Source organism: Eretmochelys imbricata, chromosome 17 (assembly GCF_965152235.1).
Source record: "Eretmochelys imbricata isolate rEreImb1 chromosome 17, rEreImb1.hap1, whole genome shotgun sequence".
NCBI lineage: Eukaryota > Metazoa > Chordata > Testudines > Cheloniidae > Eretmochelys > Eretmochelys imbricata.
In genome coordinates, this window is record NC_135588.1 from 5,644,215 (window position 1) to 5,932,572 (window position 288,358).

At 38.6% G+C, this 288,358-nt stretch overlaps 3 protein-coding genes across 5 annotated transcripts; all 3 read left to right on the plus strand.

Moving 5' to 3' along the window:
- The first annotated feature begins 437 nt into the window (after window positions 1–437).
- Window positions 438–80,560, plus strand: MED13 (mediator complex subunit 13). Its single transcript, XM_077836990.1, has 30 exons — window positions 438–2,137; window positions 4,574–4,808; window positions 24,061–24,229; window positions 39,261–39,406; window positions 41,302–41,499; window positions 44,516–44,710; window positions 47,817–47,979; window positions 48,319–48,429; window positions 49,612–50,292; window positions 56,331–56,547; window positions 57,115–57,199; window positions 57,567–57,688; window positions 58,835–58,925; window positions 59,139–59,353; window positions 59,840–60,036; window positions 61,637–62,544; window positions 64,677–64,844; window positions 66,699–66,922; window positions 67,559–67,748; window positions 68,281–68,746; window positions 69,570–69,789; window positions 70,504–70,695; window positions 70,905–71,128; window positions 71,738–71,880; window positions 72,173–72,331; window positions 72,437–72,622; window positions 72,807–72,955; window positions 73,169–73,342; window positions 74,918–75,018; window positions 76,406–80,560. Exons 1-30 carry the CDS (start codon window positions 2,072–2,074, stop codon window positions 76,536–76,538), a joined length of 6,528 nt encoding a protein of 2,175 aa, XP_077693116.1. The 5' UTR covers window positions 438–2,071; the 3' UTR covers window positions 76,539–80,560.
- Window positions 80,561–81,951: 1,391 nt separating this feature from the next.
- On the plus strand, window positions 81,952–109,137 carry INTS2 (integrator complex subunit 2). 3 transcript variants are annotated; one of them, XM_077836386.1, is made up of 25 exons: window positions 81,952–82,043; window positions 82,931–83,237; window positions 84,015–84,153; window positions 86,001–86,103; window positions 86,384–86,497; window positions 87,588–87,718; window positions 87,829–88,002; window positions 88,597–88,823; window positions 89,746–89,871; window positions 90,560–90,631; window positions 90,720–90,834; window positions 91,630–91,698; window positions 93,131–93,265; window positions 93,885–94,061; window positions 94,835–94,943; window positions 96,508–96,612; window positions 97,267–97,431; window positions 98,198–98,399; window positions 99,064–99,189; window positions 100,477–100,663; window positions 102,211–102,462; window positions 103,256–103,363; window positions 103,723–103,828; window positions 104,851–105,027; window positions 107,228–109,137. In XM_077836386.1, the coding sequence occupies exons 2-25, from the start codon at window positions 82,945–82,947 to the stop codon at window positions 107,395–107,397; spliced, it is 3,582 nt and encodes a 1,193-aa protein (XP_077692512.1). In that variant the 5' UTR covers window positions 81,952–82,043; window positions 82,931–82,944; the 3' UTR covers window positions 107,398–109,137. The 3 variants fall into 3 exon arrangements, with proteins under 3 accessions (XP_077692512.1, XP_077692513.1, XP_077692514.1); XM_077836387.1 differs by having other exon boundaries at window positions 81,957–81,974; XM_077836388.1 differs by having other exon boundaries at window positions 81,970–82,043; window positions 104,964–105,027; window positions 107,228–107,366.
- A 2,452-nt stretch (window positions 109,138–111,589) lies between these two features.
- BRIP1 (BRCA1 interacting DNA helicase 1) lies at window positions 111,590–239,122 on the plus strand. Its single transcript, XM_077836781.1, has 20 exons — window positions 111,590–111,684; window positions 113,633–113,764; window positions 115,432–115,543; window positions 116,621–116,815; window positions 125,660–125,808; window positions 127,481–127,606; window positions 153,854–154,144; window positions 157,045–157,266; window positions 158,229–158,428; window positions 163,312–163,444; window positions 164,059–164,213; window positions 165,157–165,328; window positions 165,442–165,582; window positions 166,037–166,198; window positions 207,764–207,923; window positions 211,751–211,872; window positions 230,288–230,400; window positions 233,615–233,697; window positions 235,432–235,755; window positions 236,653–239,122. The coding sequence occupies exons 2-20, from the start codon at window positions 113,672–113,674 to the stop codon at window positions 237,546–237,548; spliced, it is 3,849 nt and encodes a 1,282-aa protein (XP_077692907.1). The 5' UTR covers window positions 111,590–111,684; window positions 113,633–113,671; the 3' UTR covers window positions 237,549–239,122.
- Window positions 239,123–288,358: the final 49,236 nt, after the last annotated feature.

Genomic DNA, 288,358 nt, shown 5'->3' on the forward strand with positions numbered 1-288,358 from the left:
TGAGCTGTAGCTCATGAAAGCTTATGCTCAAATAAATTGGTTAGGCTCTAAGGTGCCACAAGTACTCCTTTTCTTTTTGCGAATACAGACTAACACAGCTGCTACTCTGAAAATTCAATCCTGTGACAAATGTGAGGCCTTGTGGTAAAGTGGGATTCGAACCAGCAATTTGATGTTTAAGTTAATTTCAACCCTGCAGCTCACCCCACTGCGCCGCCCCTCAAAGGCCCACTAGATGGCGCTCTTTCAACGAGCAGCAAGCCCCACTTTCACCGCTCTCTAGCGCTGCCGGAGACCCTAATGGTCGGGCTGCGCCACTGCAGCCTTTTCCCCTGAACCTCGACGGCGGCCATCGTTGCTCAAGACCACGTGACGCGGCGGCGACCAATCAGGACGCGGAAGGGGGCCCGGACTCTCGTCCCTGTGGCCGCCATTAAAGAAAAAGGGGCTCGGAATTAGACGGGAGAAGAATCCCCTGCTCTCCCCCCCCGGCCGGGACGCGACATGGGGGCGACCCGCTGACGGGAGCCGGGCGCTCAGGATGCCGCGGCCGGGCAGCCGCCGACAGAGGCACCGCTGAAAGAGGAGGCCCGCCAGCGGGGGCTTCGGGGCACCGACCGCGGCCGCCGCGTCCCTCTGTCTCCGCGCTTGGCGGCGGGGCCGGAGCGAGTGGGGTTCGGCCCCTACCTGGGGAGATTTGGGGGTTCGCCCCCCGTCCCCGGAGGTTCCCCAGTTGAGAGGATTCGGGGTTCAGCCCGCCCCTTTGGGAGGGCCCTCCCCCGAAGAGACCCCGCGGTCCCTCCCTCCCCGGCTAGGGAGATCGTGGGGTTCAGCCCCCCTCACAAGAGACCTCTCCATCTGACGATTTGCGGGGTTCGCACTGGCGGAGGGAACCCCCCGGCCGCGGCAACTTGGTGGGGGTCGGAGATCCACCCATCGGTGGGGATTTGGTGGGGTTCGGCTCAACTTTGGGGTAGGCCCCTGCTGACGAGAGACTTCGTGGGATCCATCCGCCTCTCTGAAAAAACTGGGGCTCACCCCCTGGAGAAGATCCCCCCCGCCGAGGAGACGGTGAGGGTCGCCCGCAGTTTCTCTCTTCCGCCCCCCCAGCGAAGAATCTTCACGCACAACGGAGACTATTTGGGATTCACCCTTCAGATAAGAGGATTTTTTTTTGAGGGGGGGTATGCTCACAAGAAAACATACCTCCCTGGGCTGCTGCTGAGGGGGCGTGCGGGGTCCCCTTCTCACTCAAGAACCCCCCCGGCGGATTTTGGGGGACACCCTGGGAGAATTTTACCCCACCCTTGGGAATTCTTAAAACTTATTTGGTTTCTGACGCCTGAAGTTTTTGTCTGATCTAATTTTTAATTTATTTGGAATATATTTTGAGGGGGAGAAGAATCTGACACCCCGCTTTACTCTCTTCCCCTCGGACTCTTATCGACCCACAACCACTCAGCCCTAGTCATTCCACTCTTTGCCCCTCTCATCTGGCGAATAAGAAACAAGAGGAAGAGCAGGGAGGTTGCTGGATTAATTGCCCCTGTTGGATTATTTATTCCTCAACTCCCTCGTTTGGCGACTGAGATAAGAGTGAGGGGTCGTGAAACCATTTTACCTCCTGCCCCATTGGATTAATTACCCCACTTCTGTCCCCTTGCTGGATCAGCTATCCTCTTCTCTCCCCTTGGTCTTCGATTGAGTGGACAAGAGAAGCAAGGAGGATTGTGTATCTTAATCTCCCATCGTTGGATTATTGGCCCTTTCCTCCTTTTCTCCCCTTCCTTGTTGTTGTCTTTGCCCTCCTGTTTTGGCAGAAGAGGAGGGAAGGTTCTGACTCTTTTGCGCACTTTTCACGGCTCCCCCCCCCCCCGCTCTCCCTCTGTTTGTGCAAAATCCCTTATTTAACTGTATTATTTGTGCGTGTGTAACCTCCCTCCCTCCTTTCCTTCTGTGTCTCTCCCTCCCCGGCTCGCTGTGTCTCTCTCTCTCTCTCTCTCTCTCTGTCTGTCTCTTTCTTTCTTGTCGGAGGCTGTGGGATAATGGCGTGTGGGTTGTGGCTGTGAGGATGAGTTCCTGCTTCGTGCCGAACGGGGCCAGCCTGGAGGATTGCCATTCCAACCTATTCTGTCTGGTAAGTGTCCACCAGCTGCAGACACGCTGTTCACAGAGAGAAAGAGGTGTGGTGGTTGTGTGTTTTTTTTTTTTTTTTTTTTTGAGGTGGGGGTGGTAGGGGTAGTGGAAGCAAAGCAGCCATTTTTAGCATAGCTTCTGCTGGATGAGTCCTCAGAGTAGGCCTTGCCTGGAACCAGCCAGCTTTTCCGTGTCCCTCTGTTCCCCCCACATCGTTGCCTGTGTAATATTGTCCCTCCCTCCTTCTCTTGTCCTTTCTGGCCAATATTACCCCAACACTTTGCTTTCCCCTTCTGTTTCCTTTTCCCCAACTTTTTCTGCTTTCTATTAATCTTTTTAGCTATACCTTCTCACATCTTTATTTTAGTCCTGGCAGGAGGTGGTATGTAGCTGCACTACTCCCCTTTCCTCAGGCAAACTTTCTCTGCTTCCTCGCCCGCTGTAGTGACGCCCCAGAAAAATCTCAACTAAATCCTCCCGTTTTCCTTGCTTTTGTCTATCATTTTTCTCTTAAGCTGGTTTTGGTGATGTTTTTTGTACAAAGGCACATGTGCTATCCTATACTTGTGTTGTGCACCATTTCACATCCTTCTTTTTTTTTGTAACCGTTAAACTGTTAATCTTCACTTTTGACAGCTCCTAAAGCCAATTTGATTTGGATTGGAATATGGTGCACTTTTTTGTGGCTATGGGGCTTGCTGACCTGTTTCATTTTCCTTTAAATACAAATTAATCAGGTTGATTGGTATTTATTATTATGGAGGCTGTTTTAAGTAAAACCTGTGTCTGGCTGTTCTTGCTGGTGTATATTTTGGGGGAGGGGAATCTGGGCAGTTTGAGTATGTCTGCAGGATACCAGTGTGAAGGCTGCATCAGGTCTGCAGCTCAGTATGAGCAACATCTTGTTAAGTCTTTCAGAAGTACCAACTGTTGCAAATTCCTTAGCAACACTGAGTCCGAAGCCTCATCTTCCTACTGCAGTGGTGGAGGCTACCCTATTAGATACGCTGTGCAATAATCTAAATTGTGTCATATCTGGGGGAAGAGGAGAGATTAGAATCATGTGGGAGAAGGGGGGATGGTGCTAGCTAGTGCAAGGAACCCCTTGTATATGCTCATTTATGAGGCTGAATCCATTTGGCACCTCCTGCCATGCATCTTGAGTCACTGTTCCATTTAAGAAGTGGTCAGGGTTTAAACCTTGATCTCTTTGGTACAGTGTTGCTTTGTAAACAATAGTTCAAGAATAGAGATTACCTGTGCTAATAGGAAGATATAGAGCAAAACAAATTGTTGTGGCTAACAGGATAATAACTTCAATTTCAGACTTAAGTTAAATGCAGTTTTTTACAGAAAAATAACTTATGATTTAATTTTGGGAGTAGGAGAAGGGGAGAATATGATGGCATTTGGGTATAGTGGGTGCACTTGAAAAGTTGCAACTTGATGTATTCCCTTTCTGTAAAATAAGGAATTCTGTTATTACTGGTAGATCTTTCAAAGCACTGGTAGTTAAGGGTGTTCACTGAAGGTAGATCTATTATATACAGTTTTCCTGAAAGCTTTGTGTAATTTTAAAATGGACAGAGGGAGCATACATGCGTAAGATCAAGGCTAAGGAAAAAAGTGTTTGCCAAGATACATGATTAGTCTATAACTGTACAATTAAAATAGTTGGAAAACAATTTCATTAATGGTTGCTGTTCAGCTCTTTTTTTTGTTTTATCAAGTTTTGCTAACTTTAACAAGTTGGGGAGACAAGGTGGGTGAGGTAGTATCTTTTACTGGACCAACTTATACTGGCGAAAGAGACAAGCTTTCGAGCTACACAGAGCTCTTAGATGTTGTGATCATAGAATATCAGGGTTGGAAGGGACCTCAGGAGGTCGTCTAGTCCAACCCCCTGCTCAAAGCAGGACCAATCTCCAATTTTTGGCCCAGATCCCTAAATGGCCCCCTCAAGGATTGAACTCACAACGCTGGATTTAGCAGGCCAATGCTCAAACAGGTCTCCTCTGCGTAGACCAAAACAACTACAACAACAGCGCAAACATTTAAGAACTTGGTCAGTTTTATTGCAACTTTCCTTCTGGTATTAATACTTGCAACAATTATTTAAAGATAGAGGTAAAGCAAGGTGCAGGTCATAGTTTAGGATATAAGGTGTCTTCCTCATCCTCACATTCACCAGAGTACAATACATTTTAGAAATGTTTTTGATAAGTTTTGGTTAAAAGCATAGGATCGTGGATTATTTTTTCTTTTTTTTCCCTTTTTAAAATCACAGAACTAGGGTTTATGTCTGGTAGCTTTTTGCTAAGAGTCCTATTTGCAACTTCCTTCTAATGAAGGAACTAGAAATAATTTCAGGATTTAGTAAACCTTGTTTCCCCCAAATGTTTTTCACCTAATTTTTTTTTCTGTTCCTCTTCCGCAGGCTGATTTAACTGGGATTAAATGGAAACGATACGTATGGCAGGGTCCAACATCTGCCCCAATTCTCTTTCCGGTAACAGAGGAGGATCCCATTTTGAGCAGTTTCAGTCGCTGTCTGAAAGCCGATGTACTGAGTGTTTGGCGGCGCGATCAGAGACCTGGACGCAGAGAGCTGTGGATATTTTGGTGGGGCGATGACCCCAATTTTACTGATCTTATTCATCATGACCTCTCAGGTAAAAGAGAATGGACTGAACAAAATCTAATCAATCAGTCAACAAAGGGATGCTATCTTCCATACTTAAAAAGTTCCCACTTTATAAACACTACAGTGGATAATGACATACAGTTTATTTTCTATAGTGATATGTCATACTTACAACTTCCATCACCTTGAGTTTTTTATGGTAGTGGGTGGGGGCCTCCCAGGAAACCGAGTTGCTACGATCGTGGAATCTTATCAAAGCTGAACTTCTATCTTGAGTTGTGTCCTGATACAGTTGAGTCTCTCTCTGTGTTTAGGGTGGCTGTTTCTACTGAGAGAGATGGTGCTAGATATTCAAGGAGCAACTTTTTGCCCTTTTCAATTTTTTTTTATCCTATGCTTTTTGAAAACTAAAATGAGTCTCTCAAATTTGGATAGAATTTTCTCTCTAAAACAAAGAAATGCAAGACCCTGTGGGAGTGGCTTAGGTGTGGGATGAGTTAATATTTTTAAAATGTTTCGTATAACCTCATTTGTAGGTGGTCAGAATTTATCTTAAATCTCCATGCTATTTTTAAGGTATGGGGAAAAAAATTAGGGAACCAGATGGAGTTGTCTCTGGAAATTTTCAAAATAAAGGTGCCTAAATAAGGCATCTCGGGGAGCGTGAAATCCTGAGAATCTTGTGTATTAAGACTCTCTTTTGTTTTCTTTCAGAAGTGCTGAGTGCCTTTTAAAGTAGGTTACTGTCAGAAGTGTAAGCCATCATCACCTTTAATGGTGAAAGTCAGACCATTCTTACTTGGATGTCTAAATTTAGATTTTGGTGCCTAACTTTAAGTATCTTATTTTTGAAAATTTTGGTTTATGATTTTATTTTCTAACACACAACTTTTTTTAATATAATCTTGTTGACAGATGAATGCTTCCTGTTTTGTGTTTTGCTTGGAGAGCTAATTTTTAAACCACTACCTTTGTATACAGTCTCCCCAGTAGGCTTACAGATACATATTTTTTATACAATAATATTAAGAAGTCATATTGTTGTACGTAGACTTCAGAATAATGAAAAGCATTCATATTGCAGAATTGTAAAATGAAGTCTAGTTTTGGTATGTAATGCTTTTGATAAAAATGGAAGTCTGTGAGTACTTGTTCTTTTCAGGGAAACTTTTTCTGTCGGATGAATAAATGGTACTTGAGAGAACCGGAATACATTAATACACTCTGTGTAATTGTGGACATTCCAAAAAGCAAATATGAAGTTGAAGTGTCGCTGAGCAATCTGATTTGAAACAGTCTTGTAATCTGTAGAATTTCCATATGTACAGCAACTTTATAAGAAGGAGCTTCATGTACTGGAAAAGACTCAAGTACTAAAATTACAGATGTTTCTGATATTGTATTTGAGTTAGCAGGAATTGTAATGCTGCTGCTACTACTACTAACAACCCTGGAAATGGAAACTCCTCTTATGCAGTAGTCAGCTACAGCTTCTGTAAGTTTTGCTCTATGAATGTCCTCTGTCCCAACCTGCAGGGACCATCTTTTGTATGGTGAGAAGTAACTTAGATTCCATGCTGTTTTTGTCCTGGGCTACACCTGAGTAAAGACCAACACTTGTGTAGAAGTTTCTCTGTAAGTTTTGGTATGCTGTTGTCCGCTATGGCATAGGGTGAGATCAGAATATTAGATTTTTTTTTTTAATAGATCATGATCATGAAGTTAAACCACAGGTCCACATAGGACTGAGCCCAAGTTTCTAAACTTGTCTGCTGTGTTTAGCGTGATACATTTTATATGGTCAATATCTCGCATTTTTTTTTTTTTAATCACTAGTGGGTAACTTAAAGTAGTAATCAGGAGGAACCTGGTAAAAGATACCACCAGCCTCTGGGGGGGATACCTTGCAGCTGAATTCCCTGAGCTAATGTCTGTGATGCTCACAGATTGTCTTTGGGACTTCAGAGTAGATGGGCTGGCATATGTCTTCCTGGAAGTGCACTCATGAGTTGTCTTACCTAGAATTAGTGAGGCGCTTGTACAGAATTGGTTGTTTGCTCAATCTTTTATCTTTGGGTCTGTTTTGGATATTTAATTTGTTTGGGTTGGGGATGTTTGACCATTGATGTCTGCATTTCAGTACAGGTTCTATTCCATACCAGTTTTGGCACAAGAGATGTTTGGTTTCCACACAGATTCTGAGGCTAACAGCTCATGACTCTTTGATCTTCCTGGTGGTTAAACATGCCTGACCTCTCATTCCAACAAGGAAGTTTTTCTGGGGTGGGGGAGAGAGCCTCCAAAAGCCATTATCAGCTGTTACAAGGTTCTAGTCAGCTTGGATCCTTATAACCAGAAGCAGTTACATAAGTGATCTATAGGAAATGAAGAGCTAGACTGGTAGCTGGGATGTTGCCTGAACCCTGTTCTTTTTCTATGCAAAAACTTTGTGTGTGTATGTGAGTTATAACTGAGCCCAAACAATATTACTTGGCCTCATCCATAGACATAGCAATGAATTATTGGTTAGTGGACAGTTTTTTTTTTTATTAATCCGTTCTGCTCCATCCTTGTTACACTGTTCATGGAAAAGATAAATTGCTTCCAGGCGGAGGCCCGCTATCTGTTGTTCTGATCCTTGCTCATATTGTTCGGTGAAAACAGTGTGGCTATAATGAATTACCAGGCATTATCGTTGCTATTGTTTAGCAAACTGATGGTGTTGACCGTACTTAAGGTGAGATGGGGAACTCATTATGTTTAAGAAACCTCCTCCTGTTGCTAGAGAGTATGCTGCTGATTGCTGAGTAACAGTCCTCGTTTAGGGAAAGTGATTTGAGAAGGTAGCAGTTATTCAGTTCCAGTCCTGCTTGGATAGCAGTAATGGTCTAGATTCTGGCCTTCCTTTGGAGTTGAAACTGCTTGTTATGGGGCCATAAATCATTGGGCATGTGAAACTTCTTGGCAGCTATTGATTTGCCATGAGTTGTAGCTTGACATTGCTTATGTTTTGGAAGTGCTCTTGGTGATGAACAACTTGCTGAGGGATATGACATATGGAATCCTTCAAGGATATTTCTTATCACCTACAGGATCTCCTGGCAGGATAATGTCTAAACATACTAAAGTGTCAATATTTTTTATATAATATGCGACTGTATATGTCTTGCTCTGTTGAAGTTCATTCTCTGCGCTGGCAGAACGTTTGAATAATTTTGCCGTCTGGTTGTAACTGAACTCTCTACACTGAGCCTTGGGTATAAGTCTTGTTGCTGGAAGAGGTGGTTGATGTGAGGGGCTCTACTCCTTGTTTCCCCAATTTATGAGGGGATTGATTCAGAGGTAGTGACTCTCTGGTTAAAAATTTTCATGTCTTTCAGTTACACCTTTTCTAAGAGTGCCATTTATCAAATGTTCTAGGAAAACTATTTAATCTGCTGTACCTGTGGCAACTTTGCAGTGGTATTGTCTTATAGCAACAGTGAGGCATGATCATAGTAAATCCCTCCCTGCAAGGCTTGAAGTAGGACGTCTCCACTACATAAGCTTGTTCAGAATGCCGCAGCACAGTATCTCACTGGCTTGAGCAACCATAGTTGTATTACACGTTCTCTGTGCTCTTCAAAGTGTCTGACTATATAAATGTGGGGGTTGAAGTTGGTAATGTTGAGTTTTAAATGTTGTATTGGTCCAGATCGGGGTGGGCAAACGTTTTGGGCAGAGGGCCACATCTGGGTAGGGAAATTGTATGCAAGGCAGGGAGTTGGGGGGCAGGAGGGAGTGCAGTGTGCAGGAACGGGCTCAGGGCAAGGGATTGGGGCAGAGGAGTGGTGTGGGGTGTCTGAGGGGGGTTGGGGTGCAGGAGGGGCTCAGGGCAGGGGGTTGCGGTGCAGGAGGGGTGCAAGGTGCAGGCAGGAGGCTCAGGGCAGGGGGTTGTGGGGCGGGGTGCAGGAAGGGTTCGGGCTCCGGCCCAGTGCCGCTTACTTAAAGCGGCTCCAGGGTGGCAGCGGTGTGGGCCAGGACAGGTTCCCTGCCTGCCTGCCCTGGCCCGACGCTATGCTGCTCTAGGAAGCAGCCGGCACCACATCCCTGCGTGGCCCCTGGGTGGGTGGGCACAGGGTTCAACGCACTGCCCTTGCCATGCCTCCAGGTATCTCCCCCGAAGCTCCCATTGGCTGCGGTTCCCCGTTTCCAGCCAATGGGAGCTGTGTGGGGCGGTGCCTGGAGGCAAGGGCAAGGCACGGAGCCCAAAGCCCGGACAGGCCGAATGCAGGCCGTAGTTTTCCCACCCCTGGTCCAGGTTGTGCACAAGACCTAATTCTGAGGCAATAGTTGTACTTTGACGTTCACCCACGTTTTAAGGAGTCCACCATTGTGCCTTTGGCTGGCAAGTTACACCTTTTATTATGGTGAGCTGCATAATGTGGAACTCTCTCTTTTTTTCTCCCTTCCCTCTCTCTCAGTTCATCTTTCTTAACTTTTAAAAATATCCTTTTAATTTGCATGTGCTTCACTACTTTTGGCCCTTTATTTACTAACTTCATCCTTTCCTTTTTGTACTAGACCCCTTGTTTGTTTGTACAGCTCCCAGCATGCTTTGGTGGGGGAATAATTTATACGTTAATATTAGTCTTGGCTCTGCATTAGACTTACGGGAAGGTGCAAGCTATAAGAAGAAAAAGTAATGGTTGATATCTAAAAGTTTTTTCAGAAATCTGTGCAGGCATGCATATTTGTCCTTCATGTTAAAAATGACAAGCAGTCTTGAGCTATTGTGGATTCCAAATGGCAGCAGATATTTCTGTATCTTGGGCAGGGAAGTGCATAGTGCAGAGATTCTCCAACTTTCGTAATCGGGACAATGTTGTAACAGTATGTCTCATGGATCCTCTTCTCTCCACTTCCAAATCATGTGAACCAGTTAAGTACTAAGGTATCTTTAGCTTCTAATACAGAAACCAGTGTAAGAGCCAACATCATGTGACCACCCACTGTTCTACAGGCTCCTAGCAAGTGGTCCACTAAACAGGTTGAGAGCCACTTCACTAATGGTTTACTCACTTCATTGGCAATGCTTGCTTTTGACATATACGCTTCTGTTTGATAAATGTCACACTACAAAACTTTGTACCAGATGTCAATATAGTGAGCCTAAGTGTCTGTATGTTACAGTGGTTAATAATAAATCTTTCTCATCCTCTGCCTGCTTCTAGAGCTTTTGGCCATTAAAGTTCACTGTACAACATAGTCTTAAGCATCTTGGTGTCCTCCATGTGGAGGTATGTCCATTCCAGCAAAACTCTGCTAATAAGCGTTGCTCAGTGCTGTTTGTACATTCTCTTTACAGAACATCTTTATTTGTGTTTTGTATCTTGCTACTTGATATGCATAATAGCTTGAAGGTGCTGTTGATTTAAATCTTTCCAGCTCTTTGTAATGCTGGCAATAATGTCTATGTTTTAAATCTGTGGAGTAAGGTGAAAATTGCTACTGCATTGTAAATGTGCACTTTTGGCTCAGGTGGTGATCTACTGGTTCCAGACTGAATATCATATGCAGAATGTGCCTTTAGAAATTCAGGGAAAAATTCCTTGATCACTGAGGATGGTGTTTGTCAAAACTCCTCCAGTTAAGTGAAATCCATCTGTATACATAATTACTCTCCAAACTTAACAAACAAATAAAAAATTTTTTTTAAGTTTTAATGTGGCTAAATGTCCCAGTTTATATTTTACACTTGCTTGCAGTTTTGTCTTCGTTGTGGCATACATGTGTTCTGCACAGTGTCAAAACACAATGTTGCCATGTCTGGCTTGGCAAGCTAAACTTGATCTTCATGAAAAAGTTAAAGGACTGAAGTAATCTTAAAATCCCTGTAAGCAAGCACAATATGTTGTTCTAGAAGTGTAAATATTCTGCTTTTATTTTTCTCTGGGAGGATGGGTAAGGAAAGTAAAACATTGATGAATACATTATAGGTAATATACACATTACATTCAGACTTTTTTGCAAAAACTTAATACTTCCAAAGAAAAGGCTAGTTTGTGTTTTGTTGCAAATATAGTGACAATAAGTATGGTATAATATAGTTTAGTAGAATGTGATCTTGGACTGTAGTTCATATCTGAACTGGTTCTCAGTCAAGGAAACTGTCCAAACAGTGTGGATGCCCAGAGGCTGTTCTGTGGAAAACACATACACTTTAATCCTATTTCTAGGAAAAAAAAGTGTTGTTCAATGCATTTTTAATTGGTCTGCTGCATTTGGGCATAGTTAGAACTTGTTCTTACATGTGAAACATCTACTCTGTGTAATACCTAGTAATTACCATTTTCATAAGAAATGAATGATGTATTGTAATTTTTTCCTTCCCTATTAATGTTTTACTTTAAAAAAATATACAAACACAACCCCCCCACAAACATAAACTATGTATAATACATAATAGTCTTGTGTTAACCATTTGCTACCTTAACTATAGTTGAAACATTTGATTATATGTAATATGAACATTTGTATTACACCGTTAACAAATGTTTATAAAAATCTAGTTAGTTTCAAATCTTATTCTGCCTTATTTCATGTACAGAGAGATAAAGAAGGAAACTTTAGAGGAGGGGGGAAAAGAGAAGAGGACAGAAGGAAGTATGGCAGACAAGAGGAGGTTATTGCAACTTTTTCTAATAGTAGTAGAATCTTGAACTCCTTGTCACTCAAGTCAACTGGATAATTCTTACTTTTTAAATCCAGTATTGGTCAGTATCTTCCAAAATTTAATCCTTGATGTAAATTAAGCTTTGATTTAATTTTGGAATATGGTGTGTTTTTTTTTTTTTTTTTTTTACTGTAGCACTTGGCTTAAGGCTTTATTGTATTTGATAAGCTTACCACTATTCCATACTGCATCAGCTGACAGCCCTCCTGCGGGGGGCCCCCCCCCACTTAAGTTGAGTTTTCAGTACGATGTGTGACTTGCTTAATGCAAAACTTTGATTTATACAGTCTGTATTTATGACTGGGCTATTAAATGAGAGCTGTTAAAGCAGTGGTGGGCAACCTGCGGCCTGTCAGGGTAATCCGCTGGCGGGCCACAAGACAATGTTTATATTGACCGTCCGCAGGCTCGGCTGCCCGCAGCTCCCAGTGGCCGCAGTTTTGCGGATGGTCAATGTAAACACTGTCTTGTGGCCTGCCAATAGATTACCCTGACGGGCTGCAGATTGCCCACCGCTGTTTTAAAGGAAATTCTTTTTGCAGGGGTGTGGGGGAGTGGGGACAAGGAAGGTGAGCAGTAAGCTTTTTAAAGCCTATGCGTAAATCCTGATACAAGAAAGTAAATGCAAGAAAATTTACACACACTCAGAGAAGTGATTTTTTTCTTCATATAATTAAAGTGATGTGAAAATGGTCATTCAAAGTGCGGGGTGAATTCATTTGTGATAAGCGTAGTTTGCTGTTGCTTAAAACACTTTGAGTTCTCTCTCAATACATGTTAGAAGTTTACTGAATGTTGAATATAATTTAAAAAATCTTCCTGATTTGTTTATCCTCTGCGTAGCTTGGGTCACAACAACTATGGCTATTGGTGCTGTTTCTGAGCTCTGGTTTGCACTATAAACATATGTCGGTATAACTATGGATTTTCTACACCCCGAGTGACTCACTTATATTGACCAAACTTCTAGTGTAGACAGCTCTATGTCAATGGGAGGGCTTCTTGGTATGGTGGAGTATCTATGCCAACAAGAGAAGCTCTCCAGTTGGCATAGGTAGCATCTTCACTAAGTGCTACAGCACTGTAATAAGTGTAGACAAGTCCTGACATACTGGAGGAAATAAAGCTCTTGGATTTTGATGGGTTCTTGGAAATGTACACTTTAACATGTTGAATATTTGAGTCTCATGTTACTAGTTTTGAAAGTTTCAAACCTGTTTTGTATTACTCTAAGTATACATTAAGCAAAGGATGGTTTACAGTAAAGGGATGCTGACAAGTAACAGTTTGGCCACAAATCTAGATTTTTTTGGTAGCAAGCAGTGTTTTACAAAATCTGAGTCAGAAACACATCATGACAGCTTTCTTCAAAACTTACTATAAGTTTTTTGCATTAATCAAACCATACTTTCGCACTTTGCAGGTGACTCTAGAGTACCTAAAAGTAAAATGAACTGTAAACAAAAATGAAACTGACTTTTTTTTCATTGGGTGGGATCTAGACTGAAGAAAAAGAGTAAATAGCAAATCTGATGAAAGCAAACAAGACTTTTAAAACTGCTTCAGTTCAGTTTCTAGAGGTGGCAACTTGAGTAAGTAGTTTACTTAAATATGAACTATTTTGTCCTGGCCATTGCTTTCAGTAACACTTCCCTCCATTTTGTACATTTTAATTTCACTTGACTTAAAGATTTTTTTTAAATTTAAAATGAATATGTTCCGAATGCAATGCAATACTGCAGATGCAATACTGTTGGGAATGAAGTATTATTCATGCAGGGACAGGGGAGAAGCAAAATGAACGTAATCTTGTTTCGTGGATTATGGCATACACCATTGTTGGGAGAGGGAGGAGAAAGGAGAACTTGATGGCTAGAGGACTGGTAAAAGTGATAAGGTACGTTTTTTTTTAACCTCAGGCTTGCCAGAAAAAACTCCAGTTAGGTCAGTAGCTATTTGAAAGCTTACCATCTGAAGACTTTTAAATGGCTTATGTGATGTGATGGTCTCAGTCCAGGTCCCAGTAGATAGGTGCCTATGTTATCCTCACCACTACATTATTAGGGCCCTACCAAATTCACAGCCATGAAAAACGCATCACAGACCGTGAAATCTGGTCTTTTGTGTGCTTTTACCCTATACTGATTTTATGAGGGAGACCAGTGTGTCTCAAATTGGGGGTCCTGATCGAAAAGGGACTTGTGGGTATCACAAGCTTATTCTGGGGGGGGGGGGGGGTCGCTGTGCTGCCACCCTTACTTCTGTGCTGCCTTCAGAGCTGAGCGGCCAGAGAGCAGCAGCTGTTGGCTGGGTGCCCAGGTCTGAAGGCAGCACCCTGCCAGCTGCAGTGCAGAAGTAAGGATGGCAATGCCATACCATGCCTCCCTTACTTCTGCACTGCTGCCTTCGGAGCTGGGTGGCTGGAGAGTGGCAGCTGCTGACGGAGGGCCCAGCTCTGCAGGCAGCAGCACAGAAGTAAGGGAGGTGGTAGCATACCATGCCGTCCTTACTTCTACACTGCTGCTGGCAGTGACTCTGCCTTCAGAGCTGGGCTCCCGGCCAGCAGCCGCCGCTCTCCATCTGCCCAGCTCTGAAGGCAGGGCCGCCGCCTGCAGCAGCGCAGAAGTAAGGGTAGCAGTACTACAAACTCCACCCCCTACTATCCCTTCCCCCCCCCCCAACCCCTTTTTGGGTCAGGACTCCTACAATTACAAGACCCTGAAATTTCAGATTTAAATAGCTGAAATGAAATTTTCAATTTTTAAAATCCTATGACTCTGACCAAAATGGATGTGAATTTGGTAGGGCCCTACGCATTATGTATGCTACAGAACTGTGTGGGAACATTACACTGCCACTGCTTGTACTGTTTATCTACTTTTATAGCCCGCTGAGTGCCTGTATTGCAACCGTATAGTTCAGGGGTGGCCAAACTGTGGTTCACAAGCCACATGTGGCTCTTTTACCATTAAAGGGTGGCTCAGGGAGCTCCCCCAGGCCCCTTCCCCCATTCTCCACCTACAGGACTCGGGGGGGGGGGCCTCAGGACCTCTGCCTTGCAGTGGGGTGGTGCAGTAAGGGCTTTTGCCCAGTGGGGAGGTGGGGTCTCAGGGCTTCATCACTGTGGGGCTCACCTGCCAGGGCTTGGCACTTCAGCAGGAGCAGGGCTGAAGCCCTGAGCCCCAGCAGGCATGCCCCAGCTCTCAAACTTCTGAAGATTTTCATATGCCGCTTGGAGGGCCATTAAGTTTGGCCACCTCTGGTATAGTTCTTGATGCTGTACTTGATTGTGTACACACAGAGCATTTCAGATGAGTGTTGTCAGTAGGATTAAAGGGACATCAAGGCTTCTTTTAAAAACACCCCCTCCTCTCTCTCTCTCTTTTTTTTTTTTTTTTAAATTTTAAGTAACTAGTAACTTCTAAGATTATACTAACTGAAATAGATTAGAGGACAAACTATTCCTCTCCGCCCCGGCTTACTTTGTGCATTTGATGTGACTGTGTACAGTCAGTTTCACTGTTTCCTTGTTCCTTGGCCTCCCCTGTTGCTGTGAGACACACAGCAACCTGGAAGAGAAACTTAAACCAATGTAAAACAATTGGCAGGGAGACTTGGGCAGGTGGTGTGCTTAAAACTTTTTTTTTCTTTTTTTTTTGGAAAGTGGAGTTCATTGGGTTTTTTTTTTTTTTTTCACATGGACTTCAAGCACATTTGTAAAAGTGAATTAGTTTTTCCTTACGCTGCTTAACCTGATCATATATATATGTACGCTTATGCTTATTTAATAAATAAATTAAAAAAAAGTAAAAACCTTTATCCTGTTTAGCCCTCCTTTTTTGTAGGGATATACAGTTCATTCAGACGAAGTAAACAGACTTTTTCTAGATATTTACTGCCTAGAGAGAGAGTTTTATCTCAAGCCCGCTCATTTTAAAGCTTGAAAATACTATACTTAAAATTTTGCTTTGCGTCCATCATCCTGGAAACCAGCATCCTTTCAGGCTGTAGTCTGCTGGATGGCAGTTTTCATGTCCTTGGGCTTGAAGTTCTTTTTCTTCATGCTGTGCTTCTGAGAGCAGAAGGGTAAGATTGGTTTAAAAAACCTCCAGCAAAGCATGATATTTTATTACTTAAAGCCACAGTTCCTGGTGACAGGTGATGTGGTGATCTTGGCATTCATTTAAGAAGGAGAAAAAGGGGTTGTTTCTTGCCCTCGTGGTTGCAGAGAAAAGCTTGAAATTTTGATGAGTGCACCTCAAAGGCTCAAAAACCAGAAGGTTTTTTTTTTTTTTTTTAAGACACTCTCATGAAATTTGGGGGCCTGATTCATGACTTTTGAGATTGGTGATTTTTGGTAAAGGATTTGCTGCAGGTTTCCTTCAAACAAAGTCTTGCCAAATTTTGCTATTGTCCTGGCAGAGACTGCTGCTCCGTGCTTTCTTTTTGCTTTTTTCTGTGCTTATTCCATCAATGAGGGGTAACTTCTTTCATAGAACCACTCTTTTGTTCGTTTCCAAAGACGATTGCAGGTGCAAAGATTAAATAACGTTTTTTATTAGGATCTATGGAACATTTCTCAAGGTCGTTAATGCCTTGAACTATTTTCATCTGAGAATGTCAGAGTTAGTATTTTGGTAGAATTGAAAAGAGGAAATGTTTCTTCACCAGTTGATCGCCTGATGAAGAAGGAAGGCAGCCAGTCCAAACAACTAGGTTAAAGTTTCAAAAGAGAAATATTTCAGCAATTTATAGCGATTATGACTATTTTTAATTGAAGAAACTTAATTTTCGTGGCAAACAGAACTTTGTATCCTCATAAAACATAAATTCTAGAAACTTAAACCAGCTGAGCAGTTCCTCTATACAGAGAACAACATTGGAGTTTGACTTGAGTGCTCTATATACTTGGGGTTAAGATTTTTCTGGTGTCTGTGTTAGCTTGACTTCCTGTTCCTGCTGTTTGTCTTGTGGTAGCTTCTAGAGGTCTTAACTAGATTTGGCCCCCATCATTCTAGGCACTGTACAATCACATAGTAAATGCCCCAATTACTCAAAACTTAATGAAAACACATGGGACTGTGTGTGTGGTTTTTGTTCTTCTCTTGGCATGGAGAAGGTGATATCTGTTGGAGCATTTCTAAAACTGCAGCCTGCTGTTGTCTGGGCAAACGTTAGCAACTTGTTTAATCTGTTTCTACAAAGTGCTCTTGGGGAGGGATAGCTCAGTGGGGGGGGAGGGATAGCTCAGTGGTTTGAGCATTGGCCTGCTAAACCCAGGGTTGTGAGTTCAATCCTTGAGAGGGCCATTTAGGGATCAGGGCAAAAATTGGGGATTGGTCCTGCTTTGAGTGGGGGGTTGGACTAGATGACCTCCTGAGGTCCCTTCCAACCCTGATATTCTATGATTCTATGAATGTGCCTAAACTAGGAAAACTGGGACCTGTATTGCTCCACAAAAGACAGCAACAGTGGAGGCTATGCAGTAAAGAGTTCAGATCTGTGTTTTTAGCCTTGTCTTAAGAACTGTTTAAAGAGAAGCCTGGCACTGTTGAAGCTAGAATGAAAATTATGAATGTTAATTCCAAAATCTCTGTCAAACTTCTCATTCATTTGTACAAATATAATGGTGTATTAAACTGAGTATGTAAGGGACTTTTGAAGGCTGTTCTGAATTTAAACTCATTAAGTCCTCCCTATGCCTTCAAGATGATGTAAATTTGCCTTTATTTTGCAAGATACATACCACTTGCATTTGATTATTACTACGTAGTTAGACTTGGGAGACTGTCTCAGGATTTCCCTAACTGAGGAGTCTGTTCTCCCTCTGTGCATAAACTCCCATTAATGTTAATGAGAGTTGCATGCCCATCAGGGGCAGAACAGACCCCCACAGAAAGCATCAAGTTTTACCCAATATTCTCCAGGTAACTAAATATCATCCACCCTCTTCTCCTTTACTCTAAATTGTTCTGGACATTTAAGTTCAGCCAGAAGTGTCTCGGCTGTGTGTGTGTGTGTGTGTGTGTGTGGTTGTTTTGTGGTTGTGGTGCTTTTACATTTAAAAAAAAAAAAGAGACAGAGATTTTACATACGGCTGACGAAGTACTCCCCCCCCCCCCTCCAAATTTTGTACAATGCCTTTTATTTAGAAAGATTTTATATTAAACTTATCCCAGGCCTTTTAAAGATGACTTGCATTTGGATATCTGGGAAATTGAACACTTGTGGAACAATTTAGAATCCACTTATTTAAGAATAGAAACTTTTGGATATTGGTATTTTGAATTGGCCTAAAAGTGTATTCGTTCTTGCATGTCATAATCAATGCTTGTACGTATCCTACAGGCATTCCGTTCTGAAATTCAAAATCTAGGTTACTAACATATACCATATTCAAACATAGGGATAATTCACACACATCTATCTTTTAGGCTTGTTCCTGCCAAGGAGACTTATTTTCATTAATTGAACAACAATCAATATCAGCTGGGGGTGCGGGTTACCTTTTCATAACACAAATACTTAATTAACATTGTTTAAGATTGCACATGCTATTCAGTAATAATAAAGTAACCACTTTATGCAGAATGGTTCTCTGGAGCCAAAGATTTGAGATAAAGGGAAAGAATACTTAAAATAGATCCTGGTCTGATTCAGAGTGCCTGTAACATGCAGTCTGTTGTAATGAAGGTCTTTAATCTTCATTTTTTAATGTGGTAGGTGAAAGTAGGTGCTCTCCCAGCAGAGTATGGCTGTCTGGTCACACGTAAGCTGTCTAAATTTGCTATTGAAATGATTGTATGTTAGAATTTGACTAGTGTTGTTACAAATAAACTTGCTATAAACGTTCATAACTGTATTCTTTTTATGATTTTAGTATATACCAGAATTCATTTGAGACTGGATCTTAGTGGATATCTGTTCTTTAGGCACAACCCTTAAGGAACAAAGGTTTCATCGAGAATGAGTTGGTGCAGACTAGATTAGTTATGAATACTTGTATAATCCTGATAGCATGCTAAATTCTGATATTGACGCATGCTAAATTGTGATATTGATACACTCTTATGGATACATTTGTAGTTTTAAGCCCCTAACAATGGTTGATAGACTAACATTTTCTAGTGGTTTTGGAGGAAAATAAGAGACAGTGGTCATTTGTAGGAAAATGAAGTGGGGGGGGGGGGGGGAAAACTCCCTTCCTCAAGAGCATGCTTTTGACCATTTGAAATGCAGACCCTGAATTATTGCAATAGGTGCAAAGATTCATTTCTGTATCTTTCCTTCCCCTTCCTTCCCCTGTTTCCCTACCCCAAAACAAAGCTGGGCATAAAGACTGGAAATACCTGTTCTTAGAAGCACCATTTAAAAAAAAGTAATTGATGCACGAGATTTTATTGTAAATTTGAGATCACTTAAAGAGCTATATAGAAATCAGCCATTTAACCTTTGAAATGGTGCAGAGTTTATTGTGCAGTTAAAGTCCAATACCATTAAGCTTTGTGGTTAATGTTTATTCTGTTACGTTGCCCGTGTTTGCCACAGTTTGATCAGACTGTGGTGAACTGCAAAGCTGCATGTATAGTAAGATGCTCGTTCCTGAATGTATTTGGATATTTCTGAACACAGAAAAACAAGTATCTCCTTAGCTCAAACATTTTCATAACACATGGTGGTTGTTAAACTTGTAAAGAGCAACAACTGCAGTGCCCTTATTCCAGACTAATACTTGTAAATTGTTTCTTTCGGGGTGGATTTGATTTAAATCCATTTGATTTAAATCAATAGTCAGGAAGATTTGATTTAATCATGGATTTCTACATACAAGTGCATTCTTGTTGGTTGATATAACCTTAATACATATTCTTCACAACTCAGAGATAGATGTAGGTTTCATTTTTAGAAGGTACACACTATATACAATCTGAAAAGTTTTCAAAATAAATCACTTTAAGATTAGTTTTACAGCTATATTAATGAATGATTGTTTGGTTATTTCATTAACCAAAGGTAATTGAAGCAGATAGTTCACCGCCCAATGACTTCATAAATATCTCCAGTTCAACAGGTTAATCATTAATATTTGGAGGATTTTCTTGCCATGCTGTGTTAGGAGGAGAACATCACCAGACAGACATGTAAATTGTTTTATTTAACTAAAACAACAACGTTATGTATTCTGGATTTTTTTCATCATCAAACATATAATATTTTAACCAAACAAGCGTATGAATTTTTGATTTTAGTTAAACATTCAATGTTTTTTGAAATCAGGTTTGTTTTTGTTTAACTATTTTAGTTAAAAACAATTTTAAGGAAATATTTAAAAAACAAATTAAATCGACTGTGTCAGCTAGGTCAACATGAGAAACTTAAAATATTGGCTTCTGCAGCTAACTCAGTCGTCTTCACCTTCATTTTCCTGTTTGTTCATAATCTGGAAAAGAAGAACAAGCTTTCCTGCTTTTTCAGGTCCCAAATAATTTCTCAATTTGGAATTAATTAGTCCAAAGGAAGAAAATATTCTTTCTGTACCGGCAGAAGAAGCTATTGCTGCTAAAAGTGAAATTATCACTTCAACAGTCTCTGAATCCAAGTGTTTAAGTGACTTCCACCAGTTCACTGGTTTGACTTTCTCTAAAACATCATCAGCAAACATATATTTCTTGAATGGTTCACCCTAAGCGCTGAAGTTTGTTTATAGTTGGCATTATGGAGGGATGATTGCTGGATGCATTTTATCAAAAAAATCCGATTTAAATTAAAAAAAAAAATTTTTTTTAAATCATTGATTTTTATCCACCCTGGTTTCTTTAGTGGATTACAGTATTTTATAGTTGGCTTTTAAAGCAAATATCTGTGTTTTTGAAATTCTTTAAATAGCAGCTACTAATAAACTTAAACCTCTGAAGACTAGGAAATACAGAGTTAAAGTAATGTCTCTCAAACAGTCTCCCACAACCATAAGTATAACGGCTCCCTGGAGCTCTCAACAGACATTTGTGGGAGAGTGGGGGAAGAAACGAAACAAACCTGATCTATCCCTAACAAAATCCACTACTTCTAGTGGTGTGCTGTGTAGTGTCCAACACAATGCTCTAGTCATTCCTCTTCTTATATGTTCACTGAACCTAACTGTGTTAGGTCGAGCTGCATTGATCCAGAAAGTCATTGCGGCAAGTTGCCAGAGCTCATGTTGCCATCTGAGGAGACGTTTAAGTGCAGCTGGAATTGGGGATTCTTCTCCCCCACCCCGAATTGTTATGCAGGAGGTTTGCATAGATGATCACAATGGCCCTATTGGTTCTAAAAATCTAAGAATGTCTGAAAGGTGTGGGTGTGTGTTTGTTTTAAACCTCTGTACTTTCATGGCTACCACTATCATCTCCAGAGACTGATTGATTTATTTATTTATTACCATAGCATCTAGGAGCACTAGTGATGGACCAGGACTCCACTGTGGTAGGTGTACAAACGCAGACCAGGTATGTCAAGAAGATAAGGGAACAGAAAATTGCCTCATCCTGTTCACGCTCTTGCATATTGTCGGTGCACACCAGAACTTCACATCTGTGCTCATTCACTGGTTGCTGTGCACCCTCTCTGCCACATGGTCTTCCCTGTTGCTGTGGGAGTGCTAACTGTTTGCTGCCACATACATCACCGTGTGCCACAAGTGTGTCAGAGCTAACTGAAGGCAGAGGAAATCCAAAGGATAGAGACTAGTAGATGTTTATGTGGCAAGTCATGGGTTTGTTCTCAGTAGATCAAGTGATTGAGCATAGTTTAGCCTTAGCTAGCTTGTGTTCACTAAGCCTGACCTAAATTTGGACTTTATTCTAATCACGACAAGGTCCACGTGGTTTTCCCCTCACAACTCTTCACCCTCTGTGCTGTCTTCCACGTGCTTGGGGAGGGTACAGTCCTGAGAGCTCTCACAGGGACTTGTTGCTCAAACAGGACGGAGTTAAGGCAACATTACCTTAATTCTCTTTCCTGGGTTTCAGAGGTTTATGCTTAGCCTCCCTCCAATTCTGTAATGGCACATGGCAAGATTAGGTAACCTTAACACTGATCTAACAAAGTTCGTTGGTAGGGAATATTACTAGATCTTTCAGGAGCCTTTGGTACTGTTGACCCTGAGATGCTTTTATCATGGTATGACTGAGGAAATATTTTAAAGTAGCTCTACTTATTTCAGTTGGAGGGATCTCAGAACAGGGTGATAGGTAACTTTATCTTCTCAGAGGGCTCTCTGTCCCCCTTGTCACTTCTTTTCCTAATTGGTGTGTGAGAACTTGCTTCAGTGTCATCAGTATGTTTATGATGCCCATCTTTATCAGTTATGGGGGCTGTAGGGGAGAGAGTTCTTTACTCTTCCAGTATTGTGGCAGAGAACAGGATCTGGATTAAATGTAGCTACCTTAAACTCATACCAGATAAAGAAAAAGTGGTAAGCATTTTGAGATGGCAAGATGCCTTCATTTACTTGCCATATGTAGATCTGATTGGATTTGTAATTGTTTCAGGACTCTCTGATAGAAACTGTGTCCAGAAATTCCTTTCCTTTCCTCTGGGGCTAAAACATTGTGCCCTTACACTCAAACACAGATGTTGGCCATAGACACCTGTTGTTTTGCCACCTCTGTAGCTTCTCCACATGCTGTCTCTGGGACTAATTTTGTGAAGGGGACTCAGATTTCAGTGAATACTCCTGCCTTTCTGAGTGCGTTTTTCTATGTACTCAGAAGTGGTTGTTAATAGGCTCCAAGATGAAACTGAAGGAGCTGATCCCTGTCTTTAAAACAAAAACAAAACACCGAGGGGCCCAGCTGCATGGCAGACCTCTGTTGACCATCATGCAAGGTACATTTTCATTGGTAAGCTAACTGAAGGGTGGCAGGCAAAAGGGATGGCTGGACAGACTGTTCTCGCTTGTTAACCTTCTAATTGGGAATTACCTAATCTAAACCCAAGCCTAGCTATGTTGTGAAAGCACAGCCAAATTTATTTCCTTGTCCTTGCCTATGCTAGTCCTCTTGTCTGGACTCTCTAAAGGTTGTGAACGGGGGAGGAAAAAAAGAAATCTAGATGCCCTGTCTCTTCTCTATTATTATCATGCTGCTGGAGGTTATGATGTATTTTTGCTACCTTTACCTGGGAAATATTTTTTTTTCTCTTTATCTCATCCATGTGCCGAGACAGTAAGGGCCACCTGAAAATGCTTGTAATATATGTATTGTGATGATTATGGCTCTGTATCCTGTGGCCAGCTGGTTTTAGAAACTTCAGCCCAATGCAAAAGCTTCTAGGGTCAGTTAGTATTTTCATGCACTGATTCTGGATCAGAATGGACAATGACCAGACTAGAATTTTAAATGAGTCTTTTGGTAGTGATCCTTGCCTTTTGATTTGTCTGTAAAGAAAGGTGGGGTTTTTTTTCTTTCTGTTTTTGAAGAACAAATATGAATTTATTGGAGACCAAATTATTAAGATAGGCAGGGGATTACATAAGATTTTGAAGAGTTGAACATTGAACAGTTATATTATCAGATATTTGAAAAGAAGTACTTGTGGCACCTTCGAGACTAACCAATTTATTTGAGCATAAGCTCTCGTGAGCTACAGCTCACTTCATCGGATGCATTCGATGAAGTGAGCTGTAGCTCACGAAAGCTTATGCTCAAATAAATTGGTTAGTCTCTAAGGTGCCACAAGTACCCCTTTTCTTTTTACGGTTACAGATTAACGCAGCTGCTACTCTGTAACTAGATATTGTTTGGACGCTTACAGCTTCCAAGCACTTGTCTGACAGCAGAATTTGTCCACTAAATATCTTGCTTTTTTGTGGATAGGAAGATTGACTGTCTGATGGTAAATACTTTTCTTTTCTTTGCTGTGCTATGAGACTAGACTTGAACGTTTGCTGTTAAAGAAGGAGAAGGCAGTTAATAGTGATAGGCTGTGTTTTCCAAAGTATGTTTTTCTTTGCAGCTCTTAATTTTATAGTGTGATTATTAGACAACATGGTGATAAACATTAAGGCTATTTATTATTTTATCATTTATTTTATTATAAGCATAATTTTCAACTGCCTGTTCGTTGTTGAGGTAAGCAGCGCATGCTAGCCAAAGTCTGAGCCAGCGTGCAAGCCAGTGTTACAATTTGTGCTGTAGCAGTGTTAAGTATTTCTCTTATGTATCTGAATATCTTTTAAATTTGTTTACTCTGGAAAAAACAACAAGATTAATATTGTTTCTCTAGATAATTTATATTGGCTATGGTAATAAAATATACAGTGAATGTTACTTAATAGATCAGTTGTCAACTACTTTTAGGCCTCATGCTTCTTGGATTAACTGTAAGTGGTTGGTGTGTCTTCTCCCCCCCTCCCCCTTTAAACTGCATTCTGTGACATTCGAGAAATTCATAGTGGAACGAATGATATCATTTATGCTGTAAATGAACTTAAATGAACCCTGGCGTTGACATATTTCAAGAATAAAAGGTTAATAGACATAAAAATTAAACATCACCATAAAGGTTTTCCTTTGCATTGTAGAAGAGGAAGATGGCATATGGGAGAATGGACTGTCTTACGAATGTCGGACTCTGCTTTTCAAAGCAGTTCACAACCTGCTGGAGAGGTGTCTAATGAACCGGAATTTTGTGCGCATTGGGAAGTGGTTTGTGAAGCCTTATGAGAAAGATGAAAAACCTATAAATAAAAGGTAGGCTATCTTATCTCTCAATTTTGTTTCACTGCTTAATTTACTGCTTAGGGTAGTGACTTTTAACTGTATACTGAGAAGGAAATGGTTCATTGGCATGGTCTCATACTTTCTGTGCATGCTCTGTGGTATAAGTTGGTGTGGGACCATGGGTCCTGTGTCTTCCTGGGCCCCACTTCTGCACATTTGTTGAAATTTCCTGATACGAGAATCTGCCTGTGTTGCTGTTCTTGCATACTGGGTATCAGGTTTGATTCTCAAAAGAGAAGAAGACAATGTCTTGATGTTTGCCTGCCCTCTCAAAAGCAGCAGCAGATCTCTCCTGTACTGCTTTTCTTTCCCCCACCATGAATGGATTTCTGGGCAATCAGGACGAGAGTAGATAAAGGTGAAGCAGAGACTTCCAGAAAGGAATAGAAAAAAGGGGTGGTGAGGTACACAGATAATGTAACTGGCCTGTTTCAGAGTTAAGGACAACACTGATACCTTTTTCTCTGGGCAAGTAGCTTCTGGGTCTGGGGAGCATTTTAAAGACCGTACCTGGGAAAAGGATAAGCCACGCATAGCTCTCTAGCCTGAGGCATTTGAAGGGGACGCCACTTCCAGCACTCCTTTGCCAGAGAGAGCAGTGTGTGTGGGAAGGTGTTCTACTAGAAGGATGCACAGAATTTCATGGATGAGGACAGAAAAAAGACAGCCTAATTTTGATCTTGGCTGGAGCAGTTTTTCAGCATGGTTCAAACAATGTCTTCACCCTGTCAATGTTACCTAGCAGTCAATAGCAAAACAAGGTTAGAAAGTAGGCTTCTTTCTCCATTCATAATTTTAGGTTTTTCTTATGCCTGTTTGTTACTTCCTCTGTGCTGATGTGCTCTACTCAAAATTTTTGAATTTGTCCGTCAGCTGTAGGCATCCTTTCCTCTTCTGTTCCGTACTATTCAGCCTAAACTTCTGCTCGCTCTGAGGCATCCTTGCCCTCTTCCTTTCTCCTGTTTGCTGGCAATAGGATCTGTAGAACATTGGTAAAGAGTGTATTTTTAAGCAGTTAGGTCAGTGTTGTCTTGTTGAGCTATGGGCACGGCCAGTTATGGTATGAGGAATGGTAATTCCAAGGGCCATTTGAATCTGTCTTCAGTTATGCTATTGCACCTCTGACCATAATCCAGTAAAAGTTGTCAAAGTGATGTAATGATCACTAACTTTACGTATCAGCTGGAAAAACTAATGGAAGCACCTGTATAACAGCAGTGAAATGGCTAAAGTTTTGACTAACCAATTTCTGTTAAACTTCTTTGCTTGATAATGTTGATATCTAGTAAATGCCTTACTACTGTGAAATGGGATGTAGTATACAACTTCACTGTTATAACATGTGGCTAGTTTTAAAAAGTCTTGGTTAGATTAATAAGGAGAAGCGTATTTTAAGGTCTAGAATCTTCTTTTAAAAAAGCTGTGTGGGTGGAAACCCGCAGACTAAGCTCTAAAATCATAGGAGTCATTACTGTTTTTTCTGCTGGATCAAGTACTATTTCTTTGAGAGGTGTGAGGAGAAGAAGCAATTGTTATGTAGCCTTGATAACAATAGGCAAATGTAGGTAATCTACCTGATAATCTGAAAGCTACCTGGCACAGTAACTTTTTGATGTGAGAAGAATGGAATAGTTTTCAGGAAAATTTGTGTCCAGCTTCTTCCAGTATCTTTTTTTTTTTTTTTCCCTTATCTGATCTCTAGATTCAGACTGACCACTTATGACCGAGTAGTGCTACTCGTGCACAGGGATGATTTATATGTGGTGCATGCCACATTCACAGAACTATTGTGATTTAAAGCACTTCTACTGATGGGTGTAGCAGTACTTCTCCATACCTTTTCATGACTGGTTGCTAGATATTACCGCCTCCACCGCCCCCCGTGTACCTGGCTAGGCAGTTTGTGACGGTGCCTCTGATCCGGACCTTGCCAGTTACCGTACTGTTGACCTCCCGAAGGGCCTACTGCTCCATGATTTACATGGGGAAACCTTTTTGAAGATCATTCAGAAACCTCAGTTTGGGATTTAGCTGCCTGCCTAACTTCTTGAATTGAACGTCTGTGCTCCTGTCAAGGTTCCTTCCCCACTCTGAACTCTAGGGTGCAGATGTGGGGACCTGCATGAAACCCCCTAAGCTTATTTTTACCAGCTTAGGTTAAAACTTCCCCAAGGTACAAACTATATTTTACCTTTTGCCCTTGGACTTCATTGCTGCCACCACCAAGCGTCTAACAAATATATAACAGGAAAAGAGCCCGCTTGGAAACGTCTTTCCCCCCCAAAAATCCTCCCGAAACCCTATACCCCCTTTCTTGGGGAAGGCTTGATAAAAATCCTCACCAGTTTGCATAAGTGAACACAAACCCAAAACCCTTGGATCTTAAGAACAATGAAAAAGCAATCAGGTTCTTGAAAGAAGAATTGTAATTGAAGAGAAAATAAAAGAATCACCTCTGTAAAATCAGGATGGTAAATACCTTACAGGGTCATCAGATTCAAAACATAGAGAATCCCTCTAGGCAAAACCTTAAGTTTACAAAAAGATACAAAAACAGGAATATACATTCCATTCAGCACAGCTTATTTTATCAGTCACTTAAACAAAACAGAATCTAACGCATATCTAGCTAGATTACTTACTAAGTTCTAAGACTCCATTCCTTTTCTGTTCCCAGCAAAAGCAACACACAGACAGAGAGAACATCACACAGACAGAGAAAAAACCTTTGTTCCCCCCCAGCTTTGAAAGTATCTTGTCTCCTCATTGGTCATTTTGGTCAGGTGCCAGCGAAGTTATCCTAGCTTCTTAACCCTTTACAGGTGAAAGGGTTTTTCTCTGGCCAGGAGGGATTTTAAAGGTGTTTACCCTTCCCTTTATATTTCTGACTACTCCATAGAATACATTTGCTACCAGTAGTTTCCAAATTCAATTCAGGTTGTTGCATATGATCTGTAAAGCCCTATGTGTTTTGGGGCCTAGTTTAGGTGACAGATTTTTCTGTGTACTGTAATGGCAGTTTAGGATTAGCTTGGTTGCTTTTGCTGACAGTTTTTAGATTTAAATGTCAACGGTATTCAGTGAAGACCTCTAGACTCTGTAACTGTATTCTCATGTAGGTCTGGCAGGCATAGTAGACTGACTGACAAGGAACCAAGCTCATCTTTTCACTGATTCCTCCCCCCCCCCCCCCCCCGAAGATCTGCTGCACACCCTTTAAATAGATGGGGTGGTTCTTGTGTTGACTCAGCAAATTCTTAAGTTTTGTACACTGTTACACTCCTCTCTTTCATGCTTGTGTCCTGATGTACATGTTCCCAGAGTGAAACTGTAGCAAAATCAGTTTAAACTAACACCAAATAAGGATTGATCTTTTCATAATATATCCCTTAAGGTCCTATGCTGATGCTATGGTTGTAAATGAGTAGGTGGTAAAGGAAATAACAGTTGCATGGCTTATACTCTCTCTGTCAAATTAAGTGTTATGACCTGATATCTAAAATGAATAAGCCTTTTGAAAGGCTATCATTGAATAGTTTTTATTACGTAAGTTAATAATTCATTAAAAGTCTTGCCACTGAAAGCACATAAAATGATTAGCCTTTTAAATATCCTTACCTTTACTTTTGTGTCCTTCAAATCTCCTGTTGACATAGCCTTAAGGCAATAGGCTTTACATTCTCCCAAGAAAACCCCCAAACACACACTGAGGTGAGCCAACTTTCCTCTGGGTGTCACATGTGTGTAGTTTAATCACTTTAGTCTTGCCAAAGGTACAAGTGCGAATCTCTGTGCTATTAGGGTACATTGCCTCCCTATTTTTCTCCACCAGAAAACCAAGTAGCCATATGTATATTTTATAAATGTAAAAGTTCCTGTGTCCTTATGAAAGACTTGAAGGAAAAAGAGAGTTAAATATTCCAAATCCACAACTGCTACTTCCCTCTGGTTGGAATGCTCTGAAACTTGTCATTTTATTGGGTCTGCCTTTGTTAATAATTATTGTATGGTACTTAACATAATCATAGAATAAATCAGATTGGAGTAATTGTTAGTTAAATGTTACCCCAGGGATGATTCTTCATTGAGGACTAACTTGGCTTATTAAATAAAAGTTAAAAACAAGTACTGATGTATAATGATATGGGTCTTGTTAAATATTAGGAATAAGTACAATTTGCTGAATTTTACAGCACAAACTGCAACATCATTAAATGTTGCATTTTTTTTTTGACTGAGCAGTTCTGATTAAAATGAGACTACCTACATGCAGCTCGGTTGTAAGGCATAGGAAAATGAAAACAGACTGCAAGCTTAAAAAAACTGTGTCTGTGTGTGTGTGTGTAAATTAACAGTAGGACATAAATTAGCTGCACAAGGTCAACAGGTAATCCTGTTTAAATCTTACTGTCTGAATGCAGGAAACTGGATATTAATAAAGTACACGTTTTACAAAAATATTGTTTGACATCATGTAAGCTAAAGAATAGAGAAGTTCATAATTGTACAACCATAAGTAGTCTTTGAAAAAAGTATTCTAGATGTAAACATTATGAAGGCTTGTAGGCTTAAAATTAGGCTACATCTTGATTTCATAGAATCATAGAATCATAGAATATCAGGGTTGGAAGGGACCTCAGGAGATCATCTAGTCCAACCCCCTGCTCAAAGCAGGACCAATCCCCAATTTTTGCCCCAGATCCCTAAATGGCCCCCTCAAGGATTGAACTCACAACCCTGGGTTTAGCAGGCCAATGCTCAAACCGATTTGAAGGTGTTCATGTCATAGCTTTCTGAAACTAACAGCTTACTTCATCACCCTGTTCTTGCTCAAAAGAAGAGGGCAGATGTACCAACCTAAGGGATATCATTGTTTGTGGGTATGTTCGCACACCTACACCTACCCCATTATGCTATGTTGTGTTTTGGCTGGCTGCCTAGCTGAGAAGTTACATTTGCAGTGTAATAGCAGTTACCCTAGAGGGAAATGGTTTTTGCAATGAAATGGTTCGTCTTGACTACCTTTTTTAAAGTAAGGAGGGAGTGTCTTTGTTTGGGTCTTGAACACACATTCCTGGCTGCATACCTTGTTTCTGTCTACCACCACCATTTCTGGCAGATATGGAATAGCTCCAAGATAGCAGCCCTCTTCAGAAAGGTCCCTCTGAATGATACTGTTGGGGCTATAGGTGGATGAGTTCATCTCAATGCCAAGGGGATCAAAGGACTAACTCTTCTTCCCTTCCACATCCTAACGGAGGGAGTTAGGACTACACGCACATACCCAGAGGATTGGATTTAGCTATCTCTTTAGTGCTTCAATATTTGGAGTTTTGAAACCAAATTACTCACTTATTTCTATACTCTTAGAATATGCCCTGTATCAAAAATAATTTCTCTTTTCTTACTATGCAAATCCTCTCACAATGTTTATCTTCTAATCAAACAATGTCAACAAATTTTACAGCAACTCTGAGGCTGTACTGGCATTGTGTACTGGCAGGAGAGCAGGTGATGTTTTTCCTTTTACTGTAGACAGCTGGAGTTGAGAACTGCTGTAAGTAGGACAGTGCAGGATAAACAGCAGGAGCTGAGGGCATTGATCACATGAATGTCTCTTTGGAATATTGGGTTGCTACAGAGACCGCTAGCAGACAAATTTAGCACTTGACATAAGAAAGCAGTTTTTCCTTGTCTGAGTTAACAGAAGTTAAAATAGTTGTGACTTCACTTGGAAAATCTAAAAATGAGATGACTCTGGATTTTAGTTTGCTTCAACGAGTTCATGTTTTAGTCTTTCTGTTTTATGTCCAAACAATATTATACAATAAACGCATAATGGATATTAATTACCTTAACTTCCAGTGTGTCAAAAGGTGGATATACTGAATTTTCTTATTTGAACATAGTTCTTGCCTTACTAAATGTATTTACTTGTTCCAGAATAGGCCAGAGCACTTAATGAAGGTTGGTATGTTTATCCTCAGATAGAACAGTGTTTGATTATGTCTTCCAAAACTGTGTTCCTATCCAGGCTATTTTATTTTGTATAGCAAAAGTAAATTCCTCATTTGAAAGCTGTAATTTAGAACATCAAGAGATAATTGAGATTTATATTCTGAATAATTAAAGAAGGCTCAAATTGTTTTTTGGGTTTTGAGATACATGACCATGAAACTACTGTTTTTAAGTATTGGTTATAATCACACGTATTTGGGTATATTTGCATCTCACATTTAAAAATATAGTATTTACTTATGAGAAGGCATACCACATTTTAAAAAGTCATTTGGACACAACAAAAATACAGTATCTTCAGGTGGATTTAACTAAAGTCTCAAAACAGGAATTAAGTTGAAAAAGTAGGTTCAGAAACTTGTTCTAAATCCCTGATCGTTTTAACAAATTACCTGTGTCTTCTGGGGTTATTAAATCACATGCACCTCAATAGCCATTTCTCATATTTTAAGGCTTATTCTACCTCCCCCTGTTCCCCCAGAAAAACAAAACAGCACCACCCCCCATCCCCTTACTTTGGTGGAAATTGTTTAGGGAGCTTTTATCAATCCTACATGATGATAATGTACTTGAACCATACAAGAAGTTGCTTTTACTTTGCTATTAACTGTTTGCTTTTATATCAAAATCAGCTCTCTACTGTTCTACATTTACCGCCATAGAAATAGGGAGCCCTGTCAGTACACAGAGTAGCAACTATATTTCCCAGTCTGTTTGCACATGAATGTGAAACACAAAACACGCATATTCACAAGTAAGTTATTTTATTAAAGAATAGCCGTTTTAAAAGCTTACTGGTTATTAATAGTCACTGCGTCCTTCTGGACAGCAGGCCTTGCGGTAGAAATCATATGAAGCGGATTTGCGGATGATACTAAACTGGGAGGAGTAGTAGATCCACTGGAGGGCAGGGATAGGATATAGAGGGACCTAGACAAATTGGAGGATTGGGCCAAAAGAAATCTGATGAGGTTCAATAAGGATAAGTGCAGGGTCCTGCACTTAGGATGGAAGAACCCAATGCACAGCTACAGACTAGGGACCAAATGGCTAGGCAGCAGTTCTGCGGAAAAGGACCTAGGGGTCACAGTGGACGAGAAGCTGGATATGAGTCAGCAGTGTGCCCTTGTTGCCAAGAAGGCCAATGGCATTTTGGGATGTATAAGTAGGGGCATAGCGAGCAGATCGAGGGACGTGATCGTTCCCCTCTATTCGACATTGGTGAGGCCTCATCTGGAGTACTGTGTCCAGTTTTGGGCCCCACACTACAAGAAGGATGTGGATAAATTGGAGAGAGTCCAGCAAAGGGCAACAAAAATGATTAGGGGTCTGGAACACATGACTTATGAGGAGAGGCTGAGGGAACTGGGATTGTTCAGTCTGCAGAAGAGAAGAATGAGGGGGGATTTGATAGCTGCTTTCAACTACCTGAGAGGTGGTTCCAGAGAGGATGGTTCTAGACTATTCTCAGTGGTAGAAGAGGACAGGACAAGGAGTAATGGTCTCAAGTTGCAGTGGGGGAGGTTTAGGTTGGATATTAGGAAAAACTTTTTCACTAGGAGGGTGGTGAAACACTGGAATGCGTTACCTAGGGAGGTGGTAGAATCTCCTTCCTTAGAAGTTTTTAAGGTCAGGCTTGACAAAGCCCTGGCTGGGATGATTTAGTTGGGGATTGGTCCTGCTTTGAGCAGGGGGTTGGACTAGATGACCTTCAGGGGTCCCTTCCAACCCTGATATTCTATGATTCTATGATTAAGCTTGATGTGATAGAGAAACTGCTAGCAGAGGGCAAGAAAAGGCATGATTGTGAATTGATTGATAATAGATTGAATTAGCATGGTAAGTGGTACTGCAGTATTGTAGGTTATTCATACTTGGTGTTTTCTTCCTAGAGAACTAGATGGTGCATTAGCTTTTAAAATAAATAAAAAATTGAACCATATTTCAGGATTGCTAACCCAGACTTAAAAAAACCTCAAACAAATCTAAATGATTGCTGACCATTTTTAATTGGCAAAAGAAAAAACAGTACAAATCCAGTAAGCTTCTGATACATACAACCCAACTTCATTGTCATATAATAACTGCTCTTATGAAAATTAAAAAATGGTAAATTCCTGCATCTTCCCACCCCAAATTAAGGCCATGGAATTTCTTGCTGCCAGGCTGTTATGGAGTAGAAATGGAGTGGAGCTGCCAAGTTAGATGTTAAAATGTGCTCCCAGGGCCGTACAGATGTGGGTGGCCACAGAGAAAGCTGCTGTTCAAAGGGGTCATTGCCCTGCTACTAATCCTCATCAGTCCAGCAGGGTATGAAAGCACCTATTCATGGCTCCTCTTGGGTCAGGTTTGTAGCCATATGACCTTCTCCGCAAATGCTCCTCTAGGGAGGAATAGGTAAGCAGGTGGTCTTGAGGAAGCTGCTCCTCTTCTGTTAGCTCAACAAACCTTCTGTGGTTTTGCTGACAAGAAGAAAATTGAGGGGATAATATGATGTTGAGCGTGTGGCCAGGTGTATAATTCCTATAGATTTATTCTCTGATGCTTATGTTACAGATTAATGTAATCTCTTCCTGTCAATTAGAAACCCTGATAATGTACTTTCTGTATGTTTTGGGTTGTTTGTATTAGGAAAAAATGTAATGAGTATGTTTTTCCTCATTCTCTCTCTTCCCCCCCCCCCCCCCATCCTAATCTCTCCTATTGTAGGAGTGTTTGGATGTTCTCTCCATCCCCCATGGAGATGGCTATTTAAATAGAATCTCACCCAAGCCTAATTGATCTTTTTATTTTATTTAAAGAACTTCCTTGGTGTATTTAAAAAGCAGCTGACTTGTAGACCATTTTAATAGTAGCTATTTGGAGACACTTGTGCCAGTGTATGGTACACCATTCTGGAACTGTTGGTCACTCGCTGTTGTCAGCGAATGATGACTTTGCTTGTCAGACAAAGTGCCCCAAAGCTTTTGGTGCTGAGGACTCTAGGTCTTGGCCAGTATCTCCCAAATTACTCTGGAAATTCCATTGCATTCAGAAACAGAGGCATGTTAATGGGAGAGCCTTAACATATCCGCTAGAGTCTACCCCTAAATAGGCAGAATGTTCTAGGGATTTGCGTGGGCTTGGAAGACAGGAACCTCTTGACTTCTGAAGCTAGCCTCAGAAAATGACTTAATCTTTCCGTGTTTGCTTCCTGCATCTGTAAAATGGGGATGATGATTACATACCATACAAGATTACTGGTAAACTTAATTTCACCTCTTTAATCCTCATATTAAACAGGGAGACCCGTTGCAAATTACTCAATTTTGTGAGTAAACAATTCAAATAAAAAAAAGCAAGGATATATGATAAAATGTAGTTGGTTTATTTTGTCAGCTGTGATTTACTTGTATTTTTTTTATATTCATGGATTACTGGTAAATGTGCTATACCGGGGTGTGTGTGTTATACATAAAGACCTCATTATAGCACTTGATATTAAATTAGTGCTGGGAGAGACTCCAATCCCGTGGTGCAGATTTGAAGTGGGCAGTTTAGTGAAGAGTGGATTAAAGGTTCCAGTGCATCTGCTTTTTGTGAAGCACTTTGAAGTTATAAAGCACTGGATAAGAACTAATAAATGTAAAGAAATAGCTGAACAAATTACCTTTCTATCAAGGAGGGTACTTCAAAATTGGTGTATTGGAGATGCAGAAACATCACGTATATGAAAATTCTAGATTCCCCCCCCCCCTTTAGTCTTTACTAAGATTTCTATAAAAACAGGACCTTTATATATTATGAAAACATCTTTTCCTGTCCTCCTTCACCCCAGTGAAATCAGAATCATTTGTTTATGACACTAAATCACTTCCACAGTAACTAGTTGATGCCACTGTTTTATAGGATTATGACTTCAGGTGATGAGGGGAAAGCACTAGGAACATAAAAATTCTTGGGGAAACAAAGATCCAGTTTTGTACAAATTCCTATTAGTAGCGGGGAAGGAGAAATACAGAAAAAAATTTAAACAGAATATTTCTAAATATACTTCATAGAGAACTTTAAAACACTCAGTTGACTTCAGTGTTGATCACCTACTCTTTTAATGAATTACCAAATTTATTATGTGCTATTTTTAGTTAATCGTGGGCCTTGGGTAAGGTTGAACATTAAGCTGCTATCTTAGTCCGTGATCAATGCAATGCCTTCTCCTACTCAAATGAAGCTCAGATTAGTCCGTCATATTTGTCTGCGGAGTTCAGGACTGACCCTAATACTATCCAAGCTTGGTGATGAGAACTTCAGTAGAATTAACCCAATAATTGACATAAGAAATGGTTCACATTTTGATATGAGCAAAACTAAAGGCTTATTTTTCTGTAAAAAAGAAATATAAACTTAACCCACTTCATTCAAATCGGCTAAAATTCTGTAACTCTAGCCTGTGTGTAACTGCATGCACTAGAATTTTTGCTCAAAACATGCAGAGATTCATATATCTTTCTAAAATCATAAATATGTGAAGAAAATTATTATTGTAGCTTGCACTTTCATTTGTTTTTACTTTAAAATTATTCTTTTTGGAACATTAGAAGAGAAAATACAAACCTTAGCTTCATCTTAGAAAAGTCATCAAATTTCTTGATAAATTGTAAACAGTAATTATCTTTCCCTCCAGCCTATTATTTATTTATTTATTTATTATAACCTGGTTGGGCCTCAAACAGCATCTCATGGATGGAGGAAGCCAAAACGCCTTCTTCAGCCCCTGAGGCCTTTGACTAATCATTGGGCCCTTCAGGCTGCCCAGCCTAAGGGTAAGCAATTGTTCTCTGGTTGTGACTCTGAAGACTTCAACATGATAGACTGGCTAATCAGATGGTGAGAAGCTTTCTAGTATATTTAGCTTATTTAAAAATGCACTTTTATCTTTAATTGCAAAACTAAGAATTTTATAAAGCTAATCTTTGTCTCTAAAAGATGTGTACTTCTCAGCCTGGCATTCAGCTCCGTTAGTAATGCTTCAGAATTGCAGGACAACTGCATTTACAAAATTGTGTCCCCTTTCCCCCAACTAAATACATGATACAGTATTCCGTTAAATGAAACGTGACAAAGTTTTGTGCAATATTCAGTTGCAGAAGTGCGTTACTTTGTGGTGTTCTCCTTTCAAGAGTGTGGCACATTGAAGGTGCTCGGTAGCTGTTTAAACTAGCTCCCCTCTCTTTCCTCCCCTCCCCCTTTCAGTCTTGCATTGTTGCAGTAACACTGTAGTAATGTTGGGCATCCTACTGGAAATTTTCCACTTTTTCCTCACCCTTCCGGTATGGGTGACGTAAAAACAAGGCTTGTCCAGTCTAGTCTTCAGCTGTGCCATGTGCAGTTACTTGTAGCAACAACTTCAAACTTTCTCCTTTCCTTAGATAATATGCCTGCTGCTCTCATCAGTAAGTCTATGTAAGGGATGTCACCCAGGGCTTCTCCCCTTTTTTTCCTTCTCTTCCTGCTTGAAGAGCTGTTGTGAAATGACATATCAGAGCATAAATGCAATCTTTCTTGTTTGGCCCCCCTTTCCTTTCTTCTGGTTTATGACATGCCTCTCCACACTTGGATAAAAGGTGTGTATTGTTAAAACATATTAGCTAACACACTTTAACAGCCCCTGCCCCCACTTTCTCCAGGCTGGGGGGATTCACAATGACCTGCTATCATGGGTTAAAATACAACTTGCACTGTCTACACTAGGATTTTAAAGTGTGTTAGCCAATACATTTTAAAAATACACCTTTTTATCCAAGTGAAGAGACCCTAAGTGTCTTTCATTATGGCATCTGACTTTTCTTTTAAATGTAACCTGTACCTGAGAATTTAGTTGATCAGATTCCAGTATCCTGAGTTAGTGGTGTCTGCTAATCACATGACTCCTTGCTTCACAGGGCTGCAGTTCATCATGAAGATGTCTAGCTCTTTTTTTATCAACTCAAATCTTGTCTTTACTGGGATGCGTGTGATAACTGATTCCAGAATAGCATTGTATTTCTTCTGTAGGAGCACATTGGTCAGAGCTTTATTGCTTTAAGTAGTTGTGCTAATTAGTCACTTAGTGGTTGACGGTGTTAGTTCAAATGTGCTTCTGGGTTTTGGTCTTTGACTGTTTGCACTTCTCAGATTCTGAATATGTCCCATTCAAAGTCCGCTGACTGCTCAGTATTTTCTTAAATCCAAAGTCTGAAATGTTGATACCACTCTAACTTCTCTTTTTGGGAGGTTTTTGTTGTGGTGGACTCTCCTCAGTGTTTTGTGGCAAGTTTCTTTTCTTCAGTCCATGCCCACCAGGATGGCACAAGTGGAATGCATCTGTCTTGTGTTTTGGAGCCCACTTGAGAGGCTTATGAATCTACAATCTATGGCATCTCAAGGAGGTGAGGTTGTATGTAAATATGTTGGTACTCCAAACCATATGTTCAACACTAGCAGCCTTCTTTCTGGTCATCAAAAGCTAGCCAGTGTAGGAGCTATTTGAATCTCTCTGGGATGGGATTCAGGAGTCTTTCAGTTTCTGAAAGAATCTTGCCTGGGTCTCCTGTTCTACTATCTACCTTCCAAGGGAGAAACTTTGGAAAATGACAATTAATAAAGGAAGAGGTGAAGAAGAGTGTTTTCTGCAACAATGCATAGTGGAAACACTGTTCAAGTAGGGCTGCCCAGACATCTTCCTCTTTCCCATGGCGAGATTCCAAGTGTCTGTGCTTCAATGCTTGCCTTCTCAACTAGAAGACATAACTTCCTTTTTATTCCCTCTCTCCAGGCTAACAGGTGAAAGTACCTCATGAGGTGAGGAGAGGATGCACACTGTGCCCAGACCTCCTCCTTGGGCTTGCCAGTTCAGGTATTCTGATCACCTGGCTCTTGTGCAGGCATTGCCACACTGACTTAGTGACATGTAATTTCTCTCTTGGAGAGAGTTGCAGGAGTTACTCAGCTTTCTTTCTCTTAGCAAGGTTTGAGCTGCAGAACCCTTGGAGTTGTTAAATGAGGTTCATCAGGCCATCTTTAGAATATTGTAATTCATGTATAATGAAGAGAAAATAGTTTTCCATTTGGATTTTCAATAAAGCACCAGTTTGAATTACTTTTTCTTGCTTAGGAGACGCTTGGTATGACCTTCCTTTTGGACAGGCTTTACACCCTCATTCAGTTGCTTCTAAGGTGGATTCTTAAGGGTCTCCTTAACTTCCTTTCTCCATGTGGACTTGAACAGCTTAATGGGACTTAGATACCCTAAATTTGCACAGGAGAAAATTTCTCTCTCAGAACATACAATTGTTCTGTCTTTCACTTTTGGCATCAGCAGTGACTGTCCTGGTTGCTTTCACTTTTTGCAGGCATTTGAGTTAAGTTGGTGCTGCCGTCGCTCACAAGTTGGACTGCCTGAATTTTTTTTGTTTTTTGTTTTTTGTTTTAAATCTACCATATCAGAGATTCTTTAATTTCCCAGAGCAGGGAAAAATGTTCTCCCTGTGGCATGTTGGCAGGGATCTTGAGTTGTCTCTTTCCTAGTGATCAGGTAAGCATATCTCATACACCCCACCTCAAAGGAGTGCTTTATCCCACCTAACTCTCATATGATTGTAAGAAGGTAGGCATTTTTGAATTAGAATAATTACATGCTAGGTATTAGTGTATTTCATAATTAAAAGCAAAACAAACAAAAAACAGTGTCCGCAGTTCAGCACTTTTATTATCAATCTTACTAAATAGTGACCAAGTAGTTGCATGTAGATGAAAAATGATCCAAGGAAATAAGTTTTAGTTTCAAAATTTCATTGTGTGGTTATAAAAAAACTGTAAAAATTGAGAAATGCTTCTGAGGTCTGATCTGTGTGGCTGAAGAAAAACTTCTGTTTCATTGCTGACTATCTATAATGGATTTTTTTTCTCTTTAATTCACTGTATTAACACTAAATAAATTCTTAATTTATTTGAGTTGTATTGAGGAGGCATTTAAATGTTTTATCTCAGCTTTACAGAATTAAGTGGCTTAAATTAATCTATAAAGACCATTCATGTTAACACTGCCAACTTGCTTTGAAGGAGCAGGGTAGATCCATGATGCATCAGAAACTGGGAGACCTGTTTCGAATTCATTTTCTTTTATCACTAGGAATTTTATTGTGATTTATACTTTTCATTGGTAGGACCTTCCTTTTTTTGTTTATAATATACAAATTAAATGTAAATCAGTAGAGTGAGAGTTCAGGAAACTGAAAAATAAATTTCCTGAAAGGACTTTGGTGCATGCCACATAAGGCACAGTCAAATTGAAAATGTTGAAAGTGTAGAAACTTCGAAGTGAAGTTTCTAAAGTGTTATTCAGTTGAGAAAATTTAGGGCTTATATGTAAATATTAAGAGCATTGTCCAGTAATAGCTGCAAGAGAATTTGTAGGTATTTGGAATTCAGTATTCCAAAACCATGATCATTTTTTCCTAGTTAGCTCTCAATCAAGTGACTGGAAACGTTTCCTATTTTCTATTTCAGCATTAGAACTTTATATTCAAAGTTTTTACAACTTTTTAAAAGATGATCTTCAAAGGATTTGCATTTAAGATTGAGCTTGTACTTTTTTTTTCTTTCTTTTTTTTTTTTTTTTTTTTTAACTACTTTGACATCCAAAGATGACAACACGTGGCTTTTGGGTTTTTTTTTTTTTTTGTAACACCCCCCCACCCCTTCTTTTACCTGTAGAGAGAAATCAAGAACATGATCTTCCCTTTGTCTGATGACCTTCTGGATGTTTAAGAACATGTTTAGTGTGAACTCTCTTGCAACTTTGTTGAGGGAAAGAGTGTCGAATCCTTAACAAAGAGCTCTTTCCCCCAAAAAATATTTATCAGTCAGTGAAGATAAATAGGTGTTAACAAAACAATCAAATTAAAATCTTTAGCAATTCTCCTTAATACTATGTATTTGTTTTACCTTCTTTCTCTTTTCCCAGTGAGCACTTGTCCTGCTCTTTCACCTTTTTCTTGCATGGGGACAGCAATGTTTGTACCAGTGTGGAAATCAACCAGCACCAACCCGTATACCTTCTTAGTGAAGAACACCTTACCCTTGCCCAGCAGTCTAACAGCCCTTTTCAAGGTAGGTTTCTGTGACTTATTTTAATACTTTTGTTCTTGAGCAATCCTTCATTAGCTAATCTAAAGGAATGTTGATGCCAAAACAGGGGGAGAGGGAGCAGCAATGAAAAGTAGGTTTATAGATTTGTATGACTCTATGCTGCTCCATTCATTTTTGGCCACTGGTTCTGTCATAACTTAAACATTGTGATAAAGCTGATGAGAAGCAGCTAAATCATCATCCTTTTTCCTAAAGGTTAAGGAAGGCGATCTTCCTGTGTATCGATTGGCCTAAAGAAGGGGGGGGGAAAACTCATTCTGTGGTGTGGTGAGACAACTAGCTTTCCGGTCTAGTCCAACTGCAGAATCCTTACCTCATGATGTTTAGATACTGCATTTAAAGACCTTGTTGAAAAGTAAATAAATCTATAAAACTTTCCTTTCCTGTCCATTAACTTACTCTATGTACATCCATCACTCCCATCTATTTGTAATCTGCCAACACTTCAGGGATTCCCATTCTTAGTTAGGTGGAGCAGGAATGCCCATCTCCTTCCCACCCCCGAAACAAACATTTCTTCCCCTTGGGGAACTCCTTCACTTTTGGCATTTTAGAGGGGTGGGCATGTAAAGAAACAGCTGTTCTCTAAGCTTGGTGCCATGAGGATCAACATCAGTGGCAGCAGCAAGTGTTGGGGCTGGGGGATGGCAGAGCAGGAGCCCAGTTCTGCAGACTCAGCAGTGTTAGCAAGGCAAGTGTGTCAAGAAAAAGCCCTTTCTTGGTCCGTCTGGTGCCTTCTGGCAGCAGTGACAGGGCTACCTTATGTTGCACATTTCCTGTGACACTCCTACGTTTGGGAGCCCTGTCTGCATTCCTACAGCGCAGCCTAAATGTCATGCATTAGGTATATCATTAAGTTTATGGTCATATGTAAATTAGCTAATTAATAATTGCATAAAATACCACATATGGGACCGCATAAAACTTGTGTAGTGACATCTCAGAAAGCTGTTGCATGGCAATAGGATCAGAAAGTGAACAGGAAGGAGGAGAATCTCTGGTGCCTGTGCGGCTTTGCCCATGAGTTCCCTCTCCAGTTCCAGCTTGAGCTGTAGCGCAGGCTGGATCCTTTTGAAGATGGGAAGAGAGCTTGGGGGCTGGATCTGATCAGTGTGCTGTATGTTTGACACCCCTGTTCTAGAGGATGAGCTTCCCTACTGGCTACTATGATTAGTTATCCTATATGGGAACACATTAGCCTTGTCTATTAATACTGTTCCAGAAATAGTGCTGACTGTGGGTTGTCCTGTTCTGTGCAGTTAAATTGTGTTCGGAAACAGTTTAACTGCACTACTGCTGATGCCTATTGATAACAGGTAACTTTCCTAATGTAGGCAAGACTATCATATTTCCTTGTATGTAGTCAGTCTGACCTATTTCTATCATCATTTAATTGTAACAAACAGAAGGGGGAGATGACCACATGTAGACCATTGGGCAGCAAGTTAACACTGTCACAAAGAAAGCTAAACCAGACTCTTGGATGCCACAAATTCATTTTACCTGCACATCTTCACCTGTTCGTGTGCACAGACAGCTGCATACTCCTTTCTATCCATGATGAAATTTTCTGTCACAGATGTTCAGGTGGATTAACTTCTAACTGTTATGGTACATTAATTCTTACATAACTCATCTTCTTTCAATACATATACATTTTAATGAGGTATAATAAATTATTGTTCTAAGATATGAGTGTAGGGGTCTTCTTATTATCCTGTACTGTAGTGAGGTGCAGTCTAACCTGTCATTTAAAATGGATTATTTGGTGGTAGATATTGGCTGAAATCCTAGTCATGGAGGAGGTGCAGATCATTCTCTAGGTGTATCCAAAAATTGTTTGTTTGTATATACAGTTATCCTAAGTCCATTTGGATTAAATGGCACACTCACAGGACAGTCATTCAAGCTCTCAGATTCATCTACAAAAAAGCTAATTGGTGAATGGAAGCAATTCTATCCTATCACATCTAACCTGAAGGAGGGTTCTGAGGAAAAACAAGAAGAGATGGATTGGGAAGATGACTCTCTGGCTGCTGTGGAAGTCCTTGTAGGTATGTAATCTTAATGCATGTTGCTTCTTTACTGAAATTCTCTGGCCAAGTAGGAGCTGGCTTATTTTAAAGGTGAACAGTGATCTTGTAAACTTTTGAATGCAAGAGATTCCTGAATCTGACTTTTATTCTTTGCTGTATGTTACACAGTGTTTTGAAGAATAGTTTAGCTGCCTTTGTTTTGCTATACCAGCCAAAATGATTCTATAAGTGACAAATCCTTGTCAATTACCTGATGCAGGTAAGAAGGGAAGCTTATTTTGGGTCTTATAGAACATTTTTACAGCTAGAACATAAATGGCCATTGACAATTTCTGTCCTGAAATCTGCTCTAGGAGTGATAGAATAGTATTTCTTCCCAAACTTTTGAAAGCTAAGGCTCCTTCAGAAAAATGAAATCAGTGTCATCTCCCCTTCAGTCTCACTATGTGATGTTCAAGGCCTACGCAAAATGAGTGGTCGTTCACAGTAGATTGTGTTGATCTTCATAATATACTTTTTCTTCTTATTCCAGTTGGGTACTGGAATAGTTAACAATGTTGACATCTGAGTTTAAACCCAGTGAGATGAATGTGAAAGGGGCGTTTCACTCCTGAGAGTTACTGCTTCAGGTTCTCTGCAAACTTGGACAGACCTGGTTGCATTGGTTTATAGTACTTGAGTCACATCTTCATGGCTTTCTTCACATCTATGTCTGCTAGAAGCTTTAAAATTAAGGCCAAGGCACTAGAGAACAATTGAGGCTTGTCCACTGTGTCTTCCCCACCCCCCCAAAGCTAAACTCTGACCGGAAACCTTTTGACCCATCAGAGCCCTGTGGGCCAAGAGCTTCTGGAATGTTGCCAGCTAATGCAGTTATTTCTGTACCTCAGGTGCTGCAATGTGAAGGCTTGGAGTTTAAACCCTGATGCTGATGCATGATGGGAATGTTGTTTGTTGTACAGATTAGAATATTTTTTGCCTTCAGTTGGTTTTTTGTTTTTGTTTAATCTATAAGAGTTAAGAAATGCCAAATTCATGGTGAGCCATGCAAGCTTAATTTGTCGGCTTGTGCATCATGATCTTTAATCACATGATGGCATACTGTCTTTTTCCACAGGGCTGCGGCCTCCATTTGCGCACAGGCGGGACACACAAGGGCGCTGAATTATGGTTGCATAGGCAGCTGTAAATCTGGCATTTCCTAATATTTGAGTGCTTGACTTTGTAATCTAAATGTTCTTTTACTGTTTTGTATGTAATATAATTGTAATTCAAGGTGTGGGAAAAACTAACTTACATGCATGATCACCCTTTTCTAAATCTTCTAAATTAGAGATGGATTTTGGGAAAGGTTTCTTTTCATGTGTCTCTTAGAACCCTGCATGTTTTCTCCTTTCCAAGTTTTCCATTATGTATGTATGTATAATTGAGGTAGCATTTAGAGGCCAGGGCCTCCTTTGTGCTAGGAGTTGTATAAATATAATAGAGATGGTGCCTGCCCTCAAGAGTTTACAGTCTAAGTATAAGTCTTTAGACAACGGGTAGATACAACAAACAAGCAATGAGCTGCACTGGTCAGCATTGTAAAGAGTGCTTTCATAAACCTTAGTATTGAGCCTCTGGATTTGATACACGAAGCCAAGGATAACTTCTTTCCATAAGAGCCAGTCAACAGTGCTCTTCAACTGACCAGAGAATTCATCATTGAATGATCTAAGACATTCCCAGTGATTGTGCCCACTGTACTCACAGCCCCTGTTGAACTGGAGTAAGAAACTGGGGATCAAATAGGAGGTCCTATTAGGCAAGACAGAGTTCTTACTGAAGTAAAATTAATTGGAATCTCTAAATTGCTTTGATTGAATACCCAGATGCTTTTTGTCTGTCATGTTTGGTAGCCTGTGAAATTTCTATTTAAGGAAACCCAGCATATATTTTCAGCTTTTTAGAAAGTTTTAAAATATTGGAAATTGTTGACTTTATTTGCCAGTTTCACCTCCCCCTCTTTCAGCCAAGTAACTTATATAAAGCCTATGTCTGCACTCTCCCTAAAATGTATCTTCTCCTGAGCTGAGATCCTGTACCCAAAAGTTTCAGAGGAGACTGAATTTTTACAGAAAAGAGATTGTACTGTATGTCCTCTGAATTACAATCTTAATTATACAATTTATTTCTATAATTAACAGCTTAATTTTTAATCTATAAGTAAGACATACAAGGTAATCTTTATTTCCCACACTTTTTTAAAAAGAATAATGGAAAGAAATGTGAAAAAAGAAAACCTGACTTGACTATTAAGCCAGCACAAATATGTGACTTCTATTTGCAAGGCTAAATGATTGGAAATGCCTTAATTTTACTACTGTAGCTAACTGTTCTTTAATAGTTGCAAAGAAGCAAATACTTGGGGGTGGGAGGGATTAAAATGAAGAAACTTCCACCAGAGTGGAGTTGCCACAATAACAAGTATGAATTAATTGACCAGGAATTCTGCTATTGAAGGAAGTTGCTTTGTTGGAGAAACTGGAAAAGTAGGGTAAACTATATTGAATGACTGACAAGTAACACATTCAGAATAGCAGTGGACAGGAGGATAATTACAAGAAAGGGGAGCTTGTAATGGTATTGAAGCTTATCACAGTAACTGGTGGCATAATCACCATTTATATGTTGGAACCCCTTGTATAGAAAAAATGGTTTTAGATTTTATCAGAATACCTCTGAACAAGTACTGGTCACTGTTACTGCAGCACTTATAATACATTAACATAATTAAACTAAACCTCTCAGAATGACTGCTATTCAGTCATTATTTATGAAACAGTGAAAGGAGCTGCATAATTGGCCTCAAGTTATCTAGTTTTCTGGCTTGTTTTAGTTCTCTCATATAATTTATAAGGAAATAGATAATGTTGCAATGTGATTTAAAAACAGAACAAAACCCTAACGATTAGAGAGGAAAATCTCATATTTGCTTATATAGCTGGTACTCATGATTGAGTTGAGTATATAATGACTGTACCCTTTTTTTCAGCTGGTGTGCGAATGGTCTACCCAGCATGCTTTGTTCTAGTTCCTCAGACAGACGTTCCTGCTCCTAGCACTGTGGGGGTTTCTCACTGTTCAACTACTTGCTTGGGTGTCCACCAAGTGCCTGCTTCCACAAGAGATCCTGTCATGTCTTCTGTAACTTTGACTCCACCTACGTCCCCAGAGGAAGTTCAGACAGGTATAGTCAATATTCCCTTTTCCAAAAAGAAAAACTGTCTTGGGGTTTCTGCTTAAAATAGGCTGTCAGAATGTTTAGATAGTATTCAGAGCAATTGATTTGTAACCTCCAGCATGTTGTCCTTTAATTGTCACTGTAATCCTAAAACTGTTTAAATTGTAATAATGTACTAGATGTTTTTATCATTAACACTTTTTTGACTTTTTTTATAAAATAGTATAAAAATGGTATTTGCAAAATGGTTGTAATTTAAAACCTGAACATTGATTTGGCTGGACAGTACTTGCTACTGTTATGGAGAAACTCTTGGTTTCGGAGTGAAAAGGTGACATTCCCAGCCTCTTTACAATGCTTAAAGGCTGATTCCAGAGCATTTTTATAATGTTGAAGAAGGCCGCTTGCTTTCTCATCCGTGAGCAATCACAGGTGTAGTTCTGAGTTGTCGATCTGCATCAGGATAAAAATCTCGGAATTCAGGGGTTGGGGAAAGTCTGAGTGTTAGCACTGAAGCTCTTCTAATGAAGGTCTAGTCACTGTCTCGAGACTTTTGAATACCTCCGGAGCCAGGGTGGATAAAAATCAATGATTTTAAAAACGATATTCTTAAAAAATTTAAATTCTGCATTTTTCTTTTTAAAAATAAAGCTGTTTATCGGAATTTCAGACTTAATGTTAGCCTATTATTAAGGCCTAAATTTTTACTATGAACATAATTGAAACAACAAATAAAAAAACATGCTGTGCCAATGAAACCGCTTCATCTTTTAATGAGTTAGTGTTGCTTTTTTAATTATACACAGAATTAGAGGAAAATGTTTAGTTTTTGAGGTCAGCTCTAGTTTTATAAGTGTTACTATCATGTACTGCATTAAGCATCTGTATTTTTAGTTTTTACAGTTGAGGAAATGCTGATATTTACATTTTTCCAAATGTAAGCACTAAGAGTTGTTGTGCAGAAGCTTTTCTGCACAACATTACTTTTGGTTTCAATCTAGCTAGCAGGCGCAGAGAGAATATTTTCTTTTGGATTAATTCATTCAGAATTGAGAAACCAATGGGGAATCGAGAAAGCTGGAGAGCTTGTTTTTCCTCTTCCAATCTGTGAATAAAAACCAGGGGACGAGGTCTGTTAGTTTGAAAAACTTGAAGCACATAGGCACAGATTATCAAAAATATTTAAGTGCCTAAATATACAGATAGGTGTCTCGTAAGATTTTTTTCAAAAGACCTTAAACAAGTTTGGGTCTGTTTCCCATTGATTCTGGTGGGGATTTAGGCACTTTCAAAAATCCTGCCAGGTAGTTGACTGCATCTTTGGGTACCTAAGTACCTTTGTTTTGGATTGTCATGGGCCAGATTTATAATCAGTCAATTTACTAACTCTAGCTAATGATTCCTGTTTCAATAAATCAGTTTGAAATACAAAACATGAGTAAAGTTTTTGATACTTTCGTATCCAGCACATCTAAGGTATTTAATTAATAAAATATTGGTGTGTTTGTGCATTTTTAATCTAATTCCAATTTTCATCCAAATGCAGCACGAGACAAATCACAAGTAAAAATATCATTTAGTAAATACAGAAGGTATTATTTTCTAACATTAAAAATTAAATGTGAAGTTCTTAAACATTGCTTAAATAAATGTGTATAATAGTATATCCTCCTGGTTAGTGAAAAGTACTAAATTTTAATGTAAAGGCTATATATATATTTTTTTTTTTTTTTTTTCTTTTTGCAAATTAACATTTTGTAGTGGTTATACCAACCAAAGAGAATGAACCATTATTTAGGAAAATAATTTTAACCTTATTTCAGATTTGTATTTCTTAATTAATTATTGTAATAAAATTTTCCTACTTGCTGACTCAAATGGGCGATTTTAAATAATTTTGGATTGATCATCAATTTCCTGCCAATTAGGATTGTCTATATGTATAATACTCTCTTGCTGCCTTGTCTATCTAGTTTTAAATATCTCAACCAAGGGGGTGTTTCATGTCTGTCATATAGTGTATATGTTAAATTTTCTTTAATTTTTTAAAAAACCTCTGATATGCCCTTTGTGCCATTCTACATAAGTCTTCTTCCTTTGGAATTTATATCCCGCAAAATGGTTGCATTTAATTATGCATCTGTGTACCCCCAATGAATAACATGTTAGATAATTGGGGAATATCAAAATATAGTAGGAATTGCAGAAGACCATGTTAAGGGATGGATCTTAAACCAACTGAAGTTACCGTAAAGATTCCTGTTGACTTCAGTGGCCTTTGGATCAAACTGTAAGTCAGCTTTTCACGATCAAACTATATGTGGTTGAAGGATTAAGAATTATTTTATACAGTTTACATGTTTGTGGGTGTTTTTTATATCTATATAAAGCACCCGCGCACACACAAATTACGCACAAATATATACTTAAGAATTCCTGTTGGTGCTGCTTTTAGTTTGAAATGTGTATTTAAACTTGTTCCTTGAGAAAAGAGGTGCAGTATTCATAGGGATATATTTTGTGTTGGGGGAGGGAGTCCTTTTCTTCTTTTTTTCTTTTTCTTTTCAAATTTGGCTCATGAAGAAAAATGTTGACCAGAGGCTGCAGAGTAATACACCTCGTTCGGGGTGAGGGGGTGGGGAGAGAGAAGGTCATTCAACTTGTGGTAATGCATGAAAGAGGGAAAACGGCAGGGATTATTTAATATGATCACAAAATGCAAAATACATTTGTTCTTGGATAGGCTCAATATGTTCCTATTGCAGGAGTAAGATTCTATTAAACACTCAATGTAGCTTCTAAAGAAATTGAGGTGGCATAGGAACTCACTTCAATTTAAATTTGTATACTGTTCTTCTGTGTGACAGGACACTATCTCACTGTATACCATGTATACCTAAAGTTTTTTCTACGTTTTTTACTCCTAATTTTAAAATATGTAACAAAATACATCCCTCAAAGGATGATATTTTGTTTTGCCTATTGGCTGGAACAGTTTTTGAGTTGTATGGACCTCTATAGTCATGTTGTCTGGTTGGCTAAAATCTTTTTTTCTTTTCTTTTCTTTTTTTTTTTTTTTTTTTAAATTTTTATGCTGCTTTTCTCTTTTCAGTTGATGCTCAGTCAGCCCAGAAGTGGGTGAAATTTTGTTCCGTTTCTGATGGATTTAGCTCTGACAGTACTAGCCACCATGGTGGCAAAATCCCTAGAAAACTAGCCAATCAGGTGGTGGATCGAGTTTGGCAAGAATGCAATATGAACAGAGCACAGAACAAGTATGTACTCCTTTCTGAAACTGAAATTAAAGCTGTATATTAAATATTATGCCTTTATATATAAATTTATTTATATATAAATACTGTCCAGCTTCTTGCTGCACAAAATGGTTTGAAGCAAGGCTGCTAAAGCCTGCTGTTCATCAGCAAAGCGTGTTTTACCTTTGAAACACTTTAAAGAAGTAACTTACTGCGAATGCTAGTTCACATTGCTTATTTCTTCAGTATAATGTTTATCATCTTTCCTGACTTTTGTATCTATTAGTTTTTACCCTCTGCTAAATGTTAAGAGATAACATACATTCTAGTTAACAGTAACTCCCCAATATTGAATCATAGGAGAAAGTATTCTGCTACATCAAATGGCTTATGTGTTGAAGAGACAGCTGACAAAGTAGCATCCTGGGATTTTGTTGAAGCCACACAGAGGACAAATTGCAATTGCTCAAGGTACAGTACCCAGTAGACTTGTCCAATAATGTAGACGAAGTGAAGTATGCAGGAAGGATTTTAATGACGGATTTGGGAATACTAAACCATAACTGTCTGTACTGTGGGGGACCTACATGATGATTTAAGTTGTGTATCCTGAGTCCTGAACTCCATTATAGACTCTTGGTGAAGGGCTCACACCTACAATTAGACTAACAAGTGGATTTTTCTTTCTTTGCATGGATTAGCACAGTGATCTAATGGCAGCTAAATGTAGATTTCTGGATTCAGGTGTGGAGTCCTGAGGGCACATAAGGCCTAGGACTACAGAGGCAATATGCTCCCTCCTAGTCTTTAGTATTCTTTAGCTAGTGCAATGTGGTGTTGGCAGGCATAGGAGGAAAAAGCCAGAAAAAGAGCTGGTGTGGGGCCTTGAGGATTTGGGAAGGAGATACTTTTCCCTTTGGTGGCGCAGTTTCTGCATTCTCCAGAGGGGTGGGTGGATTTGAAACCCCTGTTATGGCCAATTAACAGCATTAAGCAGCACTTACCTCCAGTCAACTTCCCACAATAACTAGAGACCACTGGAGAAACCTTGTGTTCTAATTTCCAGATTTCTATTATAGTTTTTGCTTTGAAAAGGAGGGGTGGGGAAGAAGGTTTCCGAGAACACACTAACAGTTGTGTTTCAAATTTAATTGAAGTACCATTAATCCCAATGGTAGCCTAGGTTGGGGCTTTTGGGCTTTTAGACTTTTTTGTTTTGTTTTTGTTACACCACATAGAATATCAAATGTTATGTGGCTGTGATTTAATGATGGAATTTAAGAGCTTTTCTGCACAGGCACAAAGGAAAGTTAATCTGAATTAACTAAAAGTGTGAATTTAAAAGTGGATTACGTGGATTTTCATAATTGTATTTCCCAGACCTGAAGAGCTCTGTGTAGTTCAAAAGCTTGTCTCTTTCACCCACAGAAGTTGGTCCAATAAAAGATATTACCTCACCCAACTTGTGTGTCGCACTTAAGACTAGGCAACCATATTTTTCCTGCTTCACTATTTAATACCTTCTAGAATATTTTGAAAAATTCTAATTAACATGTTTATTTTTAAAGAAAAATCTGGTTCATATAAAATGAAGTACAAGTGTAGATATACTTCAGGGATTCATTGAAATGTTATTCTCAATTTGTTTTCCAGGCACAAAAATCTTAAACCGAGAAGTTCGGGTCAGCAGGGGCAGGCACCACCTGTAGGCCAACAACAACCAGCTCCGAAGCACAAGACAAATGAGAAGCAAGAGAAGGGGGATAAGCCACAAAAACGCCCTTTGACGCCTTTTCACCATCGTGCATCTATTAGTGACGATGTTGCCATGGAGGCAGATTCAGCAAGTCAGAGGCTTGTGATCACAGCACCAGACAGTCAAGTGAGATTTTCAAATATCAGAACTAATGATGTAGCAAAGACTCCTCAGATGCATGGCACTGAAATGGCAAATTCACCTCAACCACCACCACTTAGTCCTCACCCATGTGATGTAGTAGATGAAGGGGTAACTAAAACTCCTTCTACTCCTCAGAGCCAGCATTTCTATCAGATGCCAACACCAGATCCCTTGGTTCCCACAAAAACAATGGAAGACAGGATAGACCCCTTGTCTCAGCCTTTCCCACCTCAATTCCCAGAAGTTATAGAACCTACAATATATGTTGGTACTGCAATGAATTTGGAGGAAGATGATGCTAACACCACTTGGAAGTTTTACAAAGTTCCAAAGAAAAAGGATGTGGAATTCTTACCACCACAACTTCCAAGTGATAAATTCAGAGATGATCCGGTAGGACCAACTGGACAGGACAACATAACGTCAGTTACAGAGTAGGTACTTTTTTAAAGCACTCAATAATGTAACTCACTATAAGATAGCCAAACTGAGTCTCTCTTTTTTTTTTTTTTTTAGCAGACTAGTATGTCATTACTTTAATACAGTATGTGGTATTTGAACTGCAATCTCATTCAAAATGTCAATGATTTTTATGAAAGGACATTTGAGTTCCACAGTAACCCTTTAGGAACTCCATTCATACAATAGACTCAGCATTCATTTGTGTGAGTTTGGAAAATGTTGGAGTCCTTAGAGAAAAAGCATTAAAAGTGCATTGTTATAATTTTGTGAGATTCTTAATCACAGAGCTGAATCTCCAAAAAGAAAGGTTGGCTTTGTTCATTGAATCATAGGTGCTTATTTGTTATCAAAAGTCAAGAACTTTTTACCATGTGGAAATATGTCATGAAACAGAATTGGTACTGTAAGTTTGTCTGCTGACATGGGGCCCAAGATATAATGGCCTTAAAGTCACAGCTAACTTTAAACATATGAGTGTGAGTAGTCCCATTGACTTTAATACAACTACTTGCTTGCCTAAGGTTAGGCACATGAGTAAGGACCTTGCTAACTCACAGCTTAAATGAGGAGGAATTGAAGAGCACAGTCAAGGTACTGTTCATGTTTCCATCATTCATCTCTCTTTTGCAGCTGACTTGTGCCTGTTTGGGACCGTAAAGTGTATTTACCCCTTCCCACTCAGTGGACACACACAACAGATCTCTAGTTGTCCAGTAGAAGGATTGGTATCTTTCTGTCAGACTCGAGTTTAACAACTTTCAAATCTTAATTTAATATTTCATGATTTAAGAGGCTAGGCTGAACTGCAACTTGACTTTCCTGTTTGGTCAAATTCTCCTTAAAAACTGGTTTGACTGTTTTTATAGTTCTGACTTTTTGACATTGTTGAGTTTCGCTTTGTGTGATCCAGGCCACTTGAAGGCACATTAGTAAAAGTTAGCCTGTTAGACAAAAAGGCATCTGCTGCTTCTAAGTGAACACAGGAGAAGAGTTCTGTCCCTTGGTCATGGTTTCTTCAGGTCTCTGGTTCAGGTCCACTCTAAGTCCCATTCACCCCCCTCCCCCCCCACCCCCTATGCATTGTAGAAGGTCTCAGACCCAGAGAATCTTGTAGGTGTGGGAAGGTGCTTGTAGTTCCAGTTTTAATAGATGAATAAATAGAAACAGTATATGTTTGTCCATATATCTGACTAGCTTTTGTATGCTGTAATGTATGTTCCTTTGAATACCTATTTAATTCTCCATCTTGTTTGACTCTTCAAAAAGCTCAAATAATTTTCCATATAAATGTGTGCAGGAATATTTTCAGAGCAACTCCAGCCTGTGTTCCAGCGTTGCCTCTTTTTTCATAATGGGCTCCAAGTAGAGACTTTCTACCCTTCTGTGTTCTTCTGTCTCTTCCCCTGTGATCAGAAGAACCTGGCACAGAAGAGGAAAACATGTCCTTGATAGTTAGATCTGTCTGTAAGCTAGAATTCTACAGTCAGTTATCTTGCAAGTAGGGCTGCTTTGATAGTCCTTTCTAGGTGGAGATCCAGGCTGGTACCACTGTTTGTATAATTAGAAAGACTAGGTCTGAAGAGCATGCTGAAGAATGCTTTTGCTCCATGCTGTTACCTTAAAATTAAACTAGTATTTTATCTAAAATGCTGGACGATTTTTTGGGGGCTAAAAATATTGGTCTCAGGTAGCAACATAGCTGTATTAGCACGTATTACATGTTGAAGGGATATAGAGCAAGAAGCCAGCAATGGAAACTCTTGTGCTGGACAGGGAAATATCTGGAAGATTTTAACAACAGTTCAACTTGGCAGATCAGCTCTGTTTCTGATTGGACTTGCTTAGTATGTATAGTCTTTGGAAACTGGGAATTTTTTTCTGAGGACATTTGATTCCATTTTCAAAGAAAAAGCGTGAGCCAGAGACTGATTTCCCCCTCCCACCCCCATATTGAGTCATCTTTATGTATAAAATAAAGAAGACATCTGTAGGTTCATACAAGATAATTGTGATTGGACTCATTCTCTTAAACTTTAGAAGCTTTGTATAGTCTGTTTTACCTTTGTTTCAAGTGCTTCAGAAGCTGTGGTGAGAAAAAGCAATTGATCTGAGTGACCTTTAGGAAGTACATAGTCGGTATTATTACTGGGAGCAGTGGAGGAGTCAGTCATGCTGCCTGGAAGACATCAGTTTTTAAGAGGGGCTACAACGACTGTAAAATATCTGGAATCTGCTTGTTGGCCTGGTTGTTGAGGTCAAGGGACTGTAGTTATCACTGTTGCAGTGCTCCAATCAGTGCTTTATATTCAATGTGACACTTCTTTTGTGTCTTGCAGAAGTGCCTTAATAAAGAGATTGAGGTTATCAGTCAAAGAAAACCAACTATTGAGGTGTCTGTTGTTAGTGCTAATAGATAGCCCTCAAATCTCATGGAAATGCTTACTTTTAAATCTTTCTTCAGGGCAGACAAACTTATTTGGATAAGACTCAATCTAGGTTTCTTTTGGAAACTGGTTTTTCAGCCCTCAGTAGAAATGATCCTCAAGCCACCATGAGTTACCTCCTTGTAGTATTTTAGCATCATAAGAAAGCTTGAGCTATGTGGATTTTTTAAGAAACACTGTGTTCCATTCCACATAGATAAAAGGGTTCAGATTCTTTCAGATTTTATAAATAGAAATTGGTTTAGACGCTTAGCTGTAGTGAGATTTATATCATTTTGCCCAAAATGTTAATTTGAGTCTCACTCTGCAGCTCACTTAATCAGCCAAAAGAGAAACCTTTCTCCTGCTTTTTTTTTTTTTTTTAAGACCTCCGTAGTTTTGATAAATTATGGAATGAGTTAGAGGCAATAGCTTTTAGTTTTAAAGTTAATTTGATTGAGTCAAAGTAATAGCATCTCTCCTTTTTATATATTAAACTAGTCCTTTGGATATATTTACCTACTCTTATGCCAGTTTTTCTTTTATGGACCTGCATCTTTCAGAAACGCTCCTAGATTGGTATAAGAATGCTGCAGAAAGAGAAATGTTTCCTTCCTGTAAACTCTAGCTACAAGTTCATGTAGCAGCAGAAACTGACTCTAAAAAGTATTGATGACTTTCACAGTAGAGAAATGTGTTTGAGGAACAGTCCTGTTGATTGTGTATTTTTCCAGTATGACCATATTCTTCTCTGTCAAGGCAGCAGCTGTAAACCACAAGTAAAATATATATATATGCAGGGCTTGAAAACTTACTCGCCACTTTGTAGGGAGCTTCTCCTGGTGAAAGAAGGTGCCTGATCCATCCATGTCAGCAAGATTTAAGCTTTTATTTAGGTGTGTGTATATATATATTTTCAAATTGTAGCCCATATAGTTGAAAAGAAAACCTTCCAACTGTGAACTGTATGCAAACAATTGCAGTGTTCTTTGTGGAGATTGTAAATAGTCAGTTTAACTCTGCTGCTTATAGCTTTCTAGCATCAACAGAGTGAAACTAATAAGACTGTCAGTTTCACTGGCCATTCAGAACCCTTTGTGTAATAGTCAAACTGACAACTATCATAACTATTTCCCTCTCTTGCTGTTTTGGAATGCTGAGAGCAGCAGCAGAGGTACTGGAGCATTTCTTCTCTCTATCTTTTATATTGGCCTTTGGGTAACAGTTTTAGTTTTCCAGCTAGCAGGTGTCTGGTAATTATTTCAAGGTGTGGTGGGGTTGGGGTGCAGCATTACATTGTCAGTTTCTTCCACCCTTCCAGACAGGAAAGGAATATGTATTCTAATTCAAGGTTTACTCTTGTCGGAGTGAGAAGTTTCATCTTTCCTTTTTTATAGCCTCTAGTTTAGTTTAACAATTTATTGACTATAATTATTCCAGAATAGCTTGCTACTATATTTTTTTTTTCCTTTGGATAATTAAAAAAGAAAGCAAATACTTTCTTCTCGCTGTTTGTCTTGTTACTCAAATTGCTTGTTTCTAACAAGTTAGTTTTCCAAGTCTTTTTGTTGTGTTAGTTTATATAGGATGTTAGAAAAGGGAAAAGCACTCCAGCTGTATCAAGTGTTGCTCCAAATGTAAATGCCAGCTGTCTCTGACGTACAGTCACAGCAAGTTCATTGCCTGCCTGGGGATAATCCTGGAGATACAAGATCTGATCAAGCATGTCATCGTTGCCTGAGAAGGATGGGTTGAAGTCCCTGTTAGCTGTAAGATGCTGCACAGAAACTATTCTAAATAATGCCAGGGTTATGGGATTGAGAGTCAGGTTATTTTCTTGGAGTGCGCTCCATTTCAAAGTGGTCTTGATTGAAACAAAATTGTTAAATTATGCTTTTGCATCCAATCTACTGTTTGTCTTATGCTGAGAAGATGTTTAAGGTTCTGAGGGAAGCCTGAAAGCATCAGTGTGTCATCAGGTGTGGAGGTTGAGGTAGTTCCTCCCTTAAATAAATGTAATTACTGAAATGGCTTTTGCTATCCTTTACTCATTTCTGTAGGCCTCTTTGTGGTGTCTCACAAATGTATCCTATTCCACATTCCAATTACTCTTAACCTAGTCTATCAAAACAAGCGGTGGTAGTTGTGGGGTCTCTTTGGCTTCTCTTATGGGATAGCATTGACTGAAAAATGGGAAGAATAGAAGTCCGCTGAAGATTTTTTTTTTTTTATATAGACAGGGCTGCGATTTTGCTCTGAAACTTATGTACCATAAATATCCTTGTCAGCTCATGTACCATTTGAGCTTATGGAGTGAATGAATTCAGCAACAAGGCATATCTCCGTGATCTTGGTGCATCTGGGACACAATAGAGGTTTATACAAACCTGTTGTTGAAGATGCACCCACTTTTCTCACTGGCCGTTATATCGGGTTTTGGAGAAGAAACAGCTTTCAAGCAGAGAAGGTACAGGTATCTGAGTTTGGTGCAGACATCATACAGCTACATTGGTACTGATGTTGTTGGTACTTTCTTGCTGTTTGAAGGTTGTATTTTGCTTACATCCTCTCCCGTCTTTGGTCAATGGCTGCCAGATTAAGTTTGTCACCTATTTTGGGGTAGATGGTGCAAAGAGGGCGATGTGTATATAACCATACCGTAGATTTGTTTGTTTCCTACTTTTTTCTTAAGTTCAAGATGGACATTTTCTGTGCTCATGAATTTCAATTTCTAAGGTTAGGCTTATTTACTCTCTGTCTTCAGGAATATCAGTTTCATAGGTGTAACTGTTTGTTGTGCCAGCAAAAAAATTGCTGATAATGTCACTATTGTGTTTAAACGCAATAGAATGTTGAACATTTGAATGTTTTACTGAGCTACTCCTATCACAAACTTAGATGCGTTATCTACATGCTTTGTAAGCTCCATTATTATTTAGATTATTAACCCAGAGGCGCATGCATGCTGTAAGAGTCTTCACTTTTTTGAATACCGAAATGTCTTCATAAAACAAGCAAAGACTAGCCATCTGTGACTGTTTGCATACTGTAATTGCATATGTTACTCTTTAGATCCACCCGTGTCCTGAAGAAAGTTTAAATTCCCAATTCTCTGTGTGATTTGAGTGAAATGCACAGGAACTTAGACTCTAGTAAAAACATATAATTTTGCTAAACCAATTTAGTCAATTACTCTGATGATTTCAACTTGGTCATTGTTAGTACGCTGCAGTTCAGCACATACTGCTGTCGTTGGTTTGGTAATTTTGTACTTGTTCAAGAAATGGCAAATGTTTAATCTGCTGTGAGACTTTTTTTGAACCATCTCTCATTTTTGTCTGGGTTAAGGTTTCTGGAAAGGACTATGAATACATTACGCTTCTGTGGTACTATGAATGACCTGCACATAAAAAGACTTTAAGTTGTGCAAGTGATCGCTTAACCCTTCTCCCAGAAAACGTTTAAGAGAATCCGTGTTAGCTAAAAAGTTCTTTGGAATTGTGTAATAGCAGATGATATTTCATACTTTAACCTAGGCAATAGATGGTTGATGCCGCTTTGTAATTGTATTTTTTTCTTCTTTGCAGATTAATGGTGCAGTGTAGGAAGCCTTTAAAGGTTTCAGATGAACTGGTGCAGCAATATCAGAGTAAAAACCAATACCTAGTAGCAGTAGTGTCTGAAGCTGACCAAGAACCTGAAATTGATCCTTATGCATTTGTTGATGGTGATGTGGAATTCCTTTTTCCTGATAACAAAAAGGATAGGCAAAACAGTGAAAGAGAAGCTGGGAGAAAACACAAGGTGAGTAAAGGAATGATGGCATAAATCAATAATTGGATGGAAACAAATTGCCTTAATTTTAATAACGAAATGGTACTGAAACTATGCTCAGCATAGCTGGTACTACATAAAGAATTTTTCTCTAGCAAATCGTCATTAAAAATGCTTGCATTCAAGCAGAAATGATCAGTAAAAGTATACAGTATAGAAAAAACCCTGAATTGTAAGTTTTTTGGACTGCTTACTTACCTGAACACATTATAATACTATAATAGTTTATTAACTGGATTGGTGTCTGTCCTATGTCTTTTGGGTTTTTGTTTGTTTGTTTTTTTTAATTATGCAAGAAGATAGAACTATATTATGTAGTATTGGTACTTTTATAATATTTTCAGTACTTCATGTGCATTAGGTTTAAAAAGAACTATTTAGGAAGTTTTAACATGTTTACAGATCCTTGCCGTGTAAATATCAAAACCAAAACAATAATCCTTACAGTGAGCTTTTGTTTCAAGAAACATACAATAATATAGATAGGGTTTTTTAAAACAGTCTTCTTCCATATATTACCTGTGCTGCTTTTTTCAGGCTGAAGATGGGACTGCTAATGTTACGGTTTTATCCCATGAAGGAGAAGATGCTATGTCACTGTTTAGTCCTTCTGTCAAGCAAGGTAAAGATGTTTGTTTCAAAATGCAATATATTAATGACTTACGGAATGGATAACAGAATGCAGAGAAGTTTTTAGTAACATCTCATGCAACTTTCAAAGTGTAGTTATATCTTTTCAGAATTCAGAAGCTACTTAGTAAGGTAACTTTCACTACTGAACCTTGCAAAAATACGTTGGATATAAAGTTTTAAAGTAAGTTAGTGAAAAGTGAAGGGGTCGCACTTTATGCATATGCTAGTTCAGTAAGAACTGATAGCATCTGGATTTCTCCAGTTGAATAGTTTTAAAAAGAAAGAAATCCCAATTTAAATAAATATATCGTATCTACAATGCTAAGGTGAGCCTAAAATGTTCATATTCTTTATAGATGCACAACGTATTGCTGCTCACGCTCGCACTGCATCAACTAGCCTGTTTCATGAAACAGACTTGGTAGTCTCTTATACTGACCTTGACAATCTCTTCAACTCTGACGAAGATGAACTAACAGTAAGTGGTTTGGTTTGCAAAAGTAAAAGCAGCTGCTAGATAAAAATTGTTCAAACGTGTACGTTTTGTGCCGGAAGAAAAATACATATTTTATGTGCTTTTAAAATACATTTTCCCCTGGTGACTGACTGGTATATAATGTATAACTTCTGATAATCTAATAAATCTATTATATAATATAAAAGTATAATACATAATAAGACTTTTGACTGACCTTTTCACTTCTGCATCCTTACTGGGCAAAGAGAATGTACTTGCCTTTGACATAGAGCTAAACCTATGACATTATAATTATTACCACTGCTGTATTCTTATTACAGCCTAGACTACTTGTTTAGCCAACATACCCACTAATATACCTTTTTTAATATTTAAAACCGTGAAAAATTTGGGAAATTTTAAAGTGGGCTTTCTTCTATCAAATCATTTCAGCGTAGCTGTTAATATCTTGGAATAATTTTATTGCAGTCTCAGGTGGAACTTAAATCTCTTATATAAAATCACACGCCTATTTGACATGTACTAGTACAAAGTCTTTGTGTAGACTAGATCTCAGTAACCTCTTAAAAGCAACTGAAACTAGTACAAGCTTTATCTTAAACTGGAGAGTGCTTTGTAACATTTTTGTGGGGAGGGGAAAAATGTTGCTTGTCTGAGAACATGGATAAATTTGAGATAATCTCTTGAAAATAAAGGTTCATAATGAAAAGTGCAGTTGGCTATTAACTATAGTATAAGGAGCATAAAGATGTAAGCAGCTGGTTAAATATATCCCTTCTCAAACAAGGTTTTCAGTATAGTCCTGTGAGGTTTATTTTGTTTTATATTTAACTGGCACTTTTCATTTATTTTCTTGGCAAAGATAAGGAAATATAGTGCATATTCTTGTAAGTGCTTGCCTCTTACTATTGGGTCAGTGCTCATGTTCTTTTAACAAATGAAATACTAGACTATGATTCCTTAAGTAAGATTTAAGTTTAAACAGTAGGCATTTAATAAGGGGGGAAATTTATACTTTTCATTTTTCAAGGTAGAGGTATTATGATTAGACTGTACTGTTACTGTTCAGTTTTGTTTATAGCTAGTTAAAATGCTGTGAATAAACATTTCAAATGGGAATTTAAACTTTTTTTTTTTCTCCTATAGCCTGGATCTAAAAGGACAGTGAATGGCTCAGATGACAAATCCAACTGCAAAGAGTCAAAAGCAGGAAATTTGGACCCATTGTCATGCATAAGTAGGGTTTTGTTTTTGTTTTGTTTTTCCCCTTTCTGTTTTCTCCCTTAATTAATTTACTAATATCAGAAATGTCACCTTTAAATTATCTTTTGTGTACAGTTGCAAATTTTAATTTTGAAATTTGTGTAAGACAAATGAAAAGGAAAGAAATCTATAATAAACAAATGTGTTCCTGGAGTAACCTCTGAAGTATATTTTTAATCTGAAACAGGTACTGCAGATCTTCATAAAATGTATCCAACACCACCATCATTGGAACAACATATTATGGGGTTTTCACCAATGAATGTGAACAATAAGGAATATGGCAATATGGATGCTACGCTTGGAGGAACTATGCTTGAAGGGAATAGCTCTAGCGTAGGCATTCAGTTCAGAATTGAAGTAGATGAGGGATTCTGCAGTCCAAAACCTTCTGAAATCAAGGTAAGCAATGTTCATAACTTTGATAAATACCTTTTCCAAATTCAAGCAATAAACTGAATATTTCTAGAATTTTTAATAGGAAGTAAGCTCACCATATTTCCTGTATTACTAATTATTTATTACATGACAAGAAGTGGATGAAGTGTCTTGTTAAGTGAAACCCATTATTTCGCTTCTGAAATATACTGAATTACACTGAGCTGTTCTTTTGTTTAGTCACAAGTAAACTAAAGAAATATATTAAAATTACAGGCCCTGGTCTTTGTGTATATCTCAGCATGTAATCAGTTGTAATACCAATGTTGTACTTACTTTTAAGTGTAGAAATGTAAATTGCATGGACTAAGTGCAGAAGAATATTAATCAAATTAGTAACAAGTTTTTAATTGATTTCTTTAGTCTTAGTAGCGTTTTTGTTGCCGGATTTATATAATCTACTATATTTACTGGTTAGTGTTTTTGGTTTTTTTTTTATTTAATTTCTAGGATTATTCCTATGTCTATAAGCCTGAGAATAGTCAGGCTTTTGTGGGGTGTTCCATGTTTGCCCCACTAAAGACTCTCCCCAGCCAGTGTCTCCCTCCTATCAAGCTGCCAGAGGACTGCATTTACCGTCAGAGTTGGACTGTTGGAAAACTGGAGTTACTTCCTCCGGGACCCACCATGCCGTTCATCAAAGAGGGGTATGCTTTTGTGCCAGTGAACGATAAATAGGTTTTCATTGTGTGTTTTTTTTTTTTTTTTTTACAGTTGTATAACTATGAAAATTATCCACATTCTAGAATATCTTTTAATGTAATGAATAGCTTTTCCATTTCGAAAGTATAGTGAAAAACATTTAAAGAGTCTTTAAATTACTGATACAGTTTTTAATCACAAGTTTCTTTAGTTTATCTAAATAGAGAAATTTCCTCTTTTAAAATAGCTACTTTATTTAACTATGTAAATTTTATTCGTGTCTCATTTAAGAGTTTCTTAGGGAAACCTGATGGTATTCATCTAATTGTAATAAGCAATGAAGATTGCAACAATTGACTTAAATACCAGCCTGGGACTCCATGTTCTTTTGGTGGTATCATAGTTACTACAAGGGTTTAGCAGGTGCTTTTCTTGCTGTTTACAAGAATTCAATTCTTAATCAGTATAAGCTTTTCTAGTGTTGAGCAGGACATTTGTGTATTTTAAAACTTTCCCTTCCCATGTTCATTTCCTTGTCCTTTACAATTAGAAACCAGTGCCTGATGTGACATCATGTGATGGAGGGTATGTCTACACTGCAATTAAAAACCCTCAGTTGGCCCGTGCTAGCTGACCTGGGCTCAGGCTAAGGGCTGATTATTGCGGCATAGACATTCAGGCTCAGGCTATAGCCCAAGCTCTGGGACCCTGCACATTGGGAATGTCCCCGGGCTCAGGCTGCAGCCCAAGTCTGAACATCTACACTGCAATTAAACAGCCCCTTAGTCCAAGCTCAGTGAGCCCAATCAGCTGGCATGGTGAGCCATGAGTGTCTAATTGTAGGGTAGCCATACCCTTACTAGCAGTAGTTGTATTGAAATGAGCATCCCTATAAAGTGCGTTCAGTACTGACTGGTCGTTCAGAAAACCATGTTTTATTTCTCTCCTCCTTGAGGAATATTTATTCTGCCCTGCTCCTCTGCATGTGCACCTTCTGCAGGTGGATTAGGAAACGTGGGCTGTTTAAAAGGTTGTTGTTGGTTCACAAACTATAATTTAAACCACAGCATGAGTACAACGGGCTCCTTCTATTTGGGTCAGATCTGTGTAGAAGCAATGTTTTCAGGTCTCATTAGCCTGATAAGTCTTTGGAGACATTTCGCTGACTGGGAAAGAAAATTTGAAAGATTTCCAGGTGATACTTCCCTCACTGATCCAGCAGAGTTTGCTGCTGGTAAAGCCAGTGTATTTTCTTATGGATACATGTCACCATATTATTTAATATTAACAAAGTGTGAAAAGGAAAAGGTGCCCTTCACACTGCGTATGTATATAAAAATATTGGCTATAATCGGAATTCTTTTTCAGATGCTTTTTTTATTTGGGTTTTTAGCACTCCTGTCAATATATAGAACAGTTCTGCATAGTCATTTAGAACAAATCGGCCCAAACTTTTTTATTTTGATCGCAATTTTTGCGCTAATATTTACTACCTTTTTTTTTTTTTTGAAATGTGAATCTGAAAAGTGCTTACTTAAAATTTGATATTCTTGTGTTTCAAAAACATGCTCCATTTAAAAATATTTTCCTTATTGCTTTTCTTAGTGATGGAAGCACTATGGATCAAGAGTATGGCCCTGCCTACACGCCACAAACTCATACTCCATTTGGGATGCCGCCCAGTAGTGCACCTCCCAGCAATAGTGGAGCAGGAATTCTCCCATCTCCTTCCACTCCTCGGTTCCCAACTCCTAGAACACCAAGGACACCTCGTACCCCTCGTGGAGCTGGTGGACCTGCCAGTGCTCAAGGTTCAGTCAAATATGAAAATTCTGATTTGTATTCACCAGCATCCACACCATCAACATGTAGACCACTAAATTCAGTTGAACCTGCAACTGTACCATCCATCCCTGAGGCGCACAGTCTCTATGTGAATCTCATCCTTTCAGAGTCCGTAATGAATCTGTTCAAAGACTGTAACTTTGATAGCTGCTGCATCTGTGTCTGCAACATGAACATCAAAGGTGCTGATGTTGGAGTTTACATTCCAGATCCAACACAAGAGGCTCAATATAGGTGTACCTGTGGCTTCAGTGCTGTCATGAATAGAAAGTTTGGCAACAACTCTGGATTGTTTCTTGAAGATGAATTGGATATCCTCGGGCGAAATACAGAGTGTGGCAAAGAAGCAGAGAAACGTTTTGAAGCTCTTAGAGCTACTTCTGTTGAGCGAGGCCTGAAAGAACCAGAGAAATTCCCTGATGAGTTAATACTGTTGCTGCAAGATCAGTGCACCAACTTGTTTTCACCATTTGGAGCAGCAGATCAAGATCCTATACCCAAATTTGGTGCAGTTAACAATCTGGTACGTGTAGAAGAAATGGATTGTTGCAATGACTGCTACCTAGCGTTAGAACATGGGCGCCAGTTCATGGACAATATGTCAGGAGGAAAAGTTGATGAAGCACTTGTGAAAAGTACTTGCTTGCATCATTGGTCAAAAAGAAATGGTAAATATACTTGCTTTTTCTCTGCAAATCTGTTTCTTGTCTTGCTTCTAAGCATCTGATAGCACGAAGAGTAGGAGGAGTTAAGATTGCCAATTGACTTATTCCCATTACATATACACTTGAGTGAATTTCCATTGCTGCTCTGTTCCTAGCCTCTGGCCTTTTAGGTACTAAATCAGTATATTAACTAGGTTTTCTTTGCCCAGCTTTAAAGAGCCATATACCTGCCGTATGGATTTGAAATGTTGCGCAAGCCCATAGTCTGGATGTCCATAGTATAGGCATTTTATATAGTGTAGTCTTTTATTTGGTATTCTGGGAACTTACCTATGAAGCACTGAGCAGAATCTTAGGAAACCTAGGTGATACTGAGCAGTTGTTTATAGTATTACTTCACATTCCAAGCAGGGACTGTGATTCACTGGAATTTGAAGTCTTCTTTTTTTTTTGGGGGGTACATGTGGGATACATACGATGGATACTTTACAGATTCTGTGCATTCTATTAATTTCTGTAGAAATTGAATGAAAGGCTACATAAATAGAAATAACAAGGAAATATGTATCTTAATTTCACTTTTGAAGGTGGAGAAGAGGGAGGTGAGAAGCTTCTGAAGTTAAAGTATTGTAGGAGAATTTGGATTTGCAAAAATTTAATTGGCATCTGTAAAGAATCAAACGTTTGCTCTCTAAAAAGAATGTTCACTTCTATCTGCAGTGGTAAAAAAAATCTAACCTTTTTTTATTTTGCATCTTTTTTTCATTCATGCCTAGTGGCATGATTGATAATCAAAGAAATTTGAGATCTGCTTATACTTAGAGGTCACTATCACATTTCTGCCTATTTTGAACACTTAAGTCCTATACTCTGTTTCCCTATGCACAGATATTTTTGTTTTGCTTTTTGTGCAGCCTGAATTTTGAATAACTTGCATATGCTAGTTATATATACATTGCTTTCTACTCATGACCCTTCCTACAGAAATTATTCTTAATGGAAGCTTGGTTTTGTTTCAACCCATTCACACATCTTAATCTGCATGCTGCCATTGATCAGTAGCAAAACTGTTGATATGTGGTGCTGCTATCATTTCTGGTGCCTACTTTACTTAACACTAATAATGTTGAAAATTCAGTAACAAACTTAGTGTCTGTTGTGAAATACACATTTTCTTAAAACATAATGCAGCTTTTATATAATAGATCATGAAGCTTTTTCCAAGAGTAGATATCATGTTCATCCACTGTCTCACCTCTCCTCACATTCATAATCTCAGACCCACCTCTCTTTCCATTAATGATCTTATAACGTCTTTGTGGTGACTACAGCCATTTTTCACATAGAAAAGTGGTATTCTGGCAGTATTAAATTCAGTTTAAAGTAGCTAGCAAGGAGGAGAACAGCCAACTTTCTACAAACCACCAGCAAGTGCTGTGGGATCACTGGTGGTTCAAGTTTGGGAAGCTTTCATGTAGACAAATCAAAATATTTTTGAGGCACATAGTAATACTGAGGCTTATGTTCTCTTGGGAAATATTTTTAAAGGGGGAGGGGGTGAAATGCTTCACTAGAAGGAGGCTACAAAATTCTAACCCTCATCTTAAAAGCTTTAGGGGTTTTTTTTAACTCTCAAATTTATGCTTATTAGAATGTCACAGACAGCTAATACGTTCGACAAATTTGGCTAAATAATGAATACTGTTTACAAGATTTTCCCCAAGACTTTGTGAAAGCAGTAATGGTTGGCATTCCCTCGAAACATCTGCGTGGAGGGAGAAGTACTGATATTTTGAATACTTTAACAATTGAGTTATAGGTGTAATTTAGTTTTTTAGTTTAGACAAAGATAAAAGATGGAGAGCTGAAGTTTTCAAGGAAGAGACTATTGTACAGACTGGAAAATCAAAGCATAGCAGAACTGCTATTCTGATTTTAATAGCTATCCCTCAACTATGTGAAAGACCTGACGATAATATGGTATGGCCTACATGAACAGAATATGTTTCAAGAAAGTGACTTTTTGTTTAAAACCCCCAAATTCACCTCAACTTAGGACCTTTTAAACTCTTTGCAATTCTTTTCTTAGATAACTTTATTTAAGCTGTGATGACGTTTCTTTTGTTCTCTTTCAGTTGTGGATGTGAGCATGCAGTGTTCACAGGATATCCTTCGCATGCTCCTGTCACTCCAGCCAGTTCTTCAGGATGCTATTCAGAAAAAGCGAATAGTCCGATCTTGGGGTGTGCAGGGCCCCCTCACATGGCAGCAGTTTCACAAAATGGCTGGCCGAGGCTCTTATGGTAAACTACTTGTATAGATTCCCATTCGTTAATTTGTCCTTGGTATAGGTTACCAAACCTGAATGTTTAGATGTGATTCAACCAAAAGACATTTAAAATAGTGAGAATAGTTGATTAGAGGTATTATTTCCTGTACAACACACACAAAATATTTACCTTTCTAATATACAAGGAATTGTTTTAAAATAGCACTATATATGAATTCACTTAATTGTAATGTCTATGAATGAAGGATTACATGAAGTTTATTATTTAAAGTGTGATGGAATTGGAGCTGGAATGAACAGTTGACATTAAGAAACCAGAATATTTAAAGTAATTCTGTGGTGGTTTTTAAAAAAACAAAACAAAACAAAAACCCACTGAATCTTATCAATGGCAGTAGAGTCATGGACTGAAGGTAAGAAATAGACCAGTTGTATCAATTACAAACTCTCAGAACAGCGTCGCTTTGAAATCATTTGTACAGAGATACTATTTATGTTATGTGTTCAACCCAGCATCTTAATTCTGGTGGCTTTATTAATGTCTATTGGATATTAGCATATTACCACGATAAATCATTCAGACAGTACTGGATTCATTAACAAGGAAGAGGGATGGCCTTTTATTACCAGATTTCTTATATTTATAATAAATGGTATCTAACCATGCACATATCTAATGTGCTTTGCATTCCCTGTCCTCTTCCCCCATTCTCTCTGACACACATGCCATTGTTGCATCATGTCTTAATTAGTTTATAAACTGTTTGAGGTGAGGACCACTTATAACGGTTATTATGTTAGCAAATAGGTGGATTCATATTTACTAGATTTTTAAAAAAAACTTTTCATGTGTCAAGCTGCATTTGGGGAGAAATCGAATTTAAATTAAAAATGTGCAAAAGCAGCATTGTAACTTTATTAGTTAAAACTACTGTAAGTGTGCTGGATACTTAATAAGAAAATTTGTCAAAACATGTTTTTGCATTTAGAACTAACTGATTTATTAAACAAAGGAAGTGCTGTCTGTAGTTAGTGAACTGAACTGATTTGTTTGTGGTCATCATGTCCTTAAAGATTTTAGAATTAGTAGATCTCTTCCACTCACATATAGTTCTTTTCATAGATGGGAAGAGGAAAACAAGCTTTCCTGTCGTGGTCCCCCCCCATGCCCCGCCCCCAACTCCCAGTCAGTTAGTTTCTTAACTTTTGAATGAAGTAGTCGTTGAACTGAACTAGTTAAATAAAGTGAAATGACGAAAATATTCCCTTTGCACCTGCAGGAGAAGCTGCTGGTGTCAAAAGCTGGATTAGCACTTCAGCCTACTTCAGATGCTTTGTCAGTAGCCATCAGTTCAGTGGCTTTGACTTTGGCTGCAAACGTGCTGCAAACGTGTACTGCTTAATATTATTTTTATTTAATTTAAATTATTTTAATAGATTATAGTAAATTGGCGTCTTAACATAGGTTGTCATAAATTTAAATTTAATTTTGATTTAGGCTTAATTTTTAAAAGAAGAAATGTATTTAAATTATCCAAAAATCCATTTTCAGTTTCTTTAAAAAAATCATTGATTTTTATCCACCCTGACAATACAAATATTACATCATAATACAAAATCTATTCTTGTGGACTTGGGAGCTAGCAGTAAAAAATTGTTGACTCATATATAGGGCTAGATCATGCATGCCTTGCACATGCTTATTAAGGCAAAGAGAACTTGATTTATTATCAATACCGGCTTCCCTCTTGATAGTGATGAAAATGAGTATTTCTATTCACTCCTGTTTGCCAAAAGCAATATATTGATTCTGCTAGATTCCTGTTTTCCTTTTAATATATTGGAAAATGTTTCTTTCTTTATCTAGGAACTGATGAGTCCCCAGAACCACTGCCAATTCCAACATTTTTGCTGGGATACGATTATGATTTTCTGGTGCTGTCTCCATTTGCCTTGCCATACTGGGAGAGGCTGATGTTGGAACCTTATGGATCTCAAAGAGACATTGCTTATGTTGTGGTGTGTCCTGAGAATGAGGCCCTGCTGAATGGAGCAAAAAGCTTCTTTAGAGATCTGACTGCAGTATATGAGGTACAATATGTGTGAGGGACAGCAATGTAATGGGACAGTCTCAAGCATATTATTAGTGTATAGTCAGTCATTTTGTCAAGTTTGGATCCCAAATTATGTTGAAACTCTTGCACAGAGTACCATCTCAATGAGGCCTCTAAAATGGATGTTAGAAATAGACATTTGGAAGATAAAGGCACATCCTGGTGCTCCATCAATATCTTATTTGGACGTAGCTTTTTTCAAGAGGCTATTTTCTTATTTTATCAATGCCATCAAGTGGTAAAACTGTGTACTACCATTTTAAATAAGTGCTACCAAATATTAATTCATTGAGGTTAAACACTTGTGTTCCTTGAGCTATGGTTAAGAAGATTATTTTCCTGCACTTAGGTAAACCTGTTGATAACCTTAAAACATCAGCGCATGCATATTGCAGAACCATTTAGCTTTCTAGAATTATAAAGCATCCTTTTAATGTATGTGATAACCAAATTGTAGGGTGTGTTTTTGAACATGCAAAATAACCCAAAACAAACATAAAGCTATCTCTTTGTGGTGAGTTCCATGTGTCATACCTTGCAACTTTGAAAGTCTGTGAACTCATTACTGTCTTATTTCTATTTATTTTACCTTTATCTTTAACTTTTTTTTCAGGCTTGCAGACTTGGTCAGCATAGACCAATCTGTAAACTGCTCTCTGATGGGATCATGAGAGTTGGATCCACTGCTTCAAAGAAACTTTCTGAAAAGTCAGTCACAGACTGGTTCTCTCAGGCAGCTAATGCCAACAATGAAGCATTTTCCAAACTCAAGCTCTATGCTCAAGTTTGCAGATATGACCTGGGTACTGAATATTTTTGTTTCTCCTTATTTCATCTGATTCTGTTGTTTATAGGAATATTATAGAGGTGAAAGACGAGAAAGCATATATGTAGCACACTGTCCAAATATTGTCTGCAAAAATCCTAGACAAAATTGCATACAGACACACTCTCAAAATGACTTCTTAGCCACAGGTAAAGTCTTCAGGGCAAGTCTGTCAGACTTCTTCACAATAAATCCTGGTGACCATTTGTATGGTAACTAGTTTAGACTTGCTGCCCAGGTATCCGATCAATTCTAATGTAACTGCAACCAGAGTTCTGATTAGTCCCCAAAATCTGTTAGTAAATTATCTATGAAAAGGGGATGAGTGGAGTGAACCTGTTCTAGAAATTGAATCGGAAAACTAAGTGTTGGTGTTCTCATTTGTTTTGGGTAAGATACAAAGAAAAATCAATGCTAAAATTACTAGATTTTTTCTTATTGGTCTTTTATATCAGGTTGAAAGAATTAAATTCCATCTTTTTAATGAACTTCTACTTCTTCTGTTTTAGGTCCTTATCTTGCTTCTCAGCCATTAGACAATTCTTTACTTTCTCAGCCAAATCTAGTTCCCCCCACAAGTCAGTCTGCATCCACTCAGCCGCTGGTCGCAGGAAACACTGGAAATTCCAACACTCCATCATCCAGTTCTGCAGCTGCCACCAGTAGCACCATGACAGCGACTTCAAACAGTGCCGTGTCTTCTGCAGCTACTACAACTAATTCAACTTTGACCACTACCGCCCCTTCATCTTCTGCCACCAACCTAGGCAGTGGGATATCAACAAACAAACCTTCTTCGTTTCCACCTTTCAGCGGCATGAACAGTGCTACTTCTGCCTCCCTGCCTACACAGGCGACAACAGCCCCTAATGGACAGACAGGGGGACAGCAGCAACAACCAGCTCTTCAAGCAGCTGGGATATCTGGGGAAACTTCATCTGCCCCTCCACAGCCACACCCAGAAGTCTCTGAAAGGTAACATGTTGTATTTTTTCTTAATGTGCAATACTCATCTAAAGAAAACCAGAAACAGCCCACACAACTGACCACAATGCTTTGTTTTTATTTTAATCTTTTTCACATCTTCACTTCAAAAATGGAAGATGACAAGAGTTAGATGTAAGCTACTGTTTTTCAGATGCCAGGTATCATATAAAGATTGGCCTGAACTATTATATAAAGGTTGGCTTGAACTACAGCCCTAAGACTCTGAAGGTTTGGAACCCAGTTTTTCAGGTTGGGTCCCAACTCTAAAAATCGCTTTTTTGTAAGAGGTTTGAATAACTGCTGGGGTGCAAAAAATAGCAACCCCTCCACCCTGCAACTATGTTCACAATGTTTACTTCCAACCAAATTAATAAGCAGGGTTTTTTTTATATATTCAAGAGAGAAGAAAGTAGAGAATAAAACTTGCATTGTTGAATACATTCTGGGTTTGGTGTTAAAGCTGTACTTATAGACTGCTTTTATTGGGAACTGGTTGATACCTTGCTTCTTCTACCAGTTGAAGCAATGGGGAAAATTGCTGATGAACTCATGTGATGGAGAGGGGTGAACTGCAGAGCTAAATAATAAAATAAAAGTTAATGGTACCAACACCGCTGAGTTTGTGCACTAAACTGAAGTCAGTAAAGATGTGATAGAATCATTCCTCACATCTTACTCAAGGCAAAGAAGCTCTTTTCACTTAGTCAGAGGGTGCCATCAAATTTCTTTAATGTAATACATACTGTGTAATCTGATATACTTTTATATAAAACAGAATTTTTATAGCAATTGGTTTCAAATTAACTTCCAGCACTATGGATCGTGATAAAGTTGGAGTGCCTACAGATGGAGATTCACATGCTGTCTCCTATCCACCTGCAATTGTAGTTTATATAGTTGATCCTTTTACCTATGAAAAGAAAGATGAGCATAGCAACTCATCCAATGTGTGGACCCTTGGGCTTCTTCGTTGCTTTCTCGAGATGGTTCAGATTCTTCCTCCTAACATCAGGAGTACAGTTTCTGTGCAGGTAAGTAGTTAACATTTAGTAAAAAATTTTAAGGTAAAAATTACTGTTCATTTCAGCTGGTTTTGGAGAAGATAGTATTTTCCTCATGGTGAATTGAATCCTTTGGATTCAATATCTATAATTGTTCTGCTGTTTAAATTGTGGGAAGAAGTATCATCAGTAAAATTTTCAAGAGCATTTTAGTATCTCACAGCAGGACTTATCAAAAGTTAATCCTGTAACAGTCTCCTTAAACTTCAGTCTGGCATTAGACAGTGAAGCTTGTGCTCTATTCTGCTAATGGTAATGGGGAGAAAAGTAGCCTTGGGATGTCCCATCATTAGTAATTCCTACTTCCCAGACTGACAGTTATAAGAAGCTTTATCCAGCACTCCTGACTTCCAGACATCAGACGTTTGTTGTGATAAAAGACCTTAGGCAACTGGAAGTCTTGTAGGTGGAGAGAGGCATTTATTGTGAGGGTGCTTACACTTCTGGTCTGACTCATCCAGTGAGATGACTGCTTGAAAGGGCCTCACATCCTATAACAGAATGGAGAGAGGAAAGCCAGAAAGTTGTATGGAACTGGAGAGGCCAGATTATGGAGGGTAATTTTAAAAACATTAGCCAAAGAACTTTTTTAAAGAGCACTTAAAATCTGAAGAGGAGAGGGTAATAATTTTTCAGTGTAAATTACACACTGGTTGTAATGTTGTTTTTCAATCCTTTTTTTAGATTGTCCCGTGTCAGTACCTGTTACAACCTGTGAAACATGAAGATAGGCAAATCTACACCCAACATTTAAAATCTCTGGCATTTTCAGCATTTACACAGTGTCGGAGACCACTTCCAACTTCAACCAATGTGAAAACATTGACTGGATTTGGCCCAGGTTTAGCAATGGAAACTGCGCTTAAGAGCCCCGATGTGAGTATCTTGAGGTTACAAAAAGTGCTAAAGATTAACTTGATCTTTTGGTAAACATTTAGGGAATAATGGAAGAATTGCATGTACATTTCCATGACTTGTTTATCTTTTTTTAGGTAAATGGTCTTTGTTTTTAATGATTAAAGAATCATAGTTCTTAATGATTAGCTGTCCTTTGGTGCTTAAATTTTCTATTGCATTTCTTACAGAGACCAGAGTGTATTCGACTCTATACACCTCCTTTTATACTGGCTCCTGTAAAGGACAAGCAAACAGAGTTAGGAGAAACTTTTGGGGAGGCTGGACAGAAATATAATGTGCTTTTTGTGGGCTATTGTTTATCTCATGATCAAAGATGGCTTCTTGCGTCATGCACAGATCTCTATGGAGAACTGCTAGAAACGTGCATAATTAATATCGATGTACCAAACAGGTAAGAAGCAAAACTTTTCTGTTCACTCAGCACCTGTATCTTGAATATTTCCAGAACTTCGCACCTTTCTCCTGGATCAAAATTCTTCTAGGATAGTGGTTCTGTATAGAGACTTCTGATTAATTTTGTGGAACCTCTATATAGAAAAACTAACTCAAGCAGCTGAATATAAGTAGTATTATCTGGGTACTGTTGTGGAACTACATTTCTGTAGAATTGAATGCAGTTTTTCTGTGGTGTGGTGTGTTTTTGTTTGTTTAACTGGCATATAAATTGAAGGCTGATCATACAGGAAAGGAAGAGCAAGCTTTTTTTCACTTTGATTTCAGTATAATAAGATTGATCAAATAAAGAAACTGTCTACTATACTGATGTTTAATATTTACATAATTCAGTAGGTAAACTTTGCCTAATGTTTTAGGATATAAAAAAAAAAACAACTTGCGGCTGAACACCACCGTTCCTGCGTCTGCTGCTGATAATCAGGCTAACACTAAATAAGTAGTAGTCGTTTAGATATATAAACATTTTAGCTCTAAGTGTGAGTAGAAATCTTTCATTTACTGTTTTTTTCCTCCTTTCTCTCTCCCTCCTCTCCCACAATCCTAGAGCTCGTAGGAAAAAAGGTTCTGCCCGCAGACTTGGTCTCCAAAAACTCTGGGAATGGTGCTTGGGACTTGTGCAGATGAGTTCATTGCCATGGAGAGTTGTAATAGGCCGTTTAGGAAGGATAGGTCATGGAGAGTTAAAAGGTAATAGAGCTGTTGAGTGTAGAAACTTGGTTTAAAAGCTTTGACTTTTGTTTAACTCACAAAGATAAATAGTCTGATAATTTGGCTTTTCCACCCTTTCAAACAAACATAACTACATGTTTTGACAATTCCTTTGTAAATTTGCAGCTGAATGGTTTTGACGATTAGTATAAACGAAAAGTCATTATACAAATGAATTATTTTGAACACCTTGTGTTTTCTACTCTATGAAACAAAGTTCAAAACAAACTATTTTCTGGGTAGATAAATTAATATGACTTAATATCCCTAGATTGGAGCTGTTTGCTGAGTCGCCGAAACCTCCAGTCCCTCAGCAAGAGACTGAAAGATATGTGTAGGATGTGTGGTATATCTGCTGCAGATTCTCCCAGCATTCTCAGTGCTTGCTTGGTGGCAATGGAACCACAAGGGTCTTTTGTTATTATGCCAGGTATTTGTAAAACTGCTCCTTTCTTTTGGTTATGGGGACTTGTTTCTCTTGACAATATGAAATTCAAGGAAAATATATATTTTTTTTTCTTTTCCATCTTTAAAGATTCCGTGTCAACAGGGTCTGTATTTGGACGCAGCACTACTTTAAATATGCAGACATCTCAGCTGAATACCCCACAGGACACATCATGCACTCATATACTTGTGTTCCCTACGTCTGCCTCTGTGCAAGTAGCATCGTCGACGTATACCACTGAAAATTTGGACTTGGCCTTCAATACAAACAACGGTTAGTGATTGTGTGTGTGTGTGTGTGTGTGTGTGTGTTTATTTATTGTGGGGGGAAAAGTGTATGTTGGGAGTAAGGTTACTAAACGCAAATCTGCTGACTTGTTGACTTCAAAACAAGATCTATTCATATTGTGTGTTTATGAAGGTATAGAAATTGACTGACTGTCCTTCATTTTTTCAAGATGGAGCAGATGGAATGGGTATCTTTGATTTGTTAGACACTGGAGATGACCTTGATCCTGATATTATTAATATCCTTCCTGCATCCCCTTCTGGATCCCCTGTACATTCACCAGGATCCCATTACCCCCATGGAGGTGAAATGGGCAAGGTAACTATTACAAAGTAAATACCAGAGTTTACCGATTTAGATTTCTCAAATTAGGATGACATTTGTAGAATACCAGGTTCTTATGACCTCTTGCCCTTCAGCTGTTCAGTCCAATTTGATCCAAGAATTTGGAAAGCTGCAGATTTAATAGCATAACTAAATGTTCCAGTTTGTCACTAACTCTGCTTCTTCCTGATATTTGTCAACTTTTAGGGTCAAGGTACAGATAGATTGCTTTCAACAGAATCCCATGATGAAGTAACAAATATCCTGCAACAACCATTGGCCCTTGGTTACTTTGTATCAACTGCCAAAGCGGGTCCATTGCCTGAGTGGTTTTGGTCAGCATGTCCTCAAGCACAAAATCAGTGTCCCCTGTTTCTTAAGGTACTGTACTTCAGCAATTTGTACAGTGCTTTTCCTGAGCATTCAGTGGGCATTTAGAGATAAATGTGTAATGTAGGATCTGAATAGCAACATTTTAGACTTCTGAACTCTTTTTGAAGCAAATGAATACAGTAATTTTAGCTTTGTTCCAAGAGAGATGCACAATTTTTGTTTTCCTTAGAAACCAGTCCAGTTTGCATGTTTTTGTTCTTTCTACAAAAATGAGACATTTTTAACCGGAGCAAGAAAAGTTCAGAAGTGTTGTTCTCTTCTGAATAGCCTCTTCACATATTTGTTTCACAAGAGTGATGTTCCCCTTCCCCTTCCTCTTGCAACTGCAGCTTTGCTTACTCTTTCTCTTAATAGGTGTATGCCGCTGTATCTTGTGAGGAGTTGTTACACTAAGCGTTTGGCTAGACTTCTTCAGATTCCTGGCTCAAATTTGCCTCTGCCCCTTAATGCAAAAAGGAAAGATCTAGTATAACTACCTGGTTAAACTTGGAAAATGTAGTCTAGTACAGAGACATGGATAAAGCATAACACCTATATTCTGTTTTGGTCTTCCTCAAGTAAGAGTTTAAGTGGCTCATAGTCCTAGGTAGACATTGGCTCATCTATCCAGAAAAGGTTCTCACATCATGTGTATGTTGTCACTTCCATTTTCTTGTCTGGCACAATCAAGTCAGTTCTGCTGTACCTTCAAACTTTGAGTTGCTCAAATCTAGGATTATACATATCTGTGTCATATAACAAAATTATATGTCTAACCTGAAACAAAGATGAATAAAAGTAGCTCTCCCCCATGCCACATGTTAAGCAAAAGTTCCATTATATGGATGCTGATGCTGCTGTTTTCTTTTTCAGACATTGTGTGGTATGCTAATAAAAAACAGTTGGATTAGGAAGGCTACTAATACGCTAGTATGACTTTTGGTTTAAGACTCTAATATGCAAAACTTTTGTACTTGTACCAAAATATGATCTAATGAGAACTCTGAAGGTTACAATATTTTGTGGCTTTTTTTTACACCACCTCATTTGTGTAGTTGTTTTCTATTGTAAATTGCGCTAATTCTTTCAGTTTGCTAGGATTTACAGAGGTATCAGTATTTTACGGGCAGCAATAGTAATGCAAAATCTTGGTAAGATGTCATTTAGAAATCCTGGGCCAAATACTTCCCTGGGGTAAGTGGATAAACTTAGTGGAGTTACATCCACTTCAGTCCCTTTTTTTTTTGTTTTATTTTTGTTTTTTGTTTGTTTTTTAAATGGGGATCTTGGCCGTATCTCCCAACCCAATGAAATGGGGTAGGTGAAGAGATTCTTTACATCCTATCTTAAGATACTTATATAACTTTAGCATAATGCATTAATCAAAAAATAAAACATATTAGAATATATGTAGGTTCTTCTGATTCCTGTTCTAGCTGAATGCATAAAATTAAAGCACTGTTTCGCTTTGTGTCAGATGTTAAGAAGTAATTCCAAAGAAGGTGTATATATTGTAAAGGAACAGGGATGTCTAAATTGTAACTAATGCAAGGGTGTCTGATAACGTGCCTGTTCTCTTTTTAGGCCTCTTTGCACCTCCATGTGCCTTCAGTGCAATCAGACGAGCTACTCCACAGTAAACACTCCCACCCACTTGACTCTAATCAAACTTCTGATGTTCTCAGGTATTGATGCTTTATTACTTAAAAATGAAACAAAATATTTTTAATAATATAACTGCATAACCACATTTTATTGCAGCATATCAACTTGGCTCTTTTGCTGTAAGGTTTATTCATTATTAATTGAATGCTGAGTATGCTTAGTGCTTCATGAAGGACAACACAAATCAGACACTGCTCTGAGTGGCTAAAAGATGCATTTAGTCATGAAGTAGTGCTATTTTTTTTAAAATAGCATCACTTTAGCATATTGTAGGTAGGCTGATTAGAAGTAGTGAGATCTTAATGGAAAGAGGCTGAATGTTGGATGCAACAAAAGAGGAAGGGAATTCCAGGTGTAAGGGTCCCAGGGGAAGAATATAGAATCATAGAATATCCGGGTTGGAAGGGACCTCAGGAGGTCGTCTAGTCCAACCCCCTGCTCAAAGCAGGACCAATCCCCAACTAAATCATCCCAGCCAGGGCTTTGTCAAGCCTGACCTTAAAAACTTCTAAGGAAGGAGATTCTACCACCTCCCTAGGTAGCGCATTCCAGTGTTTCACCACCCTCCTAGTGAAAAAGTTTTTCCTAATATCCAACCTAAACCTCCCCCACTGCAACTTGAGACCATTACTCCTTGTCCTGTCCTCTTCTACCACTGAGAATAGTCTAGAACCATCCTCTCTGGAACCACCTCTCAGGTAGTTGAAAGCAGTTATCAAATCCCCCCTCATTCTTCTCTTCTGCAGACTGAACAATCCCAGTTCCCTCAGCCTCTCCTCATAAGTCATGTGTTCCAGACCCCTAATCATTTTTGTTGCCATTCGCTGGACTCTCTCCAATTTATCCACATCCTTCTTGTAGTGTGGGGCCCAAAACTGGACACAGTACTCCAGATGAGGCCTCACCAATGTCGAATAGAGGGGGACGATCAATATCCATTGATCGTCCCCCTCTATTCCATGGTATCTCCATCAATATCCATTGATGAATGGAAGAGAGATACCAAGGAAGCAGTTAGGCAAGAGGCTTGGAGGTGCTGTGGGAATAGGAAAAGCTCAGAGCAGAGATGAGCAGGCATGTAATCATATTAGATGTAAGACATCGATAGAAGATAAACTAGTTTTGTTGGATTTTTTTTAAATCTAATGACATGAACATCTGGGTAGCATGATTGATTGATTGTTTTGCCACACGGACAAAAAATGTTTTGCCTAGCCTTGTTGACCTGTTTCGAGAAGAGTGACTCTGAAGGCTAGCTGTTTCATAAGCCTGGCTAGTTTAACTCTAACAGCATAAATGTTTAGCGGTTGGAGAAGTTGGTTTGTTGTGAGATTGTGTGTAGAACACTGTCTGAAAATTATGGTAATGGAAAGTGTATAGCTTGATGGAAGTCTCTTTGCTTTACAGGTTTGTTTTGGAACAGTACAATGCACTCTCCTGGCTAACCTGTGATCCCGCAACCCAGGACAGACGGTCATGTCTCCCAGTTCATTTTGTGGTGCTGAATCAGTTGTATAACTTTATCATGAATATGCTGTGATCTTCATCTGAACTTTGCAAGAAGAGAACAAGGAAAAGGGATATTTCACTGCAGGACTAAGTTATAATTCTTCTCAGTTCAAGTTATTTGTGATGGGGTATAATTCTTGTTACTTCCAACAAATATTGTTTTGACTTCTGAGGGGCACATAATCCTGCTGTCTTTGTTTCATTGACTCTACAGGACTCTTTTCAGAATGATGATTGATCAGTCAAAATGTATTATAACATTTTAGTGGCAAAATTAACCCTTTTTTCCCAGTCACAGTATTTGTGAAAAGTAATGAGCCATAGTACCCAGTCATGTTTAATCAATATTAAAAGCATGGAGACGAGAAGAGACGTGAGGAACAATAGGTTTCAACCTATGGCTTCAGAACATCAAGATGTTCTTGTATCGGATTATAGTACCTAGTATTCAGAAAATGCCTGCATCTCTTATTTATTGTAAGTTTTTAAATGTATAAATTGTCTTATATTTCTTAACCTCTTTTATAAAAATTTTCCTAGAAGGTTTATACCGCCTTCTTGCTTTAAAGCAATTGGTCTAAAATATATGTAATCGTCTTAATTAAAAGTTGCAGTAGGTTGCTTTTAGAGTATTATTTTTTTGTAAGGGGGTGGGTGGGGACAGTAAATTTGTATTGTCTTGATGTACAGTTTAAGGGGGATAGAGGGGTTAATGTCCATACCATTGTGTGTGGGGGATTTACAGCTAAGCTGTAGTTGCAGAGTACATGTACAGTAATGAAGTTCACTGTGTTTATATAAATTGAAAAGGTACCGGGTCTTACAACATTTTATATCACACCTTTACAGAGTAACATAATGGCAATATATAAGTGATATTGTAGGTGGTTTAACTTGTAGTGAGAATAAAATGAATAAACTCTTCAATTTAATTTTGTGTTATGGCTCAGGGCTGTGGCCAATTTTTCAGACCTTTTCCATTTACTGTGGAAAGATTTATTACTACAAGAATCTCTGCTACCCAGTGTAGGTAACCAGGAATTTTTGGCATAGTGGGAATTGCATCATGTTCTGTAAGATTTGTGTTAGTCACAAATCAGATGGAACATGTAGGTATAGAAAAACATAAGATGAAATTGCCCCAAAGACTCCTGTAGGCTGAAATTGCGCCCAGCTCTAGCCATTTTACAAATGCAAAAACAGTCAATCTTGACTTTAAGATTGGTGTATGTTTGACTAAAATGTGGTGTATATAGATTTTCAGTGAATTCTGGTTTTCAGATTTTATTCCACTAGTGAAAGAAGCATTTTCCTTTTCCTTTTTGATCTATTTTTGGCACTGTGGTGAGGGTCCCAGGCTCCAGTGTATGGACTTCCCCTCCAGATTCCAGCCAAGGCATGTGCCAACGAGGCTCAGGCCTCCCTAAGGAAGAGACTCGGGAGTCATGGGACTTTCATATGCCTCTTCCTCTACAATCACCATTTTCCCCTCACCTAACACTTCCTTCCTTGACTTGCACACGCCAAATCTGTAATGCTCTAAAATGGCCCCTACGGGTGCTCGTGAGCAATTTCTTCCTTTGTTCCTCACCCCCTGACTGCCGGACAGAAAACTTACTCTTGCGATGCCCGTGTCAGTCTGATGTGAGAACCCATGTTAGCCTAGCACCTGGGTCTCACTGGACAACTTGAACTATCCATCCTGCCCATAAAGTCTTTAAGGAGCCAGTTTTAAAATCCCTTTGTGCACCCACTGTTAATCCTCTACAAGGACAAAAAATCACTTGTATTTACAAAACTAAATTTGGTATCTTACTGAAAATCATGTTTTGTAACTACAAAATATTTGCCTGAAATATCACTTCATGTGAACAAACATAACCTCTTTGCTAATATTCTATATATACAATATTAGCAGTCTTATTTTGTATAAAGAAAATGTACAATTGGTGACAGATTTTTTTCAATCATTTCTTCAAAATAACAGTACTGCAATCAGAAGTCGGCCTATTTTGATATGAAAGTTAAAAAAAATTTGGGTCTCTGCATTAATTTTTCTTGATTATGCTAAAACACACCACATATTGACTAGCATATTTGTTCAGTAGTAGCTTTTTCTTTTCAGTGTGGCTGAGATTTTTTTGAGGGAAAAGATGCTCCTAAGCCTGGAATTTTCAAAGCTTACATCCAATATTTTTAGCTCAGTGTTGCCAGATGGCTGATTTCAAAACCTATCTTAATGTTAACACACCTTTTTAGCTTGGAACTTGTTGGAAGTGGGCTGTTTAAAATCTGACAGTGACTTGTATTCATAAATGAGCCAGCTGCCTGAATGCTGAGGTCCAGTTCATACTATATAGTTAAATGAATGTACTCTGAAATTCCCCAACTGTAGGGAAGAACTGCTGGTAAAAGTTTTTTTTCATATGCAGTCAGAAATATAAACTGATAAATTAACCACTAGGAAAATATCAGAAGCCCCCTTTTTGAAGTGTTTTTAGAAACCATTTGTACTGGGAGACTTTAACTTCCCAGTGGCATCCATTGCCAGCAATGTACATATCAAAACTGCCGGCACCAAGGAGCTAACTATCATATTTGGCTTACTTCTAAATAAGTTACTTTCACCTTTTATGAATCAAATTTCTTTGTAATGATTAACCCTTCCTCTCTTAAAGTGGACATGATTAATTACTGACAACAATAATATTGTCACAGCCAGTTAACAGTAGAGTTGATCAGAAGGTGCAAGCTTTATAGCAGAGTTTATACAGATCATTGACAGTTCGAGCAGCAACTTCTCAAAATGCTTGTTCCTAGTGTTGGTCTGTGAAGCTCTCTGTTTAGTAGTATTTTGTATAAGTTCACCTATTCCTTTGTATTTTGGATTTCAAATGATAGCCACATATGGTGTCCTTCCAGCCAGTCAAAAAAATCTAGCCATACTCTCTTTATGCAAGCCATTCACTCATCTGGACTTAATGCTGTATGAATTAGATTCTTGTACACATTATTATTTGGCCAGTGGGCCACCAAGTGTACTTACATACAATCCTTAAATTTTTAAGTAGTTGTAATTTTTAAAACTTTCTAACATTTTCTGAAATGGCTAAAATTAAAGTTATCACTAAAATCCTCAGCTATATTCTTGCTCAGCTATCAGTATGGCACAGATGACTCTATTACTATATTCTTTTCATCTTCATATTTACCTTCTATGGTGACTTTTAACTTCATGTGTTGCTACAAAGATTTGCAGATGTCTTTAATCAAGCACTATTTGTTGTTACTGTACTGTCAAAATATTATGTTGCATTATTTAAAAACATTCAAATTTAATAGATGAAAAGATTTTTTTAAATGCTATTGCACCGTATAATTTGCTGCGCAACAGTCTATGGCATAGCATATCAGTCTGTTAATATTATCCATGTAATGTTACATGAAACAATGTTTTGGTCTGGGTTTCCTCTGAGAACTCAGTTTCTCAGTTTACGTGAAATTGTATGACAAACTATCTTGACACAAATTCTGAGGTGGAAAAATTAATTTTTTTCATCTTAATTGAAGGAATCAGAACTATGTCTTATATTTAGAAAATCTTATTTGTGGGTGTACTCTTTATTTTCAATGGAGTGAAACTTCATTTACAGTAAAACTGGATTTGGGACCTACAATAATCCTCAGGGTCACTTTTTCAGGAAGTTTTAATATAGCTTTAGGTTTTCCAAATAAACTGGATTTGAGGACCTTGAAAAGCTATTGGGTTTAAATTGCAAATTGTGGCATCATTACTGGACATGTCAGTTTCATAAATCTTCTCAAAACAGCTGGGTCACTTTAAGGGAGTTTTTAAGGTCTCACTCAGCAGACACATTTAATGGTCCAAGTCTTCTTATTTAATATGACATAAAATCAAATAAGGAACAAACACTATTGCTGCCGAATGCCATAAACACTGAGTTGTACAAATTGTGATTGAGGAAATGAAAAAGTTTATACTTTTAAAAAAAAAAAAAATTCAAATGGAATAAATTATTCATGAAGCCTTGATTGTGGCGTCTCTTTATTTCCAACCCTCAACTCTCTATACAACAGAAAAGAGCTGTGGCTTACTATTATTTGGGTTGAAGATGACCAAAATAATGGCCCTTTTAAGATGTAGCATAGACAGATTATACAGTAGAACCACAGGGTTATGAAGATCAGCATTACAAACTGATCGGGTCAACCACTCCCCTCATTTGGAACTGGAAGTATGCAGTGTGGTAGCAGCAGAGGCCAAAAAAAACAGAACCACCTGAGTGTAGTACTGTGTTAAATGTAAACTACTAGAAAAATAAAGGCAAAAATTAAAAAATTTGCCAAGGTAAGGAAACTGTTTCTAGGCTAGTTTCATTTAAATTAAGATGGTTAAAAGCAGCATTTTTCTTCTGCCTAATGACATTTCAAAGCTGTATTAAGTCAGGGTTTAGTTGTAAAGGTTTGAAAGAACGCCCGTCTTTGAAACATCCATGGCCAAACTGTTTGTAGCTCTGCAGTTCTGCCACCACACTGCACTCTCAAAACGTTTTTTCTTTAGCTTTTTTTTTGGGGGGGAGTTAGTATGGAGATTAAAAGGGTGTATACAACCATCAGCACCTAGGCCAAGATGACACAGCTGCTAGTCCCTTTATTGCTTTGGTGCTGAAAGTGTGAAGGGGTTCAATACGTTTTTAACATTTAGCACGTGCGTGGGCCCTGTCCCCAAGGAAGTGAAATTGTAGGTGCGCGGTAACGGTCACTTTGAGGAACTGGCATCCGCTGGAGTGAGCTGTCTCGCTCACAGAAGCTGATGCTCAAATAAATTGGTCAGTCTCTAAGGTGCCCCAAGCCCCCCTCTTCTTTTTTGCGAATACAGACTAACACGGCTGCTACTCTGAACCCTTTGGTGAACTGGTGCCCCGATCCTGCCTGGGCTACCCCCAGGCTGAGGGAGCTTCGCCCCCCTGCGCCTCACAGCCCGCCTGGGCCTGAAACCTGAGTCCGGTTGTAACGTCCCCACGCGGCCGGGGACTTGACGCCACTCCGTCAGACGCTATTTCGCCTGGCTGGGGCGGTGGCCACGGGCTGCGCGCGGGCTTCACGCGCTGTGGGGGAGACACGTCTGCTGACTGACCCCGGAAATCCGCCAGCTGGGCTCGTGCCCTTTCTGTGACCACCCTCACGCTCTCTGCTGACGTAACCACTAACGACTTTCCACGCTCAAGCCCGCGGCCGCCTGACGTCACTTCCCGAGCGCCTGCCAGTTGTCCCGCCCATTCGCTGCTTTTCCGCCCCGCCGCTGGTTTCAATATTTTCCCGCCCATAGCTCCTCCTCCTACGTCCTGACGTTCGCTAGGAGCGACTGTCACACGTACAACGTAATTGGAGCTGGTGTCTGTGATGTCATTAACAGGGGACAAGCTTCTGAATCCCCCGCCGGAAGGTAGCGGCGCGTGGGCGGGGCTGAGCCGAGCCGGTGGCGGTTTCGGGGCGAGAGGGGAACGAGTCCTAGGTTAGCTGGAGTCGGGGATTTTCTTCCCCGCACGACGGGGAAGGTCCCGGACGCCTGGGTCCTCGTTGTGGGGTGAGGCTGTTAGAGCTCCCCCCCGCCCACACGCACCGAGGGCCCGGACGCCTGGGTCCTGGTCGTGAGGGGGAAGGTTCTTCAGTCCCCCCGAGGGCCCGGACGCCGGGGTCCTGTTTCCACTCTGGAAGGAGGGCGGTTCAGAGCTGGGGTCTGGACGCCTGGGGTCTGCTTTCAGTGGAGGGCTAGGAGCGGGGCCCCGTAGTCCCTGCAGGAGGGTTCCCGGCCCTGTTGTTGTCCCGCTTTGCAGCCTTGGGCAAGTCGTGTTACTTCCCACTCCCAGGTCGCTAGCACTGCTGCCCCTTGCCCTGGAGTCTGAGGTGAGGCTGCTGAGCAGCCCACTGTGGGTGCTGTAATAGAAGTGGCAGAGATGAAGGCAGTTATAATAAATCCTTGCTTTGGCTCCTCGGGGTTTTTTGGCTGTGTTGGAGGCGTGTCCCATTCTGGAGACCTGGTGCCCCGGGATCTCAGAGCTCACAAACTTGGAGAGGCTCACAAACTTAACTTCATGTGAGCTCTTAGTGACACTTGAAAATAGCACCTGGGAGCCCTGATTAATAGACTTCCCTCGCCTCCCAGAGCTGCAGATAGAAGGCAGACGTCCTGTCGCAGCCTCCCTCTTCCAAGCCATAGACCCACCCTCAGAGACATGAACAGAACCCAGTAATCCTGATTCCTAGTCGTTTGCTTTAATTGTTAGACCACATTTACCTGCCCAGAGCTATCAAAAGCTGTGATGCACCCTATACAAATGAAGCATTTATTTTATTTTATTTTATTTTTTTCTGATAATTGTATCTTTGTTTTGTCTTTAGGACTGGTGGTAAAAATGGCAGAGTGTTCTGGCCTTCAGTTTGTCAGCCCCTATGCATTTGAAGCAATGCAGAAGGTGGATGTTGTGCGCTTGGCAGCACTAAGTGACCCAGAGCTAAGGCTTTTGTTGCCTTGCCTGGTGCGAATGGCTCTTTGTGCCCCAGCTGATCAGAGCCAAAGCTGGGCTCAGGATAAAAAACTTATCCTTCGACTCCTTTCGGGAGTGGAAGCTGTCAACTCAATTGTTGCCTTGTTGTCTGTGGATTTTCATGCCTTGGAGCAGGATGCGAACAAAGAGCAGCAGCTTAGGTAGCTAAAAGTATATATTTTTAAATAATGATTGTTTAGAATCGTGTATGTGTGAATATTTAATCTGAATGTTGCTATTATCTTCCAGAATATAATAGCTATAGCTATTCATGTTAGCTTGTCTTGATGCTCAAGTGGCACTGTGCTAAAACGCTATTTCACATCCCATGCGAGTTTCTTATACCTTGGGCTTAATAGATCAGCATGCAGCGAAGGTGGTGGGATTTATTGCTTTTCTCAGTAACTTAATGTTCTCTCCCCACCTCCAAAGCTGGACAAGGGGACACTGATGCCCTCCAAAGGAAGTCCTATCCAATCGCCTTTAACCAGAAGGACTAAGTTTTGGAATTCAGGGCTTCTGAGGGTGTGTGGGAAATAGGGGCATCCTGAAGCTGGATGGCACCCCTTGGAACCATGAAGATGCACTTGTTAGCTTTGGCTGTGGTCTGTGTATTGAGCGGGGATAGAGGCACCTGTGTTTTGACAGTGCGTTTGAGCATTTGTCATGTGCATTATTTCCCTATCGAATGAGATTTGAAAATGTCAGAAACTCATAACTCTTCTATTGTCCTGAGAAGACTATCAAGGAAGTTTCATAGAATCAGCAAAACAAGCGTAGTTTGTGTTTTATTTCTTGCTTTAATATTTAAAGTGCTCGAAAGTATGGTGATGAGCATGATATAAGAACCTATATAGAACAGAATAACCAAAAACGCTATTGGTTTCTATGCCTTATTTTTTTTAAACAGCTGTTTTTGCCTTTTAATTATTTGTTAGACACAAACTTGGAGGAGGCGGTGGAGAAAGCATCTTGGTGTCACAACTTCAGCATGGTCTGACCTTGGAGTTTGAGCACAGTGATTCCCCTCGTCGGCTTCGTCTTGTGCTTAGTGAATTATTGGCAATTATGAATAAGGTGAATGTCTTTTTTTTTTTTTTTTTTTAAATTCCTTAGTGATTGTAAATTTGGTATTGGTGCAGATGAAGAAGCTGATAGATGGCAGTGTTGAGAACCTGGCAAAAATCAGTCTAATGTTGTGCATGTTGCATTTGGCCTTGCCAGTGCATCTGAATACTGACCTCCAATCCCTTAGCTACCCCAATCCCAGGTCACTATCAAGCAGAAATGGTCAATCATGCTAAATTGTCTAGACTAGCTCTGTTGGTAATTTAAACCCCATGTGAATCCAGCTTTCTAGAACTGAAAGGCCAGGGATAAGATTTTTCTAAAGTACCTAAATCCCATTTTTATAAGTGACTTAGACACTTAAAAGCCTTTGGGCTTTTGCTGTTAAGTGCCTAAGTCACATTTGAAAATGGGAATTAGGCTTGTAAGTGCTGTAGGCACTCCTGAAAATTTTACTCCCAGCCTATTGTGCAAATGTTGCCTGACCACTCCCACCCTCTGTATTGGACTTTATTTTACTTTTCCACCTGGGAATTTATCAGATTTATACAACTATCAGTGGACAGTGCTATTAAGTTTGAAAAAGTACTTTCAATTTTAATATATAGCAGGCATTATTGCTATTTCTATAACTCTACTTCAACTAGTACAGTAATTATTCTCCTATAAATTCTTCCTTCTCCCTATAAAAGTGCACACATTTGTTACAGTGTTACAGCATGATTGATCCAAAATTCCGCAGATGGTTGTGCTGTAACTGATGATTAAGGCTAAGATTATGTCACGCAGGTTGCGGCAGTTACGGAATCCGTGACTTCCAGCAACCTCCCTGACATTGGGGGCCCCGCAGCAGCCCAACCTCCGGGAGCAGCCTGGGGACCCTCCAGCCATTGCCCAGCAATGGCGGGTGACGGGAACCCCCGCAACTGACAGGCCATCGCCACTGGTGGTGACCACTGAGCTGCTCAGACACTGCGAGGAGCCAGGGCCCCCTGCAGCTCCCAGCCACTGTTGCCGGTGACAGAGGGACCCCGGAGCTGCTCAGTGGCCGTGGGACCCCTCCGAGCACCTGGGCAATGGGAGTCCTTGCAGCTTCCAGCTCCTGTAGGGTGTGGGGAAGGATGCTGGACCCTCCTCCATTCCCATTTTGTCATGTATGTTTTTAGTAAAAGTCAGGGACTGGTCACGGCTTCTGTGATTTTTTGTTTATTGCCCGTGACCAGTCCCTGCCTTCTACTAAAAATATCCCTGACAAAATCATAGTCTTATTGATGAAGTTATAAGCAGATTAATTACCTTGTAGCCTTTTATGGTACCAGACCACATTGAAATATTTTATACTTGAAGTTGTATGTATACCTACAGTATATGTATTAAGAACACTTAATCGAAAGCATAGTGAGTTAATAGAAAACCAAAACTCTTTTTGGGATAAATATTTTGTATCCTTACACAGAGTTTCAGGCATTTGAGGTTCTTTAATATCCTATGTGTCATTTTGATTTAATGATGAGCTGTTGTTTTTAATCACAGCCATGGTTTTTAGATGAAAGAGCTGCTCCCAAAAGATGAACCACCTAAGAGGGTTGGTTCCTTTTGTTATGTGAAATTCAGAGGCTGCTTTTGTTTACCATAATTGCAGTTGCATGCTCAAATATTATGAGCAACTCTGTGGTTCCTGAGAAATTTTGTTAAAGCAGAACTGATTACTGGCAAAATATTCAGTTTATTATTGACCATTCTTAACATACGCAATCTATTGAGTTCAAATCCATGTGAATTTGATGGAAACCAGTGGCTATGCTATTTAGTCACCTTATTAAGCTTGTACCATGATGAACAACTTCTTTCTGTAGGTTTTGGAGTCAAATGGTGAGTTTTTCTTCAAGTCATCTGAACTCTTTGAGAGTCCTGTCTATTTGGAGGAAGCAGCAGATGTTCTCTGTATTTTACAAGCAGGTGCGCTATTCTGTATTTCTGAAGCTTTGAGTAATGCTATTTTAAAATTTGTCAATGTTTCACTCTAACACTAAACTGGTTCTAATTTCATAGATGGTTTTAGACTTAAAAGTCCACCCTTATTTCTGGAGTCATCTTAACTGATGTAAAACTAATGGCCAGCTCTTCTGAAGGAGAAGTGGCCCATTCGTTAATCCTAAAAGCCCAATGCTAACTGGAGATTGACCCTTAGAACCCTGTGAGTGAGTGCAATGGCTTCTAAAACCCTGTTTCCATTCAGAATTGCCTTCGCTGTTACCCATAGTGGATGTGGCTGAAGCTCTGCTACATGTTAAAAATGGAGCCTGGTTCCTGTGTCTCTTAGTGGCCAATGTTCCTGATAGCTTTAATGAAGGTAGGCTGTAATTTATGGTGTTCACCTTTTTTTTCTGGGAGTTTATAACAACTTGAGCATTAAAAATTCATTCCAAGTAGTATTCATTCTGGTAGCCCGGAGACACTTGTGTGGAGAAATTTAATTTGGATACATCTGTGTCTGTCTTAGGGGCATTCCTGTCCTGCTGCGTTCCCTCACTTAATGCTCACGCTCTCCTGTGATATGGCCACTGCTTTTCTCCAAGGAGGCCTAATTGGGACTCACTGCTCTGCCTGTCACAGTATTCCTAAAATGCAGCATCTTATCTTTAGGTCACCAGTTTGAATCTGACCCAAGTCAATAGTGACCACAAAATAACACCACAGTTGGGTAGTAGACTACATCAGTCCAGTTCCTAGTATATGAGCATCCCCATTACAAAGCCCTCATCACAGTTCATGCTGATTAGAGGCTAAGAAATGATTGGTCATTGGTGATGAGCTTCCCTTTTGCCTCTGCGAGTTTTCCTTCCAGGTCAGCCTGAGGCATACTGAGGTGGGAGTAGGGGAGAAACTTACACTGCTGTTGTCCATGCTGTATCACTTGCATTGTTGGAGACTCCAGGACTGCCAGATACAGTAGAACCCCATTTATCTCTGGCTCTCTGCATTTACTGAACAACCAGGACTCCAGGACCAGAAGTGGGCCATCTCTCCTGTGGCTGCTAGATGGTGCTGCAGCATCACTTTTTCCCATTCTCCGGTTTATTCGGAGTTTTGATGATCTGATCTGGCCCCAGTCCCGATTAAACCAGATAAACAGGGTTCTACTGCACATCACTTGACTTCAGTTTGAGAGGGGAAGATACAGGTATGATTTGCTGAGGTCAGTTGGATCATGCCTAAATTTGTGGTGATACGGTAAGCTCTTTGGGGCAAGGACTGTCTGTCTTTCTGTTCTTTGTTTGTATGGTACCCTGCACACTGGGGTCCTGGCCCATGATTTGGGATGCTAGGTGCTACTATAATACATATAGTAAATAATGATGAGCAAAATAGCTCCTCAGAGTTCTGTCTGAGTGACTGTACAGTGCAAAATATGGCTTTTCAGAACTCCCCGTAATGTTTAGTTTGTAGAGGTTTGATTAAGAATGGTGAACGTCAAGATGAGGAAAGCCTTGGAGGCCGTCGAAGGACAGAGGCGCTTCGTCACCTGTGTAAAATGAACCCTTCCCAGGCCCTGAGGATCCGAGGCATGGTGGTAAGCCTGCAATCGGTTCATTATGAAATGGCACATAAGTCCTAATTTTCTAATGTTCCATTAAGGATCACTTGTAAAATGGAGACTGGCTTTCTTTGGCTGTGTGCTAGGTGGAAGAGTGCCACCTACCAGGCCTTGGGGTGGCTTTGACACTGGATCACACAAAGAATGAATCTTCGGATGATGGAGTGAGTGACCTGGTATGTTTTGTGAGTGGATTACTACTTGGAACGAATGCGAAAGTTCGGACATGGTTTGGGACTTTTATTCGAAATGGACAACAGGTAAGAATCTGAGAATTCCTGGAGAACTGGTAAAAATAAAGTTCAACGGTTTGGGTTTTGTGTGTGTTTTGTTCCCAGTGATCCTGCTTTTACACCTCACTGCAAGGCCAGATTTATGGGAAACCTTCCTCTGAAAATAACTGCACGCCACTCCTCGGGTCTGCCAGTTCTAGAATAGGGTCACTGAAGAGCGCCATCTGGTGGTCCCTCTCTGATGTCTCAGTGATTTTACAATAGTCTCATAGACATGTGGACTGAGGGACCATAGATCTAATAAGGTTTTAGATCGTAGATGATTTTAGAGCATAGTTCCATTATTGTCAGTCTCGCTACAGTTTATTTCATACCCAGCAGTAGAAAGTCCTGCATTGGCTTGTTGCAATTATTTAATGTCTGTACCTCACTGAAATAGAGCATCATAATGCAGTTTTGCTGTGGCCGCAGCCCACTCAATTAAATGATTGTTGTTAACGTGGCTGCATGGACTTTCACTAGAATTGTCAACTACTAGGAATGTACCTTGTAGTAAAATGGCCAGATTGATATGTTTTTCCTAGAATTACTGTTGCTTGCTTCTTTCACCTTTTCCCACAGCGAAAAAAGGAGAATGTCAGTTCTGTGCTCTGGCAAATGAGAAGGCAGCTGCTTCTGGAATTAATGGGGATCCTTCCCACTGTTCGCAGCACACACATTGTAGAAGAAGCAGATGCCGACATGGAACCAAATGTATCTGTGTATTCTGGATTGAAAGAAGAGCATGTTGTGAAAGCCAGCGCCTTGTTACGTCTCTATTGTGCTTTGATGGGGATCGCTGGTCTGAAGTAATCAATATTTTCTTGCTATTGGTATTCTTACTAGCTGTTTGTCCATCTGAAAATAAATAAGACCTTTCAACTATTGGGAATCTCAGCCAGTTCCAATCTGGGCTTTTCTTCTCTGCCATAATGTCCTTGGTCCATACCTAGTGGGACTTGCTTTACTTAGGACTGAGAATACACTCTGCTTGCTCTGTCTCCTCACCTATTTTGGAGTTGAAATTCCCAGCTTGTTGAAAGGTTCCTTATCTTTGTTTCGGACAGAACAAATATATAGTTTAAAATCCACAGAAACAGCTGTGTAATTCCCTTTCCTGCTACATTCTTGGCAAGAAAGCTTTCTGTCCTCGACTGGTGGGGTGAATGCATTTGTGAGAAGTCTCATTGTCTAAAGTGAATTTCATATGAGAAATCTCTTGGTTCCTTTTCTGTAATATTTGTTCCTATAGAATCATTTTTAAAATATAGAGATCTGTCTTTGGAGCAGTATGTAAGGCAGAAAACTGCTGAAAATCCTGGTTATATTGGATCATGTCACAATACACTGCTTTTTTTACTTTAAATTAATTTTTTTATATTGGTTTGTTTCTATTGCTTGACTAATGATAACACAGTATCTTGTTACATTGTGGCTTCTAGTTGTATGAGTATACATGATGATAATTGAGAGTACATAAGATATCTATCTGGTTATTCAGGACTTCTAAAGCAGATATTTTTATAATGAAATCTTTAAAACAGTGATTTTGGAATTCTTAAATCCAAAGAGAACTTCCAAGTAATTTCTATAACCATATATTGATATACTTACTTGTAATTCTAAGGTAAATAGTCTATAACCAGTGTAGGCAGGTTGGAAATACGTTCAGCCGTAAGATAAATTGACTTTTTTTTGTGGGGGAAAACGTCCTTCACTTCTTTTGTTTAGACCAACTGATGAGGAAGCTGAACAGTTACTTCAGCTAATGACGAGTCGTCCTCCTGCGACTCCAGCTGGTGTTCGCTTTGTATCGCTCTCGTTCTGCATGCTCCTGGCTTTCTCCACCCTTGTCAGGTACTTAGAACAATAGAGACAGAGCCTTCTATAGATATTAGTGGAACATGGCCAGGGCAGCGGTAACCCAGACAGAAGCATGTGGGCTCTCCACGTGTTCTTCCTCTTTTAATTCTCTATGGACATGGAGCCTCTTCAGAAAGAGGTTATATCACTGGTGGGGTTAATAAATTGATGATGCTCCACCTCTGACTAGTGCAAAGTGCTTTGGGAAGTGGAGTACAGGCATTAGGCTGCTTTGCCTTGTGGTATTGCAGGGTGCTATAGTTAAGCTCCTGGACTAGGCCTTCTGTATTCCTTTTTCACTGACTGCGTTTGGTGAGTATCTTACGCCACCACTCAAAGGGTTGACAAAAATACTTATTTAATGGAAGTGGCCTCCTAATAAAGGTGGAGCAAGAATTCTTTTATTTGGGGGTCCCTTGGTATGCTCTCAAAACAGGAAATTACCTAATAAGGGTGAACTTTTATACAGATTTTGCTGTAGGTGCTATCAGATTTAAAAGTGCTCATGTTGATTAGCCTGTTTGACTCTGATGAACAAGTGAGGAAAAGTCTCTCTCAGTGTAAGGGCACTTGTGCTCTGATTGTATGTTCTTGACTATTAACTCCTTGGGTCTGCTGATTATTAGTAAAATTATGTGCGGCTCCAAAAATGAAACCGCTGTTGTGGAACTTCTTTGTTTAGTACCCCAGAACAGGAGCAGCTGATGGTAATGTGGCTGAGCTGGATGATAAAAGAAGAAGCCTACTTTGAAAGGTGAGAGCTTAATTTTCAAAATAACCTAATAAGCCAAGGTTTTATGTGTCCCCTTTGGAAACTCACTCGTTCATCTCTGTTCCAACAGCATTTCTGGGGTGTCTGCTTCCTTTGGAGAGATGCTCTTACTGGTTGCCATGTATTTCCACAGCAATCAGCTTAGTGCAATCATTGATTTGGTCTGTTCTACTTTGGGAATGAAGGTAACTTCTAAATGCATTCCTCCGAATGAATTTTTTCTCTTATAAATACACCATCAATAAGTGAGTTTTATTCCAGTGTTATCTGACTTTTATACCTAAAGACAACTGAAAATCTGTGTTTCTACTTTGTTCTGTACAATTGTATCTTTAAATAAAGAATCTTAGCATAAATAGATTTCCTTAGCATAAAAGCAAAATGTATATCGAGAAGTAGAATTGAAACATGAATGCCTGTTAACATAATAGCCTTCTGTATGCTAAAAGGTGTGTAAGATATCAAACTAAGTATTTTCAAAAGGAATTGCCCTATTGAAATGAACTTTGTGTTCTCAATGTACACAGTGTTCTTCTAACAGACTCCATTTTTTGCAAGTTGTAATGCAAAGTCCTTTGTAAAAAGAACTGTAAATCTTTCATTTAAAAAAACGTAGAAAAGTCACATATCATGTAAACTTCTTAAGCAGTATCTGAAAATTGGCCTGTTTTACTTATCAGCTGAGTCTTGGATTCAGTTTTTTCCCCTGTGGGAGCTTCTGACTTCACTACATTTAAAAACAGCAGTGAGTTCTCAGAGTGGGAAAGAGATACAGAATCTTGCTCGTGACACTGGAATGTAAAATAGACTGAATTGCAAATGTATAATTTTAATGTGTGAAGTATGGCCTTAACAAAGGCAGTGCAGATTCCTATCCAGGCTTAAATAGGTTAAACACTAAAAGCTATTTATAACGTTTTACACGTTTGAACAAGCCAGATCTTCAAGCCCAAGGGCAAACACCTCATTATTTGTTTCAGATTGTTATTAAGCCCAGTTCACTGAGCAGAATGAAGACCATCTTTACGCAGGAGATTTTCACTGAACAGGTAATCTTTGGGGTTTATTTGAGCTCGTAATTAGTCTCTTGCTCCACCTTTTCATGTTCTCTATATGTATGTGTGTATGTATATATATCTTACTATATGTTCCATTCTGTGCATCCAATGAAGTGGGCTGTAACCCATGAAATCTTATGCTCAAATTTTGTTAGTCTCTAAGGTGCCACAAGTACTCCTGTTCTTTTTGCAGAGTTATTGTAGCAGATCTAATGGAGAAGGAAGATCTTTTAGGACTTATTTCTGCCGTCCTTACCCATGTTGAATAGTATCTTGTCATTAGTCCCACTGATTTCAGTGTGGCCCTGCTCCCCATGAGTGGGACTGGCAGAACTGGATCTTTCATTTTTTGCTTATTTTTGTGGAGATGGTGATTTAAAAAAAGAAAATAAAAAAACCTAAAATCTATGGTCATCCATGTCAGCATAAAAGCACAACAGGTGGAAAAAAGGACTGTAAGCATATCTTTCTTCAAAGCGCAAACCATTTTTAAAGGAGGCCCCTGGTTGGAACATCGTAGGCAGAGCTGATGGCACCATTAATAATGTGGTCCAACTTTTCTCATTTTAAGACCTTGTGTTCAGATGATTATAACTTTGCCAAACTTTGGACTAAAATTTTATATCCTGGCTTTCTGCCTCAGATGGCTTTTTTTAAACTTTAAGCCAAAAGAGTTAAGACATTTGGAGGTGCTAGAGCATTTCATGCTTTGGAGCTTGGGGTCAGAGGGAGAAAATGGCTCGAGTATATGCCCACTTGAGCACACTCCCTTCAGTGCCTGGAATGGAACCTAAGATTCCTGAATCTCACCATTCCTCCCCCATAAACACATCTTTGAAACCCACTGGCCAAGTCTCGATTCACTGCTAGTGCTAATCCATAAAGAGGATGACAATCTACTATTGCTATCAATTACTCCATTTGCTCAAGTGGCAGAGGTCTGTGCGGTAGGTTCCAGCCTTGCTGATGAATCATGTGGGTGCCAGTATTACTCCAAGTGATGGAATTTTGTGTTTGTTTTTTTAATAGTTTGCTCTTTTTAAAAACCTAGGAAATTATACATACACACAGGGCATTTAAAGAACATTAAGGCTGCAAAATCAAGCCTTCAAGTTTTAAGAAATGTCAGAATTAAAATGGTCTGTGAAACTTTAATTTGGGTCCCTTGAGCATATGCATTATGATACTGCCATTAATTGCATGATCATATTGCGTACGCACAGAGTGGCCAAATTAGAGTTTCACGGGTAATTTTAATTCTGGCATTTCCTGACTGTTGAGCTCTTGATTTTGTAATCTTTTAACAGAGTTCTTTGTTTGTAATGTTTATATAAACTGGTTTTATGCAAGTACTGTAGAAAATAATTTGATAATGGAAAAGGAATGAAAATATTTTTCTTGAATACTATAATTTTTCCCATAGGTTGTCACAGCCCATGCAGTTCGTGTGCCTGTAACAGGAAATCTGAGTGCCAACATCACTGGGTTTTTGCCCATTCACTGTATCTACCAGCTTCTAAGGAGTCGGTCATTCACCAAACACAAAGTGTCCATAAAGGTATGAGAATTGTTCCATTCACATTCCAGAACACTGCATGATGATCAGGCTTAGGTTCCATTAATAGTTCCTGCGGCTAACCAGAATCTACAGGGATACAGATTTCTACTGTTTTTATGTAATATCGATTAATGAAAATTTACAGTATAAATGAAATCTTTGTTGAGCTGGTGAGTGACCGCTATCTGGTAACTGGGGACTAGTACTGGGTAGAGTACATTGGGTTAGCGTGCAAGGCTTTAAGCTCTGTAAACCAGTGTGCACAACCTAATTAAGTCACACATGGTTTATCCCAGGTTCCATCTGTACACTTGTTAAAATCCTAATCAGGAAGAAGGAAGAGTAAGAATGTTCCTGAGTAGGACCAAGAGGTATTACTAGAGCTGTGCAGCATGAGGAAACTCTCCCAGTGCTTGAGATATGACATCTAGCTCAGTCCAGAGCTGATGCTTTTCCTTTATTTTCCAAAGTGTTAATTTTGAAAGTGTGTGAATTTAACTGTCTGGTGGATCTAAATTAATTCATTTGATTAAAATAGAGTTGTACTTGCACCTAAAAGTAGGAACAGTGTTTTCATTGTCACCTGCTGCTGCTATTAAGTGTAACGTGTTTGTTCCAGGATTGGATTTATAGACAGCTGTGTGAAACCACCACACCACTCCATCCTCAGTTACTTCCTCTTATTGATGTCTACATTAACTCTATTCTTACTCCCGCATCTAAATCCAACCCAGAGGCCACAAATCAGCCAGTCACAGAACAGGAGATCTTGAATGTTTTTCAAGGACTCACTGGGGTAAATATTTTTATTTTTATTTTTTTTTTTACTTCTCACATGTCTGTCCTCAGAAGTGTCAATTCAGAAATGTCTTCAATATGCTATACGGAACCTTGCTAGAAAATCTGACCACTGCCTTGTTATGTTTCCCTGCTTTTACTCTGCATGTCCTAAACTGCCCCTTTCTGGCCAAAGATGGTCAGATGAGGTTCCCTTCAGATCCTATCATTGCCACTCTTTGCCCTGCTCCCTGGAAAATGCTGAACTTGCTGCCTTTGCAGCACCACCAACCCTTGCCTTTGCTAAATATGTGGGTTTTAAATGATGACTTCTTTCCAGCAGCAAATTGAAGTGGCAAATGAGGCTGGCTTTCACAGTAAAATTCTTGCATTGTCTTGTATGCTCCCAGGTTAAAGATCATATTTTAATTCGAAGGCCCTATATTATATTTCTGGGAAGCAGTTGTTTACATGTGGAGTGAGAATGGGAGGCTGAAACTTTCATAAGGGGCTTGTTCCAGGCTTCCTAAGGCAAATCAGCACTTGCTTCTAGCTGTAGAAATGCCCAAGATATCAAAACACTTTTAATGGTCTGAAGTTTTCTAAATTACTTCTTTAAAAACAAAAATACCCCAAACTCTAAACTTGGGCCAAATTTAGCTTGACAATGTCACTTTGACTTCAGCTTGGCGGCCTTGCTTTCCCCCACAATGTTCTCTGCTGAGTCCAAACTTTTCCTTTTAAGAATAAGAGCTATATAGCAACATGACCTCTGTATGGTTTTCTGTGCAGGGAGAAAATGCTCGTGTTAATCAGCGTTACAGTATCACAGCCCAGCTGCTTGTCCTCTATTATGTCCTGTCTTATGAAGAGGCCCTCCTGGCTAACACAAAGACATTAGGTACGTGGGTGTGTGTTGTGCACATCATTGTGATTGAAAGTCAAATGGAAACTGAAGAGATCTTGTATGAACAAATGTCAGAATCTGACAACAAGAAGAACTGACACTTCCTAAAACAAGTGACATCAATTTCAGTTGCTGTAGTAATGAGCACAGCAGTAAGAACCTTCTAATGTTCTTATTCACTCTGTGAGAGCTAGCACTGACTCTTGTATCTATCGCAATATTATGTAGCTGATCAGAAGACTCGAGGTCAGGAGTAGGAGCCAGCATATCTTCTGTTATGAACCTGTGGTTCTGTTGTCTGTGTTCTACGTCAGCCATTTCAGATCACGCCCGGGTGAAACTTGGCAGAAAAGTTACCTCAAATTTTTCTATAATAAACTGCTTTCTAAGTGATGAAAATACCAAAACGTTTTTGGTAGTGTTGGATGCTCTTTTCACATGGCAATGAATTATATTATTGGCACTTTATTTTCTGGCTTTGTGGGTATTTTTTTTTAAAAATGTGGACATGGCTGAGTAACTCTTTCTATGAAATACTTTAAACCGGCACTTAACGAGTGTTCTACAATTCATGAACTCACATTTGATTTGGGTGGAAACCTGCTGGTAAGCATGGTGTGCATTTCCAGCCACCGTTTTACCTTGCAGATCTTCCAGCATTCATCAATATGTATGTCAACTGAATGTGTGCTATGCTACTTAGTATTATGTGAGGGTAAAATGTCATATTAAAATTCATCAAGTTTCTTCCCATGCTGATAGCTTGCATGCTGCTGTAGAATATGGTGTGTGCTGGCAGAATACATTCTGCATAGTACTGTACCGTCTTACCATGTTGTTCTTTGAATAAAGAACATTCAGACTTGGGGTGTGGTCTCATAAGATAAGGTTGGACCTGGTTAAAACTAGTGAGGCAGAAATCCAGTGATGATCCATGAACTGAAGGGAGAGGTGGTAGGTGAAACTCTTTGCAGAGCCGAGGTCCTTTGGTCATTAAGGATCACCTGATACTTTTCACAAGACTAGGAGTGTTACCTTAAGTGTCCTGGTCAAAATTAATCTTGAATAATTCTAGTCTGGTTTTTGAAATTCTCATTGCAACCTCAGTTGACAAAACTTATAGTTTACTAGCAGTAATTGTTGTGTAATATTCCTGGCACAAAATGGCTGTCTCAAAAGTGATTGTGTTTAATTGGTGGGTCGAATGAACTCTATATGTACAAATTGTACAGCACTTTGGGGTCATTCAGGATGTGGGGCTGGGGGAGAAGTGCTATGAAAATGCAAGGAACTGGTGAGTTTATTACTATCTTTTTTTTTAAAAAAAGAGAGCTTGGTGTAGGGTCCTGATTTCATGTTTAAGAGCAGGAAAATATAGTTGGATCAAATGTCCGTTCTGACTTCATCAGAGGGTGATTCTGTTGTCCTTATGATCTGCAGTATGAGCAAGTAGATTGGCAGCCCGAGCTCTCAATTCGCTTGTACCTTCTAGTCTAACGCATAAGATTTTAATAGTGGTAGGAATTCTTAATTAGTATGTAAATGTCTTTCCTTATAGCTGCCATGCAAAAAAAGCCCAAGTCTTACTCTTCAGCACTGATGGATCAGATTCCAATCAAGTACCTTATCCGGCAGGCACAAGGACTGCAGCAGGAACTGGGAGGTATATCTGAGCGTCTTAACATACGAGAACAGAAACTGAGCACGATCTGTTTTCTGATGTCCTGTATTTGTTGAGCGGAACTATAAGAAAGTAGCTTTCTCCTGGTTTGTGGTGGTGTCTTTTTATTGATATTTTTATAACTTGCAGTTCTCCTACCTTTTGGGTCCTCAAATTTATGCGGTCTTTCTGCTTTTACCTGTCTTAAAATCTGTCAACAGCTTAGAGTGAGCTTAGATCCATCTTTAGAGAAAGCTACCATATAACAATAACTGTAATGTACACCTGTCTGAAACTTGTGGAACAAACTTCCATTTCTTACGGTGGATCCTGACATATGTCAAATGTTCTGTAAAAGTGACTGAGAGTTTTCAGTTTACTGTCTCCCTTCGTCTACCTGAAGCAGAGTGTGACATTTTGGAAAGGTAGAAGATATCATCATCATTTCCTTTGTATTGTAGATATTTGAGCTCTAATCTGAGGCTGTAAATACACAAGCTTATTTAATACTGATGAGGTGAACTACGTGCACTTTAGGACATTCCCAGAACTCATTCAATGAAACTTCGCTATTGAGGTGATAGGGACACAATTTATTCAGCCAAAAATATATTGGGATTTAGACTGGAGAGACTGAGCTCTTTTTAACTCTTGAAGGCTTGCATTCTGCGTTGCTGCGCCTCCTTGCTACTAACTACCCACACTTGTGTATTGTGGACGATTGGATCTGTGAGGAGCAAATTACGGGTACAGATGCCTTGCTGCGACGTATGCTTCTTACCAACACCGCCAAAAACCATTCTTCCAAACAACTCCAAGAAGGTAAATAATAACTTCAACTGTGAACTAGGCAGTTCCTGTTTTCTTTCCTAATAGTTGAGTTGTCTGGCCTACATAAACATTGAAAATAACATGCATGTGATAAGCAATGTAGCTTTTCCTCCTTCCCTCCCTTCATTTTGTGTTTGTAGGTGCATAATTGAGGATTATAATAGCTAGGTAGGAAAAACACCCACTAGATTCTCAAGTGTACCACTACAAATACTGTTACTAGACTGGAAAATATTTGTTTTGCTTCTCTGCAGTGTAACTTACGATGGACATAGTGAAGATGGCTTCCCCAATATAGTTTTATGCTGTACAGTTCAGATCTATTATGTGCAGCATAAAAGTTATTTGGAATCGCTACCTATGATATAAAAATTATTTGAAATCACAGCCTAGATCATATCAGTTGGTCTTCATAGAGTTTGCTGAACTCTAGAAACACTAGCTCCTTATGTTGCAGTGAAACTTTCACTCTTTTTTGCCTCTCCTCAAAGAAAAGCCATGGCATTTCTTTAGGATGGGTTCTAATTCTATTCATTACACGAACTGCATTTGTGATTTGCACCAGCCAACTGGTTGGAAGCTATTTGCTCTTTCTGACCACTCCATCAGGTTGCACTTTGGTGGTGGTGTTGGGAACTGTACAGCAGCAAGCTTGTTAGCACTGAGGTTTATAAATGGTTCATTTTAAACAAGGATTCGTAAAATGGCAGAAGGCTAGTTTGATGATCAGATTTCCCACTGCTTTTTTTTCCTGTAGCATTTTCCATGCTCCCAGGAAATCACACCCAGGTGATGCAGATTCTAGAACACTTAACACTACTATCTTCTGGTGAGCTGATCCCCTATGCAGAGGTATTGACATCAAATATGAACCAGCTGCTGAATACTGGAGTCCCACGGAGAATTCTTCAGACAGTCAATAAGCTTTGGATGGTCCTTAACACTGTGATGCCTAGAAGGTAGATTCAGCTTACTGTTCAGTTTAACATAGGTAAAGTGGTAGAATGCCATCTCCTATTTCCTCAACTTTGACACGCTACTGCTCTGAATGGTGGTAGGCTGTGGACTTGATCCCAGAACTTAGGTTGGCACCTCATGAGGTCAGGTCCTTTGTATAATGACATTGCTGGAGCTAAACTTGTACCTGTTCTCCAAAGAAAAAGTACCTCTTACCATTATAAAAGACTTCATAGATAAGTAAAAAGGAACAAAAGTCACATTAAAAAAAAAAAAAGGAACGTACAACTGTCTTCACATACACTTTAAGAATGGGATTATGGCATGCATCCATTTATGGTGGCTGGCTGAACATAAAATTTAGGACCCAGGTGCTTACAAATGTATTTGACAGCTTGCTTTTTAGAACAGGTAGATTCTCTGTATTGCACTGAAAATACACCTTGGATGGATGACTTTCCAGAAAAATGCATATTGTAAGAAAATGTCTTGTTTAATCCTTGAAGTAATATTTAATAATCAGTGTAGTAAACTGAGGATTTTAACTGTAGGCTGAGAACGTGTAATTAGCTGGCACTCATTTATTTCAGCTGTTGTCTGTTAATCCATGTGATCCTGTTTTATTTAAGCAGTAGCTTTTAGATTTAAAAAAAAATGTCCTTGTAGGTTGTGGGTGATGACTGTTAACGCGTTGCAGCCTTCTGTAAAGATAGTCCGACAGCAAAAGTACACTCAGAATGATCTGATGATTGACCCTCTCATTGTACTAAGATGTGATCAGAGAGTTCACAGGTAAGTGAACTCCAGCTAACTTTTCATAATACTCAGGTGTTCTGAGACCCCACCTATCATGCTGACCAATAGACTCATTGTTTCCTTGTACTCTCCTATCTGTCAGCATCTGCCTGTTGTCTCTTACCTTATACTTAGAGACTGTAAGCACTTTGGGGCAGGGACTTTGATCTCTTTGTATAGCATCTAACAGAACAGGGTCCTGGTGCATGACTGGGTCACTGGGCACTATGGTAATACAAATAATTATTATTCTTTGAGTTTACTTAAAGTATTACCATGTAATGGTATTTCATGGATGACTTCTGTAAAATGTTCTAATATTCAAAATCCTCTCAAGCTTGAATTTGTTCTTTACCTTTCTTTTTTCTTTGTCACCCCCATCCTCCCATTTCACTTATTTATAACTATTATTTACTTACCTTTGTTTCGTCTTCATGTTCTCTAGTTTCTATGGGTTCTCCCCCCCCACCCCCCCCGCCCCCTTCAGCTTTAGTTCTTCCCCTAGTAATTGATCCATTATTCCCCTGGAGTAAGTAGTTTCCAGTTGACTCCAGGCTCTTTTCAATATCCCTCTGCAGGCATTGAAGCTTGTGTTGACATCATGTTTTAATCTCCTCCATTGAGTGAGATATTAAAATCCCGTCCTCTGTCTACCTGGATATCCATGTGCGATTTAAAGATCCCACATTTCTAAAAATGGAAGGGAGAATAGTGGCCTATGTTAATTTACAGTCAAATTTGGATTTAACGCCCAAGCACTTGGAGAAGAATTGAGAGCTGGATGTCAGCTACGTTTGCCTATACAGATAAGGCATTACCACCATCAAACTTTGGGCTGCAACATACATGAATGGTGTTTTTCAGCTCCCTTTCATTCCTAGGCTGCAATAGGTCAGTTTCTTTTGCAATTTACGCATATTGTAGTTTGTGTGCGTGGAAGGCAGAGTCGAATGGAGGCCCTTTAGAGGTGAATTTTGGCTGACAACATGCTGCTCTTTATCATGTGGAAGAGCTGTAGTATTACCAGTCTGCAACCAAGGGTACATCTTCACTGTGCAAGGGGAAAAAAAGAAGTGTTCTTACCTCGGGTTAGCTAACTTGGGTTACAGTAGCCGTGAAGACATGGCAACTTGACGTTTAACTTGGGTAGCAGCTTGAGTTAAAGCCTATATGGGTCTTGTCAATCAGAGGAGTTTTCACACTTTCCTTACTCAGCTTTATCCAGCATGTGTGCATGCTCTACCCATTCTAGCCAGTAACTGCCTTTTGTTTGTCATCTGTTAGGTGTCCGCCTCTGATGGATATTACTCTGCACATGCTGAATGGATATCTCCTAGCTTCAAAAGCCTACCTTAGTTCCCATCTAAAGGAAACGGCTGAGCAGGACATCAGGCCATCCCAAAATATGATGGGCCCAGAGGCCCCAGAAGTTACCAGAGAGGAACTGAAAAATGCATTGCTTGCTGCCCAGGTAATAGTGATGAAATGGATGGTAATGAAGATACAAAGCTAATGATGATAGCTCCAAAATACGTAAGCACTATAGACAAATATAAACAGTAGGGAAAGCAGAGAGACTGTTTATACTGACCTCTCCTATCATAAGTAGAAAACTGACACTCTGTTCAACTTCCAGATTGTATCTAATAGCCTGAACTCTTTTCTCTCATCTATTTTTCTAGCCTAGAGCATCATGCTGATGGCTGACCATTACAACACCATCTTTCTCTGTCAGTAGAATAGAAAAGAGTTCTGCTTTTGTTCCCCTTTTTGTTTTCTCCCTCCCATTGTCCAGAGGAGTATTTTTATACCCTCACAACATTGGAATTATAGAGCATGAGCAAATGTGACAGCCCCCTGAAGGTCTTTTCAATGGTGTTAGCTGCTTCTGTTAAGTAACTTTACGAAGTGCAAGGCTAGGGAATGGTTGATTTGGTTACCTTAATGTCTCAGAGCTCTTGTTGCGAGTACTTTTTATTTTACACACAAGCTTCTCTCTTTCTTTCTCTCTCAACAAAGTGTAATTAGCCACTTGTAACTTGCCTCCAGCTGGGAGAGTGATCGAGCAGTCAGTTTCGCAGCCACTATAGTTTGGATCAGCCAGGAAGAGGTTTTCATACTTGGGTGGTTAGCTTATTGTCCTCTGGATGCAGTGTACTGCATGGCCATTTGTGTAGCCTTCTCTGATCTAGAACCAGCTTAGGGGAGGATTGGTTTCCCTCTTTATAGAGTGATGCTGTAAGTATAGATCTCTTGGATTAATATTTTACACTAGCTAGGATAGTTTAGATCAGGATATTTGTATACTTTGCATACAGGGCACATGTATTTGCATGTATAGTCTGTGTACAACTTTTAATATTAAAACTCCTTAGTCTTTATGTGTGGATTATAGAACAATATTTGATTTCTAGAGAATTATTCTTAGTCCATTGAAGCTTTAGTGATTTTTTTTTTAAAGTTTTTGGCTCTTGTTGCTTAAGTTTTTAGTCTCAATTTAAAATAACGTTTTTAATAACTCATTACCCTTTATTCCAGCATTAAACAAGCAAATCCACAGCTTCTGTACGGGATCAACTGTAGCTATTTTTCAAGCCTTAGTTTCTTACGTTGCCAGTAACTGACACAGTCACACAGCATATAGTTATGTAAAGTTACATTGAGTACGTCCTATACTGACATTAGGATTTTAGGTAACAGTAAAATAGTCCCTGGTAGCTGCATAGTGTCTGCCAGTTTCAGTGAACAAAAGCTGAACATTATAGCAACGAGAGAGAGAACTGGAATACATAATTTATCTAAAACACATGCATTTGGTGGATAATAGCCTTGGTGTGGTTATGTTGTTTGACTATATCTGATGAATGGGCAGAGCATGTAACAAGCAAATGTTTCATTCCTGAATCCGCTTTTTCCACGGACGCAGTGTGTTTGTATATAAGTTGCTCCATGAGTACACGTATATATTCGTGCTTCGTTTTGTTTTACTAACTTTTGTGCTGCTTGACTCCTTTCCAGGACAGTGCTGCTGTGCAGATCCTTTTAGAGATTTGCTTACCTACAGAAGAGGAGAAAGCTCAGGGCAGCAACTCTCACAGCCTGCTAAAGAATATTCATAGTACTGCTGCCATTGGACCCCAGAGTAAGGGCCTAGAAGAGGAAGAAGATAGCCTTTTGTGTAATCTTCGAGAAGTGCAATGTCTCATCTGCTGCCTACTGCATCAAATGTACATTGCAGATCCCAACATCGTTAAACTAGTTCACTTCCAGGTCAGTTTTTTGTGGGCTACATCTTCTTTTCACATTTTTGTAATGGCTCTTCAGGAAGTGATAGTTGGCTAGGGCAATGCAGAATGAATCTAAAACCTGTGCACTCATGTAATGTTGGAAAGAGAACAAGGGCAGAGCTTTTCTTAGTATAGTAGTTGTTTTACACCCAGCTTCCAGTGCTTATTCAGGTATCTGGCCGCATGCATGCAGGCACTCAAAAAGCAGTGGTCAAGAGGGAAACAGCTAGGTACAACTTTTTCTCCCCACCACTCATGTGTTCATATGTATCCCTGTACCACTACAGATAGTATTGGAGTAGGCATTTTGGGGTGGGGAATGGGGCTAATCCATATTATGTGCTCAGCCTGTAACCAACCCACTTGTTCCACAATTTGTGCCAATTACTTTTTCCTTAGCAGGAACTGTTTGCACTCAGGGCCACGTTCTGTGTATTGGCTCACATTAATGCTGCTTTTTAAGCCTGTTAATGTGTCTGTGCTAAAAGCATGAATTTGGCTGAGCGTGTGGGAACAGAAGGAGAAGGATTGCCTCTGCAGAAGTTGCTGGTGGTACTTGTAAAAATCTGGAAAGCCAAGCAAATTAATTGTCTTGATGCAAACACGACTTGGATGACACTTTATCTTGGTCTGTGTTAAGGCGCTGAGTAAATGTTATGAGTAAAATGTTTAAAACAATGTAAACAAAGGGCTTAAAAAAAAAACTTAATGCAGTTAAGCTTCTAGTATGACTTTATGAAATTGAATAAAGTTTTTTTTTCTTCTTGTTCAAATAGGGTTATCCATGTGAACTTTTGTCACTGACAGTGGCAGGTATTCCTTCCATGCATATCTGTCTGGATTTCATACCAGAGCTCATTGCTCAACCTGAACTTGAAAAACAGGTATTGTATGGCCATATAGCTTGAGAGGCATTGGAAGTATTTAACCTTGGAGAAACCTTTCTCTGGGCTGCAAAGTACTGCAAGGGAATGCTGAAAAACATTTCCCGTTGATGTTAAATTCACGAACATGGTTTTCCTTAATATTAGCTTGGTAAAACATTTTTATAAACATTGTAACTTCATTTGTCTGTGCCTCAGTTTCCCCATTTGTAAAATGGGGACAAATTACCGTGCAGAAGGTAGAGGCCAAATTAATTGTTTTATAAAGATCTTTGGATTGGAAGTGTGATAGAAGTGCAAAGCAAATCTATATTAAAAAACTTTTTTTTACATGTTTCTCTCCCTCTTTACCCCCACAGATATTTGCCATCCAGCTGCTTTCATATCTGTGTATCCAGTATGCATTACCTAAATCGCTCAGTGTGGCTCGCTTAGCTATCAATGTCATGGGAACACTGTTAACAGGTAAACAGCCAGATAACATCAAAACGCTAGAATACTTTTGCGGAGAAGTGGTTGTAATTTTACTCTAAGGCAGGGGTTCTCAAACTTCATTGCACCCCGACCCACTTCTGACAACAAAAATTACTACAGGACCCCATGCAAGGGGCTTGTAACCTGAACCCTGCCACCCAGGGCTGAAGCCCTCACACTTGGGCTTTGGCCCCAGCAAGTCTTAGGCAGCCCTGGCAACCCCATTAAAATGGGGTCGCAACCCACTTTGGGGTCCCGACTCAGTTTGAGAACTGCTGCTCTAAGAGGAAATATACATTCCGCTACACTCTTTCGATATCCCAATCTGTCTTTTAATGAAAAAAACAAGATTAAAAAAGTTCTGTATATTCATACAAATTTTTCATCTCTATATTAGTATAATTTTTAGACAGTTGTGCTGGGCACAGTGAAGAAACTTGCAAACCAACAGTTAAACTGTTCTCTCATCCCTTATGAGTTCCTAATGAGTTGTTAGAATTAAGTAACGTTTAAGAGACTAGCATGTAGGAAATTTGGATTCCATCCTAATTAGAAAGCAGGAAAGAAACTTATTGTCTAATTTTATCTTATTTATCTTGCTGATGTCACAGAAGAATCCTAGTAATTGGTATTTTATGCCTTTTAAATGCACGAGGAAGTAGCATGGAATAATGTTGCATGTTTGCTAAGGTTTTTTTGGCTTTATAAGAAATGCACATAACATGTTTAATCATAACATGAAATGGCATTTTAGGACATGGGTTACAATCATAAATGATTTTGGGGGGGAGGGATAGCTCAGTGGTTTGAGCATTGGCCTGCTAAACCCAGGGTTGTGAGTTCAATCCCTGAGGGGGCCATTTAGGGATCTGGGGCAAAAATTGGGGATTGGTCCTGCTTTGAGCAGGGGGTTGGACTAGATGACCTCCTGAGGTCCCTTCCAACCCTGATATTCTATGATTCTATGTAATGACAGCTCTTGATTCTTTTAAACATTTCCCCTTCCTTACCAGTTTTAACCCAGACAAAGCGCTATGCTTTCTTCATGCCGACTCTGCCTTGTTTGGTCTCCTTCTGCCAAGCCTTTCCTCCGCTGTATGATGATATTATGTCTCTGCTGATACAGATAGGACAAGTTTGTGCATCTGATGTTGCTACACAGACAAGAGACTTTGATCCAATTATTACACGTAAGTAATGACTCTGCACATTCCAAAACTAATGGTATAATTCAAGACATATAATTCAATGGTATAATTCAACAACTGTATCTCTTAACATCTTGAAAGGTTACAGTGGGTTTTTGAGGTCACTGTGAAAGTGACCCTCCTCTCCCCCCTCCCCCTGGTTTTTATAAATGCAGATAGGGCCATAAGAGGATGTGATATATGGTATTTGCAATAGCAGACTTGGAATGAAAGGGATAAGCAGAGGCTTTTGGCTTCTAATATATTTTATGGACCTCTTGCACTGATTATTTCCTTAAGAATGAATGAAATTGGACGTTCTGCTTCTAGGGTACAAATGAGCTGTAACAGGGTAGAGTATCTCACTTTGAAACATGGCTAAGAAATAAAGTCCACGGTGTTATCCCTGTTCTACGCAGTAAAATTCCGGAGTTGTGTAAGGTTTGTTATGCAACTCCCTTTAATTTAATGAGGTGCAGTTAAACCCTTATGCAGTGATTTGAAAATGTGCCTCATAAAGTTTATTCTTATTCAGTTTTCCAGTGGGCTGTTTAGAAACAGGAAGGAGATGATTATTATCCCAGAAAGAAGGGACCTTTCAGCTAATAAGTATATCTTGCAGAAGAAAACAGGAAACTGACATCAAGAGAGCCCTTCTTGCAAACTGGGCCCTTTCCTTCTTGCCCTTAAATTATTAGATTTTATAAACTTTGTTTCACTTGATAGAATTTTGTGTCTCAAGCTGTTTTCTCTAGTAGGTATGGGCATTCTTATATTAATGCACCCCTGAAGAAAACTCGATTTCACCTGAAAGACCAATTACCTCCTTGTTTCCTTTTACCATTGCATCTGTAATTTACTTTTTGTTGTTGAGAGTCTCGCTCTATCCAGGTGCATTTTGTTGTATTTATAGAAGCTCATTGGGCTTAGAATAAGAATCTTCATATTCCTGGCTGGAATTGGTTCCCCTTTGCTCTTGATGTTCACTGACAGAATCCATGACTGATACAGATTTATTACTTAAATTGTCATGAATTTCAGGGTCTGGAAAGTCCTGGCTTCTTTTTTTCTCCTACATGCACCCGAGCGACAGCAAAAGTTCACTCCATGCATTTTGTGGTTGTTAATGATTGGCCTTGAAGCTTTTAAAGATCTCCCATGGACACTTTAGATTGCTTTGTTTTCTTAATATAGTTGTAGCTCTAATATACTCTCTGACTTTTTCCATCGCAACAGTGTTTCCTGGGGCAGGGTGTTAGAGTGGAAATGAGTTGAAATCAAGCTGACCCACACATTAGGTACACATATATAGTAGGTTTCAGAGTAGCAGCCCTATTAGTCTGTATTCGCAAAAAGAAAAGGAGTACTTGTGGCACCTTAGAGACTAACAAGTACTCCTTTTCTTTTTACATATATAGTAGTTTTACTATATATCTCTAGCAAATATGAATATCTTTCTGGAAATTAAGTGAGAATATCATGCTGTGCAGGAGAGGAGTTGTTGGTTAGGGTTGTAACTGAGTGTCCTATTGGATACGTGGAATAACATTTACAATAGCCTGGGGAAGGGGAATGATGGACACTGTAGAAGGGATATTCTGGTTCTGTGTAGTGACTAGCTTGTAACTCATAGTGAAAAGGTGTGTAAAGTTCAAGTATAAGTGCCTGTACTTCACATTCTAAAATGGCAAAAAAAAAAAAAAAAAAGATATGCCTGTAATGGAATGTCATTGGTGGGTGATGTCTGCTGCATCTATAAGGGGAGAAGAAGTGTCTAATGGCTGGCACAGGAGAGCTAGGTTCTATTCCCAGTTGTACTGCTGACTTATGTCGTCTTGGGCAAGTCACTCAAGATTTGCGCTTCCTCCCCTTTCTAAAGCAAACGGAATACCCATTTCACAGGGTGCTGTGAGGCTTTGTGCCCCTTACCCTAGGAATTATTAAAACCATTGTCTTTCTGTCAGAAAAGAACCAACCAAAAATAAAAACAGGTGGACCTAAGTGAAACCAAACAGAAATGTTCCCTCAGTATCTTCAGAAAGGTTGATGGGATTAAACCAGTGCATACCTGGGCTCTAATCTGCTACCACCCCAGGGACAATGTTTCCAGTTTACCATCTGAAAACGTGCACACTTGTCTGTGTACATAGGAGAAGAAGCAGTTTTTGTTGAACTATGTTTTTTTCTATCTAATTTTGCATAGGTCTCCAGCAACTAAAGGAGAAACCAAATGAACAATCAGGACTTTGTAAAGATTCATTTTATAAGAATGGACTAAAGAATATAGGAAGCATGGACCCTGACGTTCAGTTATGCCAGTGTATTGAAAGGACCATCATTGAAATAATTAACATGAGTGTTAGTGGAGTTTAGGAAAAACAGAAATGAAGTTGTACTACAGCAAGTACGATGTACAGTTTCTAATTTTGGTAATAACTGCCAAAGTGGAATTAGGAATTGGATTGGAACCAGTAGTATCGTTCACTTGTTGGATTCTACACAAAGTGGACAGGATCAGTCCACAAAAGAGGAGAATTCTTAAGGAGATCTGCATTACTTTCCTTTGAAAACCTTTCTGCCTCGAGTGATGTTCCTAAATGAAGACCCTTCTGGTGGAGTTAGGTTGTGAATTCCTGCAATGTTTTCACATAACACCCTTTTAAAAAGCAGCCTGTGAAGTAAGCCTAATGTTTGTCTTAGCATGTTGAGCCTTCCCATCTTGCAGAGACATGTTGGGTAAGAGAAGAACATGCAGGGAAAATTGGGATTGAAAAGCATTAATCCAAACACACAATTGCAACAGTGTCTTGCAAAGCAAGATGCAATACACTCCTTTAAAGAACAGCATGGAGAAGACTGGAAAAACCACTGTAAATTGCTTCTGCAGTTTCACAAAGTCTTAGACAAAGACTAAAAATCATTCTACTCACTTTTCATACCACTGCACAAGGTTTGAGTTGATGAGATCAGCAACTTAAAATATTAAGGCATTCATTTGCAAATGAGTCGACTTTTAAAAAATTGGACAAACAAGTTTGGGATGACTTTAAAAAAGTCTTGAAATTGGTTAAAAAGTTTCAACAAATGTTAATACTGCAAAAGCACATTCTTTTTAACGAACTTTATTTTTATAAGGCTGCTCAATTATCTTTAGTATGTTTTTTTAAATATTGCTTAGTGTAACAAACATGAGAGGAGCCTAAAGCACTAACTGCAAAAGACCTTTTGATTTATCATCTGGAAAGGATTTAAGAATCAGTGTTCTTGAGGCCAAAGTGATTAATGCTAAATTGTTTTGTGATGAATGGCAGATTTTAGCCATAGCAAAGTGGTTCTAAGAAGAGTAGTATGTCATGAGCGGTGTGCAGTTTGGTGAATTAAAAGGAACAATCCTTCGGTACTTCACGAACCCAGAACTTCTGAAAGTAGTGAGTAGTTACTGCATGCAAGAAAACTGCAGGATGAGGCCTTTGTTCTCTCTTGCATTGTGCCTGGTACACCCTTCAGCAATCTTCTGCAGCCAGGCACAAGCTCTTTTGGTGTAGCAGGATGACAGTCTCTACTAAAGCCATAAATATACGAAAGTAAATGGCTTTGTTGTGTGAGGTGAGTGTAGTACTTCTAGCAGGCATTTTGCTATTAAAGTTGCCATTCTAAGAGGATCTTCTACTGTATTAAAATGACAGCATCCATGGTCTTTCAAAAAGAAAAAAAGTAAAATATTGTTTTGATTAAATCTGTTTTTAATCCCATGAAGAAATGACTCGATTCTCTTAAAAACTGTGGCCTTCACTTTTGTGTAGCTTGTCCTTCAAAGGTATCAGACAGCGTGCAGAAAAGCTAATACTGAAATTGCAAAACTAAATGTACAATACGCATTCCAGTATTACCTCTGTATTGATTGGTCAAAGCCTGCAATAACCATGTATTAATACACTTTTAGTAGAAAGAGGGTATGCTTTTTGCCATATGTATTGATGTAAAGTATGTAAATAAGTTAAATTTTATTTGTTTTTCTCAAGATTGTAATATTTTATATTCTGTAGTGACATTTTAACGGAAACCTAATGTACATACATTTTTTGGATGGATTCATAAACTGTTTCAAACGGACTTGCATGGATTGATTACTCATTTCAAATTTAAAATCCTTTCCAAATTGGATGTCAGTTTAAGTGAAGGAGCACTTTCTTCAGGCCTCAAGCGCACAAACTAAATGGCTTTAAAAATCACTGAGTTTCTTACAAAGTGAGGGAGTGAGAGAACCTGGATTTGTGCAGGAAATGGCCTAACTTCATTATCATGCACACTGTGTAAAGAGTTGTCACTTTGGATGGGCTATCACCAGCAGGAGAGTGAATTTGTGTGGGGGGGTGGAGGGTGAGAAAACCTGGATTTGTGCTGGAAATGGCCTAACCTGACGATTACTTTAGATAAGCTATTACCAGCAGGACAGTGGGGTGGGAGGAGGTATTGTTTCATATTCTCTGTGTATATATAAAGTCTGCTGCAGTTTCCACGGTATGTATCTGATGAAGTGAGCTGTAGCTCACGAAAGCTCATGCTCAAATAAATTGGTTAGTCTCTAAGGTGCCACAAGTACTCCTTTTCTTCTTACAAAGTCAGTTATTTATCCTGTGCTCTGTTTACAAACATTTAAAAGGTAAAGTTTGAAATGTGAACCCCCTATTCCACCCCCCCCAATAAACCTGTTCAGGAAAAGATTTTCTAAACGAAAGGCGCTTCCCTAGGGAAGAATTCGTGTGTCTTGCAGCATTTCCTATCTTTATTTAGGACTCTAAATTAACTAAGTGGAAGATAATTCCAGAACCAGATGCTTTGCCAAATGCTCCCTGCTGCCATACCCCTCCTATTTTAAAGTAGAGGGCTTTCATCATTTTACCAGTCAGTCCAAAGATCCACTACCACCTTTAAGCTTGCAGAAGATGCATTATCTTGTGTGCCTGAAATTTCATGTGTTTAAAATGCCACACCTACTTCAGACGCAACTCTGCACTGCAATAAGCTGACATGGCAACTCTGTTCCAAGCATGTCAGTTTTGATGTGTTGTCACTTTTAAGAACCAGTGTGGAACAATATCTCACTTTACATAGGGTACAAACTAGTCCTCAAATCACCAAGACTTTTGGTTACTAGTGATTTGGGCTTGATTTAAACTAATATCATTGATGTATCCTTTTGCCAGTCCCTGAGCCGTCCAACCCCTACATCGTTACGAGCTATTTAAAATGAAAAAGTGAACAACAATATTACTAGTATATGAATTTTGTAACTGTTTTGTATTATAGTCTGTATTTTGTTTGATCTTTCATCATATAGGCTAATAACTTCCATGGGTTGGGAGCCTGAGGCACTACATACAATACTGGCCAACGTGGATAGGGAAGACCTGGTATGGTTAGAGCATGAACAGGTGCAAGACAGATGTGTCCCAAAGTCTGGTTAATCAAATAGCTATCTGCATATATCATAGTTGTTAGTATACTTACTGCTATTCAAATAGTAATATCAAGATATTTTTACAGACCTAGTCAACAAATGGATGGACTGATAGGACGTATCCTTCCTCAGCACTAGCACTGACTTTGCCCTCTTGTTTGTTTCTGCCAGGGTGTGTTCCTAGCGCTCTCTCTCTCCCTACTTACAGTTAAGGTTAGGACAGAAATGTCTTTTATTTGCCTGTAAAGCACGATGCTCTATAAGTAACTGAATCAAACAGCTGGAATAGCTAGTTGTCTTTATACTTAGTACAATGCAAAACCAAGTTAACTTGAACAAGACAGGGGGCCTGTCTATGCATGTGGACCTCAGTTGTGCAGAGGAAATAATGAATATTTAAAGGGGGGAAGCCATCAACTCAAACCCCTTAACTTACAGAAGCAAATCATAGCCTGTCTGCCCCAGCATGGAACACTTAAGCATTTCGGACCAATGTCCTACAAGATGTCACTGCAACCTAATATGGCAAATGACTGACTGTGAGGACCTGGCGCAAGTGGCAGCAATTACAAATCAACTCCAGCTCTGCAAGGCTGTGAGGCCAGGAGGCTCGCGATGGCTGAGTGTCACCCCCTGCACTCAGTGAGGGCCCAGCACTGCCTTGCGCTGTACAATTCTTGTGGGGGCCCGGCCCCAGGCTGTGCCACCTCGCCCTGACCTTGCAGGCCCAGGGCCTGCCAGAGGGTGGTGAAGGCAGGTCTCGGCATTAGCCTGCTGTGCCCCAGCAGGGCCCAGTGCTGTGAAGACTCCCTGGCCAAGTGGGGGCAGGGCCAGTGTGTCGATGTGGCCCTGATGCTAGCACACTTGGCCATTATGGTCTCAGCCTCAGGGGAGGAGCCCCTCCCCCGCCAGAAAAGGAGACTGGGCGGGGCAGGGATCAGCCGCAGCCCCTGCGCTTGGTTACCTAGGCAACTAAAGAAACCTGCTGGGCACCAGTTTGGCCCTCCGTGATTGGCTCCAGCAGTGAGGGGCGGAGGCGGGAGCTCGTTGGCCGACGAGGCTGCTGATTGGCTGCGGCGGAGCGCCTTCCTGTTGGCTGTGATTGGTGTGTAGGAGCTGTCGGGGGGCCTCGGCTGAGCTGGAGGCGGGAAGGCTCGAAGAAACTGACGCGCGGGTGGAGTTGCCCCCGGCTCTCTGAGGTAACCGGCCCGGGCAGTTAGGGTGGCCTCCCGCCACACCGTGGACACGGGCCGGGAGGCGTGGCCAGCTGCCGGCGGGGAGGGGGGCTGCATTCAAAATGGAGGCGGGGCGGGCGTTCGCTGTGAGGGGGCTGTGGGAGACCGACTTCTTTCCCCCGGGGGGGAGCTCTGGGAATCCCCCCTTCCCCCGGCCTGGGGAGAGCTCACGGCGATCGGCCCCTTGTGCGAGTTGGGGGGACGTATGTGGCGCCCCAGCAATAGCTCCCCCGGGTGGGGGGGGGTCGTATGGGGGAGACCCCTGGGTACATCTCCCCTCTGGTCCGGGATCTGGGGGAGACCCCTGTCATCTTCCTGTTGCTGGGTTGAGGAGTGTGTAGGAGGGTCTCTCTTCACCCCTCCACCCTTATTTGCCCTTTTTTAAGTGGGGGAAAGTGTGCGAAGAAAATAAAGAATACAAAAAAAATAATAATAATAAAAAAAAAACAAACAGACGTGTTATTTCTCCTCTTCTCCCCCCCCCCCCCCCCCGAGCTGCACCAGGGCTCAGTTCCTATGTCACAGACGCAAAACTTTTCACTGGCGCGTCAATATCGATACAAAACTGCTTACTGTTTGTAAATAGCAAAAACAAAAATATCAGCAGAGACTGGGGCTAAATAAGCTGGGGACCAGCGTCCTGCTAGGTTCGTTCCACTTCCTGCGTCCCTCTCCCTGGATTTGTCTATTTAGAGCGAAAGCTTTTCTGATAGGGACCTTGTTTTCTCGCATAAAGCAAGTTTAGCAAACTTTGGGCACAATACAAATAATCGTTTTTGCTTCAGAGGGACCCAACGCCTTTCTGAGTATATTTGAGGGAAATTTTTCTAAACCTGGGACAGGTGATTGTCCCTTTTTGGGGGGCCAGGGTAGGTTAGGTTGTAATTTGAGGGTACCAGTCCTCTCTTTTTTTGGTAGGTAGAGTCCTTCCTGCGAGATTGTTTATGATGGTGCTGCCTATACCAATCGTTATGATGGCCTTTTGATGGTGGTCCACTGAGACTGTGACCTTTCAGTTAGGGAATTCATCAGTGAAAGGAATGTTGCTAAATTTGGTCCCAAATTTTAACTTTGTAAAAAGAAGTTTTTTGTATAACCTATGACCTGTGGGAATTGTTTTCTCAACCTTAAAAAAAATAGTGAAGAGTTATTTTTCAACAAGCTACCCTATATTTCCCCTCAGTGTTTGAAATCCAAACATTGCAGCTTTTGAACATGAAACTGACTATATACCATTTTCAACTCTTAACTTTTTGCACATCTCTCACTTTGGACAATGAAAAGTTATCACTGTAAATAGTGACAGTTAAATTATATTTTCTCTTTTAATAATTACATTATTAATAACCTAGATAAGAAATGTTTATTTAAAACATTTGATTTTTAAACGTATAGCGTCCCTTTTAATGTTTATAAATTGCTATAAGGATGGAAAATCTTATCTGGAAACCATTCTTCTCAGCCATATCACCATAGAATGCACTGTCTTGGTGTTCTAGCTAACTAGTAAAACTGAGGAACTGATTGCTTGTGATTATTAAAGATCCCAAAGTGTTATTCACAGGAGTTGGGGTGCTAAACCAATATCCTGGCCAAAGTCCAGTTTGAGTGATTTTATTCCAAAAGGTAATACATATAGTATGTTAGTAATTATTATTATATCACTTAAATTACTGAAAAGTCATCAGATGGTAATAACTTGCTGTCATTACTAAGATGGGCTAAATTTGAACTGGTGACCTATAGGTGTAAAGCACTATATTCCCACCATAGCCAATATCCTGAACCACCTAGTCCCCAAATCACCTTAACAGTTTATACTCAGTTTTATCTGGTGCCTTATATTGTTTGCAGATTTCTGATAGCTGCTGAGGTAGAATTGATTTGTCAACATTTTTCATTTTTATTGCAGACATAAATTTGAAATAAATAAGGGAAAAGAACCCTGACAATGTCTTTGGTAGTGTCAGAATATACCATTGGTGGGGTGAAGATTGTCTTTCCTTGCAAGGCTTACCCTTCACAGCTTGCTATGATGAATGCAGTAAGTAGACTTGTCATTAAAATCTATTGGTTTAATAGTTTATGTAGTGTTATAATTTTGAACCTGTAGTAAATTAAAAGTTTAAAAGGGAATTTTAGATATGAATTCAGAACCTCCAATATCGCCAGTGTTTCCATTACAATACAAGCAACAACATCCTGTATTTGCATATATGTGAGGGAGAGCTTAGTTATATTTTTGGAGTATTAGGGTGAATACACACTCCTAAATGTTTATACTAAATATCTTGTTAAATTATGTATTAAAATAATTATTTGATATTGCAAGTGCAGAAGGGGAAGGCTTCAGCAAAATGCCTGCTATCTTTTGATCAAAAGATACAGTACAAACCCAGTAAGTTTTCATTTTATTGATGGAATAGATGTTTTATCTTCCACATATTACATTTAAAACTTAAATTATGACAAGGAAGTATTTAATGGCCTGCCATCATTCTTTGCTCCTATGACATTAAGGATAAACAGATTCCGACTTGAGCCTGATCTACACTAAAAGGTTAGGTTGACCCAGCTACATCGCTCAGCAGTGTGAAAACTCTACATCCCTTAGCGATGTAGTTAAGATGACCTAACCTCGGTGTAGATAGTGCTAGGTTGATAGAAGAATTCTTCATTTACGTAGCTACCGCCTCTCAGGGAGGTGGATTACTTATGCCAGTGGGAGAATCCCTCTCATTGGCAGAGGTTGTGTCTACAGTGAAGCACTACAGCAGTATAGCTGCAGCGTTTCAAGTGTAGACAAGCCCTTGATCAGGTGTTGCTGCTATATGGGGAGGTAGTCGACAATCCGATCTGAGTCACTACTGAACCTATGTTCCAGAATAGTGAGAGGTGTTGCAAATGTTTTGTTGCAAAGGGCAACAAAAATGATTAGGGGTCTAGAACATATGACTTATGAGGAGAGGCTGAGGGAGCTGGGATTGTTTAGCCTGCAGAAGAGAAGAATGAGGGGGGATTTGATAGCTGCTTTCAACTACCTGAAAGGGGGTTCCAAAGAGGATGGCTCTAGACTGTTCTCAATGGTAGCAGATGACAGAACGAGGAGTAATGGTCTCAAGTTGCAGTGGGGGAGGTTTAGATTGGATATTAGGAAAAACTGTTTCACTAAGAGGGTGGTGAAACACTGGAATGCGTTGCCTAGGGAGGTGGTGGAATCTCCTTCCTTGGAAGTTTTTAAGGTCAGGCTTGACAAAGCCCTGGCTGGGATGATTTAACTGGGAATTGGTCCTGCTTCGAGCAGGGGGTTGGACTAGATGACCTTCAGGGGTCCCTTCCAACCCTGATATTCTATGATTCTATGATTCTATGTCTGTACTTGAGAGAAAACCAAGACCTAATGACCACTTGTGGTCCTGTGAGATTTTTTTTTTTTTTCAAAAGTATAAACTTTTGAGGACCTCGTCAAATTCCATTTAGGAAATTACTTTCAGCTTGCCTTTAAAAAAAATAATCCCTGTGGTGTCATCTGGAGATGTTCTTCATTTTCTTTCTTAGTTACTGTCTTGTTGCTGACACAGAAGATTACTGCACGTCGCTGATGGGAGTGTGATAAATATATATTTACACTCCTTCCCCTCCCAAAGAGACAACGTGAAAGTTTACTTGTTAATTCTTCTGAGCTATTAACTTTTTATTTTTTCTTTACAGATTGTTAGGGGGTTAAATTCCAGGCAACATTGTTTGTTGGAGAGCCCCACAGGAAGTGGTAAAAGTTTGGCGTTACTTTGTTCTGTATTATCATGGCAGCAGTCTCTGCATGGTAAGTTATCTCACAATGCCTATATGCCCAGTTTCAGTTAGCAAGGATTGTCTGCATTAATAAATAAATTAGGTCTGTGGATAACCTCAGAAATCTAGTTTCAGGAATGGACCCAAATCTCCTTGTCAGTCCTTATGCCAATGGTTGATGCCAGCTTTATGGACAATCAAGATAGTAGACCTAATCACCGTTATTTTCATATTAAAATGGATATGGCTTTGAATGTTATATTAAGTGGCAATATAAGTATCAGGATAGTTAAAGAAAATGTTTTTGGTTATCTGAAATTTATGACATTGTGAACTGGAAAATGTGTGTTTTCCAGCTCTGTAAATTATTGTAATTGTTTTTAACTATTATTCTTTATTGAGTTTTCATAGTATGCTTAGTCTATACAATACATAGAGGAAGATGGAGTCCCTAACCAAAAGTCTTATAATCTAAGTAAAATACACAATACAGACTACACCCATAATTTACTAATGGACCAGATCAAAGTGCAAGCCCAAATTAGTACATAGTAATATTAATAAGTCTCCCTCTGTTTACTGTTTGAAAGACTTTGTGCTGCCTTCATTGGGGAAAACTGAGTTTACATGTGTTTTCTTTATGTAGTGGAGATAATGTCCTTATTTCTGGCTAGGACTCAAAACCTCCTAAATTAGGGAATTTTTCAGTTTTTCTTATACTCGCGTACAACCTTGTATACTATGGGTCAGTATGGCTTGTATACCCATTCAGAGGAACTGTGATGGATCTTATCTATATATGTGCATCTTTTTCCTTCCTGTATAATGCTTACTCTATTGATTAAGATTGTGGTTAGTATTAACTCAAAGAGTCTACTGTACTTTTTTTGTAGCTGAATGGGTAGGGTTTCTGTAAATGACTTCCATATATCTGTTTTATAAAGTTGTGCAACTGTCGTGGGCCCAGTGACTACAAGCTATAGCTCCGACAAAATCTACTGTTATCTGATTATTCCTACAGTATGGAGAGAGCCTATTTCTGCAATATGGCTCTGTTGTTATGCTTTTATAACAGAAGATTAATGACCGTCTCCTGTCCTGTTTTTAGAGAAGTCACTGGATGAGTTCTCATGTGAAAAGGAGTGCAAAAAACCAGAGACTTCATTGCCATGTCACTGTAGATGCCATTCGCAGGCTGTGACTAATGACACTACTGCAGATGTGAACCAAGGTGCTTCTTGTTCTTTCACTACTTGTAAAGCAGCAACCTTCGTAAAAAGTGAAACACCATCAACAAACAAAGGTAACTTTCTATTTTTTGGGGGGGTGGACATCTCATATGGATATTCAAGTTTTGGGTTCTCATGTCTCCTATGATTGCTAATGCCACACGAGTCAATAACTTATCAAGAATGCTTCATCATGCTTTCACCCTCCACCTTTTTTCTGGGTCATTAATGGCTCCTGGCTTTAAAGTTCCCCCTTTCTTCCAAGTTTCCAAATCAAAAATATGTCATAGGATAGCCCTACAGGTGAGCGTGTTTATGGTCTCTTATGCTCAGTAGTGGTTGCAAGTGTTCTCCTGCATTGCTTCTTACTAGTTTGAAGTTCAGGAGCCTATAGTCAGCTCCCCATCAGGTCGCTAGCACTGCACTATAGTCCAGTCTACCAAAAGAAACCTTGATGCAGAAACGAGTACCTTTATAGTTTTTACTACCTGTTAAATATTAAGTTCTGGAATTTGGAATGCAGGGGAAGTAGATAATTGGTAGTTTGTGTTCTGGGAACACCCTCATTTGAATCCTCCTCTTCTTTTCCCTATGTGATTCACAGGACCACTAGTTCTGGAAATTTCAGTGGAGGAGTACTATTGTGCTTTTGCAATGAAGTATTTTACTCATGGCTCTTGCTATTGAGTGTTACCCACTACATCCATGTGATCTCGCCAGTTTTTCTCAGCAGCAAGTACCAGGGTCATTGTATAAATACATGCTATATTTTTTTTTTCTTTTGGTCCTGGCCTTTGGTGTAAAAGTCAGCTTTAAATTGCACTTCTCCCTGAAAGTGTTTTGCCCATTGTTGTAAAAGGATACACTTAAGATTGCTTTAAGTGAAAGAGTGGCCAGGAGGGGGGAATTTTTCTGATTATTTTTCTCATTTTGTTTTCTTTATGCATTTGACAGCACTCTTACGTGGTCAGTTGGCAGCATTTTTCTCTGTTATTACTGTGGGACTTTCACAGCAACAGGGAGTAGAAGAGCATTGAGAAAATATGAAGATGTGATTTGTAAAACCATAAAAAATTGGCAGGGGACTAGAATAGGTGTAGTACCTGAAAATACTTTTTCCTTTAAAAAAAAAACCAAAAAAAACCTAGATTTCAAGTTGGTGGTATCCCTTTAAATAATAATAATAAACAAACCTGACTGACACAGATGAGAGATTTATTAGAATAAGGTTTCCATGCCTGGTTTCTCATATAATTTCTGTGCCAAGTACAATATGGACTAACAAACTCTTAGATAAAATCTCAGGAAAAACTTCCGAAGTGTAAGAACAGTAGGACAATTAAACAGACTGCCTAAGGAGATTGTGGAAGCTCCTTCGTTGGAGGTTTTCAAAAGGAGGCTGGACAGCCATCTGTCTTGGATGGTTTAGACACAACAAATCCTGCATCTTGGCAGGGGGTTAGACTAGATGACCCGTGCGGTCCCTTCTAACACTGGTTCTGTGATTCTGTTTACATTTGGTAGTTTGTGAGACTACATCATTGTAAATCAGATTGTACAGGGAATACTGGGAAACAAGTTTGGAGGAAACAGACTTGTACATAAATTAAATAAAGGATCAGTGTAATTTTTTCTGTAATTCGATATTTCCTTGATTGAAGGTTTTTTTCTACTGCAGTCTAATCTTTCTTCATGCCCAATTCTACAATGAAGCCACATTCCTCTGTTACTGATGGCAACATGTTGCCGTTTCAATAATTTTGCTGTTACAGTTCAGCATTATGATTTTAGTCATAGGTGCCAATGCCACGAAAAAAAATAGTGGGTGCTTAGCACCCACCAGCCATCCGCTGATCAGCTGTTTGGAGGCAGGCAGGCAGGCAGGATGCGCTGTGGGGAGGACAGAGTAGGGGTGGAAAGAGGCGGGCGGGTTCTTGGAGGAAACGGTGGAGCGGGTGTGGAGCCTCGCAGCAGAGGAGGGTGGAGCACCAATCTGGAAAGAAGAAAGTCAGTGCCTATGATTTTTAGTAGAAGGATGTGACCTATGAACAGGATATAATCATTGCTGTTTGAAAGTAAAAATTTCTTCTGGTTAGCCACAATAGCAGGGACAATGACAAAAGATCAATGGAAAGTTAAGAGATACGTTTACATATAAGAAACTTTAAAGCTTCATCTGCTGTGACAGACCCTTTAAAAATATTGTAAGGATTAAATAGCTGGTCTTGTGAAGTGCTGAGTGCCCCCAATTCCCATTCAGTTCAGCACCCTGCCAGTTTAGAACCCTTACTGTTTGTTCTTCTAACAAGATTCGCTACCAAATTAAACAAAAACCCTTTGTTTTATCATCACAGCTCTATATTTAATATCATTTGTTGAGAGAACATACCTCACAGTTGACTAATTCCTGACATTGATAGATAAAATTTATCTTTTTCTGGTTAAGGTTTATAGTTGGCACAGAAGATCAGTACCCTGGTAGGTATGTTCCCTCAGCAAAAAAATAAACCAGACAAATTCTTTTTAAATGTGAGGTTAATATGATTGCCATTTTAAAATGGTGTGGGTTATTTTAATCTACAGAACTCCCCCTATATATATATGTAATTATAAACTTATGTTGCTGGCACCCAGTGCCGAGAGGCTGAACAACAGCTTGAGTTGGTTCGTTACCTGGTGTGCTACACCCAATAATCACAACGGGGTGGAGAAGCAGAAAAGTTTATTTGCAGCTGCAAAAAGGTACAGGGAGAATAAAATCTCAAATCCTGCACACAGAGCAGGAAGTTACACAGGCTTTTATACATCCTTTTTCCCAGCATACTTATCCAATAGCAAGCTGCCCCAAGTATCCATATAGCCAGCCAATCCAGTTCCCAGCTAGTTCCCTGGTTCTCTGTATCATTTGTTAAACTATACATAAAGCTGCTTTATTCAGCATTGTTCTTCCATATCTGCCCTCTTTGGCCTTGCTTAGTTTCAAGCAATCTGACTCTGCAGCATATTGTTGCAGATCCTCAGCATAACTGCTGTGTGTGCCTCCAGGCGGGGGGGCGCAAGGACACCTGGGCCTAGTGCGAGGGGGCTTCATCAACACTCGTGGTCTTCCATCCCCTCGAGTTACCTAGTGGCCATGCCCCAGTGTCCCCAACAACTCCCCCCTTTGAGAACACTCCACAACCTTGAGTTTCTGTGTCCCTCGATCTTTGCCGCTGTATGGGAGATCAGCAGGATGGTATAGGGTCCTTTCCACTTTTCCTGGAGAGGCTTGTTTTTCCAGGTGCGAACAAGCACAGAGTCACCGGGCTGTAAGGAGTGGACGGGAGTGTCCAAGGGGAGAGGCTGGGAATCCTTGGTATACCTGTGAAGAGACAAGAGAACAGCAGACAGGGAACACATATACTGTGACAACAAACCATTACCCAATTCCCATTCCCCTGACAGAACCGGGGTGCCATTCATAGGCCATGCCCTTCCAAACATAATTTCAAAGGGACTGAGCCCTAATCTACCCTTTGGGAGAACGCGGATACGGAGTAGGACGAGGGGCAAAGCATCAGGCCATCGCAGTGAGGCTTCTTGGCACACTTTTGAGAGATGCCGTTTAAGGGTCTGATTGGTACGCTCCACTACCCCACTGGCTTGCAGTCTCCAGGGCGTATGGAGTTTCCAGGGGATCTGTAAGGCATGTGAGATGCTTTGAATGATTTTTGACATGAAGTGTGTCCAGTGGTCAGATTCCATCCACGGGGGGAGTCCAAAGCAAGGAATGATCTCCTTAACAAACTTGAGGGCCACTGTTCTGGCAGTGCAGTTACGGCATGGGAAGGCTTCTGGCCATCCGCTGAACCGATCCACTATGACAAGGAGATATTTGAACCCTGGGGTCCGGGGAAACTCAGTAAAGTCTATTTGCCACGCTTGTCCAGGGCCTGGAGTGAGTTCTAGGGCAGCTGGTGGCACAGGATGTCCCGGTCGGGGGTTATTCTTTTGGCAGACTAAGCAGTCCGCTTGTACCTGGGCAGTCAGGGGTCGGAGTCCGGAAGTGATAAAATATTTTCCCATTAGCTGGATAAGTGCTTCCCTGCCAGCATGAGTGGTTTGATGTAGTTTCTGCAGCACTGGCCGGATTAGGCCCTTTTGGTAAGAGGACCTTCCCTTCTGGGGAATGGAGCCATCCTTCCTTTTCCCGGAGACCGAGTTTGTCAGTTAGCTGTCTCTCCTCCCCAGTGTACTGAGGGGTTGGAAGCTCCCCTACTGATGGGATAAGGGCATGCATATGGGCATTCTCAGTCTGAGGGGATGGCAGGGTGGCAGCATGCTTAGCCTCTCTGTCTGCCCGGGCATTACCTCTGGCCACATCTTGATCCTCCCTTTGATGGGCTTTACAGTGTACCACTGCCACTTCCGAGGGAAGTTGTACGGCTTCTAGGAGCCGGAGGATTTGGGGCCCGTACTTGACTGGGGAGCCTTGGGCTGTCAGCATTCTCCTTTGCTTCCATAGGCCAGCATGAGCATGCAGCACACCAAAAGCATATTTTGAATCAGTAAAAATGTTGACCTGCTTTCCTTTTGACAGTTCAAGTGCACAGGTCAGGGCTACTAATTCGGCAAGCTGGGCAGAGGTCCCAGCAGGCAAACCTTCAGCTTCCACGGTGTCATGGAGGGTCACAACAGCATAACCCGCCCTCCTTTGCCCATCTATTACAGTACTGCTACCATCAGTGCACCACTCATAATCTGCATTTGGGAGGGGTACATCCTTTAAATCCGGACGGCTGGAGTACTGGACATCTATGATCTCTAAACAGTCATGTTTCTGTTCCTCTGTTTCTGGCAAGAGACAGGCTGAGTTAAGGGAGGGGCAAGGCTGTAAGGTGACTTCAGAGTTCTCTAACAGCTTAGCCTGGTACCGAGCCTGGGTGAGCCAAAGCCCTCCCTTTGCATCCAATAAGGCTCGGACCATATGGGGAGTATAGATTTGCATAACCCCTCCCAATGTTAGCTTCTCGGCTTCTTCAAGCACTAGGGCAGTAGCTGCGACCGCCCGTAAACATGCCGGCCAACCCTTTGCAACCTGATCCAATTGCTTAGACAAATAAGCCACAAGACGTCTCCATGCTCCTAACAACTGTGTGAGCACTCCTAGGGCCACCCCCCTTCGTTCATGTACATACAATTGAAATGGCTTAGAGAGATCCGGCAGGCCCAGAGCCAAGGCTTCCATCAATTTTCTTTTCAGGATTTTAAATGCCCTGTCAGCCTCTGGGGTCCAACAGAAGGGGTCATGATCTGCTCCTTTTACACAGTCATACAGGGGTTTAGTCCACAGTCCAAACTCTGGGATCCATATCCTGCAAAAGCCTGCCATACCCAGAAATGCCCTGAGCCGCTTACGGTTACTTGGGGTAGGAACTTGACAGATAGCTTCCTTTCTTTCGCTTGAAAGCTGACGCTCCCCTTGCCATATGTGAAACCCGAGGTACCGTATCTCTGGGAGGGCAATTTGAGCCTTACTCCGTGCTACCCGATATCCCCGGAGTCTAATAAAATTCAGGAGGCTCATGGTGGCTTTAAGGCAGGGGGTTTGGCCCACAGTGGCAATTAACAAATCATCTACATACTGCAGAAGGAGGGCCTCCTCATTATCCCACTCCTCTAGGTCCCTGGCCAGAGCCTGGCCAAAGAGGGTGGGGGAATTTTTAAATCTCTGGGCCAACACTGTCCAGCAGAGTTGCTTTTTAACCCTTTTTCGGTCCTCCCACTCGAAGGAGAAGATCTCCTGTGACGGGGTGGCAACTGGGATGGTAAAGAAAGCATCTTTCAGATCAAGGACTGAAAAATGGGTATACTGTCCCCCTATAAAAGCCAATAAGGTATACGGATTAGGGACAAGAGGGTGCAGAGTCTTAACCCGGTCATTGACTGCCCCTAGGTCCTGTACCAGCTGATACGTGCCATCAGGCTTCTGTACGGGTAGAATGGGAGTGTTCCAGGCTGACTGACGTTCCCAGAGAATACCATATATTAGGAATCGATCTATAGTTTCCTGTAAACCTTCTCTGGCTTCCCTCTTGATTGGATACTGTTTTACTTGCACTGGGCCTTTCCCTAGTATGAGCTGAATAGTAATGGGGGTCTGGTGGGTGGCCTTTCCTGGAATCCCTGATGCCCACATGAGGAGGTACACCTGGTCTTCCCACGGGCTCCATTCTGGGGCTTGCATGGCTGAGGGCTCAACTGCAAGGGTCATGATCCATGCATTCTCAGGGGGTAAGGTAAGGGTTATTTTGTCCTCAGTAAAATGCAGGGTGGCACCGAGGCGACAAAGCAGATCCTGTCTCAGCAGAGGTGTTGGACACTCAGGGAGGTATACCAGCTTGTGGGATATAGTCCTGTTTCCCAAAGCGCATTCCGCTGGGGCATACACTGGGCACTTGGTGTCCCTGCCTGTGGCTCCCACCACAGTAAGGGAATCTGCTACTGGCAACTGAAGAGGCTGATTTATGGCCGTTTGGACCACTCCAGAGTCCACTAAAAAATCTATTTCTGAGCTTCCCACCCGCATCTTTACTCAGGGTTCCGGGGGTAGGGTGGTCCGTCTCCCCTGACACCCCTATTCCTGCTCCGCCATCGCCATCATAGGGGCACCCCCCTTTTCTTTCCTCTTTGGGCACTCATTTTTCCAGTGTCCCTCCTGTTGACACAGGGCACACTGGTTGCGACCCAGTCGTCTATCCTGCGGGCCCGGACGGTCACGTCCATGGCCCCTTCCTTCCCAACCACTTCTCTTAGTGCCGGCCTGTACCGCTGTGACCATCAATCTCACTTGCTTTCTCTCCTTCTCTGTCTCTCTCAGACTATAAGCTCGGTTTGCAGTCTCTAAGATTTGTGCCATGGTCATGCCCATTAAATCCTCCTTTTTTTGTAACTTTCTCTTAATATCAGGGGCTGCTCTGCTCGTAAAAATTCCCTTAATAATTGACTCAGTTGCCTGATCATCGGGGTCTGCATTAGTGTTCTGTAGAATGGTGTCCCGAATACGCTGTAGAAAGGCCCCTGGGCTTTCTTTTAAATCCTGCATTACTTCATATGGCTTTGCCCAATTATTATGTCGGACAGCCGAGTGACAGAGTCCATGCAAAAGCAACTCCTTATAGGAGGTCAGGTGGGTCATATCCCTTTGATCATTTGGATCCCACCTGGGGTCTGCTCGGGGGACTTACAAGGTGTGGATTTAGGGGCCGAAGGGGACACCGGCTCTGCCATTACTGGGGACTAACATTAGCTGCTACCGAACCAGTCGGAGTCAGATTACAGTGCTGTAAAATATCTGGTCGAGTACATAAAGTCAGAAACAAATGCGCATACTTATGTTCATTCCATTTCCTTGTTCTCTGACAGAACAGGAGTAACTGAAGGATCATGTTGTAATTAATTGACCCTCCTGGTGGCCACCACTCCTGGTCCTCTAGTTGATATTGAGGACAGTCAACTGTACAGAATCGTTTTAATTGGCTCTTAGTCATCGGATCCGCACCAAATACCTTCCAGTTTGCTAGAATGCACTCTAGGGGCATACACCGTGCCCTAACCCCTGAGCTTTGTCCCTGTCCCATACCTACAGGGTAACTCTGGGCGTCCCCAGGTTCCAACAGAGCATACAATCCGGATTTCAAAAAGTTCCTACCTTATCCAAGGGACCAGTTCTTCACCGTTGCCCACCACAACTGCTTCTCCACTATATGAGTGCGTTGCACCGTTGTGCCCTCCGGGGTCGATCAAATCGCGTCTCCTCCGAGGCCCCGGTGAACTCACCGGTGTGCACTGGGCGTCGGTTCTCGCCGCAATCCTTGACCTCCAGGAGGGGTCTGGGCAAGGCTAAATTGCAGCCTCGAGCCCACCCAGGGATGCCAAAAGCTGTTGCCGGCACCCAGTGCCGAGAGGCTGAACAACAGCTTGAGTTGGTTCGTTACCTGGTGTACTACGCCAAATAATCACAACGGGGTGGAGAAGCAGAAAAGTTTATTTGCAGCTGCAAAAAGGTACAGGGAGAATAAAATCTCAAATCCTGCACACAGAGCAGGAAGTTACACAGGCTTTTATACATCCTTTTTCCCAGCATACTTATCCAATAGCAAGCTGCCCCAAGTATCCATATAGCCAGCCAATCCAGTTCCCAGCTAGTTCCCTGATTCTCTGTATCATTTGTTAAACTATTCATAAAGCTGCTTTATTCAGCATTGTTCTTCCATATCTGCCCTCTTTGGCCTTGCTTAGTTTCAAGCAATCTGACTCTGCAGCATATTGTTGCAGATCCTCAGCATAACTGCTGTGTGTGCCTCCAGGCGGGGGGGCAGGGGGGTCTAAGGACACTTGGGCCTAGTACGCAGAGCTGCTGCGAGTGCCTCCAGGCGGGGGGGGGCGCCAAGGACACCTGGGCCTAGTGCGAGGGGGCTTCATCGACACTCGTGGTCTTCCATCCCTTTGAGTTACCTAGTGGCCATGCCCCAGTGTCCCCAACACTTATATAATTTTTTAAAAGTCAATAATTTTTATTACTTGTTTAATAATTTACATCTTCAAAGCATTTTGCCAACAATTTAATTTAAAATATATTTATTCCTTACCAATATAGCCAAAATCAATTTTAGAAGGGAAACTAATAGCTAGTGCAGTGCTTGTTATGTTTCTTCTGTTAGGAGGCCTCCCTTAGCCCAACCATTTTTTCCATGTCACGCAGTAGTAAAATACTAAATTAATGATTCTTCCTATATAAATTTGACTGCATTGTAATAAGGGAAGATGGGGTCTAGAAATGTCTACCAGTATTATAGTCCACCTTGAGTCTAAACTATTTTTTCTGATTAAATTTTATGAGTGGAAATGTTATTTACATTTATTTAATATACTTTTAGTAATGAATACTCCTGCTACAGAACATAATGCAAAAGTCACACTGTCTTCAAAATTATCTGCAAAGAAATGGGCATCTTTACATGCAGATGAAAATGATGACTTTCAAGTAGACAGGAAAAGGCTACGTTTATTAGAAACTGAGCAGCAGGTGAGTAAAGTTTATTGGCAATAAAATAATCCAGGCATAGCTGAACAAGGTTGTCAAATATCAATATTTCAGTGCTAGAATTAGAGATTACTTGGTCATGTCACAGCCATAAATTAGATTATTACTTTTTTTCTTCATTTTTACTATTACTTGTTACAAAGGAATCCATTGTTATATTCGATTTTCACAATAACTTGTCATGAAGATAAATTACTTGGTGCATGCTAGTACATGGAGAATTTAAACACTCTGTTTCTCTGAAACCTACTCACCAACAGTTGCTCTTAAACGTTAAGTCAAAGAAAAGAATGCTTAGACATGAAAATGCCCTTCCACATATGTGCTAAAAATCTAATATACATTATAATGCTTCTTGATATTCTGCCAAATTCTTATCACTAGCTTTTTACATGGGATGAAATTTCTCTAAAGTTTTTGTTTCATTGTCAATATTGGTATTACAAGTGCCTTAATTTTTTTTATATTACTGAGGTGCACTCTAGTCATCATTGTATTGTGTTTTTATATTGTATCAGAGAACTGCTTTTAACTTTTTTGAAGAGTAATTACCTCCGGGTGGATTTTTTCCTTGCCATTCATATTATGGATGTTTCTGTTGTGTGTCTGTACAGTAATTATACTAGTTTTATCAAAACATATAACAATGGGAAATAATACAAGAAGATATTCAGTAGATGAGACCTAATCACTGATATCTATGTCATTAATTACTAAAGAAAAACTAAGTAGCGGTGGAGGATTCTATTTATTTCATATACTATTCATTTTTCTGCTGGAAATTTCAGCAATAGAACCAGCTGCTGCATTTATAAATTATACAATATCCTTTTGCCTATTGGTTGCAATTTTTTTTGGCAATTTAGGATATTTGAAACTCACCTTCTCCCTCACCATTCTCTTCTGTAGTCATTTCTTCCTTTGTCATGGATGTCTTTCTGGTCTGGCGTAATGTATCATAGAAACTTGTAATAATTTATATAATAATTTTCAGTAACTTTCATTTGTAACACCACCTCCTCTTCTTGGCCCCCATCCTGCATTGGAATCTGCTAGTACAGGTACCTATGCCCAGATACCTGTTTAAATCAGTAGGACTTAGGCCGCAATCTTACAAAGAGGTGTAGATCCTAATTCTGCAAGAAATGTGTCCGGTACATTAACATAAACATACATTTTCATCTTTGAAACTAGATGTAAATTTTGCTTACCAAAGTCGTTGTGTGACTGAGAAGTCTGTAGCGGGAAAGGTGGTGATGGTGGTATAGTTTTATTTCACTAACTGTTTTGTCCAAGGAAGGCTCAATAAAATATCACTCCAAAATGACAGAAATTGTTCATATTCATTTATTGCTTTTATTTAACAAAACAAAATGATTTTTTTTAAAAAAGGTGCTATTAAGCTGTATATTTGTCTTGATAACCAAGATGTATAAATGTTATAGTAACTTTTCTTAAATTATTAATTTTTGGTTAGCTTACGTTAGATGTGGTTAAACTGATGTGTATTAACAACGCACTGAGTTTCTGAAACAGGCACAGAATGAAGAAAAAATTAAAATTATTACAGTAACATTTGACCATTAGTTTAGCTCTGATTTAATGCCACACCTTTGCCTGTTGTCCATTTGAGTGTTGCATGTTTTCCTAACAGGTAAGAAAACGTCATTGTTTTGCAAAAGGAGTGCAGTTTGTCGATGCTTTGGAAGTTTATCAACAGCGAAGAAATGGGGAACTGACTGTTCACTCAGAAAAAATTGCTGCTTTCTCTCCAAAAACAGTAAGTAGCATGGGTCTTGTAGGACATTTATTAGTTCAAGAAACAAAGACAAATTTTGTTGCTATAAAGAAATTGTGCATGAAAGGCCAGTTTAGAAGATGATTTTCAGAAAGCATCCTGCTGCATCAGGATCTGGTATCTTGAAGTTACTTTGCTGACTCATCCCATGAAACAGTCTAGAAAGGACTGGAGGGACAGTCTTCTGGTAAAAGTCTGCAACTCTGGAATGCCCTTTCCTCTCACTTTTAGTCTGAGTACTTCTGTGGAATCCTTTTGGGCAAGAATGAAGACTTTTTTGTCTCACTTTTTGTTTGTGTGCTGGAGGTAGGATGTTTCTGTCTTGTCTTGCTTTTATCTGAAAAAGTACCACACTTAAAAACATAAGAAATTGCCATGTTGGGTCAGACCAATGGTCCATCTTGCCCAGTATCCTGTCTTCCAACAGTAGCTGGTGCCAGATGCTTCAGAAGGAGTGAACAGAACAGCTCAATTTATTGAGCGATCTATCCCCTGTTGTTCAGTCCCAGCTTCTAGCAATCAAAGGTTTAAGGACATCCATAAAATGGGGTTGCACCCCTGACCACCTTAGCTAATAGCCATTGATGGACCTATGTTCCATTAACTTATCTAATTCTTTTTTGAACCCTGTTATACTTTTGGCGTTAACAATATCCCCTGGCAATGGGTTCCATAGGTTGACTGCATTGTGTGAAGAAATACTTCTTTATGTTTGTTTTAAACCTGCTGCCTATTAATTTGATTGGATGCCCCATGGTGCATGTGTTGAGTAAAGGTGTAAATAACACTTCCTTGTTCACTTTCTCCACAACATTCATTACTTTATAGACCTCTATCATATACCCCCTCAGTCATCTCTTTTCCAAGATGAACAGTCCCAGTCTCTCTTTAATCTCTCCTCATATGGAAGTTGCTCCATACCCCTAATCATTTTTGTTGCTCTTTTCCATACCTTTTCCAATTCTCTGTCTCATGGCATTATGAAATTTTCTGTCTTATTATCTATCCCTTTCCTAATGGTTCCTAACATTGTTAGCTTTTTTGATTGTTGCTGCACATTGAACAGACGTTTTCAAAGAAATATCAATGATGTCTCCAAGATCTCTTTTCTTTAAGTGGTAACAGCAAATTTAGATCACATAATTTTGTTTGTATAGTTGGGATTATGTTTTCCAAAGTCTATTGCTTTGCATTTATCAACACTGACTTTCATCTTCCATTTTGTTGCCCAGTCTTGTGAGATCCCTTTGTAGCTATTTGTGGTCTGCTTTGGACTTAACTATCCTGAGTAATTTTGTATCATCTGCAAACTTTGCCAACGTGCTGGTTACCCCTTTTTACAGATCATTTATGAATATGTTGAACAGCACTGGTCCCAGCACAGATCCTTGGGGCACTATGAAAACTGGCTGTTTATTCCTACGCTTTGTTTCCTATCTCTGAACCAATTACTGATCCATGAGAGAAGCTTCACTCTTCTTCCTTCACTCCTTGCTTTGTTTAAGAGCCTTTGTTGAGGGACCTTGTCGAAAGCTTTCTGAAAGTTCAGTTACACTGTATCACCCTTATCCGTGTTTGACAGCCTGAAAGAATTCTGATGGATTGGTGTGGCATGATTTCCCTTTACAGAGCTGTGTAGGCTCTTCCCCCAACAAATCATGTTCATCTGTTTGTCTGATAATTGTTGTGTGTCTGATAAAACTTGTTTTGTAAAGGGGCACAGGTACCTAAAAAGCTAAAACGGATTACTATTTTCTAACATTGTTACAAATTGTCACTTTTCCTAGCAGAACTTGCAAGAAAATGCAAGTTTCTTAAAGGAAGCAGACTCAGAAATATGCAGTGGTATTTGCAAAATTCCCCACTGGAAATTTGTTGCAGTTTTTGGTGTTTGAGTTTTCTTCACTTTATTCGGAGGGAGGTGGTGCAGGGCGGGGAAGTAACAACAATGTTGTTCAAGCTAAACCAAAATAAAAGGAATATGAGACATATTCCTAAAGACAGTCCTACAGGGCTGATGCAGGAAAGTTGGATCACGTCAATGATATACGAGGCTACTTAATGGCCTTTTTAAAACCTCCCAAGGACACTCTCTTTCTCATTTGTTTTGTGGACTTTTAAGTAATTCCCAAGTAATATGCATCTCCAGCACTAGAATAAAATATAGTCATTTTGCATTGCACAGTGTATTAAAATCCGATAAAAGAATCAGTCCGTCTTTGGAAACACCCCTGAGCTGATGACCAGCTCCAGTTTTCTCTGTCTGATACACACTCTGACCCTTTGTATACATCTTTCTGAACACTGACTTAAATATTTTTTTTTTATTTTAACTGTACACTTCTGGGTCCAGTTTGCATCTGCCTTTTTGAACTACAAAACAACCCAAAAGTTGTAATACTAATTTAAAATACTGGTAGTTAATTATTTCCTTTTTTTACAAAAGAGAACCAGTACTCTTGTTCATTTTTAATGGACAGTAATATTATGGTTTTGGAAAGCTTCAGAGGTTTTCAAGTGGCACTTTTAAATGCCTCATGCCACTGAAATTCAGTTGGCATTGTGAAATCTGAAGGCCAGCAGAGTGTGCTGTTGGTTTTCAAATAAAAATCTTTTCTTGCTTTATTGACCTTCACATTTGAAGGAGACAGTGTTGTGGATTTGCATAAAAAAATTGAAAGATGGGTTAGGGTTAGGGTTCTGGATTTTTTTATAAGTAGTGACAGTAACTAAGAATTTGTAGTGTTTGAGAAGCATTTTGCAACTCGTTTTTAAGGTAATTTACTACTTATTTTAAAATAATTTAAAAAAAACCACACTGAATAAGAGAATTATCTATTATCTTTCACATCAGAAGGACATCTATATGACTTTTGGGTTAACATTTGAGCAGTGCATTATAATATGCCATCTATAGGCCTCGTCTTGCAAATGCTTACAGAAATAATGCTTACTACCTGAATAACTTTGTTGATGTATGGAAGGCTACTCAAGCAATAATAATGAAGCCGAGAAACTTTGGGCCCATGTTTGTGGCTATGGTTTCCAGATTTGGTAACAATTTGCGTAGTCTTACTCTTGGGAGTTGATGAGGTCTGATACATTATGCCTATAGTCTTTTGGGGTGGTGCAAAAGCTAGTATTGGATTACAAATTTGGCACCTCTTAAAGTCAGGAAAAGTAAGATCATCTAAAACAAGACAGAGGACGTGTTTGGGATTAACAGTGAAGGGGGAAAATTCATGGGCGCAAAGCTTGAAGACCTATTTGGACACATCTTATGTAATATAAAAAGAAACCATAAAGACTTCAGTAAATGTATTTTGGCATAGTAAATGTGCAAAACTTTCTCTCATTGTACTTTTCTGGGAATGTCATTGGCACTGGGAGCAAATACTGTAATTTTTGTGTTCTATTCCTGAAAGAACAAAGAACCCTATGAAGTTGGTCTCATTAAGTCTTTTGAAATTCTTAAGTTTGCAAGACACAGGGGTCTCAGATTTTAAAGTCTCTGTTTAACTTCTGTCTAAGTAATTGTTGGTTTTAAAATAATTATAATCTAGTTCACAATTGTCACCTTGAATAAAGAGTTTGATTAATTTAGTTCAGGACTATGGAAGGCAAGAAAAAAATGGTGAACTAAGTTAGATAATGAATGGGTGCACAATAACAGCATTATTAACTAATTAATTATTAAAATGCCAAGCTTTAAAAAATAAAATTAATATGGAAAATGAGGCATCCATATCAGGTGATGGGTTTTTTAGAGTACACAAAAGGGTGAAATGCTCTCTAGTGGAAGGATTCCAAAAATTTGAGAATTATGTAATTGTGTTGTAGCACATCATATTTCTGGATAAATGTATCAACTTTTCGTCCACATTTCTTACGGTTCTTCTAGAAATCAAAAGCGAAAAAAACAAATTCTGAAGCTGCTTAGGTCTGCATGTGGGCTCAAATTTTGAGACTATATGTATATTTTGAAATCTAGGGTGCAGCTCTGTACTACTTCAGAAATAGAGTCCTTTATGGTTGTTTAAAACAGATGATATTTGAATTTGCTACTATATCTGACTAGACTTCCAGTATAGTTTTATCTTTCAACTTAACAGATATCTAATTTCCTTGTTGCTTTTGTGGGAAGGGCTGTAGTTGTGGAAATTTGCAGGATCGAGGGTATGTGGAACAATTTCTCTTCCTCATTTATATAATTGTGCTAAAAATAATTAATGGTATAAGTAGTAGCTATCAGCTGTGAATGAGAAGTTGCAATCTATTTTTAGAGAGATATTTGCGTTAATGGTAACCGTAGCGATAGATACTATAATGAATAGGAAGAGGGTGGTCTCTTCAAAAATATTGACATAAAAATAATAGAATGTTTTACGATGGCAAGAAAAGGAAGTGTAAACTATTTCCTGATAAACAGTATTATTTATTTAGAGAATAAATAATATTACACGATGCCTTACAATAGGTAGAATGTACCACACAAATGATGATATCTCTGCTCCAAAGAGCTAAAAATATAAAGGCATATGCAAGTAAAGTACATAGCAAACAAATTGACAAATGGTCATTATAGCATCTTCTGAAATAGCTACAGATGTTGGTAAAGAAACATCTGCATCAAATATTATAATAAAAGCACATGGAAACTGAGAACATTTCTTCCATAACTATCGGTGTATACAGATCACAATTGCTTGGGAAGATGCTGACGATTGTTCCACCAAGTAGCAACACACGTACACTTACCCTTTTATTTCCTTACATTCAGGCAATAAGGGATACCATTCAAACCCCCAGGGCACTGTAAGGCTAAAAACACAGTTGAGAACCTCTGATCATGTAAGAGTGAGATTATCAAGCAGTAAAACCCCTTTTGCCCTTATGATCTTTCAAGTTATACATGTGGATTAATTAATGTGAAGTCTGCAGAAATTTAATTAACTCCTTTTTTGAACAGCTAGTTAAGATGCTCCTTGAATCACAGATGTTTTGCAGTACAGAATTCTGTGAAAACTGCTTAATGTAATTGATTGGGTGGTTAATGAAATGTTGAAAATGTTTCAAAACAGGCTAGGAAAGGTGTGTGTGTGTGTTTTGTTTGAAAGATGATTTGCCTAATGAGAATCTAAATCTCAAATCTGGTTGGCTAACAAGACCATGTGGCTTATTTTCACTACATAAAATATATTTTTAATTAACCTGCATCTGGCAGGCTGCAAATCACACACAATTCAGAATCCTGGGTATTTTAGTAGACTAGAATATCTGACCTGTGGCTGAAAAATGGTTATTTATGTATATTCTTGTTACACAGTCCTCCAGGTAACTGAGCAGAGCCAGAAGAATTTAGAAATGTAGTAGACTAAACAGACTGAATAGTTAGATCACCCTTTCTCCTCTCTGCCACTTGGCATTTACAAGGGAATTAACATGGGAGGCCAGATTTCCTTTCAGCCTCAGCTCAGGCATAGTGGTCAGTTAGCATATCTAGGATTTTTAAGTACAGGTGACCAATGTGTTTGGTGAACAGTAAGTAAGGGTATGTCTACACTGCAGTTAAACACCCACGGCTGGCCTGGGTCAGCTAACTCAGGCTTGCTGAGCTAACAGGCTGTTTAATTGCAGTGTAGAGGTTCAGGTCCAGACCTGCAGCTTGAGCCCAAATGTCTACAGCCCTTTAGCCCGAGCCCCATGAACCTGAGTTAGCAGACACAGGCCAGCTGTGGGTTTTTATTTGCAGTGTAAACATACTCTAAATGTCACTTGGCTGTATCAGGCTTTTCATTATATTAGGCTACTAGACAACATTTTCCTGGCATTGTATCATAAACAAAAAATACCATGGTAACTTTTAAAGCTCTTTGAGTCTAATATGTTTCCTTTCTTTTCTCATTCTGAGAATAGCAGGGTGGGGAGATGAGGCAGTCCTCTCTCTGAACATCCCTATTTATTTCCTCTCTGTTTTATACTCATTGACTGCTGGGCTGGCCTTAAGCACAAACAACTGTCGTTGGAGTTCCATGCAAAATCTCAGCGATGTGCAGCCCAATTTCCTCCACCTCTTATGCTTTCTGGTAACAAGGCCAGATGGGAAATCAATTCACTGCCCAGTTCCTTCTTCCATCAGAGAAACTAGAGGGGGATTTCACTGTCCTGTGTTTCTCTGTGTCTACCCCGTTGAGAGTTTGAGAGCTTGTTCTTGCTGCAAATTTTTAGGCCAGCTCTACTTGACCATAATAATGATACATATTAGTGTTTTTCTGTAGCTCTGGGATAGAAAGACACTTCTTATGATGGTGGGTGAATTTTATTCCCGTTTTCAGATGAATAAACTGAGGTAAAGGGTAGAGTACACGATTTATCAAAGGACAAGGACGCATGTGGCAATCAGCAATAGAACTCAGTCTTCCTTATTCCTAGTACCTTGCTTTAATAAATAGCTGTGCAGTCTCCCAATGGCCCTATCTCAGGTCACTATTATTCTAGCTATGGCTGACACTTAGAAGCCTCTCAATATCACAGTCCAACAAAGTGACTATTGAGCAATGCAAGATACTCACCGTTCTTAGGAATTGAATGCATAGTCTCAGAAAGACTTTTAGCATCTGCTGGCACAAGAATCTATCCTGCAGAAATTGGAATTGGTCTTGATTCTCCTAAACGGGAGTGCAGAGCACTATAAATTGGCCAGTTTACCTAAATAAATAATTTCCCTTTTTAATGTGATTTTTCAACGTTGAAATGGTAAGGGATTCCCAGGAGTTCAATAACATGGCTTTGATCACAGTCTTTGGAAAAAAACATTTTGGCTCCTGGAGGACGTAGTTACTCTGAAGAGTTTCCATTTGCATAGCTCTGGTTCCCCCACACCATTCAATCTAGCAGAGGAGTTGTAAGATATATTCTTTCTCTATTATTAAAGGGAAAATTAAGGTAATTTCCTAAATATAATAGTTTCCCGTGGTCCCACTGAAAAGGTCTTGAGAAAAATCACTAGAGTATCCTCCAGTTACTTTCTCACCTTTTTCTGCCTTTTTTGTTGAAGTACACTTCAGTCGGCAGTGAATCTAAAACATGCTTTGCTGGCCAGAAATAGACCCAAAAGTGAGAGGTGCTCTAATGGTCTAGATAGATTCTTCATTCTCATCGGCTTTCAACCATGTCTTGAAACTCCTCTGCAGAGAGAGAATTTCATGTACTTGCTGTTTTTTATTTACATTATGGGTTTTATTGAAATCGCATCATTAAACATGATACGTTATGCGCTTTGCTTTGTATTCTGATGAAAATGTGTCCTAGAATAGAACCATGCCATGTAGCACTTTATAATACTTTTGCATATTTGTGGAATGGTGTGATCTCTCAAAGCAACATAAGAACATTTTTTTTTAAATGTATATTTAGTAAAGAAACTAATCTGCTTTTCTTTTACTTTTTTGAACTACAGCTGAAGAGGGAGCAGAATGATTTTTTTTTTTTAAAGGATTTTGGTTTATTTTTAAAAGTGGAAGGGCATGAAGTTATTTACCAACTACGGCCTTCTATTTATTTTTTTAAATGCAGGGGAATATTTTAAGGGGGAATTTATGTTTGATAGCAATAGGCAGTTCTGGAATAGTAAGGCCTCATCTACATTTAAAAGTTTTCTGCTTTAACTTTGCCAGCGTAGTTAAATAGACAAAATCCCCCCAATGTGCACACAAATCAGTATAAAAGTGCTTATGCTGATATAGTTTATTTCATTTTACCAAAGTGGAATAAGCTAGATCAGCATAGAGCTTCTTATACTAGTAGCATCTGCATTAGGGCTTTTACTGGATAACTGTTGGGAAAAAAAACAAAGCAACACAAAAACTATTGATATAGTCATGCCTGTAAAACTTGTTAAATGTAGACAAGGCCTAAGATTTTAATTTCACTTCTGGGTGAATGTAGTACAATTTTAGACCCTGTTCCTGTAACTGTCACTGCATAGGTGCATGGGTCTCCCAGGATGGAGCTAGTGGCAGGAGCAAGACTTAAGTTTAACATAAGAATTTCAGTCATATTTTAATTTTTGGTGATGGGGGGAGTTCTCTCTTTATTAATAAAGAAATTTAATACAACTCTAAAACATTTATAAACTTAAGCAACTGTGCCATTAATTTAGAATCTTAAAATGTCATGTATTACATGAAGAAATGTATAGATGAAAAGAACTGATATTTATTATTTATTTTTGTTGTTGCACTTGAAGATCCCAACAAGGATTGAGACTCTATTGTAATAGGAACTGTAAAGACACATAGTAAGAGAAGCCTTACAATCTAAATATTCAAGCCATTGAAGGCCTTAAAAACTAAATATACAAGAAAAAGGTGTAGGATTCAACAGACAAGCAGAGTGATCAGGATGATGGTTGGCAAACATCCTATTAGTTCCATGATTTCTTTGAAATATCGTCTTTCTCCTTTCTTGGTCCACTTACGGAACTCTTGTTACAGCTGTGTGGGGTGCCTCTCATCAACTAGCCATAGGGGTTTTTAGTGATTGGAATCATAGAATATCAGGGTTGGAAGGGACCTCAGGAGGTTATCTATTCCAGCCCCCTGCTCAAAGCAGGACCAATCCCCAGTTTTTGCCCCAGATCCCTAAATGGCCCCCTCAAGGACTGAACTCACAACTGTGGGTTTAATAGGCCAATGCTCAAACCACTGAGCTATCCCTCTGTGTCAAAACTGAAGATAATTTTTAGCATTGGGTAAGTGCTAATTCTGGACTGAAAATGTATTTCTTTGTGATGGTGTTAATGCAAGAATACATACCATATACTTATTCAGCACTCACTTTCTTAAACAAATTTTCAACGGTCATTTTTGGTGAGACATCCACAAAACAACAAAAGTATGTGCTGCCTTTGCTAGGCATGGAGGAGCAGTTAACTAATAAACACTCTTCCGTATGCATTGCTGATGTAGATGATATTAGTGTAAAATAAAGTTAATATAAAGAGCTATGTTAATTTGAACACCTTTTTGTCAATGCTCAAAAATAAGGAGTTTATTCATGCAAGTAGTTTTCCTTAATGTTGACTACGTGTGTGCCTTGATTGGAGGATAAACACCTGATGTTTCCAAATGACAAAGAAGTTTTCTTACGTTATTTAATAGCTTAGTAAAAACCGTGGAAAGTTTTTAAAATTATTTATTTTTATATATGTTTTAAAATTTGGATAGTGTCTTTTTAGAATAAGTGGTTCTCACAGAGTAATTTTTCTTAACCAGTGGGATAATGAAACTTTCTACGTTTAATCTCAGTGTTTTATCCTATTTGATCATTCCTGCATGCAAGGAAATTTTTTAACTTAATGAGCTGTAATTTTCTTGCCAAATAATCCCTTTTTGTGGCCTAACAGAGAGGGAATAGATTATCTGTTCCTTAGAATTTTTTAAGTAGGTACTTGTGTTTCCATTCTAAGAGTTGTTTGAAAGCAAGATATGCTTTCTTCTGGTCTTGTTTGTTGATGCAGTATTTTGTTAAGATGGGAGAATGTTACAAGTCTGACAAGGCTTAACTGCTGTTATAATAGTTTCATTTTATAGCTGATACTTGTGGGATAAGTCCAAAATTTTCAAATTTAGATGTCTAATTCTAAGCACCTAATTAAAAGTAGCTTTTCAGAGTTGCTGAACACAAGAGCTCTCACTGACGCCTACTGGAGCTGTGGGAGCTCTGAGAAACGTGCTAAATTTTTTTTAAAAAGTGCCTGAAAATAGATTTTTAGTGCCTATAACATAGTCTTAAAAATGTTGGACTTAGTGTACATCTCAGAATAATTTTTGTTACATTATCTCAGTTGTTACATTCATTTTAAGACTTGATCCAGTTTGTAACATAGTCCTACTCCTGCAAACCTTACTCACGTGCTTAATTTTACTCACATGAGCTGTCCCAGTGTGGCTAATGAGGCTACTTGCCTGCGTATTTGCAGGATTGGGGTTTTATAATGTACAGCGTAGTGTGGTTATAGGTAGAATCAATATAATCTACACATTTTACTGAGAACTCTCTTCCTTTTAAAATTGCTCTCGGTTGTTTTGCTATTGTACAAACAAAACTCTAACTAATAAGAGCAGATGTCCTAAATTCAACTCCTTTCTTTTTTCCTTTTAATAATTACCATAATATTGCAACATCATACTCCGATCTCCAAAAAGCCCCTCAACATGGTACTGAAAACTCTGGCCCACTGATTTACTTGGGGCCACCAGTTTTAAAACCTATTCTAATAAAAAGAAAAGGAGTACTTGTGGCATCTTAGTACTCCTTTTCTTTTTGCAAATACAGACTAACACGGCTGCTACTCTGAAACCTGTTGAGCCTTCATTCTAATGCTTTTTATGTCAGGCATTGAAAACAATTTGGCCCTGTCAATACAAGTGGCCAAATTGTTTTCAATTACATTTGAGGAAGAAGTGTGTGACAGCTGATTTAAGGCATGGCACAGACTGTGGTGTAGTGCATTAGATCTTCTTATGCACTGTGTAATTGCTTTGAAATTCATACGTGGTTAAGGTGCTGCCTTCCCCATTGTTTGAAAAAGAGATATTATTTTTGTATATTGAGAGAAGTATCGGTGCCTATCTGCCATTGCTTGTTGCTGAGGTAATTTTATAAATATCCCAATGATAATGTTCTTGATTTTTTTTTAAACAGATTATGTGATATTTATATAGCCAGGATCATAGCCCAACTATTGTAGGCACAGTCGAACACACATGAAGGGAGTCTCTGTCCTGAAGAGTTCAGTCTAAGGCAAATGACATACAAAGGGTATAGAGATATGGCAATAAAACATACCATTTATATACACATTTCCTTTAATTTTTTTTATAAATATCCATTTATCCCCATCTGTCCCTAAATTTAACTATAATTAATTAGCTAATTTCATATAAGCTTTATATTTAGAGGAGGTTCTCGAGAAGGGATTTGAAGAAGGAGAGGGTGTAATGGTCTTACAGATCACTCTAGGGAGGGCATTCCATGCATAAGTGGCATTTTAGAAGAGAGGCATGGGGATCTTTGTAAGAGAAGTTGATAAACATGTGGGTGACACTGGCATTGTTGGCAAAATGTGGGAGGCCAGGCTGGGGAGTTGCAAAAAGAGACAACTGCAGAGAAGTAGGGTGGAGCAGAGTAGTGAAAGGTGTTGTTTTGATAGTTAAATAATCTCTAAGGGCAGGTCTACGCTACAGGGTTAAGTTGACCTAAATTACTCAACTCCAGCTACGTGAATAACATAGCTGGAGTTGATGTAGCTTAGGTTGACCTTTTGCCGTGTCTGCACCGCGTTGGGTCAACAGAAGTGTTTCTCCCGTCAACTTACCTTATGCTTCTCATTCCAGTGGAGTACCAGAGTCGATGGGAGAGTGATCGGCAGTCGATTTAGCGGGTCTTCACTAGATGCGCTAAATCGACCCCCGGTGGATAGATCACTGCAGCGTCGATCCACTGTAAGTTTAGACAAGCCCAAAGTATTAGGGTGTGTTCTGTCTTCTGTGACTGATCCTGATTATTGTATGCCAATAAAAGTCTCCAAGGCTGAGACTTAAAGAAGGCCTAAACTAAGGCCATGTCTACACTAGTGATCGCATAGTTGTACTGATGCAGCTGCACCACTGGAAGATCGCTTATGTAGCCGCTTTATGCTAACAGCAGAGAGCTCTATGTCAACATAATAAAACCACCTCAATAAGCAGCAGTAGCTGTGTCGGCGGGAGAAGCTCTCCCGCAGACATGGCACTGTGCACGCTACCACTCATGCTGGCAAAACATATGACGCTCAGGGGGGTGTTTTTTCATGCCCCTGAGCGACATAAGTTTTGCCAACATAAGTGGTAGTATAGATAGGGCCTAAATTTGTAGTGTTTCTGTTGGATTCTGTTGGAATTGTGGCTATGCAGCCATGCAATATTTTGTATCTTTGTTTTAGGGATCTTTCCTCTGGGGCGGTACTCTATCACAGTGCTCTTTAATTTCCTTTTTTCATGGAACATTCTCAGCATTTTTCTTTTGCAAGATGGAGTAAGGTAGGGAAAAGGGAGATTTCCTATTCCTTTAATTAGTGGCACCTCACAAAATTCTGTATATAATTACATATCTGGTTTCCAAGCAACCTAACATCTCTTTAAATGTAAATACATAAAAATGAAACAAACGATCCACAAAACCCACAAAATCCATGCAAATGAAAGCTGAAATTCCGGTAATTTTCACTTGTGGTGGTGTTGCTCCTGTGTTTGCATGATGATTTGAAACTAGAGGTAGTCTGACAGCAACAGGAAAGGCACAGCATGTTATGAATTAGAGTGCAGAGATAGGAGCAAAGGTGGGAGTTGAATTTACAGTCGTAATCAGGGTAAGTGAAATGTTCCAGGGCAGCCTAGCCTATGTTATACATAATAATGAACCCTCTTAAAATGGAAGAATGTGGTGTTAGCTGCAGAGTGCTTGTCTGCAGTTTTGTAACATTCTTTTTAGACTTCTGTAAGTTATTACAACTTTTGGTAATCTCCTCTTTCTCCCTGACTGTGGCTGAGGCTATAGCTACACTAAAGTGCTTCCCGTGGCACAGCTGCACCCAAGCAAGCTCTCTAGTGTAGTTGAAGAGAGAGCTCTCCTATGGACTTAGCTACCATTGCTCATTAGGAGTAGATTAAATATATCTTCCGCTGACATACAGGTTGAACCTCTTTAGTCTGGCACCCTCCGAACCTCAGCGGTGCTGAACCAGAGAATTTGCCGAACCATGGAAGGTCAATACAGTATTGTAGTGAGCATGTCTCTTATTATTTTTATTTCGCTGAGGCGAATAAACAGAACAACATACCGATGTGCCCTTTTCCAATTTCTCCAACAATTCCACCTTTTGCTGTATCAATATTGACACATGCTTACGCTTAGCAGCATTACCAACACTTCCACTGTTTGCTGGTCTCTTAGAAGACGTATTTAGGGGTAAATTAGAGCTAAATAACAGGACAGAACACTGAGAGCCAGGACTGGCGGCTGTAAACAAACTTTGCCTGACCATGCGAAACTTGGTCCCACCCACGATAAGCAGACATTCGGCTAACTAAAATCATGCCAGACCATGGATGTTTTGGACCAGAGAGTGTCGGACTAGAGAGGTTCAACCTGTAGCATTGTCCACACTGGGGCTTAGGTCGGTGTAACTTATGTTGCTCACGGGGCGGGGGCTTATTCAAACCTCTGAGCAATACCAGTTATACCAACATAAGTAGGAGTGTAGACATAGCCTTAGTGATTAAACTGTGTGGTGGTCAGAGGTGCCCTGATTACAAGACTAGCCAAAACCCAAGTTGTATAGAGGAGTCAGTGGGGTTTTATATATATGACCCAGAAATATGGAGTACCATCTTTTTAATTTAACTGTAATGAAAACACAGACAATATTTCCTCATACAAAATCCTTTTAAATTTAGGAATTAATTCATGGAAAAACTCGTGTTTAAGAAACAACTGGAGTTAGTTATGAGCATAATATAATGTAACAATGTGTGTAAGTGGGGAGGTGGAAGAATTAACAAAAAGGAGGTGGCATAATGGAAAACATTCTGTTGGAAGACAGCTTGGTTCAATAGATAAGACACAAACATGGGAATCAGGAAACTTGAGTTTTATTCTCAGCTTTTGCTGAATGCCTTTGGGAAAATTGCTTTAAGGAAGACCTTTCCACTGTCCATAAGGGGGAAGGTATTCTTAGTTCCAATAGTAATGCATGATTTTCCTGTTCTTTTTTAATCTTTATAACAATTAGTGAGTTGTAATGCTAGTCACTGGAGATGGTGTTTATTGACAGAGTGGCTGTAGCAAGGGTGCTGGCAGTTCCAGATCAGCATCAGTGCACCTCTGCTTTAATGTGCAAGGCCACTTTTGGGCAGAAAATAGAGTTTTGCCCATACACTTCTCAGTAACTTTGTCACAGCTGTGGGTTTAAAAGGCTTGGCTGGCTAGTCACTTTCTTTTTCATTACAAGAAAACAAAACATAACATGATATATCAAATTGCTTAATACTCACTGCTGTGGTGGTGCTGGCCAACTGAAACATACTGTGAGGAGAAAAAGGCAGCTGTCAACTCTAAATGCAAGCCAGAAATGCTTTTGCTTTGGATAGCAAGACTTGATACACTCTTAATAATAACTACTGTTAAAAGTATATAAAAACATATGTATTAAGCAGCTTGTGACAATCTTTCTTTTCCTAAAAGAAAACAAAATTAATGATAACTTGTAGTTTTTTGCATTATGTGATGACACAAAGGACAAGAGGAGAGCAAAACACAGGAGGGAAAACTATCAGTACAGAATCTGAACTGCCCTCCTCTCAGTCTACAGCTATCCAGACTAAAATGAGCCTGTACATTTTTGTTAGAGCTGTTGATTAATCGCAGTTAACTCCAACGATTAACTAAACAATATTAACTGTTGTTTAAAAAATTAATCTCAGCTAATCGCACTGTTAAATAATAGAATACCAATTGAAATTTATTAAAATTTTTTGGATTTTTTTCTACATTTTCAAATATATTGATTTCTGTTACAACACAGAATACACAGTGTACAGTGCTCACTTTATATTACTATTTTTGACTACAAATATTTCCACTCAAAAAATGATAAACAAAAGAATTAGTATTTTTCAGTTCACTGCGTAGAAGTACTGTAGTGCAATCTCTTTATCGTGAAAGTGTAACTTACAAATGTAGATTTTTTTTGTTACATAACTGCACTCAAAAACAAAACATGTAAAACTTCAGAGCCTACAAGTCCACTCAGTCCTACTTTTTGTTCAGCCAATTGCTAAGACAAAGAAGTTTGTTTACATTTACAGGAGATACTGCTGACTGCTTCTTATTTACAGTGTCACCTGAAAGTGAGAACAGGTGTTCGCATGGCACTTTTGTAGCTGAAGTTGCAAGGTATTTACGTGCCAGATATGCTAAACATTCATATGTCCCTTCATGATTCGGCCACCATTCCAGAGGACATGCTTCCATGCTGATGACGAGTCCTGAAATCTTTAGCGCATTAGGCACGTAAATATCTTGCGATGCCTGCTATAACAGTGCCATGCGAATGCCTGTTCTCACTTTCAGATGACATTGTAAACAAGAAGTAGGCAGCATTATCTCCTGAAAATTGTAACTGAACTTGTTTGTCTGAGTGATTGGCTGAAGTAGGACTGAGTGGACTTGTAGGTTCTAAAGTTTTACATTGTTTTATTTTGAATGCAGTTATTTTTTGTACATAATTCTACATTTGTAAGTTAAACGTTCATTATAAAAAGATTACAGTACTTGCATTAGGTGAATTGAAATATATTATTTTTTGTTTTTTACAGTGCAAATATTTGTAATAAAAATAAATATAAAGTGAGCACTGTAAACTTTGTATTCTGTGTTGTAATTGAAATTAATATATTTGAAAATGCAGAAAACATCCAAAAATATTTAAATAAATGGTATTCTATTATTGTTTAACAGTGCGATTAATCGTGATTAATTTTTTTAATTGCGATTAATTTTTTTTTAATGGCTTGACAGCCCTAATTTTTATAAGTCTTGTTGGACATTAACACAAGGTAAACACATCCTCTTGTGATACTAGTAGTGTTTTGATTAAATGAACTCTGTCCACATATCTATTCAAGGGACACCATCATAGGACCTAATCACATCAACCACACCATAAGAAGCTCGTTCACCTGCACATCTACCAATGTGATATATGCCAGCGTGTGCCAGCAATGTCCCTCTGCCACGTACATTGGCCAAACCGGACAATCTCTATGCAAAAGAATAAATGGACACAAATCAGACATCAAGAATTATAACTTTCAAAAACCAGTTGGAGAACACTTCAATCTCTCTGGTCACTCAATTTCAGACCTAAAAGTTGCAATTCTCCAACTAAAAAAACTTCAAAAACAGACTCCATCGAGAAATGGCAGAATTGGAATTAATTTGCAAACTAGACACCATTAAATTAGGCTTGAATAAAGACTGGGAACGGATGGGTAAAGTAAAAACTATTTCCCCATGTTAATTTTTTCCCCTACTGTTACTCACACCTTCTTGTCAACTCTCTGAAATGGGCCATCCTGATTATCACTACAAAAGGTTTTTTTTTCCTCCTGCTGATAATAGCCCACCTTAATTAGTTGGTCTCGTTACAGTTGGTATGGCAACACCCATTTTTTCATGTTCTCTGTGTGTGTGTGTGTGTGTGTGTGTGTGTGTATGTGTGTGTATATATCTATATCTTCCTACTGTATTTTCCACTGCATGCATCCGATGAAGTGGGTTTTAGCCCACGAAAGCTTAAAGCTTATGCCCAAATAAATTTGTTAGTCTCTAAGGTGCCACAAGTACTCCTCTTTTTTTTTTTAGGTTACAATAGTTAAGTCACATTTGAGGAAAATATATTACACTTTATATTCTTGTTTCTCTCATTTATATTTCAAATTCTTTATATATATAGTATTAAAGAAGTATAGTGTATATACACATAGTACAGTATACACAAAGTATAGTATCTACATATATATACATCTTTTTTAAGACTGACGTTTTATTTGTCAATAACTCTGATGTGTTGATCTTTATTTTCGTTTATTTCAGGAAAATAGATACAAACAGTATACTGTGGTGCTACCCTCATAGTCATGATTAATTAAACCATTCAGTTTTATACCATTTACTGTGTTTAGCTTTTGAGCTCCATTTATTGCCTATGAGAGAACTAGTGAGAAGCACCTTCCAGTGCTATATGAAGGGAATGTCTGTAGACATAATGAAGGCCGGGCCCTTCCTGTCCAAAGCAATTGACTGTCTTTAGCCTCTGAGCCTGGGAACCCGTGTTTGTTCTTGAATTGAGGATTCTTGCAAAACAGTGCAGTTCTAGTATAAATCTAGATGAGAAATTATACCCTTGTTGTACTCTCTTGGTTAATTATGCAGAAGCATTGACTTTGAGAAACTGGGGCAGCTGTGTTAAGGAATCCCCATTTACACTAGGTAAAAAAGTAAACAGTAAATGGAGAGTAGTGTAACAAACACTTGCGGTATCAAAAAACAACTGTGAAAAGAATCTGTCTTAATGTGCTAGCCCACTGCAGTTTAACATATTGCTTACAACCTTCACAATAGAGTTTGAGTGACTTCAGTTACACATTCCAGGAGACTGGCAGTCTGTTACAATCAGAGTCCAGACTCTAAAGCAGGCTAATTTACAGCAATGGGATGAAGAAAGTTGTGGATTTGTATTACACACTCTCACCTGACACCGTATCTGATCCCTCACCCGCTGATTGACATCTTGAATGAGCTCTTTGAAGCAAGTTCCAGCTTAATTAAAACGTTTGCTTGGTTAGCAGTGATCTGTGAAAGCCTGTGATAAATATTGAATCGGGTTCACCTGCTGGTTACTGTGAGTGGATAAACAGCTGCTTTGTGCAGTTTAATCAAGAGACTGTAGCAGCAGAATACTACTCCTTTTAAAAGAGTTTTAAAAAAGAATAGCTGAAAAGCTCTAGTAATCTCACTTCTGATATCTTACTAGGGTGTGATTGTGTGAGATTTCACACAAAAGGTATTCACCACTGTATCGTTCAGATGGCTTTGTACCCAATGAAATATAGAAGAAGATATCAAGAAGTCCCCTTATCTCTGTGCTTCAAAGATCATAGCCTCAGTGTTTGTTTAACCTTATTTTACACTTAACTCTCTCAGTGTATTTGACTCTTCTTTTATTATTCATAGAATCTCAGAAATGCAGGGCTGAAAGGGACTTTAAGAGGTCAACAAGTCCAGCCTCCTGCACTGAGGCAGGACCAAATAAACCTAGACTATCCCTGGCAGGTGTTTAGCCACCATGTTCTTAAAAACCTCCATTGATGGGGATTCCACAACCTCCCTTGGAAGCCTCTTTCAGAAATTAACTACCCTTAATAGTAAGAGAGCGCTTCCTAATATCTAACCTAAATCTTCCTTGCTGCAGATTAACCCATTATTTCCTGTCCTGTCTTCAGTGAGCATGGAGAACAGTTGATCCCCGTCCTCTTTATAACAACCCTTAACATATTTTAAGACTATCATCAGTCTTTTTTTCTCAAGACTAAATGTTCCCAGTGTTTTTAACTTTTCCTCCTAGGTCAGGTTTTGATATTTGTTGCTCTCCTCTGGTCTCTCTCCAGTTTGTCCACATTTTTCCTAATGTGTGGCACCCAGAATTGAACACAATACTCCAAGTTGAGGTTTCACCAGTGCTGAGTAGAGTGGGACAGTTACCTCTCAGGTCTTGCATACGACCCTCCTGTTAATACACTGCAGAATATTATCCTTGCCTTTTTTTTTTTTTTTTTTTGCATCTCTTGACTCATATTTGGTTTGTGGTCCACTATAACCCCCAGATCCTTTATAGAAGTACTACCACCTAGCCAGTTATTCCCCATTTTGTAGTTGTGTATTTGATTTCTGCTTAAGTGTAGTACTTTGCACTTATCTTTATTGAATTTCATCTTGTTGAATTCAGACCAATTCTCCAGTTTGTCACAGTCATTTTGAATTCTAATCCAGTCCTCTAAAGTGTTTGCAACCCCTTTCAGCTTGGTGTCATCTTCAAATTTTATAAACACACTCTCCACTCTATTATCTAAGTCATTAATGAAAAAATTGACTAGTACTGGATCCAGCACTGACCCGTACAGGACCCCTTCATTTCTTTGGATAAAGGAAAAGCAAGCCCCAGAAATAATTTTTTTTGTTGTAGGAAAATGGGGCACATAAAAAGGCATTGCTCCACAAAAAAATCTTAAACTCTCAGAAGTGGGACTGTAACTCTGGGAAAGCCAGGCTTCGCAGTGCTAGGGAAACTTGGACTAGCCCAGGAAACTGCTTTCTGGACACCAAGAGAGATGGGAGGTCAGTCGGGTTTCAAATTTCACTTTTCCTGAGGGAGAGACCTGTCTCAGCCTGTGCAAAGAGAACTTGGGGAATGTACTGTTTTTTTTTTTTACAGGAAACAAACCAGACACAAGGGAGAAAAGCCCAATGAGATGCTCTGAATAACAGAGGGATTCCTTGAGTGTGGGTGACAGAGAAAGGGTAGAACTTGTTTCATGGGTTCTGGAAGCTCAGGACATACTGATAACCAAACCCCTGATGTGAGCACCAAACACCTTGACAAACTACGCAACCAGATGAAACCACTCAGGCAGAAACTGGATGATAGGATACATGCAGCCCAGAGTGACTGGCTGAGCAGCAAGAATGAAGCAAGCAAGTAGAGATCATCCTTGGAAAGATGAGGAGGCTTCTATAAGCCAAAGGCATCCGTGTTTTGGATTTAAAAATCCTGCTTCAGGCATAAGGCCACCAGGAGCTGGTCCACATCACTGCTAGTGGGCATAATTGGGCCAGGATACTTTGTGGCACAAATACAAAGGAAAAGGCAACGTGGAAGCTGCATTTGGAGAAGGTGGCCCCAGATAATAAGGAGACATCTAAGAACCACATTATACGCAAGAACATTCACAAGATCATGATCACCGATGTGGAAGAGCACCTGTATCACAAAGAACAACAGTGGCTAGAGTTGGGGATAACTGCAGGAAGCTTGGGGAAGATTCCACCCATCCATATGACCAGAGAGCTTAGCTACAAACTCATGTTGGAGAACTTAAAAGACAGCTGGCCCAGAAGGAGGAGGAAGTGCAAGCAGCCGTGACTAAGATGGAAGAGGAAGAAAGCTAGAAGAACATGGCCCAGAAAAAATATCTGTAAACTGGAATCTCAGATTAGTGAACATCAAGGACACCTTGAGCGAGTACATAGGAACAAAGCAAAAACTCAGAAGCAGGAGCTGAGGAAAAAGCTGAAGGTACTGGGAATGGAGCTAGAAGACACAGTAGACTCCACTGCTGCATAGTGGGAACTCACATTAAAGTGGGAACAGAAAATGGCTTTCGTGAAGAAGACCCTGAATGATGAGGCAAAGACCCATGAGGCACAACCCAGGCGATGAGAGAGAAGCAATTACGAGCTATGAAGGAGCTGACAGAACAGCTGGAACACACCAAGTGAGTGACAGCAAACTCTGAGAAGGCAAAGCAGGCTCTGGAGAGTTAGCAGGCAGAGAGCTGTTCAGTGAGGTGAAGGTACTTCAGCAGGTCAAAGAGGACTCTGAGTTCAAGTCCAAGAAAGTAGAAGTCCAGCACCAAGATCTGCAAGTAAAATAAGTTGACTGTAAGAGAGTGTGGATGGAGCTGGCTAGGAAAGTTACCAGACATCAGTGCAAGGTCACAGGCCTTCTGAGCTGATCAGAAAGCACGTCACTCAAGTCAGTGACAGGCTGAGTCACAGCCTCAGGATTCTCAGGAGTGGTTGCAGGAGGAGAAGTGCCAGAAGCTGAGCCTCAGCACTAAGCTAAGGCAGATGGAGGAAGAGAACAGCTCCCAAGAGCAGCAAAAAGAGAGCAGGAGACCATGAGATCAACCTCCTGAGTACGAGTCACTCAGTTCTAGCAATGGAGGAGCAAACCTGTGGAGAAGAGAAGGTAGTGAAAGGACACGGTGTGTCTGGGAGGGTGGAGGGGGATATTACTCACCTAATAACATGGGTGGAAGAAGAATGCAAATGGGTACAATTAAATGAAATCCTAAAAGCCTCAGGCAAGACTGTGCAGACCTTTATAATTGAAACCCTGAGAGGAAGCTGGATATTGTTTTGGACTTTCTCAGTGTATGTGTATATGTATCTGACATTTGCATTATTTATCATCTAAGTATGGATGTGGAAAGGTGGTTTATTTTGAGTCCCTCTACCTAGGAACAAAGGAATTGTCAAACTAGATCAGACTCATAGTCATCCTGTCCAGTATCATGTGTCTAACACTGGTTAGCACCAGATGCTTCTAAGAAAGGTGCAAGAAACCTGCAAGAGGTAGATGTTGGATAATTCCCTCCCATCCCCTGAAAGTGTCATCCTACCTCCTAATAGTTCGAAATTGATTTAAGTCCTGAAGCCTGAGGATTTTATATCTCCTGCAAAACATTTTTTAAGCATTAACTACTATAATTTTGGAAATTTTTGTTATCCATATAAATGTCCAGTCCCTGAGAATCTTGCTAAATTCTACAGTGAAAACGATAAAATTTAACCCTAGATGGTGTAAAACAGTTGTTAGCTCAACTATTTTTTTTAGCTAAGTGTGGATGGAGCCAAACTGTGTTATAACCAGTTATTTTAAAACTTCCTTCCTTAAACAAGTATTTTCTACCAGGATTAAATCACTTGGTATTTTTAAACCAGTTATCACAGTTTGGCTCTCTGGACCAACAGTAACACAGATGGAGTACAATCATATTTAACATCTCTGGGTAAACTTGGGTGTTTTCATAGTGTGGAACAGGGCCTTATGGATAAATTAGATATTGCCCTTAATCTTTCCTTAAAAAAATGTAATATTCCTCTAATTCTAAATAGTCTAATGAGAGTTATAAAATTATAATGTAGATAAAGTTGTTCTAACTATTTAACTTGTTTTTACCAGTTACTATCTTTGTGTGTATCTAGGAATTCTTTCAATAAAAAAGATTTAAAACCCAAAAAAGGTACTATATAATTTGGGAAATGCAGGAGAAAGATATTTATTGAGCACGTGTGGTGTACCAGACTGTTCAGATGCAAGAGATGTGCTCTCTGTCCCAGGGAGTTTACAAGCAAAATAAAATAATAGACCATACAATTTATAACAAACTCAAGAGCATTGTTGTAGCAGCAATATAAATATAACAAAAACTCAACCACAGAAGTCCCATTTGAACCCTTTCTTCAACTTCCTGCCAAAACAGAGAAAAACATGGGCCTTGTGGTTAACAAACTTGGGTCCTGAAGGTTAACAAATTTGGGCATTAGTAAAATAAGTTTTAGTATTCAAGTTAACTTTCTTTCCTCACTATTTCTCAGTTGCCCTGAAAGGAATATGACAGATACTTTTGTTGTAGCTTAGCAAGCTCCTCTCCTTCCTGAAATGCAGATTTATAATTTTTACTACAGTACTCCCCAACTATACCGTAATTACCTTTTACAGTGAAAAGTAACTAGGGCTCTTTTTCCTCTTTCTACAGTAATGGGAGACTACAATGTAATAAATTATGCTAAGTCACAACTACAGTGATATAAATAGCTTATGGTACAGAAATGCAGAACCCAAAGTGTCACTTATGAAAATGTTAAAAATCGCAGCTATTTCCAACTTTTTTTTTTTTTTTTAAGAAAATCTCTGCAGAAATTTCCGTGACTGAGTATTGCGAGATGTAGGGTAGCATGAAGGAGAAGTTGCTGCTTTAACCATCCTGTTGCCTTAATTATTCCTTCTTTGTGTTGTTTGATTTCCAGAGATATTTGTCAGTTTGGGACTGATTTTACTATGTTTTAATCATAAAATGGCATTTCTTTACATTATGGTCTACCAGAAATCTAGTCTGCTGAAGTCCCAAACCAGAACTTTTTTAAGGAAGGTAAATCCTATGATGACATTTAGATTCTCTTTCTTTTTAAAGGCTTGTTTGGGTCCTCTGCAACAGAAGTATAAATATTTATTGCTGAGGATCCCAAAATAATTTATTTTTAAATATAAAATGTGTGTGTGCGCTTGCATGCACACAGGCAATGCATCCTCCAGGAATTTTGCCCAAACCTTACCTTCCTCAACGAAAGCTAGGTTTGAGGGCCTGAACAAGTTGAACAGTAGTATCCTTTTTCAATTGTTAAGCTTAGAGGGGCGGAATTTTTTTGACTAAAAAATGTTTTTAGAAAATAAAAGTAAAAATAACCCACATTAAACCATGGAATTATGTGGCTATATGCACCTGGGTCATAAATTAATTGTACTCAAGCAAAGTTGGGGAATAGCTTGCCTAAAACAGACAATCCTCTTTACTGATTGATCTGTATGCTGTTTACTTTAACCCACTTGTCATAGAAACCCGAAGCTCAATTGTTTTATGAAGTGCTTCCTCATGTGTCAATGCCTAACCTAAAGGCACTTTCAATTAACTTTCAGTTTTAATATATTTGAAAGATCTTTCCCAAAAAATTTCTAATGGAGAAAGAGCATTTGAGAGTGTGAAACTCCAGTTTAATGCAAATAAAGGGCTCACCTTCTCAAATAAGAGCCTTCTTAATGTAACCTTTTTTGTTGTTGGTTAGTTGTTATACAGGCACCTTTTTAAAGTGGGGTTTTTTTTTCTTTGCTGATGGCGTCTGTGGCTTTCAGAAATGTTATGACTGCTGCAAAGCAGTTATATACTTTTACTGGTTACTATAAAATCAGCCTGAGTTTACAGCTTTCCTGATTTTTTTGTTTGTTTTGTTTTGTTAGTAAAAGGTAACATTTTAAAGTTGCAGTAGTGAGTGGAGTGCTTCTGAAAGCCAGTATTATGCCAATTTCAATCTTTTTAAGAAAAACTTGGAGGTCACCTGTAAAATATTGTAATTTATATACACCCCCACACATATGCAGGCAATGGTTTTGATTTTAGCTTTTTAATAAAAAGTTTCTTTGAAATTTATTTTTTCCACAAAGATACAGTAGAAAGAATTATCACTGTTGGTGTTGTACATAAAAATTTGAATTGCATTTTCCAATCATCTTGACTGTATAAGTACAGTGTAGGACAGCAAATATTACTGTGCTTTAGGAAATTGTTGTTGTACTGGTCTAGATTTCTCTAAAATTTACATTTAGTAAAGTAAACGTTTAGGCCTCACATTATCCTCCCATAAAGGATTAATGGTATTGCATCATCTCTGAGGGAAAAATATGAATTCAAATGAAAGGGGATAGATACGGGCAAAAAGGCCTGCACAGTCAGCAAAAGTAAACTGATTCTACAGCTTATTTACATTAATTCTCTTAGTATGTTAATAAATATCATTATTTCAAAGATCAAAATAGAATATAGATCAAAATATCATGATATAATTTGCATTCCAATTTTCTGAGAGTATAAACTGTCGGATATTGCCGCATATGTAACATACACCACATGTCAGCTGTTTCCTGCTTCAGTGCTGACAAGAGCCCCATTCATAACTCTCTTCTTTTTATCCTTTCAGTGAATAAGTAATTATTCAATATAGAAGGCAGGATATTTGGAACTGGCTATTTAATGTGGCAGCACACCGTAATGAAATCTGCTGTTACTGGCAACCTGAGAGGGGAATGTAACAATTCCAGCATGGCTGTAACTTTATCTGCTTTGACGGCCTGTTTATTTAGCACATCAGTGATCCTTTTATCCCAGTGAGTGACAGCTCCAGAAGGGTCACATCTACATCCATTCTATCATGTATTGTAATATTTAATGGCGGACAACGCTGAGGGGGACTCAGGGTAATTCGAACTTGCTTTTCCACAGAGTGGAGGCTAAGAGACAGCTTGATCCCCAGTATTGTGGTGTAACACATGCCATGACTTAGCATTTGTTTATGAAGGATAATCAATTAAAAGCAGGGGAAAAAACTTTCAGCTGTCAAGTACAGTTTGTTGCTACCTGCGCCATCAAACTAAAAACCAAGTGCAAACTATTTTACGCTCTTAAGACATGCTGATCAGTTTTTCACTATTGCATGTGCTTGTACAGACAAGATACTCTTCTTAGAGATATCTTAACATTTTCTTTGTATCCTCTACCTACATCCTAATTATTATCTTCCCAATAGTTCATGTTGTGGAAGAGATTGAGGATGAATTTCTCTGTGACAAAGTAATTAGAGTGGGGAAAAAAAAACCAGTTGTCCTGCTATTCCAAATATTTTTCCTGGATTCAGTTCTGCTAGTTAAGAATTATGAAACTGTTAAGGCGAAATGAGAGTATTCACTAGAATTGACTAATGGCATAACACCATGATGAGTGTATTACTAATGGAGTATATGCTTTGAAGCCAATTTAGTGAAATTTGATTTGCAGATGAAACAACGTTAAAACAAAGTTTTCAGTATTAGTTTTAATGTGGTTGCCCAGTCAGGTCTTGATCCTAAGGTGCTGCAGACGCGTGTCCTGATCCAGCAAAGCTCTTAAGCACATGCTTAAATTTATGTATGTGAGAAGTCTCTCTGACTTCAGTTGCACTATTCACATGCTTAAGTGCTTTACTGGATTGAGGCCAGAGTGCTCAGCACCTTATAGGATCAAGCCCTCAATGGAAAAGTAATTTCCTTTAGCTGGCAGTCAGTATATAAGTACTTGTTCAAATTAAGAAACATAATAAACAATCCTTTTCCCCCACATCAATGTTCCTCACTTTTTCTTCATTTGTCTGCTATGAAACAAAGGCTGCCATCTGGTTTGAAGACAGCATGTGTCTCTTGTATAACACGCTTTTACTCAGTCCTTATGCCTGGGAACTCCTAACGCTAGGTGTCCTGCATAACTTGCTACTAAACTGTCCTGGCTTTTTTCATTGTAATAATTTGTCACAGGTAAATTAGAGGTAATTGGCCATGCTTGATGACAGAAAATAAACCTAAAGTAGAAAAACTTTCCTCGTGCATTGTAAAAATTAGTTAAAAATTCTTTTTCTTTTCTGGCACAAAGGAATAAACAAATTAAAGTGTCATGTACACACTAACGTTATTTTACTGGCATAGCACTTGAGTTTAACCACAGTCTGGTTTGTGTAAATCCTGGAGAGATAGTGAACCGTACCAGTAAACCTTTCTATATGTAAAATTAATAGATGGTATAACCAAGGATATGTATCAGCTTTGGTACTAAATTTCATATGTTTATTTCAATGGTACCCTTTTAATTTCCATCAAAGCAATGGCATATTAACCTGGACATATTATACTGACTGGCAAAGAATATATAAAGAAAAGAGCAAATGGAGAATTTGGTAATCACTTAGGTTTTTTATTCGAGAGATACTCTCTTTTCTATGATAACTTTTTTAGAAATTATTTTGAGATTTTGTAATGTTTTGGGTATACTTTTAACTTGAGTCCACTATTCAAAGTTTGATAGATTAATTAATGGGAAGTTTTGAACTACCCTAGAGGAAAACTCTCAGTGGTCAATATGGAGATTTGGTATATGCAGTTTGCAGTGGTAATGTCCTCATAAACTTTCCTTGTTTTGGTTACAGTCTCCTGGCCTCTGCACACAGTGTTCCTGTTCTTCTGCAAAAGAAAATGGTAAAAATGTTAGTTATGCAAAGAGGAAGGAAAATGGAGGAAAGCCACACATCCCAAAAATATTTTTTGGAACTCGAACACACAAGCAAATAGCTCAGATTACTAGAGAGCTGCAGAGGACAGTATACTCCAGTGTCCGTATGACAATTCTTTCTAGCCGGGATCATACCTGTGTTCATCCAGTGGTATCGAGAAGTAGTAACAGGAATGAAAAATGTGCAGACTTGTTGGAAGGAAAAAATGTGAGTAGTTTTGTTTCAGAAAATGAGCATTCATTAAAAAATATTAATGAAAGATTTAGCTGCCTGAGCAGCTGGATTGAGTAACATTCTAACTTCTTAATGGCACGCTGGTTGGAAGCCCTTTTGTAACTTCTAATTCATTTTGTATTAGACCATTAATCTTCAGTAAATCTTGGTTCACAACATCAAAACTTAAAAGGCATAATAGATTATGACAATATATGATTATAGCGTTTGTTTGGGAGCTTAATTATAATTGCAATAACTTTTGCTTTCTCAAAACTTATTTCTTTTTTAAAATGTGAAATATGCTGATGATGATTAAATAATCCATTCAGGCCTGATTTCTCTCTGCTTAGTGTTTTATTTTATTTTATTGAGTGTATCTGGGCATTGAAGATGATTAGAATGCATGGGGGTAAAATTATTGTAGTAATTCTCTAGTTGGAACAAACTGTTTACTGATTCAAAATTAAGAGGATAGGGACTTAATTACCTGTGTTAAGTAAGTAGTAATTTAGAGCCTTTCTCGTGTGAATAACCCACCACAAATCTGGAACAAATAATCTGCTAATGATAGTAGCAGAGATACATTGTGCTTGCTCACACTATGATATAAGTGTTCTTGATAACATAATTTGTTCATCATCATCTTGGGTAACCAAATTTAGGATTTGTGCTCGCCATTTCAGAGTTGTTTTAAGACTGTTTTGTTTCCTTTCCACTTTTGCAGCCTGCACTTAAAATAAATAAATAAAACTAAACTGCAAAAGCACAGCAGAATTTATTTATTTACAGGTAATCTGCAAAGGCTAACAAAATTACCCATCTTTTGCTTCTTCATAGTGTATAAGCCTGAAATGAATGTTCCAAAAAGCAGTGTGTATCTGCTTGTTTTCACATTTAAAATTCCTTGTTTATGCTGGAGGACAACAAATAGTTGGCTTGGCTGCACGTCGGATTGAACAAGACTAAATTTTAAGAAATTGAGGGGGATGGGATTTTTATATCACTGTTTAACACCGTTTTGTTTTATAACACTTATTTTAATTCAAGCTGCTGACAAATACTTAAGAGAAAAGCTATTTGTGCAGGTTTCGATCCTTCCCTTAGTTCCTGTTCCTTCAGTTGTGAGCTGAAAAACTCTTATTCCAGTTTTCTAGTCCTTCAAGAAGTCCTGCAACAAAATGTTGATACTGATAGTTGTAAGGCAAATAGAACATTTTTTTCCAGCTGCCTCTATTCCCTGTAAGGAAGCTAAAAAGGGCACATACACTTTTTTCTTTTCTTTGTTGGTCACTTTTAAAATATATCAGCACCACACGTACATTGATCATAAACGTAGGAAGATTAGTTGGGAGTCATTGTATGCCAAAAATATTGTGTGTCTAAAAACTTAAAGGTTTTAATAATTGTGAGTATATTCATCCAGTAAAAGGTTTTTGCTGGTTTCCACTGTACATCTCAGACTTTAGAAAACCATTGAGGCTGATAAGAACTGCTTTTGTTGTCTCCACTGGCAAATTGTATGGTCGTACTGTACCTAGTTTCTGTTTTGCCCTCTTGTTGGGGCTTCAAGTTTATTTTGTATTCATCAAGTATAAGTGAGCATTTGCTTTTTATGCTCCCAAGCGCTAAGGGTAAGTTGTAGTGGTAATGAGAGCCAATTACACTGTCACTTTAGGTGTCTATGTTAACCAAGACTATATTACAGAAGTGAGCTGATAAACAGATACCTGACAATTTGTGAGCGAAAAGGCACCAAGTGTGATAACATTTCAACTGACAATCTGCCCCTTAGGGTTGTGTTACACTGTTAAAAACGGTATGGGCTTTCCTGTTCATGTTATCAATCTTCATATGACTAGGCAGCCTTAATTGCCTCTAGTCTAAAGTATATATTTCCAGGGATTTATTCTCTTCTTGGTGGTTTTGTTTGCTTAAAAGTTCATCAAAGAAAAGATAGGATTCACAGTAACTAATTTTACAGTAAAAAAACCAACCAAACAAAAATACCCCCTGTACTCCGACTGACTAGAACAGAGAAATAATAGTTGTTTAGTTATACCTCAGGGACACTAGTGTTAACCAGTATTAAAATTTCAAAATTCTCCACTCCTCCCTGTAATTCCAGTGTATCAGCTCCAACCCATAAATTTAAGATTTGCCTGTCCAATCTCTCCCCTACCCTTCCAGGAAAAACAATACAAATAAACCCAAACCAACCTTGGAACGATGTGCTTTAACACACCTGAGCACCAGTGGAAGGACTGCTGTCAAAGTCATGAGCAGAACAACTATTGTTTGCTTTTATTGCTGAACACAACACTCTCCTGAGCTGTTAGCACAGAGAAGACATACAAATGAACAAGCTCAGGTGGATTCTAATGAGATTTAAATTCACTAGACATTTCTGGTTGGTAATTTGATGATGTAAGAAAGTTGATATACTGCTGGGTGGATGTGAATGTGCCTTATTATTTTATTTTCTATCCTTCCCAGTTGAATTAACCATATGTATTTGGATTTATTAATTGCTCATGATTTAGAATCCATCCCACCCTCTTCCACTGCCAGGTTGCTATTTGTAAAATAGATGAAAAATTTCTTTGGGTTCACTGGGGAAAAACTCTGAAATGTACCTTACAGATTTATGTATGATAGGTTATAGATTCTGTCATATTTGCCTGCTTTGTTTCTGCCATCATATTTGTTGTTGTTATAGTCCAAAAGATAACAAGCACTTTTAAAAATACCTCAGTGATCGAGGTGAAGTAAAAGATTGCAAAATAAGGGGGTTTTTTTGTTTTGTTTTTTGTTTTACAAAAAATGTAAGTTCACATACATCATTGTTCCTAGTACAATATTTTGTTTTCAAACTCTCACATATTTCCTTTTAGGGCGGGTCCTGTGTTTACTACCATGGTGTGCATAAAATTAGTGAACATCATGCTCTACAGTTTGCGCGTAAGAAGTGTCAGGCTTGGGACATAGAAGATCTAGTAAGCCTGGGAAAGAAGCTACGTGCATGTGCCTATTTTGCAGCTCGAGAACTCATGGTGGGGGCAGATATTGTATTTTGTCCTTACAACTACCTGCTGGATCCACAAATAAGAGAGAGTGTAAGTATATTTGTAAGTAGGGCTTGATCTAAAGTAGGAACTTATGTCGGTATAATTACGTCGCTCAGGAAAATCCGCACCCCTGTGCGACATAGTTATGCCGACCTAACCCTCGGCATAGACAGTGCTATGCTGACAGAAGGGTTTCTCCCATCGACCTTGCTACCGCCTGTTGGGAAAGTGGATATCTATGCTGATGGGAGAAACTCGCCCGTCGGCCTAAGTAGTGTCTTTACTACGTATTATAGTGGTGCCGCTGCAGCGTTGTAAGAGGAGACAAGCCCTAGATTTTGTTTGTTGCACGGACTGAAGTTAAAGTGAGATGAATAAAGAAAGTGATAAAGGCACATGGTCAACTTAAAACTGCATTCCTGTCTGAATGCTTGCGAGTTTACAAGTAACATCTAAATTAAAGAGATTAAAGAATATTTTTCTTTTCTTTTGCAATTTCCTTATTTTGTACATATGACAGTACCTCTGGTAATAGTCAGTTTCACTGTTTTTTCCATTGTAGCTAATCAGTTGTGTGGATTTTTCACACAACAACAGAAGAGAAACTTCTAGGATGGCATAACTACAAGAAGTGGGCATGGGGGCTTAGGGAAGGTGTAAAAAGTGAAAATACTTTTATTTAATTTAAAAATAAATAAATAAATAAATCACATTTCAATCTGTCTGTACTTTTTGCTATTAATTATATAGTACCATAAAAGTACATTTTACAAACTCTGCTCCCATAGTATTTACAAGTAAGGACCAAATTCTGTCATTTATGCTGGCACCAGGTTTCAGTTTTGTGAAAAACCTAGCTAGTTCCTATACTGCAGAAATTCTGTCAAGCTCTGAAAAAATCACTTTTCATTGCTTGTACAAGTGACACAATTTGGACAGATTTTTTTTTTAAACATGAACCTACTGGCTGTTGTTTACTCATTTTACTGGACAATTGTTGTCTTTTGCAGATGGAGATTAACCTAAAAGACCAAGTAGTCATTTTAGATGAAGCTCATAATATTGAAGATTGTGCACGGGAGTCAGCCAGTTATAGTGTTACAGAAACACAGCTGAGATTTGCTCGAGAAGAACTTGATACCATGGTCATCAACAACATCAGACGGAAGGACCATGATCCCCTGCGGGCTGTGTGCTACAGTCTGATGAAGTAAGGCTATTTAAAAAAACAAAAAACAAAACCTACTGTTTATAGTCTTTTTTTCATATCATGTACTAGAAGATACACTGCATAATTGACAAGAAGACTTACAGATATACCTCAAACACTATAGTCCACAAGCCAGACCTCTTGTTTTTCTGATTTTGGGCACCCAAAAAGGATTTGCGGCATTTATGAAAATTAATTGTCTAATGGATCACAGGAATATTTTCAATATACCTCAAACACTATAGTCCACAAGCCAGACCTCTTGTTTTTCTGATTTTGGGCACCCAAAAAGGATTTGCGGCATTTATGAAAATTAATTGTCTAATGGATCACAGGAATATTTTCAAAAGTCCCATTTCCAGAAGTAACTTAAGCTCCTAAGCACCTAACTCACTTTTTTTCAAAATGGGATTTAGTTTCCTAGGTTATTCAGGTGCTTTTGAAAATTTTACTCCAAGACTTTGGGCAAATCCATCTAAATTTTCTGTGCATTTCCCCATCAGGCCAATCACAGGGATTTTGTGAGAATTAATGTTTGTAAAATGCTTTGTGAGCCTTCTATGGAAGATGTTATATCAGTACAAAGTAGTGTTAAGTCAGCATTAGAGAAACTTATGTTCCCAGAGGAAATCTTCCACGCTGAAGGTAGAGAAAAATTCTATGCAAACAGTTTTTCAAGTGTTGAGAGTAGACATTCTCTGTTGGTTTAGTAAAAGACAATTGGGGTTTGCTTTAACTAAAGGCAGCGCAGGTAGCAACGTCGATAGTTAGGGCTACCCAACACTTTTCATTTGCCTGTAATTTTGCCAAGCACAAACAGTTTGGGCTGATAAAATTGCCCATACAGGATGTCTGCCTAAGGCTGATTTTTTTTTTTTTAAGTTTCGCCTAATATAACAGCCATTTCTGAGAACCAGGTCAGGGAGAAATGTTCTTTTTCCATGGTTTAAAAAAAAAAAATCTCAAACTGTTTTGCTGAGAAGTGCCTCCATGCTTTAGAACAAGAACTTGAAATTTGGCAAGTGGGGTCACCTTGGTGTCAAGCATCCCTGTGAAAATTTGCCCAAATCTGGCCAAGTTATAAGGCTCTGAAAAATTGCAGTGTGCACATGCTCAGTAGAGACATGTTAGTGTTTGGCAGCTAAATTCTCCAAAGATTCTGTCTGCACTGAGCATGCGCGATCCTCTCTCAGCTTCTTTTATGGCGAGACTCTGCTTGTTTTGGCCCCACAGACCAACTAGGCATGTTCTCTCCCTTGGCTGCAGGAGCTACGTAGGACTTTCCCTGCAGTTGTTCTTTCCAGTAGCCACTGTGAAGCCATGCACAGGAACTGATAGCAGGGAGAATCCTGTTTTCTCAGTGCTCTCCCTGATGGTGCCCATGTGTTGTGGAGGGGGAGGAGGCAGCATCCTGACTTGAATGTACAGGGGTGAGGAAGAGGGGCAAGGCATAAGGAATAGGAGCCAGAGGTGGGGGTGGGGTGATGAGCAAGAAATAAGAAGCCGAGGGGGGAGGGGGGCAGGGCGAATGACAGGGGCCATGGCGTGGAGAAGATCAGAATGGGTGAAGAAGAACATGGACAAGAGTTGGGGGCAAGACAAGGAGACAGAGCAGGCGGACAAGGGCACAAGCTGAGTGGGAGGGGGACCAGGGTAGGAGCTGAATAGGGTGGGTATAGAAGCAGAAGAGGGCAGGGAGAGGTTGGGAGAACAGTGGCAGAGGTGTCTATAACCACTAGAACTTGGAACTGAACCCATTATTATTTATAATAATTATTTATTATAATTATTATTGCTGAGTCTTAACATTCCTTTGCTGACTAGCAGATAGCTGTGAAACCCTCTGGTAAAATGTGTCTCTCTGTTTCCATCTCCTTCTTGTACCAGGTCCTCAGAGAAGTAATAGCCTTCTTCTGTTACCAGTTTCTCCATTAGCTTAAGTGGTAGTGGATGGTGTTGTGGATCTAAAGATCCCAACCCTGCTGATGTTGTGGAGGATGCACATTCTTGTTGTGGTCAGGGGTGAAAGTAACGTCAAAGACTTACCGGTCCAGGGGCTGGGCCTCGGGCAGAAGGGGCGGGACTGAGGTCAGTCAGGTCCTGCAGCCAGCAGTGGCCTGCACTGCCTGGGGCTCCAGTGGTGATTTAAATGGTCCGGGGCTCTGGCCACTGCCACAGTAACAATAGTGGCGGTCGGAGCCCCGGACTCTTTTAAATTGCCAGCCCCAGGGCAGCAGCTCCTTTTGCACCCCCCCACCCCACCCCCCAATAGCTGCCAGCGGGAGGGGAGACAGCGATGTTAAAAAAGCCACGGCAGCGCTTTAAAGTCAAGCGTGTACGGGCCGGTGCCTGCAGCCACTTTTTACAGGTCTGCCATACCGGCCCTTACCGGCTTCCTTTCACCCCTGCATGTGGTTCTACACGATACAATTGTGTTTTTTCAATGTTTAAGTTTTTTTTAAAACGTAGGTATTTTTGGTTAAAATTTCCTACATTAAAAGAATGCGAAGGTTTCAGAGTCGAGCACTTGAGTTAGGAAATGCCAGAATTCAGGTTGCCTATCCAATACTGGGTTGTTTTTTTTCCCTACCGGGGCTGTCCATTAGTGCACAGGATGGATGGATGGGACTGAATCATGGTTGTGTAGTGAATGAAGCTCATGCCTGTAGGACCTCTGCCTCATTTGTTGCAGAATTTGGAAGGTTTATGGTGAATGAAGCAGGGAACTGCAGGAAGAGAAAGCATAATTTTGTGTTAAGGCAGTTTAATGCCACCACAGAGCTGATTGGAAACTGGAATTCCCATTCTATGGGAAATTCTGAAATGTTAAGAATAAAACTCATTCTGAAATGGAACAAACAATTGAAATTTCTTGAAATTGAAAAATTCCAAAGTTTTGTTTTGAAAAATATAGAAATAATATTTCTTTTTGACCTTTCTAAGTGTTTCCAAGGCTCCCAGATTTGCCTGGATAATTTGGGCTTTTTGAGGAGCCTGAGAACAAGGCCGCCAGCAGCCCAGACTCCCAGCAGTCTACGTGCCTGAGAGCTGGGCAGTTTATGCAATCTAGAACGTAAGAACGGCCATACTGGGGCAGACCAATAGTCTATCTAGCCCAATATCGTCTCTTCCGACAGTAGCCAATGCCAGATGCTTCAGAGTGAATGAACAGAACAGGGCATTTTATCAAGTGATTTATCCCAGTCGTCCTGTCCCAGCTTCTGGCAATCAGAGGGATAGGGACACCCAGGGTATGGGCTGCATCCCTAACAATCTTGGCTAATAGCCGTTGATGTTTCTTTCTTTCATGAACACCTCAAATTCTTTTTTGAAGCCAGTTATATTTTTGGCCTTCGCAACATCCCCTGGAAGTGAGTTCCACAGGTTTATTGTGCATTGTGTGAAGAAGTACTTCCTTATGTTTGTTTTAAACCTGTTGCCGATTAATGTAATTGGATGACCCCTGCTGAAGATGTAAATAATACTTCCTTTACTCCCTTTTTATAAACCTCCACCACCCGCCACCATTTCATTCTCCTTTGTATTTTGACTGTACAGTGCTGTATATAGTAGCTGCTAACTGGTACCCAACTGTGCATGTCCAAATATTCCAATTAAGTGATTGCCTCCTTCATCAGAAAGCTATCTGAATAGTGGAATAACAATAAGAAATAACAAAAGTGGCTTTGTTTATATTAATTTAGCTTATCTTAATTACATTTGGGACAAGCATTTTGTTATAATATTGGTCTAGGAAGTGTTGCTCATTTCGGAAGTCCTTGTTTATATTAGAGATTAGGTACACCTTCAACTTCACCCTCTTTTCTTCTCCATTTGGTGCCAAGGGTTAACATTTGTGTGCCACTGAGACAGAATAATTTCCCTGTGGCTACTAATTCTCCTTTGTTGGGTCTTTCAAATGTTAAACTTCTTAGCAGCAGAGGAGAGCAACAAGGCTGGAGATTTGACCGCCTCCGGCCTTTTAACCTTATCAGAAAAACTCAGGTTGATTCTCTTGTCAAGTCTGCCAACCGTAGAGAAAGCAGCGGGTGGAAAGCAAGAGACTGGGTGTAAATGACCAATAATTAGTATTATCTTTTTGCACAAACTGGCAGGTCTGGGCCCGTTAAGTGAGTAACCAGCAAAATTCTACGTCCGTTTAAAAGAAGTCTCCTATGTTTGATTCTAGAAAGTACTTAAGCACATGTTTTAGTGCCCTTTCCTACACTTGAATGGGTTTGCCAGTTCCCCTAGTGGAAACACAGCTTATACTAGCAAAAGGGTTCTTGCATCCAGTCTTTCTTCCTCCGTGGCTGGAATGAAGGGATGTGGTTTAATTAGGCTGATTTAACTCATCTTGGAAATACTTAGCATGTATGGTGCAGGTTGTCACTCTTTCCTTAATCATACCAATTACAGAGGTAATGAATGGTCTGTAAAGCATAATAGCTTAAAATAAGGTTTGGTGCAAGGCTACACAAATGTTTCCTATGCATTCCTGACCAATTAAAGAAACAAGTTATATTTTTATGCCCTTTTTAAATAAAGTTAAAAAATAATATATGGAGCGGGGGGGAAATGTGAACACTAAGGGACAGATTTTTCTCGACATCCACCAGCATACATCAGAAGTAGCTCTCATTAAAGTCAGTGCAGTTCAACGGTGTAAAACTAGCAGAAGGGAGAACAGAATCAGACCCAAAATGCAGAGCCCTCAACCTTTTGATTAAAGATATTAAATTAAAATAATTATTAATAATATCACAGGAGTATGGTACAATTTGTGAAGTTCATTCAATTTAGCTTCCTGAAAATTGTCATACAGGATCATTGAAATTAATGCAGGAATTATTTAAAATTTTTATTACTCTCTTCATTTGTAGTTGGCTACAGGAAAGCTCTGGTCAACTTAAAGAAAGGGGATATGAAACCTCCTGTAAAGTTTGGAGTGGAAAGGAAATGCTCACCATTTTGCACAATATGGGAATAACAAATGCTACATTTCCTATCCTGCAGGTAGAGTTTTATGTTACAGACATTATTATAAAAATGCATAATATTATTTGGTTTCATGTTTTAAAATACCCTTACACTACTTGTGCTCTTTTAAATCCAGTCCAGTTTCTCAAAGCTGTTGTACAAAAGTGTGTATGATGAAAATCAAACGTAAATCCACAGAAACTAGTACAGTCACACCTGTGTAAAAGAAGTGTGAGTGGCGAATCAAGTTTTAAATCTACTAATTTATTTTCAAAGTAGCAGACACTGAGCTTATTACAATGGTCTTATAATTACTTTATTTCTGTTCTACCAAAGAATAACAGTGATCAGATTATTATTCAAAAATTGTGACAATGGAATGACTCTTAGTTCTATCTTTACTGACCATCTGCATTCAGATTGACTAACAAATCATATTTACTGTATGCTTCAGCCAGTTCTTTCTTTCTGTACAGTACCAATCACATTGAAAGCACTGAGTTAAGTATTAAGATTTTTATCTTCAGTCTAACTTCTCTAGCTGTATTGAGAGAAGTTGTTTTAAAATACTGTGGTGAATACTTGATTTGTATGCATTTGTTTTGGGAATATTTTTAGGATGATATTAATGAGGAGTTTGCCTGTTGCAGAAACATTTTGCTGCTGTCCTTGAAAAAGAAGAAAAAGTATCGAATCTTCATGGAGGAGATGAGCTTATTGAGGTTCCTATTGTGAGCCCTGCCACTCAGATTATGCTAAAAGGGCTATTCATGGTTCTACTATATCTTTTTAAAGATAACAACAGGTTGGTGGAAATATATAGCCTGAATTGTGGACTTTTTTTCTTTCTCCTTTTTACCAGATATATTTAAATTGCAAGTGAGTGTATTTTTGTAAACATCTGATTGTTTATATGAAGATGGAAAGATGGCAAAAATAATATTTTCCCCAAGACATTTGGGTAGTTTTGGTATACATGATAAAAAATGAGCACTTGTAGGAGCCAAGCAGAGTGGAGGCATGCATAGTACAAACATGTTTCTGCTTCTTTGCCAAGTTGTCTCTTTCTCAACTATTCAGCACCTCTGTTATTTATTTCAGTGTCAGCTTTCTCCTGAGCAAAACCTACCGATTAAACAGGATTGTGCCAAAAAAATTTCTCTTGTGGGTAAACATCCAATAAGTAGTAGGTTGATATCACCAAATTAATTTTCTTTTTTATATAACTAAAATGTTGAGAGTGGTTTCTCTAAAGGTCAGACTAGAATATTTTCTTGGCATGTTGCCTAACTCCAGTCTGCACTTTAGATCACTTTAATGTTAATTTAAAATAATTAAACTACTCTTTTGATACCTTCACTCTTAAAGCCAACTGTAGCTATTAAATATTTTGTTTTAGAACTAATTCTGTAATACATGGCTTAGCAATTATAGAGGCTCTTTATGTTTCTTAAATGGAAAGTCATATAACTTTTGAACCTTATATCTTAAATCATATTGTCTGTTTCTAGTGTAAAGTACGTTCTTCCATATATTGAATGCACAGTTGCCAGCTCATTTTATTATAGGCAGAGTTTGGTACAGCATTAGGCTGGATGCTTAAGGTGGAACCACATTGTGTCAACACTGGTTTTGGTTTTTCAGAGTTTAATGCTGAACCCACATGACAGATTTATGAAATATACATTTAACAAACACACGTGCAGGTTACATCTATTTACCAGTTATATTAATTTACTTCTATATAGATTTGCAGATGACTACAGAATTGCTTTGCAACAAACATATGTTTGGACAAATGAAAAGCAACTTGATATTCCAGATAAAAATGCTTTCTTTGCACAACCGAAACATCAGAGGAGTTCACGGCAGAAAACAGCAGTCCATACGCTTAACTTTTGGTGCTTGAATCCAGCTGTGGTAAGCTAAGTACAAAGTGAGCCAGAAACTCCTTACTGACCCTCATTTGATCACAAATACAAATATAATAGTTTGTACTGATTTTACTAATTTGTTTTTTTAATTTTCCTTAGGCCTTTTCAGATTTAAGTGGTAATGTCAGGACAATTGTTCTCACGTCTGGTACGCTCTCTCCAATGGACTCATTTTCTTCAGAACTTGGTGTGAAGTTTACTATCCAGCTTGAGGCAAATCATGTTATTCGTAACTCTCAGGTAAATGTTTGCAGCATTGCTTTCACTCCTGAAACTTTAATATTCATTATAAAATAAGCAATAAATGGCAAGTTAAAATGAAGACCATATAAACTCGTTCTATTTCTATAACTCAAAATGGAAAGAGTAAAATAGACATTTACTTGCATTGAGAAAGTTGTCAACTAAGTGTTTAAATGAAACTATGGTTGATACATAATAATCTTAAATAAAAGTAGTAATAGTAAGTAAATATTATTTCACCAGTACAGCTAAAAAGTAAACACTACTGGTAACAGCACCTCTCACTTTGGTGACTTGCTACACTCCTTTCTCTCTCTCTCGATTTTATATTCTTGTTCCTTAGCATTAATCTGTTCAGAAATAATCTTAGTATTTTATTTACTTTAGTTTTTACATTTCCCTATTAATTTGGTATAAATATGTATATAACATTGAAATATTAATACAACAGGTTTGGGTTGGCACCATTGGGGCAGGCCCCAAGGGTCGGAAGCTGCATGCCACATTCCAGCATACAGAGACCTTTGAATTCCAGGATGAAGTGGGAGCACTTATGCTTTCAGTGTGTCAAACTGTAGACCAAGGGGTCTTATGCTTTTTGCCATCTTATAAAGTAAGGAAATTTTAATTTATATTCTTCTCTCTTTTAAAAACCCTACTTAAAGATTCGCTCTCTAACTTTTTATCCCTATACATAAACATAGAGACAACAGCCGTGTCCATGTTGGAATTGCTCGGATCCTGTAGTTGTTTGGTTACAAGTTTGTTTTTTGTGCAAGGTATGTTTTGTTTCATTATAGGAATAATAGGAAAAGGAGTACTAGTGGCACCTTAGAGACTGGTGCCACAAGTCCTCCTTTTCTTTTTGCGAATACAGACTGACACGGCTGCTACTCTGAAAGGAATACTAGGAATATTGTTGTTTTGATCACAGTCATCCAGAAAAGACTGGTTTGGTCCTCAGAGCAAGTGTGCTTATGTGCATTTGGCATGTGGTAGAAAGGGATCTCAGTATGAAAATAAATCTTGGATAGAAAGTCACAGTTCAGGGCAACTTCGCCCATATTCCCCCTCCTTGGTCTAGCAAGGGCACCTACTCTTAGGCTTCCAGCTCCCCAGCTGTCTCCTTTCTTTGGCAGACACACCTCTTTCTTCTTCCAGACCAAGGTATTTCCAGGCTGCACAATCTCCTGCCTGTACTGTGAATTCCCCAGTACGATAGTGTATACCAGTCCTTTCAAGGTGATGGTGCCTCTTGGGACATGTTACAACCTGGGTGAATTTGCCCAATTCTGCCTGGCGGCTGTGTTCCCCCTCACTCATGGAAATACATACAACCCCTGGCCCATAGTGGTACATACACTTAATATAGTAAGATTTAACTTAATTCAGTGAGGTTTGTTCAGGGTATTGGAGGAAAGATGTTGCAGAAAGATATGATTTTCAATGTTTTTCCTTGAACTGTCTAGGTTTTTAAAACCAGTTTTAAAAAAACTCTTACCATTCAATTGCCTATCATCAAAGGCAACTTTGTCATGTACATTGACTCAGCAATTAGGATGCTTTTTGCATTATCTTTATATGCTGTTTGTATATAATATACAGCCATTTCATTTCTCCTTCTTTTGATTATTGTTTCATTTTACTTTGCTATGGATTTTAGCAGTGTTTTATTGAATCAAGTGGAAATTGGACAAAGCCCACTGTCCCAAGGGATCAATTTTCTTTATTTCAAAGCATGTATTACTAAATTTTATTGTTGATAGGAGGGTGTATCATATGGCTAAGACTATACCTCAGTGATAAAAAATGAAAGTTTGTATTCTTTTCCCATAGTTTTTATTGTTGTACAGAACTCAAATTTGAGGAACAGTATAAATGTGCAATGTAATTAGGAGTACAGGTCTGTTTGTTTCATCCAACTGTAACTGTGGTTGGATTGCGGTAAACAATTTAGTAAAATCAACAGTGGTTTAATGTAAACCTTTTAAAAATCAAACCTGGTATCACTGGAAAAACTGCACCATTTGGAGTCGCTGATTCAGTTCCAGATTTCTGACCGTTTTGCTGATGTCAGATGTCCCACGAGGAAGAGTAATTTAAAACCTGAAGGAATGGATAAAAAGACAATGTCCTTTTGTGTCATCAGTGCAGTTACTAGAAATAACCATTAGGTGACCACATTAGACCATACAATGTAGAATTGGTAGAAAAAGGCAGACTACAAACTATAATCCATCATTCTAATTCACAAAACCACATGTATAAATGTGCAAGACTAGCAAGCTGAAAATAAATCTTAAATTGTCTTCTAATTTTATATCGAAAATTGAATCCCAGGCATTATTTCAGTTTGTGATGTATTTATGTAGAGCAATAGTTGTGACAGTGGTGCTGTATATGTTGTGTGGAAGTTGTTTTTTGTGTGTATGAACAAAAGATATTTGCTAAAAGATTTCTTTTTTGAGAGTAAAACTTATCTCAATTGAAAATGCTTAGAGACCTTGAGATCAGAGTAAGACCTGGCATATTTAGTAAAGAATGAAAGAAACTGCTGATCAGCTCAGGTTGTCCCCTCCCCCTTCAAAAATCTCAATTGACCTTATGCTTCACTGAAAGGACTACTGACAAAAAAACATTAACTGCATGTCTACACTGCAATAAAACACCTGTGGCTGATCCAGGTCAGCTGACTTGGGCTCAGGCTGCAGGGCTATAAAATTGCAGTGTAGATATTTGGGCTCAGGCTGAAGCCTAATCCCTGGGACCCTTGGGATCTCAGAACCTGGGCTCCTGCCTGAGCACAAATGTCTACACTGCAGTTTTAGAGCCTCACAGTCCAAGCCCTGTGAGCCCAAGTCAGATGACCCAGGCCAGACATGGGTGTTTTGTTTGCAGTGTATACATACCCTACGTGTTTTTTCTTTGTGGAGGCACTTCCATGGACTTAGCGAAGGTATTGATAAATATAAATTTCAGAATTACTTAAAACTCCAAAATACAGACCGACACCTACAAAAGTATTAAATATAAATACGATGTTAATATAATCATATGGGCCAGATTTTAAATGGAAAAGTCAGGAAATGTAATTGTTTCCCACGGGAACTTGAATTCAACCACTTAAACGTATCTAGTATTTTGTTATACTATATGTGGGTTCAACTTTTAGGACTTTATAAACAAAAATATGCAATAAAGGCCTTACGGTTACTATGGAACAAGTGATTTTTCTAACTTTTGCACATTTAGTATCATCATCATCCATGGAGTGTGGAGCTCCAGATACACACTCGTATCTATTTATATATGTTTTGATTTATTAAGAAGTGCCTACCAATATCTCCAGGCTCACGGACCAAATTTTTCCAACTGAGGGGCTTAAAGTGAGGCACTGACATAAAAGTAGCCTGATTTTTATAAATTGAAGTCACGAAGGAACCACTGAGCTAGAACATTCAACCCAGCCAATAGCAGAGCTTCTGTGTGAGCTGTGGAGGCTCAGTGGCTCTAAAAATGATAAGTCTAGACAAACTAAAAATTCACCAACGAAACTAAAATTAGAACTGAACATCTTATCACATCACTCAGAGACTCTCCCCTCCTGGTCTCACTTCATCAAGCTAAAATTCTAAATAAATAAATCCGTATTACAGTACACTTGGATTCTAAAACTCAAGCCCATCAAACCAGTAAGAGAGAAAAATGTTCCCCTCTCACTCCAGAGTATAACCTGGGACTGAAATAAGAATTGTGTTAGCCCTCAGAAAAACTAACCTATTCCAACAGGGAATGTGAGATCCCACAACAATGATTTAGCAAGAAAACATTACCTTAGAATTTATTCAGATAATATGAATCCTACCTAAATGTAAATGATGCAATCAAAGTTTTCAGAACATAAGATTTACTATACCAGATACAGTCCATGAAACATAGAATCTTGCCTCTGAAAATCCTGATAGAGAACCTCTGAATGCAAATTGGCAATTACGCAATGCTGTACATGATGATGGAGAGAAATTTCTTCTTACTCCTGTGATAACAAGTTTACAAATCTAAGATGTTTTTCCCATTTTTTGACCATATTAATTTCCCAGTCCTACAAGACAGCCCAATGCAGAAGGAAAGAAATGGCATAAAAAGGGGCAGCAGTAGAGAAATATGGGAAATGTAATTTTAAAATATCCCTATTAGTCAACAGAATACTGCATCAGGAAGTCCTCAGGTTAACATAGGAAAGCAAAGGTTAAGACAGTCCCCAACACCAGGGATCTCTTGAGCCATGCTGCTGTAGGAACCATCTTGGTTTTCCTTTCTCTGTCCCTCCCTTTGTCAGGCCCAGGTGAGAGGTGCTGTCTCTCTGCGAGTCCAGTTTGTGGCATGAACACCTGTCACTGTATCCCTTTGTTCTCCAGTGCAAGGCCATTGCTCTCTTTCCCTATTGAGAGGTGAGGAAAAATCTCCTCTTGGCCATTGGTAGCTAGGTGTGACTGTCCCAGCCGTTGGTGTTTGCACGGTCTCTTCTGGATCTTCCATTCATGTGTGGAGGCCCTATTCAGTTCATTAGTGACTGTGGTCTCCAGCCAGGCAGCTATGTGAGTCCAACATCTTGTCCTTTCCCTTCATACTCTGTGCACAGTAGTACAAAGTACAGAGGGGAAACTGAGGTACACTGCGGAATAATACAAATATTACCAAAATTCCCCTATTTGTCACAAACATCACCTCATTTTTTCCCCAGTGGATAAACTAGTGACCAGATTCAAACAAGCACACTCTTAACCTCATGTTTGGAATACCTCTGAAGTTTAAGGCATTGTGGTGATTTGCTAAATACATGTGCATGTCTCTCGTTTATGAAACCTGATAACCTGCTTGTTAGTTCTCAAAGGGAGAAGCATCAGGAGTTGCTACTTCATAAATGGAATTAAATTAATTTCCCATAAAAGCACATTATGTATTTCATTTAAAGTGACATGAAGTGCTACAGATCAGTGTAGCACTTCTAGCACTTTAAATGTTTTCTTCCTTATTTATATAAAGAGAAGGTGCCAGGTGGAAACTAGCCTCTGAATATTAGAGTTTATAAAATATCTGTGTATTGCCTATTTTGGGGAGAGCTCTGATGCTATGATTTAACACTCAGGCATAAGTGTAAAGAATGGATGTTGTAATAGTAGTTATTGGATTTGGGAGACGAAGGAACCATGCTACTTGATGCAGTTTGTATCCGTGAACAATGTCAAGTGACTAGAGCCAGGAAATAAGGAGTAATCTATTATCAGTACCTGTGTGTTGCACCTTTGTTACATGGTGTCAGAAATAAAAACCATATGTGGCAAAAGTGGAGCAAATGAAACCACCTGAATTCCCCAGTCTGGAAAGAAATAATTAGGAATCAGCTATAATGTAAGTAATCCTTAGCCTTCTAAAGTACATTTCTCTCTGAAGATTTCAAATTACTTTACAAACATTAATGAATGTGTCCTTCCAAAACCATGTGAAAATAGAAAAGCGTTATCCCCATTGTACTGCTGTGGAAATTGAGGTGCCAAGAAATACAATGACATACTCCAGATCACATAAAAAGTCTAGCAGAAAAGAAACACCCCAGACTTCTTGTTCCCTGACCTTAAGAACAGGTAGCAGCAAGTTTGAAAACGTTGATGTGCTAATAAGGAGATGCCAGTCAAAGACTGCATTAAACTAACCATATTGAGAGGAAGCTGGCTGCTGCTGATGAAACATCTCAGGTGAAATTTATGTGACCAATGCTCATTTGCTATAGAAACTAGCATTGTGGTTATTTACTGCTTCCAGTGCTAACAGGTGCAAAAAGCATCCATTAAAGGCCTCAATTTTAGATGTTTAGAATCTATATAAAATATATATATATATATATATATATATATATATAAAAATAAACATCTATATAAAAATAGATGTTTAGAATCTATATCAGAGTTTCTCAGTGACCAGTCTGTCGACTGGCGCCAGTCCCTGAGATCTCCCTGACAGTTTAGGAAGGCAGTAAGCGGGTCACTGATATCAAAAAGGTAGAGAAACACTGATCTGTAGGACATTACCCCACCATACTATAAGGATTTTAATGTATATAAAATTTTGACCCCAAACTACTTTATAGTAACCCATTTAAAAAAAAGTTTTTGACAAGATATTTTCCCAAGATCCAGCAATATCAGCTGTATTTTCTCTCTCTCTTTCCATATACTTTGTCATATTAAGTGGACTAATAAAAGAACAGATATAGTAGTTACACATTTTATTATTCAGTTTGCCAAGCTTGATTCATTCTTTAACTTTTGTTGTATCGTATTGTATCATATCATCCTTGTAAAATGAGCTTATAGTATCCCACTAAAAATGCTTTCTCCTTATACATCTTATATGAATGATTTCTGTAAATTACTGTTGTCAATCACCAGTAATACTTTGAAAATTCTCTATATATAATTCGTTATTCCAGATTATTCCTCCTTATGATAGATTTTTGCATAGAGAAGGTAAATATAAATATATTAAAGGAACAAACACTTTTTCATTCCTAAAGGTACCACTGTGATATGATGATAGAACACTATGCTTGCACAGAAGGTCTGCTGTTGGTCTAACAAAACATTGAGAATATATGAATCGGTATATATTTTCACACAATTGAAATATTTCAAACATATGTGAGATTTTAGTGTTTGGTCAGTTGTGAACAATGAGAAGTAGGGATTTCATGATGGGTAGTCATTGTTCAGTATGCAGCTTATATATTTACAATGAAAAATTAAATTGAAATATATTTGTCAACTGTGCCTTTTTCTACTAACTATGATTTCATAAATTCTGGATGTTCATACTCCAAGCTGGAAGAGCTCTTTTTGAATGAAGTCCCAATGAAGCAATTATGTGCAAGATATAGCAACATCTATTGCAGAAGTACAATGACCTCATTCAGTGGAAATGTCCTCCTGTTCATCTAAAGGAGTGACATCCTTTTGTATTAAAAAAATGTACCCTTCTCAGCCTTTAGACACACATACATTCAGAAACATAATTTCGAACATAATTGCATTGAGAATGTCAACTTGACACTAAGCTGTTCTCCAGCCCCCCAAGTTCTCTTATTCCTGCCCCTGCTGCACCCTGTGATGCAGGGATACCTGGGAGGCTTTGGGGGGAGTTTTGGGGCTGGTCCCCACTCACCGCCCTGACAGTCCATGCTGCCTGGGCACTTCTGCACACGCAGGCCCATGAAGGTCAAGCAAGAGATGGTGGAGTGGGGACCAAGCAACTGCCTGCTGGGAAGATGAACAACAAAGCTCCTGGCTCAGCATCGCTATGGGAGGGATGACTCCCAAATCCTGGCAGCTGGGAGCCGCCTCCTGCCTGTCAGCTTTGCTCCCTGCTCTGGGTAAGCTCTGCACAGCAGCGAGGAGGATCTGGAGCTGCTGCCATGGAAGACAATGAGGAAGTTTTGGGGCTGGCTCCCACATGCCACCCTGACAGTGCACACTGTTCAGGCGCCCCTGCATATGCAGCCCCGAGGGCAGGAGGGCAGAAAGCAGAATGGGGACCAGGCAGCTGCCCTGCAGGGAGGGGGAGTGACCAGCATGTTGGAGGTCATCCCTCCCCTGGCCATGCGGAGCTGGGAGCTCTGCTGCTCTTCCTCTCTGCAGGGCAGCCACTTAGTTCCTGCTCCACTCTCTGGCCCTTGCTTATGGGCCCCCGCTGCCCACCATGGGGCTGTGTATGAAGGATTGCTGGGGCTGCATGCACTGATGGTGTGGCGAGTGGGAGCCAGCCCCAAAACCTCCCTCCAGCTTTCTGTAGCGGTGGCTCCGGCTCCTTCTTGCTGTGGAGAGGTTTTGGTGCTGCATTCCTGGGTGCCCCTGCAAACGCAGCCCAGGAAGGCAGGGAAAGCCTGGAAGCAAGGTCCACAGGGTGGAGGGGCACCCAGCGGCTGCCTTGCAGGGAAGGGCAGCAGTGGACCTCTTGGCTCAGCACGTCCCGTGGAGGGATGACCCCCAACATCCTGGCAGCTAGGAATCACCTCCCGCCTGTCAGCTTTGCTCCCTGCTCTGGGCAAGCTCCGCACAGCAGCAAAGAGGAGACAGAGCAGGAGCTGCTGCCTCCATGAGAGGAGCAGGAACAGGTGGTGCCCTTCACCAGGCACTAATGCCGCTGCGCTGCCTGCCTGCCATGCTGCTTATGTGCCGTTGGGAAGCTGGGGATCCATCTGGAGGACTTCTGGGACCTGAGTCAAGCCAGGGCCATGTGCACACAAGAAAGCAATAGGGCTTGGACTGTACGTCCCAGCTTAACACTGATTCAGACCCTAGGTCAGAGCCCTAGGCTAGCACAATAGGTGTGTGGACGCAAGGGGGATTAAGCTTGAGCCTGGGCTCAAGCCCAGGCTTTCATTGCTGTGTAGAACCCTTAGAGCTCTTTAGGAGACTTAAGCTGATACATTTGCTTCTTGAGAGAGACAGAGCTGAGTTGACTTTTGGGACGTACCACCTGCACTTACTTCAATGACATTTTGCCAGCTCTCTCTTCAGAGAATTGCTGCTATTTCTAATCTCTGAATTTTAAAATCTTCAGAACTTTTCTTTGAATTTTTGCAGTGGCACTTCCTAAAATTTTATCGAAGCAGCTGCTAAATTAGGTCTTGTCCATCATTTCTGTGCAGATGACTTCTTGAAAGTTGCTACAACCCTGCTATTTCTACATGGTATAAGTTAACTAAATATAATATGAACAGAGAAAAGGTAATTGTAGGGAGGTTTGATTTTTTTTACCCTATTCAAATAGTATTTCAATAAATAAAAACAAGCCTTTTCTTAGTAAAACCACTATTTAAAAAAAATCGCTGCATATTACATATGCCAGATATCTGCCCCCAGTATAGTAAAATATACATATGAGATGGAAACAATGCATCTCACACACACAAATATCTCATAGCTTCACATCCTGCTCTTATATTGAACCTGCAGTAATGTACAGACAATCAAAATTCTGTCACTTTTACTTTGAAAGTAAATTAGGATAAATTTTACAGTTATTAAAATGCAAGTCAAGACACAATTTTTGAAGGTTAATACATTACTGGAAAACAAACTGATGATATTATGGAACAAAAATGCATTTATGTTAAAATCAGTAGCAACTCTAGCAAAAACACTCTATAAAAGAGAATATCAGAAAGTGAAAAGATTACTCAGAAATCTAAGATGCTTTTAAACAAGATTAAGATAAGGGCCATTAGGGTTCATGTCGCCGACCTGTCTGCATTAAGATATATCTTGCCTAGTGCCAGCATCTGAGATGATTCATTCAATATGTGTCATATCAAAGTCAAAGTACCCGGCAAGGAGAAGAATGCTAATGCTTATAAATTTTAGTGATGATCCATCATGATGAGTTAACTGACCTTTCTTTGGGATCTATTTACAATAAATTGTAATGTTTTAGTCCTTTCTATGAGCCCCTGTTGATTTCCTTTGAATGTTGATTCATAACTTTTTAAATAAAATTTAAAAATAAGACAATTGTTCAAAGTGTTTTGAGTTTCTCAGTTTACAAGCTTCACCAATATAAAGAAAATTATTAATCAGTTGAGTATGATACATAGTTTTCTTTGTTTTCCTCTTTCTTCATTTCCTCCTTTACCTTTCAAAAGGCAAATGTCTTACATTGATTCAGACTTTAATCATATTTCCTCTCCATGTGATATTCAGGACCTTTTTCAATATGTTTTAACTTTTCAGTTGGTCTGGCAAAGTTCTGCTTGACAGTTGTAGGGTGATGGTGTGTACTATACAGTATGCTGTACCAAATAGCTGTATATAGTGTGTAGACAAGATTTCAGCGATGTCATGGGTTCTAATCTAAAATGATATAAAATAGTTTAGGGTGTTTTTTTCTTGTGAGTCTCTTAGAAATTGTTGAACTTGATTCAGGCTTTAAAACTATTTTATCTAAAACCTATTATGCATTTACATCCATAATTGCTGCTTTTAAACTGTAATTTTCACAGCAGTTGTATTATTGTGTATTGCAATACAAAATTGATAATCCTTTGAAGTTCATTCTGTAACTATGGTGCCATATCAAATCATTTTGCTTTGACAGATCAATAGCAAAAGCAGTAATGACATGACACAAGTAGAATAGATAATATCTGAAAAGCCACCAATCCTTTGTTATATTGCATTCACATGAGACTTTTAGCCATATATAATTTCCAGCAGTTGATCCATTTTTTGTTGTGGGGTGTATTTTTAAAATGGAAAAGAATGTAGAAGGCTTGCGACTTGTTCATGTTTTTCAAAACAGTTTTAAAATATCATCCACTCTACTCCGCTCTGATTAGGCCTCAACTGGAGTATTTTGTCCAGTTCTGGGCACCACATTTGAGGAAGGAGGGGGACAAATTGGAGAGAGTCCAGAGAAGAGCAACAAAAATGATTAAAGGTCTAGAAAACGTGACCTATGAGGAAAGGATGAAAAAATTGGGTTTGTTTAGTCTGGAACAGAGAAGACTGAGGCGGGACATGATAACAGCTTTCAAGTATGTAAAAGGTCATTACAAGGAGGAGGAAGAAAAATTGTTTTTCTTAAACTCTGAGGCTAGGACAAGAAGCAATGGGCTAAAATTGCAGCAAGATTGGACATTAGGAAAAATGTATCAGGGTAGTTAAGCATGGAATAAATTGCCTAGGGAGGTTGTGAAATCTCCATCGTTGGAGATTTTTAATAGCAGGTTAACAAACACCTGTCAGGAATGGTCTAGATAATTAGACCTGCCTCTCAAGGTCCCTTACAGTTCTATGATTCTATGATCATATGTTTGTCAGCTGCTAGACAGTGTGACATGGAGTTGTCTGGAGATCCAGACCTCCTAATATATAATGTACTGACTCAGGTTAATAATTTGAAAAATAATTTTACTTTCGCAACACTAACAACTACAATATAAAGACAAAAATAAAATATCTGGCATAAACTGGGCCCTACATCCCTTCAGTTCCTGGAGTACCTTTCTCTCCCACAGCCTCCACTAGACTGAGATCTTTCTGCTAAGGCTTGACATTATATCCTAAAGAAGGTTCTCATCATATCTTAATCTTAAAGGAGCAGACCTTTCCCTGCTGGAGTTCACCTAGCCCTTCACCAGGCATTACAATTGGAAAAAAAAGGAAAATACATTGAAATAATGATTGTCAATATTTACAATAGGTAAAATAAAGGGAGGAAAAAAGAAACCGACTAATGCTACTTCTAGGATATAGGTACTAATGAACACTGGTTCCGCCAGGGAGAAGCCTAGAAGGTTACCGAATTCTGAGCCCAGCTCTTGAAATAGTAATGTCCTTAACCAGATGAATTTAATAAACACACTTTTAGGTCACCATCACAGGTGGAATTGAACTTGAGATCAAGCTATAAAGATAAAAATATCGTTACATGCAATTCACAGGTGGTGTGGCTCTTTCTGAAAGTTCATACCACCTCAGGCTCCAAATGCAATTTCCAGGTACAGGACCTGGAACTTGTACACAGGGAAGGGTAAGAGCTACAGTAACTCTGAGAATGCATTCATTCCCTTATAGGTAGTTCATTGAACAAGGTTTACAAATGTACAACTCACCAGTATTCTGGAAATTTGACTTGTTAATTTGTTGATTAGAACTTTTAAAAAGGAGTCAATACTAGTCTGCAACAAGGTTTTGAAATAGTCAGTTTCCTGAATCTTGGCTAATTGTCTGACAGATTATTTAAAAGAGGGTTTTTTTGTTAATACCTGTCCTGAATTCTATCCTTTTTCTTTTCGTGGCTTATTGCAAAACCAAATGATCTTAGAAGCAGAATCAAGCTGCAGCAATATCTTTACTTCACACATTGGCCTTGAATCTTGATTTAAATCTGAGATTTCTTGCTGATGCAGTGCATTTTAACATGAAACTCCCTTTGTGAAGAAGTGGAGATTTTAGTTTTAGATTTAGTTGTATCATAGGCTTTCTTTGAATTGTTATAATTCAGTAGAAACGTGTACTGAATCTAGAGAGAGAGGAATGGACTTTCAGTGTCCATTTTAGTTTTAGATTTAGTTGTATCATAGGCTTTCTTTGAATTGTTATAATTCAGTAGAAACGTGTACTGAATCTAGAGAGAGAGGAATGGACTTTCAGTGTCCTCAGTTATACACAGCTGATATAGATCTCATAGCTTGGTTGTGGGCAGTGTTCATTTAGGGAAAATAGCTTAAAATAGGAAGATAAAGCAAAGTATGAAAGAATTTAGGAAAATGTATTGGCTTACAAAGTGGTAATTGTATGCACTTGCATGAGAACAGATATCCAACAGTTTTCTATTGGGAATAATCAAAGAGTAGAGTTTTGCAAGAAAAGTTTTTAAAAATCTTAATTGATTTTGCAAGGCAGGCCAACTATTCACTAATGCATACTTCTACAGAAGTTGAACATTATGAACTAAATCTTTCTCTTCTGGGACACATTCAGTTCAAAAATGAAACTTTAAAAGTTCTCTCTCTTGTGCAGCTGGGAGTGTGAAATTGTTTCAGTACTTTGCCGTTAGACATCCGTGCAATCTTGTTCTGTAAGTCGTTTAAGTGTAAGTTTTTGCACTTAAATGTTGTGGAGAGGCAAAGGTTGTACAACTTTAAATACTGTGTTCTTGTTAAGAAAAATTTGATTTCTGCTGCTGACGTCAGTAGTTGCATCTAATGTTTTCAAACAGTGGTGTGCAAACTATGGCCCCGGGGGCCACATCTGGCCCTCCAGATGTTTTAATCTGGCCGTTGAGCTCCCGCCAGGAAGTGGGGTCTGGGGCTTGCCCCGCTCTTGCACTCCAGCTGGGGAGCGGGGTTGGGATCTGGGTCTTGCCCCACTCCGCATGGCTCCTGGAAGCAGGGGTATGTCCCCCCTCCGGCTCCTATGAGGCGGGGCAGCCAGGGGGCTCCCCATGCTGCCCCTGCGCCAGGTGCTGCCCCTGCAGCTCCTATTGGCCAGGAACCGCAGCCAGTGGGAGCTGCAGGGGCGGCGCAGGCAGACAGGGCAGTGCATAGAGACCCCTGACTGAACCTCCCATAGGAGCCGGAGTGGGGACATGCTGCTGTTTCTGGGAGCTGGTTGAGGTAAGCACTGCCCAGAGCCTGCCCCCCTGAACCCCTCCTGCGCCCCAGCCCTGATCCCCCTCCTGCCGACCAAACCCCTCGGTCCCAGCCCAGCACACCCCCCCCGTAACCCCAACCCTTTATCCCCAGCCCCACCCCCGAGCCCGCACCCCCAGCTGGAGCCCTCCTGCCCTCCATCCCCCAATTTCGTGAGCATTCATGGCCCGCCATACAATTTCCATACCTAGATGTGGCCCTCAGGCCAATCAGTTTGCCCACCCCTGTTTTAGAACCTAGTAAGAAAACATTTGAATATATAGAAGAAAGTTTTCATAGTTTTTCTTGTGGCTATCAAGGTTTCCACTAAATGGTTTTGGAAAGATGTCTCTCTGTCTGGTGCCAGAGTCCAGACTTGGATCATTTTTTATGTCCAGTGCAGACTTGGCTTCATTACCTTTTACACCTTTATGAGTCTGATGCATAAACCATTTCCCTTAAGGTACATTTTGCATCCACTGCTGATTTCAAAATAATGAGCACAATCTAAACTATTTTCTCTGCTGTCTTTAGTCATTACATTCTGGGGGTGATGTTGCATGTAAAGCCAGTACATCGGGAATTTGGAATTATTAGGATAAGTATCTCATTCTGACTGTATATAATGCTCACTTTATTAGAGACCCCCAAACTTATGGAGGATGATGGTGGTTTGTTTTTTAGACCATAATGTTGTCATGGTAACATGAGGTCACAGAATTGGATCGTTTCAAAATGTCCACTAAACTTTACAAAACCATATTAGGTTTTGTATATCCATTGTAAGCAGGTTCTGGGGTGGTATCTCATTGAGGTTTACTTGGAACGGACTTCAGAAGTAGTTCTATGTTTAAATTTCTATAACAGGATCATAAATCTCTGGTACAAAGCGGAGGACCTCTTAGCTTGCTCTTTTATTTTCTTTGTTGAATAACTTAATTTTTTTCTCCCTTTTGCTTCTTTTTCTGTAAGTACTGTATGTGTTACAAACTTTTGGAGTTTTTAAAATTTTCTATGGCCTGATCCTGCAAACACTGGATAAGCAGCATTCATGGAAATGGTGCTTTTCGTATCTTGCCAGAAATATTGATTAATCAAAGTGAAAAACATTGCTTTAGTTCAGCAGCACTGTCTATTGTAACCATGACTTATTTAAAACTTGCTATTGCTCATTTTCTTTAACTTCTGGCTGTGCGTAACTTTTATTTAGTGTATGGAATAAATGGTCTAAGGGGATTGTTAACTGAACCTGGAACCTTTCACCTCTTGATCACTAGCTCAACTCCAGTACAAGTTTTGTAGTGACCAAAATAAGTTAACCATTGGGTGCTGAAGAGCTGTCCAATGTGAAATAAATTAGATAGTTTCAATCCAGTCACTAGACAACCGATCCCCACATTTTGAATTGGAACTACTCTGCACTCAAGTAAGCAGTCTTGGGAGAGGCATTCAAGATTGTGTGGGCATAGACTGGTTTATCCTTTACTAACAGAGGTTAGGGTTTAGTCACATTAATAGGATAGTTGGGGAGAAGCATGCATTGCTAATCTCTGTACTGTACCTGCTGTGTGCATAATGGACTTCCGGTATATTTTATCTGGCACTTCTACAGGTACTTATTTTGCTTTAAAACAAATACTGAATTTAAATTTTCAGGTACACCTTTACATGATAGATTCTCAGAAGCTCTTAATTCATATTTTGAGTTTAAGTCCTTTAGAACTTATCCTAGTATGTATGTGTCATAGCTCTCATAGTCCTGTTTCATGAGAACTGAGAAGAGTGGGTGATGATGATGTGTGCTTAGTTATTATTTTAGTTCCTTTCATTTGTGAAGGATCAAGCAGCTGTGTAGTGACTGTTTAGGTTTATGGTATCAGAAGGGTAGCCATGTTAGTCTGGATCTGTAAAAGCAGCAAAGAGTCCTGTGGCATCTTATAGACTAACAGACATACTGGAGCATAACCTTTCGTGAGTGAATACCCATTTCTGATGAAGTGGGTATTCACCCACGAAAGCATATGCTCCAATAGGTCTGTTAGTCTATAAGGTGCCACAGGACTCTTTGCTGTTTAGGTATATGTCAGTCATTAAATTCTTGGCAGTAGTATACACCCCTTGACAAACAGCCTTGGAGATGTTAATTAGTTTTATTAAGTGAGGGAATGGTGGCCAAAAGAATGGGGCTATCCCTTGCTACTTCCAAAAGACCAGGAGAACCTTTAAATTCAATCTAAGCTGTCACCAGGGAGAAGTAGAAGTTACCTCAATTTAACCTTGGACAGTGTTGCACTCCTCTGGTATTTCACTGCAGTATCTGCATTTGATATGAGCGCAAGTCCTTCAGTGTGCTGTCTGCTGGTCCAGAGGGAAATGTGCTACCAATTGGGCCATCTCAGGGTACTGCAGGTGAGTTAAGAATACAGTTTTGGTATTAATTCTGAATGTCTGGCTCTTCCTGGTTTAAGAGGGACCTTTTATTTTACTGGGATTTGTGAGAGTTTTTAGTAAAAATAATTTTTTTGAGAGAGAGGCAGCAGTTGCATGGTGGATGGTACATTTTTCTATTTCTTCTGAAATTTATCTATTAATAAAAATGAAAGGTGATGACTAGATTTCCATCAGAGGCACTCCCACAAACAACTGTTGTACACATAGTTCTTGTAAATAAATTTAAGAAATCTAACAGGCTTTGTTTTCTTCCTGACTGTGACAAAAATAAAGAAGATTAAAAACCTTCTGACAACTTTTACTTATTTAATGAATTAGGTTTATAAATTTACAAAAGATGGTAGTCTGTTTCGCTAGGCCTATTAAAAGCATTAAGATTTGAGCACTAGCTGTTAAAATGAGTAAATGGCAATATTACAAAGTTAAACAAATGCCAAAAAACATTTTCCAGAATACTGGGATTGTAACAATACCATTAATGAGGGCAAAGAGGTTTTAATGCAATTTTCACATTCTAAAGTTTCAAAAAGAGGTTTTGAGTTAGTACATTATTAATGTGCTGAACATCTGGAACTGTGTAAGAGCCATAGACATTGAGCAAGTGCAGTGTTTCCCTACTAGGTCTGATGCTGACTGATTTCCTCCCTAGTGAGATGCTTGTTTTAAGAAGTTTGAGACAGTAAAATGACAATATCCAGATAAGAGGTAAACATTCCACAGTGTCTCTTTGTGAGATGTAAGGAAATAAATGAGAAACCCTTAAGTCTGTGGACTCAGAAGGTGAATTTTGGAAATTAAATATGAAAATTAGATTAATTTACACCTCAGGTCATAATACTTGCTGTCACACTAGAACTTTCAAGTTTTGTTTTGGGACCTAATAATTACTTACTGAAATTATGGGTAATGTAAGTTGGATTACATGCTGGATGGCTTTTTCATTTTGCATTTTAAAAGAAAAAAAATTTTTTTCCTGTTCCTGTGTAAACATCTATTTGTTTGCTGATGTTTACTCATTAAACACTTTTGGGGACAATCATGCAAACTCTAAAACATGCAAGTGACTCCACTCATATTATTATTGCCATTGACTTAAATGGGAGTATTTGCATGAGTCACTTTATTCACATGTTTAAGTGTTTGCAGGTTGGGATACCTTTGTTTGCAACTTGCATGTTTTATTACAGAATATTTTTCCCTTTTAGGTGATGTATTAAAATGCTGGGAAAAGTCAAGGTTACATAGTTTTATGTATAATTTTCATTTATCTGTATAGTCTGTTACTATCTCTAATGACCTAGCCAATGAAATGTGATTGTTTTAAATGTCATAATTATGGCTAATATCCAAAATTGAAGAACATCAGGCAATGGGACAGAAAATTATCAAGTGGAGTGTGAGCTAGCTAGGCTTCTAAATAGGCTGGTAAACTAGAGATATGTTTGTAAATAAATACTGGTGCTCACTTTCTACATAGCGTTTACTAAATATTCTTGAGGGTAGGATTCTCTTCCTGTGGAAGTAGAGCCTTAATTTGTTTGAGCCAAACATCTGCAATTACATTAAGTACAAAAGAAACCTTAAAAAAGAAAAAGAAAAAAGGTGTGGGAACATCATGCTGTCATATTTGCTAACCAAAATTCTGTATAAATATCTATACAAAAGCCGAGAAAAATGATGGAAGAGTAACTAAACTAAAAGTAGAAAGTGCCATGTGTCTCTTGACCGGCCCCGAGGACCTGATCCAACGTCAGCTGAAGTCACTGGATTCTTTCCAGTGACTTCAGAGTGCTTGGTTAGGTTCTATGATACCAAGATGACCCCTTTCTGGCCAACGCTGGTTGAAAAGGAGGGTCTTTTTCCAGTTTCAAAAGCTGTATCTTTTGCCTTATTCTATTTAGAAGCATAATAAAACTAGTAAAGTTATTTTAATTTGATACTTTATGCCTGGCACAAGAGATGTTGTTTTGAGGACAAAAAAGGGGACCAAAGAAGCCAGATTTTTAGTGACTTTAGGCACAAATGTAGATTTTTTTTTTTTTAATGTAGAGATGGAATTTTTTACTAGTTGTCCATTGTTTTTCAAGACTACTCATTGGTGGATTTCTCTGATCTTTATCTCAGCTTCTGCTTGTTCCATGCATGGTTTATGTCCATAAATTGTATATAACATCTTTACTTTCACTGTTTTTACCTTCAATTTTTTCTCATTTAACAGTTTCAGGCGCTGCAATATAACTACCTTGCTTCAGGACATTGCACCCATTTCACAGAACAATTTTCAGAGTTACTCTGCAACACTCGCTGACTTTAACTCCTGCAAGACAGGGTAGCCTTTACACATTTGTGATTCCTGAAACTTAAAGAAAGCTGGAGTTTCACCTTTTCTCTTTCACTTGGACGTAGTTGAAGAGTATGGTGAAAAATGATTTCAGTTAGCCATCTGCAGTGTCTAAAATCACTGTGTGTGATAGGAGCTATACCTTCAACCATCTTTTCACAACTGCACCTGAGGTGAGGGGGGAAAAGGGAAGAGCAAGCCTGAATGATATTAAATCCAGTATGGTGGACTGGAGACAGGAATTAGTGAACATGTATGTTACTTGCACACACACAGCTGTATTAAACGAGTCTTCTGTAACTAGAAATACAATCTCTGTCCTCACATAGTCTGTTGTAAGCCCTCTACTTTAATGCCATCTGCTCATTCAAGTCATTCCACCAATCTTCAATTTAGGAAGGAAATGACAGTTCACATTCTTGTAAAATCAATTTCTGTACCATCCAGGAGGCCCACAGCAACCATATTTCATTTGGCTCAGAAAGGCAAAACAAGTTCAGAATAGCACTTCAGATGAATAACTGAAATGCTGTTAAGTACACAACCGTAAAAATAACTTAAATTTTTTAAAGCTGATATCTGGTTTGTTGTATAGAATAGTTATTATTTCTTCACTTGCCTCAGATCATTTTTTAATCTGTCAAGTTGGTTTCTTTGCTTGGTTGGTTACTACTAATGGCTAGCACAGGTATTGGCCATCCAGGTTTCATACTGAGAAAGCAGTTGCAAAAAAGTGATCCTAATCCATTGGTTGATATCAGGTATTTTATTTAACCCTTTTCCTGTCAATCCCTAGCAAAAACATCTCTTGAAAAGTGACTGAGTTTCAGCAGAATATTTGTATTTGTTATGGCCTGGCTGTAATAAGTAGGCCTTGATCTAATCCCTTTCTTTACTGGCAGAAATAATGAGAGAATTCCAAAAAGCTTCTGAGGATTCCAAAGGATATGAAAATCTTTTGAGGGAATGGTAAACTAAAAATGTTCAAGGAGAACGGGGTTAACTACCTCTTTCCTTTTTGGGAATCCTGTAGCAGAAACAGAAATCTGAAGCTCTGATGGCACGCAAACCTGCTTATGTGGAGGAGTGGTGCAGATGCCTGGGCTTGTTTAGAAAAGGCAATACAGTTTGGGTTGGAGGATCAGTCGCCCATCAGGAGCTTGTATGCTCTGCTTGTAGTTCCTCTTTCCTTCCAAAACCTGGGTGTTTTGTGGATCCTGACTTCTTCCCCAGTCCAAGACATTTTAGTTGTTTATGGGAGATGAGATGTACCTCAAATGTCTTGGACTGGGGCAGAGATCGGTCACAGAAAGGAAATAATCAGGTAGCAAACTTTCCATTTCTCCCACTGGAGTATAGCAACAGAAGACATATTAGGTAAGAAGCTTCTCAATATAGCTTCTTCCTTTTGTGAGAAGAGAGGGTAAGACACTCATTTGTTCACAGTATCAGAACACACACAATTTTTCATCACTTGCGACAACACTAGTCACTGAATAAAAAAGCCAACACTTCTCAAGAACTTTTGTCCTTATTAAGATTACACGAGCTACCTTTTTGTAGGAAGTATTCTTTGTCTTGCTGTGACCACTTCTATGTCTCTCTTGCTCTCTCTTTTTAATTACCTTGATGTTATCTCTCAGGTTCCATGTAATTTCAGTTTTATTCTTTATTTGTGACTGCAATGAAAGTAAAACAGTCTATAACATTTGTCATTTTACCCTTTTTTGGTTCTTTATGCAAACTGTTTTATTTTTAATGCACTCATCAACATGGTATCGAAGCATTATATAAAAAAATTCTATATATCTGAAGATACTCATTTCTCTCCTCCCTACCGAAAGCCACCTTCATAAATGAGTTTGGTGCATCTTTTAATGAGAAATGTTGTCACCATGTCACTTTATCTGGGGAAGATCATCTTGAAAACATGAGTCTTGCACTGGACCTTATAAATACCAAGAGATGAACTCATCCTGATCTTCAGTGGTGGAGTATTCTATAGCCAAGGTTCTGAACTCTGAGGGCTGTTAGTTGAAACATCCTCCATTAACTCAGCCACTGCAGTTGAATATGGAAGAAGAGGTGGTCTTTGAATTTCCTATTAAGGCTTACCTGGCTCTTTAGAGATAATTACCAGGAGCTTGAAATGGATCTGGAGTGCAATAGTCGAACAAGCTTTTAGTAGTAATCAGTGTAGTGTTGACCATATAAAGCAACATTCAGATGGGTCACTTACCTTATAACTCTGAATCCTTGAAGGGAACTTCTTTTAAAAATAGAGTGAAGTTCTGTACTGCGTCATTCCCCCAGCTACTGTAATAATGGTAGTAAAGTTTAATCATTAATTCATAGGAGAGCTTTTTCTTGAGCACATTTAGACTTAAACATTGCAAGCTTTTAAGTGATCTGAAAAAGTATTATTGGACAAAATGTTTTTGTCTTCATTGCAGTCTTAACCTGGGTTCAAATGCTGTTTCTGATAACACGTTCTGGGTTCACACATCTACCTGCCTCTATTTGTGACACACAGCAAGGCAGACACCGCGCCCTAAGGCATAGGGCAGACTCTGAATGAGCTTATCCTCCCTGTTGCTAACCCAAGTAACTACAGTGAAAACATGCAGCCACGGCCTGTCACAACAACCAATACATGATGATCCTCCAGTTCCTTCCCACAAGCCCTCAGACATTCATGTCTGAATACTGTCTTGCCATCTCTCTGTGCTCTGACCCCTGACCAGAAGTGGTTTACCAAAATATGCCACGGCTCAGCATCCTTGGTCCCAGCCAACTGCTTACCTGTTTGCAGTTTCTTCAGCCTCATTCATCTCCTGTGTTTGATACAGCAGAAGAAAACCCAATAAGAACTCTGTATATCAGTGTGCAGCCACCTTACTGAAGGATGATACCAGAACCTTGGTGCATTTTTGAGCCAAAGCGAGCAAAAATCATGACTTCAATTCTTCAAAGAATGTCATTGTACAGTTCAGTGGCATGTCTCAGCAGCTGCTAGCAGATCATGGGATCATGCAGTCAGGACAGCAGTGCAGGGAGAAGATATAGGGACTCAAGCTCTCATGCTCCCTTACCTCTCCCCCCCCCCCAAAAAAACCCACTAAGAAGATAGCCAGTCCAAAAAGGAAGAGGACCTCATCCTGGAAAGGATCTTTGGCCCCAAATTTCAAGATCTCTTACTTGATCTAGGCCAGGCAGAGCACAGCAGGATGGAGAGGCCCCACACAGAACCAGGATGGGCACAACATCTGAGCTGAGTAAAATGTGAATAACCATCTTTATTATCATTATGAAGATTATTACAGAACACTTGAGTTTTAACTTGTGGGCCTAGCTGCTACTTCAGTTGTGGGCAGATGCAGTGATATTGCACTTAGCCAGAATCCTTCCCTTCACTTCTCCCACCTATGCTACTTAAAATGACAGATGAACAGAGGAAAAAATGTGGAAACTGGCAGCTGACAGTGGCTGAATGCAGTAGTATTTTTAATAAGAAAATATTAATACAAAAATAAAAAGCTTTATGGCCATAGCCAAGTCATTAATTTTTTTTGTATTTGCTCAGTAAAAATTCCAAGGTGGTCTCTGAAATTGGTAAGGCAAGCCTCCTTTTACCTCTGTAACTGGCAAGCCATCTACAGTCATGTATTAGTTCATCTGTCACAAGGTGCAGAAAGATTTCCTTTGCATAGCTTGAAGGTCTCCTCCCTGAGGCCTGGAATAACTGGTCCTTTTTCCTTCTGGTACCTGCAGAAGCGGGACATCTTGTAAGGTCGCAGCAGCCTGAAAAGAGTTTAACATAATCACCAATGCTGTTCTGTTTCCCAGGACCTGTACACTACTCAGCCTCCTGTGCCTACCTTCCTTGCCCAAAAATAAATCTTTGGTAGAGTTCGAAGTTAAAATTAACTCACTATTTCTTTTCCTGGGAATACTCCTTTGCGCAGCTTCAGAACAGGCAGAAGTTTGCTGGGCAAGAGAATCAGCAAAGAGAACAGCATTATTTTGAGAGATGTAATTTTTTTATTTGTGGCTGGGTATGTGAATTATAAAATTATAACATTCACAAACTTTTCTTCCCTTTGTCAGGACCAAGTGCAGCAGTATCAGACGTGTTGAGGGGTGGGACAGAAGCCTAGAAGATCTGAGTGTCAGTAGTAAAAGGTTTCAGACTTTGAGGTCAAAGTGATGCAGGTCCAGGGATGACTAGCTATCATCTCGCATTCAGTATTGAGAGGTCGACTCCTGTTTCTGATTGGCCCGTGATGTCCACCTCCATTGTTCACTTGTTACATTTTCAAGCAAACACTTTTTTTTTTAATCCCATGCTGTTCCTCATGCTTGGGGGGAGCTCCTCATAAACAACTGTAAAGATGCCTCATTAACCGCCTTCAAATTCTTCCTTAAAACTCTCCTTTGCCATGATGCTTAAGAAAAACTTGACAAGGATTGTCACTGGTGTACCGAGACCACCGCCTAACATGTCGACCAATATTGCCTCATTGTTTCCTTGAACTCCCCTATCAATTTGTCTCTATCCATCTGTTGTCTTATTTTATGTTTAGATGGTAAGTTCTCCAGGGCAGGGACTTTTTTGTTCTGTTTGCACAGCACCTAGCACACTGGGCTTTTGGTCTGCCACTAGGGCTGCAAGTGCTACAGTAATATAAATAATAAAGGATCCCAAAGTTTGGTCTAAAGAGATAAAAAGTCCGTATTAGACCACAGTTGCTATGTAATGAGAAGAGCATCTGCAACACCACAGGAATAATTGTGGTGACTCTGTGATAACTATTACATAACTGTAACCCTGCATAAAGGAGGTCTCTACTTTTCCCTATCTCTATAGTTCATATCTCTAAAATGTGTTCATTTGTAGCTTAAATTTCATCATATTCTGTTAAAGATTTGGGTTTGTAAACTATTTTTAAAAGAATGTTAAGTTCACTTTTAACTCATCTTCCCCATTTTTTTGTAGAGTTGTAACAGTGTAGGATATCTGCATGTAAGCAGCAGTCTCCTTATACAGCTGTCTGTTGCAACAGTCCTTGTCATATATATCTACTTTACTGTAGTTGAGAACCCAGTAATATTCCATTCTGAACATTCAAGAACACATTTTTGTAATACCCTAAATGCTTTCCATTCTGGGGTGGTGCTACAATGAGAAGTAAGTGTATTTAGATTATATATAATTGATATGTGACTTACTAGCTGTCTATAAAGAAGATTTTATCCTTTATATTTAGTGTTTGAGTCAGGATATGAGTTTAATCACTGTCACCGTATTTTCTGTGAAAAAATATTTTTACAGAATATTGTCATTGTAACAGGGCTCAAATCACCACTGTGGCACCTCCTGCTGGCCGTCCTGGGAATTAGCTCTGGTTCGCCGGTGTGCCTTCATCTAATGGCGTCTTACAACTGTCACTTGTGCCATGAGCGATTGTCACTCTCAGGACCTCAGGGTCCTCTTCTGGACACAGCCCTCCGGCTGTGCCCCACTTGGTTCTCTCCCCCCGCACCTTCTGTGGGACGCCAGCAGTCCTCTGTCCAGCCACTTGCCTCAGTGGCAGGCTGCAGTCTAAGGTCTAGTCACCTGTGTCAGTGGCAACTGGGGCCCAAGGAGGGCTGGGGACCAGCAGTCATGCACTGCATCACCTCCAACCCCTGCCGTCTGTTTCCTTGGGCCACTTCCCCGCAGTCCTAGCACCTTCTCCGCCCTTGTATCAGGACCTCAGTCTGGCAGTGGTCACTTGTGCTCCCCTGACCCCACCCAGCACTGATTGGACCATGGTGCTGTCTCTTCTCCCTCCTTCAGGGCAGCCAGTCCTCCCTCCTCAACCTCCAGGGAATGACTGAAGCTGCTCTGTTCAGCAGCCCTTCTTATATGGCCCAACCTGGCCCTGATGGCTGACTCTCTAAACCTTATCCTGATTGGCAGTCTGTCCAAGCCCTTTTCTAATTGGCTGCTTTAACCCCTCTTCTGCCAGTGTGTGGCAAACGCCGCACCACAGTCATCTATTATAAAACTGGAGTGTGCAGCTGCTCCCAAGAATGTGAAAATGAGATCTAAGCCATGGGTGTGGAGGAGCCACGGTAGTCCTGACATAATGAATATGTACTGCACTTGGGCAGTTGATATGTGGGCCAGCTGCTAGAATTCCCTGGGGCAGCCACTGACAGCAGTTAAAACGTGTGTTTAATTTGCATAATGCTAATATGGTGCTGTTGGCTCTCGGGAGACTTTGAGGTATGGTTTGCGTGCTATCCTATCCTTATGCCATACATTGGAAAGGGGGGTGGGTACCTTTTACAGCTTATTGAACAGTTACAATGATCAGCAGGAGCTTACAATTTCTAAAGTGCCTCTGGCACTTGCTTTTTACATGGGGCAGATACTTTCTAACAACATCTGCATGGCACATAAAGGAGAATCTACAGCGACAGTCAGTGGCAGATTATTAGACATAATGTCTAAAAAATTACATGCTATACTGGTAGATGAGTTTTTTTCACCTGAATTTCACACCCTGCATAGCAATGTAGTTTAATATTTTATTACACTGTTAGTTTAAATGTCTTGAAACATACAGCATCAGAAATATAAAGTAAAAATCCATTATTGGGTCTCACTTCTTGGTTCTGGCTTGTTAAATTGCAGCAAGCTGAATTGGAGCATCTTGCTTAACACGTGGTCTGATTAGCACATTTTACTTGCACGTTGTTCTTACTATTTAAGCAGGAATTGCATGGGAAATGAGGTTTGTCACAGTCAAGACATGTACCACGCTCATTTTTTGAACGAGTCTAAGTAGTAAATAATAATATTTTGCAATCATTACATTTTTCTCCTCAAGTGCTTTCTACTGAAAAGAAAGCAGGAATAAAAACAAGAATTAGCAATAAATAAGAGTGCAACCTAGAAACATTTCTTTGTTAAATAAAAGTGCTGTATACGTCTTGCCTCGGTTGCTTTGACCTTACCATTGTTCTGTACCACTGCAGCCTACAGAGTGCCCGCTCCCTTTGGCATTTCTTAAAGGTTCACTGCCTGATGTGATTTGAGATGTGAAAAATCAATGTACCAGTAGACTGATCACAATCTTACGATGTTTATATTCAAACTCCTGTCTTTGAGGTTTATTATTAATGCATTAATGAACAAAGGTAAGATGTCAGCTAAAGCAGATAAATTTGCAATGTTAAACAATTTACTGCAGTATTGATAGCTTTCCATGACCTTGTAAATGTACATAGGTTGCATTGTGTCAACATTCATACAGCCCAATGGACAGGTGTCGCACACCCCAAATGCAATTAATATTAATTTTCATCCTATAGACTGTCCCTAGTTTCTTATAACTGTACAAATCACTATCTGAGAGCCTGGGACAAAGGCGAAGGATTGCATTAGCATATAGATTAGACTGATTTTTCCCCCCTTAGTATTCTATCCAGGTCATGTTTGAGACGGAATGAAAAGGTTTGTACTCTTTCAGCCCATACTATGCTGTTCTGTGGGAAGGAGGGGGAGGGGAACCCTTCAGTTTTACTTTACACGATCTGTAAATTCATATATAAAATCCTAATTTGTGTGTGTCCGTGTAGTAAACACTAACAACCTTAACGAAGAGTCTAAGGGCATCTGTTGTCACTTTGATGGATGTAACTCCCACACAAAAGAGAAAACAGCGCTGAGAAGACATATTTAAGCAGCATATTGTGCATGAGCACATATAACAGCACATAAAAAATTGGGATTGCGGTACATATTGAAAATCATATAATGGGGTGTCTTGGTAAATTTTTTTTGTTCTACTTTAATGTGAAAATAATAGGCCTTTGAAATCCATTCCTAAAACTAAGCTCCAAATCAGGTGGGAAGTAGTTTATATTTACATTAAAATTTAGTCAGTGGTATAGTATATTCAATGCATTCTAATGCAGATGGCAAATTCACAAAATCATCTTTTTTAAATTGTTTAAATTTGTATATAAATATAAAGAGTTGCAAGAAAACAGATTTTTCATACTCAACACTTGTATAATTTTGATCATATTAATACAGTGGGTAAACTCAAAGGAGTTAAATAAATGGACAGTTAATGAATGACTGTCCAGAATAATGTTGCCTTGTTCTTTGTATTATAGTTCTTTTTGCTTGGTAGACAAAAGGGAGAAAACATGGGCTTCTTTTTCTTACTGTGTTCAGAGAAAGAATATTGGCTAGTGGTTAGATCAGGACTTGGAGTCAGGATTCCTAGGTTCCATTCCTGGCTCTGCTGCTGACTTACTGAGTGACCTTGACCAACTCTCAATCTCTCATGCTTCAGCTTTACCTGTTTGTAAAAGAAGTTTGTTGTGAGGCTTAATGTTTGTGAATTGCTTCAAAATTCTTGCATTGAAAGTCATGAGGAACAGTACAAAGTATTTTACTATATCTGTTTACTATAGGAAATGGATCTTACACCAAGATAGGGAGTGGGGGGGTTATTAATATCAATATTTGCAGATAATTTCAGTATAAAGAAAAAACATCACCATTTTCCATACATTATCAGTTCTTTATATGATTGTTGAAAGCAACCAAAATATCATCATTCCACATTCCAAACAAAGGAAGACCCCAACTGGATTCTGATTCTGTACAATTGGTAAGTGGCACTTTCTCCGATGAAGTGAGTTGTAGTTCACGAAAGCTTATGCTCAAATAAATTTGTTAGTCTTTAAGGTGCCACAAGTACTCCTTTACTTTCTCTTTTGTAGATTCAGAGTTTACTAGGCTTCTCTTAAGTATATTGTTCAACAAAACAGTTCATCTATCCAACTTCACACAGATATCTTTGCTCACAGCGTCTATGGAAGCAAAAATCTTATTTAATGTCTTCAAAGCAATGATTTAGGATGACTAAATGATGATTTTTGCTGGACCAGTGTAAAATTTCAGTGTCTTGAATTTGAAACTCCTTATAATTTCATCTACTTTCTTCCTTGTAGGTGTGATCACGAGGTTCAAGTCTGGTCAGAGAAATAATTTTTCAGAATCAGATATTCTCAAATCACTGCTATTCCTCTTCAGATTTCCTACCTTGCAGGAATGTAGTAGTATCTCTTGACATAAACAGTGTAGGATCCTAGTGTATGTTAAATATGACTGCTGAAAAAAATCATACAAAATAGATAAGGACTGGTAATTCCTTTCCTGCTACATGTGTATGTTTTGGGCCCTTATTTAACTCTTTAAAGGCTTTAGGCCAGATTCTTAAGTGGTAAAAATCAGCACAGTTCCATTGAAATTCATGGACTTGCACCAGTATGCATCATCCGAGAGTCTGACCTTCAGTTTTCTCTCCTTAACTAGGTTATTGTACATTGTGAGGTGGGTAACACTTTTTTTGCTGTTGTCCCTGTTGTAATTCATGCTTTAATCTCTAAGAGATCCTATCTGATCTCACTTTTTAAAATAGTATTGGTAGATACATTGGTCTTGTCTACAATGCCCTGCAGGGATGTAGACATAGTGTTTGTTAACTTTGGCAGATTGTTTTAAGCTAGTAAGACTAGTTCCTTAGTGTCTTCTACTTTATTGATTGCTATTGACTGAAGTGCCTGCTACTAATATTGATATCATTGGTGAAGGATCATCATTTGCATTGGCTTACTTGTAGAAAGTCTTTCTCGCTTTGCATTTCAGTATTTTAACATTGGTTTCATTCTGTAACTTGGGCCCAGAACTATCCTAAATAATGTTGGCTGATTAACCCCACCCCCACACACCAGAAGCTTTTAACCAGCTTTGAGAGGCTAGTCTGATATTTTCCTTTTAAAATGTATTAACTTTCCTTCACGTTACCCAGTTAGAGTTGACCACTACACAAAACTCTTGGTGTTCAGGGATTGAAAATGGGAGTTTTTTACATTGAGTTCTGTCTCTGACTTGCTATATGATGTTAGGCAAATTGCTTAACCTTGTTTTTTCTTCTTCAATTTCCCATTCTGTAAATGGGGGTAATCATAACCACCTTTATAAAGTGCTTTGAGATCTACAGATCAAAAGTGCTATATAAATACTTAGTTACATTATTTTTTCTATTAACAAGATAAGGAGACTAAAAGACAAATCCTGCTATTACTCTTCTACTATTGGAATCAGTTCCCCATGACACACATCCAGCTACTTCAATTTACCGTGTCAGCTGCACAGCATTCTCAGGCTTGGTTGGCCCAAGGCCTAGGACTACAAGCCTGTTTTGAATCAGTTTTCCCACATGGCACTGTGCTTCACTGCTAATGTGCCACTAAGCCAATCTTGTCTGTCTCTCTCATTTTTTTTTTTTTTTTGTTTTTTTGTTTGCTCTGGAAAAAGGAGGTCAAGGGATGATTGAAATTGTTTTTTTGACAACGGGTGAGGAAGAGGACAGCAGTGTGGAATGCTAACCTTGTTACAGAATATATATTTTAAAAGTCACATTTGATTTGGAAACAACTTCTAAATAGTCCTTTTAAAAATACTTTCACTGACAGCATTCTTTGTAAAAGAGATTGTTGTCTCATTAGCAAGCAAAACAATATAGTTAGCCCAAGGTAAATGTTTATACACACAAGTACTACTGTAGCACAGAAAGCTGTTGTCTTAGTCGACTTTAGAACCACAAAAGAACCAGATTGCTTAGAAATAACTGTGATAGCTTTAAATGATTCAGTGTTTCAAAGGTTTACCAATTTGTTTTGAGAAAAATATGTAAATTGTTTTGGGGAAAAGTACAGATTTTGCATAAATGGCTACTTTTAACAGTGGAAACAACATATTAACAGTGTTGTTCTGGAGTCTTCAGCGTGCAAAACATTTCATTTTTCATTACTGTTGTCGCCATTCATATTTTCCATTATTTAAGGGGCTTATTGAAAAATTGATGGTTTGTTGGTACCAGAGAGACATCCTGTAGGTTGCAGTGTTGATTTATGGCACGTGGAACACAGTTCAGTGCTTCAGTTTCCTGCTGGTGAGCGGCACTTTGTCATTGTCCCTAAAGAAAAATCATACCAGTGAAATCCCTTGTGTTTCCCCCAAGTTGAGCGATGCGTACTCTTTCTTCAGAAATGATGATGAATTATTCACCTTTTTATTGTGCTAGTGTGTGCACATAGTGATCCTAACCTTGTTCATAGCACAGAGCTTTTCACCATATACAGCCTTTAGTTTAATTATGTAGTTGGGTTGCATTTTTTTTGAACACACTATATGTGCCAAGCCTGTGTGGGCCAGCCCAGATTTTACTCCAAGTTTCCTAGAGTATGCAGGTGTCTCTCAAGTAGGTCTTGGTCATAATGTTGTATGGGGAGAATATCTGGTAGTGTTTTCTTGCAGAAAATTGTTTCCTGAGAAATATAGGTACAGTATTTCAAAACTGAAAAAGATTTTCTTTTTCAAATGAGTTCTTGAAGTTTACAGATCTCTGTCTGCTGTGAGGAGGTTTGTCTTTAAGCTGATTCTCTGTTTTTGCAATAGGGTGCGAAAGGTCTAAATGCATCAGTCTCTTGGGATAGCACGTAATAGTATGGATTTCCTGTTGAGAGCAGCTTTTTCTTGAGATGTGCTTAAAGAAAGCAGGACAAGAGGGCAGAAGATTCCACAGTAGAGGCCCACCTGTTAAGAATATTAAAAGCTTGTGTGATCTTTCTTCATAACACTGGAAGAAATTTAAAATGTAAGAAGGAATGTGAGATTTGGATAAAGGTCTGTGTTCAGCTTCTTGAATCCCATCTATAAACTGATGACATCTCACAAACTAACTTCCTTTTTAGGAAAGAAAAAATTATTAAGCGTTTGATATCCACTTATTTTTTAAAATCTTGTCTGTCGGTACCAGCCTGAGCGATCTTAAAATCCTTTTATTTTTAACTATTTTCACTTTAAATGTATAGACCTTCACTTTATAGGCATGAGTTATTTTCTTACTGTTCATTAATTTAGGGGATCTTTCAATTCATTTTAATTCTCCAAATTTAAAGTACCAGTAAGTAGTCAGGGGAGGCAGTTTGGCACAGGCCAGAGCATCTAATCTAAGCTCTTTTTCAGGTCCTCTGTAAGCTTGAAAGTTTGTCTTTCTCATCAATCGAAATTGGTCCAGTAAAAGATATTACCTTGCCCACCTTGTCTCTCACATTTTAATTGTCATATCTAACAACGAGAATAAACTTTTATTTAGGAAATAATTAAAAAGTAGAAATGCAAAACAAGATAAACAATGTTATAAAAATTCAAAATGAAACTCACATGTAAAAGATGCACAAGTGCCCACCCTTTGAAATATTACACATACAATATTTGTGGTATAGGTGACATAAATTGGTTGCTGCTTTTAGTTTTAAAGAATATTTTCTGCAGATATTTTTAACAGATATGTGTTTGGAAGGGGAATAAAAACTGAAATACACCTACTTTATTAAATATTGTATAGTGTCTTCCATATTATTTATCTTCAAAGATATTGAAAGGAAGGGGGGCTGCAGCAGCATGACCACTCCCAGTGCAAATTTAATGGCCTTTCCCACTTCCTTCTGCACTGGCTGCTAATGGGCTCAACTTCCCAGGTGGCAGGAGGACCTCTTCACCCCACATAGGAAATCATAAGACATAAATTGGTCCAAATGCCTTCCACTCCTCTCCTACACAGTCCCACTTCTATCAGCCTCATTGTCGCAGTTCTCGGTATTCTTCTGTATGCTCCCATTCAGTGTCCTCCTTCCATTCTTACCTTTGTTCCATTTTTATTGCTCCTGTTACTAATTACTTCTTGCAATTCCCTCCTGATCCCAATCCTCCCCCCAAATTAAAAAAAAAAAAGTGGTACTAAGAGATGGGTCCTTCATCACCTGAAGATTTTGTTTCTGCATTGTTGTACTCTCCTTCTGTCCTTTGAGTTTTTTTGTCTTTTTAAAATTGTAACCTCTATGGGATGATGTGTTTCTACTGCACCTATCACAAATGGTGTGCTGACCTTAATTGGCCCTTTGGGAGCTACATCAATATTAATAACTAACAACAATTGGATTTTTCATGGTATAGATTTCTAGTGATTTTGGTGTGTTATATACATTGGGTTCTAAATCTTTTAATAGACAAGCTTGGCAAATTAGTATTTTTGGAAGCTTTTAGCATGAGTATTACTAGCGCAGTGTTCTGCCATGGCTTTTTGAAGAAATCATATTTAGTATCAGTCTATAGTATTAGTGTTGAGAGTTTTATATAAAAAGTAGGTAGACCCTAATCAGACATATTCTTCAATAGCTCCTTGAAGACATTTGTATTTAATACCATTAATGTTTAAGGAGTAGGCCCAGTATATCTATCAGTGACCGCCTCCATGTTGGGATTGTATCCAAAACACACACCTGAGTAAAAATACCTAAAAGAAAGAACAGAGAAACAGATCTTCCTCCTAATGCTGTTTTGCTTTACCAGTGTCTCATTCCTTCTGTAACTTCCTTCAAGGAGTTCCCTAAGAGAAATACTAAAAATAATCATTGCAAAAAATGACAATGTGGATGCTACGTTCATTCTTAATTCAAAGCTAGAACATATAGCCATGCAATTAACCACTGCGGAGGACTGATTAGGGCCTGAGGCTAGTAGGAGAGTGGTCCGGACAAAAAGATACAGCTGCAGATAAATAAGTGATTCAGCAAACTTCATCATCATGGAAGTTTATTAAAGGAGATGTAATACCAATGGAACTAGACACAGTATAAAAATGTCAGTATTCTGAGATCAGAGGATTACTTTCATGGAAAATATGATCTTCACTATTTTAAGATCCTGTCTGCTTAGGCTGCGTATAGATCTCTTCTGAGAGGAAGGGAAAAGGCAGCTGATGTAGCTGCAGTTATGATCATGCTATGACATATGAGCAAACTGGACTAGTTCCTGCAGACGGTCCGAATGGTGAGAGACATCCTGTAGTAAGAAAAGAAAACTGCATTTGTGAGAAATAAAACATACATTATGGTTATCCCTGTGAAGAAAAAATATAAATTTGTATTTTAAAAAAATTGGTTAAAATTATTTTTAAAAGGCTTTGCATTTGTAGAAAGTGTAATGTTTTTATAATTATACCAGATTATACCAAATATGCAAGAGCTGGCCACAGTATTTTACATACAATTAGTAGTTATAACGACTGATGTGGAAGACTTCCAATGGGATAGTAGTTGGTTAGTGGAATGTAGAACTCGTACGTCAGCAGTTCAAATCTTTTTATTAGATGTTGGTCTGTCCCGTTCTTTGAGAACAGGAGCCTATTCTACAAAACTCACCACCACAGTTGGCAGTTGGTACCCTTATTGGCAGTTTTATTAGGGGGGCCAAAAATTGAATCACAATGGAGACCGAACTACCTTCTCGCCCAAAGTTATGGTTTCTCAGATTAGGGATGAGCACTTTGGGAAAACTTTCACTGCTGTAGCCCATGCTGTGCCACTTCAGTGAATGAAAAGACATCAGTTTTTAGGGCTAACTAGGCATCTTTCACAAATATTAAATTTATATATGAAAAAACATTATATAATGTTCACCAAGGTAAGTCTGCTTCACTTGCTGAGCTCATGGCAAACACATACCTCCTTACTTGGCAAAACTAAAACTACCATTGATTTTAATTGTAGCTTTGCTGGAGTCAGTAAGGAGTGCTGGATAGGCACCCCTTTAGTTAAAATGAACTTTTAAATTGACCTCTCCAATGGTGATTGCCTCATTCCGTGGCCTAGGTAAGTGGATATATCAGTCTCTTCGTGAACTGGTATTATAGAATTTAAAGTGGAATCGAGGTTTATGGCTAATGTTTTGGGATCTGGACTGATAAAAACACAACAAAGAGATCAATAAAAAAGAAGAGCTGTCAGACAAACACAGAAATGTGAATGTGTAATTTCCCATCTGACAGAAAAAGGCAATGTACAAAATGTAGTTAAATATAACCTAGTACGAAATTTAAAGCAAAGCTATTAAAAATATTCCACCTCTGGTACGGTCTGATTTTTGTTGTTTTTGTTAAATAACTAATGTGTTTTAAAAAGCATTAAAGTGCTTATCTAGGCAAAATCAAGCAACTTTTAATGTTCTGAATGTTAGTAAAAAGCAACAAAATTATCACAAAGTTAAGTTTTAATAATTTTGGTGGGTTTTTTTACTATATCATAAAAATAATTAGATTTCTGTTCCCAAATTACTTCAGAAAATCTATATCAGTAGCAGTCATCTTGTCCCTTATGATTTTTTTATGTTTATAAAGAGTTCTTGTAATTGAAATGTTGGAATGATTTATTAGATTTATGCTTGAAATTAGTATCCCCAAATATTTTTATTTTTATGTGGTTATCTGGAAGAGTTTTATGTGCAACTCAGCCAAATGTGAATAGAGTACTAACTTGAAAGGTGAAAAACAACAGTGTGGAATTAAACTTTTCTTTTTTTTTTTTTAAAGTGGACTGTGGTCTGGTTTTGTTCCCTCCTCGCCAATAAGATTTCCAGGCAGCTGGAATTGCCCTTGCATGCGTTTTCCTTGGTCTGTTGCTTGTGGTTTATTTCATGAACCTGTAGAATTTATGGCCATCTTCACAATTTATAAATTATCAAAGGGCTTGAAGAGCACAAATTCAAGTTGACAGCCTCTCTTGTGTCTCCATGAATTTCATAATCATTGATGAAATACTTTTGTGCACCGTATACTTGTACAGAGAGATGCAGCTGGGCACAGTTTCTGTACATCTGCAGTTCTTTAAAATGTTTCTGGTACTGTGAGGTTAAAAGACTCTTCCAAAATTGGAGGGCAGCGGGGAGTGGGAGAAATAAGTTTATAGTAGTCTTGAGACAGTTTGTAACTTCACAAGTGTGGAACCAAAATTATATACTTAAACTTTCAGTAAGTTAAAAATTCACTGTGATCCTCTTCATGTGTCAGAGCCTTGAGGCATTCTTTTTTTCCCTTTGTTTGATACCCCTGATCTCCAGGTCCTTTTGTCACAGCTGAATGCAGACTGGATGTTAGGACTCCTTTTGGAAACAATCAGTGTAATCAGTTATAGGGAGTGACATGAATTAATCTTTGTCCCACACTTCTCCGGAAACCCCTGCCCTTGCTGTCCTAAACTAACTGAAAACTAAAAATAGAACCCAGAACTAAAAATAGAACCCAGAACTGCAGCATGGCAGTGTAGAGTATTACCACTTGGCCACTATTTTTTAACTAAAAGATTTTTCATATATATTTAAAATTTATAATTACATGATAAATATACATTTAAGGTCCTGTAATTAAAGGGAAATATTTCAAAATATGGAACTTTAGCTGTTTTGAAAAGTTACTCTAAAACTCCTCCCGACCCCCTCCCTTTTATATAACCTGTAAATGAAATTATATTGATGAACTGATTCTGAAGAAGTTATAGAATACAATATTATAAGAATGTTGTGCATTTTTGTGTCTATCTCTTATATGTTGACGGATGGGCTGGTATGAGCCCCTTTTTGAACAAGTGGTTGTTCTTGCTGTCCCAAATACACTGTATCCATTTGAGTTTCACCAAAAGTGGGGTTTTTTGAAGCTTGGCGGCCAAGCCACTGGGTTGGGTGCATCTGTATTTTCCATTTCTGAAGTTTTATGCTGACTCTGTGTAGAACTTCTGTTTGACCCTTCAAACACGTTTCCAGCCCACTGGAGACACAGTTTGATTTTGAAGCAATGCTTATTCAAAAAGAAAATTCTGGTAGCAAACACATGAAGAGCTCTGCATGGGAAAAGGCTTTTAGATCAATGTTAGTCCCTTGAGGATCTCTGACTTTTTGCGCTAACAATGGTGGCAATACTGTGATTTTATTAAGGAAAGCCTAATGGCTGTTTCTCCACACCTTATTTCCAAGTAACAATTAAATTGATTCAGAGATGCTAGTCTGGTAAGTTTGATAAAATGGACTTTGTAGCTTTTCAAAACCCTCCCTGTACAAATAAGGTGAAGAAAATGTGGAAGTTCCAAAGGGGTAGGTCTTTTATGTATAATTGCAAGCTTTCAGTGGGGTACAGGATATTTGTCTAAGATTAGTGGTTACATAGGCAGTGGGAGAATAGGTTCATGGGCAGTCATTGGGTAATTAAAGAAAGCACCTCAAGATCCACTTGTTTTAGAAGATTATGATATAGTATCTAAATACCATGATGACAAGCCCATTACAAATGAGAAGGATGCACTACTTCATTGCTGTAGTTTGCAGTGTAATAAAAGCCAATGGTTATTTAACTGCTGATTAGTTCCAAAGCTATTATCTGAATCCTTCCTGCACCATCAGATGTCTCTTGGGAATGAACAAGGCTCCATCATCCTTTCTCTTTGCATATTCTCTATGTTGTTAAATTCCACAAATGTTCCCTCTCTAAATGCTGCTTGATGCCCATTTAAAACCAGCATGAAAATATTAAGTGCATATTCAATGTAAGGGATTTCTGAGTAACAGGCCCTCGGAGTGGGGCATATAAAGGAGAACAATTAACTGATAGTTTTATGTTCTCCTTTAGACTTCCCACCTCATTCCCAAGGACCTATTCCTCATAAATCAATCAACCAGGGGATAGTGCAAAGAAAGTGACTGTTTTCCCATAGTCTTCTGCAGCAGTATGATTTCTGCAGTTTAACTTGTCAGCTTCCCTTTGCTTAAGATTTTGGAAATTATACTCATGTAGCGTTAGCAAATCTTTGGCTTTGTTGCATGGAATAGGAACCCCCTTGCCTGCCCCTGAGATTGGAAAAGCGAAAAAAGGAATCTGGGAAGGGAACATATCTATGAAGTAGGATATGAGGACCACAGCTGGAGGCAGCGGAGAGAAATGGTAAAAGATGCAGAGGAAACCTCTTCTCTCATATTTCACAAGATATTGGAAAGCTTCAGCGGCCGTCTAAAAAACAAGAAACAGCAGAATTGGGAGACAAGCCTAGATACTAAAAACACAGCTCCTGGGGAAGAACTTGCAACTGTTTTAAAATTACAAGGGGAAAAAAAATCAAATAAACATCCATCAGCTTCTGGGAAGATGGCAGATTCTACTTGCCTAACAAGATTTTCTGCTTTCTTTGAGGAAAACCTCATTTCATTTATAGAACCATTAGAGAGTCCATATTTAAAGGGTTTAATAAAACATATATAGACTGCCTTGCCCTGCAAAAACTATTATTCCCCTGGGTAGAGAAAGTGACTGACTGTGGGCATTAATGGCCTCCTCCTGTGGTTTCTGGCATTATACCCCACTCTTATTTGTGTTTTTCCAACCCAAAGTGCTATTGTTTTTCATTATAAACCTGCACTTGAGTTCACAGTTCCTATGAAGCATGGATGTGTGTGATATTTTATTTATTTTTATTTATAGGTATCTCATTATTGTGATGTGTGTATAGTGTGAGTGCGTATCATGTTTATAAAAGCATTTGCATACCTTTTCTGTATACAAGAAAGATCCTGTATATGGCAAACACCATTAAAATGGAATAAGTACATTTTATATGAAATTGTTTTATCCTTGCCAAATATTAATTATATTCATAATCTGCATTTTTACATACAGAAGGTAGACTTGCTGGTGTCGTGGCAGATATTAACTGTCAGTTAAAAGACAAACCTGAAGTCATCAAGGGCCAGTAGGAGCTTTGACTGTATTCCTCAAAGGGGAGAGGTAGACAATGCTGTTTACATTACTGTGTAATCCATAAAAGTGGAAAGAACTTTGGCTTTGCAGATGGTTTCTGATAGATCTGGATGAAAGATGTTCTAATACACTCTTTGCCGATAGTGAGTGGAAGCTATTTCTTTTTAAAATGAGAAGAATACAGTAGGATTGACTGGGTGAATTTCAGATTTTTAAAAAATCTATGGAGATTTATACAGTGTCTACAGTTTATATAGATAATATCTTTGAAAGTGGGACCTATTTATTGTTGATAGTGTGAAATTTTGAAGCAACCTAGTGAGAGGTTGATTACCCTGCTGCATATTAATTCTCGTTATTATCATGTGGTTTTTGCATTAACAAGAAGTTGAATCATTCTGTTTGTAAACTTTCTGATCCAGAGTTTCTAGTTGTTAATTTGTGAACTGGAATCAGTGTTTTACATATTATAAAAGCAAAACCTACCTGCTCATTGCAGGATAATGGATAAAATGTACCCATTTTGTTCTCTAGACATGTATGCTGTCATGCTGTCTGAAATGGCTCATGAGTGAGAGTACCAGCCTCAGGGCAGACTGTCTAAAAGCAGGGCAGATACCCCAAACTTGTATGTTCTGTAATTAGAGTTCAACAACCCAGTAACAAATGTGAGTGCCCAAAGTACTAAAATAGTCTTATAATGGAGTCACAGGCAGTACCCTTAGACACTCCAGTCTACCTTGCTGCCCTGGCAAGCTGAATTATGTGAAAAATGGTCATTTACACCATAATTCACAAAATATTCAAGTTGCTCCCAGTTCCAAGAGGCCAGTCACTTACCCCAGGTCAGGTTGTATCTTACATCTCATATCAAAGACAAAGCCTGTAGCCAATCCTGTAATAAACTATTTAACAGTTTTTAACTGGGAAAAAGAAATGAGTTATTACAGGTTAAGGCAAGCAGGCATATATACACAAATGGGTTTGTCTGTGACCCAAAAGGTGACATAGTTGTAATAATCTTTCAGTTCAAAGTGTCTTTGAAGGTTAACCCATTCCAAGCAGCATGGGGATCTCTTTGTTTATGTTTAGGAATCTTTGACCCTCAGAATCCAGATAGCATAAAAGAGATTCAGTTTCTCCTTGTCAGAGTTTTTTATGCCCTCCACTCTGGAGCTCAAACCTGATGGGATGAATTCATGTGTAGGTCTCTCCTTCCTGGGGGGAGTTAGGGATTGGTCCAGGTTCCAGAGGGAGCAGTTTGCACAACCTGAGGCAAAGGACTGAGACAGTGTACAGTGAGTGGAGTTGAAGGGGGCGGCAGAGGACTGACAAAAAGTCAGGGTTTGACTATGAAAAGCATAATCCTTATTACAGAGTTGAACTGTGAACTTAAAAATCTTTAAATATATGGAATCAGGTGGATGTACTGCAGAATTGTTAAGAAAAATACTAGCGATCATTCAGCAGTAAGAGAAATTAACTTAAAATAAAAAGAAAAGGAGGACTTGTGGCCCCTTAGAGACTAACAAATTTATTTGAGCATAAGCTTTTGTGATGTATTCCGATGAAGTGAGCTGTAGCTCATGAAAGCTTATGCTCAAATAAATTTGTTAGTCTCTAAGTTGCCACAAGTACTCCTTTTCTTTTTGCGGATACAGACTAACACGGCTGCTACTCTGAAACCTAACTTAAAATAGTTATTTCTGTCCATCAAACCAGATCTACTTAATCTCCGTTCATATCAAATGTGTGTTGCCATTCTGGTGTCTTGAAAGGTGTGTTATGCATCATCAGGCAAAACGATCAGGTGAAGGAATGGATCTCTGGGTGTCTTGCTCCCTAGGTTGATAAAATTCAGACTGGGGATTGGTGAAAGAAGGGGAAGTGATGATAACTAATGGCATAATTGCCCCCAGCCAATCAATCAACAAGAGCCTGTGTTCATTCCATACTTTTTTTGGTTTTAGATTTAATACACATTTTCATTAAGCATAGAGAGCATGTAAAGCAAGCAAACTATTTGATTACAAAGGGGCTAACCTGTGTTAATTTGGGATCACAGATGCAGAGACTACAATCTGTTAGGTACAGCTGTTGTTAAATGGTATGTCCATACTTTTTATTTCTAACTTTTTGTCAAGTTTATTTGAGCTAATTTAAAAGTATTGAAAACTAGAGCTTTTAGGATCCAGAAGATGTCAGATGAAAACAGCATCTTTGGTTTCAACCCCAGCCGTGGGTCTCTCCTGTCTTTGATCTTTCTAGCTGGCAATCTGAGAAGCAAGTAATTTCCTACTCTTTCTTTTCTTTCAACAGCCCCTTGCTTTGAGGGAGTACCACATGGTGCTCAGTAGTGGCCACTCTGACATTTAAGGTGTGTTGCTTTGATGGACTCTGATGCTTTCCTGGGGTACCCAGGGGTTGTAAAGCACCTCACTACCACCTGCCCTTAATGTGAGGGAGCCTTGTCTATGCCTGCCAGGGGTCAGCTCTCTGGCAACTTCAGCCACAGGCAGCAGAAGTACTCCCCTCTCAGCCTACACAGGCACCGCTGTCCCTCATGCAGGTTAGCGATAGGCACACTCCAACCCCTTAGTCATCTGAGTGTCCAGCCCCTGTTCCACTGGACACTCGCAGCGTTCACTGATCTGTTACTCCCAAAAGAATTGTGCACACCAGCTTATCAGTTTCATCTTAGGACACAGCTCTACCTGGCAAACAGCACTTAGATTTATTTGTGAAGAAATCAAGTATACGTTTAACCAAGACCAGAGATTAAAATGATAGCAAGTGGATTAATGGAAGCAAAAGGTTACATGTAAAATAAAATCATAACATACATTCTGGAGCCTAAACATAACTGACAAGATGCCCTCTTGTCTAATAAAGTACTTTTATTCAAAGTCCTCACAGCATTTTCCAGCCAGGATGACTGAGACCCTCCTTTTATGAGACCAAGCCCATTGGCAGCTTGTCTCCCCAGGTGAAGGATACCACGGCATCTTTCTGTACCCCTCAGTATATTAGATAAGTCATTTGTTCTTTACCCATAAACAGGGTTCCCTCCCCTGCTCTTTGTCTCTTCCTGTTCATTTCTTCTCTTGAAGTCACAGATTCCCAAAGTCCAGCACCATTTTCAGCTACAAAACTGGTAGCCATCATGCCTTACATAGCATCATATCATGGTGTGGCTTAATGGCTTTACGGGTTGGGATACAATGTAAAGTGAGGAAATGAAGGCATAAAGAATCATCAGGGACCTGTCAAAGATGTGGGGGAGGGAGCTGTGGAAATTAGGGCTGTCAATTAATTGCAGTTAACTCACTCGATGAACTCAAAAAAATTAACTGTGATTAAAAAAATAAACACAATTAATCATAGTTTTAATCACACTGTTAAAACAATAGAATACCAATTGAAATTTATTAAATATTTTGGATTTTTTTTACATTTTCATATATATTATATATATATAGTCATATTTTCATATATATTGTATTCTGTGTGGTAATTGAAATCAAAGTGTATATTATTTTTGTTACAAATATTTGCACTGTAAAAATAAACAAAATAAATAGTATTTTTCAATTCACTTCATACAAGTAATGTAGTGCAATCTCTTTGTCGTGAAAGTGCAACTTACAAATGTAAATTTTTTTCATTACATAACTGCACTCAAAAACAAAACGATGTAAAACATCAGAGCCTACAAGTCCACTCAGTCCTACTTTTGAAGCCAATTGTTAAGACAAACAGGTTTGTTTACATTTACAGGAGATAATGTTGCCCTCTTTTTATTTACAATGTCACCAGAAAGTGAGAACAGGCATTTGCATGGCTCTTTTGTAGCCAGAGTTGCAAGATATTTACATGCCATAGAATCATAGAATATCAGGGTTGGAAGGGACCTCAGGAGGTCATCTAGTCCAACCCCCTGCTCAAAGCAGGACCAATCCCCAATTTTTGCCTCATATCGCTAAATGCCCCCCTCAAGGATTGAATTCACAGCCCTGGGTTTAGCAGGCCAAAATTCAAACCACTGAGCTATCCCTCCCATATATGCTAAATATTCACAGCGTCCTTTGTGCTATGGCCACCATTCCAAAGGACGTACTTCTGTGCTGATGATTCTCGTTAATGCATTATTTTTTTAATTAAATTTGTGACTGAACTCTTTGGGGGGAGAATTGTATATCCCCTGCTCTGTTTTACCCGCATCCATAGATCTAGAGGTCCTCTTGAGGTCCCTTCCAACCCTGATATTCTATGATTTAAGAATCTGAAGTGCCTTCCAAAATCTGAGAGGGACAAGGTATGGAGCATGCTTTCAGAAGTCTTAAAAGAGCAACATTCTGATGCGGAAACTATAGAACCCAAACCACCACAAAGAAAATCAACCTTCTGCTGGTGGCAACTGACTCAGATAATGAAAATGAACATGCGTTGGTCTGCACTGCTTTGGATTGTTATCAAGCAGAAGCCATCATCAGCACGGTCGCATGTCCTCTGGAATGATGGTTGAAGCATGAAGGGACATATGAATCTTTAAGTGCATCTGGCATGTAAAACTATCTTGCGATGCTGGCTACAATGTTGCCATGAGAACGCCTGTTCTCACTTTCATGTGACATAAAAAAGAAGCGGGCAGCATTATCTCCTGCAAATGTAGAAACAAACTTGTTTGTTTTCGTGATTGGCTGAACAAGAAGTAGGACTGAGTGAACTTGCAGGCTCTAAAATTTTCATCGTTTTATTTTTGAATGCAGGTTTTTTTGTACATAATTCTACATTTGTAAGTTCAACTTTCATGATAAAGAGATTGCATTGCAGTACTTGTATTAGGTGAATTGAAAAATACTATTTTTATTTTTTTACAGTACAAATACTTGTAATCAGAAATAAATATAAAGTGAGCACTGTACACTTTGTATTGTAATTGAAATCAATATACTTGAAAATGTAGAAAACATCCAAAAATATTTAAATAAATGGTATTCTATTATTGTTTAACAGTGCAATTAATCGTGATTGATTTTTTTAGAACTATATGAAAAAATGTGATTGTGTGCTTTTTTGTGCATTTCATATGCCTTCACTAAATAAAATTTACTCATACTGAATTGCATCCACTGTGTTTATTACTTTAAGAATCCACCAGTACAACACCTGTCACAAGATAGTTCATTTCTTTTTTGAGAATTGCAAGGCATAAGTATATCAAGTTGCAGCAGTGGAGAGCATAAATGTTTGGATTTTGAAATGCAGTTGCATACATTCAAATTGCACAAATTTCCAGAGCGTCAAGTTATGACTAATATTGACAAATACTGAATAGTATGCATTTTATAAAGTTGTGATTGGTATTTTTATTGTGCATTTTATTGGGGACATGTTTAGTATGTTTTAGAGCCTTTTGAAAAATTAGGTGACTGAATATTCACTATGGCACTCTTAAATTTTTTTTTTGTATGTTTGTTTGTTTAGTTGCTGGATAAATTAAAAGATCGCTGGATGCACACTGGTTTATGGAGAAACTTGGAGCTGGTTAAGACAGTCATTGCAGAGCCTAAAGGAGGAGACAAGGCTGACTTTGATGCACTGCTCCAATTATACTATGATGCAATAAAACATAAAGGAGGAAAAGGTAATTGGATGGCTGAGGATGTCTGAATGAATTTTTAACTCGCGTTAAGTAATTAATGTAGACTTTTCAGGTAGAAAGTGTGGCTGATATTTTAAAAGTCAGACTAAGATGGTGTCGTACAATTTATTTTACTATGATATGATATTTTTGGATTTGAGAGGAGTTGTGCCTGATAGTTTGTACGTAATGTATTCATATATTCCACACAAAAAACTTTGTTCAAATAACATTAAGGATGCAAAGTCAAGCACTATGAAGTTAGGAAATGCCAGTATTAACCTTTATGCTGCCTTGTGCATACAATACGATACAATCTTTAATTACATTATCACATACTCCTGTTCACAGGAGCCCTGCTCTTTGAGTGATTGTGCACATGTACATTCTACCGTAGATGTGCGTGCACCCAATGCACTCAAGTCAGAGACTTTTGCCAGCCTTCACCTCAGGTATCTGCAGGCCTGGCTTTGCTCATTATACCATCCAAGCAGATGCTCTCTGGACATGCTGATTTGCATACCTGCAAGAGTGCTTCAGTCCATGAGTTGATGGATAGATCCCCAGAATGTCTGCAAAGGTGTTCCTTTCTTACCACCAGAGTTAACAAGTACTCTTGTAACAGATGTGTCCTCCAGGGGCTAGGATGCCAGTCTGGGGCAACTTCAGGCTAAGGCACTTGGCACGTCACAAGAGACTTCTCTCCACATGAATGTATTGGAGCCATGAACTATTCATTGGGGCTGTGAAAGTTTTATTACCACCATAAGTAATCAGGTGGTTCAAGTTCTTACCAACAACACCACTTCTATGTTTTCTCTCAACAAGAAGGAAGGTGCAGGGTTGATTTAGCTTTTCCAAAAGGTGATCCATTTGTGGAACTTCTGAAAGAGCACTTTCTTACCAACAGAAGTTGGTCCAATAAAAGATATTACCTCAACCACCCTGTCTAATTTTTGCTAAAGGCATTTCACCTCTCAGGGATGAGAATTCCATTGCAAATTCTCTCAGCAGACACTTCAGAGACCATCGTGAGTGGTCAGTAAAGAAGGAGATTTTGCAAGAGATTTTTCTCTCAGTAGGGATACCAAGTAATAGATCTCTTTGCAACCTATCTGAACCACAAATGCAGGAAATTCTGCTCCAGGGCAGGCCACAGCCAGGGTTCCATGACACATGCTTTTCTTCTTCTCTCGTCGTCTGCTGTATCCATTCCCTCCAGATCCTCCAATTCCAAGGCTAATCAGGAAATGAGGAAGAGACCTCGTAGCACCTGGTTGGCCAAGGCAGTACAGGTACACGGACCTACATCAGCTCTCAATTCAGCTGCCCATAGCTCTCCCTATAGTTGAGGATCCCTTCTTGCAGAACCAGGGCAAAGCACTGCACCCCAGCCTACAATCTCTCTACTTCATGGATTTCTGGTACAGCAATGTAGAGAAAGTCTGCTCTCAGGATGTCCATTCCATTTTGATAAACAGCAGAAAGGAATCCACTTGGCCCCTTATGCAACAAAATGGAAGAGATTTTCACTCTGCACCAAATCTCATCAGCTGTCACCAATTTGCACAGAGATCAGACATGTATCGGACTACCTGCTGCATCTGAAATCTTCTGCCTCTCAGTTCAGTGAGATTCCATTTAGCAGTCATTTCTACATTATACCCACCAATGGAAGGATTTTCCATGTTTTCACAACCTTTGGTAACCAAGTTTTTTAAATGACTTATTCATGTTTACCCTATTGTCTCTGAACCAGTACCTCCATGGGACATGAATTCGGTATTGTCACTCCTAATGGGTTTTTCTTTTGAACTATTGGAAACCGTTTCCTTACCATTGCTGTCAATGAAAGTTGTATTTTTGGTAGCAATTACTTCTGCAAGGAGGGCATCAGAGCTCAAACTCTTTTAGCTGACCCTCCTTACATGATATTTCAGAAGGACAAGGTCTCTTCTAGGTCACTCCCTAAGTTTGTGCCTAAGGTTGTCTCGGCATTCCACCTAAACCAGATTATACATCTCCCAATATTCTTTTCAAAGCCCCACTCTAACAAGGCTGAGGAAAAGCTCCATATTCTAGGTGTTTGAAGGGCTCTGTCCTTCTACGTGGACTGCACAATCAGATCATCTCCAGGCCTTTTTGTTGCCTATGATGAAAGGGCAACCTGTTACAGCCCAACACATATCACATTGGATTTCTGACTGTATCAAGTTCTGCTATGATCGAGTAAAGGTCTCCTCCTCCTCCTCCTCCTCCTCCATTCTACTAGGGCTCATTCCGCTTCATCAGCCTTTTGAAGTAACATACCTATAGTATGCATTTATAAAGCTGCAATATGGTTGTCAAACCAGACACAGTTTCTCAAGCTGATGCAAACTTCAGCAGGTTGGTGCTGCAGTCTTCTTTTCAAGTAAACTAGAGTCCCACCATCTGCAAGGAAACTGCTGGTAAGTCACCCGCTACGGAATGTATATGTGCACAATCGTTCAAAAGAAAATAAAAAAGATTACCTGTACAGTAACTTGTTTTTCAAGATGTGTTGTGCACATGTGTGTTCCACAACCCCCCACTTTCCCCACTACTTTGGATATTCATTAGAAGGAAAGGAGAAGGAGGCAGCACCCACACCCCTTTATACCTTTCGCTGCGTGCATGAGGATAGCAGGGATGTATGCCTCGGCTGCTGGTACTTCTGGCAAAAGTCTGACTCTAGTACATTGAGTGCACGTACACCTACTATGTATATGCACACAGCACATCTCGAAGAACAACACTTTAATATACTGGTACGTAACCATTTCTGCCTCCCCTTCTACCTGCTGACCCCTTGCCTAGCCAGTCCCAGTCTCTCCCTGTGGGCTGCCATGGCGTATCCTAGCCTCAACCACCAGGCTTCTAGTCTCAGTCTACCTCCAAGGCTCCTAATTTAATCTCAGTTTTCCTCTTCCTGGGATCTTCATCCTGATATCCACCCCAAACTCCTCGTCCTGTCTCCCCTAGGCTCTTTCCCAATCCTAAGCATCCCCACTGGCTCCTCATCCACTCTGTCTCCAATTTCCCCTTTCCACTCCTGCTTCCAGGCTCCCTGTCCCAATCCGCTCCCTCCACTGCCACCTCCTCCTTTCAGGTCTGGGTCCTGTCCCCTCTGCATTCAAGTAACTTCCTCTTCCCCACTGAGAAGATTCTGCTGTCATTCCTGAAGAGTTCAACCCCTGACCTGACAGCAAGAGTCTCCTAATTTAACTGCAACAGTGGTCTCTCAGATAGCTGGATCCTTAAGTATTTTTACAGTAGACTTTCTGTCCAGTATAGACTCCAGATGTGTACAGCAAATCTAATATTTACCCTGTTAATTTCTGAGCAAAGCCATCATTTTGCAAAGCACAGAAACATATTTACAGTGCATTGTCTTACAAACTTAACCTGACACGTTTTATTAAAAAATACCCTAAATATCAGTTCAGTCAATACAGCATAATAGTAAGAAAGAGAACAAGAGAATACCATTATTGAAATGATAAATTTAAAGCACTATTGCTTTAGGTAGGTACAGTTTTTCACTTCTATATTATATAGTGCCTCTTGCAAACATAATATGAAAATGGCAAATTCAGCTCATCAATATTATTTGTCTAAATTATATTAGCTACCATAATGCTTCTGTAAAAAATCATGTATTTTTATTTCAGCTCACTTTTTTCAAACTGATACACACTGCATTATGCTGTTTTAACTTGAGTCTTGTCAAAGAATACTGTAAAACTGCCTTTTGATAATTGATGATTTATTCCCAGAATGATTGCTAATTCTTCTTTGCTTTGTTCAAGGTGGAGCACTTCTGATAGCAGTATGCAGAGGTAAAGTTAGTGAAGGCTTGGATTTCTCTGATGACAATGCCCGTGCTGTTATAACTATTGGTATTCCATTTCCAAATGTGAAAGACCTTCAGGTAGGATATCAACACTTAACTAAAAGATTTGTAACTTAAATTTGTTATGTCTAAAATACTTCATCATGTACGGAATACTGTATTACCAAATTTTGTTCAGGACTCTCACCTGACCTCATTTTCAGCATGCTTTCTACATGGTAAAATTGAGAGGCTATGTGGCTTCTATTTTTAGATTTTAACACTTGTTAATACTACATACTACAATAAATTTATTTTAAGCCATTGTTTAAACAAAGCTAGTAATGGTGTTTTTACATTCAAAGTGCCCACTGGCTCCATTTTTACCAGCTACTGTACAGTTTTCCCCCATTAGTTCAAAGGCTATGCCTGTTGCACGGATAAAGACTCCTCCTTGATTTATCTGTTATAGCAGGATATGTGGTAGCTAAGATCCAGTATAATTGATGGGGAAAAGATTATTTTTTAATCTATTTGAGGTTGTTTCCTAAGAAAATAAATAACAGATACAAATTAAAGTAAGAATGTTAAGATGGGTAAAATAGGTTGAGAGGTAAATATATAAATATAACCTAGAGATGAAAGATTTTCATACGTTCTTTCATTGTTGGTCGCTGCATGTCTCCTCTTCAATCCCCATTGCCTCCTTCAACATCGCTATGTGTGTGTAGCACTCTTCATTTAGCCTGGGAGTAGAATAGTAAATCTTTTTACCAAAGCTAATGTTGATACTTAGCTTGCTTCTTTAAGGTGTGAAATTATTACATGAAATGATCTCTCCTGGAAATTGAGAACACTGCTTTTTTTTGATGATTCAGCTTCAGCTGATTTGAGGCATAGATCTTAAAGTGGCTTCTGAATGTAGTCGTAGGCCTAAATTAACTAAACTTCTGGGTCAGTTTGTATCTTTGAATTGACCAAAGTGTCAACCTCTTACATTGCTGAGAAGTTATTCATGTGAGTATACTCACTGATTTTGGTGGGACTGCTTTTGTCAGTAACTGCTCATCAGTGGGAGTAAAGGGTTCATGTTTAGGTCCATTATGTTTTGTAAAGGGATTAAAAATAATAGAGTATGAAAGAAAGGTGTAATGAGTAATCTGAGAGAGACTGACTTGCAATGTATGTACCCAAATAAAAAAAGTACCCATTAGATGTATAACTAATACAGACTTTTTTTTTGGTCCTTTGCAACCCTGATTGTTATTTCAGTCCTTCCTGGATTGTGGGGTAGTCAGTGGGAAGATTACGTATTCATGAAGAAGAGGAACCTGACATACTGGGGAAACTCTGGTGTACAGACAGGAGTTGTGGAAGCTTTGCCACATAATTGTCTTAGTCCTCATTCGCAATGCTTGTGTTGGTATAGTTTTGGTCCTCTGTTAATCAAATTCAGTGAGAGATTTGGTTCTGAGGGCTTGTCTATACTTCCGGCTAAATTGGCACTGCTGCCATCGATGCAGTGGTGTTGATTTAGTGGGTCTGGTGAAGACAAGCTAAGTCAATAGCAGCGCACTCTCCCATCGAGGTCTGTACTCCACCTCCCTGAGAGGCAGAAGATAAGTCAGCGGGAGAGCATCTCCCGTCGACATAGCACAGTGTAGATACCACTGTAAGTCAACCTAAGTTACATCAACTTCAGTTACGTAACTTGAAGTAGTGTACCTTAAAAGTCAATTTACAGCTTAAGTATAGACCAGCCCTGAGTGCTTGGTAAGTCGTTTCCCTCCGCTAACTGGTGGCATATTTCATGACTCTCAGCCACTCCCCTGAAAGAAGCAGAAATGAAGAAACTCAATTAATAGACTAATTGAAAACCTGAATAAACACATCTTACAGCATGTGGTAAAAGTTGACATGCTTGAGACATATTTCTAGTGGGAACGAATTCCAAAAACAAGGGCATGCTGCGGAGAGTGCCATATCTTTGACATAAAATTCTACAAATAATCTCATATCTGTTCTATAGAGTTATTCTTTCTTTGTACAGCATCCAGCAGAATGGGGACCTGGTCCATAACTGAGGCTCCTAGGTGTTACAGAAGCACAGAAAATTATAGTAATTGATTAGTTAGACTTCAGAATACATCAGCTTAAGTTTAGTCTTCATAATTTTAATTCCCTTTCCCTTCAGCTATACCTCTTGTCAACTTGCTTTATCTAGTCTCTAAGGTGCCACAAGTACTCCTTTTCTTTTTGCGAATACAGACTAACACGGCTGCTACTCTGAAACTTGTCATAAAACTCTGACACATCCTCCAGTAAAAAATGTCATGGGTTGCCTCATGAGCAAGATAAATCAGAAAATTGCTTTACTAAATGATACGAATAGATTCATATAATCTAATTGAGGAATAAAGAAAATACAGATCAGAGTTCCCATAAGTAAAAGTTCCCCAAAGTGTCTGAAGCCATTTATTTCACTGTTCAGTTAAGCAAGTGCTGCCAATCTTAATATTGAAAATCTAAGCACAATATTTCAGTGAACAGAATATGTGACTGCTGTTTCTTTTTTCATATGACCCTTTTGTAACAGAAGAAATTGGTGTGTTTTCCTTACATGCAATATGATATCTTGCTGTTGACATTTGTTAGTTTTAATTATTTAGGGGTATTTACCACTTTTCAACTCACAACATTGGAAGTATTTTTCTTTTACTGCTGTAATTGCTTTATGGGTTTACACCCATATGATTATGACATGATTATGGTTTATGATTTACACCCAAAGATGTATTGCTACACAGAGTAGAATTTGCTCTTGGTTTACTAGTAACAGACAGACCAATGAAAGAAGTGTTCAGTGTGATGAAAAGTGTTTGAAGTGAAGAGAGAAGTCAAGAGTGTAGGCAACAGCAAAGCTGTTCTTGTGCTCAAAGTGAATGTCAATGACAGACGTTCACTGTTTCATGATAAACTCCTTTAGCACAGTAACTTACTAGAAAATATCCACCAGTTCCAAAAAATATGCATGTTTTGCTGTTGATTTCGAAGATGGCAGTAGCAACAGCTGGCCATATTTAAAAGTGTACTTTTGTCTTCAATATGACTGTTTCACAACCCTAAAAAATATTGCCACCAAAGTGTCTGTTTTTATTTTGTAAATATGGCACCATAATAAGTTAACACTGTTTGGAAGTGGATGCAAATCCTCTAAAATGAGGCAATTGTTTAAATACAAAATCAATGTCATCCTCCAAGTACATTTTTCAATGAGCATCCTCTTCCATAAAATCAAGACTAAGAGATACAACAATACAGTGGAAAAGATTAGCATTTATGTGTCTGGTTAATCTCTGGGCACATATGGATACTAAGTAATGAGCTAAGAAGAAAGTCTTTGTAAAAAATAAAACATTGTGGTCCCTACAATATATAAAGCCAGAGGGTCATCCTTATCAGTATAATCCAAAATAAATAGGGATTTTCCCCCTTTCGGGATCTGAGTATACAAAGAGTATTAATGTTAAAATATATCCATGTTTGCATTAAATGTTTTATACATAACTGACTTGAATTCTTTGAGTTACTAATTAGAGGTAACTATCTCTACTAAGTATAGAATTCCAGAGTTTCCACCCTTATGATAAAGGGAGGCTGGTTGATCTAGTCAGGAATATAGAGGTTGCAGTACCAAATAAACATAAGAACCCGTATTATTCAAATTTATTTGTAACACTGTTTATTAGTGTTCTCTCTGTGCCAACTAAACAGTCATCCAACTGTTGGTTTCTTTTCTTTCTCAGTGATAATAGCGATTACCACCATTACTACTACATAACTTTGAAAGGTGTGTATAAAATAAACTCATAATGCTATACAGAGCTAACAACCAAAATGAAATATCACATAATAAACAAATAGTAGAGCTGCCAGACACTGGTTGTAAGTAAGCCAAATCAAACAAACAAGTAATAAGTTTGGACTTGATAACCCAAACTGACTTAGCTTCTTTAGTTTTTGGGATGCATTCTGCATTTTAAGTGCATGATCAAAGATTTCTTTGTTGTCCAAAATGCATGTGTAGGTACTGCCTGGGTAAAAAAAAAACCCATGCATCCTATAAGTACTAGTAAGATTATATTAGTTTAAGGTACCTGCTAGTGCAATGTTCTTTCAGTGTTTCTAGCTTAATCTTTTTTTTTTTTTTAAATCACTTATTACTCATCCATAATATTTTCCTCCTGGTTAAAAGATTGGCACACTGTTTTAAACTCAAAATGTACATATACTAAAAAGTCTTGTTCCTCATTTTAAAGTTAGAGGGGTAATTAGAGGTAATAAATTAGAGGTAATAAATGTTTTATTTTAGAGACCTTTATATATTAAAATAAAATTTTGCAACACTTATTCTGTAATGTGGTTGGAACCCTCCCACATTGACCCTGCAGTAGGTGATCTCCAAAAGTGGGTGATTTTTATATTCTAAATGGTATTGTGTGAAACAGTAAACTCAAAGAGGTGAGTCAAAGATAAATTATGTGTGTGTATATATATATATATATAATTATAATTTAATACATCAGCCAGATTTGAAATAAAATCTAGAGCCGGACAATACAAATCATTACTGTTCACTAAATACCAAACATCAATATTATGTTGAGATATTTTCTAGTTTTAAAAGTTAGATTTAAGAAAACTAAATTTTTAAGCAAGGATAAAAACACTAGCTGCCCATTGCAAGTAGGTTGAACCTCTGAGTATATATATTTAGATGTGCCTCTGCACAAAGCACCACAGTGATCAATTCTAGATGAGAGAAGGGCATGCACCAGTCTCTTAGCATCAGATCTGAAGAGTTGGCTGATGCATGGCAATGCTCCTAAGATAATACTGGGAAAGCTAGTTATTATTGTAGACATGTTGAGCAGAAGGCAACTTAGGTACAAAGTGATATCTAGTTAGCACTACTTCTGTGTAAATTTAATTGAGGAATTCTTTACTTTGTCCCTAGCTTTAAGTTTGTCAGATATTTCAGAAAGTTCTGGATCAGCCTCACTTATGTTACTCCTTTTGCCAGTAGAACTCAGATTGTCACCTTTATGGTGGCAGTTCTTCTCCCTGAAGAAGATTTGTTTGTGGCCTTATGGGAGAGCATGCATGGCTGCAAAATAATTCTCAAGTGTACTATAGTGCAGGAAAGAAATTAGGCACTCCAGTTGTTATAATGAACTTGTCTGATGATAATGAAGGGCAGGTGCCAAAATCACAATTCTCACTTGGAACTGCAATTCGTATTTTGGAAAGATTAAACATTTAGTATTACTGACTGAGATTAAATAAATTTAACATAAAACAGATACTTAGATGCATATACCCCCTCTTCCAGACCTGTTGAATTTATACAGAAGAATACACACACACAATATAGTAATATAAAAAAGAAGTTAGTTTGCTTACAAAAATTCTGACTGCTATGGATTTGGATTAACAGATGCAAACTGTGGTTTGCTACCACAGTCTTCGTGGATCAATATACGTAACCCCAAAACTAGAAAGGATGTTTTTAGCGTATTTTCATACTTTTATTTTAATGCTTTTAAATTCTGCTGAGTTAATTTTAAATGATCAAAACACTGTCATCGCTAGTACTTACAGGTTCATAAAACATGTATGTATTACCTACAAAATGTATATGAAAATTGGAGTGCCAAGCAATGCTGATCTCTATAATACATTCATGACTTTAAGCAGTATTGTGTACGATAGAGGTTCTCAAGTAAGTGCATAGACAGTTGGGCCAAATTAAGCCTTAACCCATTGCCATAAATGTTTGAGCTTTGCTGGCTATGTTACTGCATTTTACATTAGCAGTTAGCATCCAAAAATCACAAGTCCTATTGCCAAGAGGTTAAATAATACTTGGTCTGCAGAGAAATTGCCATCCTGCTTATGATGCAGATTCATTTTATGGTTGTAATCATTTAATCAGGCTTAAGTCCTTTTTTTCCTTTATTGACTGGGGCAGCGGATGTCCTACTATGGCATTTGAGACCACTCATTCAATTGTTCCTAAACGGTGTATGACAAAGACAATCCGGAAAAATATAGTTTGTACTGATCCCAGAGATAAAAATCCTGGATTCTCTCCTCTTCTTAGTGTTTGCCATAAGTAATACATTGCAATGGCTTTCCTTTAGGCCAGTTTCCATAAATCTTTGCGATCAGTTTGCATCAGAATTGGATTAAGGCACTGTTTTCTTTGGATACTGCTAATTTAAGAATTCGATTTTTTTTTTTTAGGCAGGTAAATGCGTTACTGCTTGAGTCAGAAGCTAATTTACTTTCTCGAATAGCTGATTTACATGATGTACTGAATCATGAAAACTTGAGTTTCATGCAGATCAGTCTCTGATATTTAGTCCAGTTGTTGGAGGGATATAGGAGGGGTGTGGGAATTATTCTATCCTCTGAAAGAGATTGATAATACATTCCACTCTCACATGGTTATTCTTATGTGTTATTTAAATATTTTGTGTGTCATTTAAAAACTCAGAGCTAAAATGAGAGCATGTTTTAAAGCAGTTAGGAGCTAGAATACGATGCTTTATATTATAAATTAATATGGCAGATATGTGTGTAAGTATATAGAAAATCTCTGATTGCTCAGATAGACAGCCTACATATTCTCATGTAGAGCCAGACTTTGCCACCCTTCTCTGTATTGAGTAGTACTTTATTATGCAATAACCCTACTCAGAGTTGTTTTGGCTACCAATACGTTTCTGGGTGAAATTAAAGGTACTGGTTTTAACCTTTAATGCCCTAACTTGTTTGGGCCTTGGTTACCTGAGAGGTCACCTTTTCCACCCCCTGTCATTTGACTTTGGGGAAGCCCTTCAACTGGAACTCTCTATAGTAAATGAGAGGATGTTCCTGGCAGGTTATTCTCCTGGACAGATCCTCTACTATGGAATTCATTTCTCTTCTTAGTCCAGCAGAGCCCAGATTTTTTTTTACATGCAGGGGATGCTTCCTTGCTTGAAGGTATTGAGGGAAGCTCAAGGTTCACAAGTGGAGTTTAGGAATGTGGTCCTATGATATAGTTGGGTAGCTTTTCTGTAGATTTTGTGGTAGAGTGTATTAATTGGAAAACTGATGAGCTAAAAAGTATTGGAAATTATAAAACTTTCTAAGTGTGTTTCAGATTTTAGGAGGTAATTTTAGCAGATAATCATAATAAATATAATAAAATAATAAAGATATAGGTCACAAAAGTATATTGCTATTTAACTATCTGGTGATAGAACAGAGACTTTAGACAATTAGAAATATGCTGAAGACAGAAGATACTAAAATTAATTCTGACTTCCTTTTTAAAAAAGGAAATGCAAGTGTTGGACATTTGTTAAGCAAATCCCTAAAGCATATCACCCAATGATTTTCACTGTCACCAAAAAATGTCACTGGTGCTTTATGGAAATATAGTTGCAAGTCAGGTTATTAGGTGGTTAATAAAAGGCCTCTTCAGGTTCAATTCTACAAACCCTTACGCTTGCACATAGATCCTACTTTCCTGAGTGATCCCATTAGTTTCACTAATGCTGTGTGCAAGCGTAAGGGTTGTAGGACTGGGTCCTTAGAGACCAATGTTTTAAACTGGCAGTTTGATGTTGGCTCATCTCCACTGCTAATATAACTTGTCTCTGATCAACCTGCTTTCTAAACATGTTTTATGATTTGTAATTTGATTAGCTAATGCTAGTGAACTGTATTATTAAAGAATATAAATAATGTGACTGAGAAGGCTGTGTCATCCCAAATACATGTTGTTTGATGCTTAAATAATTTTCATTACCTTTTTGTAATATGTTTGGAATTGTAATCTTATGGATCCAATCCTACAGTCTTTACTCAGGTAAAAGTCCCATTGTAAAGTATGTGGTATAATGCTAAATGTAATTTTCTCCATATCATTGGAGAAAATATAAGGTGCTACTTCAGGTAGTTAAGGATGAGAGGAAAAAGGTTTTCAAATAATATTTTCAGTCCACTTAAATAATGGAAGAAGTTTTAAATTGTAGTTCATATTATGTACTTAATCTGTTTATTCAAAAACAAGATCCCGTTTAGGATATTTATTTATTTATTTTGACTTTTTTTTTCCCATTTGGCCCAATCCAGAGTTCTAGGCACATATTGCCTTAAATGCATTAGTTGAACAGTCTAAACCTACCTACCTTCATGTTATGGGAATAAAGATAATTAAGACTTGGAAGTATACTGGACTGCAATAAAAGAAAAATAAGATGTTTAGAAAAAGGAGACCACAGGACCAATTCTGTAGGATTGAAAATGCCTTCATACTGTTTAAGAATCAGGTTGCTACAGCAAAAATAAAAAGAGAAATGTTAAAGTACTACGTAAAGCTATGGTACTTTCAGTGGTAGAGTTTGGCTCTAAAGAAGCAGGAAAATATGTTTCAGAGCCAAAAATGACTTATTTGGCTGTGACCAGGATTTCCTCTGCCTACCTCAGGGACCTGAAAATAGAGGTAGGAAAATTTGATTTTGGAGCCAAGTGTGACTTGTTTAGTTCAAGTCATAATTTACTGTTCTTTCTTCGGGGGCCTGAAAATAAAGAAACTTGCTACAAAATGTTGATAATGGGCAACTCTGATAGTGGAAGCATTAACCTAACTTTCCCAGAGAGGATTTCTCGACTTCCACTTCCCAGATGCTTTTTTAAACGTTCTACAGTAGAGCATACTTTATAATTGTATAACAGTTAAGTGAGACCTTTACTCAGCCAAAATATGTAGGAAAAACATTCAAACCCTTTTATGTGAATAGATGTAAAAAGAAAATAAACTTGATAAGACTACATTTTCTGTGCATTGATATTATTCAAAAACTGGAAGAGGGTTTGCCTTTTAATGAGAATCTTTTACATATTTCCTTTAGTCAGCTGCTATGATTTGAATATAAACTATGAAGGGAAATCCCCTTCTTATTGTTTCCAGGAGTGTAATCTGTGAGCTATGATGGAACACATCATTTGAATTGCATTTTTCATTGCTATGTATTCAGTATTTTAATGGTGTAAAAAAAATCAGTTGTACAACTGGGATTTCTTCACTTCTATGATGAAGAATCAACAAATCAAAACCGGTGACTGAAATTTCCAGTTAACAAACAACAACTTTTCTTAATATTTAAACTTATTTCCATCCATGTCTCCACATTTTTTAGCTTATAGTTTTTTCCCTATTGTTCCTTGTACAGGGAAAGAGAAATCTACACTAGTTAAATGGTGACTGAAATACATCTTTATTCTGAATGAAAATGAAGCTTCTGTTCTACATGACACTATTGGTTCATTTTTCTTGCACTAGTGTAGACTATTTACCACTTAATGGAAGCAGTTATGGTCCTCATTTACCTATGAGTTTCACACATGAGTCAGTTAAAAAAATCAGTTAATAAAAAGCAGATACTGTGAGTCAGGCAAATACTAATGTTAAATAGCTAAGTCCTAGAATTAGGAAATTTTCATTTTTAATCCATCATGTTTTGGGAAAAGTAAATAGTCATTTTAAAATACAGGCGAATTGATACATAGTTAAAATTTGGGGGGAAATTTTGTTGCAAAGATTTTTGGCATTATTTGAATACTATACAATGAAGTTTAAAGCTTCTCTTTAAAAAGAAACTGGACATTTTATTATTGCTCTACAGTTTTGATAGTTCGAAGCAGTTTGAATGTTTCTGAACAATTTTGCTTTAAAAGGGAAATTATCAACTTGAAAATTATGTTACTGACTTAAAATAGTATATCTACTATAATTACAATAAACACCTTATGTTCAGTATAACTGAAAAAAACCCTGCAAAAATTACTTTTTTTGCTTACACTAAGTGCTATCAAATGCAAAAGTGTGGTCAGTTTCATTGTTTCATCTGTACAGTCAGTTTCTCCCTTGCTGAAAAGGGGCTACCACTAACGGAATCATAAAAAACTCTTATAAAAATTTTAAAGGGAAAACAAACATGAGATACTATTCAAAGGGTGCTCTTACAGAAGCTGGTTTTAAAAAATATATTAAGTCATCTGATCTAAAGAAAGGGCAGTGAATAAGGATATGAGTGCTATCCATCTAGAAACTTATATGCCCCCCCTCATTTCCATCACCATAAGAGAATATTTAGTAATAAATTGAATAAAATACTTTCTTAAAATAGTAAAGATTGTGATGAATAGATTTGATTGTTTGTAGAGGATTGCAATGTACAACATTATATCAGTAAGCCCGCAAATTTACAGTAACAGTGATCAGGGGACATATTTTGAAATTTTAAGAGGGATATGTTCAAATTATGAGTATTAAAAGTTACTAATGATGTGTGCGTTACGTTTTCAAGGTGATTGGCATTGTGATTGTCTTGCAACCAGGTACCATAAATTATTTCAGCTTGTTATTGTAAAGTATAGTAACAATGGCAGTGGTTACTGAGGACTGTGGTATGCAAAAATCTCATCTTGTTAAGGTGGTTGGGAGGATATTTCCCTTGTTTTCAATTTTTTTCTCTTTGGAGGAAAAGAAGTTAAGGTTTAGCCCACCAGATGTAGAATACCAGATGTATACAAAATTTTAGCTTTGGCATGTAAGCCACTTTTTGTGGAGAATGTAGCCAAAAAGGAGAGTTGAAACTAAATTCAGAGTACTTTTTGGTTTTGTCTCTAAAATTTTAAAAGCCATTCAACAAGTGTAAGCTGTGCTTGCTGACAATTTTGCATATTACCCTGAAGCAGAAAGAAATTTTAAAGAGAGACTATACACCATTTTCCTTAAAGAATTTTTTTTGTAAATACTGAAAAATAACTCCTCTCCCACCATTATTCCCAGTGCTAAATGTGCTGCAAAACGTTTTTATGTAAATAAAAAATTATAGATAGTAGAGTCTGGATTTTTGGTAACTATCTGCAAAATTTTGTAAAATACAGAATTCCTCTGGTTTAGAAAGATAACATTTGAATTCAGATTATCAGACAAGGCTAGTGAATCGCATTTCTCTTCTGTTGGTGCAACAGTAATGTCAATATGTTGGCACAGATTAAGAAAGTCATTCCTAAATATATTCCTCAGTTAAGCCTTTGGATAAATAATAGAGCAAATCAAAACTTTCCTTTTACCTTTAAATGTTTACTTTTCTGATCCATGAAAAATTCCAAAGTGATATTCTTGTGTTTATCTTGTCCTTAGCAAGTAGTGTTGACCTTTACGTTTTTACTTTACTGTCAAAGAATGTTGAAGGATTTAAAAGTGAAGCTATCACCTTGGGGATTTGTAAGGATGACTGACACTTACCACTTCACCTTAGACGCAGTGGCACTGAGCGTATGCAGCAGCGTTGTACCTCAAGGGAACCTGTTTGATTTTTTTCACTTCTGCTTCACTGGAAATGGATTGAATTTTCTCTTCAGAGGAGAGTTTTGGTTGTATTAGATTTTAATCAAGTCACTTGTTCACAGTCCCTCCAAGCCTACAAGACTGAGATGAGTAGATGGGCCTGGGGTGAATGTGCTAGATGATTTGTCAAACCGTAAAACTTCAAGATCTCTGAGATGCCACATGCTGTAGTTGACAATACTAAAAGTGTTCAGTGGCTATAACATTATATAAACCTTTCCTACAGTCTTTGTCACTGGGATTAAGAGTGAGAATACGTGGGAAAGTGCTTCAAGTGAAAAGGTACTTTGTGGATCAAAAATAAGAGAAATATGTGTCTTCACATGTAGTTGTTAATACTGTTCTGGCACAGAAAGATGCATAGAGAAATGATAAGATGCAGTAACACGGCTGTTACTCTGAAAGGATGATAACAGTTGTCTACAGGTGCTCCCTCATATTTAGAGTTTTGAATTATGGGGTTAATCTATCAAATTGCCTCAGTGGTTATTTTCTCTGCAGCCTCTCTTCCCTGTTGTGACTATCTCATTCTATTTCCATTCTGCCAATTTCCTTGATTTTTGACTAGCTTTGATTCCATCTCCATTACAGGAGACATTGGCCCCCAAGTACTACTCTGTTCAAATCCCATGAACTCCAGAGCCCAGTCATTTTTGAGTTGTACTGTGTGGAAGAAGCAGTCTTAAAAATGCAAGAGATTTGAATGATGTGGTGCTGTGTTCTGGAGCTGCAGATATAACCACAGAGATGAGAACTGTCCCTTTCTTCTTGATTACTGTTACAGAAAGAAAACTTAAAATGTGTGTGTTGGAGAGGTTGAGATTTGCATGGTGGGGACTGGGAGGTCCCTGACGTTCTGAGTGGCAGTCAAAAAAAGGGAGTTGCTTACTTCAAATATTTTGGAGTTCAGATAGCTTTGCACTATTTGTGCTGTCTTTTATTTCACATTCATGCCCATACATTAAGGTGGGTAATTTTTGTGGGCCTTTTAAACCTTTAAAAATAAATTAGATTTAAAAACTGCTAGTGTCAACTTGTGAAATATTATGCTCTTGTAGTAAGATTAGTTTATAGCCTCAGTAAGCTTCAGCCACTAGAAGCGATATGATTGCACACAGTTGAGCCAGTCTGATTTATTCAGCCCAAAGCAATGCTACAGAATATTGTGGGTGGCGACAGAGAGAGACACAGCACAGCATTCTATAGATAACCAAGCAATACAAAGACCTGATCATATCAAAAGATAATATTGATCCTTAGCATATCTTTTAACGCTATACGCATATGAAGATATTTTTTAAACAGAAAAATGTGGCAACTGTGTGTGAAAGTGAAGTAGAATGATCTATATTAAGTAATCTGGATTTTATCTGTAGAACTCTGCAAGGTGTTCATTGGTATGATTATAAAATAAGCTTTTCTACAGCATACACAGAAACTGGTTTGACAGGTTACTGGTGATAGGCATTTGCATATTTGAAACCTTTGTTTGCCCATGAAATGACTGCACCAGTTTGAAAGTAGTGTCCTACTGTTATTATCTCAGTCTTATGGGTTAATACATTGAGATTATGTGTTTAGATACAGCTTTTAGTGAGCCTACTGAGGAGTGAAACGTGTTCTGTGAAGTACCCTGGTCTTTACATGTTCACTATTTAGTCTTAAATCTCACAGATGTTGTTACTTCTTTTGAAGGAAAAAAATGTTAAATGCTACACTGTTTAATGCTACTTCTACTTAAAAAATTTTCAAACAAAAAAGAAAAAAAGGGATATGATGTCTTTCACTTTCCTACATTCTCAAATTTTTATGGTTACTTGGCACTCATCAAGAGGGTGACTAGACGGCAAGCATGTTCTGAACAAGTATGAAGAAAGACTAACTGGACATATGAGATTTTAAGAAGATAGATTTAAGACCATATTTTTTTTAAATATTTTTTTTGTTTTTTAAATCTGCGGTGGATGGATGTAGGGGTGGGAGTATGTATGTGTGTACCCATATAAACGCACAAATATATTGGTAGAGTATCAATATTTGTTTAGCCTTATCCAAACTGGAATCATCCTATCTCTAGCCTCTTTAGCCGTGATTCTCACAGCACCACCAAGTGGTAGTATAAAGAAGGCGGTAGGTTTCTGGTCAAGGTTTTCATCAGTGCTGCCTTCCGTGTTTACATTTGTGTCATTACAATGCTGAGCTGTTGTCTTGTCTTCAGTGTTCCTTCTGTTGTGTATCAGTTTGTAATTTAAAAGGGAAGATAGAGAACAGTTGGAAAAAATAGTTTCTGAAGTGCTGTTATAGCTAAGAGTGAGCCTGACTTTTTAACTTTTGGCAGAGACACAGTTTTGGTTTTTTTCCATTTTAGCAAAATATAGCACTGCAGTTGGTTAAATAAAATACTGCCTCTACAAATCTTGAAAATATGCCAGATAAAATAAAATACAACCATACTGATTTTGTCTATTAAAGTTACTCAACATACAAGACCTTGTACTTTAATTTAGCCATTGAAATTTATATTGTGATATTTATACTGATACATGTGTTTATGGTATGCTGATATTGAACAGTAAACACTCCTAATGCACATTCTCTCTCTTCCAGTTTGGTTTTGCTATAAACTGTTTAGGTCTAAGGCCCTATCCTTGGCTGAAGATAAAACCATTTTGCATGAGTGTCTGGTGGACAATGTGTTTATTTTTACTGAAGAAAAGTTTTCTTAATAGTTTTAATCAGTAGTTTTAACAGATTAGTTCTTCTTCTTATTTATGGGTTGAACTCTGTCCTAAAAAGCTTATCATGAGTGAATAAGACAGCGTAATATTTCTCATATATATTGTTTATGTGACGGTATCTTAAACTTCTAGTGTCATATGCACTTATATTCACCCCAGTTTTATATGAAACTGCCGTAAAGGGAACCTTTTTTTATTTACTGAACATTAAACTGAAAGTACATAATTTAAAGGATAAAATGTTGCTGTGGCTAGATCATCTCACTGTTGTTTTTCTCCAGAAGCTATTAATTCATAAAAAGCTGCTATTTGCATGCCCTAATGTTATATATTAAAATGTTTTGGGGTTTGTTAAATTAAATAAATGTGCTGCTCTCTGACACAGTGCAAGTTAAGGAACTATACAGGTTTCTTCATGTAACTCTGTAAATAAACCTCCACTCTGACCTGCCACCCCCTAGCTACTCTCCTAAGCATCACCTCAGCACATGGCCAATAATGTAGTAGTTTAATGCTTTTTTCACCATGGGCTATCCAGGCTATTATTTCTTGTATCACCTGAATCAAAGATGAATCCAGGTCTTCACAGGTGAAGCATTGTCATTTCACCTAAACCATTCCCCATCACCCTTCAACACCATCCCCAAAAGAGCTTGTCTAATAAAATGCTTTTTAACTTTCTATATGATTAGCCTTCTGCTTTAGGAAAGCCTTGTAAAATACATTTGAATTATAATATAAACTGCCTCAAAATCTCTCCAAATCACAGTAAGCAAAGTTTGTTTATGTAATTTAGTTTTTGTTGAAACTCAGGGTATTTCCCAGTTAAACTTTCCATAATGGGGAGAAAGTCTGTCTAATTAAGCATTAAAAGAAAGAGTAGTTAACAGGTATAATGTTGTTAGACTTCAGCTAATGTGACTGTGACCATGACCTCCCAGATAGATCAAAGACTAATCTTTGTGACAGCTGCAAGATGGCAGAGCTTGCCATAGGCCTTCTGCTGCTGCTTGCTGAAACTATTTGTCTGTAAAGCATGCCTGATAGCTAAGAGTATATTTTTAAGGATGAACAGGTAAAAGTAAAAGGCTGTCTTTTGACATTTTAACTAATCCCTTCTAGCCTGTGGTTTACTGAACATTTAGGATATTTGCTAGCAGGAGAGACTGGCTTTTTCACATATGCATCATGTCATTTTGAATTGGGTGTTGATTTGATGCCTGATAATGCAGAGTTATACAATGAAATAGATTCTGATTGGATTAAAATGACATGCACTGGCCTTTTACCTTTACTAGACTTATTATGAATCCTTAACCCTCAGCAATCTAAATAGTCACTTCATGCTGAAACCTGATCTTCAGAGTGAGAGAAACAGAGTCTTTTTTTTTTGTCATCCATTATTCATATAATGGAGAGGTTAATATCTCTTCCATTAATATATAGACCTCAGTATTTGTTATCTGATGTGACAATGTTTTTGCTAACTCTATTTATATGAATATACCTCTGTGTGTAGTTGTGACACTGCCTGCAATAATCGTAATTGGTGTAAAACAGAATGACAAGTTATTCTAATATTGCTTTACTAAGACTTTCAAAGTAGCAAGAAACTATAGAAATGTTAAATGTGTTAATGTTGACAAAAGGCTTTGTGAAGAAATCCTATTGAGAAATTTATCATGAGATGCAGAGAACTATGAAATACTTTCAGAAGAACTTTGTGACTACTTCATATTTTAAAATATTGTTAGCTTTACCCCCTTCTTAGATTTTCCTAAATTTTATTCTTCACCTCAAATCCTTTAAAAGTACTGTCTTTGGTTATTCTAACTGCAGTTACATGTATGGTAATACAGAGATATGTGTAATTACAGTTAAAGTTTTTTGTGAAGAATTATATTAATGTTTACAAACTATTTAGGGGGAAAAGATTTCTGTGTGCTTCAAAAATAACAAAGGAAACCTTATGCACCAGTCAATAAATTCTGAGTGACTGGAACAAATATTAAATCTGTGAAATCAAACTGAATTTACTTTCTGGCTGTAAAGATTGAATTTGTAAATTTGACAGGCTGTTTCAAAGGGCATAAGTACACAAAATAAAATTTCTTACCCAAATTCAAGTTGAAAGTTACCTGTCAGATGTGGTTAGAAGTCTGCTGTTTTCTCTCCTGAAGCGTGTCCTTTCAGATGTCAGTTTAAAAAGGTTAATACTGTGCAAAAGAGCAGTGAAAAGAACCTTTCTTGTGTAGTTTTGTCTTTTTTTTAAACTAATACATTTTGAAAATATATATTGGAGCTGGATATATTTTCCAAATAAGAGATCATTCTTCACATTCTCAGAATGGACCTTTAACAAGCACTATCCCCTTGTTTGAAATGGGACGGCAAGGGGTTTCTCTTGCAACTGATATCAGCACTGCTCCTTGACTAGCGAGGATAGGTTCCATTTACCTGGAGAAGCTGGCTTCTTCCTCCAGGAGGCATACCAGTCCTTACTGACCCTGGCCCTGGAGACCCTAGCCCTCTTCTCTAGCTGGCAACATACTACACAGCTGCTCCAGCAGTCCAGGGTTTATGTAAAAAAATGCCTTTGAATTCAGGTTATAGAGCAGAAATGTATTATTTATTTCATTTACTTTCTCCTTTTCTTTTTTAAAAAAACATCTCAGTGCTTCAGAAGTATTCCCTCCTTTGCCCACACCCCAAATATTACATTTGCTTTTCATGTATGCTGTGGTGTTTTAGGCTTATTGGTCCCAGAATATTAGAGAGACAAGGTGGGTGAGGTAGTATCTTTTATTGGACCAACTTCTGTTGGTGAGAGAGACAAGCATTCGAGCTTAGGTAGAGTTCTTCTTCAAGTCAGTTCTCTCAAAAGCTTGTCTCTCTCTCCAACAGAAGTTGGTCCAGTAAAAGATATTGCCTCACCCACCTTGTCCCTTTAATACCCTGAGACTGACACCGTTACAACTACACTACATACCGTTTCTTTTCTGCAGTTCTGCCAGGTGTTGAGGGAATTACTCCCAATATTAAACCATTGCACATGTCTGTCAGTTCTATACTCCTTGACAGAAACTAGCTGTGTTTGATACAAGTAGGTGTGTTCCAGTAGCCTGGTAAGTTTGGATGGTATGTGGTTTTAGCAGCTGGAGTACTCTGCTGCCTGCTGTAAGGAATGAAATGCAGATGGTGTTGTATAGCATGGTAGGAGTCATAGTGCCTTTCAGTCTTAGACTACTACTTGAAAATGATGGAAATGACCAAATGTAGTGATTATGCATCCTTTGCCAACAGGCCACTGAGGTCTGGATAAACATATGATCACTGTACTGTGAGTGATAAGCTATTACTGAGTGAACCACATATTACGTAGGAATAAAATGAGCAGAGTGAAGAACATGAATTATACCTGAAAAACAGAAACATTATTTAGAATTTTATTAGAGAACAATCAGTCAAGTAAGTTTTGGATATTGTAGTGTTTTAGATCATTCATAGTTAAGTAGATACAATTTCTATTTGTGGACATAAAAGCTCAGAGTGATTACACAAATCCTTTGCAAAGTTCAACTGAAACAATGTTCAGTATTGTAAACTTTATGTAGACTATATACAAATTCTTACTGCCTTTTATTAGAACTGTTGATAAACTAATCTGTAATTTCTCAAAGACTGGAAAATAGGGTCCTAAACTCAAACTGTATTTTTTAGAAATTACAGCATCAACACTTACTGCACAACTGAAATATATAAACACTGATGAGTCTATATAGTAAAACACATGTCCAAAATTATCTCTACTTTGCACATTCCAAAAAATTGTGATAAAACTTTCAATTATGGATTTTATGATATTTTTTCAAAGTGAGAGCTAGAAGCTTAGCATTACAATATTATTTTGATTATATTTAGTGAATGGTGGTTCTTATGCAAATGACACTAATGTTAGCTATTACCAGGCACACAGCTCTGCCTTTAGTCTGAGACAGCGCTAGTCTAATCTTAAGCAAAGAATGTTCATTATCCTTAATTGCTTAGTAGTGGTGTGATGTGAACAAATGGGGTCTGAGACGGGACCACCAAACTCATTTTCACTTGTGGTTTAAGCAGGGCTTGGATGAAGTTTCCTCTGGAAAAGAAGAGATTTTTTTTAACATGGTGTTCTACCTAACAGCCTCCTCCCTCACTCTCTCATACCCAATTGATTGATTAACCAATTTGTTCTGTTTTTCATTTTATTATATAATTTTGCAAAAAGAAATATTTTAAAATAATATTTTGACTTTATTTTTAGGTTGAGTTAAAGAGGAAATACAATGACCAGCACTCAAAGACAAGAGGCCTTTTACCAGGTAGCCAATGGTATGAAATTCAAGCTTATAGAGCTCTCAACCAGGCACTGGGCAGGTGAGAGGAACTGAATATTATTTAAATATTTTCATTTTTAAACTCCTTTCTCGAGTATGATCAATCCCTCATTCTTAGGACTGGAGGTATTTTTGCATGCCATCTTCATGTTATCCTTGGAATTGTTTAAAATACAGATATTCAGATTTCTGCTTTCTTCAGATAGGCATCAGTAAAATCTAACTGTAAGGGGTTGCCATAAACACTTCAAGCAAATACTAATTAGGAAACTGTGTTGCCCTTTTAAATCCAGGAACTCTTTCATATTTTATAGAGCAATTAGGGCCATGGAAGTATCAAATGCAAAGATTTCCGACTGATGCTTAAGTCAGTGGGTATCTTTCATTTCAAAGTAAATAACTCTGTGACCCATAATTCCTGCCTTGTAAATATTTCTGCCCTCAGTAATCTATGGACCAAATGTCTTGTAACAACTAACACGGGTAAAACTGGACTGACATCTTGCAAATCAGGTGGCAAGATATTTGGCAAGCTGATGTTTGTGCTGAACAAGGGTTGGGGAGTGAAAACGTAACCAAGCTGTTGTCTTCAGTACTGTTTTAAAGAGATTGCTGTCACTGAGACTTTCTGAAAGGGTAGTGTTTGTTGCAAGTAAATGAGGTCAAATTTGAGGGGAGGTCTGCACTTGCAGTGGCATGTAGAATACAGACACTAAACCCCCAGCTAGAATGGGTAGAAATAGCGGTGTAGACAGTGAGGCACTGCTTCAGCGAGTGGAGACCTGCTAGTGTATATTGGCCTTCTACGTGCCCAAGCACCACATCCGCACTGCTGTTTTTAGCAGTAGAGTGTCCTGCTGCCAGAACCTTTCTGGGACTGCAGTGAAAGACTCCAGCAGCTGGGAAAGGCTCTGGTGGTGGGAGGAGGGGGAGTGGGGAGGCAGCAGGGAAAGGCTCCAACAGTGGAAGCTGGCAGAGCCTTTCCCCACTGGGGGGAGTCTTTCCTGCAGAGGGGAACGGCTCCAGCAGCAGGACACGACACTGCCAAAATTAGCAGTGTAGATGCGGAGCCACAGCTTGGGTGAATAGAGAGCCTGTATAGTATTGTACTCCCATACATACCCCCACCCTTCAGACATGTCTTTACTCTTCTTGCCTGGGCTGTGCCTCACGGGCTATGCTGATGTTTATACTCATGCTGTGGGGCTCTGCAGGTATGTACTCTCTACGCCACTGAGAGAAGTGTGCAGTGCAGAAGTACCCTAAATTTGACTTAATATAGCACGTGAGGGATATGTATAATGGGTGGGAAAGGGATTGGGGGAATATGATGGAGAATAGTAAAAGATCATGATATATATCTAACAATGAGTAGGTATCTTGTTAATTTCCTTTTGGGGAGTGAGTAATTTAAAAATAAAAAATGTTAGTTACAGGAGGGTGCAAGAATGGTGATCAGAAATGGAAGACTTCCTGAAGGAAGTGAGTTTGAGGAAGAGAGTTTGGTTGTGTAGTATACAGGACATGTTGTCTGTCTAGAAATTTTTCATTTAAAATATGTTGCTAATGAAAGGTCTTCATTGTATGACTGACCATTTAAATGGAAAAAGAAAAGGAGTACTTGTGGCACCTTAGAGACTAACAAATTTATTTGAGCATAAGCCGATGAAGTGAGCTGTAGCTCACGAAAGCTAATGCTCAACTAATTTGGTTAGTCTCTAAGGTGCCACAAGTCCTCCTTTTCTTTTTGTGAATACAGACTAACACGGCTGCTACTCTGAAGCCTGTCATTTAAGTGGATGCACTTTTAACCTGAGCTGAAAGGGAAAGACAGACTCCCCTACTGGTGTATTTGGCTCAGTTGCATGCAAGGGAGAATAATTCTGGTTTATATTCTAATTTGACCCAGATTTTATTATATTGAGCCTTGGAAAAGAAAAGCCAGTATATTTCCGTGCATTTATAAAAAGAGAATATAAATCAAAATATAGTATATGCTGACAGTCCTAGAAAGTGGTTGCTGCAGATAGGCAAGCTTCTTTCTGTAAAAGCGTCCTGTAGGGATTGAAGTGAGCAGAAGGATGTTAGTTTTGAATCTGGCACTTTTCTGTTAATTTAGTGCTGTTACCGTATGAAGTAACATAAGTCCATGAAATGTAATAACAACCTTTGGGAATATACCAGATGGTGTGCATGACCAGGTGACAACTGTGCGATGAACTTCTTGCAGTGCTGCTTTACTAAAAGTGTGGGATATGTTTCCAGTGGGTATAATTCATTTAAATGGCAAGTTAAAACAGCACTTATTAAAGCAGTAAAAAATGAAAAGCTCGGAAAGAATCTTTTGCCTTGAATTGTTTTGTTAGTTTTTTCTTTCATGGGAGGCTTTAAAGATGTTCAAGAAAAATTTCTTTGCTGAGCTAGTTATGTTGCTGGGAATTAGAAGATCTGGATTCTAATCTCATCTCTAGACACAGTGATGTTGTGTATCCAATCAGACTTCTTTTTGCCTTAGTTTTCCTTAATTTGTAAAATGAGGATAATAATGCTTAGGTATCTCTCATGGGATTGTGTGCTCCAGTTCATTTATTTTTGTATAGTTCTATGAAAACCCTTGTCTGAAAGACACTGTAGAAGGTCAATGTATTATAAAAATAATTGATTCATATAAAGTGGCCCTTCAGGATTGTTACAGAAAGCCACTCTTTAACAAACTTTTAATTATTACCACCATCATTACCTTGAATCTTGATTTTTTCTTTGTACAGAACCTTACTTTATTAAAGCCTAGCCAGAAAATACTAAAACAGTTGCATCGTTTTATAAATCTTTGTACAACCACACTCAGTGCATTCCCAGATCTTGCTCCTACACTCTTCTCTACTCTCCTTTCAGTATTTATCCTATCTTTCTCACAACAGTAGATTGCCAAACAAATAACATGTCTGTTGTAATTATTAGACATCCAGCGCTCAGTTTATGAAATAACGTGTGACCTCCTAGTTTGTGTCATCAAATGGTCACTCTTGTAATTCTGTGAATTGTGTGAAAAAGCAGTTTCAGTGCTTAACTGTCTTCTGATATAGTTTTTACATTCCTTCTCTCACAGATATCTGTTTTGCTGGAGCTCAAGAAAGCACATCTGACACATCTTTGCATCTTTTGTGCTTCCAACAGTATGCAAAAGAGAAATAGTTTTCAGTTTTAGATGCAATTTTATTTAATTATAATTCTCTTTCATTGTTCTCCTGTAGGTGTATTCGTCACAAAAAGGATTGGGGTGCTCTTATGTTAGTTGATGACCGCTTCAGGAGTAACCCTAATAAATACATAACTGGTAAGATACTCAGATTCTCCTGGGAAAGATCCTAGTATTAGGATATTGTGTTGGGAAATCTAGGCTTCAAGAGGTGATTTCCCAAAGAACTCTGTTATGTGGGGGAGGCTATAACAAAATATATCCATTAAACTCGTTGGTTCTGTTGTTGTGCAGCTAGAATTCTGAGCAACTCTAAAACCCTGCTTCTGTTTGTCAACAGGCTTAAAATGCACTGAAACACACAAAGTAGCCATTCTGTTATTTTAATTTAATTCCCATTCAGAACATGCTAGTAGTAAGATTTGTTGAAGAAACTTCAATTTACAGAATTTAACTGACATTTTTAAAATAAAATTTATAACATATATAAGAACTATTAGCCATTGTATGGTAAATATAAAAATAAAGGTACTGACTTTCATTCACTTTCATTCATTTGTATGAGTAGTTTTGCACCCATAGTGAACTGCAGGGGCTAATGTTAGCAGTTAGAGGTTTAACCAGGTGGTTTGTAGACATGACTAGGTAGAGGCACCACCATTCCTTTCATAGCATCATTGAACATTTGTTTGTGCTGTCATGATCGGTACAGTTTCTTCATGTTTAGTAAAATGAATGCAGCTAAAACAAAAATAAGGCTTACATGACAGTAGTCAAGGAGAAATTTCTTAGGAATAGATTGCATAGCTTTGTTGCCCCTTCTCCATTTATAAACAACCACAGTAAAAGGATAATGTAAAGGAGATAATGCTCATGTCCAGTCAGCAGGTGGAGCTCAGATTCTGCCATATAAGCAGTTTTCTGACGTGTTGTTTTGTATTAGGCAAATGCTTAGATAACTGAAGAGAGGAAACAAAAGGGAGAAAGCAGAGTATTGTAATTTACACACTCACACTAAAAGAGTTTGTGAATATGGTAAGAGTATTTTTTGAAAGAATAAAAGCTAATATACCTTTTCTAATATAGAGTATTTTTAAGGGATTAAAAGATGTATTTTTAATGTTTATGAAAATTAATTTTCTCAATCTTCAGTTTTCCAGATTCATCAAAACATTTGTTTGTTTAAGATTTCTGATATACAATAATTATAAAAATTAATATTGGTTCATGTGCGTATGATATTTTTGGAAGTATTAAGTGATTGTGATTCTTTCAGAAAAAATCTGACACACATTGTTTTCTAATCTGCAAAACATGCAAACTATTTAAATACTGCTAGATTTTGTCATGCAGTGAAACAGCTGTAATAAACATACAGTCTATACATAAATTCCTCTTGTAATCATTCATGATCTTTAAATTAATAGCACAGGAAGGAAAGCAAGAGAAACATTACACAGATATCACAGGACAACAGTAGTAACATTTTGGAAGGCTGCAGCATTGCTGCTGTCCTTAACAGTAGATACCAGTTTAAATTTAATTTAGGTGAAAAATGAGAAGATGGGGTAAAGAATTTTTTAAACCAAATGATAACACCATCTGTACTCTAGTTTTTGAAAAATATTCATAGAAAGCTATAAACAAATCATGCCTTCAATCCTGTAAACAATCTCATGCTTAACTTTACTCACAGGAGTAGTTCCACTGAACTATTTCCATGAGCAAAGCTAAAGCTGTCTATTTCCATGAGCGAAGCTAAAGGTGTAAATATTTGCAGGACCAGGGCCCAATTTAGTAACTTGAAATAGCTACTGTATATAATCTAGATAAAGTAAGTTTGGTTGTAGTGTACCAATTTTTTTTCATTAGGATTATCCAAATGGATTCGTCAACAAATCCAGCACCATGAGAACTTTAGTACTGCACTCGATTCGTTGGATGCATTTGCTAAAAAAAATCAAGTGGGCGCCAGTTCTTCCACCCAGTGTAATAGTGAATCTCTGCTCATACATTCAAGTTCAAAAGATCTGTCACCAACTTCGTCATATGAGGCATCTATTCATCTATCACCAGATGTTCCTGTTGAAAGTAAGGTGCAGAATTTGGTCCTGGAAGCTCATTCACCCACAGCAATCAACACAGTTAATTCTACAGCATCCAGTCAATCAAGTAACAGCATGGCAACAAAGAAAAGTATGCTTATTTCCCATGTTAAAACTTCATTAACCGTTCTCCTAACTGATATTTTTGCGTAGCCTGTAAAATCGTGCATCTTTTTTTGAAAGAGACAGACGTTTAAAAAAAAAAATTATGAAGTGTTGTGCTGTAAAATGGCCACCTCTCACAAATGTATATAAGCTTTGTTCAGGAGATTACACGATTAGTTGTCATCCCATCTGGTTGTCTTACAACTAGCAACTTTGATAAGTTTATAGTGCAATTTCAAAAATGTTTAACTCTGACATTATTTTGGTTCTGTAATGAAAAATATGAAGATAATCTGAAGATAATTTACAGTACGTTTACATCTACTAATACTGGCATTGTACAAAAAATAGTTGAATTCACACATATTGTGTCATTTTTTAAATTTTACTTACTCGCATCTTACTTGGAGTTGAGTCTGAGCTACAACCGTGGCTCCAGATTGTTTCCAAAATTTAGAGAATTATACTTCACATGTACACCCTACCTCTAATAGTTTGGCTAAATCAATACTATGCATGCAAATAACATCAACATTCTGAGAAGTGTGAATCTAAATCTGAATTTAGTGGCTCAAGCTCATCTCTAGTCCTAACCATTTATGACAGACAAGAGAATTTGCACATAGAGAACACAATAACTTAAAGTGAAAAATACTGACTGTGACCCTTATCCTACAAGCTCAATCACACACTTTAACTTTATGCATGTGAGTTGTCCCACTTAAGTCAATGCATAATTATTTGATGGTCTGACCATTTATACAGGATTTCATTTCACACAATAACAACAATTCTGTAAACTTAATAAAATGTGCTAAGTGTATTGTAAAATAAGGACAAAAACTAAATCAATTACTATTGTATACTTTTGTGATTTTCACAGATGGTCAGAATTTTGGTGTAGAAAATCATTCTCACCAAACAGTGTGGAGAGAAAAACAGATGGATTCCAAACCAAAAAGTCCTGCCATCAAAAAAGAAAGACAGAAAAGGAATAGTTGGACTAATGCTGATCTTATGAAACAATACTTCAGCAATAAGCCAGTGACTTCAACACCTCTGCCTGTGAATGAAAAGAAATCCATCTCCAAAGCCATGTGCAAACAAAAAAGGAGTACTATTGAATCTAGTCAGCCTGTTGTTAATGGATGCCAGTGCCAGTCGTCATTGCTAACGGAACATACACCGAGTGGACCGGCATTACAACTGGAAACAACTAGTTCCTCAATAAAAAAGGGTGAGGCTGCAGCTACTGAAGAACATCCTGCTGAACAGCAACTCTGCACTAGTGGAGTCATAGATCAGTGCATTGAGTTATCTCCAGTAAGAGGAAAAATTGAACTTTCAACGTTAAATGTAGCCATAGAAGCAGAAGCTGAGGATGACAGTATCTATTTTACACCTGAACTTTATGATGATACAGAATCAGAGGAACAGCAAATTGAACCATTAATTCAGACTTGTAATAATACTGTGAATCAGAATGAACATGGAGCTTGCATTGTAGCTGAAGATCTTTTTGAAATCAGTACTTCAAAAGCAGTAAGCTCAACTAAAGAAATAAAAAGTAATGATAACATGAACACAGAGTTAGCTATAATAGTGCAAAATGACAAGATTAAGGGTAATACAGTTAGTGATGCTGAAAGTATTACCAGAGTAGGAGAAGTGGAACAGAAAATATATCAGGAAATGGACACCAGAAAAAAGAAAAGTAAACTTTCCAGATCACGGAACAAAGGTGTGTCTTCCTTCTCATTGAGCAATACTAGTCCATAGCTACCATGTTTTACAGGAAATTTGGAAATTAACTTCATTATGAATCACTTTTATATTTCTGGTAGGCTTTTTTATGGACTACGTAACCTCACTAGTAGAGAAATGGTGGAATTGTACTTTCATTTTATCTCTGTTATCAGATTTGATTTTTTTTTATTTTGCATATGCAAACAATACTGCTCTGCTGTTTTCTTCAGACTTCATTAAGATTCTTCTTCACAATGTATGGCTGAAGAGCCAAACAAGACCCAGGGAATCATAAATTGTAGACCCAATAGTACTGTACCTGAAACTATAGGGTGAGGACAAGGTTGATCAGTTGTCGATTTGAATTCATCTGGTGTTGAGCACTAGCAAGCAATTGCTGTTTAGCCCCCAATAAAAATAAAACTTGAGGCAGATACAATTCTGTGCATTTATGTTAGATTTAAAAAAATTAATATACAGAATAGGCACATTCCTTGAGCACCAGGTAATTTACAAGAGATTCCCAAATTAGGGGAGCCATTTTCCATTCCTTCAAGTCTTTCCTCACAAAAAGAACATATCTGCAGATGAGTAGTATTGAGAAGACAGCTTGAAAGTTGATGGTAGTAATAACATTATTACATATACTTCCTTTGTTTCATGTGTAAATAGAAAGTTGAAGTAAGCTAACATCACTGACATCTCTTCAAAATTTACTGCTTTGATGATCTTTTTATTTCAAACATTTTTGTTGATTACATTGTGCTAAATTTTGGTCCTACTGACTTCAGTGGGACCAGAGTTTGGGCCATTATTACATAGTGAAAACCAGAGCAAAGAGAGTTAATGTTACAAAATAAAGCAATAACTTCTATTAAACATTTAAAGAACACAAAATTTGGAATAATTATTTCCAGGGCTTCACGTGTATCCCAGGTTAACATGGTGAATTAACAATTTGACACTGAAGATTAATGCAGAAGGAAGGATTTTGCTGCTATGAAACATTGTGACACATATGTTGAGAAAACTAGTTTTTGTTCCTCTTTTTATATTAATGAAGTACATTTTGGGGAAAAAAATCCTGGGACAATGTAAAGTATTTTTGTGGACATTTATGTATTAGTCACGCGAGTTCAGTTGGAATTGCACATATGATGTTTTCTTTAAAAATCAGACTCAATAATGTACATTTTCTTGCATCAAGGATTGTGAATTAAACAGCTTCTTTTCTTTCTATATTAAATATTGCTTTAAAAAGATGAGCTCTTATATTTGCAAGTATGGTAAAAGATGGATAGAATATTAAATCTCTTTTGCATTAGCCTCGGACCCTTCCTCTCCTGAATTTTTGTCTTGTCTTGTTTTGTTTTGATTATAAACTATTTGACGCATGAAACTGGTCTTATCTATGTTCAAGCATTGTGTTAATTTACAGTTACTATATCAATGTATAATATCACAATATATAATAACATTGACTTAGGACAAGTGTCACCTATTGAAGTAACGTCACCATTCCCATTAGCTACTGAGTTTTCCTTGGAGTTTCCCATCCAAATATTCACGAGACCCATCCTAAATCCTGACTGTTACACACTTGCGTTGAAGAACTGATGGGATCATAGAACTAGATAGTCTTGCTGACTTTTTTTAAATGCAAAAACTGTAAATTCACTCCTACATGCATGCGCGCGCACACACAAGCTTCTTGTTCTCGTGTATGTAAACATCAATGGTTGAAAAGCATTTTATTTTTAAATTTTATCAGAGATTTGTCTTGACTCAAAACAGCAAAAGTAAATTGGTTACTTAGCTGTCTACTTAAATTTTTTGTCACGTAAATTTTTTTTGTCATAAGTTAAAACTAACCTAAAACTGTGTTTGGACTTCTCAAGTCAGTGAAATCTAAATTATAGAAAGTATCCTATTATTTTGAAACAATAATTAATATTAATTTATTTTGTGCGTAAAATAATAATCGAATCCCGAATTTATTAAAGGACTGAATGTGCAAAGAGCATGCAAACGAAGAACCAAGAAAGCTGCTAGTAGGGGAAATGGCTTCATCTGTGAAAGAAAGGTACCATATAAAGACTAGATTGAATGAAGTTATTGAATGAGGTAGTGGCAACTGTTGATAACGTGTAAGAAAAATATATATACTCCGTTTTTCCTGTGAGGTGAAATAATGTACAATGTGCATGGTTCTGTATGGTTTATTAGTTGATTAATATAATTATTGTAATTTAAATTTTCAATAAGTAATATAGAGACACTTATTTCTGGATTGAAAAATTGCCCAAGAGATCTGCATTTGCAGTAATGAGTGCTGAGGGCCCTATTCGCATCAGTGGGACTAGAGGATATTCAGCACTTTGCAGAATCAAGCCCATAGTTTGTAACAGATGGCTCCTTTCACATAAGCACGCTTCACTATTTTTGATTAGTGTGTAATTTTTAAGGCAGGGTTTTCAAAAAAGCCTAAAATCCTAATTCCTTTGAAGCTTATTGGGGGTTCAGCACCTAACTGCCTTAGGATCCTTTGAAAAATTTTGTAGCATGTAGCCAGATTGCCTCTGTGATCTTATGTGATTTTGTAAGTTGAGAATGGTCAGTACTTGGGTGGAAAACCTCCAAGGAAACCCTGTCTGTTACAAGACGTTGTATTGGTGATTAAGGAGACAATTCTCTTCCTTTATATAGTATTAAACTAGTACCCCACCAGCATGGTGCAAGGGAACATTTTGATGCTGTGAAGTCCTTTTTTGTCTGAGACTTAAAACTAAGTCACTAAGTGCTTGTGGTCATTAAATATCTCTGCCCATTTTCTTGAGAGAGAGGGTATTAGTCCAAATGTCCTAGCCTGGCAGCTCCTCAGATGACGGAACTCATGTAAACTCTAAATATCAGTAATTTGTAAAGTAATTCTGGGTTCTTCTGGAACAAATGATGTTCTTTAAATATATTATCAACTAGCAGTTTTGTTACTGCCGTAGATTATAAAACACAGACACTGCATCTCTGATTCCAGAAGCCAATAAAGGAGCAACATGATGTGGAGTAACCTTTGGGTCTGGTCTAGTACGACATGCAGTCTTACCTGTAAAAATGTATTGTTTGTTATATTTTCTTCATAAACTGTAGTTTGCTATTTGTTAAAATGAACGGTTTACCCACGACTGGTAAATTAATCTTTTAAAGTACTAGTGAGAGCGTTGATTGTAATTTTGAGCCATAAAATTAACTTGTGCTGTCATTCTACTGTTCTCCATTACTATTTTTTTTTAAATTCCAGGGCTGCAGGCTGCAGCCCTTATCACAGGAATATAGGTGATCAAGTCTATGGCGCTACCTATATAAGTAAGGGGTGCAGGATTGGGCCCTAAATGCTTTACAAAACCATACTTTATGGTGTGCTCTAATTTCATGAAATATTAATCTATTCAAATACATGGAGCTATTCAGGTTAAAATATAAAATAAAACTCCAATATATGAGAAAACTACATTGATGCTTTACATTTCACTATAATTTAGAGAAAAACATCTAGATAACAAATTTTGTACATTTCTTTGAATAATACACTTTATAATCTGGCACTCAAAGTTGTGTTTGGAGACTATGATGCCAAGTCTATTGTTTTGTCTTATTTGGTCTGCTGCTCAACCTCTTTTTTTGGAGACTACAGTATTATAAAATATCTCATATATAATATATGTAAATTAGGCTAGTCATTTTATTATTTCGTATGATACATATTTTACCAATTAATGTAAATTTAAAAGCAATTAAATATTGATTCAAATGTATTTGTGCTTCTAATATTATTTATTTAGATTTGAAGCAATAATTTTCATTAGTATATTACTTGATAGGTTTTTATTTTTAAATAATTATGACCTACATATTTAGACATTAAATGTTTAATACATTAATTTATGTATTGCCTTCTTATATTGTGGAAGGAAACACATAGCCAACCTTGCAGGTCAGGACTGTATTGTATTGTCTGTGGAGCTGAAATATTACCAAAAGCAGAGGGTAAGACCCGTTCCAGCTCATTTTCACTTTGCTTTTAGGGCTGGAGGAGTTGTACAATTTTTTTTTACCTTGCACCTCTGAATACTGAAAGTACGTTTTAGAATCATCATTAGTTAACGAGAAGGTAATTAGTAAATTAATTATTTCTTTAAGACAGATTTTAGATTTTCTGCATTTCTTTTCACTGAAGTTATTACAGTAAAGCAGCTGCTTCGTTTTCACCTGAAGTCTCATTCCAGACGACAGACCCTCTTAGAATGCATGGAACTGTGCTCTCTGACTGACAAATAGCATTTTTTATTATTGGTCTCACTGGCCTTTCCCTAAATTTAGAGACAGGCTGGTGAATTACCATAAAAGTGGTGGCTAATGGAAGCAGTCTTACTGTTGCTCTGCCTGTTTATGATAGTGTTTTAAACCTCAACATACTAACCTGGCTTGCAACACAGCTGGCATCTATTTAAGTGGAGTATGCCAGCTAACTGGATAGCGCAGTCTGTGACAGTTGGTTCTGGCAGCATCCCCAGATTAGAGAGAGCAAGGGGAAGGGTGTGTTTTACCACCCAACGCTGCCATACTTGGGAGATATGTCCTTTCCCTCGGTTAGGTGTTGTCACTATGTGGGATGACCAGGGCTACATGAGATGTGGTGGTATTTTGGCAGAGTAATTTGAAAAAGACCAAAAATATATTTTTGATCAAAATAACAAAGTTCATACATGGCTTCCTGCATAACATGATCTTATTGTCATTCTTCTTCTTTCCTGTCCCACTGCTTAATTTTATATATTTTTTAACCCTGACTTGTTGTGTCATGTCAAACCTGGATTATAAAGTCTTTATTTGACTGTGACTTAATTTGTTCTTGTGAGACATCTAACCCTCTTTTGGACTCCCAAACCTTTATGGTGATGATAATGGTCTTGCTTGCTGACATTTTAGAGTCATGCTACTAGACCACATATACTAGTGGCATAGCTAGGGATGTTAGCATCAACATTCATTGATGAAGACATGGCCATAGTATACCATAGTATGATTAAATGCAGAGGCTACAACTTTATTAAAATTCTTAACCAACAGGGACCATTCCTCCCAGCTACATGTTTGGGCTGTTCCAGTGCAAATTTCAACTTGGCACCAGTGGCCCCAGGTTCTACAAACCTGAGGGGAGCTATGAAGGCCATGCCCCCTTAACACACTCAGGACTGCTCAGGGAGCCTGGTTGTCAGTCAGAGTCCTAATCCACTCCCCACCTACAAACAGGAGATAGGAGAAATGAGATGAGGGGAGCCACATGCAGCACGAGATGTGGAAACATGCCCCTGCATTGTGCACGTTATACTCTGGGCCCACGCCCAGTAAGCCCCTTGGGTTACAGGGTCTTCCCATCTGACCCTTTCTAACTCACCAGCCATACTGGAACCCACGGAAGTTGCAAAATGTAATTTAATCCCCAAAATGGACCTCAGAGATACTGGATGGAGGTGAAGAACCCACACAGCAGTTTGCCAGTTTTGCAATAAGGGAAAAATTCCTTCCAGATCTCCACATGAAGTCTGGCAATGAGCCTCTACCCTGGTATCTAAGGAGATCTCACCCATTAGATAGGGAGAATATGGCTATGCCTATACTCTGAGCTAGGGCTGTGATTCCCTGCTCACATACACATATTCACGCTAGTTTTCAGTGAGTGTAGTGTAGCCACTGTAGCACGGGCAATGGCAAGACTGTGCCAAGTACCTACTCACCAGTTTCAGGCAGGTTTGTACTCAACATGGCTAAGCTGTGCCTTCCTTGCCACTTCCCCTGCTACAGTGCTATTTATACTCAGGATTGCTCAAGGAGAGCTACTGAGTACACAAGCAGGGAATCACACCTCTCCCTCCTAGTGGAGACGTAGCCTCAGAGTAGGGCTTGAATGGAACCAAACTGGCAGCTTGGCAGCAGAAAGCAAAAGAGCTCAGAATGGCTACTCCCAGCAATAAAAGTAAGGAGAGGCCATCCTCCACAGCAAGTGAGGGCTAGGCACATGGCCCCTCCTAGCTCCCCTATCCAATACCAGTTGCAGTAGGCAGGTCAGAATCCATTTCCTGGCCACCAAATGGGATGGCTTTCTTCCTCCCGTCATGGAAGGGGCTGTGGAGGAATGAGAAAGGAGCAGCACCCTCTCCCATACACTTATTCTTCAGGGATGGGAAGGGGGAACCAAGAAGAGTACATAGAGCACTTCCCCAGCTGCTCCTACTTGGTGATCTCCAGGTGCCTTCCTTAACCCAGGGCTAGGGGAAGTGCGGGGTGTCCATCAAAGTTAAATCTGGCTTGCAAGATGAGCATTATTCTATGAATACAGAAAAGCAGGCCAAAAGTAATAAAGGATCCTCCACTTTCAGAACCACCTGCTTTTGGGGCTTGTCACAGGCTGGCTGGCTCTTTCAGGGGAATCAGGCTCAGCCTTGCCTGTGATGTAGCAATTATCCTTGATGCAATCTTGATTTGGTATCTTAGCATAGTGACTCCAGCTGTGAAAGGATCAGGGAGGACTGCTTAGAGAGAGGGGTGGAAGAAAACCCAGGAGTGAGGAGCAAGGAGAGTTCTTTCTCCCTAGGAAGAGGCTGGTGAAGGCAGGCTGGAGGGACCCACAGGAAGCAGGTTAGGTTCCTGTGGGAGGTGCTGACATAGCGCCTGTGAGAAGCAGGAAGGTCCCCAAGAGAAGCTGCCACCATCCCCAGGCAGGAGAAGCAGTGAAGAAACCTGCTAAGAAGGATGACGTCCAGGGAAAAAGCCTTGGGAAGCAGTGTTCAGACAAAGCAGCAAAGAAGGAGCTCTGCAGTCTCCAGGAATAGTGGTCAAGCATGGGGAAGTTCATCACAGCCTGAGAGGGGTAGAAGGATCTTTTGTTTGGATGTTGGTGTGGATTCTTTAGTTGGACTTTTGTTACATTGGAAGGGAACAGAACTGGAAAAGGGAGCTGAGCCATGGAAGACATAGCCAGAGAGAGGCCATCACAGGGCCAAAGAAATGGCTAACGGGCGCTGGAGATGCCTATTCTTACACCAGGTGTGCTATGGCGGCAAGTGGAACACTTAGAGGGCTACATAGCCTAATGTCATGAATAAATTCCTGACCTTTCATCTGTTTCTTAAACATTAAATCATCTGTTCTTGTGCCTTTGGCAATTGATATATGGTGAAGTGGAACTGTGGTACAAGAAATTAAACCATTCTGAAGCTCTGTGGTACTTTAGCATTGGTGGGCACCAAGGTGTCTATTGGAAGCAATAGGTTTTATACTGTTTAGATTAGACTCCTGGTGTCAGTTGATTGATGGATGTGTAAAATCTGTCCTATTTTGGTGAAAATTTAACATAAATGCAATTTATGGAAAATAGATTCAAACTCAGGTTAATATTTATACGAGAAAAAAACCCACTCATTGACAAGTAGATTTGGGATACATTAGAAAAATAAAATAAGGCCTCTCTCCAAAACCCATTTAGATCAATGGAGGTCTTTTCATTGACTTCAAGATGTTAGATCATGGCCTAAATTACCATCTTGTAAATGTGGAAAGTTTGCAATGCATTCAAACTGTATTGTATTTGAAACTGTGTATATAAAAAGAATACCTTAACCTCTACTTTTTTAATTTTAGGAACTTTGAAAAAAGCTTTCTGCAGTAATGCAGAACTGCAAATAGTCCAGAAACTCTTCAGAAATGCAAATTTAAGAGCTACAGAATCTCTTAGCAGTTGCATGTGTGAATTAGGTGCCATTTCAGAAGACGATAATGTGGTCTTGATCATCACAGATGATGCAAGTCTTAGTTATCTTAAAGAAACTTTGAAGGTTTATCAGACTCAAGTGAAGTGTGAAGGTGAATCTCTCTGATGGCTAATTAATACTCCATAGTGGTTGCCAAATCCTTATTCATTAAGAGCTCACTTCTTGTCAGACTTATCATGTGAGACACCTCCCCTCTACCCCCTCCACATTCATGGATTTTGAATTAAGTGCTGATGAGATTCATGGGCTCTTCCTTTGAGTTTGTTGGCAAGTGGATCCTTTAACATTTGTTTCTCCCAGTCTGTATGCCTAGTAGCCATTGCATTGAGCCAGGAGTGGTTGAAATACAAGTACTTATTGCTGATACACCTTTCATAGTGCTCCAAAAGGATAAGATCCACCCAATTTTCTCCTTGTAATGGCATCTGAATTCCATCTCAACCAGTCCATCAGCCCCTCATTCTTATTCACCAGGCATTGCAATTTACCAGGGAAAGCAAGACTACATAAATTAGATGTCAGGTGGTATTGCAGCATTATTACCCGGATAATAAAAAAAATCTTTTAGCAAATGTATAAAGTTATTTTGGCATTTGGGGACAAGTCCGATGAGGAATCAATCTTTGCTTTAATATAATCTTAATTGGTTAAACTCTATTCAACTGTGTTGACCAAGCAGGTATCCCAGTCCTGCAGGCCACTTCTGTTGCATCCAACCAAGGCAGCTTCCATGACGTTCTTGAGAAATGTGTCCTCTTTTGAAATCTGTATAGCTGCCACACCAGTTCTACTCTTTTGACTAGGCAGTTAAGACTAATATTCTTTACAGGAAAGCAGTTATTTAAGAAAGGTGTCCTCACACCTCTTCTCGAGTGTAGTGACTGTTAATGCTAGGCAAACTCCCAGGACTCTGGAATCTGCAGAAGCAATTATGTGTGGTAAAAGGAAGGTTACTCACTTGTAAATGGAGTTCCACACTTAATTCATTGTTTGGTGTAAGCAAGCATAACTCCATTGACTTCTGTTGAGATGCATCTGTTTATACCAGCAGTGAATTTGACCTGTTGCCTTCTGATCCACACCAACCCATCTTCTCATCCTCAATTCTTCATGTCATTCCATGGTATTCTAAATTGGTGGAAAGGAACTGAAGGCAGTTAGAGCCACAATCTCTTATTCCCTTACAATGAATATTCAGATCTGTGAGTTGGCCATATGTATGGCCCCAGGCGTCAAGAGTGGGGATCTGCAGAGGTAATACACTTGGTGACATCTAGTTACAGGTAACTAGCCTTCCTTTTACTGCACATTTAGCTGATACATACCAAAAGCAAAGAAAAAAGGTTTTGTTTATATTTAGACTACTTTGTTACTAGATTGCATAGTCTATTAGATATGATTTTGTCAGATGATTCTAATTGAATGAATTATTCTTTTATTAAAATTACTAAATTACAAAGCTTTCCTCTTCATTACTTTTCCCTCTCTCATTTACTGACATACTAAAAACTGAATTTCCATTTGGATTTTTCACATGTGAAACATTTCACAACTCAAACTTGTAATATTACTTTCTTTTAAGATGCCTCTGGATGTATATATGAAAGGATTTTTTTCTTTCTTTTTGGAAGACTTGGACACAGGTTTATCTATAAATGCTATCTGGAATGTGAAGGAATGTTCTCTGACCAGCTATTTGCAATGCAGAAACTGTGTCGTCCGGTCTATTTCTCCATGTCCTTTGATAGGAGCTGAAATTATTGATCTCAGTAACAATGCACAGTCATGGGTAAGTTAAATTGGTTTATATTGTGTATCAGAGGTAGCAAATGAGTTGTATGTATCAATCAAACATATCTGAATGCCAGTTTTAAAGAGAGTGAAAATATGCTTTTAAATAGGGAAAATATAGGTTACTTAAGTCATGCTTCTACCAGATAGGTTTGAAATTATTTAACTGAGATTAGGTCAACTTAAATAAAGAAATTTTTCAGTGTCTGTAGCTAATTTGATAGACTGTCTATAGTTTTAATTTTATTATCAAAATATCCAGCATTTAACAATATTTCATATAAAGGGAGTGCTGACTGATCTGGGAACAAAACAGAAGAGCAAAAGGTCATATCGTTGTTACAAGAGGAGGGAGAAAAATTGTTGTTCTTAACCTCTGAGGATAGGACAAAAAGCAATGGGCTTAAATTGCAGCAAGGGAGGTTTAGATTGGACATTAGGAAAAACTTCCTAACTGTCAGGGTGGTTAAGCACTAGAATAAATTGCCTATGGAGGCTGTGGAATCTCCGTCATTGGAGGTTTTTAAGAACAGTTTAGACGATCACCTGTCAGGAATGGTCTAGATAATACTTAGTCCTGCCGTGATTGCAGGGGACTGGACTAAATGACCTCTCAAGGTCCCTTCTAGTTCTGATTCTGTGATATGCCAGTTTTTAGATTTCAAACATGAAATTTAATCTTACTCTGCAAAATTATATTTAGGCAGATGTCCACAATCTTTTATTTAAATTTATAAAAATAAAATTGGTTAACTTTTGGCACTAATAATGACCCTAATCAGACCCTGTTGTACATGTGTGAGGACAGAGATGGCCTAAAAGAGTCAACAGCAAGGAATTTAATAGTGTCATATTTCCAACTGTACTATGTATAGCTGTGGAATCAGTTGTCATTAGATTTATGTATTACATATTTTTATTAGTATGCAGAATAAGCTAGCATTACAGTCTTAATCTACTTCCAGGTCTTAACCTCTCCCTTAACTGGAAACATACCCATTAATTAAAAAAAGGAGTATTTGTGGCACCTTAGAGACGAACAAATTTATTTGAGCATAAGCTTTCGTGAGCTACAGCTCACTTCAGTGCATCCGATGAAGTGAGCTGTAGCTCACGAAAATTTATGCTCAAATAAATTTGTTAGTCTCTAAGGTGCCATGAGTACTCCTTTTCTTGTTGAGAATACAGACTAACACGGCTGCTACTCTGATACCCATTAATTGATGTTTTAGTATTTTTACTCAACGTGGACCTATTTCTTTCCAAACAATGTTTCCTAATATATCTCAAACGATTTAGAAAGTACAGTAATAAAGTTCTTGACAAAAAGTACTGCTTTTCCTTTTTTTAGTTTTCCATACGGTTCAAGAAGGTGATAATTAACATGTAATCATCCTCTGCAGATTGTAATTGAATGAGACAACTTTAAGTATTACTTTATTCTGTGCATCAATATGCTGATAGAGTACAATAGAGCACCCAATATACAAAGATTGTGCGAAGTGGTAGATCCTTATTTTCCTGAAAGAAAAAAGCTTGATCAGGCTTGTATAATGGCAGAGGTAACATTTTATGAAATCAAAGGGTGACTGTCTGTGGAGCAGAAGAATAGGAAGTGGACAACAGAAAAAGGTGGTCTAGTAATTAGAAAATATCAGAGTGCACGTAGGTGGTTATAGCAAAAGGGCATTACAAAATCTGGTAACAAAATAGTTGGATATTGCCTCAGCAACTGGACTGCAAATGAGAGACAGGTCTGTTAATTCTTCTTCGAGTGGTGGTCCCTATGTGTTCCCCTATCACACTCCCCCATATGCCTGAGACTGGAGAATTCTAGCAAATAGTTTCCGTTGGTCCACACCTGTTCCTTTGTTCTCTTCATGCTCCATGCCAAGAGTTGGACATACTGGTAAAACTTTCTTCCCCTCTCCTGAGGGCATTCAGCCGAGAGGGGATCAAGAATCTTCTACTACCAATCTCATCTGTCCAACTAGGGACCCACTCCTCGGGACTGATGGTATCCAGTGCCTTGGGGACAACTATAACCTGTTTTTTCACTCCTCATATTGGCCTTTTGGGGAGGCCATGGGACCCGGCATCCCCAGTCCATGCAATCCAGTAGGAGTCTTACCACCCCTCTCATCAGCTCCAACAGGCCAACCAAAGCTTCCTGAACTTATGGAGAAGGAGGAGGATGAACCAGATCCATTCATGCTATCAGTACCAACAAATATTTAATCTTCCTCTCCTAATGAGGCGGTTTCTCTAACCTTGCCATCTCCTCCAGATGACCACAGACCATTCCAAAACCTGCTTTGGAGAGTAGCAGAAGAGCTGTAGATCCCCTTAGAGGAGGTCCAGGTCTCACCACACAAGCTCTTGGACATCCTACAGCCTACAGGCTCTAGCTGAATGGCACTCCCAGTTTTAAGTGTAGAAGGCTGGAATGACATTGCCTTGGTAATACTGTCCACGCTGCTGAGCTATTACAGCTGCTCAGTGCTTCTGTTCTTAGAGCTCTGGTGTTATCAGCACTAGCAGAATGCAGATTGCTAATTCAACAGACCTTGATGTTACTCTTAAAAAAAGACCACAGGCACGGTTTGGTGACAAAGGCAAGCAGCTTGGTTTATTGCACTTAAGGCACAGTCCTAGTATCCCATGGGAGCTACAAGTACTGTACACTAATACGAATGCCCTGTGGCACGGAGTGGCTCAGTCAGCAGCGGGAATTTCTACTGTCCCCTCGACCACACAAAGATGAGGTACCCCAACATTTATAGACTGAGACAAACAACATATGCATCACCTTACGTGTTTCATGACATCTGCTTGTTACCTCTCCTTGTAACTTTGCTCCAGATGTCTTGGGCAAAACATTCCTGTTCCTCACTTCTGTCAAACCATCTTATCTTGGGTTAGGTTAGGGTGTACCTGGGCCAATCTTTCGGAACGTATTCACATACTTACCTAGTGCCTGGTACTACCAAGGAGTGCCTGCGTTTTAGCAACATTAGCAGTACCTTTGCCAAGTTCATGTACTGGACGGTGAACTTGTAAGCATCTGCTTTAATACTCGCCTGACTTTGGTTCACCGCTGACTGTGGTTCAGGTCTTTCACCAGGCCCCGGGCTCCAGGCTCTCTCCTTCTATTACACCAGTCAACGAGGTCATATTGGAACTAGCAAGAACTCTTTGGCACTTGCCAGCTGCCTGTGTCCCTAACTCTAAGATGGCAGAAAAGCTGTTCTTTGTCATGGCTAACTGAGCAGAGTTCTTGTTCTCCCACCCTACCCCAAATTCCCTCGTCATCCAGGCAGCCATGGAAAGGTCCAGACGACACCACCCAAGGGCCACCCCTGCAGATAGGGAGGCCAAGTGTTTAGACCTTATGAGGAGAAAAGTGTTTCCTTCTACCAACTTTAGACTACTTTAGACTTTCCAGCTACCAAACCCTCCTGGCAAAATGTGATTTTTTTAAAATTATTCTAAGTTCCTGGACTGTAATGACAAGTTACCCCAGGAGTATATGGCTCAATTTCAAGTCCTTATTGATGAGGGTAAATTAGTGGCAAGAACCTCTTTACAAGCTGCAGTCAATGCAGCTGATACTGTTTTGAAATCTGTGCAACTGCTATAAGGTTGGCTACACTCTTAGGGGCTCCCAGTGGAGCACTTTCCCTTTAATGAGATCAGTCTTTTCCCCCAGATGACAGAAAAATCTTTGCATTCACCAAAAAACTCCAGGACAACCGTCTGCTCCCTAGGTATGTATACACAAGCCCCAAAGAGAAAGAACCATAAGCTATACCATGGAGTTTCTCTCCCCACCTCCTCGCAGCATCCTTTCCCTATCCCTCTTCAGGGACCACTGTCATGATCAGATTCTCCTTCAGCAGGTAAAATTCTCCTCCAACCTGGAGCCATAGAGTGGGTACCTCTTCAACATCAGGGAAAAGAGTTTTATTACAAACATTTTCTAGTCCCCAAAATGACAGGAAGGTTGAGACCCATCCTCTACCTGAACTATGCCTATCTTCTTATCCCACTGCTTCCTTGAGAACTATGGAAGATTCGACAGGATCGAGCATAAGTCATTTATGTTACACCCAAATGGCCCAGGCAATTCTGGCTTCCGGGTCTCCAGCATATGTCAGTCTGGCTGCCCATAAGCATTCATCCTTTCCTGGATCTTTTGACTCAAGGGAATAGTAAGGTCATACATCCCAATCCAGAAGCTCTTCATCTCCTGGTATTTAGACGGGCACTGGAGCTAGAACGTTCCTGTTCCGAAACTGTGCAAGCCGTTCTTACTAATAGGAGTGTTGTGGGGGCACACCACTCACCAGAGGACTGGTGCCTCCTTCTGGTACTCTGGGGATTAGCTTGAGGCTGATGCAACCGTGCCCTGCCCCCCACACCCCCAGTGGTTTTCACACCGTCACCCTGTTGGCCTGCAGCTCCTCCCACAGCCTCAGGAACTGCAGCATCCTTGTCGTGGCTCGGCCCTCTGGCCACATCACTGTCCATTTTCCCCACCTTCCAGGAGAGGTTTAGCTCCTCAATAGTCCTAGCAGGTCTTCCCGCTCACTGCCTCTGTGCCACTTGCCCGTGACTAGTAGGGGAACCCAGGCCCACCCTCTTCTCTGGGTTCCGGCCCAGGGACCCTCAGCTCAGCAGTCTGGGCCTTCTCTCTCTGTCCTCATTGCTCTATCCCTGGTTGCTCTATCCTACCACTGGTTCCCCTTTTCTTCCTGGGCCTGCCAATTCCCAAAGCCTCCTTCCCTCTTCCCAGGGAGTGACTGCAGCCTGCAGTCTCCACTCACTCCTTTCGTTCTCCTGGGAGTGTCTGCCTCTTCTTAGCAGCCCCTTCTGCTTTCAGCTCCTGGGCTGCCTAATGGGTTAATTGGCCCATCTGGTCTGCATTAAACCCTGTAGGGTGAGTGTGCAGTTATCACCACATCACAAGCAGAAAAGACTCCATGAGAAAATGTTACCTAGCCAAGTGGAAGCATTTTTCTCTCTGGACCCAGCAGCTCTGTTTGCCTCCTGAGACAATGGGTATTCCTGATATTTTGGATTACTTCCTTATCCTCAAGATGATATTTCTTTCCCTTAGCTCAATATGAGTTCACCAGGTGGCAATCAGTGCATGTCACTGTCCATCAGATGGCTACTCTGTCTTTACTCACCCAATCACCTCCAGTTTCTTAAAGGGCTTAGTTAGAACTTTCCCACTAGTAATAAGACCAGCTCCTCAAAGGGACCTTAACTTTCACCAATATCAAGCCACCTTTCAAATCCCACCCCTCCAGCTACCTACTGAATGCTTCACCTGTCTGTGCAGGTTGGTCTCCTTGTTGCTGTCACCTCAGTCAGACAAGTAGGTGAACTGGGGTCCCTAACAGCAGACCCTCCTTATGCTACATTTCATAAAGACAAGGTCTACATTGACATTCACCCCTAAAGTAGTTTTGGAATTTCACATAAATGAGCTTATCCACTTAATGGTCATATTCCCAAAGCCCCAGACGTCTAGCTTAGAGAAGAGACTTCATTTCCTCAAAATGAGATGAGGATCTCCAAGTGGATCTCTGGCTGAATCCTAATTTATAAACTTGAACACCTCCCTCCCGCACATGAGACAAGGGCTCACTGTATGAGAGCACAGACTGCATCAGTAGCATCATTCAAGACATAACTCAAGACATTTGCAAGGCAGCAACATAGAGTTCCATCCACACATTCACAAGATGATATACCTTGGTCCAAGTCTCCTCCACTGGCGTATCCTTTGCGATGGTGGTTCCACAAGCAGCCATATCACCTGCATCCTCACAGGCTTTTCCTCTTTGAGTACTGCACCCATAGTGGAATACATGTAGGGACCAGCACTTAAAGAAGAAAGGAAAGTTATTTATCCTTCATAGCTGGAGTTTTTTGAGATGTGTGGTCCCTATGTCTATTCCACTAGCCATCCTCCCTTCTGCTTCAGTTTCTCTCTGATTTGTGGTAAGAGGAGGAACTAGAGAGGTGTTGGTCCATATCACCCCTTATATCCTCAGCATGGAGCAAGAGGAGAGCGAGGGTGCAGACGCAGGCCAACGGACACTACTTGCTAGAATTCTCCGGTCTCAGGAACATGGTGCACAGTATGATACAGATAAGGGCCAATGTATTTTTAAGAACTCTACATAGGGTAGGTTTTATTTGCAGATAGAATATATTTCAGAAAATCAAGCCAGTACAATTTCTCTTTATAATCACTCATAATTCTGAAATAGCTGCAAGGCAATAGTTTTTAGATGTAATATCTATCTTTGGCATTGGTAAATGTGGTAAGGAATAGTATAATAGGCTATAAAAGAGCAACACAGACTCCCAAAAAATGCCCACATCTGGTTTTCAATGAAGCATTTTGAAAGCTATGGGCATTCAACAAAGAGGCATCTAATCTCTTCATGCATATGTTTGTTTCAGAGAGCGACTCAGGAATGAACCTGATCACGTTTGATAGACTTGCGAAACAACTGTTATAACTCCAGTATCATTTCTTTGGGTTTTGCACCTCATATGAGTATTTTAATGTTGTATGACAGTACCTATCTTTCTATAAGTGTAAGCAGTTGACCTGCATGATGATGATGTTGGGTGTCAGGGACGGAGATGCTATTTGTTTCTTTATAACATTAGTTGTTCAGGAACAAAAATAGGCTTAGGACAAATGATAGTAAAGGTAAATGTAGTTTTAATTTTAGCGTCATTTTACTTTAACCAAATATCTTTTTTTTTTAATTGGGAATTCATATATTTATTTATTGTAGTTATAGAAAGATTCAAAAGATTTTGAAATGTTTATTGTATGCTACTAACCGGAAAATCAGCGCAAGCAAAAATGATTTAGTGTGAAGAAGCTGGGACTCGGTTATTTTCAGCTTTTATGCATTTGCATGTTCTTGAATATGAAATTCTTGCTGTTGTTGGGCAATGTGATGGAAGAGATGAAAATCAACATCGAAGTTTAACACTGCAGACTGTTCCATGATTTTCATGTCTGTTGTCAATTTGAGATATCAGATATCATCTTAAATTAAATGTCCTCCTCTCTTTATAAATTGGGAACCAAAGGATTTTTCATTTAATAAAAAGTGCATTGCTATGGCAAAACAAGTTTAAAATGTTTTCAATTGAATTAGGATCTGGAGTATAATAAATAGCCTTCCAACGAGGGACTACCATATTTTTTTCTTGAAGTTAGCTTGAATTTAAGTCTTAATTGAATGGTTACTCTAATGTAATTCATTTTTTTAACTTTATTGTTTAAACTAGACTTTAAGAAAGCATCCATTTATATTCAATGTGCAGTATGCTAATTCAGCTCCAATTTTTTTTGCGATTGTTGTGCTTGCTGTTGATCTAGAAACCTCCTTTGGTTTGTACAGGCTACAGGATGGTTTATGTGATATCAACACCATGTGAATGATCACAGTAACCATTTTTATTCCTGAAAGTTCTCCAAAGAATTTTACATACTTCCGTGTTCTCTTCTGTGTTAAAATGATAGAATGCTCATAGCTGAGAGCACTTTGAAACCTATAGGAAATGTTTTAGTGCTGCAAATCGAAAGCACTCATGGTGCTTTGAGATCCAGCCCAGCTAATGTAATAAATCTTTCCTTGCCCATTAAAAGTTAAACCAAGCTCTTTTGATGATAAAGATTTTTTAACTTATTAAGCAGTTGTTACTGTAACTGATTAGACAGTCAGCTGTTGAGACAGTAGCTTTTATATAACAGGATATTGTTTTGTTCATCATGTTACCACATTTGGCAAACTTTTATCTTAATGCGCCTTTCGGGAATACCAGTCTGACCTCAATCTGAGTAAAGCCTTAATAGTCGACGTGAGGGATGCTTGCAGGAGGTGGCGCGGTCATTTTCTCAGACTGTATATTTGTTATCGCATGTTAATCAGATTCATCATTCTGTTTAATAAAGATTTCATCTGCCACGCGAATGCATAATCGGCTACATCTGAGTGACTGCCTTTTGTCTTGAGCAGATTGCTAAAACTGTATTAAGCATCATTAGACAAAAATGATGACCTTATTAATTTGTCCTTTATGTGTTTTCTGGCAGATTGGACCTCATTATTATGCAAACACAGTACACAGAGCAGCACCAGAAGTAGCTCATTAATGTTTCTTTCCCTTAGTTTGCAACAGATTTTTATTGTGAAGTGTGCGTAAAATAATTGCTAATTATGTGCATTAAATTGTACAGTGCCTTTCTTAATTACGATTTTTTTTAATGTTTTGAGAACATTGTAGAACACCATGAAGAAGCCACAGGGTAACAGTATTGAAGCAAGTAAGTCGTAGAAACTGAATTATTTTCACACACATTTTATTGCCCCTTTTCCTGCCTGCAGTTGTATGAAGAACAATTAGGACAACTATGGATTGTTTTGACTAATTCAACTGTAGCTTCTTATTTTAAAAGCCAGTGAGAATGAATTGTCAAAAATTAATAAAAATATTCATCAACAAGTAAACACAGGTAGCATTAAAATGTTCACTTATGGAAGAAATAAAATCTTGTATCTGGCAGACATTTTTGATTCTTAAATTGTATTTATTGAATTAAAATGGCTTCATTATTTACACACCATCATATTTCAATAACAGTTTTAAATATTTCCTTTTGTGTTGTATTTACCCACCTGTCTTTTGTATTTCCTATAATCTCTATTTATAGTATAATTCTTCTTAAAATATGTAAGTACAGAGGAAATTAAATGTTAGGATTTGGCATTCATCTATGGTTTGACAACTTTGTCCTAAGTGTATAATTGGTTTAAGCTGGTTGTGCTTCATACTTATCCATAGCGCATCTTCTGTAATCTGTCTGCCACTGTAGCTGATAAGACTTGACCACAACTGAAGTTTTTGCAGCACTAGAAATGAAATCCTGATCCATTAAAGGTTTGCATGGATTTAGCTTTATAATCTGGTTTAGAAATTGTGAGTAGACAGATCTAGAAGGAGACTAACATTGTTATCAAAAAGATGCAATGAAAATCAGTAGATCAGCTTAAAGTTTCATCGTAAGCTCTGGTTGACAGCATAACCGATGTAATATCATTCCTGTATTTCTGAAATAGGGAAAAGTAGTTTTGCTGTTGGTTGTTGGCCACTTTATCATGTTTAACATTCATTACCGTCAGAAGCAGATGTACAGAACAGAATTATTTGAATGGCAATTCTACTTTTGTGGTACCTACCTTAAAGCATGTTTGGTTATTGGTTTTACTGATTAGTGTTTCAAAGTAAGTCAGTGTTAGTAATTTAAATATTGGAAGTCTGACCCTTATTTACTGATAAAAGTTTAAATAAACAGTAAAAAGAAAAGGAGGACAAGTGGCACCTTAGAGACTAACCAATTTATTTGAGCATAAGCTTTCGTGAGTTACAGCTCACTTCATCCGATGAATGCATCCGATGAAGTGAGCTGTCGCTCACGAAAGCTCATGCTCAAATAAATTGGTTAGTCTCTAAGGTGCCACAAGTCCTCCTGTTCTTTTTGCGAATACAGACTAACACGGCTGCTACTCTGAAACCTAAATAAACAGTGTATGGCAAGCTAATTGGAAACATGTTTATTCATCAAAGTGTACTTTTGTATTTTTATTAACAGGATGATTTTTGGCTATGCTAATAGACAGATTTATTCTGAGCTATAGTGAGCAAACATCTCTTTATTATACCAGCATCTCAGACATATTGATGATATCTACATAATTAATTATCTGATTGATATAATACATATGCATTTATTTGAATGGAAATGCTGTTGCAAAATTAATGATTCTTTGTATTAAAATGCCTTACTGTTAATAGGGTTTTGATAAACGCCTTGGAAATTTTCAACAAGAACACTCTATAGCACTGACTCTCTTGTTTAATTTAAAAATTGTTTAAGAATTGTGCTGCAAAATTGAGTGTACTTTTAGTTGTTTTAAATCAGATCTACAATATTAAATGCAGTATGAGACATAAGTATGTAGTATGAATTTTAGTACCTAACTATAGAGGCTTTATACATATAAAATATGCAAGTGAATATGTGTGTACACTAGAACAATACAAACAACACACATAGTAACAAATCACTCAAACAAATGTGCATTGGTGAGCAATACTGTAAGTGCTGTAATCAGTTGTGGAGTAAGGCTAAATAGGACCTAGATCCACTAAACTTTCAGGCACACTCCAATAATGTTGATACTTTACCCCAGTCGATTTTCCTCCCACGCCAGTACCCTTGCTTTTCTTCTCCTATGAGGCAGGTTAGCCATTCAGCAGCAAAGAGCTGTGCTCTGCACTTGCCTCTGCTTGCTTTGCCCTCCAAGTTGTCCCTTCTGCCTTAATCCACTCCTTTTTATCCCAAGATATAATTATATTTCATATAGAAACAGCATAATTCAACCTCGGGATTATATATCCCCCTCTCCCACTCATAAAACAATCAAACAACAGAGGAACAAGACCATCCCTGGCATTAGCAGATGTAACACAATTGAAGTCAGTGTAGTTGTGCTGCTCATACCAGCGCTGAGTTTAGCCCGAACTCAGAGACACAATCACTCATCTTCCTTCTGTTGATTACACTACATCTTCCAGAAGAGAGAAAACAGTTAGCAATAGCAAAATCTGCATGCACAGAGCTTTCTGTTGTTTTATTTTTATTTTATTTTCATGTTCAACTTTGTAAACCATTTCATTCTGCCCTTCATTCTCTTGCAATTTAGTAATTCAAACGCATGGCAGGGTATATTTGTTGAGCTGGGCTTCAAGAGGACATAGGCCACACCCTTACAAGTGATTGCTGAGCACTTTTCTGAGGCTTAGTGATAGTTCCTGGGAAGTAGCACACTTAGGATCTTGGCCTAGCAGGCCATAGAATAGGAGGGCTCACATGAGCTTGGTTTGAGCTTTGGATGGTCATGCCCTGGACATTTTTAGAAGCTCTGTGTGTGAACTTCTAGGAAGGAGCGGCTGGGGGTGATCTAGAGCTGTCCGCCCCCGTGCCCCTTCTCTCTTGGTCAACAGAGCTTCACGCTCTCCTTTACTGCAAGGCACTGAAGGGAGCAAATCTGAGTCAAGAAGGACATGGGGGCATCATAACTTCCTCTCTGGAATGCGGAGGCAATATAACATGCTTCCTCCTCTTCAGGAGTCCATTTGCACTGGCTCCATTGGGTTACTGGGGAGAAGCCTGAGAGCAGATGCTTTGTGACTGCTCAGAATCAGTAACTCAGTACTAAAGAGATACTGCTTCTTTCACTCCACACCTTAACGTTTCCCTGTACCTCCTATGTATATAACTCTCAATATATCTCTTATTTTTGAGCCATTTTGCAGAAAGATACAAATCCTATTTCAGTCTTCTATATGTGGGAAGCACCAAAAATAGGAGCTTTTTGATAGAAACACATTAGTTTTTTCAGTTCTTAGTAATCAAACAATATATGAGTATAATTTAGGTTATGTTGGTTTCTGGTGTTTTATGCAGATCTGAAACTTTGCATACTTATAAAAACAAGTAGCAGCAGAAAATCAATTGTTTTTGTAAATATTTTATTAACTTAAGAACACAAGAGCCACATTAGGTCAGACCAATGGTCCATCTAGGCCTGCATCTCAGGGAATGAACAGAACAGGGTAACAGCTTCTGGCAGTTGGAGGTTTAGGGATACCCAAAGTAGTTTTCAAAACTTTTGGGCTGCTCTTTTGTTGTTGTTACTTTCCTAGAGTCATAGGGCTAGATTGTGAAAGCCTGATTCGTGAGCACTAACATGACCATTGAAGTCAGTGGAACAACTGTAAGTAACTGCTAAGCAGGGTAAATAAAGGGCTTACAATATGGCCTATAAATCCTAGTGAGGGGAAATGACCTAAGGGTCAAGCTAGTCTATCTCCAGTCAATGCATGCCCACCTTGCATTTTCTAGTGCTTTGTCCAATCTGATTTTAAATGTTCTACGTGATAGATCTTCCATTCTTTCCATAATCTCTTAGATCTCATTGACAGGAAATGTTTCTTGATAGTAATCTTAAGTGATATATCTATATATATATAACAGCCTCATACATGTATCTATAATATGGTAAAGTGTATATGTATGTATGAGGCTGTTAAGAGGGTTAGTGAAAAGATATAGGCTGCAGTGTTTTCAAAGTGTTGTTAACTCTCAAATTTATATCTCTGTCTCTTCTGATACAGACAGTGCTGTTGATCATATAGGGAGGTTTGGGCCATGAATGAAAACTAGCTGGCTGAGGCTCATTGCAGATAAAAGTGGGGTGATAACGGTAGGTTGGGGAAGGCTACCAGATGTTCTGGAAAGGCTATCTCCCCCTTTGAGGATGTTTTCCTCCCATGTATTATCTGTGTTGGAATTCTGGCATTGGACTTGCTCCCCCGCTGCTGTTGGAGTATCGTATAGCAGTAGCGTCCAGGAGATTATGACTGTTTATGTCACATGTGGCGCACACTGCAGTGATTCATGTCTTTGTCACCTCAATACTGGATTATTGCAATGCAGTAATCTGCAACAGGTTTACCTGCTCCCTGACTGAAATAGCCCAAGCCTGTTGACATGCAAAGCATGCTACAAAACACATCTATTTATACAGGCTGCTGCAGAAGTGCACCTGTGAGAGAAATCAGATGTGTGGGGAAGAGAGGAGTTTGGTGTTCTGCAGGTGATCTAATTTTGTTTTGGGAATTTATGGCAGTGGACACATTTTTTATTTTATAGTATCCAATTAATTAACCTTTCCTCAGAAATCAATTCCTCTAAACTTTCATTTACGTTTTAAACAGGTTTCAGAGTAGCAGCCGTGTTAGTCTGTATTCACAAAAAGAAAAGGAGTACTTGTGGCACCTTAGAGACTAACCAATTTATTTGAGCATAAGCTTTCGTGAGCTGCAGCTCTCACGAAAGCTTATGCTCAAGTAAATTAGGTTTTAAACAGAGTTATGCTCAGTGGCCAAGATTTTAAAATATAGGAACCAAAGACTCCTAAAACCACAGGTAAATCTCTAGTCTGATTTTCAAAAATGCTGAGCAAGAAACAGCTCCCAATGGCCTCAGTGGCAATTGTTGGCTGTTTATCGCTGATAATCAAACCACCTCAGGCCTTGGCCAAAGCCCGCCAAAGTCAGTGGGAGCCTTTCTGTTGATTTCAGTGGACCTGACTTTAGGCCCTTATTTTGGAAATAATTTAACAAATAATCTGCAAGCCGATTTTAAAATCCTCAAATTTACACCCTGGCCCTACAATGAGCTCTATGAAGATGCAGCAGTCTGCAAATTACTGAAATTGAATATAACATTAAAAATCTGTGCTGTGTTGATTACATGATATTTTTTTCTAATCAACCCAGTGCAAATTGCAAAATCAGTAACTCAACATACCATTCCAAATTCCCTTTCTGCAAATATTTCAGGCCTTAAATTATAATCTTAGTTTATTTCTCTAATATTTTATATATTATCTGATGTTCATGATGCACAAGCAGTCTTCATATTTTTACCATAAGACTTTGTAAAAATATTGTTTCAATATCGGTATCTCTGGCAGTAGTTAGGTTGCTAAAGTTCTGTTTCTTAGTAATTCCTAGTTAAATCTTCGATATATATAGCTTGGTATATGAAGCATGACAGTCATTTAGAGAAAAAAACTTATTTGTTTTACAGTTTGACTGTTGTGGTCTGAAAAGCAAAATTCACATTTCCAAGAGTGCAGTCCAAATTAGTTGTACCGGCCACCATTTAAACTAATCTTTCATTGCGATTTTGAATTGAAAGAAGCAGAAAGTAAGAGCAACCAGTGCATAACAAGTTGCATTTAAAGCGTACAGGAACAGCTGCTGAGATTACAAATGCAACATTCTAATTGTTTGATATTCTAATGAGCAGTCATTGTTACAAGCCAGTATTTTATACTGATTATGTTGCACACAGAGCTCAGCTGCCACTGACCCCTCAATCAGCACTAACAAAAAACCTCTTTGTTACCAGCATGGGAAATATCTGCTCTTGTGGGTGTGAATTCAAAACTGGGTAACATTCATCAACAGAAAAAAATTAAAAGGACCATTTATGGGAGACATATAAATGAATCACTGAGCTTTGGAAAGCCTTAAAATTATCACTTTTGCATATTTTTTTAATAATTGAATTGTAAATAAAAATGTAGCTCAGGATATCTGAATCCCATGGAACATTTTTTTCCATAGAAATATCTGTGACTTCTAATAATTTTTTAAAATATTTTGAACTCATAAGTTTCTGTTCTGTTCTGCTACAGTGAAAATAAGGTCATTTGTCATTCTGAGATTTTTAATCCATAAATTGAGTTTTCTTTCAAGTACTTTTATATTGAGTTTAGTAAGTAATAGCCATTTTTCCCACCTGAGGAGCCAAATGGTGGTAGAGGAATGAAAGAGCAAGTTATTGTTGTTGAGATGTTTCCTATTTCAAATACCTTTAGGTTCTGTAAGCCGTTTACCCTTTTGAGGACATTAGAATACAGTTCATTTGTATAACATAGATACAGTACCAAGCATTTATATAATTAAAGTCACTGTTGAATCTCTGTTTACTTGGGACTATCCTGTCCCTTAAATAACTTCCATGCTACACACATTTATAAGGCTGTGGAGAAAACCATCATCACCTCCACAAACAGGTAATTCTTATGTGGTATTTATCATCATTGTTCTTCATGTCTGTACATTTCTTCCTCTTCATAATACACAGAAACATTTCGTCAAATTCTTCAGCTGAAGTCAGTGGAACCACTGATGTATGTTGCCCTTTCTGAAGGGCTTGAACTAAAGGATTTGGCTGAGATTTTGCATGGTGTGTGGATACACAGTGAGTGCTGTGCAGAAATTAAGCTATGTAACTTTCTTACGGGAAAGAAGAAAGGCCACCAGGTAAAGCAATGGTTTAAGAAATCTGGATTCTGTTCCTGGCTTTGCTATATATTTCTGGTGTGACCTTGGCAAGTCAGTTGATCTCTCTGTAACTCAGTTTCCCCATCTGTAAAATTGAGATAAAACCTACCTCACAGGAAAGTTCATATCTTATTCTTATCTGTAAAGAGCTTTGAGATCCTTCGTTGGAAGGTTCTGTAGAATTCCGTATTGTTGTTGTTAATGGGAGTCAAGCAAAAGCTGCCACCATATTGATATGTGATTTCTACATAGTTTTCAAAGATTTCAGAAATTTAAAATTCTGTAATGAAGATATCCATTATAAATAACTGGTGAAAAGGTAAGTATAAAACTGTTCATATATCTTATTATATCTTTTGTGTTACAGTAACCATTTCTAAGTTGTATTAAGTTTAGATAAAAAGGAAAGCACAAAATTTGTGCAGTTTTGATATCTACATTTTATACTTTATAAACCTCAGCAGCAGTTCATGCTTATGGGAAATGTGTCTTTTATTTTTAACAGCAGCCAAATGTATGGTTGACAGAAGCATATTTCTCTTTTGGCTTTTGTTTGAGCAGCTTCCAAAGCATCATACTACAGGTTTTTTTAAAACTTTGCCAAGTCTAGCTCAGATTAAATTTCTTTGTTAGACTTTCTCTTTTAAGCATCTGGATCAGAAATAGTATCCTCTTACTATGTAGTAATGAAACATTTGGAAATCATCTGAAAAATTGTAATAGACTACAATAGTCCTGGGCTTTATTTCTCAGTGTAAGAAATATGTAGGATGCAGAGGGATATTTTTAAAGCTAATTTTCACTTTGTTTAAAACATCTTCAGCCTACAAGAACACTAACTACTAGGCATTTTTATCCCAAAAGCTGTTGCTTAGTTATCCATTTTAGCCTTGTGAAATACTATTTTCATTAATACATATCTGTATTTGATGGCAAATTTTTCAGCACTCTGTGGTAATCTTAGAACACACAAGTTATGACTAACCAAGTTTTAGATAAAAATTGACAAAGGTGATGAATGCTAACCCTGGGTTTTCTTTTCTGATTAATATATATTAGTTATGCTGAGTAAGTGTGGAGAATTTGCTTATAAAATGAAGGAAAGTGAAATTGAAGTATACAGTCCACATTAATCTGAAGAGGTTTAAAATAAAATAAATTTATATCATTTTATTCATTTGAAATTATATTAGAACTTATAACAACAGTGAAAATATTTCTCTCATATTTCATAAACTTGTTTGAGTGTGATAATTATAACGTAAAATCAGATTGTTCCCAGTAACCTTTCAATGGAGAGTTAAGTTGTATTGATGGATATGGTAAGAAAGAAACAAGCAGCAGAATTTTAGTGGTAAAGAACTACTTGTAGACAGGTTTCAGAGTAACAGCCGTGTTAGTCTGTATTCGCAAAAAGAAAAGGAGTACTTGTGGCACCTTAGAGACTAACCAATTTATTTGAGCATGAGCTTTCGTGAGCTACAGCATCCGATGAAGTGAGCTGTAGCTCACGAAAGCTCATGCCCAAATAAATTGGTTAGTCTCTAAGGTGCCACAAGTACTCCTTTTCTACTTGTAGACATTTCACTAGAAAGAAAAGGGCCAAGTTTGATGCTGGTGTACATTAAAGTCAATAGACTGTCATCCTTTTACACCAATGGTAAATTTCAGGGAGTCCAATAGATTGAAGAAAACTTTGGCTGTTCACTACAGTATTGTAAAAAGGATGTAGGTAGAGAGGAGGAGTTGGAAAAGGATGTATATGTGTTTTAATTATTTTGCAAACCAATTGATTTCTTATACACTTAATAGAGGTGGAGCTGTAGCAATGATGTGCTCCATGTTTTTTCTACATTCCTTTACACTAAGCAGTCCACACCACTGACTGGGATTAAGACCACAGTTTTCTTTGGATTGTCCTTGATGACATGTGTCAAAGTGCTAAATGCTGATGTCTGTTTTGTGATTGTGTTTGCAGTCTTGTATACTCAGCTCTCTAGTTTTTTCCCATCTGCTTCCTCAATTTTTGTCTGATCCTTGTGAAGAAACAAGATAATGATGGCATATGGTGGTACATCATTTCCTTTCTTATAGCTGCTATGCCAACTGGTGAAACACACACTAAACCTGTAATTCATGCATTGTATTGTGGTGCCAATGTTGCCCTTGGAGACAGAGTCAGTGTTTTGTGAGGATGCATCTAAAGGAATCATGAGGATCCAACCTTGATTTTTGACTCCTCTGCCCAGTGCTGTGTCAGAGGCCTAGAAAGGACTTACAAAAGATTTACACAAATGTTTAACTTTAGTCACATGAATAGTCCCACTGACTTCAATAGGATTACTCAAGATGAGTAAAGTTTAGCACATGTGTCAGGATCGGGGCCTAATTGGTTTATTGGCATCTCCGTCCTTAGAAATATTGTGTGCACTAAGAGCTGGCTTACTTCACTTCCAAGTACTCTTCTTTTTCTTTTAAATGGCTTTTCTATGGATCTCTTCTCTTTCACCCACGTATTTTTTTCTGCAGATGTTGGGCTTATTTGTCCGGTCCCTTATGCCCCTATATAGAGGAGGGAGAAAGTTATGCAAATGGTGAAACAATACATAACGATGAAGAAAAAGCAGATGGCTGCTCTGTTAATGGGGCTTCTCCACTTGATCCCACAGGAAGAGAGACCTTTCATTGTCAAAAGTTCTGCAAGCTCATTGATTTTTTTTCATTCTAGCAGGATTTGTTTGCTTTTGAATTACTGCTGTGTTATCGTCAGTTTATGATATATTTTTCACTAGGTTACACATTTCACGGGTTTCTGGAGACTGGCTCGGTTAGGATTCCTGAAGAGAACTTCACTTCCTTTCTATTTAGCAGAATCTTAATAAACAAGAGATGTTCATGGAATTCTGTTGTTTGTTCTGTTCCTTTCAAAATGGATGGAAAAGTGTTATTTCATACTTTTCATAACTTCTGTTTAGCATGTTAAAGTGTCAACATGAAAGCCATAATCAAAGCAATTTTTAATTTTCCTGTACAGCAGTTTTTAAAGAAATCAATATTTTCTAATATTTTTCAACAAATAAATTTTCCTTGGGAAACATCAGTAGAAGTATTCTGGGTACAATTAATCCATATCTCACAAAGTAAAAAATTCTCCACACTCCTCTGGTGGGAGCTAGGAGATGCTAATAAAGGAGTGGCTTGGCAGGGTCAAAACGTTGTGCAGGTGCCATTGGACTGAGGCAACTGCAGTCTGGTATATATGGGCATGTATAGGTGAAAGTGTCATTTTTTTAGTCCCCTGAACCCACATATTCAATCCTTCCTGCCCTTATCCCAGAACTGGAAGATATAAATAGAGCATGAGTGTTGAGTTATTTCTGAGTTTTGATTTACAGGACAAGTTAATTTAGCAACAGTGTATTTTCCTGTTTTCCTATGTTAATTATCATAATGCTAATATCTTGTATTTTGCTGTGGTAATCTGGGGCCTGCTCCTGCAAACCTTTGGTTTCAGAAACGGATTCCACTTATGCCAGGTGTCCAGTGGCGATACTGGGACTACTCACTAGAGTAAGAGTTGTGGACTTAATTCCCTTTTTTGTATCACAACATACAGTTATCCTGTTTCTCATTATTGGCAGCTTGTTGGCTTTTTTTTTAATTTTCAGAGGTGACTCCAACCAATCATGGTAGTTAAAGTTCCCATGGAACTTTTTGCAATAGTTAGGGGTATTAGTTTGTGTACTTCTGTTGTCCTCACCAAACAAAATTGACGGACTCTTTCTCCACTACAATATTAAAATTTTATTGGCACAAGACAGTGGAGAATCAACTTCAGTACCTAGAAAGGTAATGGAGCAAATAATTAAATAATCAATTTGTAACACCTAGAAGATAATAAGGTGTTAAGTAATAATCAGCATGGATTTGTCAAGAACAAATCATGTCAAACCAACCTAATAGCTTTCCCTGACAGGGTAACAAGCCTTGTGATGGGGGGGGGGAAGCGGTAGATGTGGTATGTCTTGACTTTAGTAAGGATTTTGATACTGTCTTGCATGACCTTCTCATAAACAAACTGAGGAAATACAACCTAGATGGACTACTATAAGGTGGGTGCATAACTGGTTAAAATTTTTTTTCCAGAATGTAGTTATCAGTGATTCACAGTCAAGCTGGAAGGACATATTGAGTGGGGTCCCACAAGAATCAGTTCTGGGTCTTGTTTTGTTCAGTATCTTCATCAATGATTTAAATAATGGCATAGAGAGTACACTTATAAAGTTTGTGGATGACACCAAGCTGGGAGGGGTTGCAAATGCTTTGGAGGATAGGATTAAAATTCAAAATGATCTGGACAAACTGGAGAAATGGTCTGAAGTAAATAGGGTGAAATTCAATAAGGACAAATGCAAAGTACTCCACTTAGGAAGGAACAATCAATTGCACACATACAAAATGGGAAATGATTGTCTGGGAAGGAGTACTGCAGAAAGGGATCTGGGGGGTGACAGTGGATCACAAGCTAAATATGAGTCAACAGTGTAACACTGTTGCAAAAAAAGCAAACATCATTCCGGGATGTATTACCAGGAGTATTGTAAGCAAGACATGAGAAGTAGTTCTTCCTCTCTACTCCGCTCTGATTAGGCCTCAGCTGAAGTATTGTGTCCAGTTCTGGGTGCCACATTTCAGGAAAGATGTGGACAAATTAGAGAAAGTCCAGAGAAGAGCAACAAAAATGATTAAAGGTCTAGAAAACATGTCCTATGAGGGAAGTTTGAAAAAATTGGGTTTGTTTAGCCTGGAGAGGAGAAGACTGAGGGGGACATAATAGTTTTCAAGTACATAAAAGGTTGTTATAAGGAAGAGGGAGAAAAATTGTTCTTCTTAACCTCTGAGAATATGACAGGAAGCAATGGGTTTAAATTGCAGCAAGGGCAGTTTAGGTTGGACATTAGGAAAAACTTCCTAACTGTCAGAGTGGTTAAGCCCTGGAATAAATTGTCCAGGGAGGTTGTGGAATCTCCATCATGGGAGGTTGTGGAATCTCCATCATTGGAGGTTTTTGAAAGCAGGTTAGATAATCACCGTTCAGGGATGGTCTAGGAAACAATGTAGTCCTGGTTTAGCATGAGTAATTGGACATGGGTGACACCTCATTTCTTGGGAGATAGGATTAGGGAAGTAAATGGATCAGGAGGCTAGAAAAAGAATGTCTATACTAGCGAAAATAAGGGGGAATACCCAGAGAACCATTTACAATGGACAAGTTAACAATGGCTAAGCTAAATCAGGAATGTAAATATGAGGTAAAGAGTAAGTCATACATGGATAATGCGTGGACAGAGCATGCTGTATAGGGATTGGTTCTTACAAAGTAACCAAGCCAATCCCAAATTGTGTAATGCAATGCAATGTAATGTGTCAATGTATATAAAGGAAGAGGTTTGCTATGTAACTTTGGGTATGTGGTATGCTCTATACCAGAGGTTTTCAAACTTTTTAGACTGTGTACCTCTTTCCAAATAATGTAGTCTACCGTGTACCCCATATGAGATAGGATTATAATATACCTATGTGGTTAGATTGCCAAGTCTTACTAAATAAAATCATTGTCTGCTGTTACAGGATTTTTCTCGTGTACCCCCTGACAAGAGTTTATATACTCCAGTTTGAAAACTATTGCCCTATACCCACCCCTTATGCTTGAATCTGATCAACTCAGCCTGTTCTGTTCCACTCCAGAGGTGGCTGAATTTCAGTGGTAGGTGAACTGGTAAATATTTATCTCATATACAGACTGTTCTGTTCTTCTCCAGAGACATATTTGCTGTATGCCAAATAAAGGAACCTGAGAGACAAGACTGGAGTCAAGCTGAGTTCTTGGGGAACTCCGATAAACAGTAGGTAGATAAAATATATCTAAAATTATTTGGAATTTTGCAAAATTTTGTCAAATCTGATAGAAAATGAAAACTACCAGAAAACTGAGAGAGACTGGCCAGATGAATTCATTAAAATGGCTGACTTTATGGAAAATTCCATGAGGACTGCCATTTGTTTTCATCATTTCCTTCAAAAAATTATCAGCAATAATCTTTTTTTAGAGGTAATGCAAGTTAATGAAAAATATAGCCCATGTGTTAAAGTAGTGTCTTAATCGGCAATAGTTTTTTTTTATAGATGTTCATCTTTTATTGGTTTTAAAAAGTTTACATTTAGAATGTAATAGTTAAATTATATGAAAAACAGAAATGACAGTTTATAGTTAGACTCATATATTTGAAAAAGAAACTCATAAAGCAAAATAAAGTTCACATATGTTTCATATTTTCATTGTGTCTGTCATGAATTTGATGTGGTGGTTTATTTTGTATCAACCTTGTAAATTATATAATAGTCTTCCACACAAGCATCTTCTGGGATGATCTCTGGCTTGTGTAAAACTGTGGAATTAAATTAATGAAATATGAATATTTTAATCTTAAGCACTGCAGATATATTTATATTCAAGATATTGCTAAGAATATTCATGTTTTGTCTACTTTGTGGTTTTTATATTTTTCTGGAGTTTTTATGTGTATATTAAAAATAACATTTTGTGGCCAATTTAATGGAAATACGTAGCACCAAAAACATTATTTTCCCTTAAAATGGTCAGATTTAACAAAAAATGGCATTTCAGTTAGTGCTAGTGTGCTCATGTAGTCTGAAACTTTTGGAAGAGATAATTTTCCAAATTGAGACAATGTAAAGGGGTTTAAAATCTAGTACTTTATAAGTACAATTTTTCTGGCTTATGCTTCAGAACATAGAAAAATCATTTTACTATGAGATTAAATCTAAAAGTTAAATTGTGAATCTTATATCAACATATTACTCTGATTTATCATTATCAACAACACAATATGCAAGTGGCTAATATGATGTACAAATAACATTTTCTTAAATCAGTAATTCCAATTATGAGCATATGTTATTGAACAATGACCATACCCCGTTAAAAGGGAACTGTATTTACTTCTCTCTCTCCTCCAGTTTCCTCCCACCACAGGGACGTCTGAGCTACTGAGTCACTTGGTTTAGCAGACAATGCTTTGGGAGGTTCTACCTCTCCCTACTCCCTCATGCAGACCATGAAAAAGGAATCAGAGCATCTCCATCTGCTCATGAGTTACAAATTCCATATGGCCCTGGAGGTGAGAGGGCCATGGCTTTGCTTCAAGGGATCTGCTACGTGACTGGCCAACTTGGGGTGGGCATACCTCATGGTTGCTTGGAGGGCCCATGGTTGGGGAAGAGTATATAAGGGGTTTAATAGGCTGGGACAGGAAACGTGGTGAGCTGTACATATGGCCAATCAGGAGGTTTTCCCTTGCCCCTTGCACGCATTTTTCAGCTCGGTGCTTTGGCAGTGTCAGCTAGGGTGTGGTTATTAAGAAGGGCTAGCAGTTAACCTTTTGGTTCAGGGTCCGGGGTCTCCACAACATGCACTAGGTTACATCAATCACTATATTTGGAGTCAGGGAGAAATTTTCCATCAGCATGTTGGCCTGTAGTCCCCTCTTTGTTGCAATAGTGATAATCTGTTTTGGAGTTAATTTAGTTGAAAGGAATTTGATCTTTCAGAAAAAATGTGGGTTGGTTTGGAGATTAGCAGGTAGCAGCAACAAAGATGGGTGAGAGGAATTGCAAATTGATTGGGATGAAAGGATGGACTTGTATCCAGGCTCAGAGTGCAGAATTAAAACGGGCCACAGTTGGTGATAGTGGCAGACAGCAACCTCAATAATGTTCATAGGTGAAATGTGGCATGCTCTTTGAAAGGGCCTGATTCCTTTCAAAAGGGTTAGGTGGGATCTGTGGCTTTAGCGAAACTGCATCCTTCCTGCATGGTAAGGACATAGAAGCAGGGTGGCCGCTCTTGTGGTATAGTGTGTTTTTTCTAAAGCTTCAATTCCTGGAAGTGTCGAATAGGCGGGAATTTGTTTTCATTTAAAAAATAAAAATTTTAATCCTTAGGATTGTGCGGAATACATAACCCAAATGCACCCTGAGGACTCAAACTAAAGAGCAAATTAAAAGTACCCAAAGTGTGTGGTTTATTTTTTTTAATCTCATGGTTTTTAGACCTGACTCATATTTTTGAAAAGCGTTAGCAATACTGTGGCATTGCCTGGGGCCTTCAAGACTCACCCCTGGATTGGTAGATCACAATACTTGGCTTGTTGCTGTTCATCATTTAACCTTATTTTGGTTTGTAGTTTGAGTTGATACATAAATTCAAGGTGCAGGCAGAGGTCTTTAATCTATTTAATATGTCTGGAGTTTTATTTTTAGTATGGAGCCAGGAGTGGCACTTAGCTATGTATCAGTGTGATAGGCTTTATTTTTATTGAAATATGCACAGAGTGGTATATATGAAACACTAAACATGCAAGAACAGAGTTAACCACATATATGACATGGTAGTATTTCAGACTTTAATTCTTTTTGTCTGAATTTTATACCAAGTTGCTTAATATTTATTTGTATGCTTTGAAGAACAATGTGGAGGTGGAAGCTAAAAAAAAAAATTACCAGGAAATGAGACGAGTGTCCATTCCTGGTGATCAGGGCACATAGAAAATAAGTATATTGAAATAAAATTTATAGCAAAACATACTAATCTTCTGCTCTTTTTACCATAAATAACCATGAATCTATTGTGCTAGTGAAATTTTATTTAACTGAATGTTGGTGAAAGAGCCTGGCCTCAAATTATAGTAGGGACAGTTAGATTAAACTTGGTATAATATGATGAAATGGTCTTTATGAGCTATTTCATAAAATACATGTGTGTGTGTGTGTGTGTGTGTGTGTGTGTGAAGTCAAATCAATATCACAGTGAAAAAAATCTTGGGTTTTTAGGGTAGAGCTTATAATAATTGTTTTAATCTCAAGAGCTGGCTGAGATAGCAAAGTGTTTTTTTAATTCTAAATGTGTTATATTTTCAAATTGTTGTATGTTTGTTATCCATCTTGTCTTACATTAGTCTCAAACAGCTATCCTAGAATTCAAAATCAGAAATTCATATTTTTTTAATGTAAAGGGGGTAAAATGTGTATGATGATATTAATTTGTTGTTAACTGAAATAATACAACATTACTAAATGACAGTTAATCTATCAAACCAATGCCATGACATCTTATTTGTTGTTTTAATATGTTTTAAGGAAGAAATGTATTTTTCAGATGTGTTTTATGTTTGCACCAGGTAATGAAAAGTACAATATATTATGTGCTTGTGCCTTAGAGGAAACTTCTTAACAAAAATAATTGAATGTAGTAAATCTTTTTCCCCTGCTTCCCCACTTGTATGCCTTCTGCATTGTATCTCTTGTGTTAGTACTTATAGCAAACCTTGTTGGTAATGACACGATTACAGAGCTGATGCAAGTGATACTATAGTGGAACACTGCCCTTACCCACCATATGTTTGCTTTACATTGCAAGGTGGGTTTAATTCTCTTTCTCACTCTCTCTGATTCTTCATTTCTTCAGTAAGCGACCTCATTTATCTGAGATTTAGAGTCTTGTTACTGTTTGCTTTTGCTATTGGGAGTAAGACTACAGTTTTCAAATAATTAGAAACATCCACAAGCTAATAAATCTGTCCTGAAATTGTCATTTGATTGTGTATATTGTGTATGTTTATATTCAACTGTGTCTCTGTATGGATGATTTATCAGGTGTTTATTTTAGAGTTTCATCATATACACTGGTGAGATGATTTGTTGCACAGTAGGTTTAATAACTTAAGTGCTCTGATTACTATTTGTGTTTGGTATATGGTTTATTTATTTCCTTATCAGACACTAATCTTAAAAACTTCCCTGTCCTATAAATATATAATTTGTTTTAGTTAATGTTGAATAAATATAATCATCTGGTAAGTCACATTTTCAGGGCATCTGGAATTCCTCTTTGCTAGTAACGTCTATCTGTGACACACATATATATATGTATATATATATATATAATATATTGCTCTGTGACATAAATTCAAATATAATAAATGTCACCTCCTGTTTTTTCTAATTCATTATAATGGTTGATCATCTTATGGTAGCATTATCTGAAGCATTTTAACTGTGTTAAAATGTGGCAATATCTTGTGTTAAAAGGCTTTTAAAATATTTAAATAGAATACTTTTCAAAAAGAAACAATGGCATAGATTAAAACTAATCCAATAAATATGAATGTAGCCCAGTCTTGCAGTCCTGGTTCATCCAGTCATTCTCTCAACCCAGGTGTTTGTTTAGTGGGAAGTCATCTTGGGAAGTGATGAGAGATGAATTTCACCCAAAGCTAGTTGGACAAGCCCCCAATATGTAGTTTCCATGCCAAAAGCAGTCTTGTTTTGTTATAAACCATTGCCTGTAAATGTTTGAAATCACAGTTTGAGACAATTATTGGTGATCTCTCAACACAATGAACACTATATAAGACCTTAATATAAACAATCAAGACATTTATGGTTCTGGGTGGGATTGCAACTTCCTCCACTTTTAGATCTTTACTTTTAGTAAAGATCTGTAAAATTATTTCAGAACTGAACTTTGTATGGATGCTGAGGATAGGACAAAAAATTAAAATTGTGAACTGTTCCATTAATTCTCAGTGGTGAATTAGAATTAAGTGATTTTTTCCTTCTTACAGAACAGTATTACCTTTAAAAAAAATAATCTCACTGAACGCATGCTTAGTTTAGTATGCAAAATATTACCAGTGAACTAAAACATAATAACTGAAACCAATTGCAAACAGATGGGACTCTCTTATTCTGATTGGCCATATGTTGCCATAGTAAAAATTGAAAAATCCAGTCAAAACATAACTCATGTAGAGGAAATGACCTTGATGGTTCTTGACTGCTATATAGAATTTCTGTAGAACCCACCCTTGGAATATATCAAATTTTCAACATAAATGGCAGCTAGATATTTGTAAAAGATGCATCATAGTGTTTATTTAGGTTGTCCAGAAGGAAAATATGGTTTTTCAAAAATCTCTGCCATCTACACAGGTGTAAACAGAAAGTACAGAACTGGCACAAGTCTAATATGAATCATGCAAAACCATGCTCTTGGGTATTGCTTCTCGGAAATGAATAATAGCTGTAAGTGTCTGAACAATGTAAATCACACTTGCACTTGGAAAAGCTTCTTAAATACAAACATGCTTTATTTCTAATAGACTGGGAAGTTTATGGCTTTAAAAAGTTCAGTTTTATGTGGTTTATTTTAAGTTTAGCTCATATTCACCTACTTTTTTTCCCACTGGAAAGTCCTGTGTTGTCACCCTTCTGATTATTTGTAATATTTCGTGAGAAGAAAATAGCAAGTATTGTTACAATGTGTAAATACATTGTGTGTATGTTTGTATGTCAGTATGCAAATGCACACACTTGCAATGCTACCCAGAACTATAAATGCCTTCATTGTTTATATTATAGATATATATATCGAATATTGATAATGTGTGTTTATATGTATAAATATGCACTAATGGGGATAATCAGCCTTTCCATGTCTGTCTTGTCTACAATGTTCCCTCTAATTTTTGACAGGCCATGTGCACAAAAAATTTCTTCTGTGCAAATTTTTGACAGGCCGTGTGTGCAAAAATTTCTTCTGTGCAAATTTTTGTGCGCGCGGTGTTTCGCCATGTGCACGGGGTTTAGGATCTGTGTGCGCGTGCACAGCTTAGAGGGAACAGTGCTTGTCTATTTAGATTGTAAACTCTTAAAGGTAGAGACTGTTTCTTGCTACCTGTATGTACAGTGCCTAGCACAATAGTGCTCTGACCTCGGCTGGGGCCTCTGTGCTGCTGTATTACAAATAATAATAATACAATATAAAATAACATAAACAGATATCATGTATGTGCCTATATGTATGCAAAATACACACATATATACACATACACAATACATATATGTGATATATACATATATAATTATAATATCCTACACTAACTGTCTGTCATGTTTAAAGCAGATATCTGGTAAAGATCCCCCCTGCCCCCCGCTATTTTCCTCATACTTGTTATAGGACAAAATCCATACCTTGGCAAATACACTTAACCTCAATTTTAAACACCCTCTTCACAACATTTGAAAACTGATTGTACCTTAGGGGCTACCTCAACAGACTTCGTGTGGATTAATAACCTAACATGCAAAGTAAGATGACAGTAAAACTTTCACTTGTTCTGCTTGACCCATGTAAATATGATGCTGATGAAATTTCACTAAATCCCTAGTTAAAAACTTTGAATCCTTTTGTTTGTGTGTTTAGGGTTATTAGGCAATATCACTGTGTATGCAGAAAGTGATTGAAAGTTTTTTTTCCCCCCACTGGGGGATTGTATATATTCTGCTATTTATTTGTACTTCATTATAATTCAGTACAAAAAATACGTTAAAACAATACTGAATATGTCATTGAAATGAACAGGGCATTCATAGTTCATTTTACCACTTTACCACCCCATTGTGCCTACATATTGCATGATTTTGGGGGTCTGAAAATAGTCATTTTTTAAAAAAAGTTTAAAGGTGGCATTTTCAAAAGGGCTCCGAAGTCCCTTTGAAAATCCCACCACAAAGCAATTACTCCTAGCTGAACATATTTTCCAAATCTAAGACCCTTTTGCATTACAGCAGAATTTTAATGACTTGTACATTTTGCAGTTGTCTAAATAAACAAAAATATAGTAAAGTTAATTTTTTTAAAATACATTGCATCTGATCAAACAACCCATGTGCCAAGTTTTAGGCTGATGTCATATGAAACAAACTTCAGTTTTAATAAATGAACAGATGAATTGGATCCTGTTTCAGTAACTATATTTAAAAAGATATGTTATTTCTAGTATCCTGGATCATTTCAGCCCCAGTGAGTAGTGAATCTCTAAGGAGTAGAATTCAGGGCTGACCATTTGTGAAGGAAGAATAAGGGTTTGAATTCTAAAAAACAAACAAACAAACCCAGTTGACTTACTATAGCAAGTGCATAAAACTTTCTTAGGCGCGTGTTTAGAATTTATGTGACATTATACTACGCTGTGCAGTACTACCCACTGACAATAAACACACAAATGTTATGGTGTTTCAAATTTTATAGCCAAACAAGCAAGTATTGTAAGGTGGAGAGAATGGGAAAATGATGCTGGGATAAAAATGGTTTGTTTGTTTTTAATTACTATTTGTTTGCATAGTGCTCAGGATCCAGAATTGCTAAAGGAATCAATGCACCAATGAAATGAGACATACATGAATGTTTGGTTTCAGAGTAGCAGCCGCGTTAGTTTGTATCCACAAAAAGAAAAGGAGTACTTGTGGCACCTTAGTCTCTAAGGTACTCCTTTTCTTTTTACATAAATGTTTGTAAATATGGAATGGGGGGCAGAAAGAGTCCAAAGATAGGCGAGAAAAAAATATTTAGGTGTATGGAAAAACTCCCCTATAAGGGGAGTGAAAACATTCTACATCTCTCCATTGCATGGATTCTGCCACCTGCTTCCATATCATCTGGTATTGGCCATTCTTGGACAGCATACTGGACTAAATTGACCAATTGTTTAATCCTCTGTGGCAATTCCTATGTTCTCAAAGCTGTATATTTCCTTTCCTCCTGATGGCTCCCAAAGTACTTTACAAACTGCTTTGTATGGTATTTTGTACAATTCTGCCCACTGATTTTCTAGCATGTGCTTAATTGCATATGGCTTTCAGAATTTGATCCTATGTGTACAGTATTGAAAAAGGATTTTCTGGACAATTTGTTTCTTACATGGTCCCTCTACAATCAATCTTGGATGGAAAAGATCAATAATGAAGGGAGAAAATAAAACCATCAGAGCAGTGCAGTAAAATAATAAATATACTATGGATTATAAAATTGTATTAGCATACCAATTTTGTATGTTTGTTTTTATTTTTATTCTACCAAATATTCCCATTAACTACATTTTATGTGTGTAGTCAAACATGGAAGGGATATTAATTTGTCTCTTGTGCTTGGGAAGAGAAAGTAGTTAATATGCTAACTGTATGGTAAAGTTTCTCTATAAAGTATTCATCTCTAGAATGAATTTTACTATGGTAGAGGCACACTTAGATGTTAATTTAAAAATATCAAATGTACCTTTAAAAAAATTGTGATTTGAGACGTAGCTTTCTGATTGTTGATTAGGACCCAGTGATATCAGGGGGAATTTGCTGTTAACTTCAATAACTTGATTTGGCCTTTAACACAACCAGTAAACGATACAAAAAACTGATCTGAACAAGATAGTCACCTTGTCTTTGTTTTGTAAGTACTCTGCCTTGTCCTGAATTCTGTCTCATCACCATTAATTTGGTCTCCCCCCCCCTTCACTTTCAGTAACTTAATCAAATCATACAAGACAGACTTAATCACATTTGACCTTCGAACACTATTTTTTCCTCTTCAGCCATCCTAGGCATTGTAACCACATTTCTTCTTTTAAGAAGCTGTATATTTCCACTTACAGTGTACACACATACACACACACACATTCTATTTGGATCCCTTGGATTGAATTGCAGTAAATTTCCATGAGAGGTGTGCAATTAGCTAGAATAATGATCAATAAAATGTAATATTTGTGTTAGCTGGAAAATATATATAGACTGGCATTCTGCTGTCTGATGCAATGAATACCATTGAGACAACCAATAAAATGTTGACCTCAATCATGTCTTATTTCATAAGAAGAATATTGTTTCTTTGTTTGGAAACAGTGGCATTTACTGCAGAGTATTTCTGTTTTTTAGATAACTTTGCAGTTAACTTATCAGCTTCCTGTATATCCAATACATTCCTACGGTTAGTTATGTTGTATGATGCATTAGATTTATGTTGTGCCTTTCTTCTAGAGTATTTTACAATTGATCTCACTTCACTTCTAGGATGAAACAGAGCAACACTTCACAGTAATTTGTCAGGAAGTAAAGAATACTTTTTCCAGTTGAAATTCTATGGTGATTTTTGGGTAGACAACATGTAATGGTCGACGTTTAAGTTTGGCCAGGATTCTGAGGTTAATACGTACACTGTTGCAAAATGTCCCATGGGAATGCCTAGTACAGTCAAAATGATGCACCTTAAATTTTCAGACTGTTATGTAGTGCTTATCTGTACAACTCTCAGTGGCATTAATAGGAGCTGGGCAGCCAAACCTGTGTGTGCTACTTTGAAAAATTAGCAGTCAGGGGGGCTGTGTTTTTATTCATCTGCTTATGTGCTTTTCCTGTACTTTTTGTATTGTGCATGTCTTGTGTGGCAAGGCAATGTGTGCTAATAGCTATTGTGCTGGGAAAAAAACTTTCATACATGCAAAACCAGGTAAAAGTATTTGGGTGAGGTGTGGTCCATCATGGCTTTGAGTGCAAATTCCAAATTTAGTGCTATTGATTTGTCTCGTTCAATGTGTCTTTGTTGTTACCACATAAGGGAACTGTGCAAGTCCCTGCAGTTTGAACCTCTTTGTGATCATCAATAAATAGGGAGCCTCCAACAGTACATAAAGCAGGGGAATTCAGAAATGTTTGGTTCTGTAGGTCAGAGTGAGAGGAATGGCCTGAGTGTTGTGCGAACGTTGCTTCAACAGGCACCTTTCTAGATGGTTTCTGTTTTGTGCTCTCACCAATTTCTGTGTACATCCATTTGGATCTGTAAATGGGCCTCTGAAATTACAGACTTCAAACATTTCAAATGTATACATCAAGTAAGCATCCACTCCAAATAAAGATCCTCTGCACACAGTTTTCCCATGCCCCTGCAGCACCAACTCCTTGCACCCTTTGTTGGACACTGGAAGGTGTTCTGTGGTTCTGATGGCTCAGATTGGCGAGTGGGCAGAGACTGGAAAGATTGGGCAGTGGACAAGGCTGAGGGGGATGTGCATCATTTCTCCTCCAGCTCTTTGAAGCTTTGGGACAAACAAAAGCCCCACAAGTATTATGGTTTCTACAAAGCTACTTCCCACTTGGAGCTGCTGAGGGTAGCCAGGCCAAAGAGGAGGGGAGGAGTCTCTATAGCAAGGCTACATTGAAACTGTACTGCAAAGGAGATAGTAGGACCACCAGGAGCTAGAATCAACATGGGGCACATGTCTCCTGCAGATACCCTGGGATCTGTATGGATCTGTCAGGTTTCAGGGCAGGTCAAGGGAGCTATTCCAAGAAGGGAAAACACCAACCTCCCAATGAAATTGTAGAGGAGGAGCTCTGCAAGGGGGCAATCCTTGTGTAGATTTCCTCCTGCAGATTCTGTTCCTGCAGGGGTAACTGTGATAGAGAGGGAGGGAATATCTTTTCCTCGGTAGTTCCGTAGAGTTTGCCCGAGTAAACAGCGAGAATGTCAACATCTGGCCTGTAGTGAGTTTTCAGCATTTAATGGTACAGCCAGAATAAAGTCGTTTTGGACTATGGGTACACTTTTCAAAAGTGCCTAAATCCCACTTTCAAAATCCCATTGAAAATCCGTGGGACTTAAGTGCTTTGGAAAAGTTTCTGGAAATCTTTTTATTATGGAGTTTGGGAAGGGTCTTTGCTTTGGTATGGCATTAGCAATTACAATCCATGAACCTAATAAAAGTGCAAATAAATTAGTAATTATTGTATAAGATTAAGAACAAAGTACTTCCTCCCCACTTCTAGCTCCAAAGTTTTTTCTGCACACATGATTCAATACGTTCTTTAAAGAAATGTCATCATTTATTTTCCTTTGCTGTATATTTCACTTAGGGTGACAATTGCATTTCATAGCTTTAGTACTTCAAGTCTTGTTGGAAAGGATCCTGGCTGAATACATTTAATCCATCTGCGTACAATATGAGTGACTCTGAAATGTTATTGATTTCTAATTTTTTTTAAAGATCTTCTTAAAATCTTCTTTGTATCCTTAAGTGCAGTAAAAATAGGGAAAAATTGGTATTTGTTGGTATTAAGATCCACAGGTATTAGAACTGGTGTCATTCATTTCAAGAGGATTAGAGTAGGTATGAGCTCACAGACCAGGAGATAGTACATAATAAAAAAAACAAATATAATTATTGATAGGACACACAATAGGAGGTTTAAGTGTGTCTATGCTGACAACAGGAATTGGATATCCACATACCACCCTGGGAGTGGCCAGTTATCCTGTAAAAGACCATCCTAGTTCAAATGCAGAGCAAAGCTTGTGATCAAATGCCTCCCAAACTACAGATTAGCATAGGTGTTTACTTTCATCAGTCTCTTTGACTAGGGTCAGAATGAATGGTGTATTAAAGTGAAAAAGCATTTTGTGTATATAGAAAAACTTGCTGCTACTCAATAGTCAGTTAATTCTTAACCAAACTAAATATACATCTCTCTTTCACATAAATTGAGTCACCACTAAGTTGTACTTAAGCCAGTAAAAGGAAGAAAGCATTATATATTGAAAAGCAAAACGTGTCCAGGCACATAGTGTTTGAACTTAGAAGTGATGAGCTAATTATTTTATTAAATGACTTTTTCAGGGAGGCAACATGGACTGGAGGCTAGAGTTGAGAACTGGCACTCAGGAGACTTGGGTTCTCTTCCTTCCTCTGACAATGATGTTTGATGCAGCCTTGAGCAAGTCACTTGATATTTTTTGCTTCCATTTGCCAATCTGTAAAATGGGAGTTATAACCCTTACTGATTTTTGAAATCTCTTGATAAAAGTTCTAAATGCTTATTATTATACTGTTGTAAATTACATTGGATTACTCAATTATGATCTTATAGGTAAACATTCTGTGGGAAGGAACTGATGTGCTGACAGCCATTCATCTTCTAACGAACTGACCCTATAGTGCTGCATATAACATAACTTTGGGCTATAAATTGGCCATGAATAAATTTAGGCTGGAAATTAGAAGAAGGTTTCTAGCCATTAGAGGAAGAAGTTTTTGGAAGAGCCTCCCATTAGGACAAGGGGGAGAACAACGTAACTAGTTTTAAAATGGAGCTTGGTAAATTTAGGAATGGGATTATATGAGGGAGTTGCTCGATAAGACGGGACTAGACTTGATGACCCAGGAGGTCTCTTCCAGTGCTATGTTCCCAATACAACATTGAAATTAAATTTAATGTGCAACTGATATGCCTCTTGACTGCAAGAAATGGCATTAGTAGACATAGCTGACTGCTCCTTAGAAGAGCAAGACAGTGGGGTGGGAGGAGGTATTGTTTCATATTCTCTGTGTATATATAAAGTCTGCTGCAGTTTCCACGGTATGCATCTGATGAAGTGAGCTGTGGCTCACGAAAGCTCATGCTCAAATAAATTGGTTAGTCTCTAAGGTGCCACAAGTACTCCTTTTCTTTTTGCGAATACAGACTAACACGGCTGTTACTCTGAAACCTTAGAAGAGGTTATATGTGAAGAAATGAGAATGCTACCCAAAGTTAAGTAAAAAAAAAAAGAATTGTACAGACATTCTGCAATCTTCTTAGTACACTTGTTATTGGACTGTCGGTGTGAAAGAATGTTCAGATATGACCTGTCAGTATGTGGGCAGGATTAAAGTACATTAAATTTGCTTGTGTGGGGAAAAGCTTTAGTGCTCTCACAGTACACATGGGTGAATTTTCAGGCTTCTTATTCATGAATATCAAGAGTCAAGACTCTTTTTATCACTCTTTGGGTGCCTAGAATTGCATTACAGGAAGGTATCATGCCCAACTGTGATTGCTACAAGACACACATTTTTATACTATCAAGGATCTGAAATAAAAAACAGCATGATTTTATGTGCGTTTTAGTGGCATTGATCCAAAATGGTTTCCCACTGAATACCATGCCAAATCTTTGAAGCAATAATGATATCTGCCTGATAAGTTATTTTTCTCTCTGGAATCTTAATATTGAGATCCTTCTGTAAACATGATTGTTCTCCAATAGTATTCAAAATGTAGCTAATGATCTTGCAATATTTTAGGAAGAAAGTGGAAGTAAACACATGAAGTGCCAAAAGAAACTGTGAAAGAAGTCTAGATGTGGCTCAATAATAGTTCAACAGTGCTTGATGATGTTACCAGAGGTGATGATTTTCACACACATTCAGAAGAGATGCATTATTTCAGAAAATGAAAAGGTGCACAATCAATACAAATGGCTGTCAAGCCAAGTGCCAGCAGAAGAGTCTCTTCATTGTCTTTCATTACTAAGAGTCACCCTATGTGCTTTTTGTCACTAGCACTGTATGCTATCACACTCCAGCTCTCTTGACTCATATATGTATTCTAAATGAAAACATTGTAATTCATACATTCAGGAATACAGAACATGGATCCCAGTTTGTTTCTGTCAAAGATTTATGATGACACTGATGGCAAGTGACTTATGATCATTGTAAACAGATGCCATATGGATTCCTATTGATTGACATGCAAATCTTTGACAGCAGAAATCCAGGCCATGTCAATCACTGGCTGTCAGTATGACTGTACACTCTCCTTTTTGATATGATTAAACGACAATGATCAGAGGGGATTCACTTCATTTCACAAGATGGCAGATGAATAACATTGACAGAAGAGTTAGGAAATCTCAGTGTAGCTTATGGCTCCAATGTTGGAAGGAGAGAATATTATGGGGGAACAGAGTTGGCAGTTGCAACTGGTGGTTAGGGTCACTACTCTAGCATGTCAGACAGGGTATTCAGACTAGAAAGTATTAAGCAGTCCCTGATAATTTTCTGAGGATCAAATGGGTATTTATCTTTATGCATTACTGCCACCTGTCACATTTTGATATCTGGGCACATTCTATATTCTAAATTTCAAACATATGTGCTACTATCACACCATATTTTTCAATAGGACACGTGTTTTAATTTAAGGCTCATATTCATGCCTTTGTGTTAACACAGCCATCAATATTTATCTCCTTTGCCTTTTTTATATCTTTCTCAAAGCAACATTTTAATGGGTAACCATGGCTATGGTCTATTAATTCCAGTTTGGTTGTTCCCTGTTCCAAAGAGAAGAAAAAATTGGATTGAATTGACAAAGAGGAAGATAGTCCACATGTATAAACCATAGAAAGCACTTACTATATTTTAAGTAAACTGTGCTGCTTTATTTAGCAGGTGTAGAAATGAGGTATTTATAATCTATTGGGGAAGAGAGTAGTACCCTGCGGTAGACTGAAAAATTATGTGTTACATATCAATTGAATGTGATGTGGTAATACAAGACACGTGACAGTTAAGTTGGAAGGGAGGATGTGGACATTGCAGTCACTGAGAATGCAGCCTGTCGCTCAGTGGTGCCTTCTGGGTCCAAGAGATACATTTCAGTTGCATGGTGATTGGTTTTGAGGGATTTTTTTTTTTGGTTTGGTTTTTCAAATGTCCTTATTTTCTCCATATCACAGCAAAACTGGGATAGGAATAAAAGAGTGGCGGGGGCGGGGGGAATGTAATTTTCTTCTACTAGTTCTGTTCTTATGATGTCTCCATTTCACATCCTTATTTGTATGAAAGAGTCCATCAACTGTATGTTAAAGCATATTGTGCAAACTTTTAGTGATCTCTATCTCTATATCTAATCTACACTAAATATCCAGTAGTTTTTGGAGTAAACTGAAGTAAAAATCTAGAGAAGAGCTAGCCAACCTATGAGTACCAAAGGTGACAAATGTTGCCCTCTTTTCTATTTGAGAATTATTGGCAAATAGTAATTGGCAAATGCTGGTTGTTCAAAATGAGTTAAGGAGCACTTCAGACAAACATATCTTAGGCTTTGTGAACCAATTGTGTTTGCTTCTCTTATATCTTTGATACTTTGCTGTTTGTTTGTAGTATGTAATTGGTCAGCTAAATCGGGTGATATTGTTTTTCTCCCTGATTGGATGACTGAACTTTTATAAGCAGGAAGTGGGAAATCAGAGATTTCAAAATTACCATGCAAACACATTCACTTGAATACTTGTGACCCTTTTGCTTTCTGCAAACATTCACGCTTTCAAAAACAGACTTACAGGAATGTTTGCTGAAAAAAATGGTTGCAAATATTATTGAAATGAATTCAGTAGTTATTCAAGCTATTTTTAGAAATGGTTTTGTGCAGTTTTTACCCAGCGTTGCTCTACAATACACATAACTACCCCAGTAGAAAAGAATGATTTCAATAATAAGGGTTTTTAAAAAACTATGAAATGCTTACATAAGCTATGTTCACTCAGTATCATCCTATATATATGATCCTGTTTGGTTATCAGAGTTTAAGCTATTCAAAGTTGTTGGTGTGTTATGGAAATGGATTTCAGTTTAATTTGCAATCTTGGCAATTTTTTTGTTTATTTTAAAGAGCACTGACAAATTAAGAGAATTTTACGCAATGATGAAGGATGAATGAGGGGGTGTAAAGAATTCAGATAATCCTTATTAATATTTGTTTTAAATCTTATAGATTATTTCAAATACATACCTCTGTTGACTTGGGCATACTAATAGATGGTTAGAAACAACATGCCTACAGAAAAGTAACAGGCGATGGTATGATGCTGTAATATATCTTTACAAAGACTAGGAAAAATGATCTGTAGTCTCAAGAAACGGTTTGTATAGTTTGTGGTGACAAGTACACCATTAGCAATTGTGACAAGTACATTCATGATGTTATTAGAAACATTTCAGATGATTCATAACTTAAAAGATAAAGAGACTGCAAGGCTCTAAGTAACAAGTAGATAACACGATTATTTTTTTTAACATTAGTAGTTATTAAACACAATATATTTACTCATGTCTATTTCTATATTTACTCAACTTGTAATAGCTTAATCTGAAGAACACAGAATCTGTCAGGAAAAGTTATCTACAGTATACTGTATGCCATTGCTAATATAGAACACCAATAAATGTGGATTTTTCTAATGTAACCTATATATTCAATCTCAAAAGACTGATAATATGCAAACCTCTCTCACACCCAACCCCCATCCCCCTACAAAATCCCAACCTTATAGATCTAGTGAATGATGCAGTGCATAGTTTTCAAAGAAACCATACAGGACCAAATTTATCCCTGATGTAACTCTGAAATTAATTACTAAATATGCTTTCTGTGCAATACTGATCTTACTATGACTTCATTTTTCAAAATAAAGATGGATGGAAATAAACATTAAATTTAGGACACAAATAATAATAAGCTAGTTCCACTGGAGTCTTTACTGGAAACTCCCCTGGATTTCAGTGGGAGTTTAGCTTTAAGACTGCAGAATTTAACCTCTGTAGGGGTCTTGACCCAAAACGGAGTTGTGGAAGGAGTCACAAGGTTATAGGTGTGCGGGGGGAGTGGGTTTGCAGTTTTGCTACCCTTACTTCTGCACTGCTGCTGGCGGGGCGCTGCCTTCAGAGCTGGGCGCCCGGCCAACAGCCGCCGCTCTCCGGCCACCCAGCTCTGAAGGCAGCAGCACAGAAGTAAGGGTGGCAATACTGCAACCCCCCTAAAATAACCTTGTGACACCCCCCCGCCCCCCAACAACTTCCTTTTGGGTCAGGACCCGTCATGTGAGAAATGCTGGTCTCTCCCATGAAATCGGTAGAGTATAGAGTAAAAGCACACAAAAGACCAGATTTCATGGGGGGAGACCAGATTTCACGGTCCATGATGCATTTTTCATGGCTGTGAATTTGGAAGGGCCCTAATTATGTTTGATCAATGGCCCAACAAATTGAAACTCAGTACAATTACTGTGAGTTCTAGCTCACGAAAGCTTATGCTCAAAATAAATTGGTTAGTCTCTAAGGTGCCACAAGTCCTCCTTTTTGCGAATACAATTACTGCGTACCTGTAGCAGAGCTGGCTAAAAAGCTAATGAAGGAGCCCGTCTGCTGCTAACAGTGGTTGTAGTTGTCTTTGGAAACTGTCAAATATTGCAGATCCCCTTTCAAATTTTACTTTAGGACCAATTTGAAAAATTCTTTCTGAAAATATTTAGCAGCTCACTCGTATCATTTTCATATAAAAACGTTTGATACTATAATTCCTGAAGGATCTCAGTTGTTTCTCCTCTTCTCATTCTGTACTGGATTCTTCAAGTAGCAGGACCAACTTCAGTGATTTCTCATTGTTTTTAACTTCAGTATCATGGAGCCAATGAAACCTATGCAGATTGTCACCAGAGAGTCATCCTTTAAACCCACTACTATTTGAAATGATTTTATAAACTTGAAGAATGTGTAGTGGATTTAAAATTTTTATTAAGGAAGATGTTCATGTTTAACTGTAGATGGCAGCATAACATTAGTCTTATTTTTACCTAGCCCCAAACTATTTCTAAATTAAACACTACAAGAATATTACAATATTGCTGATAGTCTGTTGAAAGCTGTTACGCATAAAATCTACCATATGTTACCATAATTGGTCTTGCAAATAAGATTTCATGTTCCTTATTTCTTTACAATCCCGTAGGAATTGCAATGCATAAAACATTCAGGGTCTGATTGTCCTTTTTTATGCGTTCTGCACCAGTACAGCTGCATTGACTTTTTGGTGAATTACTCTTGATTTACACCAGTAGAAATTTACACCACAGGAGAATCAGGCCATCAGTTTGGAAAGTGACACAAATGTACTCAGATTAGCCTTGATTCAGAAAAGTATTGAAACACATGTGTAGCTTTAAATACAGGAGCAATCTTATTGACTATGGGACAGATTTCGAAAGGTATTTAGGTGCCTAAAGATGCAAATAGGCAGCTAGTTCCTACCTCCCACTGACAATAACATGCTGAAATACCTGTAAAAGTCTGCCCAGTATGATTGACTCATCATTGTTAATCACAGTGGGCCAGACTTCCGAAGTTGGGTGTGTACAATTAAATGTGCACATGTATGCAGCTAACTTGTAAATACTTGTGCACCAACAGATTAGGTATTTTGCATGTGCATGTGGCCAATTTGGCACTGCTGTTCCTACAAATATCTGATTTGCACACCAATTTGGGTATTTGCATCTAGTTGCACAACTACATACATTTTGGGGTTCAGAGATTATCATGATCCTATGGTACTAGTTTTAATGCTTGTTAGTTGAGGAAATGTTTCATTGTTCCATTGACTTGAACTGTAAATACCCCAGGACCATCTCCTGCAGGTGGTGATTGACGGACAATTATTACCTTTGGGTGGCTGGTCAGTGGTCTATTTGAAATGAGTCTCTGTTAATTTTCTAGTACTGACATCACAAAACAAGCACCACAGTATGTGGAATCCACTGCCTACACTGTACCTTTTTTGGGGGATAAACAGGTGATGTCACTCTTCAGTGATGTCCATCTTTCCCGAGCAATGAATTAACTGAAAAAAGCAAACAGGATGTACTCTTCAGTAATCAGCCATATTGTAAGATATGGCATGAAATTCATTCACAAATGCTTAACAGATAATGTTACAGTGAGATGTTGCAAAGCATGTTCTAAGATTTTAGGCCCCAATCCTTCAACATATATGCAAGTGCTTAAAATCAAAGGGACTTCATGTGTTTAAAGCTAAGAAGCAAAAAGTAGATATTTGCAGGATTGAGGCCTTAATTATTGTTGAATCCAGGTATAAGCAAGTTGCCAGGCATATTTATAAAGCCCCATAAAATCTTACAATAAGAGTATTTATAAATGACACTATGGTACCAAGTGTTACCAGGTTTTAAACTAACCTCTTAAATTATCTGCTACCTTTTAAAAATTAGCAAGAGTTAAATAAGAACAAATTGCATAAGGGTAATTTTAAGTTCAGGAGCGTGTGTGTGTGTCTTATCGCTGCTTTGGAAAATACAAACAAATAGTGGCTACTTGCACAGTGCCTTGCTGAGTAAATGCCTGTCTGAATTCCAGATGTTTACCATATGACTTTCCATAATATGGAGAAAATGGTTATTACCACTGCCTGTATTTTTCTACAGAACATTGATGTGACTGTACTCTTTAGATTGTTATTTTCAGTGTTGTTGTCCCAGGATATGAGAGACACAAGGTGGGTGAGGTAATATCTTTTATTGGACCAACTTCTGATGGTGAAAGAGACAAGCTTTCAAGCTACATAGAGCTGAACTAGAGCTGGTCAGGAATTTTTTGGTGAAATTTTTTGCCAGAAAATGCCAACTGGTTTAAACCAAAATTTTTGTGGGAACATACTGATTTTGATGGAAAAGTTTCTTGAGTCCATGATGGATAGAGGAGCGAGAGCCACACCCCCAAAAGTAGCCCTGACCCCTGTCGTTACCTGGAGTGTGGGAGACCCAAGTTCAAGAGGGATTTGTCAAGAGATTCAAGTTCCTCTTCTGCTTGATTCAGAGGGACTTGATCCTGAGTCTTCAATATCCAAGCTGAGTGCCCTAACCGGCTGGCTATTGCTATTCTGCATTCTCTCTCTACCTCTTCTGTTGGACCTGTTCCACTTTGTATAAATAATTAAATATTCTTTGGGAGAGATTGACTATCTACACCAATGGTTAGGGCACTTGCGTGGGAGTCAGAGATACAGGGACTTGTATCTGGGCCTCTGACATCCCAGGTGAGTGTCTTTAAACACCAGGCTATAGAATCAGTCTCTCTCTTTAGCTCAATGAATCAGGCAGAGCAGGGACTTGAATCTGAGTCTGCTACAACCCAGATGAGTGCCTTAAACAGTGGGCTACACGCTGTGCTGGGGTTGTGTTGGCCAGTTGGTTTGTGTTTCCCTCAAAAAAAATATTTTTTTTTCAAAAAGTCAACAGGAAAACAATTTGAAATCTTGAAATTTTTGGCAGGATGGGAAAACCATTCCCTGCCCACCTCTAGAGACTCATCTATTTGCACATGCCAAAAATCCATGCTTATAAACACAAAATGGATAAACTGAACAAAGATGCCTGGTTTAGTGAACAAATGTGGGCTTCATGTGCACAAAATGAATCTGCATTCACAGTTTGTAGGTGCAGTTTTGGAGTCTGCTTTAAAACGAAATGGGCTCATAAGAAGCTCACCCAAAATACTGGGAGTTTGGTTTAGATCAAGAGGTAAGCAACGAAGTTTGATGAGATTTGCTATGGCATTTTGGACTGCAAACTTACCATTTTGCTCTGATCCCATCACCTTATATAAGTTAAGC

Bases quoted from the DNA above. Each gene is read 5' to 3' on its own strand.
- MED13 (XM_077836990.1), top strand. From the start codon at position 2,072: ATGAGTTCCTGCTTCGTGCCGAACGGGGCCAGCCTGGAGGATTGCCAT. The intron at 48,430-49,611 runs GTACAGTACCCA...TTTGTTTTCCAG, and splicing joins ACAAATTGCAATTGCTCAAG to GCACAAAAATCTTAAACCGA. The intron at 64,845-66,698 runs GTAAACTACTTG...TTCTTTATCTAG, and splicing joins GGCTGGCCGAGGCTCTTATG to GAACTGATGAGTCCCCAGAA.
- INTS2 (XM_077836386.1), top strand. From the start codon at position 82,945: ATGGCAGAGTGTTCTGGCCTTCAGTTTGTCAGCCCCTATGCATTTGAA. The intron at 86,104-86,383 runs GTGCGCTATTCT...GTTTCCATTCAG, and splicing joins TCTCTGTATTTTACAAGCAG to AATTGCCTTCGCTGTTACCC. The intron at 98,400-99,063 runs GTAGATTCAGCT...ATGTCCTTGTAG, and splicing joins AACACTGTGATGCCTAGAAG to GTTGTGGGTGATGACTGTTA.
- BRIP1 (XM_077836781.1), top strand. From the start codon at position 113,672: ATGTCTTTGGTAGTGTCAGAATATACCATTGGTGGGGTGAAGATTGTC. The intron at 165,329-165,441 runs GTAAGCTAAGTA...AATTTTCCTTAG, and splicing joins GGTGCTTGAATCCAGCTGTG to GCCTTTTCAGATTTAAGTGG. The intron at 166,199-207,763 runs GTAAGGAAATTT...TTGTTTGTTTAG, and splicing joins GCTTTTTGCCATCTTATAAA to TTGCTGGATAAATTAAAAGA.